Raw genomic sequence first — 272,893 nt, forward strand, 5'->3', positions numbered from 1 at the left:
GACTGAGTTCAAGCATGCGGCCAATGAGTCAATCAGTCATGTTCAAGTAGTGAAATCCCAATAAAGCTGTGAACACTAGGCCTTGGGAGAGCTTCCTGGGAGGGCTACATGCCCTGATTCCATGGGAAGAGGACATGGAAGCTCTGTATTCAGGACCCTCCAAGACATCACCCTACAGATCTCTTCATTGGATGGCCCTGATTTGTATCCTTTATAGTGAAATTATAATCATAAGTATAATGCTTTCTTGAGTTTTATGAGCTGTTCTAGTGAGTTAATGAACCCGAGGAGGTCATGGGAATTCCCCTGAATTTGTAACCAGTTGTTAAGAAGTGTTGTACAGCCTGGGGCCCTCCCAAACTTGTAGGTGGTGTCTGAAGTGAGGGTAATTTGGTTAAGGACCACGCCCTTAACTTGTGATGTCTGTGCTGACTCTGGATGGTTTGCATTAGAATTGAACTGCAGTATTGCACATTAGAAACTATAAAAGAAATGACACAATTTCTATACTCTGTAGAAAACAGACTGAAGAGGCACAAGAGCAGACACAGGGAGACTGGTTAGGAGGCTACTGCAGTAAATGATGGTGGCTTAGACTACAGTGGTTGTGATGGAGATGCTGAGGAATGATTTTGTTTATTACAACTGTAGACCGTACTATATTTGCTGGAGGGTTGGAGTTAGGATTTTTTAATGGCTGTATAGAGGCTGCATTCTACTGCTGGGGTCTGTCATGCTTGATTTATCTGATCTCCTGCTGACAGACACTTGTTTCTCATTTTCCCCCCATTACAAACAATGCTGCAATAAAGATGCTTACACCTAACTATAGTACGCTTGTGCAAGAATCTCTAGCTACACCATTCACTGACAATAAACTTTGAACAAAACATAGAATTGAGGTGCCCTAATATTGTGAACAAACTATTTTTGCTAATATGTTCCAAATATTCCTTCATTTCCTACTTAAAAGTTTCTTCCTCCCTGACCACAGAAACCTAGAAAGTTAAAATCGAAAGGATTCTTAGAGGTCCTCTAGTTCAGTGGTTCTCAATGTGAATGTTATGGTAGATAATCAGAATCTCTAGGGAAATCTTTTTGAACCACAGACCTTCTCCCTTTCTGATATGCCCTGGGACAGTGGGAGAACTGGCATGTACTGTCTAGGTGACTCTGACCGTGATTCAGTCACCTTGAATGGCTTATCCAGCCCAATCCCTTTGTTTCCCAGATGAGGAAACTGAAACACACATTCTATACAGTGACAGAAGGAGAACTAGTCCCTCATCGATTTTCAGTGCTGCCAGCAATGTCTGAGCATATCAATTTCTTCCAATCCTTGACAACAGAAGGTATGACCATAGCATTTTTCATTTTTTGCTAATTTATTAGACCAAAAAAAAAAGGTATCTCACCATTGTTTACAGGATGATTTATTAAAGAGATTCATCTGAGCTATTATAGAAAATGACAACTGGGATTTCTACAGAGTCATCTGTCAGAAACAAAAAAATCAATTACTTGAAAACACAGGCTGGCTTAGTAACAAACTCTAACCTCTCTGACTAATTTCACTCAGCCATGATCTTCCTTTACTTTGCTCTCAATTCTACAGAAGATACACTTGAGAACAGGATTTTCCTTACTGCTCTTGTCTATAACATAACCTACAGACCAAGAAGGTTTTAAAGGAAAACCAATGCATTTAATTTTCATTTTCCTTTCAACTTAAGAAAATCGTCTATTTCTCTGCTAGAATTAATATGACATAGTTTCTGAAAACTATACCATTAGAGCCACTTAAGTTCAAACAGACCACACAAAGCTGGTATAATGGTTTTAACAGGATGTTCTAAGGATTTCTCACATATTATCTTGTTTAATCCTCACACTATTAAATGAGGAAAAGACGACTCTGAGGTACAGAAAGGTTAAGAAACTGCTTAAGTTAACAAAGCTAGTAAGTGGCAGAACTGGGATTTGAACCCAGGCAATCTGACGCTAGAACTAGTACTTTACATCACTGAACTCTTTACAATCTGGCCCTAACCTACCTTTCCGATGTCATCTCTTGCCAATTCTATTCATGACTTCCAGGAAGCATCTCCCATCATCTATCTTTAATCTAGCCACTTAAGTGACCATACTCATAATCTTATAAACTCTATCCCTGTACATGCCAAATTGTATTTAATTATGTTTACATGTCTCTGTCCTCGACTAACCTACAAACTGCTTGAAGACAGGAAGTGTGTCTTTTTGGTCTTGAATCTCTAACACACAAGCACAGTTATCTGACACAGCAGAAACTCAACAGGTATTTGTTGAATGAACACATGAATGTACATATTCTGTGCTCCTATCTCACAGAACAAGTTACTCTGTCTTTGCTCAGGCTGCTTTCTCTATCGACAACACCTTCTTGCTTTTCTGACTGGCAAATTCCTAATCATTTTTTTTTTTTTTTTGCGGTACGCAGGCCTCTCACTGTTGTGGCCTCTCCCATTGCGGAGCACAGGCTCCGGATGCACAGGCTCAGCGGCCATGGCGCACGGGCCCAGCTGGTCCGCGGCATGTGGGATCTTCCCGGACTGGGGCATGAACCCGCGTCCCCTGCATCGGCAGGCGGACTCTCAACCACTGTGCCACCAGGGAAGCCCTCCTAATCATTTTTGAAGACTCATTTCAAATGGACAGAGAAAAAAAGAGGATAATGGGCCCAATTAAAAAATCATTTTTCCTTGACACCTCCTTCTTGCCTAGAAGAATTATTTCTTCCTCTGGCCCCCACTCCATTTTCCTAAACACCTATCGTAGCAGTTTCTGAGCTCTATTATTTTATTCCTTTTGATACTGAGTTCCTGCTGTAGACTATGCACTCCTGAGTGCAGGGACAGTGTCCTGTTTATCTTTTTATCTCCAATGCTTAGCATCACACCTGGTACATAACTGACCCTCAAAAAATATTTGTAGGGGCTTCCCTGGTGGCACGGTGGTTAAGAATCTGCCTGCCAATGCAAGGGACACAGGTTCGAGCCCTGGTCCGAGAAGATCCCACATGCCATAGAGCAACTAAGCCTGTGCGCCACAACTACTGAGCCTGTGCTCTAGAGCCTGCGAGCCACAACTACTGAGCCCATGTGCCACAACTACTGAAGCCTGTGCACCTGGAGCCCGTGCTCCACAACAAGAGAAGCCACTGTAATGACAAGCCCGCGTGCCGCAACGAAGAGAAGCCCCTGCTTGCGACAACTGGAGAAAGCCCGTGCACCGCAACGAAGACCCAATGAAGACAAAAAATAACTAAATAAATACAAATGATAGTAAAATAAATAAAAATAAATAAATTAAAAATATATATCTGTAGAATGAATGAAATGCTGAAACAACATTAAGGTACAAGGACTAGTTTCCACGAACAACAGCTGACCTACCGTAAAACAGGCAGTAACACTGACTTCATCTAGGAGAGTAGTGCTTTCAGTGTTACTTTCTTCAGGATACCGTAAGTCTTCAAAAAAGACTTTTGAAGTCTTTTCTACTTTAGGTAGAAAAAAGGGCTGAAGCCGAATGAAAATGGATAATCTGGGCTTCCCTCGTGGTGCAGTGGTTGAGAGTCCGCCTGCCGATGCATGGGACATGGGTTCGTGCCCCGGTCGGGGAAGATCCCACATGCCGCGGAGCGGCTGGGCCCGTGAGCCATGGCCGCTGAGCCTGCGCGTCCGGAGCCTGTGCTCCGCAACGGGAGAGGCCACAGCAGTGAGAGGCCCGCGTACCGCAAAAAAAAAAAAAAAAAAAAAGAAAATGGATCATCTGATGATTGAGGATGAACTCATTATCTAAGATATGATAAGCAAATCTTTAAAGTTGGCCTCAATTTAATATAACTGTCAAAGTGTCTGTCCAAATGTTCCTGGGGGAAAGAATATAACTGTGCTGTATTTGAATGGAAATGAGGAAAAATAAATGTTAGTAACTTTCACTGAACTATTATAGAGTAGTTCATTTAAAGATCTGTGATGACGTGAGCTGAATACGAATGCTTTACTGTGACTGGTAAGACTTACCTTAGACACTCTTTGCTCTGTTCCCACAAATCTTGGGTCTCTTCTGTAGTCATATGTTTGTCCAGGTTACATACATTAGGTTTCTGAGAATATAACTTAAGGCACTGCTTCACCCAGTGCCACTGGTAACCTGGGAGGAAGGGGTTTGGGATAAAAATAAATCCTATACAAAAGATGGATGAGAAAAAAAGAAGAGGAGGAAATCCTCCATCAGTTAATCAGATCATGTATTTTTGGTGACATCCTTATACCCATTACATTATTATTTATTCCGTGTCTCCTTTTGCTAATGTTTCCAGTGGCTTCCACACATAAGCATATATTCTCATTCCTATTCTCTAATTTCAGAGGAAGAGGAGTTCCTTCAAGTTAATAAAAGCTGTTTTGATGATGAATGTTAGACATCTACCACTATGCAATTATCTCTAGTTTTTGGGGTTATCCTCAAGAGAAACAAATACTACACAATTATCAATTGTGTTATTCCAAAGCAAACTTCAGAACTGAAACTGACAAGTCACCTCTCAAATTTCACCAGGTATCATTTAGAGAGGTGGAAACTGCTTCCTGTAGTTTCTACTTTTGTGATATCGCAGTGTTGCCTTTTTTGTTTTCTAATATCTGGCTAATGATTTTTTTAATATAAAATCATCTGTTAAAATAATTGGTGTGATTTCTGCTTCCTTTGAACTTTGATCACTATAACAGGGAAGAAAGGTGGTATACACATCTGCTCAGTATGCAAATACCTAACCATTTCTCCTCTGTAAAAGACGAATAACAATACTTAACTGGAATCCTATGCATGGTTAAGGATTCATTCATCAAACATTCAACAAACATACACTATATGTACTTTCTTAAGAATTAGAGATAAGGAGATGAAAAACTTTGTCCTAAGTACCTGGAGATAGAACAGTAGAGACGGTTATACAGATAATGCCTTTAGAAGTCTGGCTGTGAAAGGAAACAAAGGCTGAGGAGTAGTCACAGAAGAACAAGGTGGGAGTTTATCGTTTTTAGGGTTTGGAAAGACCTAAGCATGCTTACATGAGCAAAGAGCCAGCAGAAAGGAACTGGCTGAAAACAGAAGAGAAGAAAGAACCACAGCAAGGTCTTGAAAGCTGGAAGGGGTAAAAGAAGGTGGGATTAAAGGGTGAAGGGAGTGGTTTTGAACAGAAGCAATCCCTTTTCCTCTAAAATTGGAGGAAGGAATGGACGTTCACTTATAAGTGTGGAGGCCACTTCTGCATGTCATGTATTAGTCAAATTCTCCAAGTAATTTAGGAGTAACAGGACTGCCAATATTTATAAAGAAAAAAATATGAAAAAAATTTCCAATAACCTACTGTCTGCTATCACCACTATTTCACAAAATAAGAATATTGTAATACCCACAAAGATATCACATCAAAGGAAGAATACTTCTGATCTAATTCAAGTTTGAACAGTGACAGGAAACTGAATACTTTTATAGGCAGTCCATTCCAGACAACTGTTGTCTTCCTTTTATGGAGTTAAAATTTGCCTCTTTTTAATTTTTCATGCATTGGTCTCAGGTCCTGACACATACAGCAACCCCAAATCAGTTGTCAATTCTTCTTGATAAATGCCTCTAACTCTGTAGCTAACATTTACTGAACATTTACTATGTGCAAGGCACTGACCTAAGTACTTTACATGTACACTCACATTTAATCCTGATCTTATGAAGTGGGTACTACCTTTAGACACATTTTACATATGCAGAAACTGAGGCCAAGAGAGATTGAGAAACTTGCCCAAGATCATACAGTAGGAAGTGACAGAACCAGGACGTGAAGCCATGTAGTCTGGTGTCAGACCTTAATCACTAGTATGCATTGCTTCCCACCCCTTTTTGTGTACAACAAATTTTCAAATGTTTGATGCTGTCATGTTCCCACTCAGGTCTACTCTTCCCCAGGCTCAGCTTCTGGTCTTCAGACCCATCACCTTCCTGCTCACTCTTGTAAGGACAGCTTGTGGTATACTCAGATTCCTTCAGAATAAGCAGGATCCGGAAGTAAACATAATCCTTCTGATCAAGTCAGAGTAAGAGGAGACTCCTTTCCCATGTTCTGGACATTGTACTTCAATTAAATGCAGCTTACAATGGCAGGAAACATAACACAATGAGGTACCAACTCAAATGATGTGGCTTAAGTGTGAAGTTCTAGGAAACCTCAAATAGCAAGTACAATCATACCTCAGAGACACTGCGACTTTGGTTCTAGACCACGGCAATAAAGCAAATATTGCAAGTCACATGAATTTTTTGTTTCCCAGTGCATATAAAACTTATACTTATGCTCTACTGTACTCTATTAACTGTGCAATGGCATTATGTCTAAAAAAACAATGAACACACTTTAATTAAAAAATTTAATTAATTTATTTTAATTATATAAAATAATGCTGAAAAATGCTAACCATCATCTGAGCCTTTAATGAGTTGTAACTTTTTTTGCTGGTGGAGGGTTTGAAATATTACGAGAATTATCAAAATGTGACAGAGACACAAAGTGAGCAAATGCTGTTGGAAAAATGGCACTGACAGACTTGCTTAATGCAGCGTTGCCAAAAACCTTCAGTTTGTAAAAAAGAAAAACAAACAAACAAAAAACAGTATCTGTGAAGCACAATAAAATGAGGTATACTCCAATCTGGACAACAGAAAACCGAAGTGGGATTGATAACTTTGTAGTCTGAACAATCTGTTAAGGGAAGAAGGCACAACAACAGAAACATGGCCGTGAAAACAGGAGCAAGGCCTGAAAGGTAAAGAGCAGCATTCAAGAACAAAAGGTGCACAAAACACTACTGGTGATGTATGCTCCTCATTTACTCAAACTCATGAAGAGCAATGCTTTCATATATAAAAGCCACCATTCAACTGTTTTCTTTGTGACTTCAGACACAGAACTGGTCTTTAGTTCTTTAATATAGAACTAAAGTGCACAAGGCCTTTTATAAAAGTTTTAAAGCTGTTACCCTTTCCAATGTTATCAACATATACTTCAGTGCTGATAATGTACTAATAACTGTAACACAGACCTGGCCCTTGGTACAACGAAAATTAATTTTTTTAAAGGAATTTTTCTTGCTTTTAACCCATATTTGAAATCACAAGTGCAATGTTAACTTTATGTCTTCTAGAAACAGGATGCAAATATAAAATCGTTCGGCCAAATAAGGCATTTACAAATTTTCTAAATCATTCATGATAATTAATCTATCAACACAATGGTCCCATGAGCCTAGAAAAAGGGTTAATAACATTACCCACTCTTCATCATTAATTTCTCTACCTGTAAAATGAACTACCTGATATCACTAAAATTCAAAATTCTAGATTATTTAGTCTTTTAGGACTTTTGATCTCATTAACCTCAATTCTCTTTTCAAAAATTCAGCCTTGATGATAGCAACAATTTTTAAGTTGTTATGCCATTCGTGAATGTAGGGATTATGTGACTTGAATGAACATTATGAGTTACTCTATCAATTCAAAGTGCTTCTTTTGCCAGAGTAGATGTTCAGAGCTGCAGCAAGGAGCCCAGAGTCAGTGCCCTAATTTTTGATTCGTACCTGGTTTGTCACTTTCTGCACTATACGGCAGGCATTACTGACTCCTGTTCTATCCTTTGGGAATGCCAAATAAATGGAAATCTTAGACATGGCAGAATTCAGGAGGGGTTTGGGAGTGGAACATTTGTGTGTTTAGTTTTCTTCTTTGTCTATTTACTTGATTATAACTCCTCCTCCAAAATTAGACAAATGATTGATTTTGCCTTCTGAGCTCAACTGCACTCACCAGGATAGCCTTGGAGACCGTAGGCTCTCCACTTGCTTACGGGCTGAAGTCCAGCTCTGTACGCATCATGGTCACTGACTGAGGACACATTTAGGTGAGATTTGACCACCTGGCAGAGGAAGGAAACAGAAGTCAGTGGGTTAGAGCTATTTTACAGATTAACTGTGAGAATCTCAAACCTCTAAAGGCATTTGTGATATGGGGCAGTTAGGAGTCCTAAGTTTGGGGTACTAAACTTAGCTCTATCACTTACTTAATGCATGACTCATATAAGTCACTTAACTTCTTAGAACCTCAGTTTCCTCAGCTATGTACTAAAAAACACAACAGAGCTATACAAAATTGAAGTAGTGATGAGCAGCAGACTGACTTTGGCCTTTAAGACTATCTTTTCCTATGATACCACACCTTTGTGATTTCTTATAGGACTCTGAATTATGAAAGGTGTTTGGTATATGGAATACTCTAAGTCACAATGCTATTTACTTCGGTTAGGGCTAACAGTAATGCTCCTGAGGAACTTGTACACAGATGGTGCTTAAACAGAGCTATGAGGAACACCAGGCTGGGGAGGGTGAGTGCTCAAACTACTCAGAAAAAATGGTTCAATAAAACATTGGGAATCCTGTTTGCTAGAAGTACAATATTTGCTCTCTTAGATGGAGCTTCAAAATGAAACTTGTAACTTTTTGTCTTTGTTAGTTACTTAAAAATTAAGCTTTTAAGGGGCCTATGAAGGTTTCTTTGCATTTAAGAGTATCTTATGGATGGCTCATTAAACTATTTGAGAAATCCAATATTCAGTCACTAAAGTAACTAAGGATATTTTAAAAAAAACAAACTATTCTTACATTAGTAATAAACTTAGGGTCTGGCTTGCCTTAGAATACCTCCAATGTTCTCTCCCCAAAAGATATGATGATCTCTTAATCTATTAACTTTGCCAAGAGTGTAGATTTCCAGACAAACCACCAACAAGTGGCTGCTGTATACCCAGTCTCTATAATGAAATGGCTATCTGAAACTCTCTGAGAGTCCTGACCACCTAACTCTTTCAAGTACCCAGAGAACAGAATGTTTTTATTTCAAACATTTCATAATGATTTCTTAAATAGATCTTACTTAATACTGCACTGTAATTAAGCAACACCCTCAAACTGGAAAGAAGTCTGTGGACCTAATCTATCATATTCTAAGCTGAATCAAACCTCTCAGCCTTTTAAAGTTTGTCTGCTTCCTCCCTTGTCAGACTGTTAGCCATCACTTTCTCCTCTGCTCTCATCTGATGTCTTATTAATAGCAACTTTCTTCTTCTCTAATTTGCTACTTTCAATCTGTTTTGAGCTGGAGAATGAAGTACTAAATAGATAGTGCATTTACTGTGTACTTACTGTTTTAGGTACTGTGCCAGATACAATGTCCCCTTCTCAGGTGGCTTACATTTTAAAATTATGTAAGTATTACAGTAAAATATGGGCAAAAGGAGTTGAATGAAAGTCTGAGGGGTTCTTCCATGAGCCAAGTACACTATTCCTGGACTTTCTCTATGTTATTTTGACAACTCTAAGACCATCTCTGCTAACAAATGAAGTTTCTAAGAAGCTGAGTTCTAAATAAATACGATGTTACTATAGCATTCCAATTTTATTGAGATCTATTACTAAGCTTGAAAAGAATGCCTCATCCAGCCATCTGTGGACAACACCAATGGCAAATTAGGGATCTATCTTCAGTGTTAAAGCGATTGAAAAGAAACATACGTTATAGTTGTGATTCTCCCTGCGTCCCCTCCCCCTCTCCCCATGTTTTCTTCAATTTCCATGAGGAATAATGCAGAAATAAGGTAGAAATAATGTATAGTGCTTGGATTCAGTTGCCCTTTACTTTCAACCTGGAGGGATTATCTCAGAATCTTTCAATGCCCTCTTTCTAAAAGTCCCAGAGAAGACAGGCCCTTTTATGGACAACGGCTTCTAGGAAGACTCGGGTAACTGGTTTCAAGCTGTAGAACGCTACCGTAACGTCTGCGAACACGATTTACGGGTTTTCACAGAAATCTAGGTGCAAATTCAAATGGACAGTTAATGTAAGTAATAAACACCAATTCCCAAGCATTTTTTTGACCGAGGCCGCAGCCAGGAATAGCTGCGTGGAAAAATGGTCAATAGAGCCCTTCATCGCCAAAGTGTGATACTTTCTGGGCAGTTCAACTGTGCACCCATGGAAGGCGGGGATCGCTCAATAACCATCAGTCTGGAAGCGAAAAGAGGATAGGAGAACACTGAAACCTCTCCAAGAAGCGAGGCGTGGCGACGGGGAGGTGCGCGCCGCTCCTCTCTCCGTACCTTGTGGGCACCAGGCCCCGTGCCGCGGGCTGCGTGGGCTACCGAGAAGTCGATGACCCCTCCCAGGTCTACGGTCCCGGGGCGGCTCTGCCGGTAGAAGCGGAAAAGCTTCCGAAAGGCGTCCTCCCCAGGCTCCGCCGCCAGCGTCGCCACAGAGCCCACGGCAGCCGCCATCTTCCCCATCTCCCCCATCTCGCTGCCCGGCCTCCTTTGACCCGGAAGCTGATTTCCGTGCTCCGGATCAGGCAAGTTCTTCCGGGGTCGTGACCTCAGGTCACTGGAGGTCTCTCATTCTGAAGATGGCGGCTTCGGCAGCGAGGAGAGCGGTCGCACTGCGTACGAATATCCGCCGGCCGGTTGCGTTTGTCAGAAAAATTCCATGGACCGCGGCCTCGAGTGAGTTGCAGATGTAGTAAGGGCGGAAGTTTTAGGTCCAAGCAATCCTGAAAAACCTTGCTTTCTGCGGAGCACTTAAATCAGCGTGGCGGTTGGATTAAGGCGGCTGAGTATGCTTCTGAGCAAGCCACTGAGCAGAAAAAAAGTTTGTTTGCAATTAGCCGTGTAGGGATGCCCCTTGAGGTTTTGGGGCACGTATTCACGGTCTCTAGCCTTTCGGAGTTTAAAGGTTTAGTTACTTGGAAATTTAAGACTAACGATTTAGAAGGGGTTATTTTGACGGCAGGGTGGAGGATGGATTCAAAGTGGCAAAAGTAGTTTCAGTGATTTAGTTCAAAAGTGAGGATTTCAGGGTAGTGATAGAAGGAAGGGTCAGATTCACTTATGTTAACCAAACAAAATCGACAGATGGCTTGAATGGGGGAAGAGTACGGATGGGGGAAAGGGTGGAATGACTTACAGGTTTTTAGCGTTGGTGAATTTCGTGGTTAGAATGTAGGAGAAGCACATCGAAAGAAGATGAGGAGTAAAGTTTAAATGTGTTTAGTTTGAAAAACCTGTGAGGTCTCCGTTAGTTGGACAGAGGACGGTGTGTATCGATGGAGAAATGCACTCTGAAGCCGTACTCCTTGGGTTAGAGTTCCAGCTTGGCCATTTGGTAGTTGTGTAACCTGACTAACGGAAGTAACTGGGGAAAAGGGCTCACTACCGTGCCTCAGTTTCACCATCTACAAAATGGAGTCAATAATAACTTCCTCCTAGGATTGTTGATTGGATTAAATGAATTTATATGTAAACTGCTTAGACTTGTGCTCAATACAGAGTAAATACTCAATAAATGATAGTTGTTTTCATGATTACAAAAATTGAAGCTCATGGGAGAGGCCTAGGTTGGAGATAGAGGGCTGGGAGTAATCAGTACTGAAATCTCTCACCAACGTTGATTTTTGTCAGCTGCAGTTTTGAGTTAAGGTTTTTACATATGCTTACAAAACTTTAAAAATCCGTGGTCGCTTTTGCAGACATTCAGGTATCAGGTCAGCTCCCTTAAACAAGGAATGGAATGAGTGTGGGTAGTAGAATGGGAAATAGATCAGTTTGTGCCCCACCTTCTCAGACCACACCCAGCAGAATGTCTTGCTTTAGGCCCTGTGAAACTGGAAAGGCCGAGGGGTTTCTGCAAGCATCTTGCAGATGCGTTTCCAGACCATAATGGACTTGCTCAAGATCCTTAAAGAGTGTATAAAATACGACCTTGACTACAGTTCATTCATTCAGTTCATTCATTCAGCAGATGTTTAAGGAGTATCTGTTATGTGGTAGGCATTGTTCTTGGTGTTTGCAGCTGTTTTTCCATAACAGTTGTAGGTAATTTGGGAAAAGGGTTACTTTCTAGAGCTAGTTTGTTTTGGAAGTGAATGTTTTGTAGAACTTTTAATACCTGGTTTAAAACTATTTTGTTTATCCTCCAGTAATATGTTCTGTGTGAGAGCCTGATCTTGCCAACTGGTTTGATCAACTATTAGAGCACTACAGAAATTTAGCCCCTGTGGCTGGTTGAAGGATTACTGGACATTTATTTATTCATTCAGCAAATATTGCCCTGTTGTGTACCAATCACTGTGGACATAGTGGACTAAACACTTGGCAAGCTTATGGTATAGTGGTGGGGGTGAGGAGACTTACAAACAACAAATATAGGCAGTTTTTGAACCAGTGAGGTTTAAATGAACTAGGGTGGTGAAACAGGTAACATGAAATGTAAATCAGTGAAAGTACAAGCACTGTAGTACAGAAGAGAAAGCGATCATGTAGTTTTTTGTTTTTTGTTTTTTTCAAATTTAATGTGTGATTTTTAATAGATCCTGTGTTGAGGGGGGACATTTTAAAAACACATTTAGGAAACAATTTGGAAGTTTAAAATATATACTGGTGTTACCAAGTCCAAGCTTGTGCTACTCACTGCACAACAGGCCAGTAAATTGAGAGATGAGTTGTTGGGTGGGGCAAAGAATAGCAGCTTTATTCGGAAAGCCAGCAGACCAAGAAGACGGTGGACTAGTGTTCCAAAGAAACACCTTCCCTGAGTTAAAATTCAGGCTTCTTTTATGCTGAAAGGGAAGCGGGTAAACCCCTGGTTCCAGCCAGACTCCGGAGGGGATGTGTTAATTTCTTCTTTGGACCAGCCATTCACAGGTGGGCCTGGTCCGGACATTTCCTATGAGCTAAACAAAGGTATTTTAGCTTAACACTCATTACCAGGGAGGCAGGGTTCCCAGAGATGGGCCATTATGTATAATTTTTTTTTTTTTTTTAAAGAAGATGTTGGGGTAGGAGTTAATTAATTGATTAATTAATTATTTTGCTGTGTTGGGTCTTTGTTTCTATGCGAGAGCTATCTCTAGTTGTGGCAAGTGGGGGCCACTCTTCATAGCGGTGCGTGGGCCTCTCACTATCGCAGCCTCTCTTGTTGCGGAGCACAGGCTCAGTAGTTGTGGCTCACGGGCCTAGTTGCTCCGCGGCATGTGGGATCCCCCCAGACCAGGGCTCGAACCCGTGTCCCCTGCATTAGCAGGCAGATTCTCAACCACTGGGCTACCAGGGAAGCCCCATTATGTATAATTTAAGCTTTATAGGCAACATCCCTTTAGTGATTAACTTGTCATAGAATACAAAAGTTCTTCCCTATTACACTGGGAGTTAGATGAAATTAGGAAATTATCATTGACTTGTGTGATAATGATATTGTGGCTATAAATTATGTCTTTATTCCTAGGACAGGAGTGCTGAAGTATTGAGAGACGTAATGGCACTGATGTGTGTATCTTACTTAAAATGTTTTTGAAAAACTACATATATATGCATGCATATAGATATGTGTGTATGACAAAATGTTAAGAATGACTGAATTTAGATTGTGGGTGGATTTGTACATCTCTGCTTGCAGCCAATATGTGTAGATGTCACTACCTAATTCAGGAAGCAATTTTTTGAAAACTCCTCACTGTTTAACTGTTACACCTCAGGGAAGAGGATCTATGTTCATTTTGTGGGGTCTCTCCTCTGGCCATGCCCAATGATCACATCAATCTCCAGGTTCAGCTTCCTATCTATGCTTCCCAGAGCTGTTAATTTGTTCTTGGTAGAGATGGACAAATTAATGTATTGTTTCTTCTTTTACTTCCTGTTCTTAGAGAACAAATTTAAATAAGTGACTTTTTGTCCTATATTGAGGTTAACATCCAGTTTCTCTATGGATCCACTGGTGTGTTTTAACATAGTATTGTGGGTCATCACCTTTACTACTCCCAACTTTAGCACAGCTACTCACACACTACACACTCACATCCCGGAAGGTCTGTGTGTGCCTCAGTTTGACTCTGCTAGGTGAACAATGCTTATTTTTTTTATATGTATAACTGATTTACTTTGTTATAAAACAGAAACTAACACACCATTGTAAAGCAAATATATTCCAACAAAGATGTTAAAAAAATAAAAAACAATAAAATAAAATGTTGCCATTTCCTCCAAACTCTCAGTATTCACGTCTCGTTATTAATTCACCACTCTGTTATTAGGGGTTACCACTGAATCAGTGATGACTCCAGAACTTCTGTAGAAGGGGTTTGGGGCAGGTGAGCAATTCATCTGGGAAAGAGAGTCTAAAAGCAAGTGAATGGCCGTTAAATTAGCATGGGCAAACTTCCCACATCCCACCTTGTCTCAACAGAGCCATTAACCTAGAAAAAACTACAGTGTCACTTTTCAGAGGTCTACCCTGTGTGCACACATGGAGAAGACACTTAGAATGTTAAAGTCAGCATGTTAAGCAATTTTCTTGAAATACTGTAACTAGCACCCTATTTACTTTCTTCACAGTCCTTTTCATAATCTATTTAATTTTAGTCCTTTTTAATTGTCTGGTACACCTTTAACACCTAAACTCCAAGAGAGAAGGAGCTTCATCTTATTTCCAGTGCCTAGCACATAATGGTTTCTAAATGGAACTGATTCCAAAATTGGCCTCATTTAGGAAAGGATCTGTTGTTATAATCAGGTTTCCGAAATCTTTAGTATCAATACGGAATCCTTTCCTCTCACATTTCACAGGAAGCTAAACTTCTTAAAGCCCAAACATGGATACGTCTGAAGTTTCCTTGACTGATTTAAATTGAATTAAAATAATTATATTGTACAGGAAAAACTTTCAAAATTTTTACATTTTTCAGAACATAACCACCTTTTCTTTCTCTACTTTCTTCCCTTCGAAACAAACTTTGCAACACTGGGGTGAGTTAAATAATCAGAAATCTAGCCCCAAATTAAGCTCTCAATGACATGAAACACATTTTTTGCTCCTTTTTAATAAAAATCCTATATGCAGTACGTTAATGTTTTCTTTTAGAAATTACGTTGACAATCCCTAATTTGAGGCATCCATATAATTGGTTTACAGAAAGGTTCTTCGGCAAAATATTTAACACAAGATATATATGAGATGCTGAGATCTGGGTAATATACGTTACTTGAAAGGCATGAATAGTTTTTAAACACTGTAGCATAATCACACTTAAGGCCATAGTTACTTTCTTCCCAAATCCCTGCAATTCTATTAGAGGGGAGTTCTAAAAGGCCTGTGTCTTCTCCTGTGTCCACAACTGTAGACGTACACTGATGGCCCTCAATCCTGCTCTCCAAACTTCAAATAAGGGGCCAGAGACAAGGCTCGGGACTTGGAAAAGTCCTAGAAATTCCCTGCCTCCAAAGCAGTTTCAGAGTTTCACCTTTTCCGAAGGATGACAGAGCTGAGTAGACATGCCAAAGTCTTCCAAATCCTGCTGGTTGTTTTGAATTATGGCTACACTGGCTGTGTACCCCTTGAGTTTTTATCTCCACATACTTGAATTAAATCCTGTAGTTCCTCTTCGGTTCTAGCATCTGTGACCTCTTCACACCGTCTATATGCCACAGCTATTTTACCACTTTCTAAAACCACAGTCAGCAGTTTCTGGAATGCATCTCTCATAGCCTTCTGAACAGCAACCTTCTGGGTTACCTTCCTTTTCATAAGGAATGATAATGACCCTTCCTGCAAGTTATCCAAAGGTTCCTCAGCCATGCCAACTTCGGGACTCCTGCACTCGTGGGAGGGCAACACCACCTCTTGATGATCCTTTTTGACCACCCATTGAAACCAAAGTAGTAATTTGCCAATTCTTGGCATCTGGAGCTGTTTAGGGCAGGTGTATTATGTTGAACCGCCTTATGTCTGGTGCCGAGACGAACCTTCACTGGAGATGTCTGAAAAAGTTGCTTCTGGACGCATGGCTTTTGGGCTCTGTGGGCATCCGTTGCTGAATAAAACTTGATGATGGCATAGAACCCAGGACCGGCCACTGCTGCGTTTGGGAAGACTCGGACCGAATACAGAAGGCCAAACTGGGAGAAGATTACAAGGCCTCGGCCGTGGGTCCAGAGCTCAGCACACCAGCAAGGTTTTGTCACCCGCGATGGGAACCGCAAAAGGTACCAACTCCAGCATTTTACCGTCACCGCGCGTGCGCGGCTCGGGGCGCAAGCGGACTGCGCCTCAACAATGCTTATTTTGAACTCTTCTGCCTGCTGCTGCCTGCTAGCTAAAAGGTCAGCAGTATTTTCAGTGTTTCAGTATTTTAAGGTTAGGCTGCTGGTTTGCGTCAACAACAGACAACAGTAGTTAGGAGAAGGAGCAGCTGATGGGCTCAGCCAGCGTCGCAGGCCAATAAAGGCTGTTTCACAGGGCCAGGGAAGAGTCTCTTCACAGTACAAGTGGTCAGTCGGGCTGATGCAGTGAGGCTGCTCAGTAACTTACTGGGAAACCAAGGGCGGTGGGCACATACTTGAAGGCTGCGGGCACTTTGGGCAGAGTGAGGAGCAGCGCGAACGTTCAGCTTCGGGGCCAAAAGGAAACCGGGGATCCTGCCGCCATCTGCGCAGCCATCCGGTCAGGGACACGCGGTACCCACTTATCCAAGTCCGGGTGGGCAGCCACGCGGCGGGGAGGAGGCCAGCGGCGGCCAGGTGGGATCTGGTAAGGATTCAGCAGACGCTCTGGGGGAGGCGGGCTCCAAAGGTGTGCAGCAAGCCCCGAAGCTGCCGGCGCCCTCCGTGTCCCCTTCAATGAGATACACCTGGGCGCGCAGCCAGAGCGCTGGAGACATTAGGGAAGATGTGAGGCCTCAGCTGCATGCATACGGCCAAGTTTGTTGGACACCTTCGAGTCCCCAGGCCTGGTGAACTACACTGGGGGTGAGCCACTGCTGCACGGTTAAATTTGAGCCTGGGCCTCTGCAAACCTGTGAGTTCTGGTTTGCAGCTGCAGGCTGTGCAGGAAAAGTAGCACCCACACTTCCTCGTCCCAGTCTCACGCTTCACGCTCTTCCTGGGCGCCGAGAGTATCATGACATACGGATCCCGCACCCACCCAGCCCTGCACAGCTACTGCAGCAGGTGCGGGGTGCAGAGTTTCCACACATTAGTCTCTCACCCCAGCGTTTACAGCGTCACCCCACACTTCCTGGACGCGGGCACGCCGATCATGTAGTTTTTGATCTTTAAAATAATCCACTATTCATCTTTGAGGCCTCACAGGGTTAGTATGTTGTCTTGTTTTGCGGTAGGAGCCCAATAAAATCTGTGAATGTTTTTGGCCTGGGTCTTGAAGGATAGATACAATTTAGGCAAAAGGAGATTGGATTACTACATGTTAAAGGGAAAGAACAGCAGGCAAAGACAGGAATCCACAGAACAGATACACAGATTTTCATTTGTTGTACTAGAAAGTAACTATGGGCATGCAATGGGAAGTAAGGCAGGAAGGATAGGTAGGGTCGACTCAACAAACTTAAGAGTAACAACGATATAACCCAATGTAAACTGTAAATAATGAAAGGCAAGTAAATTGAGATTTTATTTGGAAATCTCTAATATAGCTAACAACATGCTGTACTGTAATTGTTTTTCTGTCTTCTGTGTAATCTTCTGAGGGATTATAATCCATGCGTTTAGCACAGTACCTGGTGTGGTGAAGACACTCAGTATTTGCTGGGGATGAAGATTACAGTCAACTCAGCAATTTATCTGTCCATGTTCCCACCTCATCACCTTCCCAAATCTAGTACATTACAATTTTATAATCAATACCATAGCTATTTCCTAGATCTTAAGGCTTCAAGGGAATACAAAGTAACTCCCGTTCACAAGAAGTTTGGGAGCTCTAGGAGCCCTTTTGGTTTCTATATCAATCTAGGATGGAGGATACAAAATTAACAACTCTTAATAGTTTTCTCTTCTTACACAGGTGAACTGAGAGAACACTTTTCACAATTTGGCCATGTACGAAAGTGCACTGTTCCTTTTGTGAGTATTATCTTTTTTAAAAAAAGTAATAATGTTATCCTCTAATTCTTGATTTTTTTGTGTGAAAGCATCAATTTATAGAATTTGTAATGAAGTGAAGCTGTTCAGTCTTTGTTGATTAAATTATGGGTGATACTGCTTTAAAAAAATAAACCTTATCCTAGGTATTTGAGGTATTTGTGTTAGTTTTTTATTGTTGCATAAAATTATGACAAACTTAATGGCTCAAAACAACACACATACATTATCTCACAGTTTGTACAGATCAGGAGTCCAGGCATAGCTTTGCTGGGTCCTCTATTCAGAGTTTCACGTAGCTGTGATCAGGTGTCAGCTGGAGCTGCAGTCTCATCAGAGGCTCGACTGGGAACGATTGATTTCCAAGCTCCCTTAGGTTGTTGGTAGAATCAGTCTTTCAGCTGTAGGAGTGGGGTGTCTGCTATCTTCCTGGCTTTCAGCTGGAGGCTGCTCTCAGCTCCTAGGAACTGCCTGCAGTTCCTTGTTAGCCAGCTTCTCTCCCATGTGGCAGCTTGCTTCAAAGTCAGCAAGGGAGTTTCTCTGGTCTGGTAAGATAGTTTTATAATGTAGTCTTTGGAGTGACACGCCATCATCCTTGCTGTATAACCTGATCAAGGGAGCAATATCCCATGACTTTTGCTATATTCTTATGGTTAGAAGCGTGTCATAGGCCTTGCCCACATTCAAGGGGAGAGATTATACAGGGTCAACATGGTGGGACACATGGAGATCTTGGGGCTGTTTTGGAATTTTGTCTATTACAGTGTTGTAATAAGGACTTCAGAGAGTAGAGGATAATTTTATCATAAAACTAACTGGTGGAGAATATTTTAACCTTTATCCTCATTGAGTTGAGTGCTTTTTGTGTGTGTTTCTATTTGTTACATTTTCTTTGCCTCCTCATGAGGGTTCAGAAATCAATCTATAGGGAATTCCCTGGCGGTCCAGTGGTAAGGACTCTGTGCTCTCACTGTGGAGGGCGTGGGTTCAATCCCTGGTGGGGGAACTAAGATCCCACAAGCCTCGGGGTATGGCATAAATAAGTAAATAAGTTAAAAAAAAGTAATGGAGTCCTTTAATTCCAAAAAAAAGTCTTAAAAAAATCAATCTATAGATTTGTTCTACTTTATCCTGGGCTGTCTTTTTCTGTGGACTCTAGATTACTGTTTTTTGGGGTGTGTGATGTGAATACACAGATTTACACATGCTTCACTAAAACTGCTTTTTTCCTCATGGCACTGAAAAGGCTGTGGTAAAGTATCAACTTAAATTCTTAACGCTTGGTTAAACGTTACTTGCCTTACAAAGATCTAACAGATTACGCATATCCAGTGCTAGTAAAGGTGTAGGGAAACTGGTACTGAAATTGTTGAGAAGTTAACTGATACCTTCACTGAAGGGTAATTTGGCAAAATCTATTAACAGTAAGAATTTGCCTTTGATCTAGCAGTTCCATTTCTAGGAATTTATTCTACAGAAATGTGAGGTCAAGAATGTTCAAAACAGCATTGTTTAATAATATCATAATTGGAAAATCTAAGTGTTCATCAGTGGGGTTGGTTAAATAGATACTAATTCATTGATACAATGGGATTTATAGTTGATTAAAAAAATGAGCATGTGTATTACAGACATGAAAATCTATAAGCATAAAAAATAGTTTTAAAAGTGTATGAAATTGGGCTTCTCTGGTGGCACAGTGGTTGAGAGTCCACCTGCCAATGCAGGGGACACGGGTTCGTGCCCCAGTCCAGGAAGATCCCACATGCTGCGGAGCGGCTGGGCCCTTGAGCCATGGCCGCTGAGCCTGTGCGTCTGGAGCCTGTGCTCCGCAACGGGAGAGGTCACAACAGTGAGAGGTCCGTGTACCCTCCCCCCCCAAAAAAGTGATGAACTTTGTATTTTTTGAAGAGCATTAAAAAAAATGTTTCTTGGGAATTCCCTGGCAGTCCAGTGGTTAGGACTCCGTGCTTCTACTGCAGGGGGCAAAGGGTTCGATCCCTAGTTGGGGAACCAAGATCCCACATGCCACGTGGCCAAAAAATAAATAAAAATATTAAAAAATAAAGTTTCTCCAAAAGGTAACATTTTTCTTGGTTGCCATTTCCCTCTTAAAAGAATTTAGGAGCCAGAGTTAACAGATTTTAGATTTAAACATGAGGTTTTGATTCTTGGGAAAATTAAGTAATGTGTAACAGGAAGAAAATTAGTTTCTAGTAACAAGTTCATTGTACTCAAGTTAGAAATGCAGGTTCCAATTTTAGATACATAGTATCTAAATTTTAGCACAAAAATGTTAATGCCTTTACAAATGGAAATGGCCACCTGGAGTAGAGTGCTTTAGAAATCGTCCTGTCTCAGGTAAGGAGTGAATCACTGGGACATTAACAGAAACTTTTCCTGTGTTCTAGGTTAATACTTATAAACTTACCTTCCAGGTATATGGGGGCAATTTCCAAGAATGTGTTTTTGGGGGCAGAGCACAACATAACTTTGTAACAAGACTGATGATGTACATTGAGTGAATAGACATCTTGGCCTTTTTTACATAGAAGGGCTGGAGGGCTGGGCGGGGTACGTCTAAGCACACTAGAATCTCTGATGTATAAGACATATAGAATCTGATGTATAGGTTGAATGATAAGCACTCTGTCTTTTGCACAAAGGGAAGTAGCAGAACTGCTTAAATTAACCAGAAGTCTAGAACTAGGTAAATAAGGGTAACTTTTTTTCCCTTTTTCATTAGGAGCATGTGATGATAATGATGGTAGTTGTGATGAGGGTAGTTAATCTCAGAAATTACTAGAAATGCACCTAGGTCTTAAGGGTTAATTTTCTAGTTTCTAGAAGTGAAGAAGTTAGAAACAGGAAGAGTACTTCTTTATGTGATCAAAATTTCGCTTGACTGTTGCTGTTAATGGTTTATATCTAGAATGACAGAGAAAGCTCTTTACTCATATTTTATTTCTCCAGTGGCGGTAGAGAAGCAGAGAGAGTGTTATGATTAAGAGATTAAGCTTTGGGTAAATAGGAGAGTATTTGTATTAAAGCAGGGTTTTTTATATTTATTAAAATGTGTTTTACTCCATTTTGGCAGATGAAAAAGTTGGTAGTTTGATTTGGAACTCCTGGAAACTTTCTCAAGTTCATGATTATTAATCTCTTCCTAAATTTTGAATTTTTAGGACAAAGAGACTGGCTTTCACAGAGGTATGGGTTGGATTCAATTTTCTTCAGAAGAAGAACTTCACAATGCACTACAACAGGAAAATCATGTTATTGATGGAGTAAAGGTAAATATTTTTCTGTATCATGTCATGAGCTTTCTGTATATCAGTTAAATAGGTCAGAAGTGTGAAATGACAGGGACTTTGGAAGATGTGTAATTTAATGTTTGTTAAAGAATGGTGGTGGTGGGAGAGTGCCCAGTTCTAAAAGGTCTGGAAAGGGAAGTACAAGAAGACACTTTAATGGTTAGCAAGGTATATGCAACACAGAACGGTGGAAACAGCAGGGAGACCCTGGTTGAAATCCTGGCTTTTCCACTTACTATGTGACCTTGGGCCAGACTGATTTACAATTTTTAATTGAAGTTCAGAGAGTCTTAAGTACAAGGAACAAATAACATCCTTTGACTTCCTGGTGCTGACTCCCTAATAAAACAACAGTTTTCAGTTTTAATGTTTTTGCAGACATTGCCTTTCCTTAGAGTGCTTATTATGTGATTGCTTTTTTTCCCCAGCTCCATGTTCAAGCTCAAAAACCCAAAGCTTTGCAAGGGGACCAAACATCTGATGAAGAGAGAGATTTTTGAGAACATCACTGCCTATTAAATAAAGTAAACAAAAGTGGAAATTCTGTCTAAATGTTTTTATTGGAAACAGATAGTTGCACCAAGCAAGAGCTTACTTTCCCCACTCCAAATTAAAACAGAGCACAACAGGGGCCAACATCATTTGGCAGGACACTTCCAATATGTGAACATCCTTCTTTCTACGCACTGTGGTTGGGCTAACTTTATTTGTAAGCAGTCATTCTTAGACAAAATATTAACCCCAAAGTACTAATGTCACTCGAAAGGGAAGTGGCCTTAATTTCATGTGTGGGGCAGTATGTTCTGTAAATGCCGAAAGGTGGGAGAAAGCACAAACACAACCCACTCTTTAAAAAAAACTAAATAATTCAAAGTAGAATTTTTCCATCCCCCCCTTTCTCCTATAATAAAAAGTAGTGCTGGGCTCTGACACCCAGATTTTGTTTTCATCCTGGCCATTTACAAAGTGTTCCCCTATATGACTTTCATCATTAGGGTTATGAATAATAGTTCATTCACTCTGAAGAAAGTATCTACTCCTTTCTCCTCTTCTTGCCTTCATGCTCATGTTCCTTGGGGCGGCTGCTATCTGAGGGTCTTTTAGAGCCACCGTGCTGTTTGGCTTCTTCCAAAAATTTGTCCAAACCAAAAGGATCCTCCTCAAACTGAACTGGTCCTTCTCGGCCTCTTTGTCTACGGTCTGAACCAGAAAACTCCTTATCGGGAACAAATCTAAGGAAAAAGAAACGACCATGAACTACTTTGTTTTCACTGGTGTAGACACAAACTAAACTGTCTGCCTTGGTACCTGTTAGTCTTTATCCTGGCTTCTAGGTCATCACCATACATGTCCTTGTCCAGATTTTTACTGGGCCTGTAAATATTCTGGGCCATATCTTTACCACCTCTCCAGGCTTGATCATAAACATTGTAAATTTCATCTTCTCCACCTGCAAAACCACTGTCCATACCCTGTGGAAAAATAGAGGATGTTAAAAATGTACGTTATTATTTATTAAAAGTTGAATCTGATTACATTCTTGTGAAGAGTAAAAACCCTTGCTCATTTATAGCTCACATTTTCAGTAATCTGAACTGCAAATAAAAAGGTCATTAAAGAACAGTCACAAAGTCCATTAACTTTTGTTCATACCCGCTTTGGGTTCTTAGGTTAAGTGTGGTGCTCACTAACAACTGACTGCTTTAGCATAGTGGTCTTTAAAATTGGAGGATACTAGTATGTTAATTTCCTTTTCCCTGAGGATTGGTATTCACATAACAGCTAATATATGCTATTTCTAGACTCTTTGTACCTTGGATTGGTTGAAGAGCCTTTGGTCATACTGAACTTCATTGGAAGTCCGAGGATTGGGCACACCCAGAGCAATGACTTCGCTGATATCTCGATTTTCATTTCTCTGCAGTTTCGACCTGTTTTGAAATACCATGTCACAAACTGAAAATTCTTCACAAACAAGTTGAATTTCCACTTAAATACAATCGATATCAGAAGCAGAGTAAATATGTACATTCACATCTTGTGAATATATATATTCCTTGATAATGCATCATCAGGATGGCAGCTTTTAAGGCATTTCAGATACATGATTATAAGAGATAGGGTTTTACAGTTAAGCCTTCATGATAGCAGAAAAGAACTGCTAAGAGACCCTTCTTTCCTTGAGATAAAATTGGTATATAACATATAAGTTTCAGGACTACAACATAATTCAGCATCTGTATACCCTACACAAAGTGATCACCAAAAGTCTAGTTACTATCCATCACCATACAATTGACCTTCAGCCATTTCACCAATCCCTCAACCCCCTTCCCCTCTGGTAACCACCAATCTGTTTTCTGTGTCTATGAGTTTGTTTTTGTTTTGTTTTGTTCATTTTGTTCTGTTTTTGTAGACTTCACATGAGTGAAATCACACAGTATTTTTCTTTCTCTGACTTGTTTCACTTGGCATAATACCCTCAAGGTTCATCCATGTTGTCACAAATGGCAGGATTTCATTTTTATGCCTGAGTTGTACTCTAGTGTACACACACATGCCCCAGATCATCTTTATCCATTCATCTGTTGATGGGCACTTAGGTTGCTTCCACATCTTGGCTATTGTAAATAATGTTGCAGTGAACACAGGGATGCATATACTTTTTTGAATTCGTGTTTTTGTATTCTTCAGAAAAATGCCCAGAAGTGGAATAGCTGGATCATATGGTAGTTCTATTCTTAATTTTTAAAGGAATCTCCATAGTGTTTTCCATACTGACTGTACCAATTTATACTCCCACAAACAGTGCATGAGGGTTCTCTTTTCTCCACATCCTCTCCAATGCTTGCTATTTCTTGTCTTTCTGATAACAGCCATTCTAACAGGTGTGTGGTTTTAATTTGCATTTCCCTAATAATTAGTGATGTTGATTATCTTTTCATGTGCCTGTTGACCATCTGCGTATCTTCTTTGCAAAAATGTCTATCCAGATCCTCTGCCCATTTAATTGGGTTTTTTTTTTGTTGTTGAGTTGTATGAGTTCTTTATATATTTTAGATATTAATCCCTTGTTGGATATATGATTTGCAAGTATCTTCTCCCATTCAGTAGGCTGCCTTTTCGTTTTGAAGATGGTTTCCTTCACCGTGCAGAAGTTTTTAGTTTAATATAGTCCCATTTATTTTTTTTATTTTATTTTTTTTATTTTATTTTTTTAATATAGTCCCATTTATTTTTCCTTTTGTTTCCTTTGCCTTTGGAGTCAGATTCACAAAAAACATTGCTAAGACCAATGTCAAAGAGCTTATTACTACTTGTGTTTTCTTCTAGGAATTTTATGATTTAAGGTTTTACATTCAAATCCTTAATTCATTTTGAGTTAATTTTTGTGCATGGTGTAAGATAGTGGTCTAGTTTCATTCTTTTGCCTGTAGCTGTCCAGTTTTTCCAATACCATTTATTGAAGAGACTGTCCTTTCTCAAAAGAATCATTCTTGATATGGAAGTCTTTAATACAAGCAATCACCTTGTAATGCATGCTGAGATATGAAACTGCTATGGTCTATATCTGCTATTATAAAGGGTTAGGGGGAGTAGATGCAAATTAGATGTATCACATGAATCATTTTCAATAAGCTAGAGTCAGTTCTTTTACCTAACCACACTTAGTAAGTTTATTCTATTAGAATTCTGAGGTAAACATGTCAATGACTGGATTACTCAGTAAGATTTTTGACATTCAGATTAACTTAATTCCCCTGCTGTGTCAGTACATATGAAATCTACATCGCAGTGATACCATAGTAACCATCATCATTTATTTTACTAGAGACTTAGGTCTTAAAATGATTTCTATAGACAATCTAATTTTCATACAATCACAAGTTTAAAGCTTTTCTATGTTATCAATTCTCATAGTTACATTACTGGTTTTAAGGGCTCAATTTATCCACAGAGCCATTTTGATTTTTGCAGCTTAGGAATTTCAGACTAAGAGTGTCATTAACTGTGCACTTTCATACTTCGTTCCTCTCTCCTACACTGTACATTTAAACACAACTCTAAATTCAGATCTTCTGCTTCCCTATGACTTCACTCATCAGGGAGATGAAATATGCCATTAAACAACAAAGAACACCACCAGCAGGAATCTGTTGTAGATATGACTTGAAAAAATAGATTGTATCAGCTCAGAGGAGGATGAGAGCATGGAAAACTGCTTATTTGAAAAGAAAATGTTTTACATTTGCATTTAACCCTTACTCAGAATTCCACCTCTGTATTATAGCATGTCTTCAACGTTTCAGCAATTTCAGTCCTCAGCCTTTGGTGAACCACAAACTTCACTAATCCCTACTTTATTCCCAGTCTCCATACATGTATTTCCTTTGTTCTATACAAGTCTGTACTTACTAAGAGCACTCTGTCAATTTTCCTAAGTAATTTGAAATGACAGCTCTGTCTTTCTGAATTTTAAGTAAAACTGCTCATGAAAAGAGGCTGACCTTCACTTCTTACAAAACCTGCTCTTCTTCCCCACTGTACTTGGTACAGTACTCTGCACGTGAAAGGACCTCAATAAAGGTACAGAAGCTTATTTCCTGTCTAGAGGAATAGGCACATGATAAATTTGTCTCACCATTTGAAACAGGAAAAGAACAGACCAGAACAGGCATATCCTCAACTTTCTATTCACAAACATGATCTCAATTCCCTTTTCTATATCCCCATCATTCTCAATTCTAGCTGACTCTACAAGGTAATGGAAGAAAAGATAACTTCCATGGGTAGTTACTTCTTCTGCTAAGACAGAGTAAGCAGTTAAGTGCAAGAAAATAAGTGCTGATTTATTAAGTTATCAACCTGAAGAGGAAAGAGAGAGAAGCAAACTGGTCTTAGTGCACTAAACCTCCTCTCTAAAAGGTTCACAGAGGCCACTCTTCATAATTCGTATTTATCTCAAATAGTACCTACCTCTTATCTGGAGCTGCCCTGGAAAGATTCCGGTCATGCTGTCTCTCTTTTCGCCTGTCATGCCGGATTTCATCCCTCTCACGTGCCTCCCCATCCTCTGTGTGGACACAGTTGAAAATTATTATTATTATTTTCAGTATGCGGGCCTCTCACTGTTGTGGCCTCTCCCGTTGCGGAGCACAGACTCCGGACGCGCAGGCCCAGCGGCCATGGGCTCACTGGCCCAGCTGCTCCGCAGCATGTGGGATCTTCCTGGACCGGGGCACGAACCCGTGTCCCCTGCATTGGCAGGCGGACTCTCAACCACTGCACCACCAGGGAAGCCCTGAATTATTTTATCACTATATTACCCATTAATATTTTGAACAAGAGAATATTCTTTAACCTTAGACAGAAAAATCCATGAACTTCTTTGTACTCACATTCAGCCCTTTTAACCTTACTTGCAATTAATTTAAATCCAACAGTATTCGTTTAATTTTTGAATGTGAATTCCAGAATCATGCATGCAGCTAAAGTGTTTAGGCATAAAGTGTACTAATATCTTTATGAAACACATCAAAGTAGTATGGTGGATTAACAGATGGAGAGAGAGCTGGGTAGGTATGTGATAAAGCAAATTTAGCAATGCTAATAGTTTTTAAATAAATGTTAACTGTAGAATCTAGGTGGTGGAGATATGGGTTTTCATTGTACAATTCTTTCAACTTTTCTATGTGTTTTAAAATTCTCATAATAAAATGTCAGGAAAAAAGAATTATGCAAAGTTTATCCTTATATTTTCAAAGACTGACTTCGAATAAAGAACCTTTTGCTCATGGTACATTGGGGCTGGCTGCACCTTGATCTGTATCTATTGTGTTTATGTCTATCTTCATTTCTCTGCCCTCTCCAGGCTGAAGGGATATAGTGTAGATATAGAAGGAATACAGTGTAGAGCATGAGTTTTGGAGCCAGACTGTGTGGATTCAAATCCTGTTTCTACAACAGATTAGCAAATGTGAAATTGTGCTGATGACTTAACCCCTCTGAGACTTCGTCTCCTCCTCTGTAAAACAGTGATAATAACAGAACCACTGCATAGGGTTGCTGTAGGGATTATATAAGGTAATATATGTAAAGTGCTCAGAGTGGTGCCTGCCATAATAAACACTCAATAAGCGTTAGCTTTTATTAGTATTTGGCAAGATATTTTTAAAATTTTTAACTAATTTCTCAAGAACCATTCTGTTTTTTGTTTTTGTTTTTTAATCAGTTTAGAGAACTTAGATACAGGGAAGTTTTACTCTGAATTACCTTCAGAGGCTAGGTTACAACAGGTAGCTTTTTAAATCTTGCCTCATTAAGACATATATATATGATTCAAGGAAGTGGATTACTACTTATAACCTTAGTTACTTCCCTATAGTTGAACTCTAGACTCCTATAACAAATTGTCTGCTTGACACCTCCATTTTAAACTTAACATGTCCACAACTAAACTCTTAATCTTTCCCTCCCAAATATCGTCCCCCTGCAGTCTTCTCAATATTAGTAAATGGCAACTCAATCCTTCTCAAATATTTAGATCAAAACTTCTAGTCATCCTTGACTCCCTTTCTGTCATTCCTCTACCAAATCCATAAGCAAATTTTGTCAGCTCTACTTCCAAAATACTTCTAGTAACTGACCATGTTTTCACTACCTCTCATTATTATCTCTCATCTGGATTACTGCAATAGCTTTCCAAACGGTTTCCCTGCTTCTCCAAATGACCATTCCATAGCCTTCTAACATATGCAAAATCATGTCACTCTGCTCAAAACTCTTCAAATTGCTTCCCTTGTTACTTGAAGTAAAAGCTATGTTCTTACAACGACTAGAAGGCATACATGACCTGGCCACTTTGCCCTAACTACTCTGACACCTCATCTCCTACTGCTTAGCTTTCTCAGTCTAATCTACCCATACTGGCCTCCTGCTTTTCCTTGAACACACCAGTTACACTCCCAACTCAGGGCCTTTGCACTTGCTGTTCCTTCTATCTGGCATGCTCCTCCCTCAGACATCCACATGGCTCAGTTCCTTACTTCCTTCAAGTGTTTGTGCTAATGTTACTATCTTAGAAGTGAGGCCTATTCCAACCACTCTCTCCTTCTGGCACTTTTATACTCCTTCTCTGTTTTATTTTTCTCCATAGCTATTATCACCTTCTAATATACTATATGACTAACTTTTTTTGGTCTATCTACATTCACTAAAATGCTCACTGCTATACCCCCTACCTGTCTAGTAGAAAACTCTGTGTCTAGAAAAGAGCCTTGCACACAGTAGGTGCTCAGTATGAACTGAATAATTAAACTAGTCTAGGATTTATTAATGAAAGAAAAACTACCCTCATAATTTTCTTGAATTAGAATTAGTCTTCTCACTCTACCTGAATTAATATACCAATGTAGACCAGTAGATAAAGCCAGAGAGAAAATACTGGCAAATTTAATGATCAAAGGCCTACAAGATAGAAAAACTCTCGATCAGTTTACCATGTGGGGGAGATGAATTATTCAGTTGGAGATAAGATTTCTCTAAGTTTCAAGAAAATTAAAATAAGAGAAAACTAAGCCTATCATTTGAGTAATATGTGATTTTTAAAAGTATACTGCTCAGAACTTTAATAACTTCTGGTGTTCTTGCATATTAGAGGCCCACATTTAAATACACATTCTTTATTTTCTACTGCTTCAGCTTAATAAGGCAGAAACTACTGTTTCACTTCTAAATTATTTCTGAAATATCTATATTTATATGTATGTACTGCTCTGTATGCAATAAAAAACAATAGAGATTTTCTAAAATGAGACAGATATTATTAACAATGCAAATTCAGTTTAGTAATGAGTATGTCATACCTTTTTCCACATGGGTTTTGATCCCAGCTCTTCTCTCCCTGGCTTTCTGGGCCATTTCTCTAAGTTTCTCTTCATGTTTCTCCTTTTCTTTTTGAGCCATCTTTCTCTCTACTTGAGCACGCATTTCCACAGCTTCACGAGCCTGTTAGTAAAGTCAGATGTTAAATAAGACACTACTGGGGATAAAGAATTACAGCTGTCATGTAACTCCCTGACTAAACTCTGGCTTGAAAGAAGTTATAAAGAATTCAAATTTGTTACTGCTGATTAAAACAAAGATTCTTGTCTACAAAAAGATTACTTGTCTAGACGACATTGCAAATTTAGCTTTTTCACTCAGAGAATTGTTTTAGTGGTTGAAACTATAGTGACCCCAATCAATCTTGTAAGTCAGTGTTTCACTAATGTTTCCTCAGAAACAACCTAAAAAATAAAATTAAACAAGATTCCAGTAAAGAAAATTTCAATATCAATAACAGGAACTGGTTATATTCTCAAAATCAATCAGACCAACTCAAGATAAAGCCTTAGAGGGCAGATAGCAGATGCAAGAAGAATTACAATCCTGCAGCCTGTGGAACAAAAACCACATTCACAGAAAGATAGACAAGATGAAAACGCAGAGGGCTATGTACCAGATGAAGGAACAAGATAAAACCCCAGAAAAACAACTAAATGAAGGGGAGATAGGCAACCTTCCACAAAAAGAATTCAGAATAACGACAGTGAAGATGATCCAGGACCTCGGAAAAAGAATGGAGGCAAAGATGGAGAAGATGCAAGAAATGTTTAACAAAGACCTAGAAGAATTAAAAAACAAACAGAGATGAACAATACAATAACTGAAATGAAAACTACACTAGAACGAATCAATAGCAGAATAACTGAGGAAGAACAACAGATAAGTGACCTGGAAGACAGAATGGTGGAATTCACTGCTGCGGAACAGCATAAAGAAAAAAGAATGAAAAGAAATGAAGACAGCCTAAGAGACCTCTGGGACAACGTTAAATGCAACAACATTCACATTATAGGGGTCCCAGAAGGAGAAGAGAGAGAGAAAGGACCCAAGAAAATATTTGAAGAGATTATAGTCAAAAACTTCCCTAACATGGGAAAGGAAATAGCCACCCAAGTCCAGGAAGTGCGAAGAGTCCCATACAGGATAAACCCAAGGAGAAACACACCGAGACACATAATAATCACATTAGCAAAAATTAAAGACAAAGAAAAATTATTGAAAGCAGCAAGAGAAAAATGGCAAATAACATACAAGGGAACTCCCATAAGGTTAACAGCTGATTTCTCAGCAGAAACTCTACAAGCCAGAAGGGAGTGGCATGATCATACTTAAAGTGATGAAAGTGAAGAACCTACAACCAAGATTACTCTACCCAGCAAGGATCTCATTCAGATTAAACAGAGAAATCAAAAGCTTTACAGACAAGCAAAAGCTAAGAGACTTCACCACCACCAGATCAGCTCTACAACAAATGCTAAAGGAACTTCTCTAAGTGGGAAACACAAGAGAAGAAAAGGACCTACAAAAACAAACCCAAAACAATTAAGAAAATGGTCATAGGAACATACATATCGATAATTACCTTAAACGTAAATAGATTAAATGCGCCAACCAAAAGACACAGGCTTGCTGAACGGATAGAAAACCAAGACCCATATATATGCTGTCTACAAGAGACCCACTTCAGACCTAGGGACACATACACATTGAAAGTGAGGGGATGGAAAAAGATATTCCATGCAAATGGAAATCAAAAGAAAGCTGGAGTAGCAATACTTGTATCAGCCAAAATAGATTTTAAAATAAAGAATGTTCAAAAGACAAGGAAGGACACTACGTAATGATCAGGGGATCAATCCAAGAAGAAGATATAACAATTATTAATATATATGCACCCAACATAGGAGCACCTCAATACATAAGGCAACTCCTAACAGCTATAAAAGAGGAAATCGACAGTAACACAATAATGGTGGGGGACTTTAACACCTCACTTAAACCAATGGACAGATCATCCAAAATGAAAATAAATAAGAAAACACAAGCTATAAATGACAAAACAGCCCAGACAGATTTAATTGGTATTTATAGGACATTCCATCTGAAAACAGCAGATTACACTTTCTTCTCAAGTGCGCACGGAACATTCTCCAGGATAGATCACATCTTGGGTCACAAATCCAGCCTCAGTAAATTTAAGAAAATTGAAATCATATCAAGCATCTTTTCTGACCACAACACTATAAGATTAGAAATGAATTACAGGGGAAAAAACCCTAAAAAACACAAACATGTGGAGGCTAAACAATACATTACTAAATAACCAGGGGATAACTGAAGAAATCAAAGAAGAAATCAAAAACTACCTAGAGACAAATGACAATGACGATCCAAAACCTATGGGATGCAGCAAAAGCAGTTCTAAGAGGGAAGTTTATAGCTATATAACCTACCTCAAGAAACAAGAAAAATCTCAAATAAACAATCTAACCTTATACCTAAAGGAACCAGAGAAAGAAGAACAAACAAAACGCAAAGTTAGCAGAAGGAAAGAAATCATAAAGATCAGAGTAGAAATAAATGAAACAGAAACAAAGAAAACAACAGCAAAGATCAATAAAACTAAAAGCTGGTTTTTTGAGAAGATAAACAAAATTGATAAACTATTAGCCAGACTCATCAAGAAAAAGAGGGAGAGGACTCAAATCAATAAAATTAGAAATGAAAAAGGAGAAGTTACAACAGACACCGCAGAAATACAAAGCATCCTAAGAGACTACTACAAGCAATTCTATGACAATAAAATGGACAACCTGGAAGAAATGGACAAATTCTTAGAAAGGTATAAGCTTCCAAGACTGAACCAGGAAGAAACGGAAAATATGAACACACCAATCACAAGTAATGAAATTGAAACTGTGATTAAAAATCTTCCAACAAAGTCCAGGACCAGATGGCTTCACAGGTGAATTCTATCAAACATTTAGAGAAGAGCTAACACCCATCCTTCTCAAACTCTTCCAAAAAATGGCGTAGGAAGGAACACTCCCAAACTCATTCTATGAGGCCACTATCACCCTGATACCAAAACCACACAAAGATACTACAAAAAAAGAAAATTAGAGACCAATATCACTGATGAATATAGATGCAAAACTCCTCAACAAAATAATAGCAAACGGAATCCAACAACACATTAAAAGGATCATACACCATGATCAAGTGGGATTTATCCCAGGGATGCAAGGATTCTTCAACATACACAAATCAATCAATGTGATACACCATATTAACAAATTGAAGAATAAAAACCATATGATCATTTCAATAGATGGAGGAAAAGCTTTTGACAAAATTCAGCACCCATTTATGATAAAAACTCTCCAGAAAATGGGCATAGAGGGAACCTACGTCAACATAATAAAGGCCATATACGACAAACCCACAGCAAACATCATTCTCAGTGGTGAAAAACTGAAAGCATTTCCTCTAAGATCAGGAATAAGACAAGGATGTCCACTCTCACCACTATTATTCAACCTAGTTTTGGAAGTCCTAGCCACAGCAATCAGAGAAGAAAAAGAAATAAAAGGAATACAAATTGGAAAAGAAGAAGTAAAACTGTCACTGTTTGCAGATGACATGATACTATACATGGAGAATCCTAAAGATGCCACCAGAAAACTACTACAGCTAATCAATAAATTTGGTAAAGTTGCAGGATACAAAATCAATGCACAGAAATCTCTTGCATTCCTATAAACTAATGATGAAAAATCTGAAAGAGAAATTAAGGAAACACTCCCATTTACCACTGCAACAAAAAGAATAAAATACCTAGGAATAAACCTACATAGGGAGACAAAAGACCTGTATGCAGAAAATTATACAACACTGATGAAAGAAATTAAAGATGATACAAACAGATGCAGAGATATATACCATGTTCTTGGATTGGAAGAATCAATATTGTGAATATGACTATACTACCCAAAGCAATCTACAGATTCAATGCAATCCCTATCAAATTACCAATGGCATTTTTTACAGAACTAGAACAAAAAATCTTAAAATCTGTATGGAGACACTGAAGACCCCGAATAGCCAAAGCAGTCTTGAGGGAAAAAAACGGAGCTGGAGGAATCAGACTCCCTGACTTCAGACTATACTACAAAGCTACAGTAATCAAGATAATATGGTACTAGCACAAAACCAGAAATATAGATCAATGGAACAGGATAGAAAGCCCAGAGATAAACCCATGCACCTATGGTCATCTAATCTATGACAAAGGAGGCAAGGATATACAACAGAGGAAAGACAGTCTCTTCAATAAGTGGTGCTGGGAAACTGGACAGCTACATGTAAAAGAATGAAATTAGAACACTCCCTAACACCATACAGAAAAATAAACTCAAAATGGATTAGAGACCTAAATGTAAGACTGGACACTATAAAACACTTATAGGAAAACATAGGAAGAACACTCTTTGACATAAATCACAGCAAGATCTTTTTTGATCCACCTCCTAGAGTTATAGAAATAAAAGCAAAAATAAACAAATGGGACCTAATGAAACTTCAGAGCTTTTGCACAGTAAAGGAAACCATAAATAAGATGAAAAGACAACCCTCAGAATGGGGGAAAATATTTGCAAACAAATCAATGGACAAAGGATTAATCTCCAAAATATATAAATAGCTCATGCAGCTCAATATTAAAAACAACAAGCAACCCAATCCAAAAATGGGCAGAAGACCTAAATAGACATTTCTTCAAAGAAGACATACAGATGGCCGAGAAGCACATCAAAAGCTGCTCAACATGACTAACTAATAGAGAAATGCAAATCAAAACTACAATGAGGTATCTCCTCACAGCTGTTAGAATGGGCATCAGAAAATCTACAAACAACAAATGATGGAGAGGGTGTGGAGCAAAGGGAACCCTCTTGCACTGTTGGTGGGAATGTAAATTGATACAGCCACTATGAAGAACAGTATGGAGGTTCCTTAGAAAACTAAAAATAGAATTATCATATGACCCAGCAATCCCACTACTGGGCATATACCCAGAGAAAACCATAATTCAAAGACACGTGCACCTCAATGTTCACTGCAGCACTATTTACAATAGCCAGGCCATGGAAGCAATCTAAATACCCATCGACAGATGAATAGATAAAGAAGATGTGGTAAATATATACAATGAAATATTACTCAGCCATAAAAAAGGAATAAAATTGGGTCATTTGTAGAGATGTGGATGGATCTAAAGACTGTCATACAGAGTGAAGTAAGTCAGAAAGAGAAAAACAAATTGTATATTAACGCATATATGTGGAACCTAGAAAAATGGTACAGATGAACCAGTTTGCAGGGCAGAAGTTGACACACATGCAGAGAAGAAATGTATGGACACCAAGGGGGAAAAGTGGCGGGTGTGTGTGTGTGATGAATTGGGAGACTGCGACTGACATGTATACACCAATGTGGATAAAACGGATGACTAATAAAAACCTGCTGTATAACAAGATAAAATTCAAAAAAAAAAGATAAAGCCTTAGTGTGGATGTGCAAGAGATAATTTCCATAAGGGTGCTCACTGTGATACAGAAGGTGTACTCTTCTATATTCTATACACACGCCATGATGTATGTAAAGTTCAAATACACATAGTAATACCATGATATTAATAGACAGCCAATATTATGAATGTCATTTTCTATAGCATTCAACACATCGGAATGTTTATTTGCCCCTCCCTGATACCTTTTGGGAGACACCTACATTTAAAAGAGAGAAAAATGATGAAACCTAAAAAGAGCAGCTAGCAATCTTCCCAAAATGTGATCGGCCTAGTTAATCATTATTCTGGAATGTTGTGAGGAAGCCGAACCACCAGTGGTGAGGAAGGTGTACGAGTCTATGAACGCTGAGACCAGGTACAGAGCTGCAACCAGCACCTGTCATCTCTCGAACACATCCACAGGTGACAGCCTCTTCAGGTACTCAGCAGTGTAGCTAAAATAACAGTATCTTAGGTAACTGAGAACGGATTTAGAAATTATCAAGAGCATTAAACAACTTAATTATAACAGATCAACCTTCCGATCAGCAATGTAGAGGGCTTCGGCCAGTTTTGCAAAATTTTCATTGATGTGAACTGTCTGCAGTCCTCTTCCATCAGCTGCCAGACGTTTATCTAATGGAATTGTATAACCCTAGTGTGAAGGCAGATAGAAAACACTGGTCACAAAAGAGCTACTGCAGAGTCTTTAAAACTAGATTTATATATGTCCGTTTTGACAACCATTTAAAGTTTTTTCCTTACATCTTTCTTCACAATTAAGCAACAACAGCAGCAGCTAACAATGAGTGCTTTATGTGGAGGATTGTTTAAGCACTTTATATCCATGGCCTCATTTAACCTTCACAACAATTCTGTAAGACTGATAACATTATTATTTCCATTTCACAAATAAGTATACTGAGGTAACGTCCCCAAGGTCATACAGTTAATAAACAGACAAACTAGGATTTAAACTTGGGAAGTACGATTTCAGAGTGCATGCTCTGGGAAAACAGATTCTCATGTTAAGATTGTGGGTTATAATAAAAGGAAATCACTATCAAATAGTTAAAGTTGTTCATCAAGTAAATGTAACAGCCATAGAAAGGGAGAACAAATCACTAAAATCACAGTGTCTATAGGTAGCTTAATCTGCTATACTGTTCTCATGACTTGTCAGATTCTAGGAACCCTGCAAGTTTTAGTAAATGGAAAAAAGATAAAATTTGCTAGACAACTAAGATTCTGTGTTTTGAAATTTTGCATTCTACTTCAACAACTCAAGGAATACGTTTGAACATTCATGTAATTTTCAGGCTTAGCTTTATTCTTCCAGATTTCTGACTAGACTCCCAAATACTGACCTCTAGTCCATGGTCTTTATTCCCAATATAAGGAAGTGTTACAGAGTCAGTTCAAGATACCATAGTTACATACATATTAATCAATCCAAACCAGACCACCCAACAATCTTTTTGTTTCAGGATGAGTGTATAACTTCTTTTTTTTTTTGGACACGCTGCACAGCTTGTGGGATCTTACTTCCCCGACCAGGGACTGAACCCGGGCCCTTGGCAGTGAAAGTGCGGAGTCTTATCCACTGGACCACCAGGGAATTCCCTAACTTCCTTTAAGGAATAATTTATATTTAAACCATGGGTTAAAGTAGCCTTCTTCACCCATCAACATCAGAATCATGAAATATTATTTGAGAGAAAAGAGGAAACAGTGATTACGAAATTTATTCTGCATTATTTTACAGATTCTTCATGACTCCTGGTAGCTTTGGTGATTAGTACATATAGTTTATACTTGCATTGTTATAAACAGAAACAAGTAATTTAAAAATTAAAGCACTGAATATATCCAAACATTTACTCTGTTTTGTCATATGATTATTTAAATTGGTTTAAATCCTTTCAGGAAGAATTTTAGATATAAATTTGAGTTTTCTAAAGAATACTATCTTTCATTGATATGTTACTTTATTCTACCCTTTCCTTCTCTATATGCTTCCAGTAACTACAATTTACTAGGAGAATCCACATGGTATTCATGTGCCTGGCATACTAACATTTCTATTACATTAAAATAAAAAGAGAAAAGTCACATAAGTTGAGTGTTCCTTCTTGAAAATCTTCAGCTAAATGAGATGCTGAGGTTTCAACTAAAGGTACCCAGGCTGAAGGTCCTTCCTGGGTGTTTTCCAGGAGGTTCTAAAACTAAGACAAGTTAATTACCTTTTATGATTTTATGACAAGTTAATTACCTTTGCATTTTTCCAGTTTGAAATACAGGGAGGAATCTTCCACTCTTGTTGTTCCTTCACGGTCATCTGAATTGAGAAAAGAGAGGAAGAAGAGACATTTTTATTTATAGTCTAGCTAAAAACCTAAGTGCAATCTTTCTCTTCAAAGACAGCTCAGTATACACTATATATGGATGGATTTAGTCAAAGGTCCTAATTCCATTTGTTTGGTGGCACTATATACTATGTTCCCATATCATGGGTTCTAGTAATAACTTTAATATAAAAAGTGGAAAATAATCTATAAATTATTTTTGACAGTTATAAATGCTGGTTAGTATTTTTACATATTTAAACTGATGTGACTTCTTTCAAATGAGAAACTTGTTTTTTTAGTTGGGTAATAAAATATCTAAAAAAAGCCACTTGGACTATGAAGCACATACCTAATGATCCCAGGTACTTCCTTCCTATAACTATGATAACATTCTTCTTGTCAAATACCAGACCCTTTTCATTCCATTAAATGCAGGAGTTAGGTTAATAATAATAAAACTACTAGCTAACATTTTACACACATTCTCATAGGCACTCTGGAACTGCATGTTATAGTCTTGAGTGGGTCCCTATTTGGTCTTGGAAAACAAATTAAAGAAACAATAAGTGTGGTGAAATGTAACTATATAGGCATCTAGACTTTATTCTATGCGAGGTTATTTATAAAATTAGTAATCATGGGTATAAAAAGAGATTTTAAACTAGAGCAAAGATTACCTTTCGGCTAGGAGAATGCATGACAGGTGCAGGAGGAGAAGGTGGTCCCCGGGGAATTTTCTTATTAATCCTGAAGGATAAACCAAAGCACAACCACAGAGTGATACAGATTTTTCCTTTTTAGTTAATATGTCGTCTCCCCTCCTTATTTTTTACTATGTAAAGCTTCAAACAGATACAAAAACAGAGAGTATATAACAAATGTCCACCTATTATATAGCAACGCGTTGAGAAGCTAGAGCTGGTGTATTCAATTAAGAATGTGCAGATTATGACCTGCTGAATGAGGGGCACAAGACACCCACCCAGGGTCCGCAGACAGCTCTCTGAGCATCCAAGCTCCCACTCTGGGGAAGTGAAACCCATTGGGTTGTTTCAATTAAAGGTGCAGTTTTAATACACCCACCTGAAGAAGTAGAGTCACAAGATTTATTATTACTTTCAGATCCCAGAAGTGAGGAGTGAGGAACGAGGAAAGAACTGGAGGAAGGATAATCTTCTGTCCTAGGCCACAAGTGAGCAGGAGATGGAGAGCAGCATAGCAATACCTATTACTTATAAGGTAGTTGGGACAGAGGATACTAACTTTTCCTAGGGCTTAACTCTAAGTAGTTATAGTCACCCTTTGGTATCTGAGGAGGATTGGTTCCTCGACGCCTGAGGATACCAAAAGCCGTGAATGCTCAAGTCCTTTATTAAAGTGGCGTAGGGGCTTCCCTGGTGGCGCAGTGGTTGAGAGTCCGCCTGCCGATGCTAGCGGACACGGGTTCGTGCCCGGGTCTGGGAAGATCTCACATGCCACGGAGCGGCTAGGCCCATGAGCCATGGCCGCTGAGCCTGCGTGTTCAGAGCCTGTGCTCCGCAACGGGAGAGGCCACGACAGTGAGAGGCCCGCATACCGCAAAAAAAAAAAAAAAAAAAAAGTGGCGTAGTATCTGCATATAACCTATACACATCCTCCCATGTACTTTATTTATTTATTATTATTTTTTTGCGGTACGCTGGGTTATCATACTGTAAAATGCCTAGGGAGCAACTCAGGAAAAAAAAAGTTGTTTTCCTCAAAAGTTGTTTTTCTCATCACAACCACTCAGCTTCAACAATTATTAAAACACAGCCAACTCTGTCATCATCATTACCCACTTCACCTCCACACTATTAACATCATTTCATCGAGCAATATACTTTTGCCTTCTTAAGAAACAGCTTTATTGAGGTACAACTAATGTACAATTAACTATACATGAAGTGTACAATCTGATTAACTTCTGACACAAGTAAACACCTGTGAAACCATCATCACAATCAACATAGTGAAGATACCCATCACTACCAAAAGTTTCTGCATGCCCCTTTGCCTATCCCTCTTTTTCCTCTCATCGCCTATCCATACTCCCTCCTTCCCAGCAGGCAACCACTGATCTGCTTCCTGTCATCGTAGACTAGTTTGCATTTTCTAGAGTTCTATATGAAAAGAATCATACAGTATGTACTTGTTTGTGTCTCACTTCTTTCACTCAGCATAATTATTTTGAGATTCACCCATTTCACTTTCCTGCACATATTAAATAAAGTTTATTCCTTTTTATTGCTCAACAGTATTCCATGTATAGATGTCTCACGATCTGTTTACCCATTTACATGTTGATATACATTTTCCTCCTTTGATATCTCTTTTTTAGGAATAGTGGTTCCTTCTCATGAAACCACCTACTTACTTGAACCTTGGAGGTTCCATCGGATCTTTCTGCATTTCCACCATTCGAATAACTCTCTGTTTAGCTCCAGAGTTGAAAGCCACTCCTTGTTGAGATGGTGTGTATCTAAAGAATGTAGATGAAACTAAAGGTATAACCAGTTCAAGTTTTCAATAGGTATTTTTCTTCTATTACAATCCAAAACTGGACTACACTGTCAATTTCTCTCACAAAGTATTAATCGAAAATTGCAACAAGATTTAGGCAGAGCAGATAGCAACAGAGATAAGAGAACTAACAGCAATTCTGAATTATAAGCACAATGTAAACTATAGTTGTATTAATTTGCAAATAATTCATCACAGTCCATTTTGAACCATGGAAGCCACAGTGTTCAATTTCACAGATAAGAGGTCTAGAAAATAGCACCTATTTTGTAAGTCTGCACCTATTTGAGGAAAAAATGCCTCATAATATCCTCAGCAAGCAACTTATAGTTAGTAGTTTTTGACTAAGCATAGGCTGTAAAACAGAAAGAATAATGCCAGCAGTCCTACCAGCTCTCAATTTTCCGTTAATATCTATATATGAATCATCTTTCCACATAAAGATTTAGTTGAGTGAAATCCCTCAAAATTTGCAAGTATTATAAGGATGCCTATTATTATATAAATGATATTAATATATTAATATTTATAGTATACTATTATATTAAATAATTATAATAGTATTATACTATATAATATTTCCAATATACTGTTATATATTATATAAAAATGGAAAACTATAATCATTGTGGTTTGCATCACATACTCTATGTAATTGTTAATTTCGAAAAACAAAAAATGTTTTAAAAATAGCATAATAGCTAATATCTTAAAAGTGGATAGCTTAAAATATTCTGCTTTCAACTGAATGCACAAAGAGTCAATAGGCTTCAAGTCATTATTCAAAAAACTGCATTTACAGTTGTGACTAAAGATAGTGAAAGAATACCAGGACCCCCAACTCCAATCACTTCCAACATGAAACTAAAACCTCCAGGCATGATTCATACCGGATATACTGAGCAGGAGCCAGTTTATCAGCTGCTCGGACTGGCATGGCTGCAGCAACCTTCTGCGATACGGATTTTTCTAAGGCTACCCTTGTCTTTTCTGTTATCTGAAATAAGAAACAACACATTGAGTGGTTTGAAAGTTAATAAAGATGTAAAACGTCATCTAAAATAATTATATATATCAATTCCCAGTTACCTCTTTAATGGCTTCTTCATCAGGTCTTTGCAGGTCTGGGTCATCTGCATTCATGACTTCTTTGGGAACCAGGTCAGTGTACTTGCTATAAATGACCTAAAATGTTCAAACAAAAGCAGGCTTAAGAAAAGCAAAGAATGAAGAGAAGCAACCTCATTAAGTCATTTCAGAAGTCAAAATGTCCTCTCAGCACACTTATACATTTAGGACACAGATTTTGTCTTTTAGATTTTAAAACCAAGGAAGTTTAAAATATATATACACAAATTGCTGCCCTGGCTATAAAAGTTAATAATTTTCCTCTGACCTCATGCATTTAAATTATTTGAGATCGTCTAATCAAGTCAGTGTCCAAATAAATTGTGCCAACAAAACCTTATGCATCAGTGATCCCTATTTTTGAGCCTCACTAGGACTTGAAATTAATGATGATATAAACTGCCTATAGCACCATTATCTTGGATTACAAGCTCACTGGAATTTAAGTCAGGTTACTGAATAATTTCCAAATTCAGGAGGCCTAAAAAATTTCATTGACCTCGCCCTACTTATAATGTTTGTCTTTTACGGCATCAACTCTATTCATAGACTAAGAAAATGAACATATGCCATGGTCAAAAAACCCAGAACACTTTCTTCCATGAAAAAAAAAAATTCTATACACATACCTTATTTTACACTCATTATCCAAATTTAGGACTGTTATCTGATTGGTAGGCCTCTGCCGAACAGAATATTACTGACTTTCATGTCCATCTATCCTTCCGAATACTTCCATAATAATTTACATGGCAGATTTTATAGAAAAACAGAAGTACTGGAAATTTAACAGATAAGCAGCATTCTAGATTTTGCTGCTTGAGTTAGGAATTCTTTGACACACATACAGATAAAGGACAACTTATAAATATGAAAGAAAACCAAATTCCTGGGCACTTGAGATCTTCAGAAATTTTCTGCAGAAGAAAATGTTTACTACTATAAGTCAAAGTCTTATATCAATAATTGCATTCTACCATGACATTCCTTAAAACAGCTTAAAGGAAATGCATGCTATTGCTAATTTCTCACTCCAAACAACAGAGCAAAAAAACTTAATGGCCTATACGACCTGACCTGGCTTTGCCTACAGCTTCAATCTTCCCCTGTACCTCTCGCTCCCTCATTCTTTATGCTTCAGTCACATGGACTCTTCTGTTTTTCAAACACAACCTGCTTTCCCCCAATTCTGGGCCTTTACAGAGTATTGCTCCCGGTTCTTCAATTGGGTTCTCAACCTGAGTCTTCGTTCAAAGGTCAGGTATGCAAGGGGGAGGCCTCCTATGACTACCCTCACTAAAGGAGCAACCCCTCCCTACCCAATCATTCAGTGTCACAGAACTCTGTTTACTCTCTTCAAAGCACTGCTTACAGTATGAAATTATTAACTACTTTAAATCTTTACCTGTCTTGCCCATTAAAGTAATAACAATTATAACAGGTAACATTTATTAAGCACTTATTTTGTGCCACTGTTCTTTTGCTTTATATATATAAACTAACCTAACTTTCGCATCAACCCTATGAGGTGTGCACAATGATTATACCTACATTATTGAAGAGGAATCTCTCATTCATTAAAGTATCTACAGTGCTTCTAACAAAGCTTGGTCCCCAGGAGGCATTCAGTCAATAGTTTTTGTACAAATGATTGAATGTGTGACTTTCAGAGATGCTCTATTCTATGCTAAAGGTACATATATTTGGGGTCTGCAGAATGTTCTACATAAGCTGTTGATTTCCTGCAAAAACTGTATCATGACTACAGACTGAAATCTCTAGCTTGTTTTTCTCAGGAATAAGAAAAGGGATCAGGTAAGAAATGTAGATAATTTACCACAAAACATGTCTATTGATATGGGAGCTACTAGTGTCACCATCCTCTCAGAGTGTTCATTTTGGAAGGGACCCTAAAGCTCACTCCAGTGAGAAAAGCAAGGCTCAGTGCGTTAAGATCACACAGCTTGTAGCTGACCTCAAAAGTTTTACTTCTTGGGCTTCCCTGGTGGCGCAGTGGTTAAGAATCCGCCTGCCAATGCAGGGGACATGGGTTCAAGCTCTGGTCAGGGAAGATCCCACATGCCGCAGAACAACTAAGCCCATGCGCCACAACTACTGAGCCTGCGCTCTAGAGCATGCGAGCCACAACTACTGAGCCTGTGTGCCGCAACTACTGAAGCCCGTGTGCCTAGAGCCCATGCTCTGCAACAAGAGAAGCCACCACAGTGAGAAGCCCACGCACTGCAATGAAGAGCAGCCCTGGCTCGCCACAACTAGAGAAAGCCTGCATGCAGCAACAAAGACCCAACGCAGCCAACAATAAATTAAAAAAAAAAGTCTTACTTCTTTTCAGTATGGAAAAAATCTATATCATAAGAATTAAAAGTTATATAACAGTCTCTAGAAAATAATACCAAGACTATGAAGAGTTAATTACTTTTACACAGTAATTGCTACAGGAAGGGATTCTACTCCCTGGTAGTCGTATATACTCAACATAAAGTCTCAATACTAATTTAGCATACAAGAGCCATTTGCTGCTTCTTATTTGCGTATTCCAAAGTTAATAACCCTTTAAATGAGCATCAGTAAGATTCTAGCATTTCACAAAGCTGATGAAGGACATCTGAAGAGCAAGATTCCTCCATGGTATTAACTATAAAACCCCCAATTTTTATTGCCTGAGAACCAAATGTGCTGAAGAAACTCAGTATATCTCAGGGGGCAAAGGGGCTGGGGAGGATTATCCGAAAAATTACAATATACCTTCCAAGGTATCAGGAGCACAAATGAGTTTTGTGAGCAAGATAAAGTAATAACTCATCTATGAAATAGAAGTTTTTTATTACTGAAAACTGGCAAAGGATTGGATTGACTAAAAGGATAAGCTTGTCAGCATAGCTACCATTTCAGAGGTAGAGAAAGAAAACACTGTCTTTATAGACATAGTTCGTGAAATCCCATGAACAAGGTAATAACATACAATTTATCTTGGGGTTAAGGTTGTTTGGAGTTTTTTGGGGGGCGCTGAGGGGTTGAAGGCATTCTTTTAGGCAATATCATGTATGTAACATTTCCTATTTAATAATTTCAGAAGGAAAAATGTAAACACCAGGCTTTTTATTTCAAGATTTATGACTGAAGTCACAACTGGAAAAAAAAAAAGGATTTAGTTCTATTGAGATTTACTTAAAAATTTTTTTCTCCTTCCCAATTTTGTATTACCATTAAGTCTTGTACACAGTATTTACTTTACATTTAGAGAGATCAATCGCCTTAGACTTGCCCTAGAATATTATCCCTTGGAACCTTTCCTTGTTCACCTCTTATACCTACAGCTAGTATTTTCCATTCTTGCTCTTTCACTATTAATATTTCAGTGAGAAGTCCCTGGTTTCTGAAGAATGCCAGATCCCTCTGATACAAATCAGAAACCACTGCAGTATAGCGCAAATTCAATAATCCAATAAGCCATTTTCATCCTATGTCAAGGACCTTGCATATCAGCATTCTGAATGACAATGAATTTTTAAAAAATCTCATTTTGTGCATTTAATAGCCAATTCCCACTTCTAAAACAGGAAAATCAGTGGTTTTAACACAGGGCAATGCTAACGCCTCCAACTCCCCTCCCAGGGCCTATGAAAATATGTGAGATGTTTCTGTTTAAGACAATGGTGGGGGCGGCAGGAGGGGGCACTACTGGCATTTAATAGGTAGTGCCAGTTATGTTAAACATAATACAATGCTCAAGACAGTCCCAAACAATCAAGAAGTGTCCCTCTCCTCTAAATGCCAATGCATAGTTAATGCTGAATTATTACATGCAGTCTAGAACTTCATGCATTAATACATCCACTTTTTAAAATAACGTATTAATTAAATTTGTATAAGGAATTCAAGTGTATATTCCAGGGTATAAAGTCCAGCAAGGAAATACATCCATCATAAACAATGTTAGAATACTCCAGGTAGTCACTCTCTTCAGTATCTTTCCTCTCAACTCATTGAGTGCCCTATTCTTTTTTTTTTAATCTTCATTGTAGTTATTTATTATGATTTTTTTTAAGCAGTCTTAGGAGCAGTTTTCAGAGCAGTTTTCGGTTCACAGCAAAATTAACAGGATGTAGAGAGATTTCCTATATACCCCACACATGTACAGCCTCCCCATTACAGTCAGGGTTAGTATGAACCTGAGAGTGGTACCCCTATAAACTACTAGCCTAGGGTTCATTTCCAGTGGCTGATTTCTAGGCAAACATGTAAGGCTTTTACTGTGTAACGAACAATACTATGGAGACCTTATTTGGCCAGAATACTGAAATCGAAAAATAAACAGTTCAGTTTTAACATTTCTACTCTACTTTCAATACAAAAGAATCACCAATATACATGTAAAATGGGCTAAAACTGTATTTCATTCAAAATTACACATCCTGTCAAAGTCAAATTATTGTCCTAAAATGCTGCTTTTTCCTAATAAATGAGAGGAGAGGTAGCAAATACCGATAAAGCATAGTTATTATTCCAGAGAAGGAGAGGTGCACCAAAACAAAGGTGAATGAAGTCTTTCATGGCCCAGGGTAAATTTCCAGTATATGCCCTGCAAGTATAGGGACCTATTTTTCCTTTTGCAGGAGTGGATCATGCTTCCTTAGTGGCTTCAGGAAAAGTGGCTTTCTGTTATTCAATAAATATTGCTATAATACCTCCAACAAACACTTCTGAATGCCTGTGTGTCAAGCTGTCAGGCACTAAGTTAGGTGCCAAAGAGGAAAATGAAAAGATATAAGCTCTGTACTCAAGGAGCTTTTAGTCAAATGACATAGAACATTGTTAGTGAATGGATAACTACAACAAAAGGATAATTGCAACAAAATGGATAATTACAACTGCTACTTTATAGTAAACACAGGGAATAGGGAGGAAGGACACCCAGTCTAGCTAGGGAGGATCAGGGACAGTATCCTGGAATAGTGAAGAGCGAGTTGCGACTTGAAAACAATAGAATTTAGCCAGAAAAAAGAATAGGGAGACGGCTTTCCCCAGCATCGGAGGGCACCCAGGGGAAGCTCCCAAGGCAAGAACGAACGTGCCATAATAGGGGAGCTGCAAGAAGTTCCTCATAGCAGACATTCATAGGGAATGCCTGCAAGTTTCTTCTTCTTTAACAACCACCTGTTATGGTGATTATTTTGTATTGAAAATAAATAGAACGGCTAAAACTGGACTCTTTATTTTTGGATTTCAGTATTCTGGTCATGAAAGTTGATGCTAGGCTAGAAAGGTAAGCAAGGGGTCAAGTGTGCCGTAAGGTGCTTGGCTGGTTCTTATCCTGAAGGCTATGGAAAGATTTTAAGTGTGCATGCTTGTATGTGTTTTTGTGGGGGAGAGAGGGAGAGAAACAGAAAAACGTGAATGACTGTTTCTTCAGGCAGGCAAGACAAATGCCAAGGAGATGGGTTCAGACTCTGCTGCAGTAAATTAAGCAAGAAAAAATAAGCGTCTGAACTAAGTAGCAAAGAAGGGACAATACTAGAGAAATGTTAAGGAAATAAGATAAATCATGGTGACTAACAGATGGAGGGTCTGAGGGAAACACAAAAGAATGGAATGATTGTTAAGCAAAGGCTTTTTAGAGAACATACTGGCATTATGTGTCACATTTGAAATGTGAATATCCTTTGACCCAATGCATAGACTACTAAGAATTTATTTTACACAAATACTCATGTGCAAAAAGATGTTTATATATGGATCTTGAATATAGCACTGTATGCAAAACTAAAAAATTGGAAACCACTAATGCTTAGAATATCTATATAGATTTTTCTTAATGAAAATCTTCAAAACATCTTAAGTAAGAAAAAAAAAGCGTCTATGGGTGTTATGAGAATTAAAATCTCATTCATGTAAAAAAAGGATGTGTATGTTTGAGTGTGTACGTGTGTGTGTATATATGTAAAGTGGGAATACATGTAAAGTTGAGGTTACAAAGAAAAGGGGAAGGGACGAGATCCAGGATACACTAGAATACACCTGGCAAGATTAGGTTTAGATAGGAGAAGAGATTTGTTATGGAGACAAAAGGAATAGTCAAGACAAAAAGACACGTGCAGGATAAAGAAAGCTACAATTTTCTTCCAATAGCCTTATCTGCAAACAGATGGGGAGTCGCCTATTAAACTGAGGGGGGATGGAGAGGAGTAGGAGCTAAGCTCGGAGGAACATCAAGACAGCTCTGCTGAAACCTGAGATACAAATTTGCATGACTGCATAATTGTTTTCCCCAAAAACTAGCAGCCATGACGGAGGAGCAAAGGATGGTTTATCATTAGTGCTGTCTTACAGGGTAAAATGAAAATGTTTGGGAGAGAGAGAAGCAAAGGACAGGTAGTGAAGGTTCTCAAGTACCTTCCCCAATATCTTCAATTCTGAAGAGCCCTTTTACCTCCAAAATACTCCAAATACTTGGAGTATTTATTAAAAAAAACCAAACTAGGTCTTAAAAACAGTTCCTTGGCTCTGAGTGTGGCTGCTCTGTGATGAGATTATTTTAAGTAAACTTCATTTTTGGTCTTTGGATTACTTTGTAAGCAGGGCCATCCTAAAAGTAGCAAGTGTCAGTTTTGTACTTAATCAAGGGAGAAAGAAGTTTATATGATTAATTCTATTCAAATGAACCATTAAAATAATTAAGTATCTATGTACTCTTTTATTATTATTTTTTTTTGTGCGGTACGCAGGCCTCTCACTGTTGTGGCCTCTCCTGTTGCAGAGCACAGGCTCCGGACGCGCAGGCTCAGCGGCCATGGCTCACGGGTCCAGCCACTCCGCGGCATGTGGGATCTTCCCGGACTGGGGCACGAACCGGCGTCCCCTGCATTGGCAGGCAGACTCTCAACCACTGTGCCACCAGGGAAGCCCAGTATCTATGTACACTTTAAGTACATGGAAGAGAAACAGAAGACTATACACAAAACTAAATTTAATTTTTTTAGGGTGCTAGGATTGTAGATTTTAAAAAATTTGCTAGCCTTTAAAAAAGTTAGTACTATAAAAGAATTGTTTTTAATATACAGTGCTGTATGTCAATTATATCTCAATAAAACTAGAAGGGAAAAAGAAGAACTGTTTTTTAAATGTAAAACAAATACATAAAAACCCTTAAGTAGGGTTCCCCTGGTGGCGCAGTGGTTGGGAGTCCGCCTGCCGATGCAGGGGACGCGGGTTCGTGCCCCGGTCTGGGAAGATCCCACGTGCCGCGGAGCGGCTGGGCCCGTGAGCCATGGCCGCTGAGCCTGCGCGTCCAGAGCCTGTGCTCCGCAGCGGGAGAGGCCAAAACAGTGAGAGGCCTGCGTACCGCAAAAAAAAAAAAAAAAAACCCTTAAGTATACATAACCTATCATCAATTTGGGGAATTTCAAAGGAAAAAGTCATTGCTGTTATGAAGTCATATTATATTGTTCATATTGTTATGAAGTCATCTTCAGTTAGCCTAAGTATACGTCACTGTTACTTTTAACATAAACTAAATGGCCAGATTTATCATTTTTCATACAATTAAAAAAACTCTTCACAAAATATTTATCAATGGGGAAAAAAAATCTATGAGAGGGTTACCTTGTCTTTTGACTGTCCCTGTCGAGCAATTGCATCATACTTAATTTTTCCTTCAGCATCCACCTGAATGGCCAGTGCATTTGACATTTTTTTCTTTCGTCCCATATCCAGGGGATACTGGGCCACGTGGATCTCTGGAAAAGCACCTCCATCTCCAAAATCCTATATATTAAAAAGAAATAAAAAGAATATTTAATAATAGTTTGAGATTTAAGATATATTCACTTATTGAACAAATAACCATTGAGCCCTTATTATGCTAGATGCTACAGAAATGGCAGTAAACAAAACAGAGGTCTCTGACCTTGTGGAGTGTGCATTTTAGTGGGCAAAGATATAAAAAGCATAATTTTTGGCTTGTGATAAATGCCTTGAAAGCAATAAAGGGACTGGGAAGAGGGGCTATTTTCTTTATTATTTTTAAAATTTATTAATTTATTAACTTATTTTAGGCTGCATTGGGTCTTTGTTGCTGCGCGCGGGCTTTCTCTAGTTGCGGTGAACAGGGGCTACTCTTCCTTGCAGTGTGCGGGCTTCTCATCGCGGTGGCTTCTCTTGTTGCTGAGCATAGGCTCTAGGTGCGCAGACTTCAGTAGCTGTGGCTCGTGGGCTCTAGAGTGCAAGCTCAGTAGTTGTGGCGCACAGGCTTAGTTGCTCTGCAGCATGTGGGATCTTCCCAGACCAGGGCTCGAACCCGTGTCCCCTGCATTGGCAGGCGGATTCTTAACCACTGTGCCACCAGGGAAGTCCCAAGAGGGGCTATTTTTGATAGTGTGGTTGGGATAACCTTTGTGAAGAGGTAACATGAGCTAAAGCCTGAATGATGAGAAATCAGTCGTGGGAAAATCTGAAGGAAGCATTTTCTAGGCAGATTATACAGCAAGTGTGAAGGCCCTGCTGCAAGAACGAACTTTGCATGTTCCAGGAAATGAGTGTCCATTGGGGCTGTAGCTTACTGAGGGCAGAAGAGCAGACATATAGGTGATAAGTCTGCATGGTGGACAAACACCAGATCACGAAAGGGCTTCTAGACCATGGCAAGGATGTGGATTTTACGTACATGACAGGAAGAAATTAAACAAAATGTTTAACATAAGGAAAAGATTTTTCATTTTAGCATACATAATTTTCTTAGTGAAGGACAGGTCATGCATGCTATAGGTAGAGCAAAAATGTAAAGTATTAGGGAGTTCCCTGGTGGCCTAGTGGTTAGGATTCCGGGCTTTCACCACTGTGGCCCAGGTTCAATCCCTGGTCGGGGAACTGAGATCCCGCAAGCTGAGCAGCACAGCCAAAAAAAAAAAAAGTATAGAATTATATTTCTTCTTCAGATTTTAACAACATCTTATTTATTCAGTGTTCCATGAGAAGCAAATAAATAGGAAGGACCCAGAAATGAGTTTACCACATTTCTAACGATGATTATACAATTACTTAGAAGAGAATTAAGACTTCTAAAGTAGAATAAGCTAAGTCTGTCAATGAAGTTTAATATTACAAAAATGTATATCATCAAATTAATATATGAATATTAAATATAATTTAAATAGTTTTGTTAAATTTAATAATACTTGCCTACACATATATTCTCATTTAATTCTTGTAGTTCTTCAACACCTCATATTTTCATATGGAAAAAATTCAAGTTTAGAAAAGTTAAAAGTGATTTTTCCAAGGTCTCATGGATAGCTATGAGGACCTGAACCCAGATCTTTTGACTCCAAAAGTTGTTAAATTTTTTACTAAACTGAAATACCCTGACTCAAAAAAAGGCAAATCATTTCACTAAGAAATGAGAGAAAAAATATATTAATATTAATCATTTAGAGGGGGTTTGATGGAAAAAAATTATGAAAATAGCCACTTTTATATGATCTCCTCCTTCAAGAAATATTCCATTAGATCCTGGATATGTGATTTTCTAGGTACAACATGCTTACTTGCTAAAGAAAGGTTTGACATTTTTTAAAACAAACAAGCTAAAGGAGATGTTTTCTTGTAAATTAGGCAGAAAATAGTTAAGGTATTCCCAAGAAAGGTACTACCTGTAGCCAGGCCATCAATCTGACATGGGCTCAGATTTACTAGAGTTCTTCAACTATAATAAGCACTTCAAGACTGTAGATGTGGCATTACGTGGTCATAAAGCTTGCCAGAAAAATCATAGCTTTTACTTTAAAAACTAGAACAAGATGCTTTCTTCCACAGAACTTTCACTCTCCTCAAGAAGCACTCACAGTATTTCTATTAGCTGGCCATTTTGGTTTGATTTTCAAATAAACTGTTCTGCTCCACCAGGATATATGACACTTTTGATAGTCAAATAAGATTTTAAAAGCTAATAGTACCTGAATGTCCTGATGCTGAAACGCAAGTAAGGATGAGATTTCTACTGTAGGTAAAATGATGCCTGCCACCCCACCCTAATCTATCGAGAGGCCAAAAGTAGAGCATCTGTAATCCCTAAAAAGAAACACTCAAGCCTTCTGTTAGATAATGACAAGTTCTGTCTTTCTTGCCACAGATAAGACGGCATCACAGCTTCCTTGATATCTTTTATTTTGCTCTGCTTCTCACAAATTACATTATCAGTGAAAACAAAAGCAACAACAACAAAAATCCCATCATAAGTGTGGTAAGACTGGCTTTCACACACTAGAATTAATAAGGACCAGAGGACCGCTGAACAAAAATCAACCAGAGAAACAAAAAAATCACCAGGGAATATGTTAGGAGAAGACATGATCTCTTTAGTTGAGTGTTCTTCTAGGCTGTACAAAGAGTTTGGTAGGGCAGGGGTAATGACAAACATGAGAGAGGCTGAGAATACAGTTGCCTTTTTATAGGTGCTAAGCAACATATTTCAATCCACTGAATACTTAGTTCACTATGATCACCACTTGCAGGCATATGAAAAAAAGCTAAGAACACTTGGCTCTTCCCATTTGTAAAGTAAAATTATAACCATATAAAGACAGAACACGACAAAGTGATAAAATGAAAATAACTGGGTACAAACATGAATAGGCACAGAGGTTTTCAATAGGGCAGGTATATCCCTTGGGAATTGGAGGAGGAAAATTTGCAGGTATCAGAATGAATACAGGGAGATGGAGAACAGGAAGCAGCTTGGAGGAGGAAAGTCTCAAATGTCTAGCGTTTCTCCCTAGATTAAAAAAAAGGTGATCAAGCATGGGCAGTATGCCCTGGAATTAGGGAAAGGAATACGCACTGAACTGACGCACAAGATCCTGTGAATAGGTGCTGCCAAAAAAGTTTGTTCTTTGGGAACAAGCTAGAGATATAAAAAGATCATTTCAGATTCCTCCTTCTCCCTCACTGCCTCTGAATCAACCAACAAATTCTGTCTCTTATACCTTCCCCCAAATTTATCTAATCTGTATGTTAGGATATATTAACATTCTCAAGTTGAAGATAAGAAAACAGATGAAGAGAGCTTAGGACCTGTCCAGGGTCACACAAAGAGTAAGAAACAGGGCTTCCCTGGTGGCGCAGTGGTTGAGAGTCCACCTGCCGACACAGGGGACACGGGTTCGTGCCCTGGTCTGGGAAGATCCCACATGCTGCGGAGCGGCTGGGCCCGTGAGCCGTGGCCGCTGAGCCTGCGCGTCCGGAGCCTGTGCTCCGCAACGGGGGAGAGGCCACAGCAGTGAGAGGCCCGCGTACCGCAAAAAAAAAAAAAAAAGAGTAAGGAACACAGCTATAATGCAAAACAATTAATTAAAAAAACCTCCTTGTCAGTGTTCTATCCACTATACCAACAGGAAGAAATCAGAAAAGGAAATGCTGGAGTTTTCCCTGGAGGAAAGTTGTTTCTTCAGGGTGATGCTGCATTGTGCATGAAGGGGAGAGGGAGGGAAAGCCACCTGAACGTGAAACCATTTTTCATCTTTTTCCTTACTTTCCCACTATTTTCCATATACTATAATCCCCCCCAAACATAAAAGGTTTGTTAGTCTCTTCTGTACAAAAGTAACAGTTTGACATAAGAATAGACATAAATTGTACACTTTTTCAGTGATCATAAAGCAGTGAGAATAAGCAAGAAGAAAAAGCTCAATCTTCTGAGGGAAGTCCATGTCTTGAGAGCTCACAACCAGAATTTCTATCATACTGACATTGATATGCAGAAGTTCTAGGGTTTAAACTTATTTTACAAAGGTGCTATAATAATTTTCAGCACAATTATTTACCTCTAATAACCGAGGTATCCAGCCTTTCCGGTACCCGTATGGCGGAGGTTCTCTTCGGGAGGAGACCAGTGAGGTCTGTCGTGATCGCTGCGATCTTGCTTTTTCTTCAGCCTCAAGCTGGTCCTGAGATAGCTGAGTAGGTGCAGGTAAAAAGCTATAAGCAAAGATAATAAAAGTCAGAATTTTAAAAACTCTTATATTTGATTATTGCAATTTGGCCATCAGACACTATTTTCCTGTAATACTTTTTCCTTTGAGCAAAAGAACAAACTTTCCAATGATTTATGGCAGGATTATCAGTCATTTTATTATGCCTGGAAAGAAATAAGTACTAACAGACATACAGTAAAAACATCTGACCAGGATGCAGGCAACTGGTGCCCAGAATAAAAAATTAACAGATATTTCACATAATAAACCATTGAGTTTTTATGCTTCCACCTTCCTTTTCTTACAATAAGTAAATTTTCTCAATTACCAAGGGGTCAACTCTTTAGTATATGGTTTTCTTAGTGTCTTTACTAGTCTTTTACTCCTTATTTTTAACTATTTTACTCTTATGCTTCCTACTTTTAACTATTTTAGCATCAATACAAAAAAATAATTAGCACTGAATGTAGCAAAGAGGTGGATAAAAAAAGAAAACACAAGTTGCACATTTAAGTGTGTTTTCCCAAGGTATCTAGTTTAGAATGGAATTTAAAATTTAAGAGGTCAAAGATCCAAAGCAGAAATTCTAAAGATGTAATTTGGTACTCTTGAATCAAAGCAGCCTTTCTACTAAACCATTCTTAACTTTTAAGTATGATAAATGTTATTATAGAGATATCCCAAAGTACCACAAAAGGATTCCAGTATATGAATAATACATTTAATGGAAAAGTTAAGGTTCCTTTGTGATTCTTGACTAGTAAGAATATGTGAATAGGGCTTCCCTGGTGGCGCAGTGGTTGAGAGTCCACCTGCCAATGCAGGGGACATGGGTTCGTGCCCCCCATCCGGGAAGATCCCACATGCCGCGAAGCAGCTGGGCCCGTGAGCCATGGCCGCTGAGCATGCGCGTCCGGAGCCTGTGCTCCGCAACAGGAGAGGCCACAACAGTGAGAGGCCCGCGTACCGCAAAAAAAAAAAAAAAAAAAAAAAAAAAGAATATGTGAATAAGCAGTAGAGCTTATTTATTCAAAAATATTTAGTGGTTGCTGGGGTGCAGGCACTGTGTTAGGTAGGCAATGAGATGATGAACAGAAAAAGACAGCTGAGTCTTGCAGGGGAGAGAGACAATCAAAATCACACAAATCCATAGTAATCCACTTACTAAGTGATAAGGAAAAGTACAGAGTGTTATGACAGCGTATGTCAGAGGGCTCTAATCCAGTCTGGCGGGTCAGGTAATGTGATGGCTAAGAACTCAAGAGTTCAAATCCTACCTATGCCACTCACTAACCTGGATTAGTTGTTTACCTCTCTGAACCTCAGTTTTCTCATCTGTAATGACAGACCATAAGATTACCTATCTCACAGAGCTGTAATAAGTATTAAATGACAGTACCCATGAACCACTTGGCACGGTGTCTAAATACCATTCAATATGTGTTCCATAAATATTTGATTATTTGGAGCTGTTCCCCAATTCCCCCAGTTTGGGTCAGTTGCCCAAACTAACCACCCATGCTCTCACAAGACCCTCTATGTATCATTATTACAATATCTACCTTATTTACTGCTATCATCTATTTATTTACCTCTCTTTCTCTCATTAGACTGTAGGCAACTTGAGGGCAGGAATCACACCTTTTGTTTCTTTTATTCCTAACTCTCTTCGCATTGTCTAGCTAGCTGACAGCAGGGCCTACTTCAATGTTGGCAAAAGAAATATATTCACTCTTCCCTTTGCACTCATTTTTATGTTACTTGTTCCTTTAAACAAGCCATCTCAGGATCTTTACATTTGCTTTCCCACTGCCATAAAGTAGTCTATTTACTTATTAAGAAAAGTCTTCCCCAGATTTTTTAGTGCTTGCTTCTTAGTATTCATTGGCCCTGCTCAATTATACCTCCCAACAGCTGTCACATGACCACCTTGTCCAAAACAGCATTCCACCTCACACTTTGAGTCACTCTCTATCCCTTTATTTGTATTTTATTCTTAGTACTTACTACCTGAACTTGCATTACTGATTTGTTTACTCCTGCAGTCTGTCTTCCCTAGAATATAAGTTCCGTGAGGATAAGAGGTTTGCCTGACTGATTCAATACTGTAAAACCAACCCTAGCCTGACACATGGTAGACTTTCAACACATGCGATTTACTAACTGGATGAATGGAGTCAAACGTTTTGGGCTTATACCACAGTTGTTTTCAGTAAACCATGTATACCCAATACATAGGAGGGATAAAAAGACAGTAACAAAGAAGCCAAAATATTTACTTATGTTTCATTTCTCCTGTCTTTACCTTCTGTTGGAAGAACCAGTCAGTAAAATGATCAAAAGGCAGAGTTTGGACAAACCAGTAAACACGAAATCTGGCCTGGATTATGATTAGAACACACCCTAGCCTTCCAGGGGGTCTTAATTTTGTTGTTCCCTGTAAAGGATGATATTCCCATGAGGTACACTCCTATGGTGGGGGTGGGCTGCATAAGCCAGCAGAAAGTCTACCTCAGTGTTTCTCAACTGGGAGCAAAATATCTACAATGTAGACATTTGACAATGTCTGGAGACATCTTGATTGTTAGAACTTGGGAGGTAGGGGGTAGAAAGGAGTTTGGAGGTTCCACTGGCATCTAGTGGGTAGAGGCCAAAGATGCTGCTAAACATCTTAATATGCGCAGGACAGTCCCAAACAAGAATGAATTATCCAGTCCAAAACATCAGTAGTGCCACTGTGGAGACATCTTAGTCTATCCTTTCCCCTTTACTAAAGAAGGCGTATTAAATGCAAGTGATATTATTAGATACATAACCTTAAACACACGAGTTTAGAAAGTTAAATCAGTATGACTTTAAATCTTTAGTTAGTAACACCAGGACTGTAACACATCAGCATGTCCAGCCCCTGCTGTTAAGAATCCCTGGCAGATTTCAGAGATAACAGTTCACCTGGAAACTTGAGACCATCTCTAGAAACCAAATTAGCTAAAACTCAACAAAATCTGAAAGCTATGTAAGTCAAGCTATTTAAAGACTGCACTCTGCCCCTGCAATTTTAAGGAAAAAAAATAATAATTTTTTGGCCACGCCACACAGTTCCCCCAACCAGGGATTGAACCCACGTCCCCTGCATTGGAAGCGCTGAGTGTTAACCACTGGACCACCAGGGAAGTCCCTGCCACTGCACTTTTAAGCACACAATACCCACAGTATCTCTGATATTTTTCCTTTGTGTCCTTTTCCAATTCCACCTTTTCCACAAAGCCTTTCCTCATAACTCGACTAGTCTTTGTCACACTTCTCCCATCTGGAGAGCACTCAATCAGATGTTTGCTGCCTGCAACATTTACTAAAGAACACGCTCCATTTCATTCAGCTCATTCCATCTAATTCTTTTTGCACTTAAGGTTAGTACTACACAATAAGCATTCTGTGTGGTTCTTTGTTTCATATCTGTATGCCTTGTACCCCATCTTCCCTGCAGCCAAAGACTGTCAGATTTCCTTCTGTATACACACAAGCCCTAGGATAGAGCAAGGCATCCAAAAGTAATTCCCAAAAGAATTTTCTGATTCAAATATGTTTAGGATTCATAACTGTCATCAGCCAGGAAAAACGTATGTGAGGAGAATGAAGGGTGTTTAGGGAACTCAAGCGTATGTACTAACGTGATTACTTTCTTTACCCTCTGTGACACTCAACTTTTCCTGTTGCGTTCGTTCGCATGGAAAGTTTTTCTATTTAGATGGGGCAGCAAGGTCGACAACTAATAGGAGTTACGTAACTCCTTGGAATCTCCCCCTTAAGCATCTTTCTGTTAAAGGCGGGGACCACTTTACTTGCGGTTGCCAAGGCAACCGGGACAGCAAAAATCCGAAGTGGTTCCATCTACGGGAAGAAATTCTAAGGCCCAAAGTTAAAGTGCGGAGCAGCGGCGCGAATTAGTAGACAGCGGCCAGTACTATGGCTGATTTTAAATCTCCGTTCAGTGCCGCGCCCCCACCTTTTTTTTCCCGGGAATCCTTGTTCAGGGACAGAGACAGGAGAGAGACTTCGGCAGGCGAACGGTAGTAAGCCAGGCGGTCGCCTCCCACCCGCTTCACTCTGCCAAGACAAATAAGCCACTGCCCTCCACACTCCCATCGAGCCCACCCGAGCCGCGGACCCCACGGAGCTCTCTCCACACCCCCAAGATACTTAAGCGAAAACACATGCGACTCCTCGGCATCTTAAGCCAGAGAACTATTCCCCACGCCGCGGCTTTCGGTCCTAGTGAAGGGGCGAACTCAACCCGGGAAGCCGCTCAGGAAAGACCCCAGCTTCGGCTAGGCCTAGTCGCCCCGGCGGCCGGAGAGAGGGCCTAGCCGTGGCCTCGGCCTCTGTCGCTCTGTGACCCGGTCCGGGTTACTGCCCGGAGAGTGTGGGAAGAGAAATGAAAAAGGTGGGTACTCCCAAACCCTTCCGTACCGAGGACCCAAATCAACAACTCACCTGGTGAGCGCCATCTTCTTCCGCTTCTTCCAGCGCGAGCGACAGCACCGCGGGGCGGGTCTTTCCCGGCAGAGAGGTGGGGAAAGGAAGGAGCGCGCGGTGCGCAGGCGCCCTTGCCGAATGGCCTTCTGGGATTTGTAGTTATTTGAACAAGACTACAATTCGGTTCTCTTCTAGCTGGAGTTATCACGGGATAAGCGCTTCAGTTAAGAAAAAGCAAATGCATCTCTTCCACTGTGACACGATAGAGCGTTCTCTAGGCAAAATACTAACGAAATTGAGATGCTTTTTAAGTCTCTTTATTTTATTCTACACTTAATCTCATTTTCCTTGTTGGGGTCCCAAATACGAAAGCCTTCCGGGGGCGGCAACGTTAAATAAAAGAGTGGGAAATCGAGAGACTGGCGAATGCAGAATTATTGGACGCTGTGAAAACATTCACACTCAAAAATTTTTACACGCTTTCTTTCTCCACACTCCACCTCTAAAACACTCTCCGGGGGGCAGGTATTGTGTGATCCTTAATAAGTTACCTTTAGAACACTCCTTATGTGTATTATGTATGTATGTTTTTATATACGTAAGTGTTTTAGATAGATTGTCTTTTACATAGATTATGGATTAAACACAGTCTTTGATGAAGTGATAGGATACATGAAATCTGCTTCAAAATATTGGGGAGAGGGAGGTGGGTGGAATATACGGTAGATGAAACAAGAATAGCTATGAGTTTTGATCACTGTTGAGGCTAGATAATGGGGAAATGGATATTTATTATATTATTCTCTCTACTCTTGTATACGTTTGAAATCTTCCATGATGTAGAAAGGAACTTTTTTTTTTTTTTTTTTTTTTTTTTTTTTGCGGAACGCGGGCCTCTCACTGTTGTGGCCTCTCCCGTTGCGGAGCACAGGCTCCGGACGCACGGGCTCAGCGGCCATGGCTCATGGGCCCAGCCGCTTCGCGGCATGTGGGATCTTCCCGGACCGGGGCATGAACCCGGGTCCCCTGCATCAGCAGCGGACTCTCAACCACTGCGCCACCAGGGAAGCCCGAAACGAACTTTTAATAGCAGTATAGCACACATACAGAAAGGTGCATGCACTCAGTGTACAGTTCTTTGAATTTTTCCAAACCACACACACTAGTTTGAGCAGCAGCAGAAGCACCCCACATCCAAGATCACTTGATTTCTGGTGTGACAAGATGTTCAAGGCTAATTTAGTACTTTTTCTGCCCCAGACCTTGAATCAGTCCTTTATCCAAGAAGGTTTTCTTTAAGTGGAAAGTGATATTTAAAGAAAACAATCTGGATGCTACAAATGCTCATCGTTACTGGACAATTATTGTTTGTAAGCCTTTTCAGTGGACAGAGCTAAAAAATTCACATATACACATAGTTTTTGAGAAAATGCATCATGCATTTATACTAATATTCCAATCCAAGTTTAGGATTATACAGATTTTACTTTGATTTTATATGTGTATCTCTTCTGAAAATCTCAGTACCTAATGGTGTTAACATAATTACTCATTTGCCTTATCCTACTATATATATAATGGTTTCAGAATAACATTTCTAATATGATTACTAAACATATGCCTAATGATAATAGTTTCTGAATTTTTTTTTCAAGTCTTTTCTGTCCTCAGGGTATATCTCTCTAGGCATGTACAGTCAAGTTGCATTGCTTTAAAGTGACTTGGAATAATTCCTCCGTGTGTCATTATGCCACTAGCTTGATACCCAGTTAGGTCTGAATATTTCATTTTGCTTTGGATTTTTGGGAGCTGCTTTTTAAAAAAAAAATAGTTTTGTGAAACACTTATATGGTTTCAAATCCAAAATTTACCAAGCAGGTAGTACATTTAGAGAAGTCTAGATTATTTCCCTGTCTCTTCCTTCTTTTTCCTTTCCTCACCCTGTAGATAACGTTTAAAAATATTTTTTATAGTTTATCCTTCTACTTAAAAGTATACACAAATAAGTATATATATATTTTTAAATATATTTATTTATTTAATTAATTTATTTTTTGGCTGCATTGGGTCTTCATTGCTGCGTGCGGGTTTCTCTAGCTGCGGCGAAAGGTGGCCAGTCTTAGCTGTGCTGAGCGTGCTTCTCATTGCGGTGGCTTCTCTTGTTGCAGAGCACAGGCTCTAGGTGCACAGTCTTCAGTAGTTGTGGCACGCAGGCTCCATAGTTATGGCTTGTGGGCTCTAGAGCGCAGGCTCAGTAGTTGGGCATGGGCTTAGTTGCTCCACGCATATGGGATCTTCCCAGACCAGGGCTTGAACCCATGTCCCATGAATTGGCAGGCGGATTCTTAACCACTGCACCACCAGGGAAGTCCCCATATATATTTTTTTATACTTCTTTTTCTTTCTTAGACAAGTAGCAGATACCATACACACTTTTGTTCACTTTGCTTTTTTCCACTTGTCAATATATCTTGGAGATCACTCCTTTGCAAGATATAGAGATTACATCGGAGGTTCTGAACAGAGAAAAAACTTGATCTGACGTATGTTTTTAAGACGATCATTATGACTACTATGTTAAAAATGGATTCCAAGAAGCAAGGAAGGAAATGGGGAGACCAATGCGTAGCTTTTGAGATAATGTGGGGAGAGATGCTGATGGCTTAGGCAGGGAGTTAGTAGTGGATATGGTAAGAAGTTGGAATCTGGATCTATTTTGAAGGTATAAGCAACACATTTTGATGATGGAATTGATGTGAAAGAGAGTAATCAAGGATGATTCCAACCAGGATAGAGTTGCCATTTACTGAGATGGGACAACTGCAAGAGGGTCATGTTTGGGGTGGGGGGAGGAAGATCAGGAATTTGGTTTTCAACATGTTACATTTGAAATGCCTTGTTAGACAGCCAAGTAAATGTGTCAAGTAGGCAGTTTGTATACAAGTTTGAAGTATGGGGGAAATGATCTAGGTTGGAGACAGATAGTACTTACATTCATGATACCAGATGAGATTACCAATGGAGGGAATGTGGGTACAGAAGAGAAGTAGTCCAAGGACAGACTTCTGGAGTTTAGAAGTTGGGGACATGGGAGGAACCAGTAAAGAGACTGAGAGAGAATTGCTAGAGGTTTGATCAATGGAATTAGGAGAGAAAGCATAGGCCTTTCTTTTGGATCAGAAGCTATAAGGTTGTAGGTGTGATTTACCAGTATCTATCTTTCCTGGCGTAAAGCAAGAGCCTGTGACAGGGAAGAAGGAAGCCACCATGCAAAAAGGAGAGACCAGAGAGTAAAGAGAAGGAGAGTAAGAGATTGATAGAGGTTGAGACCTCTGAACAACATCATGGGAGTTCCTGGATCCAGCAGTGCCTAAAGACCACACCACCTTGAATTTTTTTAACCAAGTGAGCCAATAAATTATTTTGTTGCTTTAAACTAGTTTGAGCTTATTATCATTTACAACAAAAAGGTTATTTTCTGTGCTCCCATAATAATTGTTCTTCCCCCAGTCTTTTTTTTTAACATCTTTATTGGAGTATAATTGCTTTATAACAGTGTGTTAGTTTCTGCTTTATAACAAAGTGAATCAGCTACACATATACATATATCCCCATATCTCCTCCCTCTTGCATCTCCGTCCCACCCTCCCTCTCCCACCCTTCGAGGTGGTCACAAAGCACCGAGCTGATCTCCCTGTGCTATGTGACTGCTTCCCACTAGCTCTCTATTTTACATTTGGTTGTATTTATAAGTCCATGCCACTCTCTAACTTCGTCCCAGCTTACCTTTCCCCCTCCCCGTGTCCTCAAGTCCATTCTCTACATCTGCGTCTTTATTCCTGTCCTGCCCCTAGGTTATTCAGAACCATTTTTTTTTCAATTCCATACATATGTGTTAGCATACAATGTTTGTTTTTCTCTTTCTGACTTACTTCACTCTGTGTGACAGACTCTAGGTCCATCCACCTCACTACAAATAACTCAATTTCGTTTCTTTTTATGGCTGAGTAATATTCCATTGTATATATGTCCCACATCTTCTTTATCCATCCATCTGTCAATGGACACTTAGGTTGCTGCCATGTCCTGGCTATTGTAAATAGTGCTGCAATGAACATTGTGGTACATGACTCGTTTTGAATTATGGTTCTCTCAGTGTATATGCCCAGTAGTGGGATTGCTGGGTTGTATGGTAGTTCTATTTTTAGTTTTTTAAGTAACTCCATGCTGTTTTCCATAGTGGCTGTATCAATTTACATACCCACCAACAGTGCAAGAGGGTTCTCTTTTCGCCACACCCTCTCTAGCATTTATTGTTTGTAGATTTTTTGATGATGGTCATTCTGACTGGTGTGAGGTGATACCTCATTGTAGTTTTGATTTGCATTTCTCTAATGATTAGTGATGTTGAGCATTCTTTCATGTGTTTGTTGGCAATCTGTATATCTTCTTTGGAGAAATGTCTATTTAGGTCTTCTGCCCATTTTTGGATTGGGTTGTTTGTTTTTTTGATATGGAGCTGCATGAGCTGCTTGTATATTTAGGAGATTAATCCTTTGTCAGTTGCTTCATTTGCAAATATTTTCTTCCATTCTGAGGGTTGTCTTTTCGTCTTGTTTATGGTTTTCTTTGCTGTGCAAAAGCTTTGAAGTTTCATTAGGTCCCATTTGTTTATCTTTGTTTTTATTTCCATTTCTCTAAGAGGTGGGTCAAAAAGGATCTTGCTGTGATTTATGTCATAGAGTGTTCTGCCTATGTTTTCCTCTAAGAGTTTGATAATGTCTGGCCTTACATTTAGGTCTTTAATCCATTTTGAGTTTATTTTTGTGTATGGTGTTAAGGAGTGTTCTAATTTCATTGTTTTACATGTAGCTTTCCAGTTTTCCCAGCACCACTTATTGAAGAGACTGTCTTTTCTCCATTGTATATTTTTGCCTCATTTATCAAAAATAAGGTGACCATATGTGTGTGGGTTTATCTCTGGGCTTTCTATCCTGTTCCATTGATCTATATTTCTGTTTTTGTGCCAGTACCATACTATCTTGATTACTGTAGTTTTGTAGCATAGTCTGAAATCTGAGAGCCTGATTCCTCCAGCTATGTTTTTCTTTCTCAAGATGGCTTTGGCTATTCAGGATCTTTTGTGTTTCCAATATTCCACAAATTGTGGAATATTTTGTTCTAGTTCTGTGAAAAATGCCATTGGTATTTTGATAGGGATTGCACTGAATCTGTAGATTGCTTTGGGTAGTATAGTCATTTACACAATGTTGATTCTTCCAATCCAAGAACACGGTATATCTCTCCATCTGTTCGTATCATCTTTAATTTCTTTCATCAGTGTCTTATAGTTTTCTGCATAAAGGTCTTTTGTCTCCTCAGGTAGGTTTATTCCTAGGTATTTTATTCTTTTTGTTGCATTGGTAAATGGGAGTGTTTCCTTAATTTCTCTTTCAGATTTTTCATCATTAGTGTATAGGAATGCAAGAGATTTCTGTGCATTAATTTTGTGTCCTGCTACTTTACCAAATTCGTTAATTAACTCTAGTAGTTTTCTGGTAGCATCTTTAGGATTCCCTACGTATAGTATCATGTCATCTGCAAACAGTGACAGCTTTATTTCTTCTTTTCTGATTTGGATTCCTTTTATTTCTTTTTCTTCTCTGATTGTTGTGGCTAAAACTTCCAAAATTATGTTGAATAATAGTGGTGAGAGTGGACAACCTTGTCTTGTTCTGATCTTAATGGAAATGGTTTCAGTTTTTCACCATTGAGAACGATGTTGGCTGTGGTTTTGTCATATATGGCTTTTATTATGTTGAGGTAAGTTCCCTCTATGCCTACTTTCTGCAGGGTTTTTATCATAAATGGGTGTTGAATTTTGTCAAAAGCTTTTTCTGCATTTATTGAGATGATCATATGGTTTTTCTCCTTCAGTTTGTTAATATGGTGTATCACATTGATTGATTTGCGTATATTGAAGAATCCTTGCATTCCTGGGATAAACCCCACTTGATCATGGTGTATGATCCCTTTAATGTGCTGTGGGATTCTGTTTGCTAGTATTTTGTTTGAGGACTTTTGCATCTATGTTCATCAATGATATTGGCCTGTAGTTTTCTTTTCTTGTGACATCTTTGTCTGGTTTTGGTATCAGGGTGATGGTGGCCTCGTAGACTGAGTTTGGGAGCATTCCTCCCTCTGCTATATTTTGGAGGACTTTGAGAAGGATAGGTGTTAGCTCTTCTCTAAATGTTTGATTGAATTTGCCTGTGAAGCCATCTGGTCGTGGGCTTTTGTTTATTGGAAGATTTTTAATCACAGTCTCAATTGCAGTGCTTGTGATTGGTCTGCTTATATTTTCTATTTCTTCCTGGTTCAGTCTCAGAAGGTTTTGCTTTTCTAAGAAGTTGTCCATTTTTGCAGGTTGTCCATTTTATTGGCATAGAGTTGCTTGTAGTAATCTCTCATGATCCTTAGTATTTCTGCAGTGTCAGTTGTTACTTCTTCTTTTTCATTTCTAATTCTATTGATTTGAGTCTTCTCCCTTTTTATCTTGATGAGGCTGGCTAGTGGTTTATCAGTTTTGTTTATCTTCTCAGAGAACCAGCTTTTAGTTTTATTGATCTTTGCTATTGTTTCCCTCATTTCTTTTTCATTTATTTCTGGTCTGATCTTTATGATTTCTTTCCTTCTGCTCACTTTGGGGTTTTTTTGTTCTTCTTTCTCTAATTGCTTTAGGTGTAAGGTTAGGTTGTTTATTTGAGATGTTTCTTGTTTCTTGAGGTAGGATTGTATTGCTATAAACTTCCCTCTTAGAACTGCTTTTGCTGCATCCCATAGGTTTTGGGTCGTCATGTTTTCATTGTCATTTGTTTCTAGGTATTTTTTGATTTCCTCTGTTATTTCTTCAGTGATCTCTTGGTTATTAAGTAGTGTATTGTTTAGCCTCCGTGTGTTTGTATTTTTTACAGGTTTTTTCCTGTAATGGATATCTAGTGTCATAGCGTTGTGGTCAGAAAAGATACTTGATACGATTTCAATTTTCTTAAATTTACCAAGGCTTGATTTGTGGCCCAAGATATGATCTATCCTGGAGAATGATCCATGAGCACTTGAGAAGAAAGTGTATTTTGTTGTTTTTGGATGGAATGTCCTATAAATATCAATTAAGTCCATCTTGTTTAATGTATCATGTAAAGCTTGTGTTTCCTTATTTATTTTCATTTTGGATGATCTGTCCATTGGTGAAAGTGGGGTGTTAAAGTCCCCAACTATAATTGTGTTACTGTCAATTTTCCCTTTTATGGCTGTTAACATTTGCCTTATATATTGAAGTGCTCCTATGTTGGGTGCATAAATATTTACAATTGTTATATCTTCTTCTTGGATTGATCCCTTGATCATTATGTAGTGTCCTTCTTTGTCTCTTGTCATAGTCTTTATTTTAAAGTCTATTTTGTCTGATATGACAATTGCTACTCCAGCTCTCTTTTGATTTCCATTTGCATAGAATATCTTTCTCTATCCCCTCACTTTCAGTCTGTATGTGTCCCTAGGTCTGAAGTGGGTCTCTTGTAGACAGCATATATATGGGTCTTGTCTTTGTATCCATTCCACCAGTCTATGTCTTTTAGTTGGAGCATTTAATCCATTTACATTTAAGGTAGTTATCGATATGTATGTTCCTATTACCATTTTTTAATTGTTTTGGGTTTGTTATTGTAGTGCTTTTCCTTCTCTTGTGTTTCCTGCCTAGAGAAGTTCCTTTAGCATTTGTTGTAAAGCTGGTTTGGTGGTGCTGAATTCTCTTAGCTTTTGCTTGTCTGTAAAGGTTTTAATTTCTCTGTTGAACTTCCCCCAGTCTTAACATTTACCACACTTTATAGATTTTGATGGGTTATGTGACTGCAAGGGAGATTGAATCTCTCTCACCATTCACTTGTGGCCATACAATTTTGGGAAGTCCTCAATCCTCACTGGATTTCAGATTCCTCATCTTTTAAAGGACAGCATAGGCTCAGGTAATATCACACATCCCTTCTAGTGTCAACATCCTTTGATTGTTGGTACTTTTCTCTAGTTTTTAAACTTCTACAGAAAGAGGTTTAAAAATATGCCATTTTAGGGACTACTGATACATACAACAACTTAAATGAATCTCAAAGGCATTATGATGAATGAAATAAGCCATTCTCAAAAGATTACATGTTATGCGATTTTATTTATGACATTCTTGAAAAGATAAAACTATAGTGACAGAGAACAGATCAGTGGTTGCCAGGGATGAGGGGTAGGGGAAAGATATGACCCTCTACAAGGCAATTTTGGGGGGTTATGGAATTGTTCTGTATCCTGGCTGTGATGGTGGTTACATGCAACTATACATGTGCTAAAATTCATAGAACTGTACACCCAAGAAGTCAGTTTTACTGTAAGACACTTAAAAAAATAAAATTTTTAAAATTCCTGGTCCAGTTCTTACTACCATACTGTTAGAAGGGCCTACTTAGCCTCATTCTGCATCAGCAATGTTTACTCTACACTTGCTGTGGTTCAGAACACATCTTGGGTTCCTAGGCCCATAGAAGTGGTTTCAGAAAACGTGTTTTTGTTTTTTTTAAGAAGAGTAAGGGAATATTAGACGTATTTGTTTACTATTGCTGTATAACAAATTATCACAAACTTAGTGGCTTGAAACAACACCCATTTATGAACTCACATTTCTGTAGGTCAGAACGCTGGCACAGCATGAATGGGCTCTCTGCTGAGGGTATCATAAAGCTGAAATCAAATGTTGACTGGACTGAATTCTCATCAGGCTGAGGCTCTGGCGAAAAATCCATTTCCAGGCTCATTCTAGTTGTTGCAGTTGTAGGACTGAGGTCCCTGTTTTGTTGTGGGCTATTGGTGAGGATCACCCTCACCTCCTACACGCCACTCTCAGGTCCTTCCCACATGACCCCTGTGGTTAGTTCACATCATGGCTGTTGGCTTTCTTCCAGGCCAGATGGAGCACATCTCTCTGACTTTCTCCTCTGCTATCAACCAGAGAAAAGTCTTTGCTTTTATAGGACTCATAGATTAGGTCAGGCTCACCCAGATAATCTCCTTATTTTAAAATCAACTTTGCCTTATAAACATAACACAATCAGGGGACTGATATCTCATCATATTCACAGCCCCAGGGCATGTACACAGAGCTGGGTGTGGGGAGAGGATCATGGGAGAGATCTTAGAATTCTGCCTGCCACAGGATATAAGCCAAAAGACAAAAAATATTTTGGTAAATGCAGGGTTATTGATTGTATTGTATGATGTACCAAGCATGATCTGGGAGTCTGAAGATATAAATTCAAGCTATAGCTTCACTGGTAGGCTGTGTTATCATGGTCAAGACACTTAACTTCTTTGGCCCCCAGTTTTATCAAACTTAAAATGCTGATCTTGTTACCTGCTTTATGTATATATCATAGAGTGATTGTGAGGCTTAATTGAGGTAATGGTGAATATGTTTTACTCAAATCTAAAGTACTGTGTAAATATATTAGTTATTTCTGTTAATATTTTGGCTGACAGTGATCTGCTTTAACCTCTGCTCCAGAAATGTATTATTTCTAAAAAGAGAATAAAAAAGGGGCAAATTAGAGAAAGGTCTCAAAGCCAAGATCAAGAAGCTTAGATTTAATTCAGCAGGTGACTTGGAGCTGAAGGAGGACATAAACAAAGGGCCTGGGTCAAAGAAACTGGCAAGGAAGACAATTCTTAAGGCAGAATGGGTTTCTATGGTGATGAGAGACCAAGGAGCCCACAGAGGAAAAGGTTAAAATAATTAACATGGGAGATCAGTAAGATATAGACCAAGATCTGGGATGTAGGATTGAAAGAAAGGGGTGGAGAAGAGCTTTTACAGTCCAGTCTCATTTTTCACAGAGGCATATCCATGTGAAGCATTTCTACCATTTGTGGTCCCTTGCTGTCCATGGGGTGTATAGAGAATAGCGACTGATTTTAATAGCAATGTTAGTAAAACATAATTATGAAGGCAAATCTACTGAAAAAATAACACGATATTATACCCCAAGGCCAAGTACTTTATTCAGTTTTGTGGGGAGGGGGCTTGTGTTCAGCTGTGCTGGATCATCCTTGTAGCATTCTTCCCTTATTATCACAGGTAAGTAGCGGCTGCCTGCTCATAATAGACTGCCCAGTGTAGGCTAGAATTGGTGATGCTCCAGATTACGAGGAACAATCAGCTGACTCCACTCTTGGTATTCCAGATAGCGGGAGGAATTCATTCTCAGAGGGCCTACTTTGATTCCTAACTAGCTGTGGCCCCATAGCCACAGCGACATAACTTGTGAGGTAGAAGCGTGGAGCTCTTAAACACACAGATTCTAGAGTCAGCTTTCCTGGGTTCCCGTCCCAGCTCCCTAATTTACTAGGGAATTAGGGCAAGTCACTTAACTTCTGCCTAAATTTCTTGCTGGCCAAAAAAATGGGGAAAGTAATTATAATCTATTCTCATAAAGCTGTTGGGATAAATAAATGAACTCATTAATTAATTTAATCACTTAAAGTGCTGGAATAATGTCCAGGATAGAGTAAGTACTCAAAAAATTATTATTATTTTCTGGACTTAATTTAATTGGCCTTAACAACATTTATTAACCTTCTTGAGCATCAGGTTTTGCATTTGTAAAGTGAGGCAGTTAAACTCAATTTTATTTCTAGGGTACCTTCGAACTAACATTCTATTCTCCTGTATGATGCATGTTTTTATTTATTGCAATGCCAGTATTTTATGCTCTGATGCCATTATGCTTTAGTTATGGCTGCTTTATTTATTTATATTCATTCCCTGGTGAAAAGTAGCACTGTCCTACCTTTTTAGAAGCCTTTCATATGCCTTCACAATCTTAAAAAAATTTTTTTAAATCAAAGTACTGATTTGTACTGAAGCACAGTTTAAAAGGCTAGACTCACAGATTACTTATTAACTGCAAAAGAAAAAATGTACCTTTATAGTGGAGAAATCTGGATCAAGGGACAATTTGATATTAGGTGCTTCTGACAGGATGTTCCTAAATTACCTGATCAAGCTAGACCTAACTTTGACCTCACAAGAAATTCAGGAGATAGAGGAATTGGTTAAATAGCATGAGGAAACAATCAGAAAAATCCAGAATATGAGACATTTTACAGGACAACTGGCCTGGAATCTTCAAAATGTCAATGTCATAAAGTGGCACACATTTCATTCCCAAACCCTTCAGCATGCATCTCCTAAAAATAAGGGCATTCTCTTTGTAACCACATTGTCATTAGTACTCCTAAGAAAATTAGTAAAAATTCTATCATGTAGTCTACTATCAGCCGATAAACCTGAACAACAAAAGAAAACGATAGACAAATTGGGCTTCATGAAAATTAAAAACTTTTATGCTTCAAAGGACACCATCATGAAAGTAAAAAGACAACCTACAGAATGGGAGAAAATATTTGCAAATCATATATCTGATAAGGAACTTGTAGTCAGAGGAACTCTTACAAGTCAACAACAAAAAGACAAATAACCCAATTAAAAGAATGGGCAGGGCTTCCCTGGTGGTGCAGTGGTTGGGAGTCTGCTTGCTGATGTAGGGGACGCGGGTTCGTGCCCCGGTCCGGGAAGATCCCACGTGCCGTGGAGCGGCTGGGCCCCTGAGCCATGGCCGCTGAGCGTTCATGTCTGGAGCCTGTGCTCCACAGTGGGAGAGACCACGACAGTGAGAGGCCCGCATACCACAAAAAAAAAAAAAAAAAAAAAAAAAAAAAAAGAATGGGCAAAGGATTTAAGTAGACATTTCTTCAAAGAAAATATGTGAATGGCCAATAATCACATTCTATTTATGAATAGAATCAATTTTTTGACTGTAGATGCCAAAGTTAAGGTCAACTTGTATGTGGTGAGATGGGCTCCTATGTCTTCTTCCTGGGCATGAGCAGTTCTTTGGGTTGAGATGGAGGAAAGCAGCTTTGCTGGCAGCTACTTCCCTCCTCCAGCTCTGAGACTTCCTGATTGAAAGCACTGCGAGACCTGCTGACCCCATTTCTTTCCAGATTTAATTATTCTTTTTGAAAGTTGGCTCTAACCTCAAGGGGATTTGAAACACAAGGCTCCAGTGGGGATGAAGCTTTAGACCCAAGATAACTATTCCTTTTGCTATTGAACAGCCTGGCAGGGGAACAATTTGCCCCTTGCCCTGAGCACTGTCATTTATTTTGATCGTTTTCATTCCTATCAAGTGTGCTTCTGGCTCAGAAGGCAGCCATCTGATACCTGAAGTGACTCCTTACATTACTTCCTTGTCTTTTCTCTTGTCTTGTAACAAGATATCCCACTAAAATATGCCTGTTTGTGTACTAAGGAGCTGATGTGGGCGTGGATGGCTATGATTTAGTAACCCTAAGGGGGAAAATACGGGGGCAATAAGAATAGTTATTGTGTGTTGATGAGCTCCTCTGTGTCTATTTATTTCATTTAACTCTTACAACAACCCTATGAGTAGTTAACTCTTATTTATCCCCATTTTACAGATTGGGAAATGGAGGCTTAGAGATGTTATGTAAGTTGCCCACGGCGACAAATGGAAAGTGACAAATCTGCAAAGTGACTTAAACCCCCCAAATATGGTCTTAACCACTGTTCCATACTGGCACCCGAGTGGAAGAGGGTACCTTTCTAAAAATTTGGAGTCAGACAGACCTGAGTTCGAGTCCTGCCACCCTTGCTTCCTAGTTCTATAACCTTTAGCAAGTCTACCTACCTCATAAAGCTTTGAGGATGCTATGAGATAATACAGTGCGTAAGTGCTTGGTCCAGTGAGTACTAAATGAATATCAGGTGTTTTCCTTCAAAAACCTATCAAGTGCTTTCTCTGTACCAGACCCTGTGCTAATCTGGGGGGACTTGGAGTTAAATACTGCACAGTCTGAGTCCTAAAGACCAGGGGGTTAGTAGATCTGGGGCTTGTGGACTGAATCTGGCCTTCAGAAGTGTTCTGTTGGTCCACACATGCTTCAAAACTTTTGAATTAGTTGCAGACATTTAAAAATTGGGAGATTTTAATAAATATCTGTATTTCCAACTTTGGAAACCTAGTAGAGATGGCAATACTGGGCCTATATTCTCACATGGCAGCAATCATCTAGGAGGCAGTTTGCCAATGTGGGAATGTGGGCCACAGTCCCCGCCACTCCCTATTGTATCTGAGGGGGTCAGTGGCCATTCACGGTTGCAGTTGTGCACTGTTTTCTTTTCTTATTTTTTGGCCACGCCGTGTGCATGCAGGATCTTAGTTCGTGTGGCAGGTAGAATTTATATCCCCTTACAAAATAACCACCCTAAATGCTGTTCCTGACAAAAGCAAGTTAAATTCCTCCCAGGGCAGTAAAGAGAAGCCTCCAGAGGTGAGGTGAGAGTATTTCTGGGAGAATCCAGAAAAGTGGAGAGAGGAGGAATCTAGCTCCTTTCAACATGAGAATGGAAGCCTGTCTGAATGGTCAGGGACAGGGTCAGGCTCAGCCTCAGCCCATAGGAAAAATACTGTTACTCATAGTGGGTAGACTGAGAATTTTTTTTTTTTTTTTGAGGGCATTGGGAGCCCATTCTTAGGAGGGGTCTGAGAGACATGGCAAAGGCTGGGTGAAAGCTGAGGATGGAAGAGAATATTCAAGGTGAAGTTCAACCTATAGTCAAGAAATTTGCTCCAGGGAGTTCCCTGGTGGCCTAGTGGTTAGGATTCGGGGCTTTCACCACCGTGGCCTGGGTTCAGTCCCTGGTCAGGGCACTGAGAACTGAGACCCTGTAAGCCATGCAGTGTGGTCAAAAAAAAAAAGATAAATTTGCTCCAAACCATGATAAGATACCACTCCACACCCACGAGGATGGCTATAATCAAAAAAGGCAGACAACAAGTACCAGAGAGGATGTAGAGAAATTGAAACTCTCATACATTGTTGGTGGGAGTGTAAAATGATGCAGTCGCTTTGGAATACAGTCCGGCAGTTCCTCAAAATGCTAAACACAGAGTTACCACATGACCCAGAAATTCTGCTCCTAGGTGTATACCCAAGAGAAATGAAAATATATGTTCACATTGAAACTTGTACACAGTGTTCATAGCAACATTATTCATAATAGCCAAAATGTGGAAACAACCCAAATGTCCATCAACTGATGAGTGGGTAAACAAAATGTGTTATATATATTCATACAATAGAATATTCTTCAGCAATAAGAAGGAATGAAGTACCCAGAGGTGATACATCATACATGAATCTTGAAAACATTATGCTAAATGAAAGAAGCCAGCCACAAAAGACTGGATATTATATGATTCTACGTATATAAAATGTCCAGAATAGGCCTATCGTATAGAATGTAGATTAGCGGTTGCCGGGGGCTTAGGGCCAGGGTGGGAGGACAGGAGGGGGAGACTGGGAAGGAGAAGTGACTGCTACTGGTACAGGTTTCTTTTTGGAGTCTTAAAAAAGTCCTAACATTAGATAGTGGTGATGGTTGTGCAACTCTGTTAATATAATAAAGCCCACTGAATTGTACACTTCTTTTTAAATAGCTATATTAGTCTTACTTTATTTTGCTCGCAGATTTTTTTATTTTTATTTTTTGGCTGTGTCAGGTCTTAGTTGTGGCATGCGGGATGTTTTTTTATTGTTGCGGCATGTGGGTTCTTTGTTGTGGCAAGGGCCTCTCTGTAGTTTTGGCACGTGGGGTCCAGAGCGCCTGGGCTCTGTAGTTTGTGGCAGGCGGGCTCAGTTGCCCCACGCCGTGTGGGATCTTAGTTGCCTGACCAGGGATCGAACCTGCGTCCCCTGCATTGGAAGGCAGATTCTTTACCACTGGACCACCAGGGAAGTCCCTGAATTGTACACTTTGAGACGGTGAATTTTATGGCATGTGGAATTATATCTCAGTAAAGCTGATACTAAAACAAATCTCTGCTCCAGGTTTCTTCACACTCCCTCTGAGATAAATAGAAGCCACAAGAGACTTTTGTCTCTCTCCCCTTATCTTGGAAAAAGATTCCTTAGCCTCTCTTTACGCATTAACTCCTTATCTGCTGGCTTTTCTTAAGGTTCTGCTTTAGACCCTTTTCTAGTTATGCTCCAGGAAGCAGACTCCCAACTTTACCACTAACGGTTGTGTGATCTTGAGCAAATTAGTTAACTTCTTGACCTCAATTTCCTCATTTGAAAAATGAGGATAATAATTGCATTGTTACTGAATCAGGTCCAGCTGCTCGCCGCTGGAAAAATCAATACTCGAGAGAGAGAGAGAGACAAATGTTGGTAGAAAGGAAAGGTGCTTTTAATCAGAATGCCAGCAATCTGCGGAAATGGTGGACTCAGTGTCCCACGTTAAAACCACCTCCGAAGAGTCTGCTCGGCCATGAAAGTTTTTAAAGGGAAAAGGGGAAGTAATCTCAGTTAATCACTGAGATAGGGGACTGGACTCATAGCCATCTCCCACTGTGTGCAGGCTTGTGTGCAGGCTTGTCGACTCCTGGTAATCTTTCTTTAGATGCTATCTTGTTCACACAGTGTATTCGTTAGATTACTGAAGGGGAAGCTGGGGAAGAGATCTGGTCATCTGTTAATTACTTATTCTTCATTTCTACTTCCTTGATCTACGGAAAGAACCGACAATTTAGGCAAGGTATTGTGTGATTAGAAGATTTGAAAGGTGTGCTAGCGCCAGAGATGAGTAGAGCATGGGGGCGCCTGACTTAAGGTTAGTGACAAGACAAAAGGGTGCCTCCTGCAGAGAGCTCTTTCCTGCAAAGAGCTTTTTCCTGCCAATAGCTGCTTACAGGGACTCCTTCATAGGTTAAGTGTGAAGATAAAATAACTAAATATATGAAACCTATTTAGAACAGTACCTGGCACATAGTAAATTCTGTATTAGTATTTTTAATGATTATTTATATATTAAAACCCTAGAACAGTATTTAGCACGTGTTAAGTGCCCAATGAGATTAGCTGTTATTCAACCATACCTCATAAAAAGATTAGCTATTATTAATTAATTAATTTTTATTAGAGAGGGTAATGGCAAGCTCGTCCAAGACTTTGCTCTCCTGTTGACGAACATTTGAGCTGCTTCCAATTTGGTGTAATTAATGAATAGTGCAACTTTGGGTATTTGCCCATCAGTTTCTTTCGGTACACACTTAGGAGTAGATTGCTGAGTCACAGGGTATGTGGATCTTCCTATTTCCAGATAATGCCAAACTCTTTTCCAAAGTTGCTGATTCAGTTTACATTCCCACCTCCAACACTTGATATACTCATCATGTAAAATTTTACATCTGGTATGTAACGATGGCATTGATTTTAATTTGCATTTCCATGCTTACTGATGAGGGGAGTGTCTTTGATTTACTCTTTTATGAAGAGCCTGCTCAAGTTTCTTGTCCATTTCTAACTGGTTGATAAGTTTTTTTCTCATCGATTTGTGAGAATTCTTCACGTGGTTTGGAAACTAGTGCTTTGTCTATTGCAAGTATTTTTTAAAAATTTATTTTATTGAAGTATAGTTGATTTACAATGTTGTGTTAATTTTTGCTGTACAGCAAAATGATTCAGTTATACATATATTTACATTCTTTTACATATTCTTTTCCATTTTGGTATATAACAGGATACTGAATCTAGTTCCCAGTGCTATACAGTAGGACCTTGCTGTTTTTCCATTCTCTATATAATAGTTTGCATCTGCTGACCCCAAACTCTCAATCCCCTCACCCCCGCCACCTCCTTGGCAACAATAAGTCTGTGCTCTATGTCTGTGAGTCTGTTTTGTAGTATTGCAAGTATTTTCTATTACTCTGCTTGTCTTTTTGCTCTAACAATGGTATCTTTTGATGAATAGAAAATTTTAATTCCTAAGTAAGCGAATATATGAATCTTTTCTATAATGGTAGTGCTTTTCGTGTCTTGTTTAAGAAATTCTTCCCTGTCTCAAGGTCTGGTTTTTTTTTTTTGTTTTTTTGTTTTTTTTTTTTTGCAATACGCGGGCCTCTCACTGTTGTGGCCTCTCCATTGCGGAGCACAGGCTCCGGACGCGCAGGCTCAGCGGCCGTGGCTCACGGGGCCTAGCCGCTACGCGGCATGTGGGATCCTCCTGGACCGGGGCACGAAGCCGTGTCCCCTGCATCGGCAGGCGGACTCTCAACCACTGCGCCACCAGAGAAGCCCTCAAGGTCTTTAATATGCTTTCCTGTACTATCTTGTAAAAGCTTTATAGTTTTCCCTTTTATACTTAGGTCAATTCCACCTGGAATTGACTATTGTGTATGAGGTGAGATACAAGTGCAATTTCAATATTTTTCTACGTGGATACTCAATTTTATCAGCACCATTTATTAAAAAATCTGTTCTTTTCTCACTGCTCTGCAGGCTGCCTCTGTCAGGTAACAAGTAACCATATGTGTAGGTCTGCTTGGGGGATCCTTATTCTGTTCCTGTTTCAGCAAGTCCTCTCAGCTTGTTCTTCTATTCAATAGTGCGTTACATCTTGGCCCTTTACCTTGAGAATCTGCTTATCAAGTTACACACACACACACACACACACAAACTGAAAACTAAATAAAACAGAAACAGTTTTCTCAATCAGTATACATCTCAAGATCTAACTGGAGGGTAGGGGGCAGGGTTTTTTTCTTTTTCCAGCCGGAAGGGAACAAAGAAGCATGTAGATAAAGTTGTATCTCTTTTATTTGACAGCTGCCTTGTTCTAGCGACATCAGTATGGGGTTGAAAACAACAGTCAGAGATGGGCAGAACCAAGGGAATCATTGAGGACAGTCAGACCACATCTTCTGAATCCTTCGTACCTCTGGGTGCTGCAGCTCTATTGGCTTAACTTGGGCTTTTTTTTTGGATGCAACCAAAGGCATCCTAACTCATCCATAAGCTACCTTAAATACAGACTTGAATGCAGGAACAAGTAAAAAGGCCTCTTCATGAAAAGGAAAACAGCTGTTACAAAAATATGAATTTTATTCTATAGGAAGGTAGTATGTAATAACAATAATAATGATAATGATGATAGTTATAGCTAACATCTGCCAAGCCAGGCATGGTGGCTAGGAATTTACAGATAATATACCATTACATTTATGACCTTATTTAATGGGTATGACCTCCCAGTGCTGTTCTTTTCCCAGGACCACAGATGTTAAGTAACTCTCTCCATGTCACACAGTTAATAGGATTCAAAGGTCTGGCTCCAATACACTTATCAATTGCTCTTTTGACTTAGAATTTTTTATTAAATAGGGAAAATTAAATTCTTCCAGAAGAGTAAGATTTGGGGCAAAGGGGAATTCTACCTCACTATTTGTAGGACATTAAGTGGATAACCTTCCTGGAGAGTAGTTTGGTAGTATGTATTAAATACCTGAAAATGTTTATTGTCTTTTAAACACGGATTCTACTTTTTAAAAATAAGTGCTAAAAAAAAAAAAAAAATAAGTGCTGCCCCCAAAGAAAGATTTTCAAGGATGTTTATAGCAGAGTAATTTTTAGCAGTAAAAATAGAGCTTTCATTAAATAAATGTTAGGAACTAAAACACTATTGCAGCTATTAAGAATAAGGTTTTAGAGTTTTTAATGGCAAGAAAAAATGCTACCTTAAGTGAAAGAAGCAGATCACAAAACAATATTCACAGCAGGATTTCTATTTTATATATTATTTAAAAGTCAAGAAGAATATACTGTAAAATGATAGTAGTGATTATCTCTGCAGGGGGAGATTATGGATAATATAAGTTCTCTTCTTCTACTTTTCTGAAAGTTTCAAGTTTCAGCTGTGAACTTCCAGAATATATTATTGATGAAAATTTCAAAGATATTAAAAAATAGCACAGAAAAATGAAACTGATGAATACACCACCGACTTTAACAATTTTCAACACAGGGCCAATCTTGCCTATCATACCCTTTCCTATTCCCTCCCCCGGATTATTTGGATGCAAATCTCAAACATTATATTTCATTTGTAAAACTTTCATTATGTTTCTCTAAAAGATAGACCCCTGTTTAAAAACCACAACCACAGTACCATTGTCACGCCTAAATTAAAAAAAATAATTCCTTGATATCATCAAATATCCAGTGTTTGAATTTCCCTGATTGTCTTAAAATTAGGCTTTACATGTTGTTTTAATGTGTTCTTGGTTTTGCTTTACACACACACACACACACACACACACACACACAGTTTTGCTTACCTGAATTGAGATCCAAGTAAGTTTTATCCCTTGTGATTGGTTGATATATCTCATGGAACTGAGCAGAATCCTGCAGGGCCCCTCCAAGTACAAAGGCCCCTCCATGTCCCCTGCCTCTTCTTTGTAGAAAAACTGAAGTCTCCCAGGCCTCCCTGTGTCACAAAAGAGCAGGCTCAAGCAGTTAATGATCAGGACAATAGAGTCACAGAATCTTTCAGCATCTGAGTTGTTTTACAGATACTATAACTGCCACCAGAGGGATGACCAGACTGCAGCCGTGACTTAAGCGGCTCCACCTTGAGCAGTACTGAATCTATGGCTATAGCACAATTCCAAGAACTGGCCTTAAAAGAATGGGATTAACACTGTTGCTCATAATAATCTATATCTTTGTGGGCATCAAAATCATTGTAGCTTGTTCTGCCCACATATGTAAGTAAGCAGGCAACTAAAATTGTCAGCCAAGAGAGGCTACAGACGCATGTCAACATCTTCCACTCTGAGAATATGGCGCCCTATGTTAGCATGAAGAAGAAAAAGAAGACAGACCTTCACCCATAATCCCATAGAAATGGAATGACGTTCTGACAAGTGGGGATTACAAGCAGCTTTCGGCAGGAAAGAGCTCTCTGCAGGAGGCCCCTATTGTTTTGTCACTTTAGCAAAGCTATATTGTAACCTTAAACCAGGCACCATCAGGCTCTACTCATCTCCAGCCCAAGCACACCTTTCCAATCTTTTGATCACAAAATACCTTCCCTAACCTAACAACTAGGTCTCCATGGCCTCTCACAGACTGGAATTGCAGGTGTCCTAGATTTTCCTAGACTGACCTGGTTTTCTGCCAAAGAAACGGTTTGTCGCACCCCATCATTCAAGAAACAGGATATCTTCTTGAAAACATGATGTAGGAATGTGTGAGGATGTAACCTTCCAGACATTTCATGGTGAGGCAGCTCCCTTCAGCCCATCAATTTTCTGGAGATTGAGGCAGCTGTGAGCTGTTAGCAGCCAACATTCACGGCAGCTGAGTGATGGGCACACTGGCCTGCTCAAGGGGACCTGGGCAGAACACTAACTGTGTGTACCACATCACCTAAAATTATCTACCACCAGGGGCACTTGTACCATAGTTTAGAAAGTCTGGGTATACAGAATGGCACTGTGAATGCAGTGCCTTAGGTGGTGTTTTGTGGAAAGTCTTTGATGGGGAGGAGTCTGGAGGAAGGGGTACTGGACGGAAGTCTGTGGAAGTCTAGTCATGGAATGTGCGGGGAGCTTGACAATGTTTGTGGTGATAGGAATGGGGAGGAAGAGAAAGATGGGAAGGGTTATAGAAGGAAGTGTCAAGAGGCTGAGTTCGTGAAGAGGGGTTGAGAAGAATGAAGGAAAAAGGATGACTTGGGTTAGAACCTGGGGGCTTGGGAGAATAGCAGTGCTTGGGGAGGCATAGAGATTCTGGCTGCGGAAGCCAGCTTGGTCCTTCTGTCAAGACCAAGAGCTCAATTCTCTAGCACGAATGTTTGTGGAAATACCCTCTCCTTTGCTTTTGTCTGGAATATCCATTGTTAAAAAAGTAAGGATTTGGACTTCCCTGGTAGCGCTGTGGTTAAGAATCCGCCTGCCAATGCTGGGGACACGGGTTTGAGCCCTGGTCTGGAAAGATCCCACATGCTGCGGAGCAACTAAGCCTGTGAACCACAACTACTGAGACTGTGTGCCACAGCTACTGAAGCCCACGTGCCTAGAGCCCGTGCTCTGCAGCAAGAGAAGCCCCCGCAATGAGAAGCCCCCGCACCGCAACGAAGAGTAGCCCCTGCTCGCTGCAACTAGAGAAAGCCCGTGCGAAGCAACGAGAACCCAACGTAACCAAAAATAAATTAATTAAATAAATAAATAAAAAAGAAGAATTGTGCACCCCGGGACTTCCCTGGTAGTCCAGTGGTTAAGACTCCAAGTTCCCAATGCAGGGGGCCCAGGTTTGATCCCTGGTCAGGGAACTAGATACTGCATGTCACAACTAAGACCTGGCATGGCCAAATAAATAAATAAATAAATATTAAAAAAAATAGTAAGGACTTGCTGCCCCCCAGATTTTAGCAAAAGGAGCAGGCTAGGTGGATGTCAAAACCCATCCGTCTCCTCTTCCTACAGAAATTCCAACCCACCCACCTGCCCCACGAGCAGCGTAGGGCCAGGGTGTCAGGAACTCCCAGGCAAAGCTGTAAGATCATCTCCTCTTTCAGGATTGAATTAGTCCTAGACATGAGTCATATTTCCAATTGCCTTTCTTTCTGATGAGAGGGTCCTCGCTGGCTCTGCTGTCCTCCTTTCTTGGCAACAGAAGGGTGGTGTGAGATTAAATTTCTCAAGAAAACTAAAAAAACCACAAAGATCCCCCGTCTCCATATCATGTGAGCCAAGATATTCTTTGGGTGAAGAGGGTCAGTGCAGACAAAGGCACTCTGATCACTTGCGATGCTTTCTCTCTCTAATTATAGAAAGTATTTAGCTATTGTTCCCTAATTGCTTGCTGCAGTTGGTTTTTTTTTTTTTTTTTTTTGACAAAAGCCTGGTTTCTGATGAGTTGTTCTTTTTTTTTTTCCTTCCCCTGCCTTGGTCCATTGCCATATCAGGCCCTGGCTATCCCACTGGAGAACTGAAGGAGTTGGTATGGTATTTCTCAAGAAGCCACTTTAACCCATCTAATTGTTTTCATGGCTTCTCCTCTCTTCGTCCTAGTTACCTCATAGAGAAAGGGAATTAACATTTACTGAGCATCTATTTAGAATGTGCCAGGCATTGTACAAAACCTTTGCATAGATTATCATATTCAATCCTTGCAGCAAGGCTGAGAGGCAAATGTTATTTTCCTCAATTTACAGATGAGGATTCTAAGGCACAGGAAGTTCTCACAGCCTGTAAGTAGCTGAGCCAGGGTTCAAACCCAGTGAGTCTGAGCCCGGATTCCAATGCAGGTCTGTCTGACTCCATGTCACCTCTCTCAAAAGAGCCCAAGAGTTTTTTATAGACTTTGGCGAATAGAACATTGGTACTGATGCTCCCACCACCATAGGAGAATTGGGGAATCCTGCCCCCTCACCCTGAAAGTGCCTATTTCTAGGCCCTCTGACTTGGTGAGGATGCCTGTAGGACTCTGAAAGGAGGTCTGGGATTCCTGTGTTGATTTATGACACATGGAGAGATGGTGGCAATGACAAGGAAGAAAGCCACCCCACTCCCAGGGGCTGCAGCAGTCAGGGTTCTACGGGAAAGAGATGGCACATTCAAGGTTTAAATCCAGAGCACTGAACGGATGGACTGCTTAGAGGAGGTGTGGGACGTTAAGGGGAAGCAGCTGGGCACCAGCAGAGCAGGAAGTCATCGTCATCCCTAAGTCTAAAGGGGTGTGGTGTGGGAGTGGTGCTCCTATAGCCCAGTGGGAGCTGGGGCTAGGGCAGAGGTGCTCCAACGGGAGCTGTGGCAGGAAAGGAACCCAGCCACTGCCAGAACACAGACAGGAAGGCTGGGAGCACATGCGGAAGGGGGCTCTGTGTGTGTGCAGACATCGGGGTCTCTCTCTTCTTTGGCCTCCCTGCCTCCTACTCACGCTTACCACTGGCCAAGCTCAACTAGAAGACAGAGGGCAGGGGAGTCTCAGGGATGCAGCCTGTACTGGTCAGCCTCCTGGGCATGGAGCAGGGCAGAGAAGGGTGGAGAGTTGACCTCGGGGAGGATACAGAGGATATTCAGCAAAGGGGCTTACTCAAGCCTGCCCTCCGTGTCAGTCTCTAGGGGTAGGACAGTGCTTACAGACCGAAAGAATCGTGGAATGTGAACGATGGAAGAGTCCTTAGAGTTCTGCCCATAGAATTCCTTTACTTTACAAAAGAGGATCCTGAATCCCAGGGATGTAAAATGACAGGTCCAAGGTCAGCTGCTAATTAGTAGCATAGGCAGGACTGGAACCCAGCTCCCTAGCTCCCAGTCCATCATGCCTCTCAATTTGAGAACTGTGGTCAATTAATCGTTGGTAATAAAGGATTACTGCTGAGCCAGCTTGCCTATTTCCTGTTAAAACTGCTCAAAGACCTCAGGGTGTATTTTACTTTGGCCCCAGACGTTTGCCTCAAATGATTCCCTCTCTAAATACATCTGTGATCATAGTGGGCTGCCCATTCCAGAGTGTGGGCTCTGGAGTTAGACTCATGGGTTGGAAGCCCAGCTCTGCCCTTCGGCATGACCTTGGACAAGTTGCTTAACTCTCTGTTCCTCACTTTGTTCAACTATAAAATGGGGATAATAGTGATATATATCTCATATAGCATGAGGATTATATGAGAAAACGTACATACTTCAAGCACTTAGACTAGCATCTGGCAATGAGTGCTTGATAAATGATAGCATATATATGTATATATAATATTTATTCAGATATATAAATATATATGGGAAATATATATGTGTATATATTCCAATAAATAGATTTGCAATTCTGGTTAAGAATTTATATGTTTTTTTTACTGAGATATATCAGCTATTTTTCACAAGGAATTTTTCTTTTCCCTTATGACAGATAAGAAAATTGAAGGGTATGTCAATTAGATTTCAATAAATTTGGAAAACAAAAAAAGCCTGAAGGGCCTGGGTGATGTGCCTTTTGTGGGATTTCTCAGTCAGTCAGAGGCAGATAAGAAATCCTTGTTCTCAATATCACTCCAGCCCCCAGGTTGGAAATTAATTCCAGATTACTCATCTTGATTTACTTCCTCCCAGATACTAAAAAAAAATCCCTTTAGGCTTCCATCAAGTCCAGGCCCGTCTGACCACCTCATGGGGCAGGCCAAGCAGGTTTCTGCCCTTCCACTCTACTACACAGATGTACATGGATTGGCACATGGATTGGGCCGCCAATCCTCTGGCAAATGCTAAACTGCCCTCTGGGGTAGCTGGATCCTGACCTTCTGGCCCTGGGTCTGAGTTGACTTCCTTTGTCCTACTGGAACATTCTGTCCTGGGCAGGTGCTAACACCAGCTTCGGGCCTCTAGCCCATGCTTCCTTCTGCTGCTGCTTCTGTGGATGGACTCCTGTGGGGCATTGCTCCCCTTTGGGATGCTGCTGGGAGCCAATGCAGCTTTCCTGCTTCCTTTACCACAGGCCCTAAGCCTTCTCCCCCTGCCTAGAACACAGTTCCCTTATTACTTCCTCTGCCGTGCTTTTTTCTTGTTGCCTTAAGGAAGAATTTTGTACTTTGGTTTCTCTTGCTTTTCCTCTGGTTGGCTGTGTGATGCTTTCTCCCAGATGGTCCACCTCTGGGACAAGCCACACAGCACCCTGAATGAAAACCTCTCTTGGACAGCATTCTAAATACTCAATGTACCAAACCCAGGCCTTGCTGTCCCAGAAATGTAACCGGGACCCTGGCAGGTTCTGGAATGAGTTAGTTGCTTTCCTTAATGGCTTTGGTTGCTCAGTGCATTTTCTGTTTAGCTTCGCTGGTCATGTCCCCTCTCAATTTAAAACCCTTCAGTGGCTTCCTAGTGCACTTGGACTAAAATCCAAACTGATGAGCTCTCCAAAGGCCCCTGCCTGCTTCTCCTACTTCCTCTTACACTATTCTCTCTGCTCAGTCACACTGGGTTCCTTCCTGTTCCTCAAACCTACCGAGCTCTTTCCTACCCCTGGGCTTGCTGTTCCCCCTGCTTGGAAACTGCTTCCTCATCTTCCCCAGGGCTGATGTCCTCATCCATTCGGGTGCACCTTCCTCAAAGAGGCCTTGTGTGACTACTCTCTCCAAAGACGCAATCAATGGCCTCTGTCCAGTTACTCTTTACCATACCCCCCTGCTTCCTTCCTTCACAGAGTTTATTACATCATGCAACTATCCTGTTATTTCTTTGCATGTCTATTGTCTGTCTCCTCTTTCTCCACCTCAGGTAAATGACACTCTGTGAGGGACCTTTTCCATTTTATTCACCGTTATATCCTTAGCACCTACTGTGTGGCAGGCACTGTTCTAGGCACCACGGATCTAAATCCATGCTCTCGTGGAGCTTATATTCTAGTGGGGGAGACAGATAAAAGCCATCTTAAACAAATGAATGATATAATTTTTAGAATTGATGAGTACTTTAATAAATAAAGCAGTGTAAGGGATAGAATGTGTCTCAGGGAATGTGGAGGGGTGGTGGTGGTTGGATAAGGGTGATCAGGGATGGCCTCTCTGGAGGGGTGATGATGAAAGAGAGAACAGATTGCTGTGACAGAGCAGACCTTTGGGGGAACTGCAGGTGTAAGGGCCTCAAGGGAGCAGGCAGATTGGCAGGTTGAGGAACAAAAAGGAAGCTGGTGTGACTAGAGTGGTGTGAGCTGGGGAGATGGGTGGGAAACAAAGGCTGGAGACAGAGGGAGTGGTAACAGCCATGGGCAGAAGGGAGGGTTGGGTAAAGAGTTTGTATTTTCTTCTAAGTGTGATGGGACACATCTGTACAGCACTATTCAGTTTCCAAAGCACAAACACCATCTCACTTGATCCTCACAAGAACCTCTGAGGTAAGTGGGACAGATGATAGTTCATATCTTTTATCAAGAAGGAAACCACCATTTTATTAAGATGAAAATGAAAGCTCTGCTAAGTGAGAAAACTTGCTTTAAGTCACACAGTTCAAACAAGATTCTGTGAATCAGTGGTGTTTAACCTTGGCTGTGCATGGAAATCCTCTGGGGAGCTCTGCAAAATCCTTCTATCTGGGTTCTGTCCCTGGAAAATGGACTCAAGAGCTCCAGGGTGTGTCCCAGGAGGATTGTTAAAGCTTTCCAGGTGATTCTGCGGGGGCTAGAACTCTGCTCTCAATCTACCCACTTTTCACTATATGAACTGCCTTCTTGACAGAGCCTTTCCACTAAACTGCCCATTAAAATCACCAAGGCAACTTTCTAAGAATTACAGAGGCCCAGACTCCAAAATCAGAATTTCTGGGGCTGGGACTCAGGCACTAGCTTGTTTAAAAGCTCCTCACTCGCCTATCTGCTTTGGAGTTTCCCACATATATTTTTAAATTTTTTCTATCTGCTGTTGTCTCCTTTCTTGTTCCTTTTGGGGTTTATGCCTTTTTTATTCCTTTCCTGTCATTTTCATGGGATTTTAGGCAGGCATGGATTTAAATGGGTATATTAAACATAGCATGTTGAACTGGAAACCTGCTAAATTAAAAATAATTTAAACAATTAAATTTTAATTAAAAAAGTTATACATACATTCACTGTAAAAAATTCAAATATTACAAAAGGGTACAGTATAAACTGAAAGTACTCCAGACCCACCTCCCCCATTCCCATTCTTCAGGGTTAGCTGCTAGCCTGCTGGTAACAATTTCATAGTTAAAGTTAATGTCCAATTAGAGTAACCGTATTAAGTTTTTAATATATTTTCTCTCTCTGTGGTTTAAAAATTTCCATTTTAATTTAAATGTCTTTATGCCTTTTACTGTATTCTTCATCTTTATGCTTTTTTATATGAACTTTCCTATGCCTGGTCTGCTCCCCAACACCCTTCTCCCAGGGAGCCCCTGTTCAACCTTGGATTCTCAGCCTGTAAGTCATGTCTGTGTTTACAAAGCATTTCAAAATCTCCCGGGCAAAATTAATGCTCCCTTCTTTATGTTCCTATACCACTTTGTTCATACCTCTATTCTAACACAAATCACACCATTTGGAAATTATTCCTTTTTAAAAAAAATTAATTAAATTAATTTATTTATTTTTGGCTGCATTGGGTCTTCATTGCTGTGCACGGGCTTTCTCTAGTTGTGGCGAGTGGGGGCTACTCTTCCCTGCGGTGCTCGGGCTTCTCATTGCAGTGGCTTCTCTTGTTGTAGAGCATGGGCTCTAGGTGCATGGGCTTCAGTAGTTGTGGCACGTGGGCTCAGTAGTTGTGGTGCATGGGCTTTTAGTTGCTCCGCGGCACATGGGATCTTCCTGGACCAGGACTCGAACCTGTATCCCCTGCATTGGCAGCTGGATTCTTAACTGCTGCACCACCAGGGAAGCCCAGAAATTATTCCTTTGTTTTTATCTTAACACTTATACATTGCAAACTCGAGATGGTAGCAGCTGTATTATGCAACTCTATAATACTGCTAGCTCTGTACTGTAGCCCTGTACTGCAAGTGTCTTCTCCCAGTTAGTGGCTTGTATCTTTCTTCATGCCTTTTGATGAGGAAGTTCTTAACTTTAACGTAATCCAAATTTATCAAAGTTTTCCATACCGTTTTTCTGATGTCATTTAATAAACCCTTCCCTGAGATAGTAGGAAATTTTCCTTTAAAAGTTCTGATTTTACTTTTTCTTTTAAAATTCTTTAATCTATTTGGAATTAACTTTTTGTGTTAGGGGCCCAACAGAGAACCAGTTGGTTCAGCTCATATGCCAGCTCTGTCATATATCAAGATTCCACGTGTGCCTGGATTGTTTTTGGGCTCTCTAGGCTGTTTTATTTTCCCTCTCTGCCTATCCCTATACTAATATCCCATAGTCTTAATTTTTATAGCTTCATAATAAATGTTGATATATGTAAGGATAAGTCCTTGAAACATGTTACTCTTCTTCAAGAGTGTTTAGGCTATGCTTTGTCCTTTGTTTTTCCATGTAAATTTTAGCTTAGCTTGTAAACGTCCAGAGAAAATCCTGTTGGAAAATTTATTAGAATTGCATTGAATTGATAGATCAATCTTCCACCCCATCTCTGTTCCCCCACGAAGTAGCTCAAGAGATGTTTGTAGAAGGAATGAAGGTCTGATGATTGTCTTCAAAGTACATCTTATAAACAAACATTCAGTAAATAGAGGTCAATGAATGAATGGGGGATAAAATGACTAAGATCGATCAGCACTTTCTTACTATTCAGCAACTGTCAGTAAAATTCTTCTTTGCCTGTTGTAATACACAAACCCACGACTCCATCCTCCTACTGAACATAAATCTATGACCAATTTGGATAGCTTCTTGAAAATAAGTTTTCAGGAAGGATCCTGGCCGCAGCGCAGGCAAAGAAACAGGCTATCTGACAGGTCAAGTGTCTGTGACCCCTCTGCCTCCCTAGGTGGAGCGGTCCAGGGCGACCGCGGCTGTTCTTTGGCCCTTGTCCCCGCGGCTTAGGGAACCAAGAACTACAACTCCCGGCAGGCCGCGCGGCGCCCCGGCTTCACTAAGAGCAATCCGGAGGTGGCGGCAAGCAAAGTTCCCCGCAAACTCCCGCCACCAGGCTGCTGCTGGAAGCCGGGCGCCGCGTCTCTGTTTCCCACGGGGTGAGTAGGGGCAGCTCCTCGGAGGCCCGCGCAAAGCCCGGGCTGCCAGGGCCGCGGGGCGCGGGTAAGCCAGTATGGACGCGCCCGGCGCCCGCCTCTGCTGGGGCCTCCAGCCGGGAGGGAACCCTGGGCCGGTGACCTTATCATCCGGGGCCCGGCGCGCGCGGCCACGTGACTCGGGTGACTGGCAGTGCCCCATCACCTCTGCCGCGACTCTCCAGCCTGGCTCACCATTGGGCGGAAGCGTGGCGCAGTCCTGCGTGTAGGTAGAGCTGGAGCTGGAGGGAGGCAGCAGGTGGTTCACCCAGACCTCCTCAGCCTTGGTGGTCTGTGGGCTCCTAGGCGCAGGTGTCCGGGGCTGGAGCGCAGGCTGGATCAGAGCAGGGGCGCGCAGGTATCCTTGCCCTCCGCAGGGGCCTGCGCGACCCCGGAGCGCGCCGTATCTATAGCGCTTGGTGGGGCCCTGAGCTTCCGGATCGCACAGTAAACGTGTGCTGATGACAGCGCTGTATGGAGAGCAGCCTATAGAAGACGCCTAGTACAGCTCTCTCCCCAGGTTAAGTGGCATTTCCTTTCTACTAACTATGAAGTCATTCGATTCAACAAGTACTTATTGATCACCTCCATGATCCTTAGCACTTAGTGGCTGCTCAGGAAATATTTGCGGAGTTGAAAGTGAATTAGACTTTATCTGTGCCTTCACACGTTTTCTTTAAGCAGTAGTTCTCAAACTTTAGCGTGCATCAGAATCACCTGGAGGGCTTGTTACAACACAGAAACCTGGACCCCATCCCCCAAGTTTCTGATTCAGTAGGTCTGGGGTGGGGAGCAAGCATTTGCATTTCTAACATGCTCCTAGGATATACGGATGCTGCTGGTCTGGGAACATACTTTGGAGTATCACTGTTTTGTAGGAAAAATTCCTGTGAACTTAAAGCACCAACTCGTCACTCCTGGTCCTGGGCCTTTCTGTTCTCTCTTGCCAGTTTAACTTCGGTAGCGTTAGTAAGCATGTACATATTACTTTGTTCACTGTTTCTTCCCCCACATTATATACAGATTTTCATGTAGTCTACACTTGTGTCAATTTTCCTGGGTTACGTCATATTGTATCTTTGGCCATTTCTCAGCAGCCCTCAGGATGTAAACTTTGACCTCTGCTGGGAGAGTTTACATTTTTTCCCTTTCTGATATACACTTATTTTCTTGTCACACAAGGGACCTATAAGACAAGAATAGTGCTTGGTTCATGCATTGCCCCCCCCGCCCCAACTCACTGAATAAGCCATCTCAGTTTAGCTATCTACATCAGAGGCACTTCAGGGACCCACCTCAGGGCCCAGCAAGCCCTGTTCTCGTCCGCCTTGCGCTCTCTTGGCTGGAGCAAACACACCTGTATTCAAGTTCTGGCTGCATCACTTAGCTTCCCAGCCAAGTTTTTTACCTTTTCTAAAACTCAGCTTCCTGATCTGTAGAATGAAGCTGTAATAGGATGCACCCCAGGATGTAGTTGTGAGAGTTACATGAGATGTTTAAGCACTTGGCACCGTACATTTCTGCTTACAATCTCACTCACTCTTCTCCTCTTACCTGCTACTCACGCTTTGTGCTTGGTTTTCCACTGTTCTCCCTGAGTCCCCCTATCTCTGGATGAAGTAAGTGGAGAATTCTATTCCTTGCCTGGATGAGATTTATTTTTCCTGTCTACTCTGGGACTTCGGCATCAGTTGGGGATTCCTTTAATCAATATTGATTGAATCACCTTCTGGGCATCAAACACTAGGAAAGAGAGTGATTACATTTGGATTACATTCCTATCTACAGGGCAGGGCAGGGCAGGCTATAAACCTGCTCAGGTCAACTAGATGATCCCTCAGCATTGATATGAAACATGATGGTATCATCCAACTTGGTTGCTTTTTATCTACATCAGTAACCAATTTTCCCTGAAAACCAGATCACTGTCTCCAAATGTATTATTGGGTCTTTTCCAGTCTTGGGAGCAGACCAAAAGAAATACTGCTCGTTTGTCTAACGGTCTCTCTAGGAAATGGGAGGAGGAGCTGTGGTCACTTTATGGGATTAATGGGATTGGAGCCCTAAATTCTTTCCTCTGTGGCCATTCTCACCTGTGCAGCAAACAGGGAGCGGTGATTCTAGGCTCACTGTCCTGTAATGTGGCCTGGGGAGGAGGCAGCAGGTGGATAGTAGCTGAAAAGGCCTAGCCCTGTGAACAGTAAGTGCTTGGTTCCCTATTTAGTTCTGCACAGAGGGTGGAATTTCATTTGACCATCAACTTTTAATTTGTAGAACTTCCCAGACTCTCCTCTTGCCTTGTCTCAATGCTTGCTAGTATGTTTCCTGTGGTCCAGCGAGATGGATTCCATGCTCATCCTTGATTTGACAATAACACAGCTCTCCTGAATGTTTATAGCCTGGAATTGGTGGTTTCTAGTGAGGTGCTTTGGTTGATGTGTGACATGCTGTTGACTTCCAGGGTGCGAAGCAGTGTCTTCCCTGTGCCTGGCACTGTTTGGGGGTGGTAGAGGGTCAGAAATCAGAGTGACTGATGCAGTTACTTGAGAATGGGGTTAAGAATGTTGGGGATTGGAGGTCTGCGAGTCCCTGTCAGGAAGGTCACGTGCCATAAAGAGAAAGGGCTGAAGGTCTACTCTGCCATTTACCAGCTGAGCCACCTGGGGCAAATCACTCACCCTCTCTGCTCCTTGGTTTCCTCATTCATACCTGGGGATGGTAGTAATATCTATCTCACCTCACTGGGTTGTGTGGAATAACTAATGAGATAATGAGTGCAAAGGGCTGTGTAAAGATCAGTTATTGCTAATATTATTATCTAATGGTTGGGTTTTAGGGTCCAGTGGCCCCAGGCACCTCCCCCTCCCACCCCCAACCAAAAAAAAAAAGGATGTGCTGTTATGAGAAACAACTCAGGTGAAAGTCAAAAAACGCAAGTAAACAGAACAGGGCAGGGGATTCATTAGCAAAAGATTTAATAATGAAAGGTGTTTTTCATTGACAGACATATTTCACGGCTGACAGGGTCTTTTAAAATTGCTACCCCGAGGAAAGCAACTCATTTACATGTTAAACACTCACTGACACCTTATGGAAAACTCCAGCTCCAGTCTATTTAGACACAGTTTGACTCCTATATCATCTATTTTATGTTTTTCAATTTCCACCTCTTTTATTACTGAGGACGTTTGCATGAAGACTGGGTCTTGGGAGTTGTGTCTGCTTTGCTGCTGCTACCCCACTCAGAGGTGGGCTTAAGGCTGGGGTGGCCTCATTACCTAGAGGGACAGGCCTGGAGGATGGTGCAACCTGAGGAGGATGGGGTTCGGGGAGGGAAGTCTGGGAGGGATGTTGGGGGTGACTGGAGGAGGATGGCTGTCGAATTGGCAGCTCCAGTTTGTGATTCTCACCTGGGAATCTGTGTTGTTACTGACTCTGTACGGGTCTCATAGGGTATCGTTTACCCATTCATTCATTCATTCATTCATTCAGTAAATACTTTTGGAGCCCCTATTCCATGTGCTAAGCAAGGTTATGGCCAACCATAGCCTGCAGGCCAAATCTGACCACACCCGTTACTTTACATAGTGTCTATGGCTGTCTTTTGCTTTGCACTACAATGCCGGAGTTGAGTAGTTCTAACAGAGATGTTATAGCCTGCAAAGCCAAAAATATTTCTATATGGTCCTTTACAGAAAAAGTTCGCTGAGCCCTATTCTAGGCAGAGAGAATAGCAAGTGCAAAAGCACTGAGGCTGGAATGTGCCTGGCGTGTTGGAGGAATAGCAGGGAGGCTGGTGCCTTTGGGGTGAAGTGAGCAAGGGGAGACAGTGGAATGGCCTGAAACCCTGGAGGGAACTGGGGAGTCAGATCAAGAAGGCCCTCTCAGGTCACGCCAAGGCCTTGGCTCCTTTGAAACCACATACCTCAGATTGGGACTCGAACCCAATTGCACCTCAGATGGGATTCGAATCCAGCCAAAACTCCTATTGGGACTCGAACCCACGGGCTGGGACTCGAACCCACTGTCTTTTAATTAAAGTCACTCACCTGGTGTCAGGACTTACTGAAGCTCAGGTTCTTTATGTCTCAGTGCAGAAGGAATTCAGTGAGAAGCAAAGTGATAGGCAAGAAGTAGATTCATTAATATAGGACACTTGTGAGGAATATAAGCAGGCAGGCAAGGGGGCTCTGGCCTGAGAACTAAGTGGGAAAGCAGGTTTATTTAGTGAGATACACACTCCATAGACAGATTGTGGGCCGTCTCAGAAGGCGAGAGACCCTGAAATATGGGGTGGTTAGTTTTTATGGGCTGAGTAATTTCATAGGCCAGTAAGTGGGAGGATTATTCCAGTCATTTCGGGGAAGGGGGGGATTTCCAGGAATTAGATCATCACCCACTTTTTGGCCGTTTGTGATCAGTTTCTGAACTGTCATGGCGCCTTTGGGTGTGTCATGTAGCTAATGTATCACAATGAGCATATGATGAGGCTCGAGGTCCACTGGAAGTCGAATCTTCTGCCATCTTGGGCCTAATTGGTTCTAACTAGTTGATGTCATATCCTCAATGGCTGTGTCATTCTTTTTTTTTTTTTGCAGTACACGGGCCTGTCTCTGTTGTGGCCTTTCCCATTGCGGAGCACAGACTCCGGACGCGCAGGCTCAGCGGCCATGGCTCACGGGCCCAGCCGCTCCGCGGCATGTGGGATCTTCCCGGACCGGGTCACGAACCCGTGTCCCCTGCATCGGCAGGCGGACTCTCAACCACTGTGCCACCAGGGAAGCCCTGTGTCATTCTTTTAAAGGTTGTGCCCTGTCCCCTTCCCTCCTGCCTCACCTTGAGTGAGGTGGGAGCCATTGGAGAGTTTAGAGCAGAGGAATGCAGAGTTTGACTTGTTTCCATGTTGAGAATAGACTGGAGAAAGTTTCACTCTCTCATTCATTCATTCAGTCTCTTTTTTTTTTTTTTTTAGCAGACTTATTTACTCACTTATTATTTATTAGTGAATTCTGCCCTTTGCATTTAGTGGAAGAGGCAGATATAGGGCCAGATTATTAGAGGTAAAATCAGTGTACAATGAGACCAGAGAGGAAGGAGCAAGGAACTCTGATTGGCTGACAAAACTTCATAGAGGGATAATGCGGGATTGCGTGTGGGGGGATATTTTGGGAGATGAAGCTGGAAAGGTGGGTTGGGATGAGAATGGGGTGGGCCTTGAATGCCTTGCTAGAGAATTTGGACTTTTTGATAGAGAGTGGGTAGGTAAGAGTGTTAAGAATGCACTTGTGGGTTAGGATGATGATGACTTGTGTGGCAGAGTGAAGGTTGGCTGGGATGTGGGGAAGTGTTTGGAATGGGGAATGGTTGAATGGTTCAGGCAAGATGTGATGGGTTTCTCCCACCTCCTTTATTAATTGTACAAGGTTGCGCTGAATTCTGGTCCCTGAGTGCTAGGAGTTCTTCTATATAAGCTCTTCAGCTTTTCAGAGAAGAAGAAATGAAATTTAAAATAACAATAAGGAGAAGAAGTCTCATTTACTGAGCATGGTAGGCATTCTGTTAAAGCAGCATCTCATTTAATTCCCACAATGACCCTATGAGGTAGGTACTATCAAGAGCCTCTTTTGTAAATGGAGGCTCTAAGAGGTTGTGGTTTGCTCACGGTCACACAGCTGGTGAGCAGTAGAGCCGAGGCTCTTCCCGGCTCCAGAGGCTGAGTTCCTGACCACCGGTTGCTCTGTACTGCCTTCTTAGTGTGGGCTTTTCTGCAGACCCCACAAGGAAGGTCCCTGGATCACCCCTCATGGACCTTTTCGAACTGATGATCTTGAAGGAGGAAGGTGTGTGAGGAGTTGAGGGCACTCAGCCTAATTTAAGGCCTGTGTCCAGGTCCAACTGGCAACGTGTGTCTTGGCAGAAACAAGGTGGAGGGGACATTGAGCGTGCTGCCCCTTTCGATAGAAAATACTACAGGCTGAGGGTGTAGAGAGCAAGATGAAAAGGTAGGGCTAGGTGGGGGACTGCCAAGATGCTAGAAGTGGGGCGTGCAGAAGTTGATAGGGGAGTAACAAGATCCTTTACTAAGCCTGGCATTGGGTGAAGACAGAATAACAACAACCACAATGGCGGTGGTGGTAATACTGTTACTGGAGGGGGACCCCTTCTAGGGTCCGGGCGTGGGCTCTTGTCTAACTCGGAAATAAATTGTCCAAGGAGACTGACAAAACAAAGGGCTTTATTGAGAAGGGACACTCCAACGGAGAATAGCAGGGAAAGGGAACCCAGGAGGACTGCTCTGCCACGTGGCTCGCGGTCTCACGTTTTATGGCGCGGGGGGGTGGGGTGGGGGTGGGTTTTAGCCTTCCGGGTAGTCTCTGGCCAATCATCTTTGTGCTCATATTTGGTCTGACTCAGAGTCCTTCCTGGTGGCACGTGCATCTCTCAGCCAAGGTGGTTTCCCGCGTGAGGGTTTCTGGGAGGTTGGCAGGACGTATTATGGGCGCGGGTCTCCTCCCTTCTCTTGGCCCCTCCCCAATTCTTCTTTGGTGGCAGCTTGTCAGTATCCTGCTCCTTATTGGGACCTCCTGTTGTGAGACAACTCATGCAAGTAGTTATTACCGTGCCTGGCCAGGGTGGGCGGTTTTGGTCCAAGGCTCCCTAACAATAGTAATTGCTACTGTGTTCTTACTGTGTAGGTGGCACCTTGCTAAACATTTTGCATGATTTCCTTATTCCTCACCAACTCATCAAGTAGGCACTGCTATGATCATCCCCATGTTACAGACAAGGTCATGGGATTGAGAGAGAGTTAGCAGTCTGCCCCTGCTTACCCAATGTGTAAGTGATGGTGTCGGGACTCAAACTCAGGCCCACTGGATTCTGGAGTGCTCATTCTCAACCACTGTGCTCTCTCTCATCTGAAAGGAATGAGGGATGGGGTAAGGAAGTTTTCATAAAACAAAGAAGATGTAAAGAAAGGGGACACTGCAAAGCAAGGTTTAATTTATTCTTTTTGTTTATAAACCCCTTTCTTGCAGAGTTAGGAACTGCTCCCAGGAGTTGGGCCAGAGCATTTGCTTTTAGTGAAAGAAATGAGTTTCTTAAATTATCCCCTTAAAAATAATTGCTTGCTGGGCTTCCCTGGTGGCGCAGTGGTTGAGAATCCGCCTGCCGATGCAGGGGACATGGGTTCGTGCCCCGGTCTGGGAAGATCCCACATGCCGCGGAGCGGCTGGGCCCGTGAGCCATGGCCGCTGAGCCTGTGCGTCCAGAGCCTGTGCTCCGCAACAGGAGAGGCCACAACAGTGAGAGGCCCGCGTACCGCAAAAAAAAAAAAAAAAAAAAAAAAAATTGCTTGCATGGGACTTCCTTGGTGGCGCAGTGGTTAAGAATCCATCTGCTGATGCAGGGGACACGGGTTCAAGCCCTGGTCCGGGAAGATCTCACATGTCGCGGAGCAGCTAAACCCATGCACCACAACTACTGAGCCTTAGATCTAGAGCCCGCGAGCCACAACTGCTGAGCCCACATGCCACAACTACTGAAACCCATGTGCCTGGAGCCCGTGCTCTGCAACAAGAGAAGCCACCGCAATGAGAAGCCCCCACTCACTGCAACTAGAGAAAGCCCGCGTGCAGCAAGGAAGATCCAATGCAGCCAAAAAAAAAAAAAAAAAAAAATTGCTGCAGTCATCCTTGTTGGGTGAATGCAGTCATCTGGGGTTGTGAGTGGGTAGGATAAACTTGGAAGGGGGCATGGTTTCACTGATGAATTTGAACATGTGAAGCCTCTCTTTATTAAAAATGAAATATTTAGAAGAGTGGTTCTCAAACTTTGCATAAAAATAACCCAATATATTTCTTATTAAAATGCAGATTCCTGAGTCCTACCCCCAGCTTTGATGATTCAGTGGGCCAAGGGGTGAACTTCAGAAATCTGCACTTTTTTTTTTTTTTTTTTTTTTTACTTTACTACATCATTATCATTATTATTATTTTTTTGGAGTATAGTTGATTTACAGTGTTTCAGGTGTATAGCAAAGTGATTCAGTTATACATATATATTATTTTTCACATTCTTTTCCATTATAGGTTATTATAAGATATTGAATATAGTTCCCTATGCTTTACAGTAGGTCCTTGTTGTTTATCTATTTTATATATAGTAGCGTGTATCTGTTAATCTCACATTCCCAATTTATCCCTTCCCCCACTTTCCCCTTTGGTAATCATAAGCTTGCTTTCTATGTCCGTGAGTCTGGTAGAAATCTACATTTTTGAAATGGCACCCAGATAGATATTTATTTTTTTTAAGAGTTCCTCTGACCACACTTTAGAAATGCTGGCTAGGAAAAAACACTGCAAAGGGAAAAACAATGGGATTATAAAAAGAACTGGGTCCAGAAAAGTCAAGAAAGGAGAGAAAAAGAAACAGAACAGGTAGGAATATAGAAAGCACAGAAGATGGTAAAATTAAATCCAAATACATAAGTGATTCTGTTAAATGCAAACAAAATCAACTATATGCTATTTAGAGAAACAGTATAAAGTGTAAGTTGAAAGTAAAAGAATGGAAAAATATGTCCCTGTGGATACTTAAAAAAAATCTGTGACTATATTATGAGGCATGAGTCAAGATAGACTTTAAAGAAAATGCAGACCAGGCTGTTTGGAGCAATTGTTTCCATACAAAGGGGAAACAGAGGCACAGAGCAGGGAGGGGATGGTCACAGACTGAGTCCAGGGCAGAAGCAAACAGGGTGATGACCTAAATTTTCCTGCTGCATTTGTGCCGGGTTTGCAGCTGCAGGTGGCTTGATGGTGGCCCTTCTGGGTGGGACTTCTCCACTGGCAGCTGCAGCTGCGGTCAAGGACTTTATTCTGATATAGAATTCCTAGGAATTGAAGGGGAATCTGCCCACTGGCTACAGTGGCCCCAAAGACTGTCTGTGCAGCCACCTGGCACGCTGAGCAGTACAAGTAGGGTGGGGAAAGGGAGCCGGGAGCCCACTTGGTCCCACTGAATGGGAGTGTGAGTTTGGTGAAACGGAGCAAATCAGCAGGTGGACCTTGAGCCCCTAACCAGAAAGCAGCCTGGAGGGCTGTGAGTGGACAAGTAGTAACAGCCATGGTGTTTGCCCTCAAGGAGCTTACAGTCTAGAAAAGGGGCTGTCTATTCTAATTAAAATAAATATTTTGAAAATCAGTCAGATGTGGAGGGCTTACCTGGCTGCTCTGACCAGCTGCCATCTTGGCTGTGGTTACTTCTGACCTGGGCACAGGGGGCTAATGACGCCTTTGTGTGCTTAGTGGTCCAGTCATAGTTTCCGTAAGAGTCGTTAACACGCACTCGCTTCTCTTATCTAAAACAGCATCCTTCATCACATATTCGTCATCCTTCCTCTTACCCACTTTGATCTTCTTCTCAGCACTGAATACCTGCTGCTATTCTAATACATGTCTGTTTGCTTGTGATCTGTCATCCCCTCTAGACTGTAAGAACGTTGTCTGTTTTCTTGGCTCTCTCCCTAGTGCCTAGAACAGTGCCTGGTACTGTTGAAGGAAGAATGACTTTGACAGTTGACTTATGCTGGGTACTGTGCTAAGCATTTCACATACACGATCTCATCTTATCCCAACAGCTTTTGAGGTAGGTATCCTCCTGTTTTACAAATGAGGAAACACAGGTGCAGCGAGATTGAGGAAATGACTGAAGATCATGCAGTCTAAGTGGCAGAGCCCAGATTTGAATTTGACCACCTGGGAAACTCTTAACTGCTCCTCTTCCTCTGCTTTCCTTCTTCAGGGTCTGGGGACATGGCCCGGAGGGCTCTCAAGCTTGCTTCGTGGACCAGCATGGCTCTTGCCGCCTCTGGCGTCTACCTCTACAGCAACAAGTACTTGGACCTCAACGACTTTGGCGCTGTCAGGGTGGGCAGAGCAGTTGCCACGGTAGGTTCTTCACCTTTTGGGAGGGGCAGAGGAACTGCAGTATTACTTGCAGGTGTTCATACATGTAGCAGATGTACCTGCCAGTCACACATATGTGGAGATTCACATGTACCCTTACACGTGTGAAGCTCCCACTACACAGTTGCACAGGCATGGGTGTGCACCCCTGTGTGCCTGTATCCCTGTTCACACAGCCTCTGGCATCCTGAAGTTAAACAGAGTGGTATTGCATGGGGTCTCTGTTCTGAAGCCTTTACCTTTACAGAACCTCCTTACCTTATTTTAGTGACAGACTCAGGAGGCGGTCTTCTCAGGAAACACATGGAAAGAGAGCTTTGCAGCTTTGAGTAAATTCTACCAGAAAACTTGGGCTGCCTCCAGTGAGCTCGTGAATGGTTCGTGATGCAGGGCTCATGCTCTGAGTATCTATGCCTCGAAGAACTTTGCCGATCCCCTCCAAGCTCCAAACTAACAGAATCTGAATTGAATATTTGACTGTTAGAGGCTTTCTCCAGTGGTTCAGGAACATCGTTCTGGTGTGATTGCATCCTCTTTAACTCTGCTGAAAGTGGCTGTTCCAGGCAGCCCTACATAATTGCTCCATTGGTGGGTAGAGTGCCACATGCGTCCTGCTTTCTTTCCTCCTTTGTCTGCTGCAGGATGAGCCCATGCTTTCTTCCCCTCGGTGTAGAGACACTCTGATGCACAGTCTGTCTGGGCTGTTGTCTAATCATTTCCTTAATACTCAGTGTTGTCCCGTCTTCTTCCTAGCCTGGCTCAGATGTAGTGCCTGCTCTTTAACGTAAACTGGGTCATAGACTCAAGATTAGCAAACAGATAAACAGGCCATGGCATATGTAGTGATTCCTAAGTGTTTGCTGAATGCCTTTTTGGGGCCTAGCATTATCTTATATGTCTTAAGGGTAGAAACGAACTGTCCCATGCAGGTGCAGCTTTTTTTTTTTTTAATGTATATATTTTAAAATTTTATTTATTTATTTATTTATTTTTGCTGTGTTGGGTCTTCGTTTCTGTGCGAGGGCTTTCTCCAGTTGTGGCGAGAGGGGGCCACTCTTCATCGCAGTGCGCGGGCCTCTCACTATCATGGCCTCTCTTGTTGTGGGGCACAGGCTCCAGACGCGCAGGCTCAGTAGTTGTGGCTCACGGGGCTAGTTGCTCCGCGGCATGTGGTATCTTCCCAGACCAGGGCTCGAACCCATGTCCCCTGTATTAGCTGGCAGATTCCCAATCACTGCGCCACCAGGGAAGCCCCTACAGGTGCAGCTTTGAAGGACCTTCTGGCTGAGGAGTGTTCACATGAATGGGTCAAAAAAACAATCTAGGGCTTCCCTGGTGGCACAGTGGTTAAGAATCCGCCTACCAATGCAGGGGGACATGGGTTCGAGCCCTGGTCTGGGAAGATCCCACATGCCGTGAAGCAGCTAAGCCTGTGCGCCACAACTACTGAGCCTGCGCTCTAGAGCCTGCAAGCCACAACTACCAAGCCTGCGTGCCACAACTACTGAAGCCCATATGCCTAGAGCCCGTGCTCCACAACAAGAGAAGCCACCACGAGAAGCCCGTGCACCGCAATGAAGAGTAGCCTGGCACTGTGAAAGGTGCAGGGGATACGATGATGAACAGGAAGGACATGCCCCTGAGCTTATAGAGCTTAATTTCTAGTGAAGTGGAAACCATCCATATACAAGGAAACAAATGAGCAAGGTAATTTTGGATGGTAGTTTGCTATAATAAATAATTGGGAGTTCCTGGTGGATGGGGGTAACTTTAGATTGAGGGTCTCTGCAGGGGTAGCATTTGTACAGAGCCTTGAATGACAGGAAGAAGCCAGCCAGCTCGAAATCTGGGAGCAGGGCCTCTTAGAGGTTGGACTGCTTCTCTAGACATACCACCTGTGTCAGGGGGCTGCAGCTGCAGGCCTTGGACAGAGGAGTAATATTTGATGTCTGGTGCTAAGCCTTCCTCTTCCTTGGTTCACAGACAGCTGCCATCAGTTACGACTATCTTACCTCCTTGAGGAGTGTCCCCTATGGTTCAGAGGAATACTTGCAGCTTCGATCCAAGGTAAGGGACCTGTGGGACCCATCTGAGCTAGACCAGGCCTGGGTAAGTCCTGAAGTGACTGCAAAGCCAGCAAGCTTCCTGAGTGCAGCTGGAGGTGGGTGGGGGCAGTGTAGGGATTGAGGCTGGGGGCTTGGGAGGAAGGAGGGGGCGTGTTTTAGTGCCCATGGGCTGGGCTGCCAAGCTGCCGTCAAGCTGGACCCCCCAGTACTGAGGTTATAAATCTATAAGGTGCTGCTGGGGAGGCTGGTGTGTATGTCTGGGGAGGGCACGCGTCTGGGATGACTCAGGAGGAATGAAGGCTCTGTCCCTGAGATAACTCAGCTGGCTTCTAAACTGCCTTGTCAGGCAAAACCCAGTTGAGAGAGGTTAATTGCCTTCCTGTCCTCTGAAGGCTACGCCGGGGCCTATTGTAGGTCTCTGAGTGGAGCTGCCGACCACACACTCTGTTCTCATTTGGAACAGGATGGTTGATTTTGGTGCTATGTCTACATGTCCCAGAGAGTTGGGGGATTAAGCAAGAGGGCACTTGTGTGGGATGTAAGTTGAGTTTGAGGTCAAGTGTATATAACTTTGGTTCTCCCAGAGAGAGGTTTGTGATAGATCTGTGTATCTTTACTCAGCCTGGAAGGCCCTTTGCCCCTTAGAAAATTCCTAGTCATCCTTCAGGACTCAGCTCAAATACCTTTTCTCTGTGACACTTACCTCCTCAGTCATCCTAGGTGGCTGGAATAATTAATTTTTAAATTTTTATTTAAACTTTTCATTATGGAAATTTCAACCATCCATAAGGGTAGAGTAGTATGAGCCCCTATGGAACTGTCATCCAGCTTCAGAAATTATCAACCTTTTGCCAATCTTGTTTCATCTACTCTTCCCTTTATTTATTCATTCCTTCATTTACTTCTTTATTCATTTATTTATTTATTATTATTTTTTGCTGAAATATTTAAAAACAAATCTCTGGCATCATATTATTTCATTTGTAAATACTTCAGAATGTATCTCTAGCAGATAAGGACCTTAAAAAAACCTTAACTACGGTACCATGATCATACCTAACAAAATTGATAATAATTCCTTAATAACCTCTAGTAGCTAGTCCATATTCAAATCTTCCTTTTTGGGACTTCCCTGGTGGCGCAGTGGTTAAGAATCCGCCTGCCAATGCAGGGGATGGGGGTTCGAGCCCTGGTGCAGGAAGATCCCACATGCCGCGGAGCAACTAAGCCCGTGTGCCACAATTACTGAGCCTGTGCTCTAGAGCCCATAAGCCACAACTACTGAGCCTGTGCTCTAGAGCCTGTGAGCCACAACTACTGAGCCTGTGCTCTAGAGCCCGTGTGCCACAACTACTGAGCCCGCATGCCACAACTGCTGAAGCCTGTGTGCCTAGAGCTCGTGCTCCGCAACAAGAGAAGCCACCGCAATGAGAAGCCCGTGCACTGCAAGGAAGAGTAGCCCCCGCTCGCCACAACTAGAGAAAGCCCGCGGGCACCAACAAAGACCCAACACAGCCAAAAATAAATAAATAAATTTATTTTTAAAAAAACCTTCCATGTTGTCCCCAAAATTTCTTTTTTAAGTTGATTCAAATCTGGATCCAAACAAGGTTCATATATTATGTTTGGCTGATGTTTCCTAAATCTTTTTAAGTCTATAATATTTCCCCTCCCTGCTTTTTGGGGGAGCTATTTGCTTGTTGAAGAAACCAGATCATTTATCCTGTGGAATTTCCTACATTCAGCATTTGGCTGATTGCATCCTCACAGTGTCATTTAATGAGAAGTAAATTCAATGGTACACAATTCAAAATATATCATATTTGAACATAAAAAATGACCCTCCTATCCCTGTTTCTCAGGTACCCAATTTTTCTGCCTGGAGGTGATCATTATTTCTTGTATATCTTTCCAGAGAGATCTTCGTATTTGTATTTAACCACTCTATGTTCTTTATTCCTGTCATAGATGATAGTTGGTTATGTGTCTTTCTCTCTCTTTAGACCATAAATTCTTTTAGATCAGGGATGGGTCTGTCTTTTTTACATCTCCTATCTCTAGCAGTGATGCCTGGGACTGAGTTGAGTTAATGTCTGTCTCAATGCCAGGCTGTACCCTGCTAGCTCCCTGCCTTGGGAGAGGCCCCAGAAAGAGAGTAAGGTTTGTAGTCAGAAGACCTGAGTTTGTGCCTTGGCTTTGAGAAGGTCATTCCAACTTTTGGGGTCTGTGGACTACAGATAGTTATACCACTTACTGAGGTATGGATAGTATCTGAGACAGTGTGTTGTGAATGTAAATGTAAATAAAGCAGGTATCAAAACTAAGTCAGATGTCTACTAGAAGGTATGCTCCATGAGGAAAGAGACTTGGTCTATGTTGTGTATCTTCACTTCTGCAGCACCTACTACAGTACCCAGGACACAGTAGCTCCTAAATAAAGGTTTGTTGAATGAATGAATGAATGAAATGTTAGTTTGTATTGGAAGATCTCAAAGTCCTTGTCTCTGAGACCTAATGCCCCCTGCTTTTCCCTACCCCCTTTTCTCCATCTAACCAATGCTATGGGCCTTGGAACCCACCAGAGCCACGTTTTGCAGAGAGGTCCAGGCCAGGGCACAGGGGCAAGCCCTCTGCCTTGGGGAATCTGCAGAGCAGACAGGGGGATGGATGTCGTGAAGACAGTTGCCCTTCATGTGTAAGTCATCTGGAAAGCAGTGGTGCTGCAGGTCCTGGAGAAGCTTGGGGGAATGCAGTTAGGAAAGTACAGTCTGGCAGTTGACAAGAGAGCAGCAGCGCGTGGTGACTGGCACCAGATAACAGGGTGCAGGCTGGTCCCTGGGAGTTGTGCCTGGGAAGGGAGAGCCGGCCAGCACTAAAGAGCACAAGTAAATACCGCAGAAGTGTTTTCTTGCATCGGAGCACTTATCTGTTCTGGTCTGTGAGACTGATAAAGAAGTGAGTGACGGGTAAAACATAATTATCTCACCTGTTAAGCCAGTGTCCCCAGGTCCCGGAGTGCGCCAGAGCCAGGAGCTTGGCAGGCAGTGACTTCGAGAAGCACTTTCAAGGTTAGTGCTCGGCTGGGATCGCAGTGACTCAGCTCTGCTTCGAGAGGGGGTGGGAGCCAGCGTGAAGGTGTGTTTTCTAGGGGCACGGTGGCACTTTGCTGGGCAGTGAGGGCGTGGGACGGGACCCAGGTGCTTTGGAGAACGAGACTCCTGGTGCCCAGAAAGGACGGGTGTGAACTTGCCTGTGCCTGAAGCAGAAAGAAGTCACTGCTGGTACAGCTGTCCAGACGATGGGCTGGAGGAGGCAGGACTGAGTTGACTCTGACCAAGGAGTCGAGGTGTAGTGGACATATGTTAATTTTGCAGCACAGGAGCCATTCTTGTTTTAGGGAGCAGCATCTAAACTTTCCTTTGGGGAACCACTCCTATCTCATATACATGCCTTGAGGTTTGAGTGTAGCTCCCCCCACCCTCAGGGTGGGCATGTGACTTTGGCTATCAGTGTAGTCCATTCCTCTGGCCCTAGTGATTGATTCAAGGATGAGTATCTAAGCCAGTGCTGGTCAGTGAACTTAAATCAGCTCCAGGACTTTTGGGGGTGTCCCCCCTGTGACACTGTTTTTTCTGCTGGATTACCTGAGAGTATCAGATGTTGGCTTAGAGCTGCTGGCAGCCATTTTGCCACCACGAGGGGAGAGCCCATCTGTGAATGGAGCCAGTATTGTGGAGAGATATATTTGAGTCCTAAGCTAGACTACCACTGGACTTTTCAGTTATTTATGCCAGGAAATTCTCTTTTTGTTTAAGATGTTTTGAGTTCAGTTTTCTGTTCCTTGCAGCCAAATGAGTTCTGATAAACTCTTGGGGAAGCGTAATTAGTGTTTTGATAGGTCACAGAAGGACCAGTAACTCAAGGAAAGAAATGAAATTCAGAAATTCCAAGGCCCATGGAGGATGAGGAGATAGAATGATGGTGCTGGGTAGAATGTGAGCCATTTTGGACCTAGAGCTCCTGGTCTGTCACCCAACACCTCTACTTCCCTAACTGTAAAGTGGGTCTTTGCCCCAGCTAAGTTTGTAAGAACAGAGATGAGAAGTTTTACTTAATTAAATACTGTGGGTTATTTAACCAGCCAGAGAGGAGATCTAGAAGCACAGTTTGCCTTGATGGCTCCTTACCATTTTAATGAACAAGTTAATTATTTTCTATTTTTCTTATTTTTACATGTATTAATTGGAATTATCCTACAAGAAATAGCTGTCCCTTCTCAATCAGTTATTTGTTTATTTTTATCAGTATCAACTCATGGATATTTATTTTATTCTATGGGTTAGAGTCCAAAATAATCATTATTTCTTTTTATCACTCAAATTGTTCTGACTTCGGCCATTGGGAGCTTCTTCAGGTTGTCTCCTGTGTTCTTTTGATATGCCCCATCATTTTTCAGCACTGTCTTAACTTTGTGGTACCACAAGTTGCCCCAGGCTCATCTTGTATTTTCATTGCCCAATCCCTGGAATCAGTCACTTCTCCAAGGAGCCCTGATTCCTTTTATTGGAGAATGGTATTCAGAAACCAAGATGTGGATGCATGTTGCTACTGGGGTGCTGTTGTTTCTAGGCTCTTCCAGGAGACATAGCTAGGAAATATATGGATGTATACTTAGCTCATGCATAAACACATCTGTCTATTAAAAAAACATGAGCTCATGCTGATACCTCTAATTTCAATCTAAACTCACAGAGTTCATTATAGCCTTCTCCCTTTCCTTATATGTAACTTATTTCTCCAACAGTGAGAATGCCTATTATCTACAATATATTCACTTATTTGTTAAACCCTAGTATAGCCCAAATTAGTTAACACCCCTAAGGCATACAAGAGCAGAGAGAGTGGCTCAAGGTGAATTAAGGGGGTATTTGAGCTGGGTTTGGATAGATGCATAAGATAGAAACATGTAGCATTGGGGACAAGGTGATCTGGGCTGAGGTTGATGGGTAAAATTTTGGCGATTGTCTATAAGAAGCAGAGAGTAGTTCAGTGTAACTGGAGACTAGGTTATGAGTGAGTGAAGGGTTATACTGGCAAACAGAATTAGAGGTAGGTTGCAGAGGGACTAAAGGCCAAGTTTTATACCATGGACAGTAGGGAGCCCTGGAAAGTTCTAGAGTAAAGTTTTGTTAAGCCATTAATGAATGAGAATGCTTAAAGTCATCAGTTACTGAATATTTTCTGAGCTTCTGCTTTGAGTTAGACAATGAATAAAAAAGTGGTATGTGTGTGTGTGTGTGTGTGTGTGTGTACGTGTATGTGTGTGGAGAGGATAAAGTGAGAGAGTGAGAGAAATCGCATGTGCCTTTTCCTTTCTTAATCGGAGTCCTAATATAGGGAGGGGACCTTGATTGTTGCTGTGACTGGGAATCTTTAGCTGAATTCAGTTTCTTGTTTATGGAGCAGGTCACTGGGCTCCTGTGGTATGCTTCCTGGGATGCTTCAGGTGTGCAGTATGTGTGCGTTATATTAGTTACTACGGTACTTAATAAATATTTGGGCTTAGGAGGTAAAGATATAAATACTCTTTTCCTCTTTGCCCAAGAAGCAGAACCAAGGAGATGCAGGACTCTGCCAGGTAGAGATCAAAATGTCAGCTTTATTACTGGTAAATGTTTGGCTGGATCACATGTCTTGGGCCTGTGAACAAGTGGGCTTGTTGAACTTCACCCCTGAATTTGATAGACTTGCCTACCCAGGCACAGACGTGGCAGGACAAGCCTCTCAGATGGGGGCCTGCCTCTTAGGGCAGGGAGGGACTGAATACCAGTGTTCTGCAGGTTTGCAGATCCCAAAAGGGAGGAGAGAGGAAGAGGTGAGCTGTTTCTTCTCCCAAACTCACCAATCCGGTTGAGGATTCCTCCTCCCACAGGGAGGGAGGGAGAGGGAAGAGAGAGGTCAGGAGCCTTACACCTCTGATGGGGCTCCCTCCACGTGCTTGCCTGAAACTTAGTGAAAGGAGGCTTACCTGCAGCACTTACCCTCGGAAGGGGAGGTAGCTTTAAATTTGCTGTAAGAACCTTTTGTGCCCATTAAATCCTGCTAACCTTTACACCTGACCTTGGATAGGGACACAGGCTGCTTCGGGCTTGAATAGGGGCTGACAATTTCAGCATTACTGAAATCTGCATTTAGAGGGAGGAGTCATGTGCTGTCTACCTTTAGAATTATGGCATGTGGTAGGGTATTTTGGGGGAAAATGGACTCCACTTCTGACCAGTGGGTATTGGTCAGAGGAGCAGAATAAGGAGCTCAGGGAAGGTGATGGCTATTTATAATCATTCCATTGAACTTGGGAAAGACATCTTTGGCATCAGCTAACTCAAACCTCTAATGGTCACATGTGGAACTGGAGGCCCAGAGCAGGGTGTTACTTCTTCAGGCACCCCCCCAGCCCCCTGCAGGTCTTGGCAGATCGCAGACTTGGTCTTGGACATCCAGATCTTGCCCAATCTCATGTTCTTTGCACTTTATACTTGGTTGTCTCCCTTTTTATCCACTTGCAACCTGGGGGAAAGCACCAAGTTGGATAGAAAGTGGAACCAAAGATGCCTGTGCAGCTTCTCCCCATGGTCCGCGCCCTCTGGTGCAAGCCCTGAGGCTGTGATGCTGCCTGGGGTGGGCTTGGGAAACACAGAGGAAGAGAGAGAAGGGCAATAGAGCCTTCTCCCTGGGATTCCTTTACTTATTTAACCCATCACCCAAAGAGTTATTAATTCAACAAATATTTGGACTTTGCACTCCCCAGTGGAGGGGAGTGTAGACCCTCCAAAGGAATCAGTAGACTGCTTTGGGAGTTTCAACTCTTAAGCTATTGAGCAACCGCTGGTTTTGAGGATAACCACACTCCCAGCTTAGTGAGAGTGTGATAACTCAGCAAGCATTTTAAAGCTCTTCTTGCTTTGCAAGGGGAACTGTAGCAGCGTCTGACTCTTTAGGAATATTCTCTGAAACCTGGGACTATTCTGGCCAAACCAGGACACGTGTTCACCATTCTTCCATCCACCTGTTATTTTAACCAATGTTAACTGAGCCTGCTGTGTGCCAGGTCCTGCGTCAGGCTCAGGCTCAGAGGATATAAAGGGAAATAAGACTCGATCTCTGCCCTCCAGTTGCTCACAGTCTAGTGGGGGGACCAGACGTTAAATCTCCAGTTGCAGAAGATCAATGTGGTTTCATTCTAGCTCTGGCCCCTGACAGCAGCTAACTCCTAGCCAGGAGGATCGGGGTGGGTGGGGCGTGCGTGGTGGGCAGGAGCCCTGCGTGGGAGGGGCTGCTAACCCCACCTGGGGGGTGGGGGTCCATGCCTAGAAGGCCTGGAGTTGCCTTTTCTAATTGTGTTGCTGTTCCTTTTGCACGTTTGGTGTCTGTCAAGCTGGCGTGGACGCTTTTCAGGGAGTTTTAATGCATTCTGTCCCTCAGATCCCCTTTTACTGCTTTTGTTTGTCATCATGGAATATTTGCCTGAGAGTATTCTGCACAGAGGAGGAGGGAAATTGAATCCTTGCTGTCTTGGTGACTGGCTTTCTCAGAGTTTGTGATAATTTCTGCAGGAGCATGAGCTGCATTTAATGTGCTCTGGTTGGGTCATCTAAGGACCAGGCCTGTGGAGTAGGGAGACCAGAGTCTGCTACTGAATCTAGCACCTCCTTTTCAGTTTTCTGCATACCCAGATCTTTCTGCATACTGCATTGCAAACCTACACAACTTGCTGCGGTGGCCCTGACCCCAAAGTCTTTCTGATTCAGAGAGAGTTACACAGCAGGAGGCTCTTGGGCCTTGGTGTGGGCTGGGGAAAGCCTTGGTGGGGTCCACTCCCATTAGTGGGGACCCTGGGGGAAAATGTGGTGTGCCTTGAGCTTGCCCAGGAGATTGGGCCCACTGTGCGGTGGCTTCTCTGTAGTTCCCAGGCAGACCACGCAAATGCCAAGCTGTCTTCCTGGTTGCTCTGGACTTCTCAGTGACCTATGGACCATGGCCCATAACAGTACCCACTTTGCCATGCCTGCATACCTTTTATATTTCTAAAAACATGTGAAATATATAAGACCTAAAAAAAAGTATAAAAAATAATTCAGTGATCACCCTTACACTCCCTGCTCAATTTCAGAAAAGATACCTTACCCATATAATTGTAGACCCCTAGGTATTTCTTCTCTGATTCCAGTCTTCCTCCTGTGTAACCAGTTGTCATTCCCATACACTTCTTTTTTTTTTTTCGCGGTACATCGGCCTCTCACCGCTGTGGTCTCTCCCGTTGTGGAGCACAGGCTCCGGACGCGCAGGCCGAGCGGCCATGGCTCACGGGCCCAGCCGCTCCGCGGCATGTGGGATCCTCCCGGACCGGGGCACAAACCCGTGTCCCCTGCATCGGCAGGCAGACTCTCAACCACTGTGCCACCAGGGAAGCCCCTCCCATGCACTTCTTTATACCCAACTATTTATGTATTGGTATGATATTTTTCATTTTATTGACTCTTTTTCCTTTACTTGGTATCGTTCTAAGCAAACATATCTGTGAAATTGCAGGTTTGATAGACTAGCTTGCTTTTTTGGGGTCTAATGCATATGCAAGTAAGACGTGTTCTGGGTACCACCCAAAATTGCTTCTTGTACCACTTTTTCTTTTTTTTTACACTGGTGCCAGGTCACACTTAGAGAAACACAGACTGCACCATCAGTAGCAGATGCTGGGCCAGACTCTGGGTTGCGCCCTCCATTGCCTCGGTCTTTCCCCTGCTGGGTTTGGCTCCTCTTTTTCTAGCTTTCCTCTTCCCCTAGCTCACCCTGTTTATCTCCTGGGGCTGCTTCGGGCTTGAAGCTATGTGATGGGCTGATATTTGTTCCTGCTGCTCAGAAGTAGTGATCCCTTTCCAAAGGCCACAGCTGAAACAAAACAAAATCAGAAAAAACCAAAAAAACCCCCAAAACCCCCCAACAAAATTAGCCCCTGGGTTTCCGGTGATGGGAGGCCATTGCCTGTGCTGGGCGTCTCTCATCCTGATCAGCACGATTATCACCATTAGCCAGTTCCTCATTTGCAGTGTCTGCAGCTCCCTTGCCTACGTGGGCTGCCTTGACACTCAGAGCTGGCTTTCTGCTGCTGCAGATCTGCTCTCCAACTGCCCCTGCCACCTGGTTCTGTGGAGTGGCCAGAGGAAGGCAGAGGGCCCTGCTCCCCAGAGATGGTGCTGTGTTGAGGGTTTATCCTGCACGTAATGGGGCAGGAGCTGGAGAAACCCCAACTGCAGTCTGTCTTTGCTCATCTCAGATCCCATCCCAGACTAACCATGGCTGGGCTTCTCACTGCTGATTGCTTTTTCCACTGAAAACCTCCCTGCACTTTCTTTTCTTGTCCTGGACTGGGTGCTTTCACCATGACCAAGGTCTTTCTACCTCTGCAGGGAAATGGAATGAAGCTGCGTGATGGGGGATTAGGAGTAGGCAAAAGCTAGGACTTCCCTACCCCTAAGGTTCTTTAGTACTGGACTGGGTTACCAAGGACAGATGTGAAATCTGTATCTGGAAGGGCAGCTTTCCAGAAACAGCAGAGACTCTGTTGTGGAGCTCACGGATGGTTTCTAACCTGTCAGATGGGGAGCCTTAAAAGTACAGATTCTTAGACTCTGTGCTCTAAAATTTGTTTTCAGTGATTCTGGGGTAAAGCCTGGAGAACCCATTTTTTAAAATGGGCTCCCCAGGTGGGCTTCTTTTTTTTTTTCCCCAGGTGGGCTTCTGATGCTAAGAGCAAGTGTTTACATTGACTGAACACCACGGGACAGGCACTGTGCTGAGAGCTCTCTCTGTATTGTCTCCTTTAACTTCACAATGACCTCGAGGTAGATGCTATCATTGTTATCCCTATTTTACAGATGGATAAACTGAAGCACAAACAGATTAAGTGACTTGTCCAAGGGCGTACAGCTAGTAAGCAGGTATATTAGTTTCCTGTGATTGTTGTGACAAATGGCCACAAGTTAGGTGGCCAATGACAACAGAAGTTTATTCTCTTACAGTTCTAGAGGCCAGAACAATGAAAACAAAGTGCGGACAGGGCCACGCCCCTTCTGGAGGTTCTAGGGAAGAATCCTTCCCTGCTGCTTCTGGCGGCTCCAGGCATTCCTGTGGCTGCGTCACTCCAATATCTGCCTCTGTCTTCTCTTTTCTTTTCTTCTGAGGACACTTGTCATTGGATTTAGGGCCTATCTGGGCAATCCAGGGTGTTCTTATCTCAAGATTCTTAATTAAATCTATGAAGACCCTTTATTCCAATTAAGGTTATAATCATAGGTTCTGGGGGTAATAAGACATGGGCATATCTTTTGGGTGCCACCATTCAACCCACTATAGGGTCTTGGATTTAATCCCAGATAGGTGGCCCCTGAGCCTGTGCCTATAACCAGTCAACTTCCTGGCTCTGTCTCCTGGACTGGATGAGCTTCTAGGCTTCCTATAGGCCAGCAGTCGAGGCATGGATTAACTTGCTGTATCAGAGAGTTGACAAACCAGTATTTTCCTCTACCGCTCTCCTATCGCCTCGACCCTCCACCACGTCTCCTGAAACCCTTTGGGCTGTTCATCTCAGATGCAGAAATTCTCGCACCTTGATGTGCTTGGGAGGTGAGGCCGTAGGGGCTATGAGGCCACACTCATACTGGCTTGGGCGAGATGCATTTTTCTTGCCTCAGTGGCCACGTCTCCAAAATGGGAATCGCTGGAATAGCAGGGGTAGATGGAAGGCCATAATACAACTAATAAAGTTGTTGGAAGGAATCTGCAGCTGTAAGGGTGATGGAGGCGGTTGTTAACAACACTAGTAATCTAATAGCCTATTTTGATTTCCTGCTTCTCACTGTCTTGGCCCCAAGCAGCTATTTTCTACCAAATTAAAATCCACTCAGCTCCTTTCCTGTTCCTGAATAAAACTACCCTCAAAGCTCTTCCCTGTTACAGCAAGACTTTTTAATAGACTTTTCCTTGTAGAACCGTGAGACATATGTCCAATTAGCAGAATAACTTCACTTAAATATACAAATAAACTGTTGACAGATAATGGCAGGACATATGTGAAGCTAATTTAAGGCAGCATGGTTTGGGAGCTGGGGCACTGCCCCCTCCCACCCCAGTCTGTCTCCAGGCCTCTCCTTCCCTCCAGTTTCTTGCTTTTGGGATGGCTCTTCATGCCCCACACTCTATAGGATGAAGAGGGATGTCTCCGTGCTATGCCCGGTCACAGCCCAGAGTACCTGGGCCACTCACCATTCATACAGTCAATTGTGCAGTAAATATTTTTGAGCACTTACTATGAGCTAGGTACTGTGTGAGGTGCTGGGTGTACAATGGTCTATTCTTGAGGGGATAGGAGATCATTAGCAATTGATGGCACTCACAAGAGTGTCTGGTCCAGGAGGGCAGAGACTTGATCTGTTTTTCTTGCTGCTGTATTGGAACAGTGCTTGGCACACAACGGGCTCAGTGAATACTTTTTAGTGACTCAATGGGGTAAGTAAACAAGGTAATGTCAGCTCTTGCTGAGTTCCCTAAAAGAGATAAAACGTGGTCACGGGATAAAGAGTGATGGAAGCTGGGCTTTGGAAAAGCTCTCTTACATGGGGTTTTTCAGTTGAAACTGAAAAGTGATGAAAAAACCAGCAACTGAAGAGCTGGGAGAATTTTGTTAGAGGAGGAGGCAGGGCAGGCTATGTAATTTACAGGGCCCAGTGCAAAATGACAATGCAGGGCTGTGGCTGGGTGGGAAGTCAATTTCCCCTTCTTGTGGCCCTGCTGCCCCAACCCGCAGTGGATGGGAAGCTCCCAAGGGATTGCAGCCTCTGTGCTGGGATGTGCTCAGGCTCTGGACTGGGCATGAGTGAGAAGTCCTGCTGAGTCACCTGCTGAACTTGTCGTGGTGAGGCTAGACCCCGATCCTTCCTATGCCTGTACCCAGGCCCCCAGTAGGGACGAAGGGCAATGGAAGAATGTAGACATCTCCCACCAACATGACCTGTTTGCCATGCTGGGTGGAGAGCAGCTGTAATTGTGGGGAGGCTGGATGGGGCCAGGGTACTGGGCTTGGGTGAGGAATGGGCAGCTGAGAACCCACCGGGGAGGTGGGACTGTGTGTGTGCTGAGTCCCCCAGTGCATGCTCCATAGTCCCATTCGGCTTCACTTGAAAAACACAAATTCAAAGATAAAATTAAGAATTTCAAGACAGCTACTCTGTATTAGTTTCCTATTGCTGCTGTAACAAACTACTATAAACTTAGTGGCTGGACTTCCCTGGTGGTGCAGTGATTAAGAATCCACCTGCTAATGCAGGGGACAAGGGTTCGATCCCTGGCCTGGGAAGATCCCACATGCTGCAGAGCAGCCAAGCCTGTGTGCTACAACTACTGAGCCCACGCACCACAACTGCTGAAGCCCGCGCGCCCTAGAGCCTGTGCTCCACGACAGGAGAAGCCACCGCAATGAGAAGCCCGCGCACCGCAATGAAGAGTAGCCCCTGCTCACCACAACTAGGGAAAGCCTGCGCACAGCAATGAGGACCCAACGCAGCCAAAAAAAAAAAAAAAAAACAGAACTTAGTGGCTTAATAACAATATAAATTTATTCTTTTACAGCTCTGGAGGTCAGAAGTCTAAAATGGTTCTCACTGGACTAAAATGAATGTGTCAGCAGGGCTTTATTCCTTCTGGGGGCTCTAGGGGAGAATTCATTTCCTTGTCTTTTCTAGCTTTTATTGGCCACCTGCATTCCTTGGCTCAAAGCACCTTTTCTCCATCTTCAGAGCCAACAATGTCTGGCCAGGTCCTCATGCTGCTACGTCTCTGGTTCTCTTCTTGTCCCCCCCATTGCACTTAAAAGAACCATTGTGATTACACTGGACCCACCTGGATCACCTGAGCTAATCTGTCTCAAGGTCAGCTCATCAGCAACCTCAATTTCTTCTGCAGCCTTAATTCTCCTTTGCCATGTAAGGTAACATATTCACAGGTTCCAGGGATTAGGGTCGTGGACATCTTTGTTAGGGAGGTATTATTCTGTCTTCCGCATTAAACCACAAGTGTGGAGCCTTTCTGAGTGCAGGGTGCAGTCTGACTGCACTGGTCACATGTCCGTGAAGCTGGCCCTGGGAAGAGGAGGCTACAAGCCTAAAAGTCCTGAGATGGGAACAAGCACAGCTTGTTCAAGGACCCAAAAGGAGGCTGGCGTGATAGACTAGAGTGGATGACAGGGCATGTGGTACAAAATGAATCGAGAGGCTGGCGTGGGTTGAGCACACAGGGCCTCCTAGGCCACAGTGAAAGATTAGGAACAGCAGGTAGGGATCTGCCTTAAATCTGAAAAAAACAAGCAAACAAACAAAAAACAACCCCCCCCCGAAAAACCCAACTCCATATAAAAAATTTCAAATATAATTAAAAAGTAGAGAGAGTAATAAGGTGAACCCTATACCTGGCACCTAGATCTAAAATATGTTGCCATAATTCTTTCATTTATTTATTTATATTTTTTGCTGAAGAATTTTAAATTATAGAAATCATGGCATTTCAACTGTAATTTCAACATGCATCTCTAACAACTGACATTTTTATAAGTATTGACGTCATCATCACAATGAATGAAATTAACAAGAATTCTTTAACTTCATCAACTTCCCGGGTATATTCAGTTGTCCCTCAAATACCCTGCCTGTTGATCTTCACGTTGTACCTGAGCTTTGCACCTTTTCTTCTTCTGAGCTTAGAATGAGTCTTCCTTCTCTGTATCTTTTAGGATTTTTTTTTTTGTTCCTTCCCACTCCTGTCCCACACCCAGGCCTGTAGCCTGAACAGGGTTGAGGGGAACGGAAGGGAAACAGGCTGGATGGATATGTTATTCTGTTTGTGGCCTAACGTTTCTCTCTCTCTCTCTCTTTTTTTTTTTTTTTTGCTTGTAATTGCCATTCCAGAAATGCCCTCACTCTTCTAGCCACAGAGCAACTGTTGAGAACAAATTAATTATGCATCTTCTCAGTGTGTGTGATTAAGGGGCAGATGGAGGGAAGGGTTCTCTTCAGTTTTTCTGGCAACTAGGTTCCCAAATGGATGCTTTCCAGACCGAAGAATGCGTGTCCTGGGCTCCCGTGGGCATCTGGGTTTGTCTCTGTAGTGGCAGGCTTGCTCACTGGCAGGCAGAGTCAGAAGTTGTCAGTAATAATATTATTAATCCCTTAAATTTGCAGCATATTTGCTGTTTGCTGAGGGCTTGCGCACTCACATCAGCTCATTTGATGGGATTTCAGGGATGCTGGAACAACTTTCTTTGCTTAATACCTCCCTAAATCATTGCTGATGCTTGTAATTCCACCATTAGAGATTAATTCTTTTGGCCCCAAACTGTTCCCTATTAAAATGCAAGTAGCCTTGGCAGCTGTGTAGCATGTTTTATTCATGAAGCTTTCTCAGCCACTAGTGGCTGCCCTCCCCAAATGCCCCCTCCCGCACTTTCTTTTTAGGATGGGCTTCTCTGAAACAGAACCTATGTTTGGAGTCTTTCTCATTCCAAAGAGAGAACTCTGCTCTCAGCTAGCTGCTGAAGCTGGGAAAACAGACAGAAACTTATGCCAAGGTGTCAGTGACTGATAATAATTTCCTGTGTTACCATCTCTGGGGAGTATTTGTATTTTAAGTGGAAATTTCTGGGAGCACAGTGCTTAGTACAAAGGAACCTGTACCCCTTCATCCTCTTATGTCAGTGGCTTTGACCTTAGATCTCCCTTTTATTGGGCTCCCTTAGAGAGACAGAGGAGAGAGAGGGCCAGCACATCCAGTTCGTGTAACTACGATTAAGCATTGGCTTGGAGTGTCGTCCATTGTGGGTCGGGGAGAAAGTGGAACTGACCACGTGTAACATAATGTCCATTTTGCAGAAGGAAAATGGAAGCGTAAGGACAAAATCTAGTTGGAGTGGGGCTAGAATTAAAATTTTGTCTTCAGAACCCCAGTAACACAGTTTTAGATTTTTAGAGTCAGAAGACACCTTAGAAACAATCTAACTCTGGGAAAGCAAATGCATTTTATTTGTCAATACCAGTTGATACATAGTGGTTGAGGGGAGGGTGGAGAATCAGTGAGTCTTCACCTGGGCTCAGTGTGTTGTGGTTGATTAGTGATGTCTGATGGGTGCCATGGTAATAGAGGGGAGGCATGTATGCAGCACTTGTATTCCTGATTCTCTGCAACCTCTCATTGTACACATGGGCCAGCTGAGGTCCTGAAAGCTGGGATGATTTGTTCAGGATTATATAAGTAGGGGTGACAAATTAGGGGCAGAATTGGCCCAGAATCCAGGTGCCTTGAATCCTGGTTCAAAACCCTTTCTTTTGAAGTATCCAGGTATTCTAAGAAGCATTTCACTGTGGTTGAAGAGCATGTGGTCTTGGAGTCAGACTGCCTGGGTTCAGATCTTAGTTAGCTGTGTGCCCTGGGCCAAGTTATTTAACTTTTCGGAGTCATTGCTTGTTTATCTGTAAAACAGGGGATAATAATTGTGCCTACCTTATAGGGTGGTTATGGAATTAAATGAGATAATATGTGTATAAAGTGTTTGGATTAGGGCCTATACATAGTGAGTACTTAATAAATGTTAGTAACTTAATTACAATTTTTATTGCCTTGTCCTTCTAGATTATTGCTGGATACGGACACAAAAACTCCCCATGCTCACTCCCTCTGCAGTATCTTGCAGAGGTACCCCTCAGACACCTGCTTCTCTTCCTTCCCTATTGAACGCTCTGGGATTTTCTGTGTTTGATGTGTTCCTGGAATTTGTAATTTGGTGATGAAAAGTCCCACAGTACTAACAACCAAGTGTGAGATGGTGCTGGGCCTGTAAATGCCCATGTTTGGGGCGTCATACTTCACACTCCACAGGAGTTTGTTTTGGTTTGGGACATCGACAAAGCCCTGGAGGCCTGGTGGGGCTCCCTGAGGACCAGCTGCCAAAGAGTCCTCAGTGGCCCTTTTGCCTGGTCTCTCCTCTGATCGGAACATTGCTATAGCATCTCCCCAGACCACCCCTGCTCCCCTGAGCCAGTATGTGCTCCCATCCCCCAACCTAGTTTGCAGACTGGACATCAGTGCCCAGCTGGTGCCAGCCCCCTCCCCTCACACCCGCCTCTCCAGTGGGCTTAGAAAGCAGGGCCCAGGCAGAGCCTGGACCCATAACTGGGCTGGGGTCCTCTTTACGTCTTAGTCCAGCCACGCAGGCCCTTGTCAGTGGTCCCTTTGGGTGACCTTGAGGGGGACCCAGGGAGGCCTTGAGAGCTGGGAGGAGTCCGTGATAGTCCCGGATGTCTGGCCTGGGGTGATGGGACTTGGGGCTGACTCCTGTAGGACCATGGTCTACGCCTGCATTATTTGACTTCGCCTCTTGGTAGCGTGCTCAGTTCCTCATGGAAGCAGTGCCCGGTGGCTCCTCTTGGAGTGTATAGGGGAGGGAGCTGCAGCGGTGGGGAGGGCTCCCTGGGTGCTGTGATGGGCGTGTGGCTTCCGTTAAGTGAATCATCTGTGATTCCAGTCCTGACTGGCTGTGGGGAAAAAGCCTCTGCTCTGGATCCTCAAATAGGGGCCTTCTTAGGGGCTGCCTGTCTGTTCCTGGCAGACAAAGTGGGGAAAGGGGGCTGTGGGAAGGAGGCCATCCCCACTGAAGGACAGTCACGTCATTGTCCCTAACATTTGGAAGCTCTGTTGCTTTGGGCCTTTCATCTTGGATCACAGCCAAGTTTGGTGGCAACCCGGCCATGTCTGCGGTGGCTTCCCTGCTTTTCGTTGTCTGGGCCCAGAGCAGAGCAGATGATTAGAGCCCCAGAGCTGCAGCATGCTCAGAAGCCTAGTATTTTCTAACGGAGGTTCAGAGAAAGGGAGGATTGAGAGGCACACTGGCGATGGAGCTCTGGCTCTGCTGTTACGTTCTGGGATGGTGGGCAGCAGTCACATCGTCTGGGAGAAGGTAGACGGGGAGGAGAGGAGAATGGGCCAGGCTGGGACTAGGAAAAGGTGAGGGGAGTGAGGCCTGGGTCCAGGCTGAAGAGGATTTTGACAGGTGAGAAGGAGAAAGAGATGGTGAGGTTATGGAACTGCCTGTGCAGAGGCCGGGGGGCAGGGAATGGCGCAGGACTGATCACTGTGGTTGGGGGATAGGGAGTGAGTGGGGAGGGTAAGCGATGAGTTCAGAGGGCACCTGGGTTGCATCGTGATGGGCCTGGTAGGAGTTTGGATTTCATACCAAGGGCAGTGGGGACTTCTGGAGGGTTATCATGGAAGACTATTTCCCTTTTCCCACTGTGGCCAGTATCCTGCCCCTTCGTGACCTGCCTGCCTGGGCTGTACAGTCTTGTGGTCTTGTCCTGTGTCTGTAGTGAGACACGTTATGCCTCCCGGGCCTCCCTCTTTTCCTTCTCCCAGTGGCTCCCTGATTGCAGTTTGTTCGTGTGACTGGTGTTTTCCAGGCCCCTGTGTGCTCATGAATTTGTCCTAATCTTGGTGTTAGCCGGCTTACTGGAATGGCTCCTGGGAGCCCAGACACGGCCAGGCGCCATGGCGGCCATGTGACCTAGTTGTGGGAAATAGCTGGGGGCGGGAGTGGGGAGGACAACACCGAGGGCCCATGGCAGGCACTGGTCCCCTGGACTTTTTCCTTCTAATTCATAAAGGATGTTTAACAGTGTTTTTGGAGGAGCAGCGGAGTCTAGCAGAAAGAGGTGGCTTTTGGAGTCAGAAGACAATGACTCAAACCTTGGATCTCCCATTTACTGGCTGAGTAACCCTAGCAAGGCCCCTAGCTTTTCTGTTAGGGGCCTTGGAGAGAATGGTAATATCCACTCGAGGGGCTCTTACCTGGATCAGGTGAGATAATGCATGTGAAAGGTTTAATGCACTTATAAAGAATTGTGCATTTACTGCTGAGGACCATTATTACAGAGTGTGTGATGAACAAGGTTTTGTTTCCCAGCAGCTTATGTCATATGCTGGTATAGTGAATCAACAATTCAAATAGAAGCTAATGATTATGGAGAAGAGTATGTGAAAATTATAAATTAGGGACCTATTTGTACTTGCATTGTGCTGACAAGTCATTTGGCATCTTAGTTTGATCCTCATTTTAATATGAAATTATTAACTGAACTTGAGTGTTAGTAAAACCTAAGATAAGAGGAAACTCATACATACTGGGCATTCACAACCTTTATCATCTATTAATGAGTACTGATAAATTGAATGAAGACAGTCTTATTTCAAAGGCTCAAGATGGATGTTTATATAAAGTGTGACTAAAATATTATAATTGATTTTAAAAAGTAAAACAGTTTTTATGTCCTGGAATTAGATAGTGGTGATAGTTGCACAAGTTAGTGAATATAGTAAAAGCCACCAAATTGTATATTTTAAGATGGTGAATTTTAGGAACTTCCCTGGCGTCCACTGGTTAAGACTCTGCGCTTCCACTGCAGGAAGCTCGGGTTCGATCCCTGGTCAGAGAACTAAGATCCCGCATGCCATTTGGTGCAGCCAAAAAAAAAAAAAAAATGGTGAATTTTATGGTGTGTGAATTATATCTCAATTAAAAAATAGAAAACTTAATTTAATTTATTAAAGCAGTAATTATAAAAAACTTAAGAGGTTCAAGAGAAAATCTATAATTTCACCAATTCAAACTTATTATGATTTTAATATGCTCTCCTCTAACCCTTTCCTATTATATCCGTAGTTCTATCAATATAATTATCTGGTTTTCTGATTTACTATGTTATCTTTAGCATTTTCCATTTTGTTACAATAATCTTCATGGTCTTCACCTAAAATGGCTACTTAATACTGCACTGTGTGACTGTTCCATAATTTACTTAACCCTTTTTCTACTTTTGGGATGCATCTATCTATATGTTTTTCTTTTATAATTAGCACTGTGCTGAACCTCTCTGTACATAGGGTTTTTCCCTATGTCCTGGATTATTTACTTAGGAGGGATTTTTAAAGTGATATATATGGATCAAAACATTGCTGAGAGAAATTAAAGAAGACCTGATAAATGGAGAAATATATCATGTTCATGGGTTGGAAGATTCAATATTGATAAGGTGTCTATTTTCTCCAAATAAATCTATAGATTCATAACAGTCCCAATCAAAATCCCAGCAGGCTTTTTTGTAGAAATTGACCGTACGATTCTAAAATTTATGTGAGAATGCAGAGGGTTTTAGAGTTAATTCTAGAAGATAACACTGAAAAAGAACAAAGTTGAGGACTAATACTATCTGATTTCAAGACTTACTATAAAACTGTAGTAATAAGATAGTGTGGTATTGGTATAAAGATAGACAGACTGATCTGTGGAACAGATTAGAGGGTCCAGAAATAGACCCACACATAATATGAACAATGAATTTTATACAGTGGTGAAAAGGCAATTCAGTGTAGAAAGGTTTGTGGTATATTTATGCAGTAGAATACTACTCAGTTAAAAAAAAAGAATAAACTATTGATATATCCAACAACATGATGGGTCTCAGAAAAATTATGTTGAATGAAAAAGGCTGGATAAAGAGTATGGGCTATATGATTCCACTTATATAAAACTCTAGAAAATTCTAGTCTATACTGATAGAAAGCAGATCAGTGGTTTTCTGGAGGTGGGAGGTATGTGGAGGGATGGGGCTGGAATTACCAAGGGACATCAAAGCTTTTGAGAGATGCTGGATATGTTTACAAGCTTGATTATGGTGATGGATTCACAGGCGTATACACATGTCAAAAAGTATCAGATTTTACATTTGAAATATGTGCAGTGTACTGTGTCAAAATATCAATACCTCAGTGAGGCTGTTAAAACAAAAAATGATGTTAAAGGATTATGATCCTTTGAAAAAATTAGAAATCCATGAGTCCATACTGATATAAATAAACAAATGAATAAATTGAAATTTTGGTAAAGAACTGGCTATTTATCAAGTTTGGAAGGACTTCCCCATAAAACACTTAATTATCAAAAGAAAACAAGTAACTTAAGTGAGGAATTTAGGTGGATAACCATCTTAAGACATTATCAAAATTAACATTGTCTCTAGGGAGACAAATCAAAATTGTGCACCACCAGGTTGTAATGAGAAGAACAGAGCCTGTTAATAAATTGTTGGATTCAATTAGCTAACACTTTTTTTAAAAAAGAATTTTCGCATCTTTGTTCACTATGAATATTGGACTATAGCTTTTTTTTTCCCCTTGTATTTTCTGTCTAGTTTTGATATTGGGGTTATGCTCCTCTCATAGAATGAGTTGGGAGGTATTCTGTCTTCAGTTTTCTGGAAGGGTTTATGTGGAATTGGCAATATTTTTTCCTTAAATGTTTGATAGAATTCAACTGTGACACCGTCTCGGGTCAGAGTTTCTTTGTCTGATATACACCATTCCAGCTTTATTTTAATTGGCATTGGCATGAGTTATCCTTTTCCATCCTTTTACATTTAACCTATTTTTGTTTTAATATTTAAAGGGCAATTTCTTATAGGTAGCATATATTTGAGTCTTTCTTTTTTATCCAATTTGGCAATCTCTGGCTTTTAATTTGGGTGTTTAGACCATTTATATTTAAAGAGATTATTGATATGGTTAGATTTATGTCTTTCATCTTGTTATTTGTTTTCTACTTGTCCAATTTATGCTTTATTCCTTGTTTCCTCTCATGCCTTCTTTTGGATTGAATATTTTTTTCATGGTTCCATCGTGTCTCCTTTGTTGGCTTATGAGCTATAATTCTTTTTGTTATTTTAGTGATTGCATCAGTTCATAGCATAAATCTTTAAGTTGTCACAGTCTACATTCAAGTGACATTACACTACTTCCTTCAGAGTATAAGAATCTTATAATCGTGTACTTTCATTTCTTTCTTTCCAGCCTTTATGCTATTGTAGTACGTTTTGCTTTTCCGTATGTTATAAACTCCACATTACATTGTTATTATTTTTGTTTAAGCAGTCACTTATCTTTTAAAGAGATATAGAATATAAAAAAAATTCTTATATGTTTTCCTGAAGTTTCTATTTCTGGTCTCTTTTTCCTTTATGTAGATCCATGTTTCTCTTCAATATCATTTTCCTTCTGCCTGAAAGATGTCCTTTAACATTTCTTGTAGTGTAGGGAGATGAATTCTATCAGCTTTTATATGTCTGTAAGAGATTTTTTTTTTTTTTTTTTTACCTTTAGTGTTGAAAGATGGTCTTGCTGGGTATAGAATTCTGGGTTTTTTTTCAGTGCTCTTAGAGATGTTGCTCCACTAACTTCTGCTTGTATTGTTGCCAGTAGAGATCTGCTGTCATTCTTATCTTTGTTCCTTTCTCCATAATGTGTCTTTTTTCTCTGGATACTTTCAGGATTTTCTCTTTATCACTGATTTTGAACAACTTCATTATGTAGTTTTCTTCATGTTTTTTATGCTTGGGGCTTGTTGAGATTCTTGGACCTGTTGGTTTATAGATTTTGAAAATCAAATTTGAAAAAATTTCAGTTATTATTTCTTTAAGTAATTTTCCTCCACCTCTCCCATTCCATCTCCTTTGGGGATTCCAACTACATGTTTACAAGGCTGCTTGAATTTGTCCCACAGATCGCTGATGCTCTTTTCATTAAAAAAATTTTTTTTTCCTCTGTGTGTTTCATTTTGAATAGTTTCTATTGGTAGGTCTTGAGATTCACTAATCCTTTCTTCTACAATGTCTAATCTGCCAATTATCCCATCCAGTGAATTTTTCATATCAAACATTAGTGTTTACCTCTAGAAGTTTCATTTGGATCTTGCTCTCTTTTTTTATATTGCCCATGTTGCTGCTTAACTTTTTGAACATATGAAATGCAGTTATAACTGCTGCCCTCCTTTACTAATATAGATTTCAGTTTTGGGTTGGTTTGATTGATTGATTTTTTTCCTCATTATGTGTTGTATTTTTCTATTTATTTGCATGCCTGGTAAATTTTTTATTAGGTGCCAGACATTGCAGTTTTATATTTTTGGGTACTAGATATATTTGTATTCTTATAAATATTCTTGAGCTTTGTTCTGGACACAGTTAAGTTACTTGGAAACAGTGATTTATTTTTTCTTTTTTTTTTTTTTTGCGGTACGTGGGCCTCTCACTGCTGCAGCCTCTCCCGTTGTGGAGCACAGGCTCTGGAAGCGCAGGCTCAGCAGCCATGGCTCACAGGCCCAGCCGCTCCGCGGCATGTGGGATCCTCCCGGACCGGGGCACGAACCCGTGTCCCCTGCATCGGCAGGCGGACTCTCAACCACTGCGCCACCAGGGAAGCCCCGAAAACAGTGATTTTTTTTCAAGTCTTTCTTTTAATATTTATTAGTTGGGAATGGAACAGTGTTTAGTTTGGGATATTCTCCTTAACTGAGGCAAGCCCCTTCTGGGTATTATAACAAAAGCCTCAAGAATTATGAGATTTTCTGGTCTGGCTGGTGCAAATAGACCTTATATGAACACTGGGTACTGTTAACTTTTGTGGTTGTTATTTCTCTGGCTCAGGTAGTTTTCTTGTGTGCATGTGCTGACTAGTACTTAGCTGAATATGTGAGATGGACCCTCAGCAAATCTTCAGAGTTCTTTCTTTGTACATCTGTCCACTCTCCAGTACTCTGTCCTGCGAACTCTAGCTACTTTGGTCTTTCTGGCCTCTCAGCTCTGTCTCTTCAGTTCAGAGAATCTCCTGTTCACTGCCTGGGTTCCCCTTCCCTGCACTGTGGCCTGGAAACCCTCAATGCTGTAAATTGGGGCAACCATAGTTTTCACCTTGTTTGCTTCCCATCTCTCAGGAACCACTCTCCTTCCTTTCCTGATGCCCAATGCCTTAGAAAACTTTTTTCTTTTTTTTGGTAAATCTTGTCCACTTTTTTGTTATTTCAGATGGGAAGGTAATTTTGGTCCCCATTTGGGAAGAGATGTTAAGGGTCACATCAATATTTATGGCTTCGACAACTCCAAGTTTAGAGTTGCAATTTCCTAAGATGGGGAAGACTGAGGGAGGAGTAGGTTTGGTGGTGGTAGAAGTGGTGGGAAAGTCATGCTGAGCTTGAGAAGCTCATTGGACATTGGGTGATGTCAGAGAAGAAGTTGGATATGTGAGTCTGGAGTCAGGGGAGAGGTCTGGGTAGGGGATATGCATTTGTGTATCATCAGTGTGTAGACGGTATTTACCACCATGATTCTGGGTGAGATTCCCCAAGGGAGTATAGCTAGAGTATTGTATTGATCATGTTTTTTATATTCTGATGCTTTGAAACTGGGGGTACTGCTGCTCTCAAGGTTAACTAGTTCCAAGAGATAGTAAGCAACTCACCTGTGAGCATGCCTTTCATAGGCAAACCAACCAATCTGGAGCCCATACCTGCCAACCACCTCTGTTACTGAGCTGTTACACTCTGGGTCACTATCCACCTGCCTTATTCACCCCAGGGCCAGGTACCAAACAACTAGGAACATCCCCTATGCCCCAAAGCCAAATGAAATACTTAAAACTAGCCACTCCTAAGTCTCACCCATTCTTTCCCATCGAACCCACAATAAAAGCTTTGCCCACATTTTCCCTCACACCCTCTCTCTCCTGGCCAACCCTGGTGCTTCCCAGTGTGGATCTGTGTGGCATGCCAACTCTCCTACTTGTAAGGAATTGTGAGTAAAACCTTCTTTCTTTATGACAGTCATTTCCGTGTCTGTGTGTCTTACCATACCTTAAAACAAATTCTAGGTACCCTTACAACAAGTACAGAAATGCCAGTTCTGGCTAAGTGAAGTGCATGCATTGCCTCACCTCATTTAATCTTCACAGCAGCCCTATGAGGTAGGTACTATTATTGTCTTTCTTTTATAGATGAGCAGTCAGAAGTAAACAGAGGTTACATAACTTGCCCAAGATCACCAAATTCTGAGTGGTAAAGTTGGGATATAGACTGTGGCAATCTGATGCTGGCCCTGTGCTCTTAACCAGGATCTACCTGACAGGTAGTCAGAGGAGAGACAGAGGACCCTCCCAAGGAGTGGGATTAAATTTGTGGTCAGGCTCCTTCAAAACTTTTATAAACTGCAACTTGTTTTTTTTCCCCCAAGACATGATGAGTTAGTTTTACTTTTTTGCTTAAATGAGAGCTTAAAGCAAAGGGTGATATCCAGAAAAGCAACCTTGGAGACCGTCCTGGCCTGATTCCTTGGGGATGAAGGAGTTGCAGCTCCATTTTTTTTTTTTTTTTTTTTTTTTGTGGTTCGCGGGCCTCTCACTGCTGTGGCCTCTCCCATTGCGGAGCACAGGCTCCGGACATGCAGGCTCAGCGGCCATGGCTCACGGGCCCAGCCGCTCCGCGGCATGTGGGATCTTTCCGGACCGGGGCATGAACCCGTGTCCCCTGCATTGGCAGGCAGACTGTCAACCACTGCGCCACCAGGGAAGCCCTGAAGTTCCATTTTCATGATGAAAAACACACACATGGATCATAGCACCCTGGAAAATCGGGGAAGAGATGCTGGATTCTGCACCAAGCTGGTCCAGTCTGCATGGGAGAATCTTGTCAGCTGGACTTATCTATTTCCAGAAGATGTTGAAGAAGGGATTATTTTTTAAAATTCTCCTCTATTATTGATATAATACATATTAGTTTTAAGAAATTTGAAAAATACAGAAAAACCTATAAAGAAAAGTATTCTTTTAATCTCACTGCCCAGAGGTAACACTGTTTACATGTCAGTGCATTTCCTTTGGGTCTTGAATCTTTGATTAGAAGAATCCGTCAAGGGGCTTGTCTGTTTTGGGGTCTGTCTGTGACCTTGTCTTTCACTGTCTCTTTCTTCCTGTGATGTGTGGGGTATGTATATGCGTCTGTCTCTTTCGTCTCTGTCTCACAGTCACACCCCGAAATCCCATTGGAGACACTGCTCAATTCTGATGGGAAGCCGCTTTGATTCGGTCTGGCTTTGGTGCCTTTCTGCCAAGTTTGGGGCTCGAGATCCCTACTCTTGGGGATTTAGACACGAGTAAAGGATTGCTCTCCTTGGGCCTTTGCTCCATCCCTCCCAATCAATAATTAATCAGTACTGAGTTGATCTTATTAGCTATTCACTGCCCGCCCCCCCAACCCCAACCCAAGCTGGCTAATGACAATGCTTTTAATTAATATGAGGCAGATTAAAACTCATTCCAACAAGGTTATTGGTAATGAGATAATCATAAGGCAAGTTATTGAGCTGGGAGTGAAAACAAAGTTGGAGGAGGGGCAGAGAGACACTGCCAGCCGTTCCTGCCGTGTTTGGCAGGAACAGAAGGGGGAGTGTGGGGACTCTGCAGTGAGGACACGCGGCAGTGAAACCAGGTGCTGGGTAAGGGCAGGACTCGGGTCCAGTGAGCAAATGGGTGGGGAGTGTTAGGGCAGTAACATGTGTTGAGAAGCAAGAGCTGGTATATTGAATTAAGAATATGTAGTTTATGGGCTTCCCTGGTGGCGCAGTGGTTGAGAGTCCGCCTGCTGATGCAGGGGACACGGGTTCGTGCCCCGGTCCGGGAAGATCCCACATGCTGTGGAGCAGCTGGGCCCGTGAGCCATGGCCGCTGAGCCTGTGCGTCCGGAGCTTGTGCTCCGCAGCGGGAGAGGCCACAACAGTGAGAGGCCCGCGAACCGAAAAAAAAAAAAAAAAAAAAAAAAAAGAATATGTAGTTTATGACCTGATGAATGAGGAGCGCAAGCCTCCTACATGGGGTTGGCTGGTAGCTCCCTCGGCCTCCAAGCTTCCACTGGGGAAGTGAAACGCAGTGGGTTGTTTTGATTGAAGGTACAGTTTAAATACACCCGCACAGAGGAAGTAGAGTTACAAGATTTATTATTACTTACAGATCCCAGAAGCAAGGATGCTCAGTGAGCTGGGGGAAGGGCAGTCCTCCATCCCAGGTACCAGCAAGCAGGAGGTGAATGCTGAAAGAGGGAGTTTGCACTAAGCGAGTAATTTCTTGAAGTTCTGAGTGGCACCTGCCTTCTGATCCCAAAGGATGGTGGAGCTGTAGGAGCTGGAGCTAGAAAGGGACGCTGGAGACCAGAGTGCCTGCTCTGTTATTCAGCATGTGTGTCTTTTGGCTTTAAAAGAACATTTACACTTTTTGGTTAGTGGCAATGTCCCTCACCCCCATGTGACTCTGTGTGTGTGTGTGTGTGTGTGTGTGTGTGTGTGTGTGTATTTAATTAGAAGCTGGTTGAAGGTGACTTTGGGGCTTCTTTTGTTGAAATGTGGGCGCCATTTGCAGTAGATGCTGATTCAGCTTCCTGGATGATGGTTTTGTGAGTGTATGACCCAAGGTTGTCATCAGTCTACATTTATAGCTCATGCATGGCTTGCCCTGGGGTACACAGAGTCTACAGGGGACACAACACATGGTCTCTGTCCCCAATGGCTGATGTGCCAAGTAACCAGTGAGTCAGCAGTAGACCAGCCTTCCTGGGCTTGTGTGACCAGAGAGGGCTCTCTGCATTGCCCAGACAGTGTCCTGAAGGTGACCATCACTTTGTGCCAAGAGACGCCCTACCCAGGACTGGCTCAGGCCACAGGTGAGGGGCAGCAGAGCCCTGGCTCTGCTCCTTGGTAGGAGGGCTTGTTAGGGTGAGGCTAATGCTTTCTGAGGGCGGCCAGCAGCAGAGATAAATGCAGATGTGAATCCAGTCTAAAGAAAATGGTGGAGCAGGTCTTCAGTATCACACACACACACACACACACACACACACACACACACACACACACACACACACACAGATGCATGTTGTTCTCTCGATCTGAAAGGCCATCCTTTTTTATTCTAATCTTTTCAGGTTCAATTTCAGGGGCTAATCCTATGTATCAGCCAGGGACTAGTCATACCTGTAATTTAAATATAAAGACTTGTTCACTAGGAAAAGGTAGTTAACTCCTAAAAGGAGTAAAAGAAGATTCTAAAGGTGCAGAAGTAGTAAATGCGTAAAGCACCTGCTCCCTCTAGGGCTGAGGGGGTGGTGAACAAGAACAGAGCTAAAGACTCAGCTGGGGGCCTCCCACCTGCAAGGCTGGGATGCTGGGCTGCCCTGGTGATGAGACGTGATGGCGGGCATGGTCCATGGGAACAGCCTGCCAGGTGGCAGAGAAATTTGTAGGAGGGTGCGACCTGGAGCTAGTGTGTAGGAGCCGCCTGCTGGGTGGTCAGAACACTTGCTGGAAGATATGGGGCCTGAGTTGGTCCACAGGAGGGGCCCATCAGGTAGTGGAGAAATTTACAGAGGGTGGGCTGGTCCATGAGGGCCACCAAAGTGGTCACCCCCAAGCCACTACCCACTGGCTGATGAGCTGAAAACAGTGCACGGGGACAATAAGGGAGCCTCCTTGTGCTGTGGCCTTGCAGTGTTCCCCAGAGCCCCCTGTTGACAAAGCCTAATAGCGACCCATCTGACAAAGGAGAAATGACACAGGGTCTAGCACCAGTATCACAGCGCACGGCAAAGAAGCGTGGATTTGCAGCTGAGGGGCCCTGAGCTGCACGCACCCCGCTTCTCCCCAGGAGCCAAGCCTCTCTAATTCCAACCCTCTTGTTTCTCCCATCTGTGAGCTCCGTGGTCCTCAGTGTGATCCTACTGCCACGTGTCATTCTCTGTGTGTGAGTGGCTCTGTCACGTCTCCCCACGAGGTGGAGGGCGTGGGACTCAGTCAGACCCCAGTGAATACACAGTGGTTGATGTCTTTCCTGGGAGGCGCAGAGACCATGGGGTGTGTCCTCACTCTGCCCTCCAGTCCTCTGCCTTGACCCTGCGGTGGCTTTGGCGTGAGGGCGGAGCATGCCTCCTTGGTGGAGTGGGCAGCTGGGTGCCAGGGCAGCCTCACCGGGAGCCTCTGGTGGGACCTGGCTTCCGGTCACACTGTACCTTAGGACACATGGATCGTGGATGACCTGCTGGCTGCCTCTTATTCGGCAGGGTGGGAATTGGCGTTGATTATTTGAGCTGTAAAGAGTCATTTGTTCATAACAGCCTGGACTCATGGAGGGTGGGGGAACGCCCAGTTCCATATTTGACCACGTTTGCCTTCTTTCTCACTTCCTCAGAACGTGAGTGTGGCCTTGGACAGTAGTGACCTTCTACCATCTGACACCGGCCAGCTCAATTCCCAGTCCACCCCCGCTGCTGCCCCCATGGGCCTTTTACTCATCTAGGGAAATGTGTTCTCTCCCCACACCCGCCCCGCCTTAATTCTTAGAGTCAATTCCCTTCTCTCTGCACCCTCCTGTCAGGGAAAAAAGACTCTTCTTGGCCTAGTTTGGACCAGGCGCCTGCACTCTGTTCAGGGGCATAGAGTCATGTGGACATAGGCTTCCCCAGTAGTGGGTTGGGGTGGGATGCAGAGGTGTCCAGCAGAGCCCTTGAGGGCCTAAGGACAGCTTGCGAGTGCCTGGAGTGTGGGGCATCCCTCTGTTCTAGAGGGAGTGGATAGATGACTCCCTGGCTGCTGGGACCAGGGTGTTCAGGGCTGCAGTGTCCTCTTCTTAATTCCTAAGGTAACGGTTTTCTGTATGGTTCACTCAGCAACTAATTATGTAGGATCTCTGAACGTTTCTTCCGTCTTTGTTGCCAATGGTTATTTATCTCTTCATGTGGTTTATTGCCTCCAATACACACTTAACTGTGTCAGCATCCTTCATAGCACTTGAGAGAGTGTAAGTCCATCCTAGATATTCACTCTCCCGGTTGACTTATGGGTGGACGAGGGTACCAGGTTCCCACAGGGCACCGGGCTCCCTTGTCTTTTGTGTGTGCCCACGGCTTCATCCTGCTTCAGGAACTGTAGCTCCAAGAAGGCAGGACCCTCAAAATGCCAAGGCCCTCAGCTGAGCTGGGGTGATGACTGGGGATGTGTAGCCTGGGGGCGGATGGAGGCCACCTCCCACTCTGGAAGGACAGGTGGGCATCAGGCTGCAGGTTAAGGCCGGCTTGTCCTGCACAGCCTGCCCTGCTGCCTACCCCGTGTGCCTGATGCTCCCTGTAAGGTTCTCCTTCAGTTGACAGGAGACCCTGCTAAAGTTGGCTGCGTTAAAGCGCTGTAGGTTTGAAGCGTTTTCTAGACCTTCCTTTGACATTAGTTAACTATTTCTTGATAAGCAAAACGTCTGAGTTTCTTATCCTTAAAGATACCAGCACTTGCCTCCCTAAATTGTTGTAAGGATTAAAAAAATAATGAATATGACCATGTTTAAAAATTGTAGACCTCCAAACAGACAGATGGTATTATTAGTATGACTGAGGGGTGGGTGACAAATGCGTGAACTCAATGTATCCTTGAATGAATCATAAGTGTAGATTAGAATTGGTTGAAAGCCTTGGACAAACGCTAGTTTCTGAGGGAGTGGGACTTGGACTAGGTAAGTTTTGAAGGAAAGGCGATCAGAAGCATCGGGCCATGTCAGGAGGCTGGTTCCAGTTTGAGATTGGAATTGACTGCTCTGGGTACCGGGAGACTGAAGGTGAATGATGGTGTGTGTGTGTGTGTGTGTGTGTGTGTGTGTGTGTGTGTGTGTGTGTGCGCGTATGTACACTGGGGGGTGGTGGTGGTGAATCAGGGTTTCTAAGTAGAGGGGGCAGAAGAGAAGAGCATGCAGCAGACAGTGAGCATTCACATCTCTGGCCCCGCCTGTCTTCCTGCAGGTGCACCTTCGCTCTGCCAGGCGCCTTTGCGAGCTCTGCTGTGCCAACCGGGGCACGTTCATCAAGGTGGGCCAGCACCTGGGGGCTCTGGACTACCTGCTGCCGGAGGAGTACACCAGCACGCTGAAGGTGCTACACAGCCAGGCCCCACAGAGCAGCATGCAGGAGGTCCGCCAGGTCATCCGAGAGGACCTGGGCAAAGAGGTACCCACCTCTGCCAGGGGGGATGGGCTTCCGAAAAGGCCCCCGCAGAGTTCTCGCTGCTTGGCCCCAGGCCCTGGGGCTCCACCAGTGGCGTGGAACTATGCTTCGCAGAAACTTTCAGTGTGAAAGCAGAGAGGTTAGAAGGAACCTGAGTGGCCCTCAGTATAAAATTTTAGTTGGGCCATACAAAATTGTTGATATTTGATTGTTTTTGACCTGTAACTTAATATGATTCATATGGTTGAATTTAATAATACCTATCGGGCTTCCCTGGTGGCGCAGTGGTTGAGAGTCCGCCTGCCGATGCAGGGGACACGGGTTCGTGCCCCGGTCCGGGAGGATCCCACATGCCCCGGAGCGGCTGCGTCCGTGAGCCATGGCCACTGAGCCTGCGCGTCCGGAGCCTGTGCTCCGCAACGGGAGAGTCCATAGCACTGAGAGGCCCGCGTACCGCAAAAAAAATAAAAAATAAATAATACCTATCAATTATTGAGGGTTTACTGCGCACTCACACCTGCGCTGTTTCCCACATGTTATCTCACTTAGTCCTCAGGGCAAACCTATGAGGTAGGTGCCATCATTAACCCCCTTTTGCAGATGAGGGCTGGAGACTTAGAGTGATCAGGTAGCGCGTCCAAGGGGACTGTTAGTAAGTGATTCCAGTGCACTGCTCTATCAGTGAGCTGTCCTAATCAGTCAGTGCTATGACTTTCCCAGAACGTCTGTGGGCCACTGCTTGATTACCTCCAGCGATAGGAAGCTTATTCTCTTACCTGCTGCCTAAGGTGGTCCATTCTATTATCACTCATCTCTAATTGTTATACAGGCTTCCTCCTAAGGGCTAGGCCTGCCTCCTCAAACTTTCCTGATCTTCATCCACCCCATGGAGCAAAAGAGAAAGGGGCTGAGGGCACAGCCCTGGTCACACTCCTCTGGGCTCATGCCAGTGACCTGCAGGATGTGTGGAACCCAGATCGCCACAGTGGTGTGGATCCTTGCTGACCTGTTCCGCTCATCTTGATTCTGGGGATGGGGAGGGATTGGAGCAGCCGTCTGCAGGGTGTCGACTGGCCGATCAGGCCCAGCCTTACAAATTATGTGCTATAATTTCATGGTACCCCAGAGAACGCTAATAAAAAAAAAAACTTATTTTCTTCCTTCACCTATTATTATATTTGAAATTCTCCTCCTAGAGAGAGAACCCTTTGGACCTAGAACCTTTCTGAGCAAAATAATCTTGAAGTCAAGCCTAGATCAGCTGATGCCTTTCCTGAGATTATTTTATCACCTTTGGTGCCTCCCAATTTCCCCAAATCAAATCTTTAGCAGGACTTTCAAGGTCTACCCCATCCACTTTCAAGTTGCCGTGGTCTCTGTCTGCCTGGAATCTCTTTACCCCATTCTCTCCCTGTCAAGTGATTCCTTGTGTTTCTAGGCCATTCGTCCATCTGTCTACCAAATGCTGGGCACTGTGCAAGGTGCTGTGTGTCCTGGCCAAATCCCAGCTCTCCTGTGAAATCTCCTCTGACCCTCTGCACACCTTTGCTCCTTCTGCTTGTGCCTCTTGTAGTTTGGTTAGTTGTGTCTAGTTGGTTTCACAGTAAGTTGTAAAGTCTGGGGATGAAGACCATGATGGTCCTTTTAATCCCATCTGCAGTTCCAGGATAGGATGTGGTATATCGTGGGCACCAGTGTTTGTTTAATGAACCAATGGCTGGTAAGTGACAGTTTCCTTAGGCTACTGCGGACTAGGTGGAGAGTAGGGGCAGAGATTCATAAAGACCATGTTCCATGTTCTCTGGTCTGCGTGGAGCTGGCCCTGGCTGTCGCCTTTCTGTAGAGCTGGTATCTTGTGCCCGGCAGCCAGCCAAAGGTGAACCACTCCTCAGTGATAGCCTGGCCTGGGCTGGCCTCTAACTGACTCTGGGGGGCCTGGGTCACGCAGGAGGTGAGCATAGAAGCCTCTGTGGATTCCCTTCCTACTGAGGAGGAACATCTCCAACGGGACAGGAGGAAGATTGAGTGTAGATTTAGGGCTGGTGTCAGGAGCAGACCACAGGCTGGGAAGAGCGGGGTTAGGATGCAGGGGCCGCAGGCAGAGGGGACGGGATTGGCCTGGCACAGCCGTGTGTGCCCTTGCTTCTTGCCAAGACCGTTGGCCCCCTGCTTCCTACAGCATGAGGTGCACCCCCAAATTCAAACTAAATAAATCACTAAAACTAAATATAAAACTAAATAAATAATAACAGTGTGAAGTGCATCATTGCTAGCATGTGGCAGCTCAGTGGGGGGCGGAGGCAAGGGAGGGAAGGCAGCAGATTAACCCTTGGAGGCCGACTTGTCTCTGGAGAGCTGGAGGGGGAGGCAAGAGCAGGGCAGTGGCTTCCTCCGAGCCAGGGTGGAGCGAGATGGGAAGCTGGGGGTGTCAGCAGTCATGGTGTGCCCGCCCAGCTGGCATGTCTGGGGTTAGAGGATGCTGCCTGCATCTTCAGGGTCTCTTCTCTAAGCCCCCCGGCCAAGTCCTCCTGAGCGTGGTGGCCTGTGGCTTCTGACCCACAGCTTGACTCGAGTCCTCTGAGAAAAGGAGGCTAATGTCAAGGTCATGGCTCAGAGGGGGCATCCCTTACAGCTGGGAAGCTCAGAAACCTCTGGTTTCTTACCCGGCACTACAGGTGCACAGTCAAAGTCTTCCCTCACCCCTTTTGTTCCCGGTGACACACTTTCTCAGCCTGTGGGTGGAGGGAGGGGAAAGGAGACAGGTGGGAAGCAGGGTAGGTGGGTGTGGGGCTGTGAGGGCGGGGAAAGTCACTCACTCTGCACTTCCCTCCTCCTCCAGTGAAGTGTCCTGTGACACTTCTCGGGGAGCAGCCCTCCCCCCAGGAAGATGTTTCAGCCAGCCCCACTGATCCTGGGCTCCACGCCTGCCCTGGGGCCCTCCGTTCCGTCCCTGGTTCCAGGAGTGTGGTGAAAGGAAGCCGAGTCTGCCATGCATCACCGTCTTCTTTCTAGGTGTGAGTCCTTGTGTGGGCTCTGAGGTTACCTCGAGCTCAGAGACTGCATAGCTGCCCCTAGGTCTCAGACTGAAGAGTGAGGAGAGGTGGCCAGAGGAGCCCGAGGCCGGTGCGTCCCAGCTTGCACTGACTGGTTCCCTCTATGCTCTTAGGGGCCCCTCCCATCAGCAGAGGCCTTGGGGGGCGGGTCACTAATATCCTCAGACCGATCCCTATCCCAGGCAGATAGGGCTGGCCCTGAGGGGTGTCCCCAGCATGGGGGGTGAGGGTTAGGTGGCGGCTCTTCTGGATCCCATGATTTGCACTTGGTTCTGGATCAGTCCAAATCCCTGGACAGCAGCCAGCGCTGTCAGTGCAGAGGTGAGGGCAAGTGAAGGGGTACCATCCTGGCATAGGGCTTGGCCTGGGTAGGGAGTCTGGGGGACCGGGTAGCTAAGGGAGTGGCATGTGAGGGATGGGACAAGACGTCAGATCTCCTGATCTTCTGGCCAGTGCTTTGTCTCTTATTAACAGAGCTTCTGTTTGGCAGAAATCCTCTGTAAATCACTTTTCTCTGTGTCCGTGTGTCTGTGCCTTGGAAGTTTCTACTATTATTACCACAAAGGAACTTACTTTTTTCTTTTTCTTTTGAATGTTAGGCTTAAGTCCTGAAGGACAGGTCCTGGGAATCAGTCAGGAGTCAGAACTCTAGGATGTGGGGTCATTTCTGCTGCTTCCAAAGTGACTTGGATCTGGAGTGGGTTGGAGATGGTCTCAACCTTGGTCTCCTGACTGCCCTTAGGGCTGTGGGTCCAGGTGCAGTGCTGATCTCGACCAGCAGATGGCGCCTGAGCTCGAGAGTCAGGGAGGGGTGTTGAAGACACGGTCCTTCCTTACAGAGGGGAGCCCCAGCAGCTGGCTGAGATTCAGATGATTTGTACTCCTGGGCATGGTCCATGCTGTGGAGGGAGCCTGGGCTGACACCTCTGACCCTGAATGGGGCAGACACAAGCCTCAGGTACGAGACTGTTGACCATCCTGGTCCCAAGGAGCTCTCGGCTGTGTGTTGGAGGACCTGGCAGGGTTCTTCACACTGACCACCAGCCTATCCTTACGGCTTCCTCGTTTGGAGTAGGAGTCCTCTAAGGGCCCCTGCAGGCTCTAAGAGCATGCAGTTCTATGGTTCAACACGTTTTCCTTCATTTTTCCATTTCTTCTTTCTCTTTGTTGTCTAAGCAGCTTGAATTTAGTGAGAGAGGCACAGAGCTGGAAGCTGTGGCTGCAGCCAAAATGGGTAAGACCTCATTCTGGCCCCTGTGGTCTGGGGTCATCAAGAGGTACACTCATCACTGTAATACCTGGCCATGTAAGTGCCTGCAAGAGAGAGAGACGGAGAAAGAGAGAGAGAGAGAGAGAGAGAGGGAGAGAGATGGAGAGAGAGGGAGAGAGAGAGAGAGAGAGGCAGAGAGAGAGATGGAGAGAGAGGGAGAGAGGCAGAGAGAGAGATGGAGAGAGAGAGAGAGGGGCAGAGAGGCAGAGAGAGAGATGGAAAGAGGGAGATAGATAGATAGATATTATATTTGGGTGGACAGAAGCTTTCTGAAGCAGGTGGCATCTGACCCAGGATCTCAAAGATGGGTGGGGTTGGAGGAGGTGGAGGTTGGAGGAGGGGATTACTGATTACTGAGATGTGCCAAAGATGCAAGCAGAGGAAAGCATAAAGTACAGAGAGTGCACGGTGAATAGTCTTATTGACTAGTATATGGGGTTCAAGCTGGTGGCCAGTGGAGCTGAGGTTGCAAAGTTGGGGCTGAGGTTACATTGAGAGGGGCCTTTGAATGTTCTTTTCATAATGGGAGCCTGGAGGAGAGGGGCCTGAGCAAAGAAGGACAGAGTGGAGCCGAATTTTCTTAGTAACATGGGAGATGAGGTCATCTTTTACAGGTGGGGAAGGTGGAGGCGGGAGGTTTGAGGTGGGCGGAGAGCTTGGGGGTAGGAGTTACAGTGGGACTTTGGAAGAGATGATGGAACCCTCAGCTGCAATGGGACAGTTATCTTTGGTCATAAACACACACACATATCTCTCCCCACCTCCCCAGCACATACAGACAAGTCCAATCTCCTTACAATATATTTCAGTGAATGATCCAGTTTTGTTTATTGTCCCAGAACATAGTCGTATCAGATAACGTTCTTTCGAACCCTTAAATTCTATGAAAAACCAAAGGAAATGAAGTTAGGGGCTGGAGCAGAGCACAGAAATACCTTTGTTAGGGGCAATGCTTGTGCTGCTTCTGTGCTCTGAAAGATGTTTTATCTGTCTTTTACCCCTGAGCTCCCACAGGGTGGGGATCTAGATTTCACCTTGTTTTGTAACTCCCCATAGCTCCCAGGGACAAGGGCTCAGTGTTTTGATGGGCCATCTGACCAGAGTGGCTGTGAGAATGCAGAAGAGAACCACTGTGATTCAGATGGGAAAATGCACCTGTCATTGTTTCATACAAACCTACAGGTACGGGTGGAGGGCGATGTTTCAGTTGTAAGCAAAAGTTCAGAAAAAGAGATAAAGGAGCTCTGCTCCCAGGAACATCATTCATCTCTCAAGCTTGGTGGTGGTGGCAGAGAGAAGGCACTGTTGACGTGAGGACCAGCGGAGGCAAAAGCAGAAGGCAGGGAGGTGAGGCAGGAACTCCTGGCCTGTGCAAGGGCTTCCTGGTGTGGGACCACTGGGTGGGGGCCGTGCAGAGACTGGAACAGGGGCTTGGGTGGAGGCCTCAGGGCTGGGGGAGGGGACCGTAGGCTCGGAGAGTGAATGACCGGCTCTGGGCTGAGCCATATCATTTCTGCATGCCTGCACACAGGACTTCTGCTGGCACGCAGAGAACTTTGTGAGAACTGGGAAAAGGTGCCTGAGCTGGGCATCCCTTCCCCCAGGCGGTGACCGCTCTACCAGGGCTGGATTTTTATTCTTCTATGAGTCAGGATTGGCCAGAGAAACAGAGCCAGTAGGGTACATGTGTGTTCTTTTATCTGATAAATAAATAGTGATTGATTGATTGATTTTAAGGAGTTGGCTTATGCAGTTATGGAGGCTGGCAAGTCAGAAGCCTTCAGGGTGGGCCATTGGGCTGGAGACCCAAGAAGAGCTGATGTGCATCTGCTGGCAGAATTTTCTCTTGCTTGGGGAGGTCAGTCTTGTTCGATTCAGGCCTTCAACTGATTGGATGAGGCCCACCAGTATTAAGGAGGGCAGTCTGCTTTACTCAGAGTCTACTAATTTAAATATATATCTCATCCCAAAACACCCTTACAGAAACATCAGAATAATGTCTGACCAGATTTCTGGGCGCTGTGGCCCGGCCACATTAACACGTAAAATTAACCCTCATCGTTCCCCACGCGGCCCTTCGCTTGGCTTGCACATTTGTACCCTGGGTCCTGCTTTCACACGGCCCTTGAGCTTCTTTTTGAGCCTTTGAGGTGGGCAGGAGCCAGTCTGCCTGTTGGTTTACTGACTTTGTGACCTTGGACATGTTACGTATCTTCTCTGTCCCTCAGTTTCCTCATCAGTAAAATGGGGATAATGACAGTACCTGCCTCACAGGCTTGCTGCAGGGATGAAATGAATGAATGAATGTGGAGCACTTAGAGCATGCCTGGCACAGAGCAGATGACCAGCAAAGGTTAGCTGTTGTTTCTGTGTTGCGCTGGATGCTTAATATGTGCGAGGAACCAAGGTTCTGGGAGACTTTAAATGGTGGAGTTGGGTCTTCAGCCAGGTTTTCTGATACAAGGTATGGTCCCAGATACTATTTTGCTAGAAGAATCGGCCTTTCTCTTCGCCTTGCTGATTGGTACCCAGCATTCCATCTAGTGGCCAGCCCCTTCCCTCCCACTGTTAGAAACCTCGCACAGGCTGCCTTGGAGCCTGTCTCCTGGGCTCCTTGAGCACCACCCTCCCAACAGACCCCCACGTTGGGGGCTGCTGGCAGCTCAGCGGGCAGTTTCCTGAGGCCCGTCAGCAGCACCTTCCATGTACTGTTGGTCTGATTCCGTGGATGAGGGGGAGCCACGGGTGCCCAGGGCCATGAGTCGGCGGCTGTGCTGTGTCCAGGACCCACCGTGCCTTCCTCACTTGCAGGAAGGCAGCTGGACTCAACTTCCTTGTCCTGGAGGAGGTGGGTATGGGATGTGCGCAGGGCTGAACATGCCCTGGGTTGGACTAGGGCTAGAGAAGAGCTTAGGACAGAGGTAAGAGGAGCCCCTCCTGCCCCCGGGGCTGATTCCACCTGGGGGCCTGCAGCTGGCAGAACACTTTCCTCCCTGATGACACAAGCCTCCGTGCTGTCGTGTTCCTTGCTGCCTTCTTTCCAATGCCGACCCAACTTCTCCCTGCCCGTCTCTTATTTGTTCACACATATTTATGGAGCACTCCTCTGTGCCAGGTACCATGCCAGCCCCCGGGGGTCCGTGCCCTCTGGGGCTCCTGCCCTGTTCTCGCACACGCTGGCAGGGGCCGGGCCGAGGTCAGCTCACCCTTTACCACCCCTGGGCTGCTCTGCTGGTCTGCAGCTGAGGCCCACCCTGAGGCCTTCAGCTGTCTGTAGAATTGCTTCTTTCAGTCTTCTTCTGGCGTCTGGTTTCTTTGTCTCCCCAGACAGCACCCCTCCTCCCCAAGGCTACAGTGTGAGCGTTCTGGGAACGGAACAGAAGGAGCTGGAATGTGGAGTGGGGAGGGAGAGGGGGAGGGGACGGGGGGAGCTGACCACCCTCCCTCCCGACCTGGGCTCATCCAGCCTTCCCAGCAGCTCTCAATAAAAAATACATTTATATTAAAAACATAATGAAGAATAGAAAAACATTTTGCCCCCAATAATGCTGAACATCAAAAGGAGATTTTTATCAATTATGAGAGAGATTTTGGCCATAAAATGGTAATTTAACTAGTGGGAGATGGATGGCGGGAAGCATTCCTGTCAGCCGGGACAGATGGCGTGCCATTAGTCACTGGGTGAGAGACTGAGGCATCCACACTGGCCCTTCCTCCCCAGGCCTCCTGGCCCGGCTCCACCTCAGGCCCACACCCCTCTGCAGGCCTCCTCCTCTGGGGTGGGCGGGCGCCCATGCCGGTCTCTGGGGCGCCTACCGTCCGATTCTTCTGTAGCTCCTGGGTGAACTTTACCCAGCCTGGGCCACGTCCCTCTCACGCCTGTGGAATGGAGGCCCCCGGAGAGCAACTCAAGTGCTGCCCCCCGCCCCCTGCTTTCTTTATAGCCCCGTTGGCCTCTCCACTCTTCACACAGCTGCACCTGGCTGCACAGGGTTTTCCCATCAACCTGCATTTGTACCTCAGGCCTGTCCTCTCATGGCCCTCCTTTATTTCTCAGGCTCTTTATCATCCTTTGATAAAGGATGATGAACAACACCGTGTGCGCGCGTGTGCGCGCACACACACACACACACACACACACACACACACACACACTCACAAGTGAATGCCGGCCAGGTATCAGGCATTGCTTTAAAGCTTTCACATGGATCAACTCACTTCTCACTAGAACCCTCTGAGATGGATACCATTATTCCTTATTTTACAGGTAGGAAACTGAGGTACAGTGTCTGGTGAAGTGGGCCCCCTGGGCCTCCTCACGTACTCCCAGTCAGGATTAATGGCTCCTTTGCGCTTCCCCCGTTGCAGTTCTTTGTTGTGTTAGGATCGGTTGCTTTTCCATCTTGAGTCCCCTATGAGGCCTCGTGTGGGCTCTGCGCAGAGTAGGTGTTAGTAATGTGGTTGGGTTGACTTGTAGAACTACTTCAGATGGCCCTGTCCCCTTGAACTGGGCGGTCCTCTCACTTCAGCCTGGTCGTCTAGTCATCTCAGAGCTCGGTTTATGTTCTCAGGATGGCAGGTCTCTTCCCACTCATCTAGGGGTTTCGTCAGAGCTCTGTCCAGTGCTTGGCACACAAAAGATGCTTAATAATGGATTATAACACGTGCTGAGACACTCCATCCAGCGTAGGACATCGTGGTGTGGGGTTGTAGGGCCTGGGGTCCTTGGGGTAGCCAGCTCTGCGCCTGGCTCGGTACTGGCCCCCTTGTTCCCTGGGACGTTCCCCTATGAGCCTGTGGAGGGCTGGGCGAGGGTGCGTCTGGGGCTATCTAAACTACGGGCTGAGAGCCTTCCCTGGCGGTCCAGTGATTAAGCCTTCGCCTTCCAATGCAGGGGGTGCAGGTTCCATCGCTGGTCAGAGAGCTAAGATCGCACATGCCTGTGGGCCAAAAAACCAAAACATATAACAGAAGCAATATTGTAACAAGCTCAATAAAGACTTTAAAAATGGTCCACATCAAAACCGCTCTGGACCTCCGAGGGAGCTAGACCTCACATTTCCTTTATCGGTCAGGCGCAGAGAGGTATACATCCTGAGTGAGTCTCAGCTGGGCTCAGAGAGGAGCGGGACTGGTATTTTCACCGTGGGCAGCAACACAGTGGAAGCCCCCACATGCCTATCGCTAGGAGCCATGCTGTAATGCTGGGGCAGCTACGCGCTGGAATGATGCTTGTTGAGAGTGAGGCACGTCCCTGTCACATGTCCAAGACACACAGCCACAGGGAAGGAACCTGGTCCCCCAGCACGAAGTGGAGCTGGCTGAGAGGGAGGGCGCAGGGCCACACCCTCCAGTGGAGCTCCTCCCCCGCAGGCCTCCTCCTGCTGCCGCTGCTACTCACATGGCAGAAGATCATGGCTTGAGCAATGGTGATGGCCCTGTAGATATTACACAAGGCCTGGAACTTCTCATCTCTGCTATTGCACAGGACATAATACTGCTTGATGGTGTCCAGTGTCTCCTCCTCGCGCTTCAGTTTGATGATGTTTGGGTCTGGGACCACTTTCTGGGCACATTTCCAGACAGAGTCTTCGAAGGTGGCAGAGAGAAGCAGCATCTGCAGTTCCTGGGAAGCACCCTGCAAGGGAAGGCCCAGGTGTTCGACATGACCCCGACCCAGTGTTTCACTGCAAGGAACAGAAGCACAGCCTCCCCAGGCTTGGATGACCTGCGTCCCCAGGAAGGTGGCAAAGCAGGGAGGAGCACTGCAGGGAGGAGGGAGGAGCAGACGTGGGGCAGGGACGGCTGGTGGTAGAGTCCCTAAGTCTCCTTCCTCAACCCGGGCTGGGGGTATGGTCAGTGCGACATGGAAATGGCCCACCAAACAGATGCCTCTGAAAGCTGCAGAGTAAAGAACCCGGCAGGGCCGAGAAGAGGAGGGTGAAGTAGAAGGAGACGATGCTGCGGATCCGGAGGCCGAGAAGCTCCTCCTGGCCCAGGAGCTCCTACCTCTGGATGCGGATGCTCTGATCTTGGTGGCCCTGAGTAGCCGTCATCACATCAGCCTCATCCAGAACAAACACCTTGATCTTCTTGGGGTCGATGAACTTGAGCTTGGAGCACCAGTCCAGAACGGTCCCAGGGGTGCCAATGACAATGTGCTCACTGATCTTCTGACCTCTTTCCACTGTGGAGACAAGATGTGCTCTGTGGGTACTTCCGTGGCTAAACCCGCTTTCAAAATGAAAGCCTCCTTGCCCATCCTTCCAGGGCTAGAACAAGTTAATTCCAGATTTCCAACCACAGGGGTGTTACCCAAAAGTTTTGTGTTCTTCTACTATAAAATGGGCATGACACCTATCTCGCTGCACTGTAGTCAGGATGAAATCCTACACAGTCAACCCTCCATGAGTGTTAGTTTCCCTTTTTCTACTTCCTCCTGTAATTCCCCATCACCCAATTCTTTCTCTTTAGCATAACACTTATTCTTTTTATACCATCCCTTCACTCATGGTTCATTGATTTCCTTATAAATTGGTAGTTTTGAGTCCTAGCATCCTGGCCCAGTGATTTTTTGCTTTGTTAGATATTCTAATTGTGTAGACAGTTTTCCTAAGTACAAATTCTCTTTGATTGAAAAAAACACATTACTCTCAAACTATAGCTGGTGGGAGTTGAAACTGATATAACCATCTATCAAAATTACTAATGCATGTAGCCTTCGACCAGTGCTTCCACTATTACGAATCCATCCTGTAGGTACATGAATATGTGTGAAATAACATATATGCAAGGATATGCATTCATTAAAACATAACTAAGCAAAATATGACGCACCGAACGGATGACACCAACAAAAGTATAAAACTGTTTAGGAACTGATGTGGAACAATCTCCAAAATACATTATTAAATGTGAAAAAGAGGTTGCAGAGCAATCTGTATACCAATAGGGGCAAAAAAGAATACATGTAATATATGTAAAAAAAAATGGTCCACATCAAAAAAAGTCTTAAAAAAAATAAAATAAAAAAATAAACTATGGGCTGAGGCTCAGTCAGGGTCTGGCTTCTAGAAGGAGCAAAAGGATCATTTCTGAGGCAGCGTGGCATGAAGGTTAATACAATAGGCTCTGAATTCAGAGGGCCTTGCACACATCCCAAATGCTGCCCTATTCTAACTGTATCATTGGTTCTTTCTGAGCCCCAGTTTCCTCATCTGTAAACAAGAGCGGTAATAAAACCTTTGTATTAATAGGGCTGTGATGAGGATTGAAAGATTAACCCATGTAAAATGCAGTGCGCAGCGTGCGGTGAATCCCAGTGGCTGTTAGCTGTGGTTGTCATGTATGAGGTTGGGAGGAAGAACTGAAGCAATAAGACGGGCCCTCAGGTTATATCCAGCACCTCGCCTGGTGCTTGGATCCTCCTGGGGTTTGACAAACACCGGATCTTCTCGTCCAGCCCTCGTCTTCCAGCGGCAGCTGCTTTAGACACAGGTTATCCAAGAGCGTCACGAGCTCATGCGTTGTAAGGGTTTAGAAATCATCTTGTTCAACCCCAGTTTTTCACAGGTGAGCAAACTGAGGCTCAGAGAGAAGTAACTTGCCCAGGGTGGTACAGCTGCTTAGTGGTAGAAGCAGGCCTAGAACCTGGGTCTCATGACTCCTGATCCAGGGCTAGTGCTCTTGGACTGTTCTGTTCAGGGCTGGAAGCTTAGTGCCCAGAAGGAGAGGCCCCGCACAGGAAACGAGGCCGGTCTTGCTCTCAGCGAAACCCAGAGGGCCTCAGGTAGCTTCCACCCTACTTGGGACCTTGTAGTTTCCTGTGGACTTTCAGGAAGCTGTATTTTCCTAAGTTCATCCCTCAAAGGGATGGATTCTCTTCTTCGTATCCTTCTATCAGTCCTTGTCTGTGCTTTGGGGAGATTATACCCTTGCGCTTACCAGTTCACCTTTGGCCCAGAGGCCATGCCTGGGGTGCTCCCCTTCTCTGGGATCTGTCCTGCAGGGTGGTGCCCAAACCCTCTGCTTAGCTGCTGTGTCTGGGCTGTTCCGTGGAGAAAGAAAGGGCCTCAGCTCATGGTGATCCCACTCACTGACTCAGGCAGTTTGGGGCGACCACTTGCTGCTTTGCTCACTCAGAAAATACAGGTTTGTTGAGCAGCTGATAGGTTCTTACCTCTGTGCCAGTGCTGTGGTGGATACAGAAAATGTCAAGGCCACGTCACTCCCTCCCCCCCCCCCCCCCCCACCGCCAAAGCCAGGCAGACAAAACAATACACAGAGGGAGTAATTAGAGAACAATCAAGGCCTCACCTGTGGGGCTGATGAAGGAAAAGTTTGGGGGAAGTTCAGAAGGGGATTCTTGGAGGAGGTGGGCCTTGAGCTGGGCCTTAGAGGATGAGTAAGATTTAAGGAGGGAAAGTACGACAGCACGTGAGGCCGGGCAGTGTGGTGGCGAGGGCTGACCACAGCTTGTTTTGTGCCAAGAGCAGACCAGTGGGGTTGGAAAGACAGGGAACTTTGTTGGGGTGTATTAGTTTGCTAGGGCTGTTGTAACAAAGTACCACAAATTGGATGACTTATACAAGAGAACTCTGTTGTCTTGTAGTTCTGATGACTGGAAGTCCAAGGTCCAGGTGTCGGCAGGGATGGTTCACCTGAGGGCTGTCGGGGAGAATCTGTTCCCTGCCTCTCCCCTCGCTTCTGGGGTTTGGAAGGCAATCTTTGGTGTTCCTTGGCTTGTAGAAACATCACCCTGATCTCTGCCTTCGCTCTCACCTGGCGTTCTCCCTGTGTGTGTGGGCACGTGTGTGTGCGTGTCTGTCTCTGCGTCTGAATTGCCCCTTTTCATAAACGCGGTCATGTTGGATTAGGGGTCCCACCCTATGCCAGCATGACCTCATCTTAACTAATTACACCTGCAAGAACACTGTTTCCAAATAAGTTCATGTTCTAACCCCCTAACTGGGGCTTAGGACTTTAACACCTGCGTATTCAGAGGACACAAACCAACCCGTAACAGGTGGGTGCGTTGGGTCTTTTGTGGTTGTGAGGATCAGAACCCCAACTTGATCGAGCTGAAGCAAAAAGGCAGGTGTCCTGTCTAATGTAACCACATCTTAGGAAGGCTTGGGGTGGAGTTGAGCCTTTGGGGAGCTCTTCCCGGACTCTTCTCTCTGTCTCTCCACTTCTTCCTGCAGGTCAGCTTCATTCATGTTCCCTCCATGACCACCTGGCACTGGAAGCTCTCAGCCTCACCTCTTTCCATCTGTGGCCCCAGGAGGAATTCCCCCCACCACTCTAGTTTCATCTTGTAAAATAAAGTGTCCCCCTTCTTCCCCCCAATTCATGTCTATTTGGAACCTGAGACTGAAATAAGGTTTTTGCAGATGTAATTAGGCAACTTAAGATGAGTTTACACTGGATTAGCGTGGTCCCCAATGACTGGTGTCCTTATTAGAACACCATGTGACAATGGAAGCCGAGATCTGAGTGATGTAACTATAAACCGAGGAACTCTGAAGATTGCTGGCAGACAGCAGAAACTAAGAAGATGCAAGGGAGCATTCTCCCTTAGAACCTTCAGAGGGAACACAGGCCTGCCAATGACTGCAGATGAGCTGAGCTTTTAGAACCGTGAGACAATATTTCTGTTGTTTTAAGCCCCCCCAGTTAGTGGTAATTTGGTGTGGTAGCCCTACTTAGCAAATACAGTTGTCTGTTCCATACGGACCAATCACTGTGGTCGGAGGAGGTGGGGTCTGTAAGATAATTATCCCCCTCATTTAAACCCCAAGGTTTAGAACTGGAGTCGGGTGGGAAGCAGCAAGGCAGAAGAAGGCATAAAGATGCGTAAGGCCAGCAGAACCGGAGATGTTCATGTCAGCGGATGATAATGTTAGTTTCTTTTTATTTGGTACTTGCTGTGTAGTACACATTGGCAGGATGTTTTACAGATATTGCTTCTAACCCTTAACAATAATTCTGCAAGTGTGATAGACTTTGCCGTTCCAATTTTCCATATGAGGAAGCAGAGACCCTGAGAGGTTAAGTAACAGCCACAGTCACGTAGCTAAAGGAAGCAGAGCCAGGCTTTGAACTCTGTTGCCTAAGGCCTTGCCCCTCCTGCATTCCAGCTGCCAGCCCTGAGGAGGGACTGGTTCTCGGAGGGCGTTAGAGTGGACATAAGTGTTGGGCCTTCATGTGTAGGCTTTAGGGGGTGGCCACAGGCCCCAGGAAGTAATGTTAAGTCAAATCAGCTAATAGCGTGTGTGTGTGCGTGCGTGCGTATGTGTGTGCAGGCTCCCGTGACTGATGGAAAAAGACATTTCGGGCAGAGTTAGCCGACATTGCAGGATGGATGGAGGGGCCCAAGGCAGGAGCTGTGGGAAGGGGCTCTTTCCATTATCCGCATATGGCAGAGGTGAACTCTCCCTACAGAGCCTTTTTTTAGCTGTCTCCTGGGACTTGGGCAGGGCCAGTTTCTTCTCTCGCCATCCCCCTGGAGCTCCGAGCAAGTGTCCCGAGCTGGGCAGTGAGTCAGGAGGCTACAAGCCAGAGGATGAATGCCACGGTCACTGCTCTTGAAGGAGCTGGCCGGACAGCTGACCCCATGCCCTCTGGGACTGCTGGAGGGACTGCAGGGTCCTCATCTTCTCCTTGAATGAAATTGTGGCCGTTCCTCCCCTTCCCAGGGAGAAGGGGTGGGTCTCCACTTGCAACCCTCAGGGCTGGAGTTGGTGGTGTGGGCCGGCTGGATGTGCTCGCAGTGGTTTCTGTCTCCATGTGAGCCAAGCAGTTGTCTTTACTGGTGATGGCTGGTGGAGAAGCGATGATCTGGAGGAGTCCCACGTTCTGCCCCATCCTACAGTGAACATAATTGCCAACCTTGGCCCAGTGCTTATGGCGTGAGAGGTGCTCATCCTAGTTGGGGGTTCCCAGAATATGACTCCAAGAAAAGGGTTCCAGTGCAAGTGGTTTTGTGGGAAGCTCAGGGTCTTCCAGTAGGAAGTGGGAACATGGTCCAGGGAAGAGAAGTCAGCCGGTGGCTGTGTGCTCTTAAACCAGCTGCGCCAGTGGGTGAATGAAGGTTAATGCTGTGGGGAGACTGGGAAACGGTGCTAAACAGTCACCTTAGAATCATCCCACTCAACAGCCAGAGGAGAGGGTGGGGTGTTTATACACCAGCTTTCTAACTTCCTGAGTGATGGCTGCTCCAGAGGGCTGTTAATTCCTGCGGCTTTGGAGGAGGAGTCCTCAGGCACAGATGCAAATACAGAGAATTGCAAATCAGGCCAGAGAAGGAGGAAAGATCTGAGGGAATGGGGGGACACTGGCAAACTTTGCAGGCATCATCTCCTGTAATCCTCACAGCTGCCCTATGAGGGGAAGTACTGTTATTCTTCCCATTTTACAGAGGAGCAAACCAAGACCAGAGAGGTTGAGTCACATGCTTGAGGTCACACAGAGAGTACCAGGCAGAGTCAGGAGCAGGAGCCAGGGCTGACTGCAGAACCCAAGCTCCTAACCACTGCGTTCCCTTGTTCTCTGTAAGGACCCCTGTGCTTTTCACAAGGTTTCATACTTCTGGCATTTGATGGATTCTCCCAGCATTCCTGAGTGGGAGGCGGGACAGGCAGATGGGGAACCTGGCAGGTCAAGGAACTGAATGTTTATTAAGTGTTTTCTCCTTCCCTAGCATGTGTTTTCAAACACAAGGTCTCACTTAGTCCTCACAATAGCTCAGCGAGGTAGGTATCCCTTTCCCCATTTTTTCCAGATGTAGAAACTGAGATTCAGAGACGCTAAGTAACTTACTCAAGTATCACACAGCAGGACAGTGGTTCAACTGGGAACTGAACCTTAGTGTTGCCTGACTCCAGAGATGCATACCCTTCATGGAGGCGAGGGGCTGGTTCAAGGCTGTGCTGATGGGCCTGTGGGACCCAGTCTGCCTCTGAGGGCCATGCTCTTGCCTCTGACATCACCCCAGTCTTCCCCCTTGCCTTCAGCCCTGAGCTGGCCCTGGGCCTATGTTGCCTCGAGAGCCAATCAGATGGTAGCTGAGGAGGTGCTCTAAGGAGCCTGCTGGGAGGTCATCAGGCTCTCCTCTCCATCTCACCTCTGGACAAGGTGCTCCCCCTATGTGTGTGCAGGCAGGGGCTGGTGATGGGGGAGTGGGCTGCTCCCCCATGGACTTCTCCAGCTAGGAGCCCCCCTCTCCTCCCACTGCCCCCGTTCGCTGTCTACCTGATGCTGCTCCTTGGCAGCAGAGGGAGGCAAGCCCTCCACGTCCGCCTGATTTATGTTCATCGTTGAAACAATAATGTTTAATCTGGAAAGGGCTAATCAATTTTTTATGCTGATTATGAATAGGCCAGCTGTGCCTGCTTCTTTATTCATGGAGCTTTAGGAACAAGCCCATGTCCCGGGCCAGGCTCCCCTGGTGAGTTCTGCTGTAGGGGCCCAGCTTCAAGGAGTGGTGCCTTGGCTGCCTGGCCTGTGCCACTTTGGAGGTGACTCTGTGTGTGTGTGTGTGTGTGTGTGTGTGAGAGAGAGAGAGAGTGAGACCAGAGAGGGTAAGCTGACTCCAGGTGGAGAACTGGATGTAGTTAGTGTGCATGGGTGCATGTCTGCCTGTGTAGAGGGTGGGATGGGCTGGGGAACAATTAGGGGAGCATTGGATGGAAGGTCAGTGTCACAGGGTCATAGAAGTGGGAGGGCACTCAAAGATCAAGTACCCTGACACCTCCTTTTACAAGTGAGGAATTAAGACCCAGAAAAGGTGAAGCAACTTCCCTAAGGTCATGCTGCTGGTTGGTGGCAGAGGTGGGGTTAGACCCCCCTACTCGGAGGACAGAACACTTTCCACAGCAGTACAAGCAGGGCAGAGTCAGAGAAAGGTACTGTGTGGGCTGCTCTCCTTGAGTTATTGACATCATACAACTCTGACATCTCGGAGGAGCTTGTATTTTAGGTACAGAATGAGCTGTAGATGTAACTTAATGAGAGGTTAAGACAGGCTGAGAGAAAGTTCTCTGAAGTTTGGGCTACAGTTTTCAGGTGTTCTGGGAATCAGTGAATAGGGTCTTAGGGAGGGGTGAGTTAGGACGCTCTCTGAAAGAGGAGAAACCTGAGTGGGACTTCAGTGCTGTAAAAGGAGAACGAGCAGAAAGGCCTGGAGAGGGCCTTTGGGCAGGTGGAGAGGCATGAGCTGACGGCAGAGGCAGGGCTGAGGATCTCAGGGAGGCGTCTGGATCTGAGCCAGACCAGGGAGCCTGTACCTCTGGGCCTGGGTGGTGTGGCTGCCCCACAGGCTGGGGTCCCGTGTGTGGACCCTCCACCTCCCTTCCAGGACGTCACCGATCTTTTGCTGATTCGTTTATTGGCTCAGCAGATGTTTACTGAGCTCTGCTGTGCGGGAGCCGGGGGTTACGTGCATGAACAAGCTGCCGTCATGGTGCTCATGATCCAGTTGTGGGGACGGCAGATGTTAAACAAGCGACCAGGAAAGTGAAAATCTAAAGACACTTGTGATAAATGCCGCGACAGAGGAGGAGTGCTCTGAGTGTGGGGCTGGGTGGCCTTTCTGAGGACGTGAGGATTAAGCTGAGGCCAGAGGGTAATTAGGGGAAGGGGAGGCAGCACAGAGAACAGAGAATGCAGAGGCCTCAGGGTGGGGAAGACAGTGGACCTGCCTGGGGGCAGATAAGGGGTGGTAGTGGCTGGACAGAGAGACACCCTGGAAGGTGAGGCTGGAGAGGTGCTGGGCCCGTTCAGGACAGCCGAGGTTGGCACTGACCAACCTCTGACCCTGCAGAGGACGGCGCAGTCCAGCCTGCAGGCTTGCAGGGGATCAGGGTGGAACTGGGCGACCAGTTACGAGGCTCCTGTGGTTGTCCAGGCAAGAGGTGATGGTGACTTGGACGAGGCGTGGACAGACGTGCTTTGGAGGCTGAATCAACAGGACTCAAGGATGAATCACGGGGGGGGGGGGGGCAGGGAGAGGGAGGTGCCACAGTGGACTCCTGGGGTTCTGACCACAGCACTGGAGGGGACGGTGCGGAGAGTGTGTTAGCAGGTCAGCCTGCAAGCAGTTTGGGGAAGGGTCTTTCTACAGGGCTGGGGTTTGCACAGTGGCTCCCTCTCTCCTTAGTGGTCAGAGAAGGCCAGAGAGTCCACATGGGTTTGAGTAATTTGGGGTTCAGCATTGAGAGGCTGGGATCCAGCATTGGGTTCCTGGTTTCCAGATATTAAAAACGTACCCTAATCTGACGTGAGCTCTAGGGCTGTGTGTGTGTGTGTGTGTGAGTGTGTGTGTGAGTGTGTGTGTGAGTGAGTGTGTGTGTGTGTGTGTGTAATGGATTTTGTAGAAGGAGAAGCTGTTACTTCAACAGCTGGAACAGCTTCTGCAAATTAACTGTGTCATCAGCATTGTGATGAGGGGTCTCTCATGGGCCCCCACTGCTCCTCCCATCTTTGGTGTGTGAGCCGATGACAGGTAGTTGTGCGTGAGGACTGAAGCTCCTTGGGAAGAGGGGAAGATGCTGTTTCAGCCAAGCAGGTTTTAGGGTTTGGCCTGGGGGCTGGGAAGGAATGACATGTAGGAGGCAGCTGGGGGAGCAGAGGACGCCTTGCCCTGGGAAGCGGGTGAGGACAGGACTGTGCCACCTGGCACAGCAGAACTGGAAGCAGTTATGTGCCCTTCCTGTTTCCACATCTCAGGGTTTGCACTTGACCTGTGTTCCCCCCACTGCCAGTGCAACCTCTTGTCACATTCCCCAGCTTTCTAGCCCTTTCTCTGTCCTGGGAAATGCAGCAAAACAATAAAACCCGACTTGTACTGAGAGTGTTACACTAATGCTCTATTTCAGGGCCTGTTTTAGGTTCCTATTGCTGCTGTTAACGAATTACCACCAATTTAGTGGCTTAAAACAATACACGTTCATTATCTTGTTGTCCTGTGGGTCAGAAGCCCTGAAATTCAGGTGCTGGCTGCTGCGTTCCTTCTGGAGGCTCTGTGGGAGAATCTCTTTGCCTTTGCCAGCTTCTAGAGGCTGCCGGCATTCCTTTGCTTGTGGCCCCTTCCTCCATCTTCAAAGCCATCAGCATAGCTTCTTAAAATTTTTCTCTCTCTCTTGTCCTTTCACCTCTGTTTCTGTTGTCATATCTCTGCTCTGACGCTGACCCTCCTGCGTCCCTTTTATAAGGACCCTTGTGGTTCCATTGGGCCTACATGGGAATTCAGGATACTCTCCACATCTCAAGAGTCTTACCTTCATCACACCTTTGGGGATTGGGATATGGACATCTTTAGGGGGCCATTTTTCTGCCTACCACAGGGCCAGATGGTAAATATTTTAGGTTTTGCAGGCCACACACTCTCTGTTGCAACTACTTAATTCTGCTGTTGCAGGATGAGAGTGGCCACAGACAATAAGTAATGAATGGGCATGCTGTGTCCCAATAAAACTTTATTCGTGGTCATGGAAATTGAATTGCACATAATTTTCACATGTCACAAAATATTATTATTTTGATTTTTCTCTCTTAAAAATGTAAAAACATATTCTTTGCTTGTGGGCTACAGAAAAGCAGGCGGTGGCCTGGATTGGCCCATGGGCTATAGTTTCCTGGCCCCCTGCTCTAGATGCATAATATCCTTTAACCTTTAGAACTCCCCTACCAATGGGCATTATTATCACTCCCATTTGCAGAACGTTAGTGCAGCTAAGCAGTTTGCCCAAGGCCACTTGGCTATATGTTGGCAGATAGGGTTAGCCAGGCGTGTGCGTGGTTTCCCCCAAATGTGAGCTTTATCTTCCCCGTAGATACAGCAAGTCTGGGTTTACCTCCCTCTAAAATTCCTGGGCACTGCTTCTGTCACATGCAAAGGAAATCTGGGAAACTTCTCATTGGATGGAACACGCTCAGGTGTTATAGAAAGACCACAAGGGCTTTGGTACGTGAACCCTCTCGTTTGGGGCTCCGAGGCATAGGAACGCAGCTTGGGCTCATTTGCTGTGTGTTATTTCGCCACCTCCCAAAGGCTAAGGAAGTCTGTCCTGACAGCAAATGGTGCCGCTATAAGCAAAGAATGCTTAGGCTTTAGTTGTTTTTTTTTTTTGCGGTACGCGGGCCTCTCACTGCTGTGGCCTCTCCCGTTGCGGAGCACAGGCTCCGGACGCGCAGGCTCAGCGGCCATGGCTCACGGGCCCAGCTGCTCTGCGGCATGCGGGATCCTCCCGGACCGGGGCATGAACCCGCGTCCCCCGCATCGGCAGGTGGACTCTCAACCACTGCGCCACCAGGGAAGCCCTTTAGTTTTTCCCTTCCTATATTTTTGGGTGTAGGAACACCTGAAGGTTGTTGGGAGAAGGGCTTTGGGGTTTCGTGAGGGTGAGCCCATCTGGTTTTAGAAATATGAATGCGAGTCACTGTGGCCAGGCTTTCTCCGCCGTGGGCATGAGCTGTGGATGAGGACCTCCTCAACCAGGGGGAGACCCGGGGAGCCCAAGTGGGCCTGGATTCCAGGTTGGGAGTTGGTGGTCATCTTCTCTCTGGCTCTCTGCTGTCTCCATACCTTATTCCCCTTATTCATGGTTCACACAGGCTGTCCCCTCTGCCTGGAAGGCTCCTCTTTCCTTTCTTCAGCTAGTTAACTAGTGAACTGGCTCCTCATCCTTCGGAGCTCAGTTCTTTGTCTCCTTCTCCAAGAAGTTCTCCCAGCCTGGGTTTAATCCTCTGGACAAAGGCTCTTATGGTACCAGCTACCCTCCCTCTTCATGCACTTATCAGAGCTGGCCGTTTATCTTTCTTTGTGATCTCGTGATTAATTCCTGTCTCCCTATTGGACTTCATGTTCCTGTAGTAACTCCGGAGGCTGGTGGCCGTACCCAATTTGGACTCACTCCCCATTGAGTCCCCACTGACCAGCACAGGGCCCTGCACATAGTAGTCACTCAATAAGCATTTGTTGGATGAATAAACGAATGACCTTTAGGGAATATATTCTACTCTGTACAATGGGGGTGATTGTATCTCCTCTACCTTAACCTTAAGAGAGGGTTGAGAATTACATAAGAGCAAGATATTATGCAAATACAAGGAATTACCCATGGTTGAGCATTCAGTGCCTGCAGAGCAAAGATATCCTGACATCCCTTATTCCAACCAAGCTCAAGTTCAAGGAAGAGTCCTCACACGGGCAGGCATGCGGTGGAGGGTGTAGAGCTCAACCTGCCCGATTCTTGGGTCTGAGCTCCTGGCACCACCCGTCTCTGGACCCTGGGATGGGGTGTGAGCACTTGACTCACGGGCGCTCTGCAGCTCCACGGACAGCTCATCACCTCTGTACTCTGATCACCCAGGAGATGCCTGCCCTGGTGGGGCCCTGGCTGTGGGAGTCCTCAACTTCATACAGCACTGCCTAGGATCTCTGGTATCTTTACCCCAGAGATCTCTGTCACAGGCAGAGACATAGACCTGTCACCCTGTGCAGCTGGACAATTTATTAAGATGGGAAATGTTGAAAGATTAGATTTATGACAGCCAATGGTGGGTTATGAACAATAATTTATCAAATGTCAGTGCCTGCAGCCTACAATTTACAGAAGGTTTGCTTAAACTGAGAAGATCTGATTGGACTGTGCCCTCCCCCACCTCTAATGAATGACAGATCTAATGGATGGCTTTCCGGGCTGGCCGGCCACACTGGGTGTTTATCTGCTTTTTATTAATCATTATTATCACAACATTTCCATAGAGTCCCTCTACCCACAGCTCTCGAAGTGCCCAGCCACCTTGAGGGAACTGTAGCCACTTTCGGGAGGTGTTTTAGCTATCCTGGATCAGCTGGAAGGCCTGGAGTCCCCTCACCAGGAAGAGGATGGGGAAATCATTCATTCACTAGGAAATACATACTGGGCACCAGTTGTGTGCCAGGTGCCTTGGATGCAATGCTGAGCAAAACAGAAGTCTATCATCTAGAAGGAAAGAGGGAGATGAAGCAAATATAAATTGAGGCAAAAGTGCAGTTGTGTAATTGCTCTTGAGGAAGGCAATGAACTCTGAGAATGTACACAGGGAGGCTTCCCTGAGGAGGTGACGGTTGAGCTGTGATTTGAAGCATGGGTAGGAATTCCCTCGATGAAGAATTCCTATTCATTCCTTCTAGGCAGAGGGGATGGCACGTGCAAAGGCCCTGGGCAGTGAGGGAATATGCTGGTGGTCAAAAGAGGCCATCTCTTCAGGGCAGATGGAGCTTGGGGAGGGCAGAGGGAGGAGAAGGGGCAGGACACGTAGGCAGGGTCAGACCCTGTGGGTCGTGCTAAAGATTTTGGCCCTGGGAAGTTGGTGAAGTAGTTGAAGCAAGAAGTGACGTGATCAGTTTATGTTTGGAAAACTCACCTTAGCTGTATGGGGAAGAGGGCTTGGCACAGAAAGGAACATGAGTGGGCAGACCAGTTAGGAGTCTTTGGGTGAAAGAGGGTGGTGGCTTTTACTCACTGACAGAACAGACCTGAGAGCCTCCTTGTCCAGTGCTCTTTTCATTAGACCACTGTGTCCTCCTCATGGAGGCATCAGATGGGGCACCCACTACTCCTGCTACAATTATTGGGGGTCTTCTGTAGGCTCTATTCTAGACCCTTTATGTATGTTGTTTCATACAACTCTATGAGGTAGGTACCCAAATTCCCATTTTACAGATGAGGAAGCTGAGGTACAGAGGGATTATGTCACTGCCGAAGCTGATGCACTTGGAGCCAGAACTTGAGTAGGGGCAGTTTGACCCAGAGCTGGCATTGGAATCACTATGCCTTGCTGCCTCTCAGATCCGACTGTCCTGACCAGCAGGTGGGCATTCCCAGGGAGCGTGCCCATGGCCATCCTAGGGTGGGCTGCTCCTGGCTTCTTGCTTCTCCTTCTGTCAGCTACTTGTTACCATCCTGCAGGAGGAAAGAAGCTTGGTCTGACCTGTGACACCCTCGGCAGAGCCAGGTAGATGATTGTCCTGTACCTGGAGGCTCTTCAGCAGATTGGTAAGAGTTTAGCATCGTGCCAGCCTCCTTGCAAGAACGTAGACAGGAATGCTGTTTTGTAATTTCTGGGGAGGACCCTTGTTGAGAAGGGCCTCAGGTTCTGCTGTTGGCCTAGCTTGGCAGTAGCAATAGCTAATGGCTCTGCAGAACCAACACTTTCATCTTTCAGAACCCCAGAAATAACACAGATTCCATGGAAAACAGGTTCTAGGTGTCCTTGAGCTATTATCGTCATTACGATTTTTATTATAATAAATTGTTCTGAGTGGGAAGCTGGAGATGGGGCTGCACCCACCTTGAGGCAGGGCAGCTATTGAGTGGGGAGACGGAGAGACACCTGGATGCCTTGTCCCCTCCCCTGACCCCCCAGGGTCTACATGGCGATATTGGGGGTCCCCTCTTCTTACCTTGCCTGAAGGTCCTTTCAGGGTTGGGTTAAGCAGTACTGGGCAGGGGACACTCTCTCCAGCAGGTACTGCTAAAATGCAGGTGTGTTTTTCAGAGGCTGTTGCCTTTTTCTAGTAGGACATTCGGCTGCACCAAGGTCTCCTCATGGCTAGGGACTGCCTGTTTTGTTGGCCCATGTTCCTAGTATGGTGTTTGTCATTTGATGGGCCTGCAGTAAGTATTCATTGGCTTAGGCTAAGAAGTGGCAAGTTGGTTTCATTTCATATGTTAACTTTTGTCGGTTGGTAGTGGCTGCGTGGAACCCTGGGTTGAGAGAGATTTTGAGGCATCATCTGGGCCCAGCAGGAACGAAGGCTGTGATGGATTTGTGATGTCTGGCAGGGTGTGCTTGGGGTACATTAATCAGCTATTGCTGCATAACAAATTACCCCAAAACTTAGTGCCTTAAAACAACAGACATTTGATATCTTACAGTTTCTGCGGGTCAGGAATTTGGGAGTGGCTTTACTGGATAGCTTTGGCTCAGTCTCTTTGTGAGGTTCCAGTCAAGATGGTAGCTGGGGTAGAGTCATCTGAAGGCCTGAGTGGGGAGGGAGGAGCTGCTTCCAAGATGGCCCACTGTCGGCAGGAGGCCTGGGTTCCTTACCACGTGGACCTCTCCACAGGTTGCTTGAGTGTCCTTGTGACATGGCAGCTTGTTTCCTCCTGAGCAAGCATTCCAAGAGAGAAAGCAAGGAGGACATCTTGGTGACAGTCTTGGGAATTGGACACCGTCACTTCCTCCATGTGCTGTTTGCTAGGAGTGGGTCATTAAGTCCAGCCCCTACTTGAGGGGCAGGAATTGCAGCAAAATGGGGTATCAGCTGATAGGGTGACTGTGAGATGTTGGGGTTCCTGGTGCTGAGAGGAGGGATGGATTTTCTGCCCAAGGCAGACATCAGACATCAGTGTTTTGGCAGAGTCCTAGCAAGCTAGAGCTCTATTGTCTGCCTCAGGCTGGGGTGGGTATGGTTCACTCCAGCCACTTCATTAGCACGGGGACTTGTCCTTCCCCCCATCAGGCAGCAGTGGATGGCTGCTGGCACCCAGCCAGGTGTGGGCTGGGCCATCTCAAGACCTTGAGAGCCAGATGTTGTTTGCTGCTGATGCCATGGTAACCTGCTTAGGTGCCCTGGGCAGTCTTCCTGGCTCCTAAGTGAGAACTGCCTGGCCTTGGCATCAAGGCCTGGATTTGCTTCTGTCTACATCTGGAGCTGGCCAGTTCAGGGTGTGCTGGATTTCTTAGCATTATCTTTTGGTGATGTCGTTTCTGAATCCAGAATATGTCTGATGTGAATGAGTATGGGGACAACAGGATAGAGTATTTGAAATTGGACCATCTTGGAAAATCTGGGACATCCCCCATCTTGTGACTGATGGGCCAGTCCCCATGAGGCTGGGGCTGCCTGGGCTGCAGGCTCTGGTGGGGCTGGCTAAGAGACCCAAGTGAAACTCCCCCCAGGGGTCATGTTGAGGCTTCTCTAGAAGGTCCTGACTTCCGGCCTCCTTATTTTGGGCTGAATGAGGACCTGGCCAGTGCCTGGCGGCTTAACGTGGCATTTTGGAAACATTGCCCGGTAACCTGGCTTTATGGGAATCCTCCTGGTTGATTTTCTGGAGGGTCTCTCACTTTGCCCAGTACTAGGGCATCAGGTCACGTGGTCTCTTGATTCTTGGACCCCAGCTGAAGGCAGTCTGCTGACATTTCTTTTTCTTCCTGTTTTATTGAGATATAATTGACATCCATCACTGTATTAGTTTAAGCTGTACAGCGTGATGGTTTGACTTACATATATTGTGAAATGATTACTGCAATAAATTTAGTTAACATCCATCATGTCATATAGACGTGCTGAAGTCTTAACCTGAGCCCCTGGTGAGCTAAGCCCCTAGGAGGTGACAAATTTCTTCTTGCCCTTCTCCCCACCCCTTACACACACACACACACACACACACACGCGCGCGCGCGCGCACACACACACCCCCCAGACCATACAAAGCTAGAGAAACTTTTTCCCTGATTATTTTTCCTTTTCCAGGCAGGGACATTGATATATTTGAATCATGGGCTGACAGTAATTAAAAAGCACATAACGTCATTTTAAAATGTAGTTGTTTTAGTTAATTGATATTGCCGCCAGACCCAGAGGGAGAAAAAAAAGAACAGGGGAAAGAAAGCCTTAGAAGGGGAGAGAGGTTTCTGCGGGTGACTGGAGGCAGCTGAGGGCCCTGCTTGAATCTAATTGCTGCAAATGCTGCAGGTTGTTTCTGCTAATGGTTTTCTGCTAAAGGTCTGGGGGATGAGGCCTGATTGGAGGGGGGTGACGTTTGTTTCAGCTGCACGAGGGGTAAAATTCTGCTTTCGGGACAGGGTCTATTTTTCCTTACTCTCTATCAGCATAAAGTACTTCCAGCGAACACTTTGAATCAAGGTTCCATTTAGAGATACTTTATTCATATTTAATTACAGCCTGTAGCCCCAATCTTTAATTACGGTTTTTTATAAGCCGGCTAGGAACATTCACTAGCAATCAATAATTGTGTGTGTGTGTTGTGTGTGAGTGTGTGTGAGCACAGGAGGGTGTGGGTGTCTGACGTGCTTACTGATAAAGGGGAAGAGGGTGGCTGCAGGGGCACCCCGGAGGTGGTGGGAGTGCATGGATGGGGTGGGGTGGGCGGGGTATCTGCCCAGCAGGTTCCCTGCGCCGAGCGGGTAGTGCATCCTCACTTGCCATGCCTCTGCTTCCACTGGTCAAATTGAGGATTTGGGCAAGTCCTCACAGCTGGGCCTCGTTCGGGGTGCTGAATGGGCACCTGGGCTTTGGTGGTATCTTGGGACCCCCCCCGACCCCTGGTGGGAGCAGGGAACTGTGGGAGGCCCCCCTCCCCATTCCCTGGGGATATGGGGGACCAGTCTTCCTCTTACCCTGAAGATTGGGACATGCTTGCCTTGACGCGTTCCTCCCCCCGCCTCCCCGCCCCCTGCAGCGCTCCTGGCAGCTGTTCCTGCCACACAGCCCTAGTGATGCCACGTCACTCTTCAGTTGCAGTGACTCTGCAGCGTCCCTGCAATGACTCTGATTTGAAGACTGGTTGTCCTTCTCAGAGAACGAGCAAGTGTTCCCAGGGAGCCAGGCGGAGACTTGGGGTGGGAGTGGGGTCAGATGACCCTCAGGTCCCCTTGCCCATCCTAGCTGCCGGAGGTGAGGGTCTGAGTTCACAGCTTTTCTCTAGAAAACATTCTCCTTGGTGCTCCTTCAGGAATTACCAGAGGCTTTCCAAGGAAGTGGTGTTGATCTCATTATGTTACGGACAGGAATGTTGCTGAAGTTCCACCTCCCTTCGGTTCCTGGATCCCAGTCCCAGCAAGAGGGTGGGGAGGAAATGGAACTCTCATGTACTGGCCTCTTGGGGGTACCGGGCACCATGCCCAGGTTTCTTTCATCTATCCCTGCTGGGGCCTGAGAACACACTGTGTCAGTCAGAGCCCCTTCAGTTGTGTGTGACAGAAAACAACTCAAACTACCTTCAGCAAAAAAAAGATATTCTAGGGTGGGCATCCAGGCATGGCTAGACCAGGGGCTCAGCCATTGTGACCAGGATTCACTCGCTCTCTTGACTCTGCTTTCCTCTTTGTTGCTACTGTGTGACCCCTGGTAGCTCCAGGCTTCAAGTTCAATTTTCAGCTTCAAGTTGAGCAGAAAGAAGGAGAAGCACTTCTACAGTTTAAGCAAAAGTAAAACAATTGAGTCTGATTGGACCACTTGGGTCAATCTCTGATGTAATCAGTGTGGCCTGAGGTACCTGGGGTTCTGAATGATCAGGCCAGGGTCTCACCCCACTCTGGAGTAACAGGTGGAGTCCACCTAGGTAAATCCCACTCGTGACATGTGCTTTTATGTGTGAGGCCTTTGGAATAGTAGCAGTGTGGGAGTAGGATGGTCCAGCCATTTCAGAAGGAGGAAAGAGTTGATACAATCCCTCTCCGATAGAAAGAATAGTGGGTTCAGTCCTTCAACAATATTTGTTTAGCACTGACTAGTTCCAGTCCTGTTCTAACTGTAGGGAAGTCAGCAGCAAACAAAACAGAAAAAAATTGCTGCCTATTTGGAGCTGATGTTCTAACGCGCTATAGGGCTGACGGCCCTTTCGTTCTTAGTCTAAGCCCAGGTCCAGGATAAAGCGTTCTTGTGTGGAGAGACCCAGGGTGATTCAGGCGGATGATGTGGGAAGAATCTGGCCCTTAGGGAGCCCAGAACTCACGAGGGAGGGAAAAAGGCAAGTTGGGGAAGGGGGCAATAGGAGGGGTACAAATAAATACCCAATAAGGAAGAAGGGGGACGGGAGGCCAATCTGTACCCATATCCCGTGACGGAAAAGGGTAGGCCCCTCCCGTGTTGCCTGGACCTTTGGCCCCCGCAGGATGTTGATAAATGGCATGGAGTTAGTGAAAGCTTCCAAAATGATGACAGGACTGGAGGGAGTGATTTATGAGATGAGATTAGCAAAGTGACGGTGCAGCCTAGCAAACAAAGGGATGGGGTGGTGGCCGTGGGTCGTGTGACCTCTGAAGTCCAAGGAGAGGAGAGGGGCTGAGGGGTAGGATGGAGTGGCTGCTGCCGAAGGGGGACGAAGAGAGGCAGCAGGGGCACGGACTGAGTGGACCTCAGCATGAGAGCCTGGGTGGTGTGAGAAGGAGCAGAGGCATGTGGCATACATATGCACATTTGCGTGCGTGCGTGTGTGTGTGTGTGTGTGTGTGTGTGAGTGTGAGTGAATGTCTGGCCTTTCCAGAATTGTGAGGCTATACAGGGAATTCAAGAAATGGAGGGGATGAGAATTTCAGACCTGGACAATTTTGCAAAAGGCTTTTGGGGCCCTTCTTCCCATCTGGTAGAATATTCATATCTGGACCATCTATCTGACCACTCAAGTCAGACAGACCTTTCCTTCAGGAGAAATGGCATTTCTAAGAGGGAAGGAGGGGAGGAAGAAGGGAAGAGAAGATGGAAGAGTAAGGGGTATATGTTCCATTTCATAGAGAAAGTGAGGCAGAAGGGGCAGGGATCTGCCCAAGGTACTTGGGGTGGCATCACACCTGAAGACCGAAAGCAGGGCTCTGGTGTGCAGAGATCTCTGCCCGGTGGCTGGGTCAGGAGTGGACTTGGGGACCCATGTTGAGGCTCAGGCAGCGACAAGTGGTAGCTGTTGGGTTTGGAGCCTCTAGCCTGGGCTTCCTTAAGCTTTCCGGATTGGCGGGGTTGGAACATCTTCCATCTGATCCCCGGGCTTGGGCTGCCCTGGGCCCAGGTTCTGTTAACTTTTGATCATATCCATATGTGAGAGCCTCGGAGACACAATGGTGAGTAATTAAATAGGTGGATGACGCACGGTTCTGAACACTCGAGATGGCACTCTTTTGGCTTTAAATGGAGGTGCTCAGGGTACCCCTGCACAGGTATGAGACCCACCCTCCACGTGTGTTTTCTGTCTCACTCCCTGCACTGGTGGCTGGTGTGAATTTCCATGGCACTAAAGGGCCCAGGCAAAGCAACTGATAGAGGAGAAAGTCTGTCTTGGGGGCACTGGGCAGTGCTGGCCCTGGCCCATCCTCCTGGCCCCTCTCACTGAATTGCGTCATCTTAATTGCTCTGTTCTCTCTCCACTCTTGACAGATTCATGATTTGTTCATGAGCTTTGATGACACCCCTCTGGGAGCTGCCTCCCTGGCCCAGGTCCACAAGGCGGTGCTGCATGATGGGCGGACGGTGGCCGTGAAGGTCCAGCACCCAAAGGTGCAGGCTCAGAGCTCAAAGGACATTCTTCTGATGGAGGTGAGAGCCTCCCACCTTCCCCTTCCTTCATACTCGTTCTACATTTCCCTGGGATCCAGGCAGTCCCAGTGAAACCGGTTCAAGGCCTATAGTTTGGAGTGTGGCCCTTTGAGCAGCAGAGTGAAAGAGGAGAGCTTGAGACCACAAAGGAGGTGTCATGACAGCGCTGTGACCAGGGGACCCATGGCAGGGTTGCTTGATTTTTGATTCATTCCTGGGAACTGTCTGTGGGTGGTCTCAGAACACGGTGGGCAGCTGCTGGGGCCAAGGAGACCTCAGGGGGATATTGTAGAAATGAGACGACCCACAGGTGACTTCCTTGGGGGTAGAAAAAGTTACTTCCTAATTTGTTAAATTATAACAAAAGGGAGCATGTGGTCAGTCAAGGGATGTGGAAATGACAGGCAGATCACATAGAAATATTTATGCAGATTGCACATTTGCTCCCCTGATACTTTGCTTTGAATGAACAAAACGTGTCTGCCCTAAAATGGCCCTGGGACAGCTGTAGTGGGGACTGTGCCTCTGGACTTTTCTAGCTCCATGCCTGGAGCAAGGAAGAAGGGTGAGCGACCAGGGTTGGGGCGGTAGCCAGCACCCCCAGTGGAGGTCAGCAGTCTGCCTACCCTGCCAGCTTGTCCCTCTCCTTCCTTTTCTCTTTCCCTTTTCTTGGCTCCCTTTCCTCACTTTGGACACTCAGTTTATTCTTCCAGCTCACTTTGACTAAACTTAACACCTACATAGGACACAAGAGTGAGTGACCTGCATCTTCATCTTCAGGGGAGCTCCCCATTTAGTGGGGCAGACAGGCTTGTACACAAAACAGCCCTTGACTATGAGCTCCGTCAAAGGGGTGTTTGCAGAGTGCTGTGGAGCCCTGTGCCTGGAATGTTGGGGGCATCAGGGGGGCTTCACCAAGGCACCCGCGAGACAGCCGGGCAGGGGAAGGATGACCCAGCCTGTGTGAAGGCCCTGAGTCTTAGGGGAGCAGGGTGTGCTTGGAGAGCTTCAGCTGGTTCAGATGGAACGAGCTGGGCGTGGGTGCAAATGAGGCTGGGAAGGTAGGCAGGACAGAACATGAAGGGCCTCGTATTCCAGGCTCAGGCGCAGAATGGTATACATAGTAAGTACGTATTTACTGTGGAACCGAGCAGATCTGATTTTCTTCTGTAGTCAGTGGGGAACCATTTAAGAATTTTAATCAGGGGAATGTCGTGATCAGATGTGCCTTAGAAATAAAAGTCTGTTGACAGTCTGGAGGATGTATTGGAAGGCAGAAAGACTGTAGCCAGGGAGACTAATTGAGGGGCTGCAGCCTTGGTCTGAGAGAGAAAAGATGATGCGAACCCAGGCAGTGTAATGGGGGTGGAGGAGAGGCATGGATTCACAGGGTGGAATCATCAGGACTTTGTGACCAGCTTTACGTGGGATGGGGGGAAATACTGGTATGAATGAAAATGAAAACAAATTGTAAGTTTCTGGCTTAAATGATTAAATTTAGGTGCCTTTAACGATGTGTATCAGTCGGGATTCAGTTGGGGGAAAAAAGAACTTGCTCTAGGTATTTCAGAGGGAATTTAAAACAGAACATGGGGTTCACAGGGCATGGAATTGCTGAGAAGCCAAGTGGAATGGTGAGATAGTCACCAATAGCGGGAAGCCACTGCCACCCTCCAGGTGGAGGGACAAGGAGGAGAGGTGGTTCCCCGGAGCCCAGGTGCTGGGGCCACCTGAGGGGAGTGGATCACAGACCTCGGGCCTGTCACCTGGGGTTGGAGCCACAGATGCTGTTTGAGGCAGTGGGTGTTTCACCTCCTCCTGTTCCCCCCGCCCACTCGCCTGTATTCCACCAAACCTAGCTGGAAGCCGGTTGGCAAGGGAGCCTGGGGTATGTAGTTTCTTATGAGATTAAGGGGGTGGGATGGATGTCAGAGCAAGTGGAGTGGGTGACGGAGCAACTATGTTCTGTAAGACATTGCCGTCAGCAGTTTTAGATCAGGATCTCTGTCGGTCTGCACTTCAGGCTGGAAATACAGATTCTGGATTTATCAGCAAGGAGACTCATGGGAGCTGAATCTGGGGCAGTAGCTGAGATGGCTTAGAAAAGCTATATAGAGTAAAAATAAAAGGAGGGGGCAAAGAAAGAGCTGTGAGGAGCATCATGCCCAGGAGGATGAGTTCCGGAGGGAACTAAGAAGGCATGGTCAGAGGGATTAGAGGAGAGCCAGGACTGAGCAGCTACGTCCAATGAGAACAATGTAGAGAAGAGAGCACTGTCAGTTATCTAGCATCCCGACTGATACAACCACTAGTCTGCGTGATGAACCACCTGAAAACGCAGTGGCTTAAAACACCAGTCGTGTATTTTGCTCATGACTCTGCAACCTGGGCAGGGTGTGGCAGGGAGACTCATCTCTGTTTTATTTGGCGCCAGCTGGGGTGGCTTAACTGCAACAGGAGGACCCGCTCACACGACTGGCAAGTTGGTTCTGGCTGTTGGCTGGGAGCTCAGCCGGGGCTGTGGGTCAGGGCCTTAGACCCGCACCAAGGCCTCTCCAAGGCTGGTTGGGCTTCCTCACAGCATGGTGGCTGGGTTCTAAGAGGGAGTGTCCCAAGAGAATAAGGCTGAAAGCACATCATAGTTTTATGACCTAGCCGTGGCAGTCACGCAGGTTACTTCTTCCTTACTTTATTGGTAAGAGCAAGAGTCACAAAGTCCCCCTTGGTTTAAGAGGCAGGGAAATAGACTCTGCCTCCTGATGGGGGAGTGGCACGGTTCCAGAAGAGCATTAGAGGGGGAGGTATTGTTGCAGCCATTTTGGAAAATATAATCTGTCAGAATTACGGCATGTTGTCAAATGCAATATAAATTTGTGAAGCTCTGGAAAGAGTATTTTGGATTTGGCGACTTAGAGTTCTTGGGAAGAGCAGGGAGAGTGGGGTGAGTGGGGTGGAAGAGAATCGAGGCCTCAGGGAGCAGAGACGGTTAATGTAGGCTACTCTTTTCATGTTTAGCCATGGATGGTGGGGGAGGGTGGCATAGTGGTTAGAGCAGAGCACAGGATTAGCGGCGGGGACCTGGGGCAGGCTGTAGCTGATGGGGAAGGGGCAGCGGAGCCGGAGGCTTGGAGATTGAGGAGAGAGAAGTAACTGATAGATCTGGTTCAGGAGGGGCCTGGAGGGATTGGGCTCCAAGGACACAGGTGGAAACGTTAGGCTTTGGCAGCCTTTGCTTGAGGCTAGAGGAAGGTAGTAAGGCTGGGTACAGATGAGTGAGTGGGGCAGAGGGGGAAGGTGGGGAAAGTGGACAGCTGAGTTGTACCAGCCTGATAGCCTCTATTTTTTCTCTGAAGTAGGAGGTAAGACCATCTGCTGAGAAAGAGGGGGTAGGAGGTGGCATGGAGGCTTGAGCGGGGAAATGAAGGTTTGGAATATTGCTGGGTGCAGTGGAAAAGGGAGCTGACCGGGACTCGGGAGCGGGGTTGCCGAGTGGCATTGGGCAGCCACCTGGAAACCTTAGTTTTCTGAAGCATCAGTCAGTAGCTATGGAACAGCCATAGATGCAAGTGCACTGTGAGTCTTGGAGGATCCCTGGGTGTCCTGGGACCCAGCAGCCATGCCTGCATTAGCTGGGAACCTGTCTCTGCCCGGTTGTGCCAGCAGACCCACTGGGGCTGGGAGGACAGCTGACATCTTTTCTTTGCTCAGAGCCTCACTGCTCCCTAAGTAATGGTGGCCGTAAGGTCGATATCAATAATAGTAGTAATAAAAATTTGGCATCTTCCGGCCTAAGATAAGCATCAGATGCTTTTCTTGGAAATTACCAGCCCTGTGACTATGTGCAGAGCACAGAGTGGCTCCTTCGCAGTGGCTGGGGCTGGGATCGCGAGGCAGATCAGAGACCCGCACTCACAGCCTTCAGGAGAGAAGCTGGAAATGAGGCCTGAGGTCACCACCTTCATGGACCGTCAGCATTAGCAGCAGCAGAGTGATACTGCCTTGTCGCTGGGCTTGGCCTCTGGTGGAAAAAAGTCCTATCTGGTCACCCTTTCTGCTTCACAACTAAGAGGCGCCAACTGGAAAGCTCATTTGGTTTTATATTTGGAACGAGTATTACTATTTTCTTCTAAGTCCAGACCTAAATGGTGCCTTGATTTTAGGAATGACACATACTCTAGCGTGCTTGGTAGGAAAAAAATGATTTCTAGGAGGCATTAGGGCTATCGTACCCACCAGAAACTTAGAGACAGAGGGGAGGCAGAGCCCATGAAGAGCCTTCTGGTGTTTCTTTTCATGCCAATTCCAGGTATTGTGTGTCCTCATGCTTCTCTCCCACTGCCCACTGTTGTCTCTCTCTCATCTCCAACCCTGTGATTGATCACAGCCTGGTCCTGAGAGGAAGAAAACCTGATTAAAGTAGTTCATACTAAGGAGAGAGTGGCTAATAGGCTTAACCTCTGGATATTTGCAGTTTAAGAAGTGGGCTTGTCAATCCAAACACATATCTGCTGTAAGGATAGAGGTTTGCAGAAATGAGACTTTTGAGAATAAGGAGGTGGGGGCTACTAGCCGTATCAGTTAGTATGGTTTCAACTGCATGTATCAGGACATCCAACTAAAAGTGGTATAAATAATAGTAACCTATATATATATATATATATATATATATGTTTTTTTTTTTTTTTTTTCCCTGCGGTACGCGGATCTCTCACCGCTGTGGCCTCTCCCACCGCGGAGCACGGGCCCCGGACACGCAGGCCCAGCGGCCACGGCCCTCGGGCCCAGCCCCTCCGTGGCACGCGGGATCCTCCCGGACCGGGGCACGAACCTGCGTCCCCCGCATCGGCAGGCGGACCCTCAACCACTGCGCCACCAGGGAAGCCCCAATAGTAACCTATATTATCTTATATTACAAGACATCTGGAAGTAGGGTCAGTTGTTTCAAGGTTGACTAATCCATCACTTCTTTGTGGTTTTTAAGGACCCAGGTTCTTTATGTCTTCCACTCTGCCAGCTCAGCTTCCTGGCTTGTCCTTCTAAGGTAGTGCCCCTCATAGCTGCAAAACAGCTGCGGGGTTCCTGCTATTACAAGTAGATGACATCCAGATGCCAGAGAGGGCCTGTTTCTTCCCTCGTATTAAAAAGTAGCCCCTTAATAGAATTCATTTCAGTTTTCATTGGCCAGAAGCAGGCCCACATCCCCAAGACTGAATCAGTCTTGGCAGGAGGATTGGGACCACTTTGATTGGCTTAGACCAATCATGGTTTGCCTTCTCAGGCTAAGGCCTGCCTTCCTTAAAGGACAAGAAAGATGCAGAAAATTGAGGTTCTGTTAGCCAGGAATTTGGCACCCAATAGCATGTACCACCTTGGTGTTTTGTGTCCCTTCCTCTTGGGGACGGGGATGGTCTCGGCGACAGCTGTTGACCAGTGCTAGAGAAACAGAGACTGACTCTCAGTAAATGGTGATGAACTTGATGGTGTCGGTGACTTTGCACAAAAGAGAAAGGCACAGCCAAGGGTGTTTTCAGCTTTGTCATTATCACCTGATATTGTCCCTTTAATAGTTGGGGCAACTCTACTTCTAGATGCACGGCCAGTGACTCTTATTGATTTGAGTGGCTGTCCAGAGCCAGACTAATTGGGTCCAGAGGTTGGAACAGTGATTCAGCAGCAAGGGGAGAACTGACGAGGCAGAGTCTGTCTGCTGGCAGGCTGGCTTTGCAGCAGTTCTTGCCTGCCCACGATAGCAGGGAGCTTAACAGGCCGGGTCTCACTGCCATGCTCACCATTTGAGAACAGGGTAGGACTCAGTTGACCCATGAGCATCATTCCCAGATCCCAATAGCACTATCCTGTATCACTCCCTGTTATCCCTTAAGCTTCTGAAATTGATGATGAACACCCCCGTGCTCTATCACCCCCTAAAGAATCTAATTCATGGCCAGGCTCCCTGCCCTTCATGTACCACCTGTCCCCAGGGTGCTCTGCAGCATTAGGGTAGAACTCTCTGATCTGAGCACCAGAATCCCATCCACCCACCATTTGATGTCATCCAGCCCATACCAAGGGACTCTAAAAGTAAAGACCTGGGACAGTTATGTTTTTGATTTTTTCTGAACAACATTTTCAGTGCATGCTGTCTGTCATCTTGTTTCTTTTCTGAATGTGTTGATTGAACAGTGGGTGGCTAGGTAATGTTTGTGTTGGCACAGAATCCAACAGCTGATTTTATTTTTTTTTAAATACATTTTTAAAAGCCCCAGAGATGTAGACCATCCCATGGAAACTTCTCTTCACCCTGTAATTCTACTTTCTAAAAAGTATGCACTTTAATAACTTACCAGAACAAAGATAAACCCCATGAATGGTAAGCTATTTGCAGCACTCTGAACTGATTTTCGATCCTTGTCGAACATCCATTTTTACCAGTTCACATCCGTGTAGGCGTTCTATTTAGTGTCCTGTTTTTCCATAGAACATAATTTCTTTTATAATATATAATAACTTGATAGCAGTAACTCGAATTTCAGTTGCATTTTACAGTTTACAAAGCTCTTTTTATGCCTTATCTCAAGCTTCCTATTGTATTGTCCTGTACTGTATTGCCTGAGACAGGGCTGCATAAAGAAAGAAGTGAAAAAAAAAAAAAAAAAAAAAACCAACACGTGGGTCCAAGTCCCGCATTTGAAATTAAAAGCTATGTGACCTTGAGAAATGCTTTAACCTCTTGGATCTGATTCCCTTCTCTGTGAAATGGACGAGAAGAGGAAGAAATGAGAGCATGTGTATAAAGTGCCTCCTAGCGCAGTGCCTATGCCTGGATGATGATAATTCCCCCCCCCCCTTTTTTTTTTTTTGCTATTATAAATAGCAGTCACTAGTTTTCAAACTTTTACGTGACTCTCAATTTTTCTATTACATTTCTGTGTGGCTCATAATTTATTTTTCCTACTGTGAGCCAATAGCCCTATAGGAGAATGATTTCATTATTCTCCCTTGAAGGAAGTATTAATTGTTGAATACACCTTGATTGATTAACAAGACTCCAACTCAAGTAGAATATTCTCAGGCATCTTAAATCTGTGGTTCCCCAAAGTTCAGAGGTAGTCCTTTCTCCACCAAAATCTTAGAGGCGTAAAAACTTAATGCATTTGGGTAATGCACATGTGAACATATAATTATTTCTGGGGAGAGGGCAAACCTTTTGGAATGTTCATTTATTCATTCACTCATTCATTCATGTGAATATTCAGTAAACATCTGCTGGTTATTGAGTACGTGCTAGGCACTGGTGGAAAATCGGCTGCTGGAAGAATTTTATGGAGAAGATAAATTTGGGAGAAAAATCAAAAAGTCAAGTTGATAACAACACCTGTTTTATTTTCGTTGATTTGCATCTGTTGTCAAAAAAGAAAAACTTGAATCTACTTAGGGCAGGCTGTTAAGAACGGAATTGACTAAAAACAGAAGGTGAGACTGAGGAGTTTTATTTTATTTTCCCAAGCCAAGAACAGTCTAAAGTGACAGCAGCCCAAAGCATTTTAGACTTGGACCAGACAAGTTTTAACCTGACCCCTCTCCCCACCCACTGTGAAGTTCAAGGGGTTGATAACCCCCCTGAATTATGTACAAAATTATGGGAGTATTTACATTTTCTGGGCTTCATAGCTGGCATCAAAATTTCAAATCTGTGACTTCCTATAAAGGGGATGGTGTCCTATAAAGCTGAGAACCCCTGACTTCCATTCAAACAGACCCTCTCATTTTAAAGGAACCAAGGAAGTGACCTGCCAACCACCACAGAATGCTTTTGAGACCAGTTTTATGAGTAGTGCAAAGTTTTTTGGGTTATGAATTAGTTTACTAATTAGTTATTAGCAGTTAATATCAATCAATAAAATCTTTGGCTGCTTTTATGATTCATGACATTAAGTATTAATAATAATCAGTAGTACTAGTAATGACTAATCACATAATTGATTAGTAACAGAAGAGTCTTTAAAGTGCCTTTCAGCGCTGTTTGGATATTAATGATAATTAATGATAATTAAAAATTTCACAAATAGCAGTGACCATACAAATGATGAGGAGTTATTGTGTGGCCAGAAGCCTCATCTCCTGGTATAGACTCCGCTGGGCTACATGTGGATCTCTGTGTATACCTTGGTCCAAAGTCATTACCAAGAAGGTAATCAGTACATTTTGATTGAACAAATGAGTGAGACTCATTGTGGCTCCTTCCTTGTCCCTCCTGGGTGAGAAGCTCTGGAATCTAGGCTGGAGCAAAACACCCAGGAGGGTTCTTGCTTGAACTCAGAGCCCAGAGATTGGAATTCAGGTGCCTCGGATGACAGATGTGCCCTTAGCCTGGGCTGGGCAGGTGCTTCTGTTTCCTGTGCACCAGCTCTGCCTCCCCTTTGGTGACAGCTGAGGGCCATCTGAGGGCACGATGATGAGACAGGATGTCCGGCTCTGACACATGCGGCCTGGGCCTCACTGTTGCCACCTCTTCCTTCTTGTTTCGTGTGACGGAAACAGAAACAAAACATAAACTAAATCGATTGTCATAAGGTCACAGGTCTAGCCCCTGAAAGACTAGACAAGACTTAAAGGAAATTAGACTGCAGCCGAATGTAATTAAAAAGGGTTTGAGAGAAATTGAGTATAATAACCCTGTGTGATGATTCTTTTAGAATGGCGTCTGGTACATTGCCTCGGACATAGGATTTAAAAACAAAGCTGTAGAGTGCCTTGTAGTTAATGGCCCTACTTTAGATTTATTTCTTCGTGCTGCATGTGCCTAACACAGTGTTGGACATCATATCATAGACCAGGGCAAACAGAAGCATGAGACAAGGCTCATAGCTGGGGCTCAGTAAGGCCTTCTGGATAGACTGGGTGGTGTCTTGGTCAGCTCAGGCTGCCATAACAAAATACCATAGACTGGGAGGCTTAAATGACAGACACTTATTTCTCACAGTTCTAGAGGCTGGGAAGTCTAAGATCAAGGTGCCAGCTGATTCGGTTCCTGGTAGGAGCCTCTTCCTGGCTTGTAGACAGATGGCTGCCTTCTCCTTGTGTCCTCACCTGGCGAAGAAGCGGAGAGCCCTGGTCTCTCTTTCTCTTCTTATAAGGACACTAATCTTGTCACAGGGGCCCTACTTTCATGAGCTCATCTAGACCCAATTACTTCCCAAAGGCCCCACCTCCAAACACCATCACCCTGAGGTTAGGGCTTAACGTATGAATTTGGGGGCTACATAAGCATTAAGTCCATAACAGATGGGGAAGGTCTCTTGGTACCAATAGGCCCATGGTTCTTTAGTTCTCGTTCCTTGTCCTTCTGCTCTAGCCAGGGCTAGAGATGGGGATTCTCAGAGGACTATACCAAGAATTACTGGGAGGATCTATCAGTGGTTCTCCCCAGGCCCGACTTTGAACACCAACAGGAGGGCTTATAGAAGAACAGGAGAGGTGCCTTCTGTGTCCCTCCCTCTCTCCGCCCCCCACCCCCGCCCCCCCAATGCTGGAACATCCTCCATGTCCCTGGCATCACCCTTGCTTACCCACTGCAGTGCTATAGTCTGTGAAATTGTGAGACCATCTCAAATCCAGAGCTCCAGGGGTGGGGTAGCCTCAGAACTGAGTCCCTGCCCACGGAGGGGCCATGGTGTGCTCTGCAGATGTCCCTGGGCTCTTGTTCTCTGCCAGTGATGTTTGTTTCACATAATTAAACTGACAACTGAAATGCCAGATAAGACTTCTGAAACTCACTCTTTCATCATGTCCTGACTCAAGAGTCCACCGTGGGCCCAGATCTCCAAAAATCCAAGCTTTTTACCCAAGTGGTCAAATCCCTTATCTCTTACTCCTCTTGTCTTAGCCAACCTTGGTTTCTTATTCCAATTTGATTTTTTATCATGAAATATTTTAGATGTATTCAATACAAAAAGCATAGAAAATAATATAAATGCTCAGGTACCAACCGCTCAGCCTAAGAAATAAACAAAATGTAGCTGCTGCCCCCTCCCAGCCCTTTATAAACAGGACCACGAAGCACAAATCTGGGAGAAGCAAAGGCAGCAATTCAGCAACGTGCTTAAGGACAAGGGTTTTGGGGCCGGGTAGACCCAAGGGGAATTGTGGCTCTGCTTCCTTGCTGGGCAAATTCAGGAAAATCACATAACCTCTCAGAGCCTCAACTTTCTTAATCTGTAAAATGCAGATGATAAGACACTGTGAAGAAGAAATGGAGGAATAAGGCAGGTAATAGCGCTTACCCAGTGCTGGGCGAGTGGGGCGCGCTCAGTAAATGGTGGTGGCGGTTTCTGCTCGCGGCTGTTGGGCTTTCATAATCTTGGATTTGGACTACAGAGATGGGCCCCAGGGGAGCCGTTTGCCCACCCACCCTTACTCCAGGGGCGGCCTGGGGACTTGTCAACGCCCAGACCCAGGCAGGAGGACAGAGAATGTACCTTCCTCGGTGGGGGCCGTGGACAGACTGATGGGGTGCTTGATGGGTTTTAGGTGCTCGTCCTGGCCGTGAAGCAGCTATTTCCGGAGTTTGAGTTCATGTGGTTGGTGGATGAAGCCAAGAAGAACCTGCCTTTGGAGCTGGATTTCCTCAACGAGGGGAGGAACGCCGAGAAAGTGGCCCAAATGCTCAAGCACTTTGACTTCCTAAAGGTAGGAGGTCAGGGCCACGGGGCCCTGCTGGTTGGGCGGAAGAGGGCAGGGGAAAACTGGTCCCAGCCCTGAGCGTCCCCCCTTGCAAGACATGAGCGGGGACATCTCCTTCCTGAGTCTTCCTTCTGAGGGTGACTGATTTGTCCCTGGTGATGCACATTAAAGCCCTTGAAGGCAAAGTTATCGACACAAATTATCAAAGGGGATTGCTGACTTTTTGAACAAATATTTTTTTATTGAATGACCTGCAGTTGCAAGACCTTGAGCACTCCTGAGGGCCTGTAAGCCATGGTTTCCACCTCCATGAACCATGGGATGATGACACTGATGATGGTGATGGTGATAGCTAACGCTAGTATACTCTGGCACTGTTCCTAAAGCTTTACCTATATTACATCAGCTCATTGAGTACGCAGGTCTGTATCACACAACACACGTGTCCTAGAAATCTCCACAGTATGCAAAATCGCACAACAGAAACCACAAGGTTTATGGGCAAAATAGGGTTAGGCTTACCACGTTCAAAAATGTCACCAGTGACCCAGAAGATAAAAGCGGATAGGAACCTAATGAAATGGTAGCATAGTTTTACACATGGTAAGTGGCTAAGAAATACATTAAGACCACAGTACACACGCCACTTTACTTGACGCGGGCTTGCGGAAGTGGGCATCAGAAGAGTGGCTGCTTAGGAGTTACTGTGAAGAGGTGGAGGGAGGGTCCTCTGAAATTGGACAGCTGTTGTGACGCCAGTTACAGGTGAGTGTAACCCATAGCACACGTGGTGATGTTTGAGGCGTGTCTGCTTCGTGTATTCCTGTGTGGGTCAGCTGGATACGGTTTTCTGCGTTTCCGAGTATTTCTCGCAGATGATACTGCACATAAGTGAATGTAAAATTTGTGTTATGATCAAATTGTTCCCTAATTTATCAGTCACATTGGAACAGATTTGTGTTTTCAAGTATTGACTAGAACTGCTGGTGTGATAGGAGACGCTTACTGTGGGAAACAACATCAAATGACACAGAGTCCCAGCTCAGCGAGAGGTCCTGCTCTAAGGACTCAGAAGGGACTCCTGTGGGGAGCAGGGCAGGGAAGGCTCCAATGAGGAGTTGGCCTTGGAGCTGGTCTTTGAGGACTGTCCTGATGTTCCCCACAGGGCCCGTGGAGGTCAGAGTGAGAGAGATGCATGCCCACACCACTGCTCTTCCAACACGTTTTGTCCATGGTGGGGCTTGGATTCATTTTCCGGGGGTACCGCTTCATCACAGCAGTGCAGGGGTTGGGTCTCTCTGGCAGTCTACATGGAGAGATTGACTTTCAACTCTTGGAAGAGATCAACCCTTTGCTCTTAACTGGGGAGGCCTGGAGAATGTGGGAGGGGGAGGCACAGGGCTCCAGGTACTAGTTCTGGAGCAGACAGTCAAGTGGGGCTCTTCCTGGGGAGGGTGTCTCAGCATGTGGACTGGAAGGTCTCTTGCTCTGGACTAAAGTATCCACGTGGCTTCTGAAGACATCCTGAGAAACGGAGACCGTGTTTATACTGTACTTCTGCTATCCGGGTTGATTAATAGAGATGGGGAGACTGAGGGTGCATCTCCCCTAGCTGCCTGAGAGTCCTAGAGCTTGGTTCACGGGAGGAAGACCTACAACTGTGATGAGGAGTGTGGCGTCTTGATACGCTGGTTTGGCGGAAGGTGTAGCCACTGGCAAAGTTCAGCTTTTTGAGTGAGTCGGGGGTCAGGTCTGTCCAGATGCCCCCAGTGTGCTTGACTGGCTTTGCCTTAAACAGCCCTACGAGGCAAATGCCATTATTCGTACAGACCCTCTTGCTTGGGCAAATCCAGATGATCTGGTGACATTGCCCCAGCCTTGAGCTTCAAACCACCAATTCAATGAAAACTTGGCTTTCTAATGCAAGTAATAATATTAACTAATTAGAATAATGCTGTGGGGTCTGAATTATGCTTCCACTTACGTATTCCTTTTCTTTCAGTCCATTATTCCACATTTATGGAGCATTTCCTGAGCCTCTTGCTGTGCTAGGATCTGGAGGTACCTAGATGAGTAAGAGATGGTTGGCTCCTGCCTGGGAAGACGTCCCATCTAGTGGGGGACAAACACACAGCATGTTGTTATAGTACAGGTTGGTTAGCACTATGCCAGAGACTCTTCTATGTTTCTGTGGATGCCCAAGAGGAAGTACTTAATTCCACCTAGGTAAGGAGCTCAGAGGGGGCTTCCAAGACGTGTTGATTATACAAAGGGATAGGCAATGTTTACTGAATGTTTCTTCTGCGGCACTGAACACTATGACGATACTAGGACACTGAATCCTTCCAACAACCGTCATCCCATTTTACAGATGGTAGTCTTAGAGGAGAGGAGTTAGGGTACAAACGGGATTTTCTGACTTCAACTCTGAGGCTCGTCTAAGGACATTCTGTTGCCTCTTAGCCGGCAGGGGTGGTCCTCCGTGCCAAACAGAACCGTCTCCTCCACTGTTCCCATGGAAACAGCAAAATCGTCCCCTGGCTGGGGCCAGCTAGCATCTGTCAGACCAAGACATGTAATAATAATAATAATAACACAAATTTTTGAAACGAGGATGCCAAATGGGTAAATAATTAGTGTAACGATTTGACCTGCTGCTTCTAAAACCCGCACACCATTCCTAAGACAATGGTAGAATTAAGGCTCCTGAGTAATTAATTTTCTCTAAACACATAACAAGTGGGAAGCAAATTTTGCGTTGCGAACCCCGTTCAGCTCTTAAAACAGGAGATAGATTGCTTTTGCACACTGGCACCCCATCACAACATCTGTGCGTAATTAAGCCTCGGCAAAGAGTTTACCTCTCAGTGTGTGAGGCCTCTTCCAGTGGGGTTTAATAACCTCAGCCCTATGCTATAAACCTCCGAGCCTCCGACAAGCACTGAATGCAAATGTGGTGTCGGGGAGACGGGGAGAAGGTGATGGGGCAGCCAGGCCGAACGGTCAGACCAGGGCATTTGTAGAGCTGGCATCAGAGTGTGTGTGTGCTGTGGGGAGGGGACAGGACAAGCAGTGAGGTTTGTGACTGACCTTGGGGACAACTGGGACAAGATAGAGGGAGAAGCCTTATAACCACAGGGTTTGGGACTGGAAGGGATGAGAGTGTGTCTCTATATGTGGAGGTGGGGCTTGGTGGGGGGTTGTCTCTTGAGCAGGGCCCACTCCAGGGTTTTTTAGTGCTAGGTAAGGGGCCTGGGACTCTCCAGAAACTGTGGGCAAACCCTGAGGAGATGAGCATGCTTTTGGTGAAACATCATAACTTCCTAAGACTCTCAAAGATCAGGAAGCACTGATGTGTAATAATTAGTTAATATTTTTTTACATGCCTATGCTGTGTTAGACACTTTTCAAGTGCTTTAGGTATATTTACTCTTTAATCGTTGTACAACCCCACAAGGGAAATGCCATTATTAGCTCCATGTCAGCAGCAGGGAAGCTGAGGCCCAGAGAGATGAAGCCACTTGCCCAGGTTTACACAGTTTCCTGGTAAGGGACAGAGGCAGCCTGGCCCCAAACCTGCATGTTAAACCTTGAGCTCTTCTCCCTCTGTAATAACTTATGGGCAGATCTGAGTTATGCTGAACTGTCTGTTGCATTAGCTCTCAGCCCTGGTTGTGTTTCAGAACCAGTGAAATTCTACGTGGCTGTCATATAGCAGCTGCCGTGTTGAGCAGCAGGACCTCACACATGCTAGTAGGAAGTAAGGAGCGTCGCTTTCCTTGTAACTGTTGTCACCCTTTTACGGTGAGGGAACTGGCACTCAGAGAGGTTATAAAACTTACCCAAGTCACACAGCTCAGAGGTGGCAGAGCAGGGGCTCCAGCCTGACAGTCTGACTTCAGGTCTATGCTCTGCTCCACTGGGCTCGGCTAATGGGATGACTGTGGCCCTGGATGACGGGGTGCTGGCCCGGACAAGCCAGGTGTGCTGACCAAGCACAGGAACAAAGAGGAAGCACAGGGTCAAGGCCAGTTAATGAGGCTGAGGCCAGGGTTTGGGGCTGGAACTTTCCATAATCTGTGCCCTCCTTCCGGGGGTCAGGATTGGCTCTGGTATGGGGGCAGGCAGAGCCTACAGGAGTGGGGCCTCTGCTCTGTGGTGAGAAGTTTAGATGCCAGACCCAGAGGTCCTGATGGCCTATGAGGGGTGAGCAGGCACCCTGGCCAGGAGCCTCTTGGGGTTTATTTCTGTTTGGGCAGGGGACAGGGTGGTTCTTATTGCCTCTTTAAAAATTTTCTGTTTTGGGCTTCCCTGGTGGCGCAGTGGTTGAGAGTACGCCTGCCGATGCAGGGGACACGGGTTCGTGCCCTGGTCCGGGAAGATCCCACATGCTGCAGAGCGGCTGGGCCCATGAGCCATGGCCGCTGAGCCTGTGCGTCCGGAGCCTGTGCTCCGCAACGGGAGAGGCCACAACAGTGAGAGGCCCCCGTACCGCAAAAAAAAAAAAAAATCTTCTCTTTCATTTTCCATTCCTTGATGGAAGAAGCTGAGGAAGGAATGGTGGTGAAACATTGCTGTTGGGGTGAAGTAAATTTCACCTTATAGCCCCGGAGCCTCCTGCTCACGTGATGATTTAGGGACGAGTCACTTGACCTTGTGTCCCCTGTCAAGCCAAGTTTCTCCTAATTGAGCAGGAGGCACGTTTGCATCTTGCAGGCATTTCCATGTTACATCCATCGAGGGGCAACTGCCGCGCTCCCTGAGCTTCCAGGACAAACCCTTCTGCCTCCCATTTTTTTGCTGTCTCTGCTGTTTCAGAGCTAAGCCGCTGAGGCAGGCGCACGTTCCACTGGGAGGCTGGGTTGGTTGCATTAGGAGGGAGACTGGGGGGAAAGGTGGAAGCGAGGGAACCCAGTACACCGGTGACCCTGACTGACGAGCCCAGGGAGTCCCCAGCTTTTGGGTTTTCTCTCTGGTCTGTAGCTCTTTCTTGGCTGTTTTGCCTGTTGCCCCAGGCGGGCACGGAGGGGAGGGGCCTGGCCTCCAGTTTCCAGAGCCCCAGGCACCCACGGCCAAGCTTGGGCCCCATACAATGCAGGGGAAGGACTTACCCCCAAATATGTCCCTTTCCTTTGGAAGCCACCACCCACAGCAGCAAACTTGCCACTCATATTCTTGAAGAATGCCAAGCGAGACTGAATTTTAAGTTCAAAGTAACGTAGGGTCACAGATTTCTCTAATGGCCTAGATGGCAAGAATTACAGGAAAGGAGCAAACCAAAATGACATCTGATTTCAGTAGGAACTTTTGTTCCAGGGAGCCCAGGGTGTTCACTTGTACGTACGGCACTTTTTGTCCCCAGAGCTCCTTATTGAGATGGAGAAGGAACAATCTCCTTTCTAATGAGGGAAACTGAGGCATGGAGGAGTTAAGTGTCTGGTCTCAGACACAACAGTTGTTAGCAGAACCAGGAACAAGAAAGGTTTCTTGGCTTGAGGGCTGCTATCTTACTGCTAGGTGAGCTTTGAGGGTTGGGATGAGGGAAGTCCTTATTCCCCAAAACACTTGAATCAGGTGCCCTTGCTTCGTCATTTGTAAGTGGAATAAACCCGTTAAGTTGTTGGGGAATCACGGCATGCTGAAATCCTGGTCATTCCTCCCTCCTGGCCATGGTGGGTCTCACAGATGTCGCTCACTCACATGGCGGCCCAGCAGTCCTTGGTGCAGCCCAATCTCTTGGCTACTCCTGGGGAAATCTTCTCTTTTTGGCTCTTGGGTGTCCTTGGAGTCAGAGTGGGTCGGAGAGCACATCAGTCAGGAATGTATTTGTCTGTAGGTAACTGACAGCCCCATTCAGAGTGTCTTAAACAAAAAGGATGTATTTTCCTCACATAGCAAGAAGGCTTGTAGCAGTTGCCTGTTGATATTGTCTCAGTGGTTTGACAGTATCAGAGCTGGCATCTCTGTGATTTTCTTAGACTTTTCCTCATGGTTATAAGGTAGCTGCTGCAGCTCCAGGTATCACATGCACTCTCAAGGTAAGAAGAGAAGGGTAAGAAGAGTTGCAATATTTACAAACATCCCTTTTTATTAAGAAAATAAAAACCTTCCTACACCCCCTAACAGACCTCCACTTATGTCTCGTAAGCCAGAACTGTGTCACATGGCCATAATTATTGCAGGGCAGGCAGGGAAAGTATTTAGTTTCCCCTGTCTCAGGGAAAGAGGAGGATTGGGAATAGGTGTTGGGTTAGGCTTCAGCACTGCCTGCCACAGGAGGCTTTAGGAAATGGGCATGAGAAAACTCATGACTTCGTGACTGAAAAATTTATCACTTAGCAAAAATTCATTCATTCAATCATCCATACATATAACACCCATTGCACAGGTGAAGAAACTGAGGCAGAGGGTTTATATTCACATGAGGAGCCTGAAATAAGCCTGGTGTGAGAGAGAAATTGCTTCTAACACCAACTCTGGCTCAGATATGAGAGGTTCCATGCATTTTCCCCTAAGTCCCAGTTTTAGTGTGGGCTCTTCATTGTGTCTGGAAGGCACTGAGGAGGGTGGGAAGCCCTTCTCTGGTCCCCAAGCAGGAGGGATCACTAAAGGAGGCCTTGCGCCTTGCTGGTGGAGGCGGAACAGCCTACCCTTCTCTCTTGGCCTGCCTCCCGCTTTCCCCACCAATCCCTGCTGGGGGGCCTTCCCTTCTGTTCCTGGGAGGAGTGTGTGTTGATGTCTGGCTCACGTGCCTGTCTGCAGCCCCCTTGCCCGCAGCTTCCAGCCTCCTGCCTCCTTCTGACCTGCCCTTTCCTATTCCAGGTCCCCCAGATCTACTGGGAGCTGTCCACCAAGCGGGTCCTTCTGATGGAGTTTGTGGACGGCGGGCAGGTCAACGACAGAGACTACATGGAGAGGAACAATATTGACGTCAATGAGGTAAGGTCGAGGGCACTTGGCTGCTGGCGCGGGACGGGGCGGGACTGCCTAGCAAGGGCAGGTGTGTCTGGGTTAGGTCTCACGGTCTTGAAGTGGGGCCTGTTGTCTGAAGAATTATAACATCTCTGAGCACAAAGCAGCCTTACAGGTCCTCTATGGCAACTCTCTGCCCATCTCCTAGGACTGGGGTTGGCAGCAGGCAGTGGGGTGGGGCACGTGCTGAGCCCCACCTGCCCCCCCCACCCCACAGCAGCTCCTGCCTGGACAGGGGATTACCATCTGTCTTCTTGTGCCATCTGAGCCCCACAGTGCAGAGAAACTGAAGAACAATGGTGCAAATCCATGGGACTTAATCCTCTGCCCTTTGGGCCCTGGACGCACCTCCTCCCTCTTCCTGCCCTCCCCAGATCTCCAGGCCAAAAAGGCGTGGCAGTAGCCAGCTAGTGGCTTGGAGCGAAAAAAAGAGGGGCTTCTGTCTCCTGCCTGCCACCTGATTGGCCTCAGGGAAAGCTGACCGGTGGGCTGGGGCCTGTACCCCATTTTCTTCTTCTTGGTCACCATGGGGTCCCACAGGTAGGGATGAGGTTGTCTTTTTTCCACCAGCATTCATCATTCTTTAGTCCCTACTGTGTGCTAGGTGTGAGGGTTCAGAGAGGAACTAGACACAATTCCCTTTGTCAGGGAGTTCCCAGCCTAGCACTGGAGTCAGACACACAACTCTATCCTTGTAGCCATCTCTCAGGCAACGCAGCGAGGGGTGAGCCAGTCCCCAGGGAGCCACAAAGAAGAAGTGCTCACCTCTGCCCCAGGCCGGCTTTCCCAGCAGGATGAGCGGGAATTTGCCAGGGATGTGTGTGTGTGTGTGTGTGTGTGTGTGTGTGTGTGTGTGTGTGTGTTGGGGTGGAGGAGTTGGGGGCGCAGAGGTGGTACTGCAAGGAAGTGTTAAGGAGTGGTGAGGTTTTGCAGGGCTGCAGGCAGATGGTGAAGGCCTTGGGCATGACCCCGAGGTACTGGGGAGTCACTGAAGGGTGAGTAGTGCAGTGACATGACCCCTCTGGCTGGTGGGAGGAAGGAAGGAAAGGGCCCAGACCCAGTAGAAGCGAATGCTCTTGGCTACTCCCTCTCAGGCAGCACACGACGATGAGCCCGTGGTCCCAGTGGTGGCCCAGAGGAAAAAGCCATACTTGGGCTCAGCAGACGAGCCAGTGGGAACTGCAGGAGTGTGCAGATTGTGAGCCCAGGCCTTGGGTGCCTGTGTGGCCTCTGCAATGTGGACGATGATAGCCTTACTTCTAAAAACGTTGGGAGGACCTCAAGAGTTAGTGCACAACAGTGCTTAGAACAGTGCCTGGTGTATGCTGAGCACTCCAAAATGGCAGCAGGGCTGTTGTTTCCACTCTTTTCTTTGGGCTCTGGCCCTTCCTTCCTCCTCCTTTATCTCCTTTTACGGTGAATGTTTGCTGAATGCCTGACTCCCTGTGCCAGGCCGTTTTCTCCATGGTAAACTCAGGAGGGAGGTCTTATTGTCTCCATTTTGCAGATGAGGAACCAGAGATTCAGAGAAGGAAGGTAACTTGCCCAAGGTCACACAGCTAGTAGAGCTAGGATTGAAACCCAAGTGTCTCTGACTCCAGTACTCCTCTTAGTTCATAAAGGGAGGGCCTGCATCAGAGGGTATGGAGCTGCTGCCAGGAGCCTGTTTAGCCACAGCTGGCCTTGGGTCCTGGGGACAGCTGTTGTCCCCTGACGTAGGGAACAGTGCTCCCAGAACCCTTCAGGGGCCTCTGGATGGGTGGGGAGGCTGGATGGGCCTCTCTCCTCCCTACCCTGCTTCACCCAGGGCAGCTCTGCCATCACCTGAGTTGCCTATTGGGCTTTTTTGGAAGAGATCTGCTGCTTGGGGGCTGGGGGCAGGGGCAGGATGAGAAAACTACTGTTCCAATTCAGGGGAAGCTCAGAGAGATAGCAAATGTCTCTCCCGAGGTCACCTGGCAGTAGCACAACTTGGGGCTTCTGACTCTGCTTCCCTCACTGTTGGCTAGAGGGTGTCTGGGCAGAGCTTCCTGCAGAGAAGGGAGTGGTAAGACCTGCTTGCCCATCTCTTCCTCTGTTGGTTGGGGTGGGGGTATGTCCCCGCATCTAACCAGGGATCCTTTGTCCTTTGTCCACCAGGACTCTTGAGTACAGAGTCTTTGGTGCCAGTGAGGAGGGGAAGGGAAGGGAGGGGAGGTCACCTCTTGTTTATCCTGAGCAGTCTTAAAGGGGAGCAGGGTCTCTCTGCCTGCTGATCAGGAAAGACTCCAGGGGCCTCAGGTTACTGGCGTTTAGTTACTGCCAGCTGCGGTGGGCTTTTCATGCCAGCAGCACCCCTAAATTCATTAATCTCTTCTGATCCAGTGAACCCAGGGCTGTAATGGCGTTTAATCAGGCAGCTTTGATTTTCAAAGACAGATGCAGACAAAGATGTGCTCTGGTGTAGTTGCTTGCTCTTGGCGGAGTGAGGTACCTGGGAGGAGGCTGGAGGTGGCTGGTGGGAGCTGGGGCTGGGTGATGCCCTCTGAGGGCCTGGGCTCATCTGCTTCTGCTTCCAACCCTCTTGAATCAGCTTTGCAGATAAGGCCAGTGTTCTGTGCAGAGAAGACCCTTGGTGGACATCCTATGAATTAGCGAACAAACTAAGCCAGTCTCATGCCCTGGATTGGCCTCTATGAGGCAGGGCTGGGGTAGAGTGTTGGTTTTTGTTTCTGTGGACATACAGAGTCGGGCAGGCTGATATCAGAGTAGTTTGGGAAAAACAATAGCAAAAATTATTATAAGCAACTTATATGTATCAAGCATATGACAAATATAATCTCTACTCCTTACAGATGTCCTCCAAGGATATATTGTTAACCCCAATTATAGATGAGAAAGGTGACGCTCAGAGAGGTTAAACAATTTGCCCAACATCACACCGCTAGCAGGGGCAGAGTCAGGAGTCAAACCCAGGTCTGCGTGACTTCAAAGTCCTTGCACCTCCACCTTCTCTGTCTCCCTCCCAGGAATATGCCTGGGGCTGCAGTGGATCCTGGGGCCCCCTGGTTGACAGCCACGCCAGTAACTCCTCGAAGAAGGAGTTGGAATACTGACAGAAGTTTTGCCCAGCTCCCAGGGCACCATCTAAATGCAGCCCTTCACTCTCTAGCTTACATCAAGTTCATGTTACAGACGTTCCATTTTCTAGAGATGCTGTGAGGGCTAGATGTGTCCTCCTAGCACAGCTCCTGGCGTGTGGCTAGAACCCTGAACTGGTAGCTAGTTGATGGTTGTTGCTGTTTTCATTATTATTATCATCACTGGGCCCTGCCCTTTCCTCCGTTACCTCCTTTGACCATTAACGTTTACTGACTACCGGACTCTGGGTGCCAGGCCCGATCTGCATTACAAACTTAGGAGGGAGGTCTTGTCTCCATTTTGCAGATGAAAAATCAGAGACTCAGAGAGGGAAGGTAACTTACTTGAGGTCCCAGATCTTCATGGTACACCTCAGTGAGTTTTCATATGGCTATACCGTGTACTCACCAGCCAGATAAAGGGACAAACCATTTCTAGCCCCCTGGCAGGCCCCCTCCTGCCCCCTCCCGGTTGATACCCTCACCCCCACCAGAGCTCCCACTATTCTGACTTCTGTCACCATAGATCACCTTCTCCCTTACTGAATTTCATGTCAATGGCATCATACCATGTAGTAATTTAGGCCTGGCATCTTTGTCCTTAATTGGCTGTGGGTCTTTTCTGGAAGCTCTGTTCTCTTCCATTGGTCTGTTGGTCTGTCCTTGCAATAACAACCATACTGTCTTAATTCCTTATTTCCTTAATCCCCTGTCCCTGGCTTCTAGGGTTTGCATGGCCTGGGAGCCTCCTTGGTAGTGTTCTGAGATGATGTCATTAAATACTTCCACAGGAACCTCAGGCTGGGCAGTGGGCGCTGGGACACGTGCTCTACTGTGCCGTTGCTGACCATTGGTGATGTTGGGAGACTAGGGACAGGCCCTACTGTGCAGAAATTAACCTATTATGGCTCTTACCAACCAACCTCAAAGCCACAGGCCTCATGGAAGACTAGTGGTGTGTGTGTGTGTGTGTGTGTAGCATGAAAGACTCCACGTGACTGAAAGTTTCTAAAAAAATTCTGAGATTCTAAAACCTGTCTAGGACTGTGGGACTGAGTGGGCCTGTCCCTGGAGTGATTCTCCCTCCTGAGGACAGCCTGGCTGTGAGTGTTGCTTGGGGAGGGAAATACAGGGGACAGATAGGAGTGACAAGGGGCAAAGATCTCACCCCAAATCCTGGGGGAAAGGATAGTTAGTGGCATCTTGGATGCTACAAGTTGTTGACTCAGCTGGAAGATGGGGCTCAGCAGGAAGTGGCTCTAGAAGGAATTGTTCTCAAGGGTGGGGAGGGCTCTAGACCCCTCCAAACACTTGTTAGTCATCCCCACTCCACTCTGAAGAGGCCTCCTCACCCTGCAGTGTCCCAGCCCAGTTGGGCTAGTATGTGAGGACCTGAAGACCAGTCCAAGTGGCCAGTTCAGGTAGGGAGACACCAGTTTAGGAGACAAGAGAACTGGGTTCGAGCTCCATCTCTGCCAGTGGCCTGCTGTGTGACCTTGGACACATCATTCCCCTCCTCTGGGCCTCAGTTTTCTTACTGAAGGCGTTGGGTTAGCAGGACTCTAAGGGTCTGTCCTGCTTGGATACTTTACAGAACAGCGACTCTTGGCCTGCTTGGAGATAAGACTTGAATGCAGATTCCTGGGCCCCACCCCAAACTTACTTATCAGAATCTGGGGTGGGAAGGGTTGCAAGAATCTGCATTTTAACAAACTCTCCAGGTGGTTCAGGCACTCACTGGAGTTCAGGAACCACCTGCCACAAGACCAGGGGGTCCCTGGCTGCCCCAGGTGAGCCCGCAAGCCTCACCTCCACTGTTTTGCACGTCCAGGCCCTGCCTAGGTGTGTTGTCTGGCCAGGGAGCGTGGAGCCTGGGGAGCCAGCAGCCTGCAGGGGCCCTCGTTTGTCTGTGCTCTGAGCCCAGAAGCAGCATATTATTGAGGGCCTGACCCGGTGATCATATTTGCCAGTCACTTTAAGAGCTGGTGACAGTGACTGTCATTGATTTCATTAAGAATAAAGGTCGTGCAGGAGCGCGCTTTCCTGGGCTGAACGGAGTCTCCTTAAGCCACAGGACGACTATTGATTGCAGGACCTTTATCGAAGGTTAATTGGATTTCAGTGAGTGTGTGTTTAAGACCCCACATGGGCTGAGGCCCAATTGAATTTGTGTGAAATTAGCTGGGAGAAAGGTGACAAAGTCAGGAGCTGGGGTTGGGTGAGACACGGACTGGAGGCCTGGTGGGCAACGTCCGCAGTCTGTGAAGGACGGGTTGGGTGCAGGGATGGTGGGCTCGCGAGAGACGCCAGCCTGTCTATCCCGGGGGCCCGGGAGTCTGCTGGGGGAAGAAGGCCGGGTGCTCCGCAGCGGTCATTATGTGGACTTTGACCGGGTCCTCTGTCCCCATGATGGCCCTCTGGTCTGTGGTGTGGCTTGTAGAGCCTGTCTTCTTACCACTCCAGAGAGTAAATCTTGTCTTCCATAAGGATCTGAAGGGGATCTGGAGGTTTAGTTCTTCCTTTGGACTCCCATCCCATGTATCAGAGGTGCCAGGGCCCGAGTTGCTGGCCTCTCTAGGCTCCGAGACAGCAGACTTCAAGTTCCCCCACTGTCAGCTTAGGGTGCCCTGTCGTCTAGCCTGCTGAGCCATTTGTCAGTAGCTGTCTGCTCCCCTCTGGCAAACACAGCCTGGCTAATCTCTTTGTGTGCTGTTTTTGGCCATTCTACTCTCTGTTGCAGTGGGGTCTCGGCCTTATCTGTTGCTTTTAGAGTCATTTTAGCGGGGCTGGTGAGGGAATGCAGTCAGTGCCTGGGTTCCATCTGCTATGTGTAGCCAGCCGCCCTTGCCGTGTTTCTTCTTTCCAGTCGTTTTTCTATTCTGTGTCACTGGAGAAGCAGTGAAAGCATCTCAAACGTGTCTTTCAGCAGATGTTTCTTGAGCACCTACTAGGTGCAGGCCCCTCATGTCAGTGCCATAGGAGAGGTGTGGACAGAGCGTGGGACAAGTGGGCTGGTCAGGCGTCACCGAGGCTGCGTGTATGACGGGAGGGGCAGAGGGTTCAAAATCGGGCCACCTGGGGTTGTGTGTAGCTCTGCCATTTATTGGCCAGGTACCCTTGGGTAAGTTACTTAAACTCCGAGTCTGAGTTTCCTCATCTGTACAGTTGGAGTGATAACAATACTTCCTTCACAGGGTCGTTGTGTGGCTTTGCAGGCTGTGAAGTTCTGTTAAAAACAAAGAAAGTCATTTATAATTCATGAGGTTATTAGTCACAGAGGCATGTCTTGCTCCACGGAATCTCCAAGAATCCTCTTGCTCCTCTCCTGTCCACCTCCCTCTGTTGTCCATGAGTATGTAGCCTCAGGGGTGATCAGTGGTCACTGACTGAGCGAATGGGGACCCCCTTTCCTGTCTCTAAAGCCATGCTGCCCGCATGTTTCCTCTTGTCTCCCGACACCAGCCTGGATTGTGCAGGACATTTGCTTTGTGCTCAGATCATCCCCCACTTGGTGGGTCACTCTGGTTCGGTGGTGGGAGGTGCTCAGAAGACTAGGGAAGAGAAGTCAGAGAGGCACAGAGACCCCCGGTTACTGAAATCACTAGAATGAAAACACCTCCTCCCATCATCCACCCTCCGTAACTTCTCACACCAGATCTTGAGAAGCTTGGGGATGCTGGAGGGGTCCAGGTGCACAGATGGGTTCCTGGAGACTTATGTCCCCAACAGCAGGTGTGTCAGGAGTGGGGAACAGCGTCACTTTGGAGCTGGCCTTCCTGGCTTCTGCTGCTGCTCTGCTGCTTGCGAGCTGGGCCGCCTTGGTGGAGCTCATCACCCTTGGGAAGGCCCAGGCTCCTGCTGTAAAGTGGATACAAGAGAGAATCAGGGACTTCCCTGGCGGTCCAGTGGTTAAGATTCCACGCTTCCACTGCAGGGGGCACGGGTTGGATCCCTGGTTGGGAAACTAAGATCCCGCATGCTGTGTGGTGTGGCCAAAAAAAAAAAAAAAAGTATTGGATTGTTTGATGATTGAAACATGAAGCAGCTGGTGCAGTGCCCACAGGCCATGCTCTCAACACAGGCTGTTTTGCTGCAATACTAACCCCCAGCTCCCTCCGTGGTGCTGTCAGTAAAATATTGGCCAGAAGAAGGGGGAAATGTAGGGAAGAAACCCTTTGCTCATTTCCTTTATCCTGACCCAGGTAAGGTGGGCGGATGTGGACGTATTTCTTTGGAGCGAGTTGCTGCCCGAGGCAGGGATGTCAGAGGTCATCATGTGTGTCTCCCAGTAGTCGTGGCCCCTGGGATCCACTCCCTGCCACTCTGGTAGCCGTGACCCTTTGAGCCTCACTGGCCAGGACACCTGAGGAGCCCTCATTGGCCTGTGGATACCCCAGGCCCTGGCTCTCAGGTGCTGTCCCGCTTCAAGCTGAGTCTAGAGAAGCTTTCACCAAGCCCCTAGAGGCTCCGAGATTAGAGAAACTCCCCAGGTTCCTGTAATTAACCCGGCTCCTCTTCTTTCGTCCTCATTACTGCTCCCAACACCACGTGTGGCTGAAGAAGCTCCCACTGCCTTCACACTCAGGGACTTCATCTCAGTGCTCGCTGGTCCAAGATTGACCCGCTCCGTGAATGGGCAGCGCGAGGGACCTGAGGCTGTACATCCCAGGGGTGGTTCCCGGGGGTGGGGTGGGCTGGAGAGTAAAACGCTCTAGGCAGCGGTCTGGTCTGGTCCTTGGGGCTGTGGTTCTGCCTCTAGAAGCCTGGGCGGACACCAGGGGAGGGGCAAAGAGAGCTTGAATTATTAACCTCCTTATACTTAATATCGGGCTACTTGTGTGATTATTAATATCCTGCAACACCATCCTCCTGTTTCTTTCAGAGATCTTGACCTTGCTTCCTTGACACCCCCCAAGAACATAAATAGAGTTTCCCTTGAGGGTGGGAATAAATCCATCCATGCAATTATAGAATAATTAAAGTACTTTCAGCCAATTCAAGTTTTGAGAAGAATCCAAAAATAACTCTTTGGTTTAAATATTATTTACTAAATTAATTCATTACTCAGACTTTTGATAGATTCCTGGGTTTCCCCTGCCATTGCGTGATTACGGAAATCACTTACGTGAGCGGTACATTCATTTTACATGGGACAATTAAAGACTTGTCACTGATTTTTTTTTTTTTTTTCTGAAAAGAGCTGTAGTATGGCTTTAGTTAACAGTGTATTTTTGGTTAGACAAACAGCTCTGGATTTCCCACTGCGACTCTTTTCTCCACACGGAATGCTTTCTTGGTTGCCGTGGGGACCTGTAGAGGTTTTTGGTGCAGCTCCTGCCACCGGGAAGGAGCTTCCCAGTGAGTGGAGAGGCAGGAGAGGCTGGTGATTGAGAGCTTGTTCCCTGGAGCCAGGCCACCTGGGTTTGGATCCTGGTTTCACTAACTGCTGGCCAGGTGACCAAGCTTCCTCCTCTTTTTGTATCTCGCTTCCCTCACCTATCTACTGCAGAGGTGGCTGTGAGTCCATGTAACGTACCTGGAATGGTGCATGGCACAGAGCGTTAGCTGTTACCATTCTAAAAAGGTGGGATTCCTTTCTTTATGCAGATGCTGCCGTTAACAGGGAAAGGGGCAGCCTTAGAGGAACTGAACCGACATTTCTCCAAAGAAGGTATACAGATGTCCAAGGGGCACATGAAAAGGTGCTCAAAATCACTAATTGTCAGGGAAATACAAATAAAAACCACAATGAGAGATCACCTCACACCTGTTAGAATGGCTGTCATCAAGAGGACAAGAGATAACAGTGTTGGTGAGGGTGTGGAGAAAAGGAAGCCCCCGTGCACTGTTGGTGGGAATGTAAATTGATACAGCCACCATGGAGAACAGTATGGAGGTTCCTTAAAACACTGAAAATAGGGCTTCCCTGGTGGCGCGGTGGTTGAGAGTCTGCCTGCCGATGCAGGGGACACGGGTTCGTGCCGCGGTCCGGGAAGATCCCACATGCCGCGGAGCGGCTGGGCCCGTGAGCCTGCGCGTCCGGAGCCTGTGCTCCACAACGGGAGAGGCCACAGCAGTGAGAGGCCCGCGTACCACCAAAAAAAAAGACAAAAAACCCCCCAAAAAACCCACTGAAAATAGACCTACCATATGATCCAGCATTTCCACTTCTGGGTATATGTCTGAAGGAAACGAAATCAATATTAAAAGGATACCTGAACTCCCATATTCATTGCAGCCTTATTTACAATTGTCTGTTCTTGGGGAGGAGCCATAGCTAAGTATATGGAAGGGGTGGAGAGAGGGCTTTGTGCCCAGTGTTGGCCTTAGGTTTCTCCTGGGACTCTCAGTGCCTCTGTGAGTAGGAGGGGGCTGGCTGCCTTTCTCTGGGCATATTGGTTCTCAGAGACTATTTACTGCAACTCTGATAGATGTTAAGAAAAATTACCTAACATTCAGAAAAAGGAGTGTGCGGTTTGTCCTTTCAAAGTCACTCTTGGGCATTGTTCAAGCAGCCTACCTGAGGATTTTTTCATATCTAAGGGAATGTACTTTTGTTTGACTTTGCTATTGACAATTAATTAAGGGCTCAGACTGAAGTCGTATGTCAACCTGTGGATCTTATCCAGCAGAGATGCAAATAATTTCTCCCTACTAGAAAAGATAACCCGGAAGGTTATGATTTCCTTATTGCCCAGTAGGCCAATAACCAGTTTTGTATCTACTCCCGGAATCTTAGTCTCTTATTCCTGTTTAAATACCCATAAATACCCAGTCCCTCAAAATTCTCTTTGAACCAGACCTGCTTTCTTACTTGCTCCTTTACTGATGAGTTACACAATGTTTGACATGTGTTCATTCTATATTTGTGTGAAAGTCAAGTTTTTAACTTTTCGAAAATTACACTTTGATGGTGACAGTGGGTATATTTTTTTGCCAGGTTTAAAGTAAGCTACCACATGACAGAAAACAAACAAGCACGTTTGTGTCGTAGAGTGTAGCGGATAAAGTGCCTTCCCACAAGCAAGCACATTTTGACCTTGAATCTCGAGGTAGCTCTGTGAGGAAATAGAGCAGATGGGGCTAGGCTCACCGAACAGCTCAGGGAACTTAGACTCAGATTGAGAAGGGAGGTGATTTGTCCCCCAGGTAACCCATGCCCACAGCGGCAGTGCCAACAGGGCCCCAGAGTGAAGCCAGTGACACAGGCTGGTCCTCCCTCCTGTTTCTGCCTTCCACACCTGCCTATCCCGGTGAGATCTGGTTAAAATGAACATCAGGAACAGCCCGTAAAAGGAAAGACAACCAGGTAGGGGCCGCTGGAAGGGGAGGACTGTTCTGGTGGCTTTGCCTGCGTGTATATGGGCCGCACTTGGCAGCCTCTTCTCCTCCTCCTATAGCAGCCGCTCGCTCCTCATGGGCCAAGGCTCCCCCAGCCTGAGTCCCCAGAGCCCTAGGGGCCACCTTTCAGTGTAGTAGCAGGGGGCCCGCAGCGACTAGCAATATTTCAGGAAGCTTAAGGGAGGTCATACATCTCCCCATGACAGGTCTGCCCAGACTAAATGAAATGTCATGTCTCTGCTTTTGGCTGGAATTCTGTCAGCTCTGTCTGGCTGCCCTGCTTATCTTGGGCTGATCAGGAGCCCTGATCGGACCTTACAGGCATCCTTGACAAATAAAAATGAATTATTACTTAATAAATGCAATTGGTTTGGCAAATATGGCCTTTTAGAGCTCGTCTCCGGAGAGCTCCAAAGAGCCTAACAGAAGGGGTTCTCAGTGGTCCCGAGGTGGGGACCTGCTGGCTCATCCAGGACCCCCTCTCCCAGGAAACAGAAAATGGTGGCCCTGGGGCACCCAACATCTCAGCCTGAGTCTGGGAACTTGACACGGGGTAAAGTTCTGTTCCTGATGCCCACAGACACTGAGTACTGGGCATTGCTTTCCTCCAAGAAAAATGTCAGGAGCGTGTGGTAGCAGGGCACAGGGCGACAGTCTAAGTGTCAAGACTTTAGATGGCCTCTTTAACCCTGATTTCATCATTTCTTAGAAAGGTACAATGAAACCTAGTCTGCCGCCCTCCCAGGAGTGTTCTGAGGAATCAGGGGCACCTAGGAGAGGTTACTAGGTCCCGAGCACCATGATACTCTCACTTACCTGACAGTAGCCCGTGAGAGTGGCACTATTATTATTTCCATTTTGCTGAAGTTGAGAGTATGACTAACTTCTTTAAGGTCACAAAGTTCAATTGAGAAGTGCAGAAGTCGGCGGGAGCCAGTATGGAATAGTGGTTACTGGAAGGCTGTGGGTCACACCTGGTTTGAATTCTGTCTCCACCTCTTTCCAGCCAGGTAGCTCTGGGTACATTAAACCTCGACGAGTCTCAGTTCCTAATCTGCAAAATGGGGATCATGATTGTACTTACTTTTAGGGCTTTTAATAAGGATGACAACTACTGTTACTAAAGTAGACTTATTCTTGATGATTTAATTGGAGGCCAATTATCACTGATTGGGATTCAGAGGAGACTAATGGGGTTCGGATAAGCATCAGAGGCCGGAACCTCAGCATCCCAGAAAAACGTGGAGAGACGAGGGTCTCATTCATGTTGAAGGCAGAGTCCTATACTCGCATGTTTGGCCTGTTACAGGCAAGGGGATGAATAATAGAACCAGTCTATGATATGTAACTTAGACCTCGATGAAGCTGTTTAACAAAATAGAGCCAGTTCCTGCCATCATATAGGAGCTTATGATAGTGGGCTAGATGGTTGTTAATCAAATAATAATACAAGGAGTGTGCTAGCGGTAGAAAAGTGTGAGGGTGTATGGCAGGAGAACATCATTTAGTCTAGGAGGTCAGGGAAGGCTTCCCCAGGGAGGTGATGCTCAGTGGGGTGGGAAGGAAGAGAGGAGTGAAACAGCTGAAGGGGAGATGAAGCAATGTTCCTGGAATATCATGTGCAAAGGCCCTGAGGTAGGAAGGCACAGAGATTATTAGAGAAGAGGAAGAGAGCAAATATGGCTGGAATGTCAGTGTGGTACAAAATGAGACCAGGGAGGGAGGCTGGGCCTGGTTGTACAGGACTTTGTAAACCAAGGAAAGGAGTCTTTATCTTAAGACCCTAATCCTATGTTCCCCATCCCACGGGCCCCAGCTCCTCTCCTCTAGCTGGGATATGTTTGTTAGTGAACATGCGGGCCAGCCGAGGCTGAGGGATGCCAAGGGCAGTGTGTGTCCTAGGGCGCCAGCTTCCTGGGTTAAGCATCTCTTTGTCCTGTGGAAACCCATCAGCAGACCATCTGTGGGTCCGGGTCTGGCTCTGTTCAGCAGCTGTTCCCTAGCTGGGAAGAGGCTTTTAGCTTTAATGAAAAGGGAGTAGAGATAAGGAGGCTGCCTCGGCAGGGAGAGCAGCAGTGACAGGATGATTTAAATGGCCTCTCCAGTGTCATTTCTTCTGTGCAGACATCATAAATCAGATTAGCATTGGGCTGTGGCAGGGAGGGGAGTAGGGAAAGGGGCTGAAGGGAGAGGGGAGAAGGGCTTGTGATTCTGGGTACTCCTGGGACTGGCCTGGAGCTGCTGAGGCAGCCCCAGAGGGTGATGGGGGTCATCTATCCCTGGTCCTCAGCCCCCTGACCTTGTTCTTTGGAGAAGGGGCAGGTAGAGTGATCCCTAGCCCCACCCAGCTTTCCAACCCATATTCAGCTTTGGGGGAAACAAGGAAGAGGGACTGAGAGAAGAGAAAAACCAGGGAAGATTGGAGGGGCAGGTGTGGGAGGTGGGTGTTACAGTCTTCAGAAAACCTAGAAGCAGTGGTTCTCCTACCTTGCCATCCATTAAAATCACCTGGGGCACTTAAAGATAATACTGGTGCCTGGGTACCACCCCTAACATTTCTGAGTTCCAGCTGAATCTCACGTGCAGCTGAAGTTAGGAAAAGCTGGATGAGCGTTGAGCTTCTATCAGGAACGGTGCAATCTCAAGCCATCCCTTCCACCGTGACTGCTCAGGCCTTCCTCTTGAGAGTGGCCAGATTGAGGGGCCAGAGGAGAAATCTCTGAGGCACGTGATAATGAGGTGCAACTCCCACCCACCTCCCTTCTCTTTCAGATCTCGCGCCACCTGGGCAAGATGTACAGTGAGATGATCTTTGTCAACGGCTTCGTGCACTGTGACCCTCACCCAGGCAATGTGCTGGTGCGGAAGTGCCCGGGCACAGGAAAGGTGGAGATCGTCCTGTTGGACCATGGGCTTTACCAGGTAGGAGCGCCCTTTCCCCCCAGGGTCTGGTCCTGCTTGGGCTCAGAGCCTGCTGAACTCCCCTACTGGCCACAGAAATGGGAAGCAGATAGCAAGGTAGCTGAAGAGGGCCCAGCCCTACCCCTAGAGCTGTTATCTTGTGGAAGTCAAGGTCAGAGGAGCGCTCCAAGCTCTCCGAGCCTCAGCTTCCTCCTAATAGAGTGAGTGATAACACCTCCTTTAGAGGCAGCTGTGAGGGGTAGATGAGATTGTGCCTGGATGTGTGAATGGGCTTTCTCAGCTGCAAAAAAAACCTTTTTCCCAGGGAAGCCCAGGCCAGCCAGACCCTGGGAGGTGAGCTGCCCTTACAAGAGCTAGACTTCAGGGGGAAGGGTAACTCAGCCCCAGTGAGGAGGTCATATGTCATGGGAAAGGGCGCAGGGAGCTGATAGGGGTTGGATGGTCCTGACTGTCCTCTGGAACTTGGGACACAGAGCTGGTTCCAGTGAGCCACGTGTTCCTGCCTAGAAGCTGACAAGTTCAGTGTCAATCCCAGGACCCAGGTCCTGGCTTGATTCCATGAGGCAGGTGGTCCTGGGGAGGTTTCCCTGGTGGTCTCCTGCTTCTCGCCTCAGAGCCCTGATCCCACATCCCCAAATCTGGGCTTCCTTTGAAAGACTCAGGGGTGTTGGGCATGTTAGTTTAAGTTAGACACAGCCCCCAAGTGAATGATGGCCCAGACACAACAGATGACTAATTGCCTGCTCACACACCAGTCTGGGGTGCGTGGAGGAGCCTGCAAGCAGGGGCTGACCGAGGCTGTTGCTCCCAGGTCTCCTTGGGGGTCTCGCCGCCCACCAGCAGCAGGGGTAAGGGCTCAGAGGAGCATGCATGGGGAAGTTTTCATGGACCAGGCCTGCAAGTGGAGCTTCTGCCACATTCCATTGGTCAGAGCTCAGGCAGAGGGCTACAACTAACTAGGAGGAAGGCAGGGACCTTAGACTTGGGAAGAAGAGGGGAATATAGATTTTGGTGGGCTGTTGGTAGCCTCTGGCACTCAGGACCAAGGCTGGCCAAATAGTGGCTTTGTTACCTGGACCTTCAAGGATGGCTGACTGTGGGAGAGGAGCAGACGTTGTGCAGGAACCATGGTTTCCCTCCACTCCCCTTTGCAGTGGTCACACCAGCCAGGGACTAGGTCTTTCATGGGGAGAGGGGGCCCAGGTCCTGCCATGCTGCCCCCGCTGTAGGTGCTCACGGAAGAGTTCCGCCTGGATTACTGCCACCTCTGGCAGTCGCTGATCTGGACCGACATGAAGAATGTGAAGAAGTACAGCCAGCGCCTGGGAGCCGGGGACCTCTACCCCTTGTTCACCTGCATGCTGACAGCCCGGTCGTGGGACTCAGTCAACAGGGGCATTGGCCAAACTCCAGTCACCGCCACTGAGGTGGGTGCCCCCCCCCCCCGCCCCGGTCCTGCCCTGTCCCGGATGCAAGGGGCAGGGCCAGGCGTGGCGTTTGGAGCCCTGCCAACCCAGGGTCTGGGGTTCTATACTGGTGGTGCTGTGGGGATGGAGTAGGGGCAGAATTAGAGAGGTACTGGTTGAGGAGGAGGGAGGGAGGGAGAAAGAGTGTGCCTGGATGGACGGAGGGAAAGGGGACGCTGTCCCACTGTGTCCCTCCTGGCCTTATCAACCTGGAATATAAGTAGGTCACGTTAACCGTATAATCCAGGCTCTGTGACTTTCACTACAACCTGCTGTCATAAGATTTCAGGCTTCCACCAAGTTCTCCCCCAGGACTTCTGGGAATCCCCAGGGACTGTGTGGTGAATAAGTCTGGCGCCACCCGCTGTCTCCTGCTGGGCACCATCTCCCATCGTGGGGTTGCTCTAGGGCACCCTCCTGGGCAGGGGGCTTCACTCCTCATGCCGTACTCAAGGGCTGCTTGTCCCTTCATTCCTATGGAGTTTTTAGTGAAACAGCTCTTTTGGTCTTTTTGTTTGTAGCTCATTCCTCCATTGGATCGGGAGTCTGGGCTGAGACCGATCCTAGGAACACCTTCTCCCTGTACTTGTACTCACCTCTGCCCCTCCAGTAGGGGCTTAGCGGGTAGCTCATTCTTCCTGGCTCAGGGTGAGCTCCCTCCCGGGCTCCTTAATCCCTCAAGGAATTGCCTTCTGTCTTCCCGGTCTGTCAGTTTGCAGACCTTTGCAGACTTGCCCGTGTCCATGTGGGGAGGGGCTTACGCTCACCACAAGGGACAGGGTCCTGCTTGTGCAGTCGAAAGACCTGGGCTCTGGTTCCAGCGCCTGCTTCTGGTGGCATGACCTTGGATGGTTCTGGTCACCTCTCTGAGCCTCAGAGTCCTCCCTTGCGAGCTGCCTTGTGGTGGGGGCTTTAGGAATGGCTGGGTCCAGAGTCTGCAGCGATGTCAGCAAACCACCAACCGCCTCTTGCCATCTCTTGGCTCTGCTTTCCTCCAAGTTGACGTCGTTCCCCAGCAAACTTGGTGGCAAAGGTGACCACCAGTCACCCCAGGCTTACACAGCTTTCAGCTCATCATCTCAGAAGAAGAAAAACAATCTCCTTCGTTTGTTGGATAGGGATGATAGTTTCTGCTTTATTGATAACGCATGTAAAATGCCTCCTCATAGTTTCTGAAATTTGTTCACTGAATAAACATTTGTTTTTGCTGGACCCTGGACTGTGGATCCAGTGACGAACAGACAGACAGGACTTCCATGTAATTTGCACTTGTAGAGGAAGACAGACAGTAAACAAGTGAATAAACAGGTAAATGGAATAAGTGCAGGTTAGAGGTGCTGGGGGGAGGGGCGGGTGGGAAATAAGCAGGGTGCCGTGATGATGGGTGATGGGGGGATGCTGTAGAGGAGATCTCGCTGGGGAGTTGACATGTAAGCTGAGGCCCGAAGGACAAGAAAGGCACCAGCCACGGGAAGAGCTTGGAGAAAGCACTCCAGGCAGAGGGCACGTGATGCATTAAGGGGGCAGGGTTGCGTGGTCTGGACTGTGTGAGGAGGATGGTGGACTGAGAAGCGTCTGGAGGCCTGAGCTGGGAGAGCATCACACAGGGAGAATTTCAGATTCATTCTCAGGACAAAGCAGAGGCTTTGACAGGTTTTGAGCAGGAGAAGCATGTGCTCAGACTTGCTATGTTAAGTATTTCTCTGGAGCGGGGCAAGATGAACAGGTGGAAAGATGACGGGGCTCAGACTCTGCTAATGGAGGTGGAGAGAAGCAGGTGGGGCCAAGGTGTATTCCGGACATAAGAGTGAGAGGCCTTTCTGTCGGCTTGGACGTGAGGGGAGGAAAAGGGGAGAGTCAGAGTTGCATCGTAGCTTTTTGAGGTGAGTTATGGGGTGGAGGGGCACCACTTCCTGACCTAGGAAGACTTGGGGAAGGACATGTTTGGGGTGGGAGGGTCAGTAGTTCTCCTGAGCGTCCAGATAGCGGTGTCGTGGGCAGTTAAGCCTGGTGCTCAGAGATCCAGCCTCGAGACGTATAAGTTTGGGAGTCTTCAGCGTATAGCTGGTATTAAAGCCACAGGGACGGACAAGATTGCGTGGCACACAGTAGGTTCTCAGTGAATGATACCTGGTTTTATTAACTAAGTTAGAGTTTTGTTTTTGCAAGCGGGTAGACATCCAGCAGGTTCCAAGCTTGACGGCTGTGCTGCTCTGAGAAAGAGCCCCTCGGGGTAGCCTGGGTGGACACAGGGCCTTCCGTTTGGGCTGAGAGGGGGTCTGGTGAGCGGGGCCTTGATCTGCCCTTAGCCCCCGCAAGCAGGGCGACCTGCAGCTGTGCGGGGAGGTGGCGGGGAGGCAGACAGCCTCTTGGTGTCTGGCTCGTGTTGAGATGTTCCAGTCTGATAGCTCCTGCCTGGGGGACATTTCAGGTTTCACAGCGGCTCAGTCGTCAGCGACGCACGCGTGCTGCTGAAAGAGCGGAGAGCTCTGCTCCTGCTGCAGAAAGCGGCTGGGCAGGGTGAAGCGCTTGGCAGCATTGCTGGGCCCCTTGGGGTGACTTTGACGGGCCCCACGCGCCTCCCCGTACCTTATCCCTGATGACCCTCTGGGTTCCGCTGGGAGGTGGGCACAGACGGTGTTAACATGCCCAGTTTTTTGGGGAGGACATTGGGTCACACAGTCCTCTGTGAGATGACAGGCAGTGTAGTGGTGAGGGTGTGGGCTTGGGAGCTGCACGGCCTGGGTTTGACTTCTGACTCACCTCTTACTAGCTGCGGACCTTGGGGAGGTTACTTAACTTCTCAGTGCCTCAGTTTCCTCCTCTCACATGGGGGTATACGCTTGCCTACTCGGGTTGCCGTGCGATTAGGTGAGTTAACACATGCAAGCGTTGTCAGAGCGCCCGGCTTACTTAGTGATGCGCCGTACGAGTGGACTATTGGCATCGTTGTCACCATCACTGTTTCTCTGGAGACTGAGAAGGGATCAGAGCCTCACTCTATACTCAGGACTCTGGCTAGAGGCAGTTATCTGCCCAGAACCATGCAGAGCTCAGGGACGGGGAAGGCTGGGAAGCCAGACCCCAAACTTACCCACCAGGATGAGGCAAGGGCAGCCCTGAATCCTGCTCTGGGGACAGGGGGACCTCGGGCAGTGGGCGGGCTGACGCTAGCTCCAGCGTGGAGGACAGTGATAAGCGGTGGCCAGGTGGGCAGGTCTGGTGGGGTGCGGGGCCAGGCAGGGTATGGGGCAGGACTTTGGGTTTGGGTTTGGGGTCAGCAGCTCAGACCTCTCAACTGCACCAGCCTGGGCTTGGCTGGAGAGATGGGGGACGTGACTCAGAAGCACCAGCTTCCAAGGCTCCTTCCAGGCCTGGCCTGAAATTGGTGGCCGGCGAAGAAGCCTTAGAAAAGAACACAAGGGTGGACCCCGGGCTGAGAGGCTGGACTCATCAAATGGTTGGTGGGGAGGTAGACTTCCTGCCACGGTCAGTATGGGCTTGGGGGCTTGGGGGCTGGGTATGGGTGACCTTGGCTGCCGGGAGCTAGGATGGCAGAGGCAGCAGAAACGTGGCCTGGTTCCTGCTGATGTGCTTCTGCTCCTGTACCGCGTTCGGTGCTTGGCTAGAAGTTGGGTGAGATGTCCCATCCAGGTTTGGCCGGCTACAAAGCCCCTTGGGCTAGGCTTCCCTCTGGGGAGGATTCCCAGTGCTGCCGAGGCAGCTGTGCTAGACGCTCCCTCCCGGAGCTTCCTTGCAGCCCCTCAGGTCACAGGCTGCCTGGACAGCCCGCCACCCGGGGCCCCACTTTCCATGCCAGCCGTCTGTTTGTCCTCCTGTCTCTGCTTCAGGACTCAGAGATCCGCAACAATGCGGCCAACTACCTCCCCCAGATCAGCCACCTTCTCAACCTCGTGCCGCGTCAGATGCTGCTCATCTTCAAGACCAACGACCTGCTGCGGGGCATCGAGGCCGCCCTGGGCACCCGCGCCAGTGCCACCTCCTTCCTCAACATGTCACGTTGCTGCGTCAAGGCGCTGGCCGCGTGAGTGTGGGCTCCGGCCGCTCCTCCCCTCTAGCTCCCCGGCCAGCCCCAGGGGTCTGCACACCTCCAGTTTTCCCACCAGTCCCCAGGGCCGTGCCTGAGCTCCCCAGTCTCCAGCTCTCCCTGCAGGAAGTTAGGGGCAGAACACAGCTCCAGTGACCCGGCTGATGCCTCGGGGCTGTGTTTTGAGGTGGTCCAGAGAGCCACCTCTACTTGTTAAAATTGTGGATTCTAGGACCTCACCCTCCCGGGCAAGCTTTGCAGGTGATTCTTACCCTTAGTAAAGTTTACAGTGTCTTCGGAAAATCTCAGTCCCATCCAAGCGTCCCCCGGACTTGGGATCGGGATGCCCGGGTTCGCATCCCATCTCCAGCTGGTCCCGGGACTGTGTCCCCAGCGTTGGCCAGGCAGTGAGGCCAGTGTTCTTCTCCCTGCAGCTGTGGCTGTGACTCAAGAGCAGGCCGTCTCGAATCTCAGGGCTTTTTAGATGTCTCAGCACCCTTGAGGTGTTGATGAGGAAGGGAAGGGCGCTTCCTCAGGGGGTAGTGACGGAGGAAAGAGGGTTCTAGGCTCTCCTAGCTGACAGTAGCAAATACACAGGAAGGCCTATGCTCTGGCTGAATGTTCTCACCTGAGAGGGCAGGCCTGGACTGTGGTCAGCTCTGAGCCCATCCATTCTAGGCAGTGAATGGGTCATTCTGGTAAATGGGTGAAGGGAGTGTTGACCACATACATCATGTACCTGCTATCAAATACTGAGTTAGATTACAGGAAAATAGACTGTATACAGAAAGGGCCGAACATGATTTATTCTTCCTCTGAGGTTCAGGAAACAAAGTCTCGGGAGTTCCAGGAGCAGTCCAGTGGTTAGGACTGGGTGCTTTCACTGCCAGGGCCCAAGTTCAATCCCTTGTCGGGGAACTAAGATCCCGCAAGCCACACGGCACAGCCAAAAACAACAGGAAACAAGTCTGGAATAGGTGGTCATCATAAACACCAATTTTCATCATGTCCTTTCGTTGGTGCAGAAGAGATTGAGCTGGGCTGAATCCACAGTGGCCCCAGCCTCCCAGGACTACCTTGATTAGGTTTCCAAGTGATTCTCACCCTCAGAAAGTTTGGGAAAGCTTTTACCTTTGGGTTTGGGGGATTCTGATTTGATAAATATTAACTATACTTTTGGAAAAAGGGAAACATTGGAACGTGCTACCCACTGGGTTCACTAAACCTTTGATACGCTGTGAAACAACTGCTTTTGCTGACCCCACTTGCCTGGAAGATGCCTTTGGAATAGCTGAGTTCCTCAGGTCCCTGACTGGGCCGTGGTCTGATCCGTAACCAGGAGTTGTCCACTGGGGCAGGGGGCTGGTGAGTTGGCAAAGCCACCATCTTCCATTGTTCTAATGATACTGAGTACTTCTTACCTCTTTATCTCCTGTTCTCTCCTTCCTTCCTGCCCCTCCTGCAGGCACAAGAAGAAGAATACCCGTTCATTCTTCAGAAGGACCCAGATCTCTTTCAGTGAGGCCTTCAACTTATGGCAGATCAACCTTCATGAACTCGTTCTACGTGTGAAGGGGCTGAGGCTGGCCAGCTGGGTGTTGGCCCTGCTCTGCTGGCTGTTGCCTGCTCCACACTGAGTGGACTTACTGTTCCCTTCCCGGTGTGACCTTGTGGTGGCCAAGGGGTCTTTTCACTCCTCACTCTTCCATCATGTCTCTACGTACTTGCCCCGTTTCTGCCAGCTGGTGGCCTGGAGCCCCACGGTCTCTGTCCATGGCACCGTTGTGCTCCACCTCTGAAATTCCTCTCCTTTGGAGCCCTTGTCTTGGGACCCCCAAGCTGTGCCGTGTGATAGGTTCCTTTCTCTCTGTATCCAGGGAGAAGGCATGGCAGTCTGCTTTCCCGCTCCCCATGTGGGCCATTGGGTTGGATGCCCCCCCTCTTCCGTTAACCCTTCCTGTTATCAGGATGGACCATGAATCCCACTGAGGGCACATTTAACTTGCAGGAAGTTTGATTTTGCTGGAAGGGGCGTGGTCTCTGAACTGGAGAACAGTTTCCTCTCCTTGCGCTGTCGCTCCGCAGAGGTGCCGACCTTAGCGAGGGCTTGGCACCCGAGCCAGCCTCTGTGGCAGCTGTGAGTTCACTGCTGTCGTGGTGACCCCTTTGGTGTTTCATGTACTGTGATTCAATAAAAACCCCTTCAGGGTTGCAGAGCAGAGCTTGGTCAGTGGGATTTTTATTCCAGGTTGGGAGTGAATCCACTTTGGCCACCAGGTAGGAGTGGGTCTGGATGCCGTGCGACATTGTGATCTGCTCGGCTTCCTGGCCCTGAAATCCTTCCACCCTTCCACGGTGCGGCAGCTTTCTGATTCTTGTATGTTTCTGTCACTTTCTAAGACTGAGACCTTGGTTGGAGTGGTTAGGAAGCCCAAGGCCAGGAACTCAGAGGCTCAGCTGAAACCTCTGACTTTGGTTCCCCCGGTTTCTCACCTCATTCCCTGTGACCTGGCACCTGCCTTGTTCTACCAGTTGGCTTCTGACTTAGCCCTTGGATTCATCATTTGATACCCCCTGTCCTGGAGACTGAAGTCTAAAGTTCAGTCACCGTGGCTGGGCTTCCACTCTGAAACCTCTTTGTCGCCTGTCTGGACTCTGCTTCTACCTTATTGCCTGTTGCTAGCCTGCCCCCCCCCCCACTCGATCATCTGGTCCTGTTTTGGGGACACCCGCAAACTCCTGTGTTTGTGTGGTCTCCAGATCCCCAAGACCCCAGATATGGCAGATCCTAGCTCTCACCGAGCACCCAGGCTCACAGAGAGTAATTGTGTTTAAATCTCTCCAATCTTACTTCACGGCATCCATGAGGGCAGAAAAAACCCTAAATTTAAGTCTCATTTTCCGTTCTCTTTATTCATAACACAAGAAGCAGATTTTTCACTGACCAGAGATGATACGCAATCCCTTTATTTCCTGAAAGAATTAATTGTTCTTAGTGGCCAGTTGGTTGCACCCAGAGACCTGAGAGAATAATTTGCAAGATCTGTTATGAGTCACGAGGACACACGCTGCATATTACATTTTATGGTGTCTTTTATAGCCACTGAAGTAAATATAAATGTCCTTTTTGTTCAAGGTAATGGTTACTCGCTTTTCACTTTGGGTTTAATGGTTGGCTTCCTGCTGCCTTGGGATCTAAGACATCAGCATGTTGCCAGAACAGTTATCCAGAGAGAGCTGAGAGGCTGGGAGAGCTTGGGGTACAGAGCAGTTTGAAAATAGGAGGGGTCAGTGTTTACTGAGTGCCTTCCACATGTGAGAGAACATGCTAGGTTCTTTGTAAGTAAGTTACATCATTGACTTGTCTCATCAGCTCTATGAGGGCGAGGGGTCATTAGCCTCATCTCACAGAGATGGGAACTGAGAGGCTCAGAGAAGTTTAGTAATGTGCTTGAAGTCACTCAGCTGCTGAATGAGGGACCATGCTTTGCTTTTTATTCCACAGTGCTGGAGATATGGATTACGCCTGCTCCGTGAGCTGTCATATGTGCCTGAATTGTGACGCTAACACCCTGACTTCAGAGAAAGTTGGGTTTTCAGTGGAAGTGGGGGAGTGGATGGGTGAAGGAGACAAAAAGTTCTGGAAGTGCAGACTGAGTCCTGCATGTTCCTCGGGCCTAAGACAGGATGGACCTGGACCACTGTGATACTGCAGTGCAATTCTGATGCTGACCACCTGGAGCTAGTACAGACTCTGTTCCCTTAAGCACATAGTTCCCATAAGACTGCCCTCACTTCAGACACAAGTTGCAGGTTTGGGGGTCCCTAGGCCATCTACACTTTTGACCAACTGACTACAAATTTGGGGGTTCCCACAACCCCCTTAGATTTGATAATTTGCTGAATGACTCACAGAACTCAGGAAAGCACTACACTTGTGACCAGGCAAATGAAGAGACACACAGGGTGAGGTCTGGGAGGATCCCAAATGCAGAGCGTCTGGGTTCTTGCTGTGAAGGGAACCTCTTGGCACAGAAATGTGTTCGCTGAGCTTCAGTGTCCAGAGTTTTTATCAGGGTTTCATTATATAAACACCATTGATTGAATCATTGACCACATGACTGAACACAATCTCCAGCCCCCCTTCCCTCCCTGGAGAAGGTGGGGCTGCTATCAACCCCATCCTGAGTCATTTAGCATAAGCTCAGGTGTGATCCAGGGGGCACACCATGAATAACAGAGATACTCCCATCACTAAGAAAGTCCAAGGATTGAGAGGTTGTCTCCCAGGAGCAGACAAAGCAACAAAGACCAGGCAGAGTCTTCACTGTATGACGATCACTCTGGTGTCTCGTCATCCTGTGTACTTGGCCTGAGGTGCGTCTTTATCGACTGACCACTGGTCTGTGCCTTCTGCTCTGCCAGGTGGAGCCACCTCTGGTGGATCCATCTCAGGATCTCTGTTCTGCAGCTCAGAGAGTGTGCACGTGAGTTTATACGTGGGACCTTTGCCCTGCTCCCTTCTGTCCTGTGGAACTTCCATACATTGATTTGGGTTTGATGCTTCCAGTAAAATCCTGCGGCTTTCTTCTCCCAGCAGTTACAATGTGTCAGGAAGTCAGCACCAGCTTACTTCGAAGAGCACCTTCTCTTTTAACCCTTGGATCCTTATTCAATTTAGGTGTTGGCTTCTTTGATTTGGGCAACATGGCTATAGTTCCCCTTCCCTCTTCTCATCCACCTGAGGAGAATTCCAACTCGATGGCCCATTTGGCTTCTCGAGTATGCACCCAGCTCATAGGAAGTGCGGATGTCCTGGTTTGTAGTAAGTGCTCAATAAACACGCAAATGTTTAGACTCTCAGAATGCTTCACTATTTTCAAGGGAGTTGAAACCTGTGTATTTAGAAAGAAGCTGCCCATGCCAGTCTCCCTCTGCTAGGAACACTGCCTTGTTTGATTGTCAGGTTAATTTCCGCCGTGTTCTGAGCCCACTCCCGGGATCAGGGGTGGTCACTCTCAGCATCATGGGCTGCTAGGTGCTCCCGTCCTCCACCACTTCACGGCTGTAGGGACTTCTGATGACATCTCAGAAAATGAGTGTGGCTCCAAGCGGCGCAAATCCTCAGGGGCCGTGCTTTGGAGGTTTGGAATTACCCTCAGTGTAAGCAAATGTGAGAAGGGTGGGAGGGAGCCTTGCTGAGGGACACTGGGGCTTCAGCAGTCTCAGGGTGTGGCCAGGCGGAGCTAGGGTCTGAGCTGGGAACTGGTGACTGGGCAAGATCTGAATAGACAGGATGAACAGGGTCTCAGAGAGTTCGTGGCAGCCTGGCCTGCTGGGGGTGATGTTTGCTGGGCTGGATCGGGGGTGAGAGGCCTTGAATGCCCGGCAACCTGGTGCCGCTGCTGTTTGTAACTGGCCAAGGGGGACTGGGGAGGCCCCGTCTCCTAAGCCTTAAGTCTGCAAATATTTTGGTAAAAACCCATTTGTTCAGAAAGGCTCTGCTCTCACCTCCTTTACTTCCTCCCTCCCTCCCTCCTTCCCTCCTGTGGAGTAAAGCTTATTACAAAGCTGCTCTCCCCTTTTCTAAAGGAAGGACGAGGGACCCTCAGCAGAGTAAATATTAAACCTTGGGCTGTGATGTCCCTACAGCCAGTGCCTCCTGGCCCGGTTTACTTGACTTCTCTGGAGGCTGCCTCAGCCCCCGTCATCGGCTAGCTCCTCTGCTAGCCAGGTCACCGTGCCCCTGGCCAGCACTGCAAGGGACAGGAAGCGCTCTTTCTGCCCAGTTCTGCCTTTGGCTTAGCAATAGCAAAGAGCCTCTGGTGTTTCTTCCTGTTTTTCTCTTTCCCGTGTGTAAAGGGAAGTCCAGGCTGGTGAAGTGGTGAAGCGATGGGTGTCCATAGCCCCCTGACCCCTGACATTTCAGCTCCCATTTCCTCATCCCTCCTTCCTGAGCAGTGCTTTCCAAACTTCCCTGTATACACAAGTAACCTAGGCTAATGTCAAAACACAGGCTCTGCCTCAGTGGGTGTGCGTGGGGCCTGAGGTTCAGCATTTCTAACCAGCTCCCAGGGGATGCTGATGCTGCTTGTCTGAGGGTGATGCTTTGAGCTGCAAGGCTCTGATCAGTGGTTCTCAAGGTGTGGCCCTGGGACAGGCAGCATCAGTGTAACCCAGGAGCTGGTTAGAAATGCAGACCTCAGACCCCACTCCAGATCTGCCGAAGCAGAAACTCTGGGGGCGGGACCCACCAGTCTGTTTTAATAAGCCCTCCAGGGAATTCTGATGTACACACTCACGGTTGAAATCTCTGGCCTATAGGTCTCAACTCTACCTGCACATCGGGATCACCGGGAGAGCTCTGAATGCCCAAGATTCTGATTAACTTGGTTTGAATGAGGGCCAGGCACTTAAAACAATTTTTTAAAACTTTTTATTTTGAAATAACTTTAGATTTACAGTAGGTTGTAAAGATAGTACCCAGAGGGTACCCACATAGCGTTCACCTGGCTCTCCCCAATGTTAACACCTTACATAACCAGGGTAACCTTTATTAACACTAAGAATTAACATTAGTACAATACCATCAACTAAACTATTCCAGTTTCATCAATTTCCTCACGAATGTCCTCGTCACGTCCCAGGATCCAGTCTAGGACGTACTTTACATTCACTTGTCACGTCTCCTTAGTCCCTGCTCTAGGACAGCTCCTCAGACGTCCCTTGTTTTTCATGACCTTGACACTTTGGAAGGGCACTGGCCAGGTACTTGTAGATCGTCTTTCAAGTTTGGCTTGTCTGATGTTTTCTTGTGATGAGAATGGGATTAGGGGTTTGAGGAAGAATACCACAAAGGAGGAACACCCCCTTATCGTGCCACACCCTGGGAAACATCATATGGACAGTGGGGATGTACTGATTTTGTTCTTTCAAGCTCCCCAGCCAGGGTTGGGACCCAGCGTTAGGCTCATGCACCTTCCAGGTATCTTCTGGAGAAGGAGGAAACGCAGCTTATGAACTTCTCCACAGGTGGGCGTTAGGCAGAGCCTCTTTGAGATTAAGGGAGGCCTGGCTATTTCCAAATTAAAAGGCTCCCAGGAAACTAAAAAATGCAGCTATACCAACACAAGGTAATACAAATGGCTGTGTAATTTTAATGTTTACATTTACCACACGTTAACTCTTTAAGCAAACACACAAATGTAGTGACAAATGGATGTAACATCAGAAGCGTGAGCACCAAACCCCTCCCACCAAAAGATAGGCCTGGCACTAGCAATTTTGTTTTCCAGGTGTATTTGCAGCCCTAGACATGGAAATCACTAGTGGGAGGTTGGCAGGGAGCCCTCTGGTCAGTCACTCCTGAGTGGTGGGCCTGGTGTCCTCTGCATCAGCCTGGACTGGCAACCACCTCCCAGTGCCCAGAGGGGAAGTCAGAGTCTCAGCTGGGCTGGTGGTCGACTGTTTCTAGCCCACGACTGACTACCCAAGCCACGAATGACGGAAGTGCTTGGTGATCCTTCCTCTAGGTGAGTAATAACAGAGGGAAGGCTGGAGGGTGGAGTGCCAGCGGCAGGACTTTCCTCCAAGGTGACACTGGGTGGGACATGAAGTCCTTCCAGGTTGATGAATTGGGGACAGAGGTCAGGGGCTCTGGGTATTCCTTGCCCTCTTGGAGTTTCCAGGGCTGTGTGTAGGTGGGGGTCTTCTTCCCTGGCCCCTGGGTGCTTGCTCCTTTTTGTGCCAAATGTAAGCATGTGCACATCAGAGTATCTGTAAACATCTGTTGACAGCGGCTGCTACCATCATGGAGGTGATGCCCTCCAGCCCAAGGGCCTGGGCTCTCTCTACAGTTGGCCTGAGTTCAAATCCTGTTGCCCTCAGTGTTCTGTGTGATCTTGGGCAAGCAACACAACTTCTCTGGGCTCCAATTCCTAGATTTGAATAGTGGGAATAATAGTACCTACCTCACGGGGTCATTGGGAGGAGGAAGTTAGATAATATATGCAATGTGCTTGCAGAAATGCTTAGAGAAGAGAAACCATAGCAAGTGCTCAATAAATGTCACTTATTTTTATGATTAGCCCCCATGGCAGACCGTATTCCCAACGCCTTTTCTTAACCCTGCCCTCTACTTGAGAGGCTGAAAAAGTGAGGTCTTGGTTTCCCAGCTTCCCTCGCAGCTGGTGGTGGCACACGACATGGCAGGTGAAGAGGAATCTTTTGGAGTGATTCTGGGAAGCTTTTTTTTAAGATATTGATATAGGTATAGTTTGTGAGTATTGCCCCTTCTTCTTCATTCCAGCAGGGGAGACTGGTGTGTGGTTTTGGATGTCTGGAACTTTAGCAGCCATTTTGTGATCTTGAGGTGGTAGGTACAACTTGATGTTTTATTTGGGCATGTAGCAACCTCTGCTGGATGCTGGCCATCACTCCTCCCAGCCATATGACAACCCTATGACGTCTAGGGACCACTGTTATCCTCTGTGTACAGGTGAGTAAACTGAGGCACGGAGGCTTGGATTGCTTGCTAGAGGTGCACAAGCAGTGAATGGTGGAGCCAGGCTTTGAGCCAAGGTAGTCTGCAGCCAGAGCTTCTGCTCTCAACCACTGACTTTCCATTTTCCTCTGCTGGAGTGGACTGCTTCCACTGAGGCTGCTAGAGGTTGGACCCGTCCTGCCTTCCTGCAGCCTCCTCAGTCTGGAGCTAGTGGGTTCCTGAAGTGGTGGGCTTCTGTGCTTCCTGCAGTGAGTGCAGCTGGGCAGTGGCACCCTAGGAGTAGTCACTTCTCTGCAGAGGGTCGGCCTGTATGGCCCAGGGCTCACCCAGCCAGCGAGGCCTCACATCGAGCCTCTTGGGCAGCCTTGGATGCTGGAATGCATCCCCTTCTAGGGAAATCCTTATAAGGGAAGTTGACATTGGCAGAGATTCAATTTTGCCCCATGGTAAGTAGGAATATAGAGGAGGTTCTGCCTTTTTCACTTCTTCCTCTCCCTCCTGCCTCCCCTCAGGTATGCAGGGAAAAATGATGACTGACATGGGATTTAGAAGAGAAACCAGGAACATTCAGGATGTTATAATGAGCTGATTAGAAGTGAGTTCCGACTTGTAACAGCTTATGTCCATAATAACCAGATGGCACAATGTGTCCAGAGTAGGCTCTGATCTTTTTCCTACCTTTGTCCTGGACCGTATTCTCTGGACGGGGGCCAGTGTCGCCTACACTGAGCCGGACAGCTGGAGGTCAGGCCCATCAACCTAATTCTGCTATCACTGGGCGGCTTGTTTCGGTTTCTGAGCCTCTGCTTCCCCTGCTATGAAATGGAGTGGTTGTCCATAGGTTGCCCTTTCTTGGAGGACTGTGATGAATGTGAATAGATAGTGCCAGTGAAAGCGACAGGGAAGAGCAACGCTAAGAAACTAACAGAGACATAGCGTGCAAGTGAACAGTTTATCTACCCAGCATCCCTTGCAGCTTTAACAGAACTCCCTTCTCCTGTAGCGACACCCATTCCTGCGAGTATGCTGATCCAGTGTCTCCCACACGCCATGGGGGTAGACAGATGGCCATCTCTCTGGCCACAGACATTGGTTCCAGCATGGGCTCATGACTCCAAGGGCATTCCTGTGACTTTCAGCGAAGACTATGGAGGATGACTGTCTTTCCACTGGTTCCTAAGTTCCAGTGGCTATCTTGCCTGCCTCTCTTTTGAACTCCTAGATCCAGCCATTCCTGCAGGCCAGATCCACTTTGGTTTTTCAATTACATGAGCCAATAAATCTGCCTCTCCCTTTTTTGTGTGTTACTTTAAATTGGGTATTTGCGTTTTAACCCAAAGTGCCCTTATCATTGCAGCTATTATCTTTAAGGGCCCTGGACCCACGTTTGGAAGATGTGGAGAACCCAGAGGAAGTCTAGAGGAGAATAATAGACATGTCTACAGGGATAGAAAATAAAGAGACGATTATAGACTGGACACTCTCCAGAGAGCTGAGCAAGAGAAAACAGAGTTAAATTACAGTAAGGTCTTATTGTTACTGCTGTTGTTGAGACGATGAGAGTGAGGGCTGCTGATTGGTTACCTTATATGTTATTTTCTGGTCAAAACCAACACAAAGGCCATGCCATTCTGGCTGGATACCAGTTGTATGGACACGCTTTCTATAATAGCCATGGCTATTTTCTGATGATCCATAGGGTATTTAGAAACTGGCTTTTTGGCTGAAATAGGCTTAATTTCTCTTATTGATTCTCGTAGTTGCTGTCCACCCAGGTTACCACCAGAGAGCCGGCAGGGGCTCTTTCTTTAATCACAGTGTTAGTTTGAAAGAGACATCCTGGGAGCATTTAAGGTAAAGACAGCCTCCCGCCATAGGTGCTCCGCATTGGCCTGAGAGCTGAGCTGGCCAGTTCACAGAGCCCATGTTTAACCAAGGATGAGTTTGGGAACTGGACTGTGTATGTGGAAGCTTCTCTTTCTTCTGCTTTTCCTACTTCACACGTCCCGTTGCGTGAGATGAGAGCTCCTGTGAGGGTTGTCACCTCTCTCTGCCTGTCTGGGTTGTGAGATTCCTAAACGGGCTGATCTTGATGTTTTATAGACATCTCCATGGTCACCCCATCTCCACAGTCTTGCTCTGGGTGTTCACTCTGCCTCTCTCTGCTTTTCCTTATATCCAAGCCCTCTGCTTTCTATGTTCATGACAGCTCTCAAGTCCTGCCTTCTGTAGGGAACTTCCCAAGATCACTGCCCTTGTTGAGCTCCTCTCCTCCCCCTCTCAGTTCTCTTGATACGTCTGTCTACCCCCACCATCCACACTCAACTGTCTGCGTGCCCTGTGCAGTCCTTGGAGGGCAAGGGCCACCTCTTTGTCTCTTGCATGCTCTTTGACACCAGGACAGTGGAGGCCATAGTAAGCCTTTCATTGGTCATCACGTGGCCACTTACACATGCCTCGATTCACGTATGTCACATGCATCCCTTCGATGCCCTTTTATTGCGGAGGGGAGTGGAGAGACAAGATGAATCAGACATGACGCCTGCCTTTAAGGAACTGGGGTATATTTCACAAGAGCAGCTGGCTTTGGGTAAGGAGAGAGCCTCCTGCCGGTGGGGGCAGAGGTGAGCCAGGAGGTCTGTGGCCTGGGAGGAGAGAAAAGGATTTAAACAACTCTTGGGGACCAGTGATGCCAGTCAGCAGCTCTACCTGGAAGCAAGATTTGATGAGACCATCTCTATCTCTCTTCGGGGCCAGTATTTCCCCAAATTTCATTTTTACCAAGGGACCTGCATTCACTGTCTTAGTGGTTGGTGCCACCAGCAGTCACCCAGGTGCAAAAGCCAGGAGTCAGCCTTTGAAGTGAGGGTCTTGACCTTCATAGAAATGCCCCATAAACTATATCACCTTGTATGTCCTGTGTCCTCTCCTCTCCCACTCTGCCACCAGCATCCTGGTTCAGATCTGATCCCCTCATTGGCCTCCTTGCCTCCCAACATGTCCCACCAAACTGGCTCTTGTTCAGTTCACCTAAAGCCAACTTGCCTACGATCATATGGCCAAAACCCTGTTTGCCCAAGGATCCATTCTCCCAAAGCCCAGTTTACCTCAAATTAAGTATTCTTGAACGTTTTCAGATCCATTTAACCTTCCTGTTATTTCTTGCCTTTTTTTTCTTTTCACTTTAAAGATTTTTAAAACCAATTCATGCAAGAGTATTTGACTTAATTTTGTATTTCTAGTAAGTATTTATTAAACAGGCAGCTCTTTGAACGATTATTTTGTATTCCTATGGATGTCTTTTTCTAGATTACCTATTTTCATTAACTTTAAAGATAGCCAATATTTAGCCATTTTTTCTAAAGACACTTTCCTTAAAATATGGCTGTCCTAGCAAAAAAGAAAAAAAATTCAAGGCATTAATTATAATCAATTGCTATGCACTGTGTCATCTTTTTTTTTTTTTTAACACCTTTATTGGAGTATAACTGCCTTGCACTGTTGTGTTAGTTTCTGCTGTATAACAAAGCGAATCAGCTATATGTATACATATATCCCCATATCCCCTCCCTCTTGTGTCTCCCTCCCACCCTCCTTATCCCACCCCTCTAGGTGGTCGCAAAGCACCGAGCTGATCTCGCTGTGCCATGCAGCTGCTTCCCACTAGCTATCTGTTTTACATTTGGTAGTGTATATATGCCAATGTTACTTTCTTACTTTGTCCCAGCTTACCCTTCCCCCTCCCTGTGTCCTCATGTCCATTCTCTATGTCTGTGTCTTTATTCCTGTACTGCCCCTAGGTTCATGAGAACCTGTTTTTGGTTTTGTTTTTTTTTAGATTCCATATGTATGTGTTAGCATACGGTATTTGTTTTTCTTTTTGACTTACTTCACTCTCTGTATGACAGACTCTAGGTCCATCCACCTCACTACAAATAACTCAATTTCCTTTCTTTTTATGGCTGAGTAATATTCCATTGTATATATGTGCCACATCTTCTTTATCCATTCGTCTGTCGATGGACACTTAGGTTGCTTCCATGTCCTGCCTATTGGAAATAGTGCTGCAGTGGACATTGTGGTACATGGCTCTTTTTGAATTATGGTTTTCTCAGGGTATATTGTGCACTGTGTCATCTTGATCCCTTAACCAAGGGTACATCAATTTCAGATGAAAAATGGTGGGTATTAATGCTGAGTTTTGGTGTGGTGCATACTATTTTATGAATTAGAGACCTTGGAAAAGGATGATTCTTACATGCAATATGACAGGTTTGCTACATCTCCCCACTGCCAATGACTGATGCACAGTGTATGCTCAACTCACAGGTCCTGAGTGAATGAGTGAGATTCTGAGATGAGAGTCTAGTACTGCCATTTGTAGCAAAGCAATTTATCTCATGATTGAACTGTGTCAACCATCAGGAAGGAGACATTTGCCTCAAGTTTTAAACAGAGAAGCCAGTGGTATAAAATAGACTGTCACTGGCAAAGCTTTTGACCTAGGAAAATAGATTGGATTTGTCTAGGGTTCTAAGACAGACGTAACAAACACCTGGCCCCTACCATGGCCCATGCAAACTCCACAAGTTGGTCATTGTATCCTCTCAAGTTGAACTGGGATATGGCTCCAGAATCCTTCTTAACACAGCACACACGTCAACTGCTCCTGATTGAGCAGTGTTGGCATGTAATGCCTAAGTGCTGTTTTGGGCCTCAAAGTAGGATCCTTTCTTTACCTGGGAGAGTTTCAGAGCTCTCATAAATGAAGACAGGAAGACGATCAAGTTAGCTTTCTGATGGTGGGGAGGAGATCATCTTGGGCTCATTTGGGCAGATTAATTGAAAGGCGTTGAGATGTCATTCCCTAGCTTAGAGGACTTTATTCGACACTGTATGGCTGTGTTTTCCTTTGGAGGGCCTTTGGTCTTCTGGGACGTGGGGAGCAATAATGAATCTGAGCATGGGAACCAAAGGAGTTCCGGCCAAAAGCCTGATCTCCTCCCGCAGTGTTCAGCTTGGAAGCTGCAGTGTGGAGCTAGGAGGGATCCTGGAATGGGAGTCCGGAGACTGGTGGGTGCTGACCAGCTGGTCACTTAGCGCAAGCCTTCTCCTCCCTAATCCTCTGATTTCTTACCTGCAAATTAAGGAGACTGGGCTAAATGAGCAGTTCTCCATGGGGGTGCTACTACCCCCAGGCACTTTCTGGAAATGTGTGAGGACATTTTTGGTTATCATAATGACTAGGGATTGCTACTGGCACCGATCGGGTGGGGTCAGGGACGCTAGACATCTTCCTATGGACAGGGCAGCTTTACCCAGCGAAGAACTGTCCTGTGACCAGTGTGGTGTCCAGGATATTCATGTGGTAAAAATCCCGACTGAACTGAATCTACAGCCTAACTCTGTTTTACATATAAAGGCAAACCTTTTTTTTTTTCATGGTATTAATACCTGTTGAATTTTACAGGAATGCAATTACCATGAGAGTTGAGGGGTGATTTGTTTCTTTAGGAATTATTGGTCACTCTTCTGGGAAAACACATAACCAATGACAATGCAGAGCCCGCATTTGAATGGCCAGTGTCCCTGCATCAGTCTGACTTTTAAAAATTATGCAAGTAGATTAATTTTATATATGCATAGATTATAGTTTCTATGGATTTTGTTTCAGGATGGTCGGGGGCATTGCAAAATATTTGTTGTGAAAAGGGTGCATGAGGTCTGATTGGGCTAAAAAGCACTGGTCTAAAGATGCCCAAAGAGCCTTTTTAGCTCTGACATCCTCTGAGTGTGAGCAGAGAGGAGACTCACTTGGCGTGAATAATGGAAAACATGCAGCAGTGGAAATGGATCAAGGCAAGGATTAATATCCCCAAATTGAGCAGCGTCTGCTGCTGACAGTGCCCACTGCCGCACAACCCTGGTACTGAGGTGAAGTCCTTGATTCTGGACTCTGTGTCCAAATGGGATTCAGGATCAGAATGTCCTAGTTACACACACAGCCATGTGCACCTTTTACTGCCGGCAGGAGGTCTGACTCCATGGGCAACTGTTGTACGTGGAAGCTTACCTCCCCTCCTTCTCTCTGTAATCCTTCCTCATGACCCTTTCTCATGATGTAATTTTAGTAGAAGTAAACTTGAACAGCCCAAAATTATATAATTAATTACATTCAACTTCAATTACAATCACTAATTGATCCAAGCCTGTTAGCACAACGCTTTCATTACTTGGCACACAATTATTGAGTGCCTACCTTGTGCTGGGAATGACGTAGGAAATGGTTAATTTTTCCTGAGGAGAGAGGTTAGAGGGGGGTTAGGGTTGTCAAGACAGGCCCGCTATGGACAAGGGGTCGTGGCCAAGGCTTTGCTGGGGACGTGGCAGGTGGGTACATCCCACTGGCCTTCTAGTTCAGTCGTGAATGTTCATAGGCTAAAAATCTCACAATGGCCATGCTGGGATCAGGCAGGCTGGTTTGGGCATCAGATGTCACATGTTGTGCTCTAGGTCTTTTTGGTTTTCTTTTGACTGTTGAATAGTAATTAGTTGCATCACCTCACTGGTCTCCCCACTCCTAACCGTTTCCCTGTAATCAAAGGCCTCGCTACTCAAACCTGAATCCGTATTCTTGTTAAATGCAAACTCTGGTTCAGCAGGTCTGGGTGGGGCCTGAGGTCCTGCATTTCCAACAAGCCCCCAGGTGATGCTGATGCTGCCAGTCTAGGGACCACACTTTGAGTCGCAAGGTGCCAGGCTCACCAGATTACCCTCCTTTCAGGTGCTGACATTCCTTGAGGGAGAAGCCAAAGCAAAGTTATGACACCTAACTGCAGTCAGGGGTCTCCCAGAGCGGGACAATTACTCTCCAGTTGCACTGGGGTTACTTCCTCCTTGTCCGCTGTGTTTCTTTATGGGGCATGTGTTCTTACTTCTCCTGGTAGTAGCTGTATTAAGTAGCTCACTAGGTGAGTTCAGAGGTGGTAACAAAGGTGACACGTCCCAGAGGTTGTTAGGCATTTGTGAAGTGATTTATTCACCGAATACTTCCTGTCCACCTTGGAGGAGCTGGGTCCTATAGAAAAAGGAGAGACAGAGGTAAAAAGGAAGATATCCTCTGGGGTGGGAAAGGCCGGCAGGCAAACAAACACATGGTCTTAAAATGTGATCAGTACCCCATGTGGAGCAAGCTGTGTGGCGCTCTGTTCCAGGGGACGCTAAGGACCAGCTGTGCCCTGGCGTCCCCTTTACCAGGGATGCGAGCAGCCCGGCCCACTTGGGAACCTGAGTTGGAGGGTCATCTGGGAACCAGCTGGTCAAATGGAAGGCCTCCACTCCCAGAGTTCTTTACCTCACCCTCCTTCCACTCGCCTCTGCATTTCTCCTTGTACTGCACCCCTCCTCCTCAGTTTCCAGTAACACCCCATTACTGGGCAATCAAAAAGGGAAAGGGGTGTTGGCCACTGGCTGTTTCTCAAAGAGGAAGAGCTGTAATCATGTCTGTTGTCGTTGCAACAGGTCTGATGATGTCTCATCAGCCTGAGAATCCCCGAGCTGTGCGACCGCCTTCTCCTCCTGCCTCAGCTCCCCAAACAATGCTCCACAGCCATGTTCTACCTCTCTCACAAAGGAGGCGGGGGTCAGGAAGGCCACTGGGTCTCTGCAATTCAGCCTGAAGCCCATTCATCCAGGAGGGAGAGGTTTCATTATAGTCAGTTCTCCCCCGTGTCTGAGTTCTGAGGGTTTCCATGGGACCAAAGCATGCACAGGGGCCAACGTGCCCCTGATGCTGTCTGACCATGCAGGCACTCGCTGGGCTGGACCAGTCCTCGGCTACTGCTTACCTTTCCTGGACACATTTCCCTTGTGAGCCTCTAACACCATGTTTGCCCGAATGACCCTCATTCCTCTCTTCTCCACCCTCTCAGGGCAACTTCGTCGTGACTTCTGGGTACAGCAGTCACCAGACAGATCACTGTCCTGAGCCACACGGGGGCACAGGGAAGCGCTGAGACCGTAAGAGTAGAGACACTAGGTGACCATTCTCCAGTCCAGAGGCAGCTCTACCTAGGAAATGCTCACAGGTGTGCTCTGACCACACACCCCTCTGGACTTCTGAGACCTAAAATAGGAGCGAGGCAGAGGATGCAGGGCTCCTTCTCGGGGACCCAGTGATGCCTCAGCTCTCATCAAGTTCCTCTATCTCCCCTCTTACCACCTCTGGGGAAAAATTTTTTTTGTCGCTGGGGTCGGATTGGGGGAAGTGTTGGAGGGTGTTGGGGGAGGAGAGAATCTTGCTCTTTACTCCTAATGTTTTTCTCCCAAATCCTTTGCTTACATTTTGAGCCTATTCCATCCCCTAAAGAAAAATCCAGATAGCTAGCTTTCTGAATCAAAAGCTAGTAAACGCCGCCCCCCACCACACTGCCATTTTGCAGTCTTATCTCTTCCCAGCCAATAAAAGGGAGAAGCCTGGTTGCTGCTTAATGGTGGGGATGGGGAAAAGGGCAGTGAACAGGAAATGGGGAGGGGAGGATCCCAGCGCTGAAGAGTGCAAAAATCTTAATCTGTCACAATATACCGAGTCTTCCATTTGGTAAAGGATGTATAATGAGATACTTCTGATCTTTTAGTTCTCTTTTGGCTTGCAGGACCAGCCTGCTGCCAAAGGACGCCTCTCCCTTCCTTTGGCCCTGTTTCTCCCCCAGAATACATGCCTGCAGGTTTCCCTGAGCTCACTGGAGCTCTGGTGGTGAAGCAGGAATGTGAAAGTTCACTCAGTGGGAATTTTTTTTTCTTTTTTCTTTTCTTTTATTTATTTTGAAAAATTTATTTTTGGCTGTGTTGGGTCTTCGTTGCTGCACGTGGGCTTTCTTTAGTTGCGGTGAGCAGGGGCTACTCTTCATTGCGGTGTGTGGGCTTCTCATCACGGTGGCTTCACTTATTGTGGAGCACGGGCTCTAGGCGTGCGAGCTTCAGTAGTTGCGGCACGTGGGCTCAGTAGTTGTGGCTCGCGGGCTCTAGAGCGCAGGCTCAGTAGTTGTGGCGCACGGGCTTAGTTGTTCTGCGGCATGTGGGATCTTCCCAGACCAGGGTGCAAACCCATGTCCCCTGCATTGGCAGGTGGATTCTTAACCACTGCGCCACTAGGGAAGTCCCTTCTTTTTTGACTTACAGTGATTTTGAAGTTTAGGCATTCTCTGTCTTTCAGCCATGCTGAGGGTGTGGTTTTTGTGTAGTTTTAATTTTTCTTCTTGTTCTCTATTGTTTCTGGAGGAAATCTGGGGAGACAGACATGGGTAGCCACCACTGTCTCAGTAAAATGGAAGGGAGAGGCATCCTCTGGAAGGTGGGTGGCAAAGGGGATAAGAAGCAAAAAGAACCATTTAAGATCCCACAAGATAGTAGGTGATCAACAAAAGTTTGTTTGCATGGAATTTGCCAGACAGAGCTGGGTTAGTTCTGGCTTTGCTTTCTACCAGCTGTGTGAGTCCTTGGACAAGTCATTTACCTTTCTATTCTTCCGTATCTTCCTCTATGATACAAAAATAATAAAGATACCAACTTCCTACCTCCTAGTGTTATGAGGATTGAATGGGAAGAGGCTTGGGGCATACTAGGCACTTAATAACATTAGCTATTATTATCATTACTACTACCACTACTACTATTATTATTCATTCACTATCTCAAAGAAACTCATCCGTGACAAGCATAAGCTCTGATAACAGTGGTTTAAGAAGACATGTTTCAACATTAAACATTTTCCCTTTAATTCTCTTAGGAAGCAGCAGTAACAAGTTTCCAGTTTTGGTTTCTGATCCTGTTTAAGTTCCTAGTCCATGGCCTTGCATATAGTAAGTATGTACTCAGTAAATACTTGTTGAATGAATGATACTCCATATTTTCAACTATAACAAAAATAATGGGGCCATTTTTTTTGTTTTTGTTTGTTTTTTATTTTATTTATTTATTATTTTTGGCTGTGTTGGGTCTTCGTTGCTGCGTGCGGGCTTTCTCTAGTTGCGGTGAGCAGGGGCTACTCTTCGTTGCGGTGCGCGGGCTTCTCATTGCGGTGGCTCCTCTTGTTGCAGAGCGTGGGCTCTAGGCGTGCAGGCTTCAGTAGTTGTGGCACGTGGGCTCAGTAGTTGTGACTCGCAGGCTCTAGAGCGCAGGCTCAGTAGTTGTTACACATGGACTGCGGCATGTGGGATCTTCCCGGACCAGGGCCCGAACCTGTGTTCCCTGCATTAGCAGGTGGATTCTTAACCACTGTGCCACCAGGGAAGTCCCTGGGGCCATGTTTTAAATCATTTCTCTCTCTCTTCCTCTCTCTCTCTCTCTCTCACACACACACACACACACACTCAGGCACACCCCGTTTTAAAACAGAGTTCAACAAGGCTTTAAGCAGACATAGAATATATATTAGTTTTCTATTGCTGTGTAACAATATCACAGACTTAGTCACTTCCAACAGCACACATTTCTCTCACAGTTTCTGTAGGTCAGGAGTCCCACATCTTAGCTGGGTCCTCTGCCCAGGGTCTCACAAGGTTGTGATCAAGGCTGAACACAGAGTCAGCCTGGTTGTGTTCTTTTCTGAGGCTTGAGACCCTCTTTCAAGTTCAATGAGGTTGTTGGCAGAATTCAGGTCCTTGTGGTTGTAGCATAGAGGCCCTCAGCTCTCAAAGGCTGCCCCTCTCCACAGGCAGTTCACAACATGGCTTTGCTTCTTCAAGGCCAGCAGGAGAGTGTGACTCTAACCTCAGGAAGGACCTAGTCCCTCTTTTAAGGGATCACCTGATTAAGCCAGGCCCACCCAGGATAAGCTCCATTTTGGTTATCTCCAACTCAAGGATGCTGCAAAATCCTTCCACCTTTGCCAAGTAACATGACCAAATCACGGAGTGGCATCCCATCATATTCAGTCTCACCCACATTTAAAGGGAGGGGATTATACAAGATGTATAGGGTTGTGTGTGGGAGTTGAGGGGGTGGGAGTCTCGGGGGCCCTCTTAGAATTCCGACTATCACAGAACATCTCTTTCAGCTCAGTAGATATCATTACAAGTAGAAACTCCAAACTGGGTTTCTACGTTCGAGTTGATATAAACTCAAAGAAGGTGGGGTAGTTTCTGTATGCCAGGTGCTCTTCAGTACTTTAACATCCTTTATTCTAATTCTCACAACTACTGCATTTTACAGAGGGGGCTGGGATATGAACCGGTGTGTTTTGACTCTGGGGCCTGCTCTAACTCCTGTCCTAAATTGAATTTAGAAAAATATGCAGTGACAAACAAATGCATGATAAGTGATTTAAAATGGTGATAGTGACGGCAAGTTATGTGCATGTGCTGCACGTTCTCTCTCTCTCTCTTCTGCTCTCTGACATTAAAGGCTTGGTTACTCAAGGCCACAGTTACAGGATGTTTAAGTAAACAGTCCTCCCTTCCCCACTCTTTTTTTTTCAAGACAAGAAAATGGAACAGAACATCAGGGAAGGAGGCTTCACGGCGTCTCAGAGCAGCTGACTGGCCTGTGCAGAGGCTGTGCGGCCACCTGGCCCGGCCCCCTCCCGCTGTCATGGCCGGGGGACCCTCTGTGCTGCTGTAACCACGAGCGGCTCCTCCCTGGGCGCCAGGACGTCCCTGCCCGGTGCGTGTCTGGAATAGGCACTTAGATCAACGCTGACTCTGGAGCCCGTCCCTGGGTCCTGCAGAAGGGGCCAGAAGGTCAGCCACACGGGGCTTGTCTGTCTCCCTCCCCTTCCCATGCCACCGTCTCCCCACAGACCAAAGCTCAGCTTTTGGTCTCCCACAGCCTCTCGTGACCCCACCCGAATTGGCTTTCCTGCCTTCTGCTTTGCGGAGTATAACTGTAGTGCTTGTACCTGCTCACCAGGGGTCGCAAAGTCCTGGCTCGCTTACCCCAGCTGGCTGGGTACCATTTCTGAGTCCAGGGGCCAAGGGAATTTACACACATACACCTGGTGTTTGTATATTTATCTAATAGGAATCTTTGTTTTTGCTTCTGTCAAGAAATAACTAGCTCTCCTATTTTTTTTTCTAGACACATGCAGCTGTGTCTTTTATGTATTTCTTCCGAGTATATAGAAGAAATAGGCAACACTTTTCCACTCAGAAAGTCATTCCACAAGGTTTGGATAGGGCTAAACACCCTCCACCCCCTCCCCGCTCCCATAAGCTCAGGAGTGGGAACAACTCAGGCCTCGCCAATCAGATCATTTCATTATTCTGGCCACAGCCATTGGATAAGGGATGGTTTCATGGGTGGTGCTGGACCAATCAGAGTGCTCCCTGAGACTTTCCTATTCCTGATTTCTGGGAGGAGAGCTCTTCTTTCTGAGGCTAAGCTGGACTCTGGGTGCTGGCAGCTGTTCTTACCCTAGAAAAGCTCTAGAGAAAGTTTGTATGAGAAATGGAAATACAGGCAGAACCCTAGTGATATTGACTGAGCTCCTGGATCCCCCTATGCCAGAAGCCTTCATACTGCTTCACTTTGGGGTTATATATACACACCAACCACACACACACCTTTTTTTTTTTTTTTTTTCTTTCTTAAGTTGGGATCATCTGGGATTCTGTCACATTTGACTGGAGAGTCCTTATACAAGAACCAACATTCCGGAAATTTCTACCATGTGCCAGGCACTGTGCTATGCATTTTAAATACATTATCTGTTTTAATCTTCTGTTTAAGGGCCTTGCATGGTAGGCACGATTACCTCAGTCTTACAAACTGGAAAAGGGAGTCTCAGAATAGGTAAGTAAATGTCTCATGAGCATACAGCAAGTGGCAGAGCAGCAATCTGTGCTTTCTGTCCTGAACTTCTACACTGCTTACCATCTTTGCTGTTCATTGGCAGTTGGGCTCATATCACTTATAGCATTATTTCATTTCTCCATGGCCTTACCTCTGACTAAACCATTTCGATTGTAAGATGTTGATGGCAGGGACTGTGATATGTTTGCTGGCTCCACTGTCATCACCACTACACAGGCCCACAGCACCCAGCATCGGGTGAGGCATGTCATACACCTTGAACAAACCCTTGCTGAACTCATGACGTGCTCATGGCACTTCACAAAAGGCTAGTCAGAGCCCGAATCGCGGGAGACGAGACACGGGGCAGAGTGTGCAGTCACATCTGCTGAGCTAAACATGCTTTTTGCAATCAGTACAACCAGTTCTCCCCAGGAGCTGACCCTGATGAGTCTCCATCTTTCATTCATTCAATATCCATCCATTCCTACATTCGACAAACATTTTCTGAACATTTATCATATACCAAACATGTTGTACATTTGTCATGTACCAGACATGTTGTAAGACTCAGGATACTAAGTGAATAAGACATGGCTCCTGCCCTCAGAGATCTTATTTGTAACTGCCTTTTAATTACCCTGCAGCAAATTTTCCAAACCATTAGCAAGTTGCTGTTAGAATTGTTGACCAGCTCTCTGGATTGTTCATCACTGGGGCTCAAGCATTGTCCAGGAGGGGAACATCAGCCCCCATATTGGTCTTTGTCAACCAACTTAGCCCCACTTCCACCAACAAGGCTGCCACAATGTACAACTCCAGGGGGCACCATTCACATAAACTAATGACATTCTCAGAAGTTGAGCAATGCACAGCCTGTACAGCTATACACGGCAGCCTTGATAACGCAAACAGGACCCATTAATGATAGCCCTTCCCATTCACAGTCACATTTGTGAAGCACTTTACAGTTTACAAGGAATTTCACCTCCATTGTGTCAGTTGAACCGAGAAATTCTGTTTTGGTTCCCATAATGCATTCTCTCTCCTCTGACCTTCACCCATGGGATTCTCTGTTTGTTCCATGAGCTCCCCATAGCCACGCCCTCTCAGATGGTGACAGTCCAACTGAACTGGTGACAATTACCAAGCACCAAGTCACATTACTGGCCCCAGGCTTTCTTCCACCCAACAGCACCTACCTGGAATTAGCAGTGGCCACAGCTTGGCAGAGGTGACTGTGCTGGTGATTACGGATGCATTTCTTATTTGTCTTTTCAGCCCTGAAATCCTGTCAGTGAGGAGAAGCGATAATAACGTGTTATTAAGCTCTTTCTGGGTAATGTAATTCAGGAGTCAGGAGGCATTTTGGTCATTTATGTCTTTGAAAAGCTTAGAATAATTTTCAGTGTCATTATCCCCCATTTTAAGCCAGGCTCTAATATATAAATATAGATCTGGCCACTCCTGTGGGTATATATAGATACACATGTACTCTTAGATGTGCACATATGATGTGTATATACACATGTACACAAAACACAGGATGTGGGCAGGTATGTGTAGAGTCAACAGAAACTTCCAGTTATTTATAGATCTATGTATATGCATAATAACTCCTTCTTTTAGGATCATGGCTGCTATACGGTTCTATCCAGGTTTTCAGGAATTAAATTTTATTCCTAGCTTCTCCCTTGACATGTTGCAGAGTTTCCATTTTTGCTCATCATTATAATAATGAAAGGAAGAACTCCGTTTACAAATACACCTCCAAGTTGTGCAGTGCCAACGTATAGGGACATTTCAGTTGCCCAGTCCTCTCCATCACACCGCCTTTCCAAGTTATGGTTCCCAGTAAGCTTCTTAGAGCTTTTGATTCCATCAGAAAATGTCTTTCTACTAACTGCCAATTATTTGCTGATTTTCCCCTAACACCTTGTACCTGGTGTTACAGGAAAGGTGCATCTATGGTATGTGGTAATCGTACTTGCTAATGGAGTTGGTGCTTGTTTATAGACTGGAATTTCCAAACTGGAAGGAATGTGAGATTGTATGAGTTGGCTCCCTCTTTGCACAATGAGGAAGGGGATGGTCAGAACGGGCAGTAACTAGTCCCCGGTTCCTGAGAGTCAGTGGCAAAGCCAGGATGAGAATGCATGTCTCCTGGTCCTCCAGCCAAAGCCCTTTCTGATAATGTGTTTCATCCCTCATGGACCACTTAGCCCCACTCTAAGTGTGCTCTTCCTACATTTCTTGTTGAGCACAGTGATGGGGACTGTAGATGGGGTCCTCCACAGTCTCGGTGCAGTCCTAATAAGCTCTTATCAATGCAGTCACAGCGCAGTGGGAAAAACACGAAGACTAAAAGCTCAGTTTCTAACTGCAGCTTTGCCAAATGGCCCTGGCCAAGTCTCAAATGCTGTGTGCTCATTTAGTTACCAGTAAATTGGAAATAGTAATAGTATTGAACCCTTACAGTTGTCGTAAATTAATACACATATAAAGTGCCTGACATATCTTATGTGTTGGCTCTTACTGTTGACCCTCACCTGCCTACAGCATTTTCATCTTGTCCTCACTAAACTCTTCATCTCTATAGATGAATAAAATGATGATGCTTTCAATAAATTTCAAAACCAATTTTTTTTGAATTGATGTTTATTTGAGATTGAAAAGAAACAGAGTATGATCATCAGGATCTTATTTAATGCTGGACTTGGAACTTCCAAATCTACTTCATAGTGTGGTCTAGACACTGAACTTTTTTCAATTGAAATACAGTTGACTAAACACTTAACTCTTAACAAGACTTGTGACCTAGTATTTCCCATCTACAGCTTTACCTCCTTTAAGATAGTTTCATCCACTCCCATTGCTCCCCAAATTTACATCTTTTGGTCCCGTTTACATGAAAGTCCCACAGGTCTTATATTAGCTTCATTCATTGATTTAGTCATATAGACATTTACCGAGTGCCTGTTATGTGCCAATAACTTTCAAGGTGCTAGGGATTTAGCAATAAATAAAATAGCTTCAAACCCTCGTCCTCACGGAGCTTATAATCCTAGTGGGGGTGGTGGTGGACAGTATCTCAAGTCATGATATGTGCTGTGACAAGAGAGCAGGAAAAGGGGACAGGGAGTTCTGGAGAGAGGGTAGACATTACTATTTAAATAAGAAAGGCCTCCTTGATGAGATGGCGTTTGAACACCAAGGAGATAAGGGACCAGCAGCTTGGCTATCTAGGAGGCTATTCCAGGCTGAGGGACCAGCAAGTGCCAAAATCCCTAAGGCTGGAATGTGCTTGGTCTGTTTGAGGTACAGGAAGCCTGTACAGCTGGAGTAGAGTCTATGAAAGGGTAGTAGTAGAGATAAGATTGGAGAAGTACTTCCATCTAAAAGAAAGCATAGTTACATAAAATAATGCAAATGAGAAGATAGCCACCCCCTCCCCCAAGAGGAAAGACCCAAAGTCTCATCAGTCATTGTGTCCATCTCTGACTGATGTTTTTCTCCCTTCTACTTCTCTCATCATCTCATTTGATATTCTAAAGACTAATTTAGAAGATTAGCTGCCACTAACACTCCTTGTATAAAATAATAGGGGAAAGAAAGAGGAAGAAAAGACCTAATAAAACAAGGAAGAATATATGCATATTTACTACATTTTTGCAACCGGCCTCTGTTGATTATTGTAACTTCCTTCTTCTGCCATCTATCCCTTGTTCCTTTTGTTCTCAGCCAGCATTCAGCTGTTCAGGGTTCTCTATCTGGTAGAATGACCCAAGCCTTCCTTCCTGAAGGCTGCGCTCTCCTGGTGGTTCTTCTCGTATTGCTGTAGTTTTCCATTAACTTTTACTAAAGGACATAGATATACAGAAAGCTATAGGAACCCAATGTTCAAAATTAGTACCATTAATTGTGGGACAACTAGACATCATTTGCCTGCAGATGTGATATATAAGTTCAATAGGAAATTCAAAGTATCCTTTTAAAGTATTTTGACTTTATGTGTTAAATCTGAATCAAACCAAGCTTTTAGATTACGACTATTTGCATTTGTCAAAACACATAGAACTGTAAAGTAAAAAAGATGATGTTTTACAGATATAAATTATACCTCAATAAATATGGCTTTAAGAAACCCAAGCCTTGGACTTGAGAAGAAGCAAAGATGGCGGAGTGAGGTGCCGAGGCTATCTGGCCTTTGGGCCAAGGGGAGGGCCGGCCCCCTGGCGCTCAAGTGCTTCTGCTGGCCCGTACGAGGAAGAACATTTTCCTTGACTTGTAGGTGCTTTTATATTCATCTCGGAAAGAAAACAAAATTCTGAACTCAGGATTTGGCAAGTTTTGAATCAGAACTGTGTCGTCTTCAAGCAGAAGAGGTTATTCAAGCTCAGTTTGGAGTTGAGATATAACAAAAAACAAAAAATTACCCAGATAAAATGCAAAAGAAAGAAAATAAATTGTATTATCCTAGCAAGCTATTTTATTTTCCTTTATCCTTTGAAAGATTACTGGATGAGGAATCAGGAAACGTGGATTTTAGTTCTAGTTACACCACGTGGGAATTAATTATATCAGACAAACCATAGTACCTATAGACAAATGTCTGTAGAAACTAATAAATGGCACAGAGCTGGGACTTCCCTGGTGGTGCAGTGGTTAAGAATCCGCCTGCAAATGCAGGGGACGTGAGTTCGAGCCCTGGTCCGGGACGATCCCATATGCTGTGGAGCAACTAAGTCTGTGTGCCACAACTACTGAGCCTGAGCTCTAGAGCCTGCGAGCCACAACTACTGAGCCCGTGTGCCACAACTACTGAAGCCCATGTGCCTAGAGTCCATGCTCCACAACAAAGAGAAGCCACTAAAATGAGAAGCCCGTGTACCGCAACAAAAAGTAGCCCCTGCTCGCCACAACTAGAGAAAGCCTGCGCGCAGCAGCAAAGACCCAATGCAGACAATAAATAATTTTTAAAAAAAGTGTCTTTAAAAAAATAAATAAATGGCACAGAGCAAAATGTAAAGAGATCCCAAAATTATGCATAGCATGTAATATATAACAAATATTTCATTGAATATTAGTCTGCTAATGGCCCAGGAATGAAGGTTTGCATCACAACAGGTAAAGAACTATGATCATCTGAGTGCTTGCTGAAGGCAAAAGGAATACAGAATGGGTAGTGGAAGAGGGTAGTTATAAATACCAGCTATGACCATGTGACCAGTTACAGGAAAGTAATTGTCATGAATATCTCCTCCTTATTTTGTTATGCATATGTTTACGTGTATATGCGTGTTTATGTTTTCTTCCCTTTCTTTTCCCATATCATGTAACATAAGATGTACTGACTTTTTATTATAGTATTTAAGTATTAATTTTACATCATAGTATTTAAGCTATGAGATATCAAGGGGAAAAGTATCACTTAAGGACTTTACCTACTTTCCTGGAGGAGGGTTTAGTGCGTTTTTAATTGTATGCAAGATAGCTATAACACGTTAGGAAGAATTATAACCTTGTTATTGTCTTTATTTGGAGATTAAGTGTGGGTTTAGGAGATGCACGTGGATGCCAAGTTAACACGTAATGATTAAATTTATGCGTCAGCTTGACTGAGCCAAAAAAAAAAGAAACCCAAGCCTTTAGATCTACTGCATTTCGTGGGAAATTCTAGGGATTAAGTGACAGTGTAAGGAGATAGACATATTTAGAATTTGGGACATTCTATATGACAGCTGGCCTGACCTCTTCAAAGGGTCAGCGTCATGAGGGGGAATTGTCACAGATGAGACAACACTTAAGAGCCATAATAAATTTATTGTGTGAAACTTACTGGATCCTCCTTTCAAAGAAACAGGTATAAAATTTTTTTAGGACAGTTATAGAAATTTGAATATGAAGTGAGTTTTAGGTGGTATTAAGGAATTACTGCTATTTTTGTTACATATAATATTGGTATTGTTAATTGGAGAAGTATCCCTACTCTTTGGAGATACATGTTAAATATTTAAGAATTAAGTGTCATGATGTTTTTAATTTACTAAGAAATGATCCAGTTATGAGGCAGAAAAGGCAAAATATTAATAACGGTTAAAACTAGGTGGATGGTATATGGGCTTTTATTGTATTCTTTTCTTTCCTGCGTGTATGAAATTAGAATTAAAATTACACTGAAACAGACAAACAAAAAACAAGAGAAGGCTGCTGCCGGATCCATACAGCTGCCCTACGCAGCCTGTGGACCCAAAGTGGTGATAGACCATGGGATCTAGAGCCTACTGGCCACAGCAAAAACTCATACCTGCTGAAACTGGCGCTTCAGCAACTGCCACTGGCAAAGGAAGAAGGGCTTCTGCCTCCCTTCCATGAATCACGGGTATGTGATTGACCAGATGAATCTAGAACCCTGCTGGCCAGGGGCATCCTACCATGCAGGTGATGGAGCTTAAGCCTCAGAGCCCCTCAGTTGCACAGGCATCTTCCAAGACCCCAGAAGGGCCTTAGCGATGTGTTCATGGGGTCATATGCTTTTGCCACCATCTTTGCAGAAGCAAGATATGTCAACTGAAAATAGTTAAGATTGCTACTTCGACTCTGATTTTCCTTGTGTCATGGTATTGGATGACCATGTGTTGTGCTGGATGGTATTGGAACGGCCATGGGAATTTTGGGGATCCAGCTAAGAGGAAGTTGAACTGTAGGTACATGTAGTTGGTGTTTGACTGTATCTGCTTCTGTGGTTTGCGGTCAATTCCAAGTTGTCCTGTTGTAGGAATGGCTTCCATGAAGACACTTACTGCTCACTGTGCCAACTCCCTGGACTTTATGATATCAAGATGCAGGGCCAGAGGTCATGTGATGTGAATGTGTCCTATGCCCATCATCAGAAGTATTTAGCAGTGGTGGAGGAGAAAAAAAGGCTGAAATGTACAAAGCCAGAAGCTAGTCTGTGTAATATTCTTCCACTTACCCGATGTATAAAATTGTAAGTGGAGAATTTGGTACTCACTGGTGCCTAGTAAAATGGAAGATTTCTTCTATCAGGAACATGCTCAGTAACTTAGCTTACACATTTACAAACACCATATAGTTTTTGATGGGCATTATGAATCGTAGAGTTTATCAGAATTCCTATATTTGTGGGGCAGAACCTGCAGTAGTACTACAAATAGTATGTTTCATATGTTTTATGCGTATCAACTATCAACAATAAAAATAAATTTTAATGAACCATGCTGAAAGAAAAATTCAATTATCTTTTTATTTATTTTCCATTAGATATTACAAAATCTTATCTTATGGAAAAGTGATCAAAGATCATGTAGCACAAAAAAAGTAGAAAAAAAAACCTGTTATAAAGGTATGTTGGGAAGGTGAATAATTATTTTTCCTGGGTATAGTGATGTTTGTGTTATTTCAGCTTTTAAAAATTTATAATGCATTATGATTTTTTCCCTCATTCTAAATAATTATTTGTAATTTTGTGTTCTTTTACTTGAAGAAGGCCTGCACAATTGTATAAGCTTTAGACAGGAGATGTCAGAGCAAAAAGATAGAATTCTAGTCTCTATGACACTTAGAAGCCCATGGCAGCTCTGGATGGCCCATCTCCAGACTCCTTTTATTTAAGGGAGAAATAAGTATCTTTCTTGTTTAAATGACTGTGTTTTTGGCTTTTCTGTTATGAGCAACCAAACAGAATCTTAACTGATATGCCCTTTGACTCAGCAGTTCCACTTCCAGGAATTTGTCCTGCAGATACACTGGCACATTTGCAAAATGTTGTATGGTCAAGGTCATTCATTGCAGCAAAATATGAGAAACAATCTTTATGCTCATCAATGGAGACTGGTTGAATAAATTATGTACATCCATGCAGAGAAATAGTAAGCACTGTATATTAGGAGGAAGCTTGTCATATTGACATGGAATTATCTCTAAGGTATATTGTTAAGAGAAAAAAGTAAGTGCAGAAGAGTGTGAATACCATGCTATTATTTGTGTTAAAGAAGAAAAATATGCCATTGGTTGCCTCTGGGAGCAACTGAATGGCTGAGGACAGAATGAGAGGGAGACTTTTTACTGTGTTCCTTCTGAATGATTGTGAACTTTTAATCTATTAAAAATAAAATTAAAATAAAAACTAGAAAACATTCTTATAATTAATACTTGTATAACAAAACATATTGTTTGCTAAAAAAAAACTCTTTTCAGATACCCCTTAAGAAGTCCAGCCCAGCCAGTGATGAAAGCGATCCCACCTCTTTGACTGATGACCAGATGAAGTAGTTGGCTTTAGTTTAGGGACCTTGAGTGAAGAAGAACGTGTTTTTAATGATAAATGGATGTCAGTGAGGTGGGCAATGATCACACCGAGAAAGGCAATAGGGAGTGGAACAAACTGAAGGTCTGATGGCTTCTCTTTATCATCTTGTGCTGATGCTGGGGCATTGCTTAGTGGGAGGAATGGTGGGTGAACCACTGTTTTATTTCTCTGATTATTTTCTCTCTCTCTTTTTGCTGTATAATTACATGAACAAATGTTACATGCACATATGTCATGACTCAACTCTGTAGAACTTACCATGTTGTATTTGCAATCTGCCTATACCTCCAGGATTGTGAGCCTTGTGAGGGCAGTGACTGTGATTTCTCCCTGTGTCCTGGCACACAGTCAAACTCACCAAATGTTTGTTGAATGAATGACTGAACTCTGCAGAGACCTGCGCTGACATCTGGTGCTCTCTTCCCCACAGCCTCTGGTTGTCATATCTTGAAGACTGTAATATTTATGAAGGCAGGAGCTAAATTTACTTGAATCAACACTGGAACCTCAGCGCAGAGTACTGGTACATAGTAAGTACTAATAAATGTCAGTTTAATGGATGAATGAATGATGCAGTTTTAAAAAAGTTTTATTGACGTATAGTTGATTTACAATGTTATGTTAATTTCTGCTATACAGCAAAGTCATTCAGTTATACATATATATATTCTTTTCCATGTTCTTTTCCATTATGGTTTATCACAGGATATTGAATATAGTTCCCTGTGCTATACAGTAGGACCTTGTTGTTTATCCATTCTATACATAATAGTCTGCATCTGCTGACCCAAACTCCGAGTCCTCCCCTCCCCCACCCCCACCGCCTCCCCCTTGGCAACCACAAGTCTGTTCTCTTATATCTGTGAGTCTGTTTGTTTTGTAGATATGTTCATTTGTGTCATATTTTAGATTCCACATATAAGTGATATCATATGGTATTTGTCTCTCTTTTTGACTTACTTCACTTAGTCTGATAATCTCTAGGTCCATCCATGTTGCTGAAAATGGCTGAGTAATATTCCATTGTATATATTGTATATACCACATTTTCTTTTTCTGTTCATTTGTTGATGGACATCTATTGTAGGTTGTTTCCATGTCTTGGCTCTTGTAAATGGTGCTGCTATGAGCATAGGGGTGCATGTATCTTTTCAAATTTTGTTTTGTCCGGATATATGCCCAGGAGTGGGATTGCTGGATCATATGGCAACTCTATTTTTAGTTTTTTGAGGAACCTCCATACTGTTTTCCACAGTGGCTGCACCAATTTACATTCCCACCAACAGAGTAGGAGGGTTCCCTTTTCTCCACACTCCCTCCGGCATTTGGCATTTGTAGACTTTTTTTTTTTTAATTGGAGTATAGTTGATTAACAATGCTGTGTTAGTTTCATGTGTACAGCAAGGTGATTCAGTTATACATATACATGTATCTATTCTTTTTCAAATTCTTTTCCCATTTAGGTTATCACAGGATATTGAGCAGAGTTCCCTGTGCTATACAGTGGGTCTTTGTTGGTTATCTATTTTAAATATAGTAGTGTGTACATGTCAATCCCAAACTCCTAGTCTATCCCTACCCCCTACCCTTCCCCCCCGTAACCATAAGTTCCTTCTCTAAGTCTATGAGTCTGTTTCTGTGTTGTAAATAAGTTCATTTGTATCATTTTTTTCAGATTCTGCATATAAGTGATATCATATGATATTTGTCTTTCTCTGTCTGACTTACTTCACTTAGTATGATAATCTCCAGGTCCATCCATGTTGCTGCAAATGGCATTATTTCATTCTTTTTAATGGCTGAGTAATATTCCATTGTATATATGTACCACATCTTCTTTATCCATTTGTCTGTCAATGGACATTTAGTTTGCTTCCATGTCTTGGCTATTGTAAACAGCACTGCAATGAACATTGGGGTGCATATATCCTTTCAAACCATGTTTTTCTCTGGACATATGCCCAGGAGTGGGATTGCTGAATCATATGGCAGCTCTATTTTTAGTTTCTTAACTAACATCCATACTCTTCTCCATAGTGTCTGTACCAATTTACATTCCCACCAACAGTGTAGGAGTGTTCCTTTTTCTGCACACTCCCTCCAGCATTTGTCATTTGTAGACATGTTTTTAATTGGAGTATAGTTGATTAGCAATGCTGTGTTAGTTTCTTGTGTACAGCAAAGTGATTCAGTTATACATTTACATGTATCTATTCTTTTTCAGATTCTTTTCCCATTTAGGTTATTACAAGATACTGAGCAGAGTTTCCTGTGCTATACAGTAGGTCCTTGTTGGTTATCTATTTTAAATATAGTAGTATTTTGGATGATGGCCATTCTGACTGGTGTGAGGTGATATCTCATTGTAGTTTTGATTTACATTTCTCTAATAATTAGTGATGTTGAGAGTCTTTTCATGTGCCTCTTGGCCATCTGTATGTCTTCTTTGGAGAAATGTCTATTTAAGTCTTCTGCCCATCTTTCAGATTGTGTTGTTCATTTTTTTGTTATTGACTTGTATGAGCTGTTTGTATATTTTACAAATTAAGACCTTGTCAGTCACATCATTTGCAAATATTTTTCTCCCAGTCTGTAGGTTGTCTTTTAGTTTTGTTTATGGTTTCCTTTTGCTGTGCAAAAGCTTATAAGTTTGATTAGGTCCCATTTGTTTAATTTTGTTTTTATTTCTATTGCCTTGGGAGACTGAGCTAAGAAAATATTGGTACGATTTATGTCAGAGAATGTTTTGCTTACGTTCTTTTCTAGGAGTTTTATGGTATCATGTCTTATATTTCAGTCTTTAAGCCCAAATGATTCAGTTTTTGCCTCAGTCATCTGAGGACCAATCTCTTACCTGATCATTCTCATCACTGGTGTTATGGACTCAATATCTGTGTCCTCCTCAGATTCATATGTTGAAGCCTCTAGGTCACAATGGGATGGTATTTGAAGGTGGGACCTTTGGGGGATAATTAGAGTCGTGATGGGATTGGTGGCCTTATAAGAAGAAGAAGCTTGCACACACTGAGGAAAGACCATATGAGGACATAGAGGAAGTAAGCTCTCCCCAGGAAGCCAATCTGCTGGCACCTTGATCTTGGATGCCCCAAGCCTCTAGAACTGTGAGAGACAAACTTCTGTTGTTTAAGCCACACAGTCTATAGTATTTCGTATGACAGCCAAGCAGACTAAGACAGGTGGTGCACCTGGCCCTGGAGTAGGGCAGGGGAGCTCTCTCACCCTGGTGGAGGAAGACTGCATGGAGAAGGCAGGGTTTGGAGACCTTCCTGAATGAACACAGGCCATGCTTTACAAGCTGAGACTTAAATGGTAAATAGGAGTGAGGCAAGAGAAGCAAGAATCTGGTGAGAAGGGACTTGGGGAGGAGTGGGAGGATTTTTGACTTTGCTTTGCCGTGTACCCCAATGTCTGAAGCAGTAGGCACTCAACAAAGAGTTGCTGAAGGAAATAATAGACGGAGCCACACAGCGAAGTCCCTGTGGCCTGGAGGAGCCTGGAAGGCTGGTTCTCTGCAGTGCTGTCTTCAGAAGCTCAAAGCAGCAAGAGCGGAAGCCCAGGTCAGTCAGGAGGCTCACCCAGTTTGGATTCCCCCCAGAGCAGGTACTGAGACAAGGATTTAGGTGCTGCTAGTTTTTACTTGGGAAGCACAAGTGAGGGAATGGGGGGAACTGAGAAGAAGAGTTGGGGTGGTGAATGGAGGGGCTGAATCCCATTGGGGGCCTCTGAGGAATCTTGTGGAATATGCCTCAGCATTGTCCTCCCGAGGAGTGGGGATGGGTGGTCATCTGTGATGCTTGCGGAGTGTCCCTGGGGGGCTGTAAGATCCCTAGCACTCCGGGCTGCCCTGCTCTGGGCCGAGCAAGCTGCTGTGCTGTGTCAGAAAGCCCTGGGAGAAAGCAGGGGAGCTGCTTGAGGAGGGAAGCTGCCGGCCTCTTGGCAACCCTCCACCACGGCTGCAGCTGTGTTCAGGGGATGCTAGATAGAGGGTCTGGGGTGGGCCTCACAGCGTCCGTTCCAGAGGAGATACAGGGCTCCAAACAAGAGAGAGTGGTGGCTTTAATTATGGTGGTGGCATTGGACGGGGAGAGAAATAGGCAGATTTGAGGTACTTTGGGGATGTGGATGGTGAACAACAGTAGAAAGTCAAAGCTCTTTCTTTTTTCCTCTCTCTCTGTCCATTTTCATTCCAGAGATATATACTGCTGTGCTCTGGCCCCCTGGGAAGTGGGCACTGAGGCTGAGTTTATTGAGCACGATGGTAAGGAGTGTCCTTGCACCAACACCTGTGGAAAGAAGGGAACAGACACGGGAGTGGGCAAAGGGGAACCACACAGCCGCAGTCAACCCCAAAGGGCGCTCTGGAGCTAGACCTGACCTACAGAGTTGTCCTAGGTCGGGCCTAGATGCTGGACCTCCATCAGTCCAGGGATGTGGGCCAACCTGGGAAGGGCAGCTCTCTTCAGCTGAAGCTATTGCTATCGTGGCGTCCGTCACAATTATTGTCTTTTGCAGGCCAGGTACCATTGTAGGTGCTGAGTATGTAGCAGTGAATGGGGTCAGGTGAGGGAGAGACAACAAACAAATATATAACATTGGGCAGTGAGAAGTGCAAAGCAGAAAACCACACAGGGTTAGCTGGATGATGGCTGGACAGGGTGGGTGAAGGTTGGGATGGAGGTGATGGAAACTTGAAGGTACAATCAACCTGACTGTGACAGTTTAGGGGCTGGGCAGTCTCTCCCTGCACTGCACACCCCTGGAACCCACTCCGGAGCTGAGAGCTGCCCCATCTCTTGGCCACAATTCCCAGCCTCTTTGTAGGAGGTAGGGGCAGCCCCGCTCCCATAAGAAATTTGCCATGGGACCCTCTGCTTTCTTGTTGGCCAGCAGCCTGGGGTTTTTGGAGTTGGGGAGTGGCATGAGGGGCGGTAGCTGGAGGTTGGCAAGTCTTCCCGCTGCCTCCAACCTGGGGAGGGGGGTGGATTGGCAGGACGGGTGGCTGGGCCCAAGTCATGGCCGAGACTGTGTGTGTGTGTGTGTGTGTCCGTGTGTCCGTCCTTTCCCACATGCGATCCTGCTGCCCGCTTCCTTGGCCCGCCTCACCTGGGCAGATGCCTGCAGGGGGCAGCACTGCTGGGGTCCCTGCTGGGGGCCAGGGTTGGGGGAGGCTCCCCCAGCCAGGCCCAGGCTCCGCCTGCTTCCCTCCCCTGCTCTCCCCAGGCCCTTGTGTTTGCAAAGGAAGGTCGAACGTCCCAGGAGTCTGGATGCAGTCACGGATCATTACGGCCGGGAGAGCTGGTGCAGCCTCGGCCAGGGCAAGGGCACAGCGGCTGGTAGGCTGGCGGGCGAGGTCCCGTGGAGTGAGGCCGTCCTCGGATGCAGCATCCCTGCCAGTGTCGCCACTCCCGCGGACGCTGGGGCCCGGAGAGTGGTGCTGTGGACTGGTTCCGGCCAGTGGCGCATTTAGCATCAAAACAAACCCAATACTGAGTTAGTTGGCGACCCGTCCCTCTGTTTCTGACAGCTTGGGTCAGTTTCCTGGTGACTGACAGAAATGAAAACCTGAATTTAGGCTGTGGCTCTGCCAGTCTTTGCCTGAGTGTTCTCAGACAAGTTACTCAGTTACTCTGAGCCTCAGTGTTCTCATCTGTAAAATGGAGGGATTCAACATGCTCTCTGAACGTTTTTTCTATCTCTAAAGCACTGTCTGTTCTGTGGCCCTCTTCCTGTTCTGGTCCTGGAGGTCAGGAGAGATGTAGGAAGTTAGAGTTTTAAGGACTTCCTTGGCTTCTGTTCACCCAGTTGTGAGCATCTGACTGGAGAGACTCTATAAGGGACAGATTGCTGAGGAATAGGGAGGCCCTTCGCATTTGTGAAGAGCAGAGAAGAGTCATGGTGGGTGAGAGCCAACAGCAAGAGAAGGGGAAGTGGCAGAGAACATCCGAAGAGCTTCTGGCACGTGACTGTGGTGCTCATGGGGGACATCAGCTCCTTTGTGGTTTGCTCTCCATCCCTCCCTTGGGAAACTGTCGTTCCCCAATACCTGTGTTTCAGGTGAGGCTATTAACTATGGAGCTCTGCCCGTCCCTGTCCAGCAGTGGGGATTATGAGTCATATTCAGGGGCCAGTGTGGATGGTGAAGGAGACAGTGGCACGCTCTTTTCTCTGGCTCTGCCAACTGTGTGGGTGAGGTAAGTCTGGAACTGTTTGGAACATCTTTGATGCCGCATGGAGAGAGCCTGACTGAAAATGGAGCACACTAAAGGGAAAGCAAAAATATTTTACATTTAAAAATTTATTTATTTATTTATTTTATTTTATTTTATTTTATTTTTTTTATTTTTTATTTTTTTTTAAACGTGCTAATCTTTTTTTTTTTAAGATGTTGGGGGCAGGAATTTATTAATTTACTTATTTATTTTGGTTGTGTTGGGTCTTCATTTCTGTGCGAGGGCTTTCTCTAGTTGTGGCAAACGGGGACCACTCTTCATCGCGGTGCGCGGGCCTCTCACTATCGTGGCCTCTCTTGTTGCGGAGCACAGGCTCCAGACGCGCAGGCTCAGTAGTTGTGGCTCATGGGCCCAGTTGCTCCGCGGCACATGGGATCTTCCCAGACCAGGGCTCGAACCTGCGTCCCCTGCATTAGCAGGCAGATTCTCAACCACTGCACCACCAGGGAAGCCCTATTTATTTTTTTTTAATTTTATTATTTATTTATTTATTTTATTTATTTATTTTTGGCTGCACTGGGTCTTTGTTGCTGCGCGCGGGCTTTCTCTAGTTGCAGCGAGCGGGGGCTACTCTTCATTGCGGCATGCGGGCTTCTCATGCGGTGGCTTCTCTTGTTGTGGAACACGGGCTCTAGGCACACGGGCTTCAGTAGTTGTGGCTCATGCGTTCTAGAGCGCAGGCTCAGTAGTTGTGGCACACGGGCTTAGTTGCTCCGCAGCATGTGGGATCTTCCCAGACCAGGGCTTGAACCCATGTCCCGTGCGTTGGCAGGCAGACTCTTAACCACTGCACCACCAGGGAAACCTGGGAAAGCAAAAATAGAAACAGAAGGTCCTAGTGACATAATTTGAGCTCCTGGATATATCCATGCCTAAAGCCAGCCCCACCCTTGGATTTCCCCACTTATTTGTACCAATGAATTCCTCCTTTCAATTATTCCAGTTTGAGTTGGATTTCTACTGATTGTGGTTGACTGAGTTCTCTCAAATATAGTGTCTAATAAATATAATAGCACTTCAGGATGATATGCTAGATCGTTTCTAATCAACGTGGTCCAAGGACCAGCAGCATGGGAGCTTGCTGGAAATGTAGAATCTCAGGTCTATCCAAGACCTATTGAATCAGAACCTTCATTTTAACAAAAGCCCAAGCTATCCATATATACATTGAAGTTTGAGAAGCAGTACACTAGACCAGTAGCTCTCAGCTCTAGAAGCACACTTAAAAGTCCCAACACCCAAGCCATACTCCAGACCAATTAAATCAACATCTCTGAGGGTGGACCCTGGCATCCTCATTTTTTTAAAACTCCCTGGGAGATAACAATGTACAACCAAGCTTGAGGACCACTGCTCTGGTGTGATTTGCTTAATGGTAGCTAAAACGTCAGATGCTTTGTGATTTAGAATACAGCCAAAGCCTGCTTCTGTTGTGGACACAGCAAAGGGACCTTGGTAGTGGTGGGGTCCCTTAGAAATGAAGTGGGAGCTGCCTTGCCCGGTAGAGGAGCCAGACTGGGCTGTATCCCACAAACAGAACTCACAGGCACCCCAAGGGGGATTTTACCAAATCCTGGAATACTTTCTTTTCTTACTACAGCAACATATCTTCTCTTCCTTTGAATTCATAATCCGGGACTACATAAATATCTCGTAAGCTTTAAAAATTCAAGTCCCTCTGACACAGGAACTTGACCATAAGCACAACCTGAATCCCAAACTGAACCCAAATATTATTTTTTTATTGAACCATGAACTACCTCCAAAATATGTTGTGAGTTTTTATTTTCCTTCTAAAAATCACTATTGTGGTGAATCAATTCACTCTGGAGCTAATCCAGATGCTTTCTAAAATCAGTCAACTAGAAGAAAATGGGGATTTCAGAATATTCTCTGAATTGAACGCAAGCAAAATTCTTTGCATTGGAGAATTGGCTCTGACTGGTTGCTGTGGGAATTTGGCCTGTGGCCTCATGTTTCCAGTGGCTAGTCAGATGCAGCATTCTCCTGCATTTCTATTTCTTTCTGAGTGAGGACCTTGCCAGGACCCATGGGGCACCTGTGACCAATTATGTATGGTCCAGGTGGCATCGTTAGGGTGTTAGCAGGTGGCAGCGGTCCGTATGCATGGAAAAATGAATAAGATGGAGGTATATCCTCCTAGGGAGAGGGAGAAGAGAGATGGAAAGGGAGTTTCTGGGGCTGCTTTGTGTGTGTTCTTTTTTTTTTTTTTTTTTTCTTTGCGGTACGCAGGCCTCTCACTGTTGTGGCGCACAGGCTCCGGACGCGCAGGCTCAGCGGCCATGGCTCACGGGCCCAGCCGCTCCGCGGCATGTGGGATCCTCCCGGACCGGGGCACGAACCCGCGTCCCCTGCATCGGCAGGCGGACTCTCAACCACTGCGCCACCAGGGAAGCCCCTGTGTTTGTTCTTTATGGTCTTAACTGCTGGCAAAGAACACTTTCCTGCCTGGAGCGCTGCTTGGGAGCAGGGAGAGGTGTGGGAGGGGATGGGGAGAGAGCTAGAAGCTGGCCTTTCTCTGCTCACCGTTGTCAGCAGCTCATTAGGGATTCTAATCAGGCAGAAATATTTTCCCGTTACCTCATTACCAACTCTAACAAGGTCGCAGCTCCAGGTCGCGGCTGCTTTTCTCCTGCTGGGGTTAACGATGAGCAGCTTGTTGGAGCCTTCGGTAACTCATTTGTTATAACATGCGATTCACAGCAGCAAGAAGGCTCTGGGGTGGAGGAGGCAGAGCAGAGAGCAGGGGAAGAGGTGGAGGGAGAGCCCTCTTCGCAGAGGACAGGAAGGCAGAAACGCCCAGTGCTTCGGGGAAACCAAGCTCAGACCCTAATGGGCACCTTGAATCTTCTGGGAATCCGGGCCCAGCTCTGTGTGAGGTGCAGACCAGCTCCAATTGTGTGTGGAAACAGGTGACATCATGACCAGTTGTTGGCTGGGGATTAAAGGGCGAGCTTTTAATCCTGTAGCGACAGTCTTCAGGACCTCTGCTTCGTGTGCTTGTACGGCCCTAGATGCCAATCCTTGAACTTAGTGATTTGAAAAATATTTGCATGCCATCATTTACCAGGTCAAAGCCTATCCACGGCTTCCTAATTCCCATCGTCTTACACCAAAACTTCTTTCCTTGCCTATCTAGGCTCTCCATAAAATACCTCTACTCAAACTAGTTGTGTTTCAAGTATTTCCCCCATACAAAATCCTCTATTTGAAACCCTTAAGGACTTGGTCTCTTCAGTATCCCACAAAGATTGTTAATTTTACCTTCTTCTTTGACTGTTCTTCCTTCACATTCAAGTCCTATCCATTCACCAAAGCTTAACCAAAGCATTATATCTTCCATAAATCCTTTCATGATTATGCTACTTGATGCCTACAGCATGGCTTAAAATGGGGATCTGCCAGATTTGGCCCATCTCTTTTTATAAATAAAGTTTCATTGGAACCCAGCCATGCTCACATGCTTTCTTAGCTGCTTTTGCACTACATCAGAAGAGTTAAGTAGTTGCAACAGAGACCATATGACCGGCAAAGCCTAAAATATTTACTGTTTGCCCCTTTGCAGAAAAAGTTTGTCTACCCCAGCTTAAACCATAAAGTTTATAACTTTAATTTATATTGTGCTTCCTTAAATTCTTTCAGAATGCCCTCCCAGCTTATTCTTTTTCTCCTCTTCTTCCTATCCACTCTGCACTCTTCCCATCTTCTTTTGCTCCGAACTTTCATCACATTTTATCTGTTTATTTCTTGTGATGCTTTTCTCTTTCTAAAAATTGTAACCGTCATTTATTTAAATGCCTGTTCTGTATAATCTCTAGTCTGTAAGCCCTTTGAGGGCAGAATCTCTTCAGATCCATCTCTGCAACCCCTCAACTATTAGCACAGGGTTCAGTAAGTGGGGAAAGAACCTCATTGGTTTCAGAGTCTGCCATGGCTCCTGAATGGCCTTTCTGGAATTGCCATGAGAGGTGTCAACAGTTTTCTGGCAGTTCTGTTCAGGGTTATGACACCCTGAAGAGCTGTGTTCCTTGTAGAATAAAGCTATCTAACCCTGCCCTTGAATTACTGCTTCCTCAGTAGTGAGATCACCATTTCATGGAGGGTAGGATGCCCTGCAACTTTGTGGATGAATTAGGGGATATTATTGATCCTGGTTCATTTCCATCTCTCCCTTCTTTTCTAACATGATCCCATTTTATAGAATTCCAGGTGTAGGCCCCTCAGTTCTATGGAGATGTCTGAGAAAAACAAAAGCTTCCTGTCTTTCAATCTTTATTATACAAAATCACAGTGAAATTGTGGGAGGCAGAATAATGGCCCCCAAAGATGTCTATGTCCTAATCCCTGGAAACTGTAACTACATTACTTTATAATGCAAACGGGAGTTTGAAGATATGATTAAGGGTAAGATTTTGAGATGGTGATATTATCTTGGATTATTGGATTGTCCAATTTAATAACCTGAGTCCTTAAAGGTAGAATAGTGAGGCAGGAGAGTAGGTCAGAGAGATGTGACATGACAAGGACTCAATCCATTGTTGCTGACTTTGAAGATGGGGGAAAGGGCCATGAGCTAAGGAATGAGGGCAACCTCTAGAAGCTGGAAAGATACAGATTCTCCCCTAGAACTTCCAGAAGGGAAGGCAGCCCTGACACCACATTGATTTTAGCTCACTGAGACCCATGTCCGACTTCGACCTCTAGAACAAGCAGATAATGTATTTATATTGTTGAAGACACTAAATTTGTGGTAATTTATTAGAGGAGCAGTAGAAATTTTACCATTTTACAGAAAATATTTCACTGACTTAGGGAGGCTGTGTGGGGAGGTGGGGGCTAGCTGGTACTTGTCTATCCATTCCAGAAAAAAGAAGTGTTGTTCAGAGTCCTGGAGCTAGATCTGGCCTGGTTGTCTTGGAGATCATTACATTTACCCCTAAGATTAAGTTAAATTGGGGAAATGTGTATGGCCTTTTGCTGTCAGTATTTTTGGGGGAAGGCATGGACTGGCTTTGTGGAGTTTTTGTTGCATGTACATAGTGTATACAGACTTCAGGTTCTTAGACCAGTTTGTAGAACTCTGGTCCTCAGAGAGTCAGGAACCCTGAAGTTCACGGCCTGGGGTGATTTCTCCTGGGCATTGCTTTGGTTACTAAAACAACTGGATGAACCATGTATCAATTATCTATTGACATAATAATGCTACATAAAAAAACATCCCCCACCAAAAAAACCCAAAAAAACAAAAAAAATCCCCCAAACCTCACTGACTTGAAACAATAACCATTTATCATTGCTCACAGGCTTATGGCTCTGCTGATCTGGGCTGGGCTCAGCTGGGCTCAGCATCTGTGGTCAGGTTGGCTGGAGGCTGATTGGTTCAGAATGACCTCAGCTGGGGAGACTTGGCTCTTCTCCACATGCTCTCTCCCCTCCAGAAGGTTAGCTGATGGTGTTCTCATGACAGGGGAGGGAGAAAGGGGGGTTGTGGAGGGTGGGAGAGGGAGAGGGAGAGGGAGAGGGAGAGGGAGAGGGAGAGGGGAGTAGATGAGGCCTCTAGAGGCCTAGTTTGGAGCTGATATGTTGCTGCCCACATTCTGTTGGTCAGAGGAACTTACAAGGAAGCCTAGATTTAAAGAACAGGGAAATAGTTTCAACTTCTTGATGAGAAGAACTACCAGGTCACATTGCAAGTGGTGTGGGAAGGATGGAGAATTAGGGCCATTTTTGCAGTCAGTCTGCCACAGACTCTCCAGGAAGGGAAAAATGCCCTTAGACTCAAACAGCTCCTGAGAGCTGGCTCCTTTCCTAGCGTGGGAGTCATTAGAGCCTCCGGATCCCACCCCCTTTTCACTACATGTCCTCTCTCAAAGAAAGCCACAATTCTCCCTATGAACTGCCAGCCATCAGCGCCCACCTTCCCTGTCTCTCGGCTCCAAGCCTGAGGGATGTCGTGGACGACCAGCCAGCTTGATGAATGCCGCCTCTGTAAACCCTCCCCTGGCCTCTGTCACAGCATCAGTGTGAAATGAACTTGCTAATACTCTGAGAGCCACAAACCTTTTCCTCTTCCCCAGCACGACGCATCGAATCGATCTGGCTGGGTGAGCCGCGACAAACCAAACCCCGCAGAAAAAGGCATCAGCAAATTTAAAGCCTCGTTCAAGGTCTTGATTCACCATAAACTAAGTTGCCGGCAGCAGGTGTTGACACTTCTTCCACGGCGGTTGATACCGGGATTTATCGACTTGCCATAAGATGTTGATATTGACCAAGACTGAGTTCCAAATGAAAAGGCCTATGGCAGTATATCTTTATTGCTCAGATAATCTGCGGACTTGCTAATCCTTCCTTGTCCCACTCAATAATGTTGCAGAAATTCTTTTGGAACGGAGAGACCATTACTTAAACACAACAAGATGCTCTTTCCCTACAAGACCTCCTGAAACAGGGATGGAGGTACCAGCAGTGTGTTGAGAACATAACCAGTGTTGGAAAATCTATTTGTGCCTGTGCCCGAAACCATAATGCCTTTAAGTTTTTAGAGACCCAGCTCTCTCCTCTTGGGAAACAGCCCAGAAAAAAACACAGTAGGATTTGACATGGAACCTGTTCATGAATAGTGTCCACTTCCCTTTCCCCACTGGTCCACTTCAGGGCCACAGGTGTGCCTACTTCCCACCCAGGCTAGGGAACAGTATGATGTCACCCTTAGTGCTGGTCCCTGACAGTGAAATTAATGTGACAGTTGGTTCTTGCTAATTGTGGGGCCCACTAGGAACACAGAAAAAGAGGGACAATTTATTACCTGCTAATTTGTTTTCTCATTGAAATAAATACAGTCTGCAGCCCTCATTTAAGGGAGGATATGTATGCATTAGAGTCACATATGGTGACTTTTGAGTTATTTTGGATATCAGGGTCCCTAGGAAAATCAGCAGGGAGAAGATGAGCAAACTGAACAGGGCCAAGGAAGCAGCCCAGAGTGGCTGGGTCAGGGAGCAAGCCAGAGGGGCAGAATTTCCAACCCAGCTCCCTTACCCAGCTCTGTTCCCCTGGATGGTTTCTAAGGGCCTCTTCAAAGAGGAAGATGGAGGCCAGTGGGGAGAGGCCAAGGAAGACAGAGCCACAGGAAGATGGAGATTTCACAGACATGCTCTCCCCTGCCATCAGGTAAGCAGGTGCAGGATGACCCAGATGCTGACCCACAGTGGGACTCTTGCTCTGTTCTCTTTTCTAAGACTTGCATAGTCATTAGCAGTGCAATCTCTACTAGCCCTCCTGGCTTGCGGCCTCAGGGAGGGAAGGAATTGATCACAACATGAACTGCATTCCAAAGAGGTACTAACAGAGGTTGAGAGCACAGGCTTGGCCGCCAGACAGTTTTGGGTTTGCAATCTGGCTTCTGCACTTATCAGCTGGGTGACCTTGGGCAAGTCTCTTATCTTTTCTAAGCCACAGTTTTCTCATCTGTAAAAAGGAGGAAATAGTAACTGTACCATGGCAGGCAATGTTTATGGCCTCCTTTTCTTCCTTGCCAACAGAATATCAATTTTGTTCAGGTGTCACTTCCCATGATTTCTGGGGAGGTGGGCCTAGGTCCTGATCCTAGAGTGAACATGTGATCAGTTCTGGCCAATGAGTTGAAAAGGGAACATTTTGGGAGTCGTTCTGGCATTTTCCCTCCCTGATATGAGAAGGCAGACAAAGAGCATCTCTGTATTCTGTCTGCCACCTGCTTCCTTCTTGACGTGAAGTTGGTTGGTGGGAGGAACCCCCCCCCCCACCCCGCTCATGCTGCCCCCTGCTTCCTACAATGGAAATTTCTTGACTAATGCTATGGCTGTGGCAGCAATTTTATTCCCAAGAGACCAGGAGAATGTGGAGACACCTATTCAGGGTCCTCCATCATGGAGCAGCTAAGACAAAGCCTAACTGCCCAAGTTTCACGTGAGAAAAATGAACCCTTGTTTGTTAATGTTGCTGTGAATTGATTATTCTGTTCCTTGCAGCCAAAAGCATTCGTAAACAATATAAGTACCTATTTCATGGTTTGATGGGAGAATTAAATAAGATAGTCGGAGGGTCTTCTGGACAGAGGCCTGAAAGCTTCTCCAATTTCTCTGCAGAGTCTTGACAGTAGGTTTGTGATATTTCCTCCTTGAGAATAATGATGAAAGAGAGAGGCTGGGAAAAGGAGCAGAGAAGTGAGATAACTCCACTTTTCTCTTTCTGTTTTGGGGAGAAGGCAATTCAGACTTTAGATGATGATTCTCCAACCACTGTGCCTGTAATTCATTGCATGCTGGGTCAAGCGACTATTGAATACATCTTGCAGACAATGGCTGGATTTAAAATTTTTTGTGTACCTCAAACATTGGTAAATTTCATTCAATTTTCTCATTGCTTTACCTACTAAGTTTAGCATTGTGTAGGGCATCACTTCAGTTCAATAAGCAGTGGTTTCCATTGTTTTAGGTTTTTTATTTCTTTGCCATTAGGTCTGCAATCTGTACAGACTGAAGGGGACTAGACAGTTCTCGTTGCAAAGGAACCTTTTGGTAAGTGAAGAATCATTATTTAATGCTAAGAATCATCTTCCAATTAATTTATTTGCTAAAATTCTTGAGAACCCAATAGTTGGGTGCTCAAATAGGGCAGCAATCTGCCCCAGGTTGGCTTCTGAACCCTGAAGCTCAACGTATTGTGGTAGCTCACAGCCTGAGAGAATCTTGCAAACTATTTGCAAGGATCAGGGAAGGGACTGCAAAACAATGTATTCTTAGCTTTGAGTTGGTATAGCTTGTCTGTCTCATAGGTTAGTATTTATTTTAAAATTTTTATTTAAAAATTATTATATAGTAAAATTAATGTTTTGTGTGTATACGATTCTATTAATTTTGACACATATATGGATTTATGTAACCACCACCATAATTAAAACAGTGGTCCCTCATGCTAGCTCTTTCTAGTCACATTGTTTCCTCACCTCCAACCTCTGCCACTGACTTGTCTGTTTGCCATCACTATAGTTTTGTGTTTTCGAGAATGTCATATAAAGGGAGTCATATAGTAGATCACCCTTTGAAACTGGCTTTTTCATTCAGCATAATACCTTAGAGGTTCATTCAAGTTGTTGTGTGTGTTAAAAATCTGTTCATTTTTATTGCTGAGTGGTTGATATTCCACTGTATGGTTGTTCCACAGTTTGTTTATCCATTCACCTTTTGAAGGATAGTTAGGTTGCCTCCAGTTTGGGACAATAATGAATAAAGCCACTATAAACATTTGTGTTCAGGTTTTTGTGTGAACTTGGGTTTTCATTTCTTAGGGTAAATAATTAGAAGTTGGATTGCTGGGTCATATGGTAAGTGTACGTTTAACTTTGTGAGAAGTTGCCAAGCTGCTTTCTGGAGTGGCCACACCATTTTGCATTCCTATCAGCAAGGTGGGAGAGTTCTAGTTAGTCCATATTTGAATCAGTACTTGGCATTTGGGGTATTTAAAATTTTATTTTAGCCATTTAATGTGTGTAGCGGTATGTCACTATGATTTTAATTTGCATTTTCCTAACGGTTAATAATGTTGAACATTTTTTTGACATCCATACATCCTCTTTGAAGAAGTGTTTATTTCAGTCCTTTGCCCATTTTTAAATTGTGCTACTTGTTTTCCTGTTGTTGAGTTTTGAGAATTCTTTATATATTCTGGATACAAGCCCTTTGTTGAACACGTGATTTGAAAATATTTTCTTCCAGTCTGTAGCTTGTCTTTTCACTCTCTTAACAGTGTCTTCTGCAGACCAAAGTTTCTAGTTTTGAAGAAATCTGAATTTCAGTTTTTTTCTTTTATGCGTTATACTTTGTGTCTTATCTAAGAATGTTTTGCCTAACTTTAGATCTCAAAGATTTTGCCCATGTCTTCCACAAGTTTTGTAGTTTTATATTTTATATTTAGATATATGATCCAGTTGAGTTAATTTTTGTATATGGTGTGAAATTTAAGTTGAAGTTCAGTTTTTTTTATTTTAGCATATGGATGTCCAGTTGTTCCAGTACCATTTGCTGAAAAGACTGTCCTTTCCCCATTGAATGGCTTTTGTACTTTTGTAAAAAAAAAAAAAAAAAATGACTTGGTCATGTTTGTATGGGGCTATTTTTGGACTCTGTTCTGTTTCATTGATACGTGCATGTCTATTTCTTTGCTAATTCCATGTCTTGACTACTGTAGCTTTATAAAGAGTATTAAAATTCGGGTAGTGTGACTTCTCCAACTTTACTCTTCATTTTCCAGGATTGGTTTAGCTATTTGTCTTCATCAGTTTGGGCTGCTAAAACAGAATGACACAGAATGAGTGACTTAAACAACAAACATTTATTTTTCAGTTCTGGAGGTAGGAAGTTTGAGATCAGGGTGTCAGCATGGCTGGTGAGAGCCTCCTCTTAGTTCATAGCTGGCTGCCTTGCTGTATTCTTCACATGGAAGAAAGAGAGAGGAAGTAAACTCTCTCTTGCCTGTTCTTCTAAGGGCAGTAATTCCATTATGAGGGCTCCACTCTCATGACCTCCCCAAAGCTCCATCTGCAAATACCATCACACTGAGGATTGGGGTTTCAGCATATGAATTTTAGGGGTACATGAACATTCAGTCCGTAGCACTATTCTAGTTTCTTTGCTTTTCCATATAAATTTTAGAATTAGTCTGCCCAATTCTATAAAAAAAAAATCCTGCTGGAACTTTGACTGAAATTGTATGAATCTATAGATCAATCTGGGAAAAATGAATATCTTTACTATATTGAGTTTTCCAGTCTGTAAGCAGAGTATGTTTTGTCATTTATTTAGGCCAAATTTGAATTCTTTCATCAGCATTTTGTAGTTTTTTCAACTCACAGGTCCCATGCATATTTTGTTAGGTTTATACATAAGTATTTTATTTTTCTTGAATATGAAATATGAAAATGGTATGTATTTTTACTAGTGTCTAAAACTATGTTTGGGGCTTCCCTGGTGGTGCAGTGGTTAAGAATCTGCCTGCCAATGCAGGGGAAATGGGTTTGAGCCCTGGTTGGGAAAATCCCACATGCCGTGGAGCAACAAAGCCCATGCGCCACAACTACTGAGCCTGCGCTCTAGAGCCTGTGAGCCACAACTACTGACCTTGCTAGCCACAACTACTGAAGCCCGCATGCCTAGAGCCTGTGCTTCGCAACAAGAGAAGCCACCACAATGAGAAGCCCTCACACCACAGTGAAGAATAGCCCCCGCTCGCCACAACTGGAGGAAGCCCGCGCACAGCAATGAAGACCCAGTGCAGCCAAAAAAAACCAAACAAACTACGATTGATTTTTGTGTGTTGAACGTTGAACTGGTGGCCTGTGACCTTGTTAAACTCACTTACCGTTTCTATGAATTTTGCTGTTGTTGTTATTGTTGATTTCTCAGGACTGTATATTTAGAAAATTATGTTTGTGAATAAAGACATTTTTATTTCTTCCTTTCCAATCTGTAGGTATTTTATTTCTTTTTCTTGCCTAGTTACATTAACTACAATTTCCAGTATGATGTTGATTGGACTGGTGATAGTATGTCTTCTTCCTTTTTTTTTTTTTAACATCTTTATTGGAGTATAATTGCTTTACAATGTTGTATTAGTTTCTGCTGTATAAAAAAGTGAATCAGTTATATGTATACCTATATCCCCATATCCCCTTCCTCTTGTGCCTCCCTTCCACCCTCCCTATCCCACCTCTCTAGGTCATTGCAAAGCACCAAGCTGATCTCCCTGTGCTATGCGGCTGCTTCCCACTAGCTATCTATTTTACATTTGGTAGTGTATATATGTCCTTGCCACTCTCTCACTTCGTCCCAGCTTACCCTTCCTCCTCCCCATGTCCATTCTCTACATCTGAATCTTTACTCCTGTCCTGCCCCCAGGTTCTTCAGAACCATTTTTTTTAGATTCCATATATATGTGTTAGCATATGGTATTTGTTTTTCTCTTTCTGACTTACTTCACTCTGTATGACAGACTCTAGGTCCATCCACCTCACTACAAATAACTAATTTCACTTTTTTTACGGCCGAGTAATATTCCATTGTATACATGTGCCACAACTTCTTTATCCATTCATCTGTTAATGGACACTTAGGTTGCTTCCATGTCCCGGCTATTGTAAATAATGCTGCAGTGAACATTGTGGTACCTGCCTCTTTTTGAATTATGGTCTTCTCAGGTTATATGCCCAGTAGTGGGATTACTGGGTCATATGGTACTTCTATTTTCAGTTCTTTTAAGGAACCTCCATACTGTTCTCCATAGTGGCTGTATCAATTTACATTTGCACCAACAGTGCAAGAAAGTTCCCTTTACTCCACACCCTCTCTAGCATTTATTGTTTGTAGAAATTTTGCTGATGGCTATTCTGACCCATGTGAGGTGATACCTTGCTGTGGTTTTGATTTGCATTTCTCTAGTGATTAGTGATGTTGAGCATCCTTTCATGTGTTTGTTGGCAATCTGTATATCTTCTTTGAAGAAATGTCTATTTAGGTCTTCTGCCCATTTTTGGATTCGTTTTTTTTTTTTTTTTATATTGAGCTGCATGAGCTACTTGTTTATTTTGGAGATTAAGCCTTTGTCAGTTGCTTCATTTGCAAATATTTTCTCCCATTCTGAGGGTTGTCTTTTAATCTTGTTTATGGCTTCCTTTGCTGTGCAAAAGCTTTTAAGTTTCATTTAGGTCCCATTTGTTTATTTTTGTTTTTATTTCCATTTCTCTAGGAGGTGCAAAAAGGATCTTGCTGTGATTTATGTCATAGAGTGTTCTGCCTATGTTTTCCTCTAAGAGTTTGATAGTGTCTGGCCTTACATTTAGATCTTTAATCCATTTTGAATTTATTTTTGTGTATGGTGTTAGGGAGTGATCTAATCTCATACTTTTACATGTACCTGTCCAGTTTTCCCAGCACCACTTATCGAAGAGGCTGTCTTTTCTCCACTGTATATTCTTGCCTCCTTTATCAAAGATAAGGTGACCATATGTGTGTGGGTTTATCTCTGGGCTTTCTATCCTGTTCCATTGATCTATCTTTCTGTTTTTGTGCCAGTACCATACTGTCTTGATGACTGTAGCTTTGTAATATAGTCTGAAGTCAGGGAGCCTGATTCTTCCACCTCCATTTTTCTTTCTCAAGATTGCTTTGGGTGTTCAAGGTCTTTTGTGTTTCTATACAAATTGTAAAATTTTTTGTTCTAGTTCTGTGAAAAATGCCTGTGGTAGTTTGATAGGGATTGCATTGAATCTGTAGATTGCTTTGGGTAGTATAGTCATTTTCACAATGTTGATTCTTCCAATCCAAGAACATGGTATATCTCTCCATCTGTTTGTATCATCTTTAATTTCTTTCATCAGTGTCTTATAGTTTTCTGCATAAAGGTCTTTTGTCTCCTTAGGTAGGTTTATTCCTAGGTATGTTATTCTTTTTGTTGCAATTGTAAATGGGATTGTTTCCTTAATTTTTCTTTCAGATTTTTTGTCGTTAGTGTATAGGAATGCAAGAGATTTCTATGCATTAATTTTGTATCCTGCCACTTTACCAAATTCATTGATTAGCTCTAGTAGTTTTCTGGTAACATCTTTAGGATTCTCTATGTATAGTGTCATGTCATCTGCAAACAGTGACAGCTTTACTTCTTCTTTTCTGATTTGGATTCCTTTTATTTCCTTTTCTTCTCTGATTGCTGTGGCTAAAACTTCCAAAACTATGTTGAATAATAGCGGTGAGAGTGGGAAACCTTGTCTTGTTCCTGATCTTAGAGGAAATGGTTTCAGTTTTTCACCATTGAGAACAATGTTGCCTGTGGGTTTGTCATATATGGCCTTTATTATATTGAGGTAGATTCTTTCTATGCCCACTTTCTGGAGAGTTTTTATCATAAATGGGTGTTGAATTTTGTCAAAAGCTTTTTCTGCATCTATTGAGATGATCATATGATTTTTATCATTTGTTAATATGGTGTATCACATTGATTGATTTGCATATATTGAAGAATCCTTGCAATCCTGGGATAAACCCCACTTGATCATGGTGTATGATCCTTTAATGTGCTGTTGGATTCTGTTTGCTAGTATTTTGTTGAGGATTTTTGCATCTATGTTCACCAGTGATATTGGTCTGTAATTTTTTTTGTGACATCTCTGTCTGGTTTTGGTATCAGGGTGATGGTGGTTTCATAGACTGAGTTTGGGAGCATTCCTCCCTCTGCTATATTTTGGAAGAGTTTGAGAAGGATAGGGGTTAGCTCTTCTCTAAATGATAGAATTCATCTGTGAAGCCATCTGGTCCTGGGCTTTTGTTTGTTGGAAGATTTTTAATTAGCTTCAATTTCCATGCTTGTGATTGGTCGGCTTATATTTTCTATTTCTTCCTGGTTCAGTCTCAGAAGGCTGTGCTTTTCTAAAAATTTGTCCATTTCTTCCAGGTTGTCCATTTTATTGGCATAGAGTTGTTTGCAGTTGTCTCTTAGGATGCTTTGTATTTCTGCGATGTCTGTTGTAACTTCTTTTTCATTTCTAATTTTATTGATTTGAGTCCTCTCCCTCTTTTTCTCGATGAGTCTGGCTAATGGCTTATCAATTTTGTTTAGCTTCTCAAAGAACCAGCTTTCAGTTTTATTGATCTTTGTTATTGCTTTCTTAATTTCTTTTTCATTTATTTCTGATCTGATCTTTATGATTTATTTCTTTCTGCTAACTTTGGTTTTTTTTTTTCTTCTTTCTCTAATTGCTTTAGGTGTAAGTTTAGGTTGTTTATTTGAGATGTTTCTTGTTTCTTGAGGTAAGATTGTATTGCTGTAAACTTCCTTCTTAGAACTGCTTTTGCTGCCTCCCATAGGTTTTGGGTCATTCTGTTTTCATTGTCATTTGTTTCTAGGTATTTTTTGATTTCCTCTTTGCTTTCTTCAGTAATCTCTTGGTTATTAAGTAGTATATTGTTTAGCTTCCATGTGTTTGTATTTTTTCCAGGTTTTTTCCTGTAATTGATATCTAGTCTCATAGCATTGTGGTTGGAAATGATACCTGATACAATTTCAATTTTCTTAAATTTACCGAGGCTTGATTTGTGACCCAAGATATGATCTATCCTGGAGAATGTTCCATGAGCACTTGAGAAAAATGTGTATTCTGTTGTTTTTGGATAGAATGTCCTATAGATATCAATTAAGTCTATCTGTTCTACTGTGTCTTCTAAGCTTGTGTTTCCTTATTTATTTTCATTTTGGATGATCTGTCCATTGGTGAAAGTGGGGTGTTAAAGTCCCCTACTATTATTGTGTCACTGTCGATTTTCCATTTTATGGCTGTTAGCATTTGCCTTATGTATTGAGGTACTCCTATGGTGGGTGCATAAATATTTACAATTGTTACATCCTCTTCTTGTATTCATCCCTTGATCATTATGTAGTGTCTTTCTTTGTCTCTTATAATAATCTTTTTTTTAAAGTCTATTTTGTCTGATATGAGTATTGCTACTCCAGCTCTCTTTTGATTTCCATTTGCATGGAATATCTTTTTCCATCCCCTCACTTTCAGTCTGTATGTGTACCTAGGTCTGAAGTGGGCCTTTTGTAGACAGCATATATATGGGACTTGTTTTTGTATCCATTCAGCCAGTCTGTGTCTTTTGGTTGGAACATTTAATCCATTTACGTTTAAGGTAATTATTGATATTTATGCTCCTATTACCATTTCCTTAATGGTTTGGGGTTTGTTATTGTAGGTCTTTTCCTTCTCTTGTGTTTCTTGCCTAGAGAAGTTCCTCTAGCATTTGTTGTAAAGCTGGTTTGGTGGTGCTGAGTTCTCTTAACTTTTGCTTGTCTGTAAAAGTTTTAAATTCTCCATCGAATCTGACTGAGATCCTTGCTGGGTAGAGTAATCTTGGTTGTAGGTTTTTCCCTTTCATCACTTTCAGTATGTCCTGCCACTCCCTTCTGGCTTGCAGAGTTTCTGCTGAATGATTAGCTGTTAACCTTATGGGTTTTCCCTTGTATGTTATTTGTTGCTTTTCCCTTGCTGCTTTTAATCATTTTTCTTTGAATTTAATTTTTGATAGTTTTATTAATATGTGTCAGTGTGTTTCTCCTTGGATTTATCCTGTATGGGGCTCTCTGTGCTTCCTAGACTTGATTGACTATTTCCTTTCCCATGTTAGGGAAGTTTTCAACTATAATCTCTTCAAATATTTTCTCAGACCCTTTCTTATTCTCTTCTTCTTCTGGGACCCCTATAATTCGAATGTTGGTGCGTTTAATGTTGTCCCAGAGCTCTTTGAGTCTGTCCTCAATTCTTTTCATTCTTTTTTCTTTATTCTGCTCTGTGGCAGTTATTTCCACTATTTTACCTTCCAGGTCACTTATCCATTTTTCTGCCTCAGTTATTCTGCTATTGATTCCTTCTAGAGAATTTTTTTATTTCATTTATTGTGTTGTTCATCATTGTTTGTTTGTTCTTTAGTTCTTCTAGGTCCTTGTTAAACGTTTCTTGTATTTTCTCTATTCTAGTTCCAAGATTTTGGATCATTTTTACTATCATTACTCTGAATTCTTTTTCAGGTAGACTGCCTATTTCCTCTTCATTTGTTTGGTCTGGTGGATTTTCATCTTGCTCCTTCATCTGCTGCATATTTCTCTGTCTTCTACTTTTGTTTAACTTACTTTGTTTAGGGTCTCCTTTTTGCAGGCTGCAGGTTCGTAGTTCCCATTGTTTTTGGGGTCTGCCCCCAATGGGTGAGGTTGTTTCAGTGGCTTGTGTAGGCTTCCTGGTGGAGGGGTCTGGTGCCTGTGTTCTGGTGGGTGGGGCTGTATCTTCTCCTTCTGGTGGGCATGGCTGCGTCCAGTGGTGTGTTTTGGAGTGTCTTGAACTTAGTATGACTTTAGGCAGCCTCTCTGCTAATGGGTGGGGTTGTGCTCCTGTCTTGCTAGTTGTTTGGCATGGGGTGTCCAGCACTGGAGCTTGCTGGTCATTGGGTGGAGCTGGGTCTTAGTGTTGAGATGCAGATCTCTGGGAGAGCTCTTGCTGACTGATATTATCAGTGGGGCTGGGAGGTTTCTTGTGGTCCAATGTCCTGGACTCACCCCTCCCACCTTGGAGGCTCAGGCCCGACATGCAGCCAGAGCACCAAGACCCTGACAGCCACACAGCTCAGAAGAAAAATAAGAAAGAAACAAAACAAAACAAAACAAAAATGAACAGCCAGAACCCTATGACAAAAGGTAAAAGCAAAGCTATACAGACAAAATCACACAAAGAAGCATACACGTACACACTCACAAAAAGAGGAAAAAAATTATATAAAAAGAAAAAAGGAAGAGAGCAACCAAACCCTAAACAAATCCACCAATGATAATAAGCTCTAAATACTAAACTAAGGTAAGCATAAACAAATTAGACACAGAAAGCAAGCCCCAAGTCTACAGTTGCTCCCAAAGTCCACCACCTCAATTTTGGGAACACTCATTGTCTATTCAGCTATTCTTCAGATGCAGGGTTTATCAAGTTGATTGTGGGGATTTAATCTGCTGCTCCTGAGGCTGCATGGAGAAATTCCCCTTCTCTTCTTTGTTTGCACAGCTCTTGGGGTTCAGCTTTGGTTTTGGCCCTGCCTCTGCCTGTAGGCCACCCTCAGGAGTCTGTTACCCACCCAGACAGGAGGGGGTTAAAGCAGCAGCTGATTCGGGCTCTCTTGCTCACTCACGCCAGGGGGAGGGAGGGGTACAGTAATCATAATTGGAATGTGGGGCGAGCCTGAGGTGGCAGAGGCTGGCTTGACATTGCAACAGCCTGAGGCACACCCTGTGTTTTCCTGGGAAAGTTGTCCCTGGATCACGGGACCCTGGCAGTGGCGGGCTGCACAGCCTCCCGGGAGGGGAGGTGTGGATAGTGACCTGTGCTTTCACACAGGCTTCTTGGTGGCTGCAGCAGCAGCCTTAGCATTTCATGCCCATCTCTGGTGTCCGCGCTGATAGCCGCAGCTCACGCCCGTCTCTGGAGCTCATTTAGGCGGTGCTCTGCCTTCTGTGGGCACACAGGGAAGGAATCCCCTCTCTTTGCACACCCAGTAACAATGGTCTCTTGCGTCTCTGGCAGGCCCAGACTTTTTCCCGGACTCCCTCCCGGCTAACTGAGGCTCACGAGCCCCCTTCAGGCTGTGTTCACGGAGCCAACCCCAGTCCTCTCCTTGGGGTCTGACTTCCGAAGCCCAAGCCTCAGCTCCCAGGCCCCACCCATCCCAGTGGGTAAGCAGAGAAGCCTCTCAGGCTGGTGAGTGCTGGTCGGCACCAATCCTCTGTGTTGGAATCTCTCCACTTTGCCCTCCGCACCCCTGTTGCTGCGCTCTCCTTCGTGGCTCCGAAGCTCCGCCCCTGCCCACACCCCATCCCCACCAGTGAAGGGGCTCCCTAGTATGTGGAAACTTTTCCTCCTTCACAGGTCCTTCCCAGAGGTGCAGGTCCTGTCCCTATTCTTTTGTCTCTGTTTTTTCTTTTACCCTACCCAGGTACATGGGGAGTTTCTTTCCTTTTGGGAGGTCTGAGGTCTTCTGCCAGCATTCAGTAGGTGTTCTGTAGGAGTTGTTTCACATGGAGACATATTTTTGATGTATTTGTTGGGAGGAGGGTGATCTCCACATCTCACTCCTCCACCATCTTGAAATTAGTTCTCCTTCTTCCTAACCTTAGGGGAAAATAATTCAATCTTTCACCATTAAGTATGATGCTAGCTGTAGGGTTTTTATAGATGTCTTTTGTTAGGTTGAGGAAGTTCCCTTGTATTCCTAGTTTGGTGGGATTTTAAAAAGTGATTATATGTTGCATTTTGTCCAATGTTTTCCTGTATCAACTGATATGAGGTTTTTCTTTTTAGATTGTTGATATAGTGGTTTGCATAGATTGATTTTCCAATATCGATCCATCCTTGAATTTCCAGAATAAACTTCACTTGTTTGTAGTGTATTATTCTTTCTATGTTCTCCTGGACTTAATTTGTTAATATATTTTGAAGATTTTGCATCTATTTTCATTAGGGATATTGGTCTCCAGTTTTCTTTTCTTCTTTCTTCTCACTTCTTTCTTTCTTTTCTCTTTTTTTTGGGGGGGGGGTAGGGAGTACTGTCTTTGATTTTTGGCATTAGGGTAATGCTAAGTTCATAAATTGAGACAAAGTGTTCCCTCCTATTTTCTGGAAGAGATTGTCTAGAATTGTATTATTTCTTCTTTAAATAGTAGAATTTGCCAGTAAAATCCTGGGGATTATTTTGGGGGGAAGATTTTTAAACTATAATTTAATAGTTATAGCACTATTTGGTTTACCTATTTCATCTTGGGAGAGTTTGAGTAGTTTGTGGTTTTTGAAGAAGTGGTCATTTTATCTAAGTTGTCAAATTTACGTGTGTAGAATTGTTTATAGTATTCTCTTACTATCATTTTAATGTATGTGGGGTTTATAGTGATAGCTCCTCTTTCAATCCTGGTATTGAAACTTTGTATTTCTTCTTCTTTTTCCTTCTAGAAAATTTTCAATTTTATTTATCTTTTCATAAGTAGCTTTTTGTTGTACTGATTTCCTTTTCTTTTTCTGCTTTCAATTTCATTGATTTCTTCAATATTTATTATTTCTTTCCTTTTGCTTGCTCTCTGTTTACTTTGTTCTTCTCTTCTGCTTTCTTACAGTGGAAACTTGGATTATTGACTTGAAACCTTCATTGTGTTCTAATATAATCACTTAATGCTATAGATTTCTCTAGAATTATGGCCTTAGCTACATCTCACAAATTCTGATGTGTTGTGTTTTCATTTTTGTTTAGTTAAAAATATTTCCTAATTTCCCTTGAGACTCTTCTTTGGCCTGTGAATTATGTAGAAGTTTGTTGTTTAATTTCCAAGCATTTGGAGATTTTTCTGTTATTTTTCTGTTACTGATCTAGTTTAATCCCATTATGGTCAGAAAACATTCTTTGCATGGTTTCAGTTCTTTAAAACTTGTTGGTTTAGTTTTTCACCCACTATTTGATCTATCTTTGTGAATGTTCCAAGAACATGTATTCTGCTATTCTTGAGTGGAGTGCAGTATTGAGAATGATGTGTATTCTTCTGTTGTTGGGTGAAGTGCTGTGTAAATGTCAATCAGATCCAGTTATTTGATGATGTTGTTTAGTTCTTCTGTATTCTTGCTGATTTTGTTTACTAGTTCTAATTATTAAGAGTGTCAAAGTCTCCAGCTATAATTATAGAGTTGCCTGCTTCTCCTTTCAGTTCTTATCAGTTTTTGCTTCATGTATTTTGAAGCTCTGTTGTTAGGTACACAGTTAGGATTGCTATTTCTTCTGGTGAATGACTCAGTAATTTTCTCATTTCTGAAATCTTTTTGGTCTGATATTAATATAGCCACTGTGACTTTATTTTTAGTGTTTGCATTGTATGCCTTCCCCCTCTTTTTATTTTTAATAAGTTTCTTATAAACAGCACATAGTTGTGTCAGGGGTTTAAAAAAATGTATTCTGACAACATTTGTCTTTTAATTGGTGTGTTTAGATCATTTTTACTTAATGTAATTATTAATAAGTTTTGATTTAGGTCTACCATTTTATTATTTGCTTTCTGGATTGTACTGTCTTTTTATCCCTCTGATTCCCCTTTCCATTTTATTTAGTATTTTTTTTGTAGTTTTATTTTGTATCTAGTTTACAGCAATTTGATTATGGTGCATTTGGGCATGGGTTTCTTTGGGTTTATTCTTTTTTGGATTTGCTGAGCTTCTTCAACGTGTATGTTTATTTCTTTGTCTATTTAGACTATTTAAATCATTTTTAGTGTTTCACTCACGTTTCTTTATTTTTTGAGTCTATCTCTTTGTACATTTTTATTTAGTGGTTGCTATAGGGATTACAATATACATCTTAACTTTTCACAAACTACTTAGAGTCAATATTTTCCCACTTCAGGTGGAATGGAGAAATCTCACCACATCAGTCTCTCCATTCTCCCATTTGAGGTTGTAATTATCTTACATAGTGTACCTGCACACATTGAAAAGTTCACCAGGTGATGTTACAATTCTGCTTTTAATCATCAAACACATTTTAAATAACTTAAGAGATGAGAATAGTTTGTTATACCTAACCAGATATTTACCCTTTCTGATGCTCTTCCTTCATTCTGATGTTACAGATTTTCTTCTGGTATTATTTCCCTTCTGTCTGAAGAATTTCCTTTAACAATTCTTTTAGAGCAGGTCTGCTGGCATCTTAGTTTTTCTTCATCTGAGGAGGTCTTTATTTTGTCTTAAATTCTGAAGGATATTTTTGACAAGTATGAAATCTTGGTTGATAGTGCTTTATTTTCAGCACCTTAAAAATGGTGTGCCACTTCCTCTGGTCTCCATGGTTTCTCGTAACAAATCCACAGTCATCTGAATCACTGTTCTCCTATAGCTAATGTGTTGTTTTTCTCTGGTTGCTTTCATGACTTTTATTTTGTATTTAGTTTACAGCAATTTGATTATGATGCATTTGGGCATGGGTTTCTTTGGGTTTATCCTTTTTTTGGATTTGCTGAGCTTCTTGAATTCGTATGTTTATTTCTTTTTCCAGATTTGGAGGGTTTTCAGCTATTATTTCTTCAAAAAATTTTCAGCAAGGTACTATTTTTTCTCTCTGGGACTCTATTTTTTTAAAAAAAATAAATTTATTTACTTATTTATGGCTGCATTGGGTGTTGGTTGCTGCATGCGGGCTTTCTCTAGTAGTGTCCAGCAGGGGCTACTCTTTGTTGGGGTGCTGGCTTCTTATTGCAGTGGCTTCTGTTGTTGTGGAGCATGGACTCTAGGTGCACGGGCTTCAGTAGTTGTGGCACACAGGCTCGGTAGTTGTGGCTCGTGAGCTCTAGAGCTCAGGCTCAGTAGTTGTGGCCATGGGCTTAGTTGCACTGCAGCATGTGGGATATTCCCGGACCAGGGCTTGAACCCATGTCCCCTGCATTGACAGGCTGACTCTTAACCACTGTGCCAGGGAAGCCCGTCTCTGGGACTCTATTAACACAAATATTAGACCTTCAATTAGTGTCCCACAGGTAAGGCTCTGTTCTTTTTTTTTTCCCTCTCATCTTCTTTATCTTTGTTATTCATTTTGGATAATTTTATTCTCTCCCAGTTGGTTGACTCCTTCCTGTGTAATCTCTATTCTGCCGTTGAACTCATACTGTATTCTTCAGTTCTAAACTTTCCTTTTGGTTCTTCTTGACGTTTTCCATTTCTTTGCTCAGAGTTTCTATATTTACATTAATTTCCAGAGTGTTAGGAATTATTTATTGGAGCATTTTAATAGTAGCTGCTTTAAATACTTTACCAGCTAATTCCAACTTTTGTGTTGTCTAGGTGTTGACATCTGTTGACTGTCTTTTCCCAAGTGAGCTGAAAATTTTCTGATTCTTCACATGTCAAGTAATTTTGAGTTGTACCCTAAATGTTTTTCATATTTTGTTATGAGATTCAGGGTCTTTTTAAAGGCTTATGGATAATGGTAATATTTTTATTTAAGTAGGCAGCTGATCTGGTCAGGTTTAGGCTGCAAGTTCTAATTCACTTTCTGTGGGCTATTTCCATATCGATTTGGTTTCTAAATCCTTTATATATGCTACTTGAATCTCTCCCATGTGTGTGCCACCCAGTGGCTACTCTGGGACCTGGGGGGGTGATCTGTATGTTAGTTCATGGTTCATAGTCTTTGGTTTGCTGTTTGGGATCAGATCCATGCAGGCATAGCTTTGAGGCAACCCCATAATCAGTTAGATGGGGTCACTTTCCTAAGCTGCTTCCTCTCCCTGATCTCCCTATTATTTCTGGGTCCTTGGGTTTTTCTGTTCTTCAGTCAGAAATCTAAGATTTTATTTATACAATTTTGCCACCCACTTTCACAAGTGTGCCCATGTCAGGGTCCAAGGAGTAGAAAGACAAAGAGAAAAAAAGCAATGGAGGTTCACTCCATTCACTCCAGGTTGGAGGTTCAACCTCCAATGGAGGTTCACTCCATTCTTTTGGGACCATAGCTCCTCCAATCATAGAGGAAGTTTCTCCTCTTTCTGAGTTTTTGTTCCTTTGGGATTCATTGCTACCAGAGCATTGTTTGGGAGCTAGAGTGTGAGAGAATTGAGGAAAAGAAGAAAAAATATCTAGGAGATTTTTGCACTCTCTCTGAGCTTTAGGAGTTCCCCAAGCCAGAGCTAGAGGCTTCTCCTGGAACTTACTCTCTGTGCCCCAGTGCCCCTTCTGGGTTTTGGGCTGCATTGAGTTCAGACTGGTGGATACCGGATGGAAAAAATGGTAAACACACTATTTAATTTTGAGAGTTCTCAGATAGCTGCTCCATGCATTCTGCCCAAGATTTACAGTTGCCTTCAATGGGAGAAACAGGGTTAAGGGCACTTCCTCCATCTTACCTGGAACTGGAACCCCAGTATTCTCTTTCAGATTTAATAATAATTACCATTTCTACACACCATGCTAAATACCTCACATCACTTGTTTTGCATTTTAACAATCTGGCTAACAGATGGCCTCCTTTTAAAGGAAAAATACTCTTTCATGGACTCCTAGAGTTAATAAGCTATTTTCATCATTTTGCTCCATAAATATGTATTGACACACAACTAGGTCTCAGATTCTTATGCTTACAGTGTTTAAGCAACTATAAAACAAAATGAAATTTATAAATTAAATGCAAACAAAAGTACAGCACAATAATTTAAATCAACGTCATTTATTTAACGTGACAGATGACGATGTTTGTTGAAACTAAATAGCTGTTCATACTGTAAATTGTAGTGGATGACTTTGGTGCAGGTTCTTTAGTCACATCACTGTTCCCTCGTGCTGCGTGATGACTCAATTCTCCCACGAATTTCTCTATTTAACCACTGCACCACCCTGAAGCTTCCACATGTGCAATGTGATGTGACATCATTTGGCCCATCTTTAACTCAAAGCAGCATTTACATATTAAGTGTCTCTGCGTCTGTCTGTCTCTCTCTGTGTCTCTCTCGCTTTCTTTACCAGCCAAAACGCGTTACAGTAGTTGTCACTGGTGCCAACACTTGTGCAAATGGCATCAAAAACTTGGACACTGAGCTTTCCCAGCAGGACTTAATTATGAGGTAGTCAACCAGATAATCTGGAATATGTTAATATTATAATGTTCTGCTTACTATCCAATTGAGAACGACAAAATATAGTTTTAGAAAACTCTTTAGACTCAGAAAATGTATTTGTGGATCCCCATTTGAGAAGCATTGCAATATTACTTAATTTAATCCTTATCTCCACTTCACAATGAGGAAACTGAGGCTTAGAGAAAGAGGTTAAGTAACTTGGCCACGGTCTCATAGCTGATAAATGGCAGGGTCTGGGTACACCGAGAGCAGCTAAGTCTGTCTATCTCCAGAGCCTCCACTCGTAACTGTGACTAAGTTAAAGCTACTGTTTTCTCCATAAAATCTCGTGCCTTGATCTGTTTTTTCAAAGTGGGCAGAGGCTACCATCTGTGAGACAGAGCAAACACCAAAGTGCCTCACACCATCTCCCTTCACTCCTTGATCTAAGTCCTTTATGTTCCCCTAACTGGAAGAAAGACTTGTTTTATTATACCCTCAAGACAAGGAAGAATACAAGGAACATAGAAATGTATTCTTTTTATTACTTTGAATTCTTTTTATGTCCTTGTTCCTGCACAGAAATGCATTTTCCTATAGGTGTGATCAGGGCACATGTTGATGTCCCCTCTGAGGAGCCTCTCTGTCTTCTCAGACACAATTAATCACTCCCTTTCCTCTTCAACATATAGCTCTCTGCTCACAGGCCAAATGTATACACTGTATACATTGTATTGTGCTTGTCTTTCCTCCCCCAAGCTTTGAGCACCCTGGGGACGCTTGAGCACCTTTGAGCACTTTGACTCATCTTCCTCATGTTTGTAGCGTTGGAAGAGCACCAACACAGTTTAATATGTGCTTGCTGAGTGGAATTATGTCATGAGCTCATATATTAATTGGCCATATGTTAAAAGAAAACCGATCTCGTGATTTTCTCCCTGAACGTTTTCCTCCCTTAGTTTTCTCCATCACAGAAGAGGACACTGCATCCATGCTACTTTAAGCTACCATCATCTCTTGCCTGAACAACACCCATTGCCTCTAACTGGTCTCCCCACATCCACTCCAATCCATGGGGATCTCTGACTACCAAGTTTCCCTCTGTCATTTCTCCTTCTCTATGTGTGTCTGCTTCATTCTCCTCTTTCTTCAGTCTCGCTTTCCTTTCTTCTTCTCCTCACACCATGTATTACATTGCTGTGTAACAAATTACCCCAAAACTTAATGACCTAAAACATCCTTTATTATATCACAGTTTCAGGTCAGGCATCCTGGTGCATCTTAGCTGGGCCTTCTTCTCATAGGATACAATCAAAGATGTCAGCCAGAGCTGCAGTCACCTCAAGGCTCAACTGGGAAAGGATATTTTTCTAAACTCAGCACATGGTTGTTGGCAGGATTCAGTTCCTGGACAGGTGTTGGACCACAATTCCTTGCTAGCTCTTGGTGGGAAGCCATCCTTAGCTCCTGGCCATGTGTACTGAACCATAGGGCAGCTCACAATCTGTGGCAGTTTGCTTCATCCGAGCAAGCAAGTGTGAAGAGCTAGAGTGAAAGGGAGCAAAATGGAAACCACAGCTTTTTATAACCTAATCTCAGAAGTGACATCACTTTTTCCATATTCTATTGGTTAGAAGCAAGTCACTAGTTCCAGCCCACAGTCAAGGGAGGGGGTGGTGGATTATATATGGGCATGACTACCAGGAGGTGTAGACCACTGGGAACCATTTGAGGAGTAGCTGACCGCAGACCAGATCACAGGCCGGGAAACACCGCTGTCCCTCTGTTCTCACGTTGATACATACATGTGCAGCTTCGTGGAGTGATCCAGTTCTTTCTCGTGGCCCCGGTTCTATATTTCTCACGGAAAGGTCTCTGATGGACTAGCTTAAGTCGTGTGCTCACTCTTGGTTCAATCAACTGTGGCCAGGGTAGTTTAAGTTGAACAAAGTTGGCGATTGGGAGTCCACTACTGTCATGTGGACTGAGGGTGGGGGAGAAAAAAGGAGCCTGGTGGTTCAACTGTGGACAAACAACAAGTATCCACTGTAGATGTCCCAGCCTCTAGGGTCTGTAATCATTCTTCCCGCTTTTCCCAACTCCCTAGCTTAAATGGCATCTAAATAGGAGAAGACCTTGAATTATATTGGACTCTCGGGGACACAGTGTTACCAGCCCTCCCAAGTAGGTTCCCAACAAGGGTCCTTTTGCTTGGTGTCGTTCAGGCCGATAGAATGAGACCGAGTTCAGTTTGGAAGCAAAGGAAAGCTTTATTCTTTCTGTGCTCTAGAGCACAAGCTCTCCCCCTTCCCTACAGACCATGAGCGGGGCTGCTGCATAGGGATTTCTGCAGCGGGGAGTGGGGCGGAGTTCTCGCCGGTGGGCACAGCTGTGCTGCCCGTGGCTCCAGATCACCGCGCCGGGCTCGGCGTCTCTGCACACGGCCTGCAGCCACCATCTTGAATTGCAGTGTCGTGTGCAGCGCTTCTGCACACGGCCCTCCTGAGCTGACGTGCTGGGGCAGGTGTTTCTCACGGGGAACTCTGGTCTGAAACGCCGGATTGGAGGTCTCTGCACGCCGCACCTTATAAGTAAGTGAAACTAGACTAAGCACCAAGGGGAAGAAAAGGTTAGACTTTATTTTATTACCTAGATTCTATTTTTATTTCCTATGAATTGTTAACAGGCTTTGCCGGTGACAACAGATCATTCTGGAAGGTTCTCAGAAAGAGAAATCAAGACCACTGTCTTTAAGTTGCAATATAAGCTCCTGGCTTTGGAGAAGTTGGCATGTCCCCACTGGGCTGGGGTCTCTCGGGTCAGAGGAGTGAAGAAAGGAAGGCAGGACAGATTCAGAGAAGTGCATCTTTTTGAAATATCTTGGGTGGAATCCTTTCTCCTTTCTGGTGTGTTAGGCCCATAGGAATGTGTCTTGTCCCAGGAGCCTGATCCTTCACAAGCTAAGTGACAGCTGTATTGATTTTAAGATTCTTGAGCAAAGTCTGTATTAAGCTAGGGCACTTAGAATGCTTTGTCCCTGGCCCCGTTCTTCCCACACATAATGTTTCTGCTCAGCTGTGGTGATCATATCCCAGATGGGAGGCCTTGAAAATGCCTTTCGGAGGGTCTCTGAACCTATCTCTTGGGCATAGGTAGATTGTGGGCTAGCAAACTGCAGACTTGCCCTGTCTCTCCTGTGCCAGTGTTGTGCTGTGTTGTCTCTTACCCCAGACACTGTGGCTGTGATGAGGCGCAGGGTGGGCTCTCTGCACTCAACAGCTGACCATCGTATGGACAACCTCCTCAGGGTGGGTCTAGAGATAATTTTTTTTTTTTTTAATGATGATAGTGGCTCTTTTTTTAAAAAAAATTAATTGTTTTTGGCTGCATTGGGTCTTGGTTGCTGGGCACGGGCTTTCTCTAGTTGCGGTGAGCCGGGGCTACTCTTTGTTGCAGTGTGCGGGCTTCTCATTGCGGTGGCTTCTCTTGTTGCGGAACACGGGCTCTAGGTGTGCGGACTTCAGTAGTTGCAGAACGCATGCTCAGTAGTTGCGGCATGCAGGCCCTAGAGCGGGCAGGCTTCAGTAGTTGTGGCTCACGGGCTCTAGAGCACAGGCTTAGTAGTTGTGGCGCACGGGCTTAGTAGCTCCGCAGCATGTGGGATCTTCCCGGACCAGGGCGTGAACCCGTGTCCCCTGCATCGGCAGGCAGATTCTTAACCACTGTGCCACCAGGGAAGTCCCTATTTCTTTTATTTTTTAAAAATTGAGGTGAAATTCATATAACATACAATTACCCACTTTAAAGTGTACGATTCAGAGGCATTTTGTGCATTCACCGTGTTCTTTCTCTGGTTTCAAAACTTTTTCATACCCCTTAAGTAATCCTTCCTCATTCCCCACCCCCACCTCCAGCCTCGGGAAACCACTAACCTTCTTTGTGTCTCCATGGATTTGCTTATTCTGGATATTTCCTATAAAAGGAATCATACAGTGTCTGGCTCCTGTCACCTTTTTGGAGCATAGTTTTGAGGTTCACCCATGTTACAGCATGTAACGGTACTTCATTCCTTTTCACATCTGGTTTCTTTTAAAATGAAGTATCTGAACTCACATTTGACACATTGTAACATACCTCTCCCACATTCCTCCTCCTTTTCCTTTAACCTTTCTCTCTTCTTGAGGAGCTGGGGGGAGAGGTACACTTTTAATCTGGTGAGGAACACAGAGAGATTTGATGGTTGATCTCAATCAAGATTTGTTTATAAAATATTGGACTGGATGATACAGCAAAATTACCATCAACACAGTGTTTCTGAAGTCCCTTCACTAGGGACCCTGGAGGAAAAAGTTCTCATTTGATCATGCAACAACGTTTCCTGAGCACTTACTGTGTGCTGCTAGAGCAAGGAGCGCATGTTGGCTGGATCACTGGGTGAGGTAAGACACTGGCCCCATCCTCATGGAACATGCATCTCAGGGGGATGACAGAGACATCCTCCAAGCATGACAATGCTGTGCAATAGATGCTTCTGTTAGATATTTGTTCAGGGTGTTGGGAAAGCACAGAGTCAGGGTGTGTAATTGGGAAAGGCTTTCAGAAGAGACTGATGTTTGAGCTAAATCCTGAAGCCTTGAAGGAATTCCCAGAAGGAGCAGGCCAGGAAGGGAACAGCTTATGGAAGGTCCAGACGTTATAGTGAGCCCTGCAGGCTCACACATCATAAAAAACAAGAAAAATGCCAACCAGTCCTGACTTCTCTGTAGCGAGACCATATGACGTGTCCATTGGCTGGTGAGCTTGTTTCCACCAAACGGTCCATGGGATAGGAGTACGGGGTGTATATCCACATGACTGTGAAAACACAGGTTGCTGGTATATTCTACTAGAGGTAGTGGTGTGGCAGTTCAGAGCTGGATTTTGGAGCCAGGTGACCTGAATTTGAATCCTGATTCCATTGCTTATTAACTGTAACCTTGAGCAAAATATGTTAAAATCATGGTGCCTTGGTTTGGTCATCTATAAAATGGAAGGCATAATAGTTTTAAGATTATTATGAGGATTACATGAGTTAATACAGTGTACGTATAGCATCTGAACAGTGCCTGGCACAGGTCAATCCTGTTGATAATGCAAGCTCTGGGCTCAGCTTTTATTGTTCCTCTGGACTGATCACAAAAACCATTCATTAGGGGCAGGAGCCGTAATGGCTATTACAAAAGGCACTGGGTGATTTATATGTCATATCTACCACTCCTGGTGAGGGAGCTAAAAAGAGAGAGACCTGACAGATGAGTAATCAGGCTGGGAGAAATCCTCTCCCAAGACCCACAGCTATTAAGGGATGGAGTCAGCATTTGGACCTGGGTTTGCCTGATTCCAGAGAACTGCTCTTAACCACTCCTCTATACTGCCTCTCTTGGCTGGAGATTCCAGAACACCAGTGGTGCACATGCCTTGGGGCTGGGGATTGTGTGTTGGAGGTCATTTCAATGCAAATTTGGGTCATTTAAGCATTTATCCCCTTCTGTTACAACTCCAGCAAAAACCTTCCTGTTTGAACACACCCCACTAATATGCTCCCTGCTCTCTGTGTGTATCAGATTAATTTCATGTTTGTCCCATAAACCAAAATGCAGCAGAGTTTCTTTCTTGGGACAAAATCTAGCTGAGCATAGGGGACATATTTTGATTCTGGAGAAGGAGGTGGGGCGTGCCAAGTAGATTCAAACACCCCCTTGGGTTCTAATTATAGTGTAAGTGGAAAACTGATCCTCAACCTGTGGTCCTGGAATTGGCCTGAGGAGGAGTGGCTTTAGAAGGGACGCCAGAGGTAGTGACCTAACTGAACGTGCACAGCTCTTCTGTGAGGGTTGTGGGAGCATCCTCTGGGGTGGGGATATCAGCACCTTTCAGGACCCTGGGGTTTTCCAGCTATTAGAGGTCTGGGTCAGCGTCTGTGGGCTCCCAAGAGTTAACTCTGCAGGCCATGTACAACAGAAGTGGCCTCCTCTTTCTGTCTTCATCATGATGGAGAGGTAATTCTTCTTAAGAGCTGTTAGAGTGCCCGAGCCAGGAATTGGCTGGAGAGAGTGGCCATAATCACGTTTCCTGCTTCTGTCAGGACCTTGGATCCTTCAAAACACCAAAGCATCCTGCTGGAGGCCTCCCCAAGTGGGAGCTATCAGGAAAAGCCCAGAAACATGGCTATGCCCATCCTCCATTGGTCTACAGGGTATGGGCTGAGAAGGCAAAGTTCTACAGAAATTTGGAGATTGAATTCTGTCCATTTTGTCATTGCTGATTTTGGAATTAGAGGAGGCAGAGGAGTAGGGGATCCATGAAGGAAGTTTACTTATGCTTAGAGACTGTCCACATTGATGGAGCATGGGCTGGGTGGGCAGTGGGTTCTTTGAGATGCTTGATGTGAGCAGTGAGGGATAAAATGCTTCTGGGCTCTCTGGGGACACAGATATTGTCTTGGGACTCTCTCTGCAGTTAGAAGGGAGAGGATAAAAGCATCCTTTCCTCCCTCTATCTCTCCCTCCCTTCCTCCCTCCTTCACTCCTTCCCTTCCTTTCTCATTTTTCCTTCAAGAATTTATTGAGCTGTGTGCTAACTTGGCTGATATACCTGTGGGGAAAACACACCAAGGTGTTCTCAGTTTGGCAGTGGAGACAGCCAACAATTACAACATACAGTGATAATGAGGTCTGTGCAAGGAGCCAGGTGAGCAGAGGAGGGAGCAAACGACTGCTTAGAATGGGAGGTGGGGGACAAGGGTGAGAGAATTCACTGAGGGCCCTGGCGGGGTTCATAAGGGAGCTAGCATTTGAGGTGAACACTGGAGGAGTCTGCCAAGTGGTGAAGTGGGGAAGGGCCCCCAGAAAGAGGAAACAATGCAAGAAAAGGCTTGGAGGCATTAAAGAAAATCAGATAGGTGTTCACGAAAATGGGTATATGCAGTGTTCCAATAAAATGTATGCATTTGCAACACAAAATAAATGCTGTTCTGTTGGAGACCATTGTTAGCAATACATTGGTGTTGGTTGTAGACATTTTGGCTATTTGTGACTTTAAGGAAACCAAAATCAATATTAGTTAACGTCTGATAACATATGTGTTAATGAATTGTGAGTATATTTTATTAGATAACCAAGGGTTTTGGTGTATCTGGAACATAACGTGTCATGAGGGTGACAGGAAGAAGAAAGAAGTGAAGATACATAGGGCCAACTTAATGCTTAACTTGCTACATGTTTTAAGGTTTTCTCTTTTCTTCTTTTTACTTTTTATAATGGAAAAGTCTCACACATAAAAGTAGAGATGAGTATGAAGGAGTCTTACATACCCATAACCCAGCTTTAATAACCACCGACTTTTTCTATTGATTACTTCCAGATTCTTTTTAATTGCTGGAGTATCTGAAGCAAATACAGTACCCATGGAAACTTCAGTATAATTTCTTTAAAAGAGTATATAAGCTGGGATGAAGTGAGAGAGTGGCATGGACATATATACACTACCAAATGTAAAATAGATAGCTAGTGGGAAGCAGCCGCATAGCACAGGGAGATCAGCTCAGTGCTTTGTGACCACGTAGAGGGGTGGGATAGGGAGGGTGGGAGGGAGATGCAAGAGGGAGGGGATATGGGGATATATGTGTATGTATAGCTGATTCACTTTGTTATAAAGCAGAAATTAACACACTATTGTAAAGCAATTATACTCCAATAAAGATGTTAAAAAAAAGAAAGAAATCTGCTTATTCATTGAAAAATAAATAAATAAAGGAATATATAATCACAAAAGTATACCAGATAGTTTCTTTCAAAAATAAAACTACAATATAATTTTCATGCCCAACAAAATAAACAAAAATTCCTTACTGTCATTTAAAATCTGGTCCATTTTCAATTTTCGCTTGTTTTCTCAAAAATGTCTTTTTACAGTTGGTTTGTTTAAGTCAGAATCCAAACAGAGTCCACCTGCAGCATACGGATGATTTGTCTCTTAAGCCTTTCTCACTCTGTATTAGCTCTCTACCTATCCACCTCTTGATTAAAAAAACCTTTTTTAATTAAAAAACTGTTAGGAAACAGTTGTTTGTCCTGTGGGACCCCCAAAGCTTGGATTGGCTGATTGTACCTCGTGGTGCCTTTTAGCAAGCTCCCCTAACCCCAGCATTGCCTATGAACTGGTAGTTGAAGCTAGAGACTTGACCAGATCCAGGTTCTCTTTCTTTTGGAGGAAGACTTCATGGGTAGTTTTGTGTGTTTCCCGTTGAGTCATTAGTTAGTGAGGTTAGTGAAGTAAACTTTGGTTACTGGGTTCAAGTGATGTCAGACTAATCCATTCATTATAGAGTTTGTATTCAGGCTTTAAAGCAGGAGTGGCAAAGCCAGATTTGTTTGACAAAGATCCCCCTGGTAACTATGTGAAGAATGACCTAATGAAGTGATCTTGAGGTAGTTAAGACCAGTTGAGAGCAATTGCAGTGGTCTAGGTGAAACAGGAAGACTTTTGACTAAGAGGGTGGAGATATCAAACAGGAAGTGGGTGTCTACTGGGTGTGGAGGTAATCGAGGAGAATACAGTCAATGAGTTAGCCTGTTGTCCTCTTTCCTCTAGATCCATCCTACTTTCAGAGACCTTGTCCATTTCCAAGGCTTTACTACCCTTATATGCAGTTGTAACTCTGGCCTTAAACTTTCATCCTGAACTTCACACTCATATCCAATTGCCTGCTGAACGTTTCCACTGGGAGCTTATACTTCCATGTCCAAAACTGTACTCTTGTCTTGTCCCCAGCAACCTGCTTCTCCCCAAGTTTTCCCTGTCTTAGTAATGACACTCCTACTTGTTCAGACAAAAACCCTAAGAGGCTCTTTGTTTCTTGCCTGTCCTTACACACTATCATCAAGTTCTGTCAGCTTACCGTCAAAACACATCTGAATCTGAACAATTCTCACCAGTTTTGGCCTAAGCCAAACTATAGTCATCTTTCAGCTCACCCTAAGTCTCACTCTATTTGTACACCCATGTTCATCACAGCATTTTTCACAATAGCCAAAAGGTATAAGAAATCCAAGTGTCCATTGATGGAGGAATGGATAAACAAAATGTATATTGTATACATACAATATAATATTATTCAACTTTAAAAAGGAATGAAATTCTGACACATGCTGCAACATAGATGAACCCTGAAGACGTTATGCTAAGTGAAATAAGACAGTCACAAAAGGACAAATACTGTATGATCCCACTTCTGTGTGGAGTAGTTACATTTATAGAGATAAAAAGTAGAATGTTGGTTGATGGACTGGGGGAGGGGAAAACGAGGAGTAAGTGTTTAATGGGTACAAAGTGTCAGTTTTGGAAGATGAATAAAGCTCTGGAGCTGGATGATGTAATGGTTGCAGAACAATGTCACTGTTCTTAGCGCCACTGAACTGTACACTTAAAAATGGTTAAAACGGTATATTTTACGTTACGTATAGTCAGTCTCAACTTTTAAAAATGGCATGGAAAAATTTTCCTCAGGCATTTAAGATACATTTTAATATATTTTTTGAGCAAATCAATAATATAGCAAAAAAAAAAAAATTCAGGCATAATAAACGATTGGCCTTTTTTTTTTGGTTTATTGTAAGGAAGTATATCTATTTTCAGACTATTATTCTGTATCTAGACTCTATTTTATATTCAGGATACATTATAGCTTTGTAGCTCCCATCTTACGTCTAAATTATTTTCCCTTCATATGATGACTGATGACAAAATGTGCTTCATGACTAATTAGTTATCTCATTTTGTATATTTTGAGCACAATCAAACTTAGATTAACTTTAAAATTATTTAATATTTAACAAGTACAATAAAACATGCACTATACATATAACATATGAATATTTATAATATAGGAATATATATGTAAGTTATATAAAAATATCCATTCTATTTAAAAATATAAATGTCAGATCATTTCGCTTTCTCATCAAAAAGACTTCAAAGACTTCCCTTCTTAGTCCTTCCCATGGCCCTCAAGTGCAATAGAACCCTACCTGGTCTGTCTTTCCAACCTCATCTTTTAGTACCTTTGTCTTAGCTCATTTTGTCCTTGGCCTTCTTGTCTGGACTCCCAAGTTTGGACGTGCCTCAGGGCCTTTGTATTTGGCATTCCCTCTGCCTGGAAAACTTTCTTTCCAGATATCTGCATGTCTCATGCCCTCGCTTCAATCTGATCTGGGCTCTAATGTCAGTTTTTCAGAGAGGCCTATCCTGACCATTCTAAAACAGACCCTCCCCTTCATCACTCAGGATGCGCTGCCTCCTGTCCTGCTTAACTTTCTTGTTAGTACTAATTTCTGCATAAGGTTTCATCACATACTTACCCTTCATCTATCCTTGCCTTTCACCTATTTGTTCACTGTAGTATCCCCAGCTCCTGACACATTGATGATGCTCAATCAATGTTTGTTCAATGCATGAACTCTACAAATGTTCATTGAGTCCCTACTGTGTGCCAGACACCATGGATTTAGTTCTGTCATCTGTGTGGAAGATTATACTGTTGAGTGACACAAGGTTTTGAGATTGGGAGGACTGGGGACAGTTAGGTTACCTTAGGACTAACAGGTTGAAATGGAGAAAGGCAGCTGTAGCCCTGGTATGGAATTCAAGGCATCTGAGAGATTGGAATGCATAATAGAACATACAGAATTCTACCCTGGGACTCACTACCAGTCCATCCAATCTGGCATTCTGTCTCTGATGGGGACAAAGGGGACACTGAGGGAAGAATAGTCATGATGGTCCATAATATCAACAGTAAGGTCCATCCTAGACAGAGCCTTAGATGATGTGGCTTCAGGAATTATGAAGACATGTCCACTCCCAGAACCACAGCTCCCTGTTGGAAATTCCCTTAGAGGGATGCTGTCACTTGGCCACTAGAGAGAAACTAAAAAAGCAGGCACTCCCATGAGAAGGCCCCTCCACTTCAAGCCTGTCCACAGATACGTGTAGATGACTCATATTGGAACTTTCCAGAAGACAGGTTTTGGGAGTTGAGTAGAGAGAGAATCTGAGGTCTGGGGCAAAGAGCAAGGGAAGTAGGAAGATGAATATATACTGAATGTTCCTAACTTCTCACTTCTAAGTCATTGTCCGCAAATTTCCTAGATGAAAACTGCTCTTACATTTGTCTAGTGCTTCATAGTTTATAAAATATTGCATTGAAAAGTCAGGTGCTCCTAAATTTGAATTCCACCTACCACTTATAACCTGTGTGACCTTTGGAAAATTTAGGTAACCTCTACAAATGTCCTAATTTGTAAAGTGCAGGTAATAATATATTTATCATGGGGTTAAATGAGATAAGGTATGTAAGGTACTTAGCCCATTGCAGCACATGCACATACACATTAAACATTAGTTTCCTTCCCTATTGCTTTTACTTTACTTCATTTGAGCCTTACATCATCTCTGGGAGGTAGGTTTGGCAAGAACTGTTATCATCCCATTTTACAAATGGAAAACTGAGACCAGGGAGATTTATTCTGACTTTCCTAAAGCCACAGAGCTTTCAAATAAGAGAGTTGGGATTTGGATTCATGTCTTGGTCCCCATATTGTCTCCACACACCATGTTGCCACTAACTCCTTTCTGGTCATGCTGTATTGATATTGTCACATGGTGCTGACACTGGGGAAAACATTTACCACATGGTTTGTTCCATAGGCCAGGAGGACACTGCTGCCTTTGCTTTTGTTATAATATACTTTTGCACACATGTAGAAACAAAATGTCTGAAAGCCAGAATAGATTTACATGTTATCAAAGATATTCTGATCAAATTATATAATCTCTAATTGCATCTTGCCTTTTAGACATAACCTTTGTTGCTCTATTTCAAGCCTGTCATAATGCCTTTCATTTCACTTTTTTTCCTCCATGATTAGACACAGACTTGGCTGGCTGGAGGATGCTGGGTGGCCAATCAAGGCTAATAATTCACCTTTGCCTCCATTGTCCAAAGTTTATGAGAATTTTACCTTCTTACTAGTATCAACTCGTTCCCCATTTCCTTTCCCAGTTATTAAAAAAAATAATGGCAAATTCAAGATGACATGTAGATAGTTGCCAGCAAAACATGGCCATACAGACAAGGGTAGTGATCTTGCTGATCCTAATTGCTGAAGAGGCAGCATCCTTATGCTATAGCTCAACAGAGTCTGCTAATTTCCAAAGCCTAGAAGGGGCCATGGGTGACTGTTGTGTAAGGCACTGAAGACTGTGCTAATGTTGCCCTTCAGAAGGTATGACTTGGTTGTCAGCTGCTTCTATTGGTCCTAAACTTGTGTCTGACCAGGAGGTGGCGCCCTTTCCCTGCCCAGTTGGTAGTAGTTGGTCATTACTGTGGGGAGGGAAAAACACAAGCTTTGTAGTTTGGACTGCCATTTCAGAGGCTCTGAGATGCAGTGGCCCGTTTCCCTCTTCTAAACGGACAGCAATCCCTTGAAGCAGGATACCGTATGGGGCTTCTCTTCTGCAGCTGCCAGAGTCACCTCTCTGCCCAGGGTATGGCCCCCTTCTCTCTTCCCTTTAGAGGTGCCACTATCACCTCATTTCTTTGGGTTTTCTTCTCTTAGAATGAGCAGTGGGTTCCCCGAGAATGATGAGAACAGAGGATTGTAAAGAGGGTAGAATGGAAATGGAAAAGAGGACAGGGCGGCTGAGGGGCTGCTTTTTGCAGTGGTTTCTTCTCTCTCTCCCTATTATGATGAGCCCTTCTGCTCTTATTTTTGGAGTAACAAATTTGTCCTGCATTCTGCACCCAGAACCTAGTCCCCAGTCAGGCTTGTTACCTGGGCTGCTGTTTGCCCTAAGTCCTTTCTTTGGTTTTAGATGGATTGTGGGGAATCTAAGATCTGAACTGGGAAGGAAGAAGAAAGGGATCGGAGAAATGAAAATCAGAGAAGAAATCAGGGGGAAAGAGACAGTCAGACATCAGAGAGAAAAAAACCAGAGAGACAGTGACACATATACAAGGGTGGGGACATTGATTTGGAGGCAGAAAAATGGATTTGCATCCCAGCTTATCTACTTCAAGCTCTGTGAAGTTGGGAAAGTCACTTGACTGCTCTGAGCCTCAGTTTTCTCATCTGAAAATGGGAATAATTGCACTTCATCTGCACCACTGTGGTGAGGACTGTACAGAATGCACGGAGGAGGTCCATTTGTAAGTGATAAAGCTCTACTTAAAATGCATGATACCTGATGTCAACCAGACCTCGAGAGAGAGGATGTGGTCCTGGCCCACGCTGAACCAGGTGTGGGACATAGGTATTCATAGGAGCCCAGGGAGGAAACCTTAGCCCCCTGCCCCCGAATTTTATTTTCTCAGAGGACTTCATAAGAGGGGAAGATTGCTTGCTTCCAGCTCCTGGGCAGAGAAGCCTCCTTGCCCAGGATGGCACTGGTCTCTCTATGTGTGTATAAACACTTCAAGGTTACTCGTGCCCAGAATTACTACTCATAGCTAATACTGAGTTTACAATATGCCAGGTGCTTTTCTAAGTACACTACGTGGATTAACATTTAATCCCCATAACTGCCTTATGAAGTAGGTACTATAGTTAGCCTCATTTTAGATGGGGAAACTGAAGCACAGATTAAAGAAAATTGCCAAAGTTGCACAGGAAGTTGCAGAGGGGATTAAAACCCAGGCCATCTGGTGCCAGGTCCTCATCCTAACCACTCTGCTACACTGCCTCTCCAGTTAGGTTACTGCCCCTCATGCTCTCATCTGTCAGTGAGCGCGAGATTGCCTCAGAGGAGAATTTAGCTGGCATGTGCATGCCCTGTCATTCTAGGGGCACACTCTGGGGACTTGTCCCTGCATTCATGGTATTGGGGGGTTTCTTAGCTTGCAATGCCTCTCTGTGGGGCCAAATGTGCTGTAATTCTTTTTCTTGCAGTGAGCTGTCAATTTCAGCACTTCAAGAGACAGATGGGGAAAAGAACATCATATGCCCTTTGTTCCTGATCAAAGGCAGCACCCAGACATTGTCTAGACACTGACAGCCACCCTGCTTCCAGCCTTGTTTCTAGAGTTGTCTGAAAGGTTCTGGACTTCAGAGCTGGGTTTGGTTATGCAGTGGCTGGGAACAGACAGCAGGGTTTGCAGTGAAGTTGTCCCCACGAAATGAAGGGTCATCCATGATTTTAGTTACTTTCCTTAGGGCAGAAATTGTGGGCCCAGAGTGAAATCCAATGATAGCTTCATTTTGCCTTGTTTCATATCAGGAAGTGATATGGACGTGACCAGGTGAGCAAGATTCCAAACAAAGAGGCATCAATTACAGGCTTTGCAGATATTCCCATTTTGCTGCTGTGCAGATGCACTTGAAACCCAGGGCCTGAAAATAAAGGTCAGGTCTATTGGTCTCATTTTTTTCCCCCAGAGAAGGGAAAATCTCCACAGGGGCCCTGCGGCCAGAGATCTAAGTCTCCTTTTATAGGGTATTTTCCTGAGGGTTTCTTCTAACACATTCACTGCCCTAGTTTTTTTTATTTCATTGAGTAGTTTTAAAAAGAAGGTGCTGGGTTGCTCTGCTGTCTTTGTTCTATCGAGTTTGGGCACATCTGACTGTAACTTTATGTTCGCACAACAATCTGTTGTAATTTGCAGTTATGTCAAAGTTGCTTTCCCTCAGACCTTTGTGGACATCATCCTTCTGTCTTCTGGTATTGAGTGTTGCTGTGAGAAGTCTGAAACCAGTCTGATAGCTTCCTTCTTGCTTATTCTGTTTATTCTTTCTTATCTCTGAGGTCCAATAATTCAACTAGGATGCGTCTTCTTGATATCTATCATGACTTATTTATTTTCATTATTATTTTCTTTGATGTTCATTAACTTAAGCAGGCTATATCATGATGCCTGTTATTCTGGAATAATTATTCTTGATCTGTATGATGTATCATTTTGAATTGCTGATTCTTCCTTCATTTCAATGAAATTTTCCTGAATTATATTTCAGAATATTTCTTGATTTCTATTTTTTAAAACTTAGGGGTACCAATTATTCTTACATTTGACAAGCTTTGTCCTCTACACCTGTAATTCCTTATCTCATTGCTTTAATCTATTTTCTCCTCATTCACTGTGATTACATCAGCTCTTCCCCCAAACCTGTTTATTCTGTATCTCAGCTGTGTCTATTTCATTTCATTCAGCTATTTCTAATTTATTTAGTAGATTTGTAATAAGTTTATCTTGGTTCACAGTTTGGTCCCTTAGCTCTGTGAAATCCCTTGTAGTTTCATTCTATTGTTCTATCATCTCCTATTTATGGATTTTATATGTTTAAGGTTCTATAAAAGAAAACTCTCATGGAGAACCTAGTTCTGTTCCTTGGATTACTTTTTTTTTCTTGACTGTTAGATTGGATCTATAATGTTTCTTTTTCCTGTTGTCTCTCTCCCTAGAAAGATGGTAAGCCCCAGGGATCCTGCCTGCCTCCGCAGAGGCCCCATGGTGGGATGGAGGGGTTTCTATTCACTGGAATTTTCCCACGGCTTTTCCTAGATCTGCCTACTTACTCTCTCAGTTCACATCTCCTCAAATTGTACAGTATTGGTGAGAATTCTCAGGAATCTTTGGGCTCAATTACTTTCCTATGTTCTACTCTTGTCAAAAATGATGTAAACAGTCATTCTGATCACACCAGAATATTCTGTTTCTTTTCTTGGTTACCATTTGGAATTCTGTAGTATAAGGTTTTACTGCTTTTCTTCATTGGTTGCTGCTCATGACTTCTTGCTGGTTTGTTTCACTTTTTTTTGCTTTATTTCATTGAGTACTTAAAGAAAGAGATTCTGTGTGCTTGCTCTACTCAGATGGTTCTACCCGGAAGTCTGCACTATTTCTATAATCAGAAAAAATTCTAAAAAGACTATTAAAATAAAGCAAAGAGATCTCAGTTGTCTCTAGAGTTTTGACCAACTGTTCTAGAATGCTTTTGAGTGTATTAATATCTGCCTGTTTGAATAAGTTTAATATGACCACCGTTTTAAGCTTGACTGCTTGTTTGAACACAGATTGGGACAAAAATATACAGAGCAAAGTTGTACCACATTTTCTCTCATTACTTGAGCTTCACCTTTACAGACAATTCTGAACTTGACCTCACAGAGGGCTTCAAACAATGTTTAGATTTGCTTATTTGATTTTGCTTTTCATTGTATTGATCCTAGCTAACATTTCTCTTCTCGTGGTGTAGAAACTTTGGAGATTTTCTTTCCAAGTTTGCTTTTTGTTTTGAATGTTGCTGCAAGAGAGAGGGTTACATGCAATCATCGCCCAGGGGTTTCTCACACAAGGAATATCGAAGTTTAGATTCATTTCGCATTGTGTTTCCACAGCAATGAAACCCACATGATGGACCTATATAATGAACCCATATGATGAACCTAAGTAAATCTTTTTTTTTAAAATAAATTTACTTATTTTATTTATTTGTTGGTGCATTGGGTCTTTGTTGCTACACACGGGCTTTCTCTAGTTGCGCTGAGCGGGGGCTACTCTTTGTTGCGGTGCGCGGGCTTCTCACTGCGGTGGCTTCTCTTGTTGCGGAGCACGGGCTCTAGGTGCGTGGGCTTCAGTAGTTGCAGCATGCGGGCTCAGTAGTTGTGGCTCAATGGCTCTAGAGCGCAGGCTCAGTAGTTGTGGTGCACGGGCTTAGTTGCTTCGCGGCACGTGGGATCTTCCCGGACCGGGGCTCAAACCCGTGTCCCCTGCATTGGCAGGTGGATTCTTAACCACTGCGCCACCAGGGGTAGCCCCATACCTAAGTAAATCTTACACTCGTAAGACTGACTGCTGGTTATGATTCACTGTCACTGTCAAGGCCGTTAATGGCAACCTAAAGGACAATAGCACGCCTGTCACCACCTCGGATGATTTCTGGAATGTTCTGAATATTTGACTTTCAAGTTAATGTTTCAAACTTTTGGATTTTTGTCTGTCTATCCAAGTTCTGAGTTTCAATTCAACTTTCATAATATTACACTTGGAAGAGATACATACAAAATTCCAGAATTCTTGGAACTTTGTATTATTAAGAAATTTGCCCCAACAGTATACGTGGGAGTTAGCTTTGGCTTACTCTGGTAAACAAAAGTAGCTGGTGTGGCTCAGATGGCTTATTTGATGGTAGGCAAGGCCAACATTCACAGATTTATAAATGCTGAGCAGACCAGCAGGCTCAAAAGCTCTTGGACAGGAGCTGCTGCTGCAGTCTATGGGCTGAGTTTCCTCTTCCTCAGGGAAACTTCAGTTTTGCTCTCAGGGCCTTTCTGCTGGTTGGATGAGGCCTAGCTACATTACCATGGATAATCTTTCCTTAAAGTCATCTGATTGTAGATGTTAACGACATCTACAGAATACCTTGAACATCGCACCGAGAGTTTGATTGGATACGTGGGTACTGTGGCCTAGCCATGCCGACACACAGAACTAACGATCACAACTAGGGAGAGGGGAGTGGAAAGGGAAACGGCAAAGTATATAGCAGAAGTGTTGGTTTGGCACATGACTCTCTCCAGAATTTACTAGGCTAAAAGCATGTTCCTACTCCTTGGCTTTGGCAGACGTGACCCACAATGAGAGTCACATTTATATAACTCAGCAAGTGAGTTCCTTGGAGAGGCTCCCCCATGAACTGTCCATGTGAAGGTGCACTGTGGGCACCTCTGGACACCATATCCCCCTGTTGGAGATTCATAATGTGAATCACCATATTGAAAACCTTGAGAAATCCCATAGCAAAGACACTTGTTCATCTTTTTAGAAAATCTGGCTTTTCCTAAACTCATTTGACAATGAAACCTTTTCTTTCTTTTCCACATGTAGCATTCATCAACAGAGCATGTTTAGGGAAAGGCTGGCTTAATCTCCTCTCCCTAAAGTAGTAGCCCAGTCCACTCGGATACTGCTGAGGTTTCCCTGGTAACACAAAAAGAACAACTTTTTCAATCACTCGCTGCTAAACGTAAACATTTCCTTCTATCCTGGTGTTCACAAAAAGTACAAGATTGGCTGACACGGGAAGGTGGAGTTTTGCTGCTTCTGTTTTGTGCATAGGACAAAACCTTTGAAGAGATAAACAATTCAAAAGTCTTTTTACCAAATCTTTGAGCAAAATGGCCTCTAGGAAAGGGCTGCTTTGTATATCACTTGGTATACCACAAGGTGCCCTCAGGGGTATCAAAAGCCCGTGGGAAAACTTGCTCTTGCACTCTTGTGAGTTGGTGCCCCTGGCAGCAGGGAGCAGTGATGCCAGTAATGTAATACAATTGATCTCATGCAACAACAAATTCCTCAACTAATTCTTGAGTATCTACTGGGGGCTGGGCCATAGTTGTGTGTGTGTGTGTGTGTGTGTGTGTGTGGTGTGTGTGTGTGTGTGTGTGTGGTGTGTGTGTGTGTGTGGTGTGTGTGTGTGTGGTGTGTGTGTGTGTGTGGTGTGTGTGTGTGTGTGTGGTGTGTGTGTGTGTGGTGTGTGTGTGGTGTGTGTGTGTGTGTGGTGTGTGTGTGGTGTGTGTGTGTGTGTGGT

At 44.7% G+C, this 272,893-nt stretch overlaps 4 protein-coding genes, 1 long non-coding RNA gene and 1 pseudogene across 18 annotated transcripts in view; 3 read left to right on the forward strand and 3 right to left on the reverse strand.

The window, feature by feature from the left end:
- ALKBH1 (alkB homolog 1, histone H2A dioxygenase) overlaps positions 1-10,460 on the reverse strand; it is a 32,304-nt gene extending 21,844 nt beyond the window's left edge. The window contains exons 1-3 of the mRNA XM_027120179.1: positions 10,248-10,460; positions 7,903-8,011; positions 4,068-4,230 (exon numbers count right to left, since the gene is read on the reverse strand). Of these exons, the coding sequence (XP_026975980.1) occupies positions 4,068-4,230; positions 7,903-8,011; positions 10,248-10,439 (464 nt within the window). The 5' untranslated portion in view covers positions 10,440-10,460. The remainder of the gene's footprint in view (positions 1-4,067; positions 4,231-7,902; positions 8,012-10,247) is intronic.
- Positions 10,461-10,505: 45 nt separating this feature from the next.
- Positions 10,506-21,917, forward strand: SLIRP (SRA stem-loop interacting RNA binding protein). Of its 2 annotated transcripts, none has more exons than XM_027120182.1 (4): positions 10,506-10,643; positions 17,986-18,044; positions 21,248-21,355; positions 21,805-21,917. In XM_027120182.1, the coding sequence occupies exons 1-4, from the start codon at positions 10,547-10,549 to the stop codon at positions 21,874-21,876; spliced, it is 336 nt and encodes a 111-aa protein (XP_026975983.1). In that variant the 5' UTR covers positions 10,506-10,546; the 3' UTR covers positions 21,877-21,917. The 2 variants fall into 2 exon arrangements, with proteins under 2 accessions (XP_026975983.1, XP_026975982.1); XM_027120181.1 differs by having other exon boundaries at positions 10,532-10,643; positions 17,968-18,044.
- LOC113627524 (RAD52 motif-containing protein 1-like) lies at positions 15,614-16,437 on the reverse strand (annotated as a pseudogene).
- Positions 21,918-57,401, reverse strand: SNW1 (SNW domain containing 1). The gene is made up of 14 exons (XM_027120178.1): positions 57,331-57,401; positions 52,687-52,840; positions 48,473-48,634; positions 40,811-40,906; positions 40,612-40,718; positions 39,576-39,680; positions 37,858-37,927; positions 37,105-37,170; positions 35,371-35,487; positions 29,242-29,383; positions 26,354-26,450; positions 23,190-23,307; positions 22,685-22,848; positions 21,918-22,608 (listed from the first exon to the last, which is right to left on the reverse strand). The coding sequence occupies exons 1-14, from the start codon at positions 57,342-57,344 to the stop codon at positions 22,410-22,412; spliced, it is 1,611 nt and encodes a 536-aa protein (XP_026975979.1). The 5' UTR covers positions 57,345-57,401; the 3' UTR covers positions 21,918-22,409.
- A 28,393-nt stretch (positions 57,402-85,794) lies between these two features.
- Positions 85,795-219,776, forward strand: ADCK1 (aarF domain containing kinase 1). Of its 9 annotated transcripts, XM_027120184.1 has the most exons (15): positions 85,795-85,916; positions 95,757-95,902; positions 97,904-97,987; positions 127,778-127,981; positions 157,467-157,625; positions 168,156-168,314; positions 175,131-175,247; positions 188,513-188,662; positions 189,892-190,089; positions 193,980-194,173; positions 195,642-204,201; positions 212,467-212,539; positions 214,158-214,417; positions 215,406-215,468; positions 219,576-219,776. In XM_027120184.1, exons 2-11 carry the CDS (start codon positions 95,768-95,770, stop codon positions 195,811-195,813), a joined length of 1,572 nt encoding a protein of 523 aa, XP_026975985.1. In that variant the 5' UTR covers positions 85,795-85,916; positions 95,757-95,767; the 3' UTR covers positions 195,814-204,201; positions 212,467-212,539; positions 214,158-214,417; positions 215,406-215,468; positions 219,576-219,776. The 9 variants fall into 9 exon arrangements, with proteins under 9 accessions (XP_026975985.1, XP_026975984.1, XP_026975989.1 ...); XM_027120183.1 differs by having other exon boundaries at positions 214,158-215,468; XM_027120191.1 differs by lacking the exons at positions 85,795-85,916; positions 212,467-212,539; positions 214,158-214,417; positions 215,406-215,468; positions 219,576-219,776 and adding an exon at positions 100,981-101,054 and having other exon boundaries at positions 95,882-95,902; positions 195,642-199,037.
- A 6,730-nt stretch (positions 219,777-226,506) lies between these two features.
- Positions 226,507-241,163, forward strand: LOC113627529 (uncharacterized). Of its 5 annotated transcripts, none has more exons than XR_003435584.1 (4): positions 226,507-227,378; positions 228,012-228,079; positions 236,150-238,633; positions 240,104-241,163. It is a non-coding gene; the product is annotated as an uncharacterized LOC113627529 (long non-coding RNA). The 5 variants fall into 5 exon arrangements; XR_003435585.1 differs by lacking the exon at positions 240,104-241,163 and adding an exon at positions 239,404-239,719; XR_003435583.1 differs by lacking the exon at positions 240,104-241,163 and having other exon boundaries at positions 236,150-238,452; positions 238,574-239,719.
- Positions 241,164-272,893: the final 31,730 nt, after the last annotated feature.

The sequence above is a fragment of the Aethalodelphis obliquidens genome, unplaced genomic scaffold (assembly GCF_003676395.1).
Source record: "Aethalodelphis obliquidens isolate GAN/ISIS:26980383/991018 unplaced genomic scaffold, ASM367639v1 scaffold21, whole genome shotgun sequence".
NCBI classification, from domain to species: domain Eukaryota; kingdom Metazoa; phylum Chordata; class Mammalia; order Artiodactyla; family Delphinidae; genus Aethalodelphis; species Aethalodelphis obliquidens.

Bases quoted from the DNA above. Each gene is read 5' to 3' on its own strand.
- SLIRP (XM_027120181.1), top strand. From the start codon at position 10,547: ATGGCGGCTTCGGCAGCGAGGAGAGCGGTCGCACTGCGTACGAATATC. The intron at 10,644-17,967 runs GTGAGTTGCAGA...AACTCTTAATAG, and splicing joins TCCATGGACCGCGGCCTCGA to TTTTCTCTTCTTACACAGGT. The intron at 18,045-21,247 runs GTGAGTATTATC...TTGAATTTTTAG, and splicing joins GAAAGTGCACTGTTCCTTTT to GACAAAGAGACTGGCTTTCA.
- SNW1 (XM_027120178.1), bottom strand. The intron at 40,907-48,472 runs GTAACCCTCTCA...TGAACATTTTAG, and splicing joins AGGGACAGTCAAAAGACAAG to GTCATTTATAGCAAGTACAC. The intron at 40,719-40,810 runs GTAACTGGGAAT...TTCTTATTTCAG, and splicing joins ATGAAGAAGCCATTAAAGAG to ATAACAGAAAAGACAAGGGT.
- ADCK1 (XM_027120183.1), top strand. From the start codon at position 95,768: ATGGCCCGGAGGGCTCTCAAGCTTGCTTCGTGGACCAGCATGGCTCTT. The intron at 175,248-188,512 runs GTAAGGTCGAGG...CTTCTCTTTCAG, and splicing joins ACAATATTGACGTCAATGAG to ATCTCGCGCCACCTGGGCAA. The intron at 194,174-195,641 runs GTGAGTGTGGGC...CCCCTCCTGCAG, and splicing joins TGCGTCAAGGCGCTGGCCGC to GCACAAGAAGAAGAATACCC.